The sequence below is a fragment of the Hypanus sabinus genome, chromosome 8 (genome assembly GCF_030144855.1).
Source record: "Hypanus sabinus isolate sHypSab1 chromosome 8, sHypSab1.hap1, whole genome shotgun sequence".
NCBI classification, from domain to species: Eukaryota; Metazoa; Chordata; class Chondrichthyes; order Myliobatiformes; family Dasyatidae; genus Hypanus; species Hypanus sabinus.
The window spans coordinates 43,230,712-43,437,598 of NC_082713.1; the positions used below are offsets into that span (position 1 = coordinate 43,230,712).

Below are 206,887 nucleotides of genomic sequence, written 5' to 3' on the forward strand. Positions count from 1 at the left end.
TTGGTTGTTTGCAGTTTGACATTGATTCTATTGTGTTCCTTTGCATTTACTTTGAATGCCCACAAGAAAATAAATCTCAGGGTTGTATATGGTGACATATCTGTACTTTAATAATAAATTTACTTTGAGTTTGTATTTTGAACTTTCAGTAGCAGAAAGAAAGATCAAGGTGGGAAAATAATGTGAATACCTTGCTGCTCAATGGAATTTGGGGCACCACTTATTGGGGCTCAAATTTTATTCATTTATTGCGAAGCAGCACAGAATAGGCGCACCCTGTCCTTCAGGCCATGCCTCCAGCAATTACCCCAATTTAACCCAAGCCTAATCACACAACAATTTACAATGACCAATTAACCTACCAATCAGTAGATCTTTGAGGAAGGCAACCAGAGCACCTGGAGGAAACCCATGCAGTCACAAGGAGAGCATACAAACTTCTTACAGGCAGTGGCAGAAACTGAATCTGGGTCACCTGCACTGTGAAGTGTGCTAACCACTATGCCACCTTGATGAGGTATTTTCTCTGAGCTTTCTTACCTGTGAAGAAACTGACTGATTATTCCAGGGGATAAGGAGATTTGTATTTACTGTTTGTGAAAGGGTTTAAAGAGGTTAGAAAAGAAATTATGTGATTAATGCTATCATGCGAGCCCCCTATTACAAATGGGTATTGAAGTGAGGTGGAGTCCTTAACTCTTAACTTCTGTTAACAATAACAAAAGGAAAAAAATTAAAATAAAGTGTTTGGAATGAAAAGGGAGTCTAAACAGATAGGTTGAAACTACAATCTTGAACATCAGTCTCTTTGTACAAATTCTTAAATTCTACATATTTAGTAGGTCAACATGTTTCAAATAAAATACTATCCTATTACAAATGTATTACTTGAGCACCATTGTACCTTTACCCACTTTCACATTAGTGACCTTTTTTTGGCTTAACTAAATTAAATTGCTATTTTCTTTGTCATAAGTTATTTTCTGTTGTGGGTCAGTAATCAACCAGAATATGCCCAAATTTATTTCAAAAAATATCATTCCTGTCCTAACCTTGTTAGTAATATGCATTTTTCCCACTTCTGTAGCTTTATTGAATATTCTTACGTATTCATAAAAAACTATGACAGTTTTCAGAATAGCATTTTTCAAAATGACAGTTTTCTACATGTAATAGCAATTCAGTCATGTCTTCCACTCATTGAAAGACAACAGAGAGCAAGATAATAAATTGTAGTAAAACAGGAAGAAAAATATCTCATCATAGGTTCTGGTTTCTATTGTCCAGTGCTTTTTAGTTGTTGCAGAAAACATCGAAGCTTTCTGTGTTCCTGCTCAACTAGACACCTGGCGCTGCATCTCACAATGGAACTTCGATGGTTCAATCAGTGACTTCGCAGGATGCAGGTGAGTATTAACTCAGTGGTCACTTTATTAGGTGCACCTGCTCATTAAAGCAAATGTCTTTTCAGCCAATCCTAAAAGCATGCCAACATGGTCAAGGGGTTCAGTTGTTATCCAGACCAAACACCAGTACAGGGAAGAAATGTGATCTAAGTGACCTTGACCATGAAATGATTGTTAGTGCCAAACAGGATGGTTTGAGTATCTCAGAAATTGCTGATCTCCTGGGATTTTCACCTACAACAGTCTGTAAATAAATCCAGTGAGCGGCAGCTCTGTGGTGAAAGTGACTTTTTAATGTCAGAGGTCAGACGAGAATGGTCAGACTGGTTCAAGCTGACAGGAAGGTGACAGTATCTCAAAAAACCACGTGTTAAAACAGTGGTGTGCAGAACTGCATCTGCAATTGCACAACACATTGAACCTGGAAGTGGATGGGCTACAGCAAGGGAAGGCTGCAAAATACACTTTATTAGGCACAAGCAGTACCTAATAAATGACTGCTGGGTGCTTGTGAGTGATAGACCAGAAATATAATAGGAAATCCTGTTCTTACTCTCCAACTGAACGTGCTCATGAAACCAGCCAAGAACGAATGCAGATACAATTGTGGTGAAAGGTTATGAATGAGGAAATTTCAAAGTGGACTGCATGACTTCAGCATTGCCTAACCTAAAGATTATTTGGTATTAACATGATGACATGATGAACAATAAAAAAAATATTTAAAGTATTCCATAGATTGAACGCTAATATTATTTTTGCACAGGAGACCCACATTAGGAGGGAGGATAATCAATGTTTTTTTAGGTTCTGGAAAGGTCAACAATTTCACTCAAATTGTACCGCTAAAATTAGGGGTGTGTCTATTTTTATAGACGCCTCAATTTCGTTTACACATTATGAAATTATTTCTGATCCACAGGGTAGATTTTTGTTGATAACTGGTTCACTTTTTAATCGGAAAGTTGTTTTAGTTAATATTTATGCTCCAAACTTTGATTGTCCTGAATTTTTTAAACGGTTATTTACTTCTCTTCCTAATTTGAATGAATATATGTTGATTATGGGTGGAGACTTTAATTGTTGTTTGAATCCTTCGATGGATAGATCTAAACCTATTCGAACTCTTCCGAATAGATCAGCTTTACTTATTAATTCTTTTATGGTTGATTCTGGAATTACTGAAATATGGCGGTTTTTGAACCCTAAAGGTAAAGAATTTTCATTTTTTTCACATGTATATCATAGTTATTCTAGAATTGATTACTTTCTTATTGATCATCGTTTATTAACAGATGTTATTGATTGTAAATACGATTCTATTGCTATTTCGGATCATGCGCCTCTGAAGTTATCTATCAAGATTTCGGATTCTTCTATCAATACTAGATCTTGGAGACTTAATGCTACTTTACTTCAAGATCCAGAATTTATTACCTTCATAAAACAACAAATTGACTTATTTTTTTCAACAAACTATAATGAAGAGATTGATAAAGGAATACTTTGGGACTCTTTCAAGGCTTTTATTCGTGGACAAATTATTTCATATTCCGCTGGTAAAAGAAAACAAAGATATTCAGATATAGCTTTATTGGTGGATAAAATTAAAGAAATTGATAAGATTTATTCCGTTACTCCTACCAAAGAACTTTATAAGAAGAGAGTTGAGCTTCAAATGGAACATAGTTTATTATTATCTTCTTCAATTGAGAATCAATTAATTAAGACTAGGGCTCAATTTTATATTCATAGTGATCGAACTGGTAAATTATTAGCTAATCAATTAAAAGCTATTTCGACTAAGCGACAAATTATTAAAATTCGTAAACAAGACGGTAATTTAACTACTGATTATAAAGAAATCAATAACACTTTTCAAGATTTTTATAAATCTTTATATCAATCAGAATTTGACGGTGACCGGTTTATGATGGATAATTTTTTTAATAATTTGAATATTCCTAAACTGATAGATGAAGATTGTAGCTTGCTTGATGCTCCTATTTCTATGGATGAAATAAGAGAGGCTATCTCATCAATGAATTCAGGGAAAGCTCCTGGTCCTGATGGTTTTATTGTAGAATTTTTTAAAACTTTTTCTTTATTGCTTTCTCCTTGGCTATGTGAAATCTTTAATGATGCGTTTGTTAAGAAGAGATTACCTCAATCGTTTTATGAAGCTACTATCTCTCTAATTCTTAAAAAAGATAAAGATCCTACCTTATGTGCATCTTATCGCCCTATATCATTATTAAATGTAGACTCTAAGATTCTTACAAAAATTTTAGCCATTAGATTAGAAAAGGTATTACCACAGATTATTTCAGAAGATCAAACTGGTTTTATTAGGAATCGATATTCCTTTTTTAATATTAGAAAATTGATTAACATAATTTATACTTCATCACCTACAACCCCAGAATGTGTTATCTCATTAGATGCTGAAAAAGCCTTTGATAGAGTTGAATGGACATATTTATTTAATGCATTGAGAAACTTTAATTTTAGTCCTAATTTTATATCATGGATTAAATTAATATATTATAAACCTGTTGCTTCTGTTCTTACAAATAATTATAGATCCTCTTTTTTTCAATTATCTCGTGGTACGAGACAAGGTTGTCCTTTAAGTCCTTTACTATTTAATATTGCATTAGAACCTTTAGCTATTGCTATTCGTGAGTCTCCTAATATTTTTGGTATTACCCGTAATGAGAAGTTATACAAATTATCGCTTTATGCTGATGATTTGTTGTTATATATTTCTAATCCTAGTAGGTCTATTCCTGCTATTTTATCCTTGTTGGCTCAATTTGGTAGTTTTTCTGGTTATAAGTTAAACTTAGATAAGAGTGAGTTATTCCCTTTAAACGCGCAAACTTTATTGAGTGATAGGATGCCATTTAAAGTTGTTACTGATAACTTTATCTATTTAGGTATAAAAATTACCAAGAAATATAAAGATTTATTTGGACTGAATTTTTTACCTATGCTTCATCAAATTCAGCAACTTACTACTAGATGGTCTCCCTTATTTTTATCATTAGTTGGTCGGATTAATGCTATTAAAATGATGATTTTACCGAAATTTTTATATTTATTCCAAGCTTTACCAATTTTTATTCCTAAATCTTTTTTTGATAATATTGATTCAAAGATTTCCTCATTTGTTTGGCAAAATAAAAATCCTAGGTTAAGCAAAAGGCAATTACAAAAGTCTAAAAAAGATGGTGGTCTAGCTTTACCTAACTTTAGATTTTATTATTGGGCGAATAATATTCGTAACCTAATGTACTGGAAACTAGATTTGGATTCACCTGTGTGCCCACAGTGGGTAAATTTGGAATGTAGTGAGGTTAAGGGATATTCTATATTTTCCGTTCTTGGTTCTTTTCTTCCTATTGATTTAGCCAAATTCAATAAACAGATATCTAACCCTGTTGTTAAACATACACTACGAATTTGGTTTCAATTTCGCAAATTCTTTAATCTGAAAAACTTTGCTTTGGACAGCCCTATTTTATGTAATTTTTTTTTTAAACCTTCATTGACAGATCAAGCTTTTAGTATATGGAAAAGGAAAGGTATAAAATGTTTTCGTGATCTTTTTTTTGAAGGTACTTTGATGTCCTTTGATCAACTATCCAACAAATTTGAATTACCTAAATCTAATTTTTTTAGATACTTACAAATTAGAAATTTCTTACATAAAATTCTTCCATCTTTTCCTAATTCAACTCCATCGGATTTTTCAGATCTGATTTTTACTTTTAATCCTTGTCAGAAGGGATTAGTAGCTTTTATTTATAACATGATTATGAAGATACAGCCAGAAATATCGGATAGAATTAGACAAGAATGGGAAAAAGAACTTCGATGTAATATATCAACAGATAAATGGGAAAAAATTTTACAAATGGTTAATTCCTCCTCTATTTGTGCTAAACATGCTTTAATACAATTTAAAATTGTACATAGAGCTTATATGTCTAAAGATAAACTTGCCCGATTTTATTCGCATATCAATCCTCAATGTGACAGATGTCACTTAGAAGTGGCTTCATTGACTCACATGTTTTGGACATGTCCCACTTTACATAACTATTGGAAGGACATTTTTGATGTCATTTCCTCAGTATGGAATATCGATTTACAACCCCATTTTATTACTGCAATTTTCGGTATACCAAATGAAGATGGCAATCAACTTTCCCCTTCAATCAGACGAATGATTGCCTTTGTAACATTAATTGCCAGAAGGTCTATATTACAAAACTGGAAAGAAGTAAATCCTCCTACTACATTTCAGTGGTTCTCCCAAACTATTTCTTATTTGAGTTTGGAAAAAATCAGAAGCACTATCTTTGATTCTTCAATTAAATTTGAAGAAACCTGGGGACCATTTATTCGACACTTTCATATGAATTAATTTGGCTTATTTCAGATCCTTTTCTCTACTTATACTTGTTCAGGTATGGAGTTCTGGAGTTCTTTTCTTGACACCTTTATATATTTATAAAGTGTTATTATTGCCCATGTTAGTGTTAGTTTAGTATTTTTTTTCATTATATATTTTTTCTCATATATAATTTCAATTTTTTTTTTTTTCTCTTTTTTCGACGATTATTTTTGTTTTTCATATATATTTACATAGACTTGATTGATTTATGCACCTTTTGTTGATGGATGTTTTAATAGGATATTATTATCCTATTACTAATGTAATCTCAAGTTTATTGAATCTGTAATCTATTCATTATTTTGTGTTGTTTTTTTTTTATATATGAAATTTAATAAAAAGATTGAAAAAGAAGAAAGAAGAACAATAATAAACTGCAGCAAGATACTAACAGCACCAGTACTTGACAGTGCATGATATTTGGAAATGACAAACTTTGGCTCATTCAATAAGAAAGGCCCTCTTGATCCTATTTTATTCTGAAAATAAACTAGGAAAAGTAATAGAAACATAGAAAAACTATAGCACAATACAGGCCCTTCGGCCCACAAAGCTGTGCCAAACATGTCCTTACCTTAGAACTACCTCGGAATTCTGTGGTGATCACTAAACATCTAAAAAGAAAAAGGGTGAGCACAAAGAGAAGTTGAATTAACTGACTTGAGAATTGAATCACAAACCTTGTTAGACAGAGGAAGATTTAAATCATGCTCCCAGGCAATTTTAATTTTGTCAAAGGGGGCTCACCTCAACATTGCTAACATATCTTGAATAGTAGATATTAAACCTTTACCCAATGGGTTCATACAAAGAAACAAATCCACATTTTTATCGGGTACCTCAGGAAAGTTTGGTATTAAAGGGTTGATAAAATGTCTAATTTGGAGATATCTAAAGAAATGAGTGTTGGGTAGGCCAAACTTTACAGTGAATTGTTCAAAAGTTGCAAAGCGCTAATCTATGAAAAGATCTTCAAAGCACTTACTGCCCTTTCTGTGCCAGTCTAGAAATGTTAAATCCTACATAGAAGGCTGAAAAAGATTATATAGGACTAGAGAGAGAGAAACCGTGAAGCCCGTTATGTTTTCTGAACTGAGCCCATATTCTCAGAGTGTGTCTGACAACCGGATTAACAATTGATTTAGGCAAATGGCAAGGAAGTGTGGAGATGGAGAGACTCGCCACTGCCTTTTACAGTTTGAGGTTGTACACAGGGCTCATATGTCTAAAACTAAATTATCGCGGTTCTATCCTGATATTAGTCCCTGTTGCAACAAGTGTAATTCATATGTATTGGGCTTGTCCTAGCCTGGAGAAATTCTGGAGAGATTTTTTTTTAATTTATCTCATATATTTAATTTCTACTTGGAACCTAACCCTCTGATTGCTCTTTTCAGCACTTCAGGAGAAGCTGACATGCATCTATGTCTGACTATGTTCGTACGTCACACACAAAATGCTGGTGGAACACAGCAAGCCAGGCAGCATCTATAAGGAGAAGCACTGTCGACGTTTTGGGCTGAGACCCTTCGTCAGGACTAACTGAAAGTAAAGTTACTAAGAGATTTGAAAGTAGGAGGGGGAGGAGGAAATACAAAATGATAGAAGACCGGAGGGGGTGGGATGAAGCTAAGAGCTGGAAAGGTGATTGGCAAAAGTGATACAGAGCTGGAGAAGGGAAAGGATCATGGGATGGGAGGCCATGGGAGAAAGAAAGGGGGGGGGGAGCACCAGAGGGAGATGGAGAACAGGCAGAGATTGGCAGAGAGAGAGAGAAAAATAAACAAGCAACTAAATATGTCAGGGATGGGGTAAGAAGGGGAGGAGGGGCATTAACGGAAGTTAGATAAGTCAATTTTCATGCCATCAGGTTGGAGGCTACCCAGCTGGTATATAAGGTGTTGTTCCTCCAACCTGAGTGTGGATTCATCTTGACAGTAGAGGAGGCCATGGATAGACATATCAGAATGCGACGTGGAATTAAAATGGGAGATCCTGCTTTCTCCACTAGATCTCCCAGTGGCCACTCATTTTAATTCCACGACCCATTCCTTTTCCTTCTCCCGCAGCCTCCCGTCCCATGATCCTTTCCCTTCTCCAGCTCTGTATCATTTTATCACTGTAAACTTATAAAAAAATTAATGAAAAATAAAGAAAAAGGGCACAAACAGGCTAGCATGAAAGCAAAAGATGGGTAATGATCTACCGTCAAATACAAGTATAAGGGGGAGGCAAAGTTTTTCTATGTTGCCTTACTTAAGGATTACCAGATTATAAATGAAGTTTACCTTATTGTACAATACTGAAAAGACCACAGACTTCTGAATGGACATCATTGATAGATACTGGCACCATGCCCTTTTGTAATATTAATATCCTAGATGGAAGGAACTACAATTGCAGTGAGGTGAAAGAGTGTCTGTCCCAGTGATTTCTTGCATCACCATTGGCCCTCGACCAAACATACAGCAACTGCAAATGTTAGAACAATACTCCAACCTAGTTGCTTTGGTATTATAATTGCCAAAATGAAGTTTTACAGGGAACTTCCCTATGACAAATAGTCATCAACAATTTACTGGCACCTACCCAGATGCAAGAAATATTACTTTTGAGGGGACATTAGCCTTGCACACTATTTCTTACAGAGAGCCTGGTCTTTATTACCAGCAGCATGTTGGGTTCAGATTATCAAGATTCCTTAATTCCAAATAAAATAAAGTAGAATAACTGGATTAACTGGTGTTATTGGTAAAAGACACTACTTCAAGAACCAGGTTTAGGAAGTAAGATCTGTAACATACACTTTACTGATTCACATTTATGCTACAAATGAATTCATGGAAGGACCATCCTTCCTGCAAAGACTCACTGCTGCGGCCAAGAAGGCTGAATGACAATGAGTTGTTAACTTCTTGTTTAAAAGAATGCTTATCCATCTCAAAGTAATGTCATTGTAAAGCAGGAGATAGTAAGGAAAAATAATGGATAAGAAAAATAATTGCACTTTGTAGCTATATTTGATGCCACTATTGGCATTTGCCTGCAGATTAGAAAAAAAAACAATGGTAACATTTAATCACCTCAGTTTGACCTGCTCCTTAAGCTTACTCAGAAATATGTGTTTCATCAAAGCATTTATTTAGGTATAAACATGACAACAATGTTAGTTGGTGGGGCGTGTAAAGAAAGGGTAAGGTATCAAATCATGTTGGTCAGTTAGTTAAGGGGAAAGGGGAAGAAGGAACAAGAGCATCAAAGGATCAATGGACTGACAGTGGCCCCAGAGAGTCCAATCAAACTAATGTCAGAGTCTAATGTATTCATGGAGTCATCAGACCTGGGATGAGATTACTGTCACATATATTAAAAAATCAAAACATTGTCCGAACATTAAGTAAAAATTATGAGGCCGTCAGATTGGTTGGGGTCAACCATCGTGCCCCAAATGTCTACGTGATACGCAAGCCAGGGCAGTATGATATGGAGAGCAAACTGTTGCCCATGTAGAAGGCACCCATGCTTCATGCAGCTGATGAGTCCAAAGGAATGGAAGAAACAGTTTGGCCCCAGTGACATTGAGGCCTTCCCTTAGGAGTGGGTATAGCCACAATCAGTTTTCCTTCTCCTAAATGAGCTGCCAATCACAGCTGATGAGCCCCATCTGCCCAAAGTGACTGGTTTAAAGATGCCTCTGCCCCTTCTCGTCTCAATAGAAACAGTTCTGTCGGGCTTAGTAGCTAAAACAAACAAGAAGGTTAAGAGTTGGATTTAGATGGCAGAGGCTATTTGAGATGCACACCATTTGGAGCGTTTAATAAGGAATGAGAGCTTATCCCTACTACCTTCCCCAACTATTATCAACCTTAAGGAACCGAATTAAAAATTATTCAGTTAGTATCATTAGTCCAATCTTTCGCTCACTTATTAATTACCCATTTTAAATTGCTAGACTCCGAACTTGCTGATTCAACTAATGTCTTTACAGCAGTCTCTTGGCATCTCATGCCAATATAATGTGAAGTTTATCTAAAAAGTAATGGATATTTTATACTACTAGTCATAAGCCTTTTCAAAAAAGAGAAAATCCTCAGTCTCAAAATTCTGGATGTCCCAATGACTAGGAAAAACAATTAAATAAACAAAAGTCCAATGGCCTCCTGCTATTCCATACAATTCTATATGCAATGCCCTGGTTAAGATTTATACTGCTATGCTGAAGGTACGTATTTCATTTCAGCAGTTTTCTGCAAAAACAGTGTGTCCTGCTGTTAGCAAACATGAGGAAATCTGCAGATGCTGGAAATTCAAGCAACACACATAAAATGCTGGTCCTCATGAAAGGTCTCGGCCCGAAACATCAACTATACTTCTTCCTATAGATGCTGCCTGGCCTGCTGCGTTCCATCAGCATTTTGTGTGTGTTGTCTTGCTGTTAGAATGTTTTGGTTTCAGATGCTGTGCTGTGCTGTACTGGTCTGCATTGGAATGCTATGTCAGCCAATCAGGATGATGGAATCGGGAAAAAGTTCTGGAGTGAATGGGACAGAGAATGTTTTGGTGACAGACAGTGAGGTTCACGGGTCTTTTTGTCGGGAGCTGAAAGAGAGGATAGGAGGGAAGATGGCTAAGAATGCCATGGGAAGGAGTGGCCCATTGCATGATGTGCTTCGTACAGATGAATGTTTTTGAGGAAAAAGCGTAATTTCTCCCGAGAGAGTGCCTGTTCTAGCAAATTTCTGGATGCGGTGTATGCAGACCATGGGTCCAGCGAGTAAAACAACTCCAGGATGAGCTCCAACTCAATGTGCACATTTGGACTGGTTTAACTATGATGGGCCCTTTTATTATTTTTTTCTTTTCCCTACTAATTGTTCAAAAAAGCTAAAATTCAAAAATATAATTTCTCTACAATTTAATGTGGTGTATGATCTGTTACTTCGTGCCAAATGACAATTGTGTATGGGCAGTATTTACACAGCATTCGCTGAGATCGAGGTTTCTTTATTCAGCACTTTACAACTCTCTTGTTTGTTTGAACCCCAAATCTTGCTGACCATAGATGTATATTGTTTATGAAAGATGGTCTTCTCACCACTGTGGCTGTTAGCAGAGTCAGCTAACGAGCCAAGTTTGCATATGAGCCACTGAGGGGGTTACATATGACTCTTAATTAGATCAGAAAGGTTGACAGAAATCAAATGAGGCTTAGCAGTCAGTGAAAAATAATCATCTCCCCATCTCCATCAGAAGTATTAAATGCTATCTACCAATCATAGCTATAAAAACACTGGCAACAGTATATAAATTGGAACATACAACAATACTTTATTTGCTTGCTGCATCTAGCGAAGAGAAAAGCAGGAGCGCTGATGTAAAAAAAACACCGTGTCCAAATTCCACACCTCCCTTTTCCTTACAATCAACATCCTGTAAAAGCCTAGACAAATTTATTGCAGAAGAAACAGCAAGATCAATTATAATTTTCCTAGGGCAGACAAAGGTTGGACAATAATATGTGATCTTGCCAGCTAATTCAATAGAGAACAAATAAATTGTTCAGTTGAAAATATTCATTGCACAAACATGTAGCTCTATTCTATAAACAAATATTGAAAGAGAGCATCTGTAGCAATTCAATTTTAGATCTGTTTGCAAATCAAGCCTTGAGGGAAAGGCTGAATGTTTCTTAACTTTATTAAAGTGTCAATATTACTTTGCCACAGGAGAACATTTGACTCACCAAAGCAGGCCAGCCCTTTGTAAAGCATTCCAAATCAGATCTGTTGCCCCACATTATTCATGTAGCTCCACATATTTTCCTTAAATGCTTAGTTTTCCTATGAGTTTACTGATTCCTTCTTTCATTAGCCTTACACAGAGTTAAGTTCCAAATCATTACTATCTGGTGCATAAAAAAATTCTCATAGATCCACTGGATCTCCACATCCTCTAACAGTTCTACCAACAGCCAGAGAACATCTTATCTGTCTACTTTATCTAAACTTACCACCATCCTTCTAAGTTTATAAAGCCAACATAATATGTTCTGTGATTAATATTTGTCACAGATCGACATTTTGGAGTCATCAACATATTTTACTATGAAGTTCAATAATGAAGTCATAAATATATAAATGAAAGCACTAACCTTTGGAGAAGAATATTGAGCACCCTCTAATTCAGAAGCAACTACTTACCAAAACACCCTGATTAATAATTTTAAACCCAAGCTAACATTGACCCTCAATGAAGCTTATTATGCATTAATAAGTTAAACACTTTTTAAAATTCTACATAGACAACATACGCTTCATTCAAACTTTTCTGCTACTGCACTCAAAATTTAGGTTGGTCAAAAATAATGTTACCCTTTACAAAAGCACATTGGCAGATCTCCCCAAATGCCAATTGGTCCTTTCTCTGATTATTATGTCTAACATTTTTACTGACTTGGCAAAAGCTTGTTTGCCAAGTTTACATATCCCACTTTGATACAAGAATGAAGGATGGGAAAGTAATTTCAAAGTAAGCATTTGATAAGGGATTTGAAAATAAAACTGCAGGATATAAAATTCCTGACTATTGCATTAATACTACTGGAGATTTTCCAGGTTCTGTGCCAGTCCTCAAGACTTTAGAGGGCCAATTACACTTCAGAGGGTTACACGTTACTATCAGATGTGTGAGCTTAGAAATACAGTTGCAAGAAAAAGCTTGTGTACCCTTTGTAATTGCTTAGTTTTCTGCATTAATTACATAAAATGTGGTCTGATCTTCATCTAAGTCATAATAATAGACAAACACTATCTGCCTAAACTAATAACATACAAATAATTGTATATTTCATGTCTTTATTGAACACATTTTTAATCATTCACAGTCCAACTAGAAAAATAATGTGAACCCTATTTAATAACTGGCAGAACCTCTTTTAGCAGCAAGTACCTCCACCAAATGTTTCCTGTAGCTGCTGATCAGACTTGCACAATGGCAAGGAGGAACTTTTGACCATTCCTCCATACAACACTGTTTCAGTTCATCAATATTTCTGGGATTCCTTGCATGAACAGCCCTCTTCAGATCATACCACAGCATCTCAATTGGGTTATGGTCTGGCCATTCCAAAACATGAATTTTCTTCTTTTCAAACCAATCTATTGATGATTTACTCATGATTTGGATCATTGTCTTATATCATCCAACTTCTATAAAGATTCAGGTGATGGACCACTACCCTGATGTTCTCCTGTAAAATGTCTTAATACAATTTTGAATTCATTTTTCCCTCAACGATTGCAAGCTGTCCCAGTCCTGAGACAGGATACAGTCCCAAACCATGATGCTCCTTCCACCATGCTTCATAGTTGGGATGAGTTTTGGTGTTTGTGTGCAGTGCCCTTTTCCCTCCAAATATAATGGTGTCAAAATATAGTTCAGTCAAAAAGTTCAACTTTCATCTCATCTGTGCAGAGAACATTGTCCCAGAAGCATTGTGGAACATCCAGGTGATCTTTTGCAAACTTGAGCAAAGACCAAAGGACATGCAGAAATCTCTAGAACTTGCTAAAGTCTCTGTTCGGTGTTTCTCTTATAGCGGACGCATGAACAGAGACTTTAGCAAGTTCTAGAGATTTCTGCATGTCCTCTGCTTTTACCTTGGGTTGTTTTTCACCTCCTTCAACATTGCATGTTGTGCTCTTGGTGTGATCTTTGCAGGATGCCCATTCCTAGAGAGAGTAGCAACAGTATGGAATTTCCTCCATTGGTAGACAATTTCTCTTACTGTGGATGGATGAACACTTAGGTCTTTAGAAATGCTTTTGTAGTCTTTTTCAGCTTCATGCATCACTACAATTCTACTAAAATCCTCTGAAAGTAGTTTTGATTTGGGCATGGTGCACATAAACAGATCTTTCTTGATAAGAGCAGGCTCTGTCAGTAATCTGACTTTGTGTCCTTTTTTTTTTAGGGCAAGACACCTCTTTCATCCACACTTCCAATCTCATTTCATTGATTAGAACACCTGACTCCAAATAGCTTTTGTAGATAGCATAGAAGTTCACATACTTTTTTGAACCTATACTGTGATTGTTTAAATGGTGTATTCAGCATTGATGAGAAGTACAATTGTTTATGTGTTATTAGTTAAGGCAGATTATGTTTGTCTATTATTGTGACTTAGATGAAGATCAGACCAATTTATAAGTTTCTTGCAACTTATAAAGCTCCAAGTTATAAACCAAGTATCACCAGATTTTGCAATAATCAGGCCACAAATTGTATCCTAGTATCATCTTAAATAGTCTGGTTTTGGATTTGCCCCAGATTCTTGACATACGGACATAAGAATTAAAGAATGCTTAGAAACATTGATCTCAGCAATTGGGAACAGGACCTTCAGCTTCACAATTTTCAAGCAAAAAAACGTAAGATAATTAACTAAAGCTTTCACGATATTATTTTATCTGCTAAAGACATTATTGTGGACACAGAATCCAAATTATTAAGCTGCTAGACTAACAGTTACAGTTCTTTATTATTGGACCACAGAAAAGTTTGAATCCCACCATGGCAGCCAGGGGAATGCAATTTCAAGGAATAAATCTGACCAAGTTTTACACCTGCAATAGTATCCATAAAATTATCAGTTTGCTGCACAAAAAATTACAAGAGATTTCATTCAGTGAAGGGAATTAGCCATTATTTCATGGTCTTGATTATACCCAATTCCAGATCGAGTAATGTGGTTGTCTCTTAACTGTCTTCTGTAATTGCCTAGCAAGACATGTCATTAGGAATGGCTCAATATTAATATTTGTATGAAAATGCTTAAAAGGCCTTTCAGAATTTAAACAGGATGATGGATACATGGACATTTTGTTTAATATTGGATGTACTGTGCAGGAAATCCTTTTTAAAAACCTCTTATTTTGCTCCCTGCACAAAACTTAATTACAGATATTTGGATATTACCAAAAGAAACTATTCAAAATTACTTTTTATTTGAAAGAAATGCAGGTGCGAAAGCTTGGCAACTGGGTTCAATATGGACATATGCCATGTGACCATTATCACTATTAATTGATAAAATAATTTTACGCAAAAGCTGTGTACATCAGCTTCATTTTGGTTATTAATTCCATGCTGTGACCTTCTGCAATGACAGCAGAGTGTATTTCTCAATACAAGTTGAAGTATTGCCAGCCACTACATTAAACTCTCCCATCACACAATAAGAGTTCAATAATAAAAAAAATGCAGCCCATTAACCAGCGCTGCTAGATGCACGTTCTTTAGGTCCAATAAAAAATAAGCCATCATCACAAAGTTCCTGACAAAAGAGTTGCCCAAAATTTCTGTTTGTGTCGTTTAGTAGGACAAGATATTGGGTAATTCTCTTCCCTATAAGACCCCAAACTTCCATTTTTGGCATTTTCTTATCTCAAAAAGCGAAATGCTGGAAATGTGAAATAAAATTGAAATGTGCTCAGAGATCTCATGTGATCTCACTTCATCGCAAATGTTCAACTCTTGATAAATGGGAACTAATTAGAAAGGTATAGTTATCTTCCACAAATGCCATAAATACTGACCCATACTGGAGTTTTCCTACTCAACTCCATGAAACACAAGTAAATATTTTAATAGGTTAACTATTTTTTCCCGGAACAGCATTTTGTTCAATGATTTACTAACCTGCACCATTTCTGCTTGTAAAAGATGTGCATTATTAAGATGAAAGCAGGTAATATACCAACAATGTTAATTGGCTTTTGAAGACATGATATACACTCCAAAGCACCATCATAAGACAGAGAGTGTATTTTTAAACTGTGTTTGTATTCCCTGAACCTAATAATGAACTCATGAAGTTAACAGTAGGAGATATCATTAATGAATTCCCCATTTCTGAGTATTTAGCTTCGACTGTGATGGAATCAGAATTATTTCTGCCTCACTGGGAGTTTTGTTTACTGGTGAATACACAGTTTAACTATACCACCAAAATTAAATAACTCCATCAATGGTTTATGGCTTGAAAAGAAAGCAGAAATGTTGATCATGCCAAGCAAAATGATGTTTCCAGGGTGTATGAATATGTCTGTATCTCTTGCAGTTTACAAAGACCATGACACAATAAAAGTCTTAAAAAGAACTCAGGTTCTATTCTGATTCATTTGGTTATCTCCATCATGTTGACTAATGTCTGTGCTTTTTATATATATAAAAAGAGCACATGTACAATTTGTTTTATACATATACCATCTTGAATTTTTTCTTTACATCAGAATTTTCTGAGAAAACACAAAATTACCAAAAATTTACATAATTTTTAATACGTGGATACAGTTTTACAAACCAAGATAGAAAGTACTTTTCTGTACAATGTGTCTATTCTTTCCTACCCGACTCTCTTGAATGCGCTTGTGTGGCAGGGGATGTTATTGTACATCAATTATCATCCCGAAATTTTTTTGCAAACAGGTATGCGGGAAAAGTTCCTTCTTTGCCTGTCCTTATGGATATACTAAATTTCAGTAGTTCATTCCCATGATACTTCAATTTCAGATTATTGTCAACACACCAAGTGTTGCATCGGCACCAATGTGCTCAGCACTTTGTGCCTTTTTTACTTGCAGCTTTCTAAAACATAATTTCTTGTACAAATTACATTTGAAATCAACTGAAACTCATGCAAAGATGAGGAACATTTGCATTGAGTGAGCAACAATAATAATCTTCAGCTATTCTTACATATAAAGGTAATTATTGGGTTGAGAAAATGCAATGTTTCTGCTGAATTAAATTAGAATCACTTTGGGATAATGAGTAAGAATTTGCACAGTTGTTTCGGTAATATTGGAAATTTCTCAGTTTGACCGCAAACAAGTGTGGATAGCTCTATACATAAAAATACTCCACTTATTTAATTACATCTTTTTTCCCTCTAAAACAATCAAATTGCGCTAGTGAATGGCATGGGCCAACAACTGTAGCTATAATACCATTTCCCAAAATATAGGAATGATTGCAGTAATTCATAAACTAATAGGTGGCTTTACTAAAAAGGCATCCCTTTCATTGGACACTGAATTCACACAAACTGCTTGGTGTGGCAGATACAGTGAAACTTTCATGTTTGATGTTTCTGTAATAACTCTTGCAAAATCAACAGACTGAGAGATGCTGGATTTCCACCCCCCTCCCAAAAAAAACCAAAGAAAAATAGTGTAGAAAAAGTCAAATCATTACAAAGTCCTTTATAAGTCATCAATATCTCCCCAGCACAGGGATAACACTAAACCTTTGTAATTCCGATTGACCACTTTTCAAATCCAAAATGTATTAGAAATAAAGGGTGAAGTACTTCTGAAAACCTTGCTGTAATCTTCAAGTTGCAAAAGCAAATTAAAAATACTTTGCACCTTGGAAAACTAAACCCTTTGTTGAAATGCCAAGGCAACATAGTCTGGTTTCTGGTTCCATCATTATACAGTGACCCATTCTGGAAAGTGCACTTATTTGAATTGATCAGATTTGGTTACAAAACCTTATGCAGTTCAGTGTGCAAGTTTATGTATAAAGAACATCTACAAGGTGAGCTACCAAAGTGCTGCTGGCCCTGTGAAATCATACTTCAATGACTTTAGGCATAAAGAGAAAAAATTTTACTGTGTTCCTTAGATTCTTTAGCTTTAAAAGCATCAATATGAAAAATTAATGAAAATAAGTGTTCATATAGTGCTATGTGTATATACAAATAATATATATTAGTACAGAGCTGGTTCAGCTGCTGGCAGAATCACATTTCCATTAACAACATGCCTCAAAATGATCTCGCATCACTGGCACCTAGCATAGCTGCAAGTGTACTAACTGTGCTTTATAACTGCCCTAAATATTTTTAGGAGCAAAGTTTAAAATATCCATCAGTTGAAATACTGTGGTTGAGCACATAATAGCCAAGAGCTGGTGTCCTCAGTGCCAAAGATAGGAGTGGAATGAGGAGAGGAAGACTGGAAAAATTACACCAGCATCTCTCTTTACCCTTTAATGGGTGGATTATTATTTCCCTAACCAATAACATACAGGCACCAGGAGCAACCTGAAGGTAAAGGGAAAGAGTCAATTAAGCGTCTGGTTTCATTGGACAATTAAAAACACGTTAAATTCTGCAGCTTCAGTCACAGCAGCAATTTGCCTTTGGAGACAAGGTTCTTCTTCAGAAAGTCAACTAATAAGCTGATCTCTGAATCTTTTAGATGACTCCAACGTTAAAAGTATGGGTTTGCATTCTTCTGTGGCTGTGAATCTGTTAAATGAAAATAACATGACTGAGTAAATCTCAAACATCATCAATACATTCACAGACACTGATGTCAGACTGATCAATGGAAGGAAATAAACCTTGTCCAAAGATGCTTTTGTACAACTTTTCAGTTCATCTAGTCAGTCAATTTAATTTAATTTTCGGAGCTAGAGTGCACCATCCAACCCAGAAAACCTTAAAACAATGTACAGTCAACAGACCACCAAAATACTGAGGATGCTGGAAATGTGAAATGCAAATACAAAATACTGATAGTACTTTTGGGGGACCTAGAATGCATACAAAAACGAGTTACTGCATTGGCTCTGGGGTTGAGAGCACCATGGAGATGGATTAGGGAATGTGATGTTTTTTGAGAGCAGCAAGAAATATTTCTTTTTCTTTACCAAGACCTTATTATCTCTCAATAACGAAGGTTCCCTAAATTAAGGCAGGATACAAGGAGCTGCACATGCTGGAATCTGAAGCAAACAATCTACCGGAGAAACTCAGTGGATCAAAGCAGCATTTGTGGGGGAAAAAAAATTGCTGACTTTTTAGTTCAAAGCCCTGCAGTAGGATTGAAGGAACAACTCACTGAAGGCAAAAGAGGGTATAAAGAGCTGCTCCTCTAATTTATAGTTGGACTTCACCCTGGTAGTAGAACTGGACAGATTAGTGTGTAACCCACCAGCAAAATGGGTTTCCACCTCCCTTCTATCCCCTTTCTTACCCAGCCCCCACATCTCCATCACCCATCTTCAGTCCCCTTCCCCACCTGGTTCTAACCATCCACTAGACAAAGGTTCCCCCACTCACCACCTGATTCTGATTGCATCTGTTATTCACCTCTCCTTTAAAATGGTTCCCATTGTTTTATTTTATTATAAACACCTCCTTTTCCTTTCAGATTCTAGCTTATCACCTTCCAGCAACCATCTCCAACCTTCACTCTCACCTATCCCTCATTCCCCAGTTTGGTCCAACTGGCTCTCAATTCTCCCCACTCTTTTCCTTCTTTGTCTAACTACCTACCTGCCACTCTCCACTTTGTAGGCTAAAAAGAAAATCCACCCCTCCCCTCCACTACTTGCTGCAACCAGTCACTTTTGGCTCTTTTCTCAGCATTCTCTCTTTTCATTTTACAATGACTCTTTCAAGACTGATGCAGGGTTCCAACCTGAAACATCGACAATTGTGGAAGGGTGCTACTCAACCCACTGAGCTCCTCCAGCAAATTTTTTGTTTCTCTGAACTCACAATTAAGCTTGCAGTAGGATCTTACCAACTTCTCACTTAGATTTATGAGAATGCATTACAAGTTAGCAGAGATTAATCATTATGCATTTGGTGTTAATTTCAGGTTGTGGAGACCATTCACATTGCATTTCCTGCATGCTTCTTGGATATGATTGGAACAAAACCTAGCCACTCATGATATCAGTAAAACTCTCTGGACCATAGATTAACTAAAAGAACACATGGCATTTTATTCTTTACTATTACAAGCACTGGTATCAAGCATATATAAATATATATATATATATATATATCAATCTTACTTGATAGTTGCTGTTGTAATTGTCTAACCAGAGCTGCTGTCTGCTGTTGTTGCTGTGTTTGTTGCATTCCTTGTCGCTGGAACTGACAATTAAATATAATTAAAACCTGCACCGGAGGAAACCCACACAGTCATATGGAAAACATTCAAATTCCTTAAAAACAGTGGTGGTACTGAACATGTATTGCTCGCATTGTAACAGTGTTACACCTAGCACGATGCCATGATGCAACCCTTTTGTTAGTAAAAAGAAATTAAATAAAATGAAACCCTTTGAAATAAGTGACATGAGGATCAGAATATATAGAATCCTTGCAGGTAGAGTTGAGTAACTGAACAGGTAAAAAGGACTCCGATAGGAATAGAGGCCTCCGAACCCGGGGTGGTACTAATTACAATGGGAGATAGAAAAGGCAAGTAAAAAGAGCAACGTTATGATGATCATGGGGATTTCAAAATCCATGTAGATTAGTAAAATCAGATTGGTGTTGGGTCCCAATATGAGGAATTTGTAGAATGCCTATAAGATGTCTTTTTTAGAACAGCTTAAGAAAAAATGAGGCAAGTCAGCCAATAACCAGAAGATAAGTTTTTTCAGATATATAAAGACTAAAAGAGAGGCATGAGCGAACAATGGACCACTGGAAAATTATGTTGGTGAGGTAGTAATAAGAGAACAAAGAAATGGCAGACAAACTGACACCAGCTGTATGCCAGAAATTTGAGTGATTTGGAATCCGAAAAGTCTCAAGGAAAATCATTTATTCACCTAGACCAGGTGGGCCATACCACTGAGTTCTGAAAAAAACGTAACTGAAAATATAGTGGAGGCATTAGCGATGATCTCTCAAGAATCACTAGATTCTGGAATAGTTTCAAAGACTGGAAAATTGCAAATTTCACCTCATTCTTTAAGAAGATTGGTAAGCAAAAGAAAGGAAATTATAGAGCAGTTAGCATGACTTCAGTAGTGGGCAAGAAGTTGAGAGTAACATTATTAAGAATGAGGCTTCCAGGTACTTGGAAGTACATGATAAAGTAGGCCAAAATCTTTAAGAAGCCTTGCCTGACTTATATGTTGTAATTATTTAAGGAAATAACAGGCAGGATAGACAAAGAGGAGTCAGTGAATGTTGTTTATTTGGACTGATAAAGAGTCCAGCCTGAAATGTCAACTGTCTAACTCTCTTCATTGATGCTGTCTGACCTGATGCTGAATTCCTCCAGCATTTTGTTTCCAGCATCTGCAGAATCTTGTGTTTATGGCTAAGAAAGGATGTGCTGTTATTTCAAAGGATCGATCCAGAGGTTTCTGAAAATGATCCTAAGAATGAAACGGTTAATGCATGAGCAGCATTTGATAACACTGGGCCTGTGCTCACTGGTATTTGGAAGTATGGGGAGGTGGGGAGGTGTTATCAATGAAATCTATTGAATATAAACACTTGGAATGGATGTGGAGAGAATGTTACTGATAGTAGGATATTCTAGGACCAAATGACATAGCCTTGGAGTACATCTCTTTAGAACTTCAAAAACTTTGGCAAACTCCTATAGATATATGGTGGAAAGTGTGCTGACGACTACATTATGACCTGGTATGGAAACACCAATGCCTTTGAGCAGAAAATCCTACAAAACCCTACAGGAAAGTTGCCACAGAAAAGCAACATCCATCATCAAAGATCTTCATAACCCTTTTCTCACTGCCTGCATCAGGTGGAAGGTACAAGTGCCTCAGGACTCACACCACCAGGTTCAAGAAGAGTTATTACCCTTCCACCAGCAGGCTCTTGAACAAAAGGGGATAACTACACTCATTCTACTTCTCGTGTTCCCAGAATGGTCTCACTTTAAGGATTCTTTATCTTGTTATTTCATGCCTGTTATTTATTGCTATTTATTTATATTTGCATTTGCACAGTTTGTTGTCCATTGATCCTGTTTACAGTTACACTTTTATAGATTTGCTAAGTATGTCTGCAGAAAAGGAATCTCAGGATTTTAAGTGGTGACAAGTATGTACTCTGATAATAAACTTTACTTTGAACTTTGAACAGGGATGACGAGGACTTTCTTTGGCTAGAGGGTTTTGATTCTGTGGAATTCATTGCCACCGATGACTGAGGAAGTCAAGTCATTGAGTATATTTAAAGCAATGGTTGATAAGTTCTTGATTAGTAAAGGTGTCAAAAGGTTACAGGGAAAAAGCAGGAGTGGGAATATAAATCGGCCATTAACAAATGGCAGATGGGTCTGATGGGCCACGTCTTATGCTCATTCACTATGCCTTCTTTTTAGAGAAAGGAAATTTAGCCTTTGATGATTATTTCAAACACGAGTCTTTGTCTCATGATCAATTCAGCTTCTATCTTAGAAATACATGCAATTCAGTAAAATAATAATTTTTATACGAATTTCAAAGGTCAGTTGGCACCTTGATACTAGGAATTTATAATATGCTGACACCTAGATATTTTGTAGCAATGGTGGAAGTATAAACAAAATAATTTGGAATTCTGATAGATAATTTATTGAATATCAAAACAATGCAGATGCTGGAAATCTGAAATAAGAAACAGAAAATGCAGAAATATTCAGCAGGTGAGTTAGCATCTACAGAAAGTGAAGCAAAGTCATAGACCTATTTTTAACTATTATGCTGTTTTAGTTGAACAACAACAGCAGTCTCTCAGATAGGTACTGCTGATACAGTTGGCTATTCGTGCAAACAAAAGATTTAAATATCTATAATGCTAAATATTTAGCTTTTAACCTCCACTGTAATGACAGAGGCTCAGAAAGGATATTTCAACTAAAGATGGTTAGGGTTTAAAACTAGAATTTCCATCCCAAACCCTAATTGGCAAACCTAAACCCCCTAACCATCATTATTTAGAAAAAAAATTAGGGATAGGATTTATGAGCATTTGGGAAAACCATGGCCAAATTAGGGAACATCATTTTGTGCTTGGCAAGTCATGACTTCTTAACTTAATTGAGTTCTTTTGACATGATGATTGTTGATGAAGGTAGAACTGTGGATTTTATCTACATGGATTTGAGTAAGGTGCCTGACAAGGTATCTCACGGGAGGCTTCTCCAGAAGATTAAGATGCATGGGATCCATAATGAATTGGCCATTTGGATTCAGAACTGGCTTGCCGTCGGAAGACAGAGAGTAGTGGCAGAAGGAGGTTATTCTAGCTGGAGGTTTGCAAATAGTGGTGTTCCACAGGGATCTGTACTGATGTTGGTCATGTATATAAATGACCTGGAGAAAAATCTAAGTGGGTGGGTTAGTTAGTTTACAGATGATACGAAGAAATGGTGTTGTGGAAAGCGTAGATGACCGGCAATGAATACGATGGGATATAGATCAGTTGCAGATATGGGTGGAGAAACGGCAGATGGAATTTAACCAGGCTAAATGAGAAATACTGCAGCTTGGTAGGTCAGGTTTAGAGAGGCAATATAATGTTAAGGGCATGACCCATTACAATCTTCATGAGCAGAGGGATCTTGGGGTCCAAGTTCACAGCTTCCAGAAAGTGACTACACAGGTTGATAGGGTGGTTAAGAAGGCATATGGCATGCTTGCCTGTATTAGTCAAGGTACTGAATTCAAATCTCAGGGCTTTATGTTGCAGATTTATAAAACTCTAGTTAGGCTGCATCTAGAGTTTGCATACATTATGGGTCACTCCATTATGGGAAGGATGTTGAGCCTTTGGAGAGGCCGCAGAAGAGATTAACCAGGATGCTGCTTCATAAGGGGACATGTCCTCTTATGAAGGTTGGACAAACATAGGTTGTTTTCTCTGGAGCAGTGGAGCTAAGAGGAGATCTGACAGATGTTTATATAGTTATGAGAGGCATAGATAGAGCAGACAGACGATATCTTTTACCCGGGGTTGAAATATCTAATACCAGAAGGCATGCATTTAAGTTGTGAGAGGGACAGTTCAAAGGAGATGTGAAAGGCATGCATTCTTTCCAAAACAATAAGTGCCTGGAATGCACTGCCTGGGGTGGCCAGATACATTAGAGACATTTAAAAGATGTTTAGATAGGCACTTGAATATGAGGAAATTGAAGGATAGGGTCATTGTGCAGGCATAAGGGATTAGTTTAGTTGGCTATTTGTTTACTAATTTATTTGGTTTAGCACAACAGTGAGCTGAAAAACCTGTTCTTGTGCTGTACTGTTCCATGTAATTCCATCTCATCTTACTGAAAAAAGTGCCATAGGGGAAAAAAAGAATTTGGTACGTCAAAATTTGGGGATCACTGTCCTGTTAGTTCTTCTGCAATTTCTTTATGGGAATCTGGTCAACCAGTGTGGTGATAATTGTCTACTTTGTCGCCTTTTTAGGTGTAGTTGTATGCTAAAATGTTCTTTCTCTGTAAGTCAACAGCCTCAATTAAAGAGCAACAATTTCATTTTTACCAAATGCAATCTCTTGAAGGAACATGTTCTCCTTGAAACTGGCCTTGAAAAATATATTCTTTGACAACTGTTCCATGACTGCCCAATACACAAGATGAGTTGGATACGAATCAATTCTTCTCATCTCAACCTTCTTGTATATCAACCATATGCTCTTCCACTTCAGGATTCTGCTATTTACTACATCAATTCAATACACTCAATCAATCTTCCCAACAGCCTCACATGCCTGACATCTGTTGGCACTGCTTTCTAAAGTTCATTATGGTATTTCTTGGCCAAGCCAAACATTAAATGAGGTAAAACAAACTGGTTTAACAGTTATTTTGCAGATTGCTGTAGTGTCTTCAGAGGTTTCAATTATTTGGTGAAGTGTCATTCATTTCTGCTTTAATCTCTCAGAAGGCTGCTTGCATGAAGATGGGGATGATGTGCATTGTCTGTTCACAATGCTCCAGGAACAGCAACTCTAAACTATCAATTCCAAAATGTTTTGCATCTATATCCACAGTTCACAGGTTGATTCTGTGTTTTCATTGATATGTTTTGATACGCTGTACTGAAGTTTCCCTTTTAATTTTTTATATTGTTACTATTAAGATGTCTGAAATTAGAGCACCAATTTATACATTTACCCAAGATTAATCCTATACAAGTAAATAAATCCAAAACCATTTCTACATGCTGGTAACAGGAAATTGGTAACCACAAAGTATCTACTGAAATGGACAATTTCACTCTGAAGAAATGGTTTGAAAGGTTTGAAATGCACCTGGCTTGCTATTTAACAGTACAAACAACAAACTGATGTTTTCCAATATTGTTTAAATAGTTTGAGACAGTCACATAATCATCCATTACAAGGCAACCCACTTGATTGGTACCTCTTCCATAAGCATCTAACCCCTCCATCATTGATGAACAGTTGCAGCAGTGTGTACTATCTACAAGATGCCCTGCAACAAAACACCAAAGTTCCTAAGGCAGCACCTTCCAGACCCATGACCATTGCCATCCAGAAGGACGAGAGAACAGCAGATACCTGGGAACTCCAACACTTGGAAATCCCCCTCCAAGTCACTCACCATCCTGACTTGGAAACATATTGCCGTTCCTTCATTGTCACTGGGTCAAAATCATGGAATTCTCTCCCTAACAGTACTGTGGGTGTACTTGCACCTCAAGGACTGCTGCAGTTCAAAAAGGCAGCTCATCACCACCTTCTCAAGCGCAACTAGTGATGGGCAATATATGTTGGCTTAGCTGGTGACACCCACATCCCGTAAATGAATGAATAAATTTCTTTAAAAACTTCAAAGTTCCTGGCAAGTTTGGAATCCCTGGAGACAATTCTTAGCCAACTGATAAAAGTTTTCTTTGGCTATTATGCCATTTTCCCTGATCTGCACAATTAACTACATTGCATCACATGAGACAACATTCATACACGTAATCTGTCCAGTTTAGATTGGTATCCTTTTAGTAGGAAGTCAATACTAAGTGTGATCAGCAGCTAGTTCGTGTACGGTATTTCAGGGCTTACATTAAGTTCTGTTCCAACATGTTAAAATCAGGTAAGACAAGATGATCAACTTACCATAGTCTGCTGAGGTGGGATGGCCTGCATTCCCAGAGACTGTGGTTGAGTTTGAGCCTGCTGTTGCTGTTGGACCTGTTGTTGCACCTGTGGTTGTTGCTGTTGTTGCTGCTGCTGCTGCTGCTGCTGTTGTTGTTGTTGTTGTTGCTGCTGCTGTTGCTGCTGCTGCTGTTGTTGTTGTTGTTGCTGCTGTTGCTGAAAAAAAATATAAAACAAATTCAAGAATTAGTTTTAAAGGAAGAATATATGCCTAAAATGGCACAAGATTTATACATTTTACTCCTGCACTTAATGGCAATTCCAATTGTGGGGTGGGATTGGTCACAGAACTAGGTCTTTCAGCCCAACTCATCTAAGCTATTTGCCTGCCTATATTCTTCTCTCCATTTACCTGACTAAATATCTTCTGAATATAATTAACCTTGCCTCTGCTGCTTCCTCTGGCATAAAGGTATAATCTACCTAATTCTATTGACTTGTTGATAGATAGGCAGACAAACAGATGAAACGCCGAACAGGAAAAGGGAGACTATACATAAAGGGATACAATATATCCTACAGTAAAGCACAGGTAATTCGGTAGTGGACTGCTGGAAATTCCAAAAACATAGCATCTGGCTCACTGGGGCTTTTTTTTTCCCCCCTATTCCACCTTTAACTATACCAGGGTCTTGCTTCCCATGTTTTCATTAAACTCAGAGTCCTTTTCCTGGTGCTCCCTTTAAACACATAGCTCAAAAAAGTCTCTAAATTCACTCTTTTATTTCCCCCATTCCCTTTAAATACATCTGTTCACAGCAAAATTTATTATACCACTACGTAATACCTTTAAAAAAGCGATATTCAATATTGCAAAAGAATCTGCTCATTCAACATTGGAAGTCCCAAGGGTGCCAGGTTATCTCAGTTTTTCTTTACCTCGTACAATTTCAATGCATATTCAGGAACATACAAGGGGAATGACCACTAAAATTTGGTCTTTATAAATTCAGGCATGCAGTGAAAAAAAAAGCCAGGGAGTTTATACTGCATTTATACTAAATCCAGGAAACAATATTTTGGTCATTGTGAGTAAATCTGTCCAATTTTGCACCATCAAGAATGCCAGGGCAGGTTTAGGGATATACTGCTGTGATTCCATGGATAATGGTTCTGTTACATGGGCAGATAGGAAAACTAGAAGGTCTTCTTTCACACCAGAGAACTCCAAGAGGTTTGAAAAAGGGCCACATATTTATGATGATTAGCAGTTGTACATTCATATTCCTTAAACGCATGAACCCTATGAAAGTCACTAGTTAGCTTAATTAATTGTCCCTCATGTCCAATTAATCAAATTCACTATCAGCCCCATTCTATTCTCATCTAACCTCTGAATAACATTACCTCATGCTAAAAAGACATTTCAAAAATGAATTGGTTGTTTTCCAAATTGAATGATATGATTACCATCCTATTCCTAGTTCAAAAAATAGTTGTCTCCTGGTAGTTCAGCAAATCTGATTTTTGTAATGTTCCTTACCAAAGATTTATAAAAAGTAGCATAGGTAGGCCCCTTTGTTTCAAACTTGCTGTCAATTAACAAGACTACTGCAGATGCAATGCCCTTTCTACTTTCCCATTCTAACCCCATAACTGTCAATTATTTGACTGTTAAACAATTTAGCAAACCTCAACTTGAATATACTAAAATCATGTGAATTAATAGCACTCAAAGAATTACAAAAATTTACAACTATTTGCTGTAATTAACTATTCAAGTGAAGGAAACAGCCTCTTAACATCTACCCTGTTAATCCCTCTCAGAGGCTATAATGTCCAATGAGGTCCTATCACTTTCTTCTCAACCCAAGCAAATGCAGACAAATCTTAAAAATCTTCTGGAAAACTCATCAAAGGAATCAATCCAGTGGATCTACGCTTCCCCATCTTTAAGGCAAACAGATCTACCCTTCAATATAGAGTAAAAGTACAACTACTACTTCAGTGAGGTCTTGCAAAATCCCCTGCAATCTCAGCAGAACATGTTTTACTATTTCTTATAATTAAAAGGAAAATCAAGTTTTTCTTTTTTTTTGTATCTGAATGTCCTTTATTTCAGAGGACAGCACATGGTGATCTTATTCTACACCAATATTTCCTAGTTTTTCATCATTTATGTAGATGATGAAAATCATTTAGATGATGAGAATGATGAAATGATGTAGGGGTTATTTTTTTCCCAATTCTTCCTACCAAAACACAAAACCTCACTGTTCTCCTTCTTGGTTACCCAAAATACATAGCCTGTCAATTAAACTTTCTTGCATACACCTCTTCTCCAGAGTTCACTTTTCCTTCTACTATTATAACTTGGATGCACTTCCAAACTGCCTTTTTATCCAAGTTGATAATATAGACGGTGAATAGTCATGGGCCAGGTACTGACATGGTGATGGTCCATGAGTAATAATCTGCTGATTACCTATTCATTTCTACTTTCTGACTTTACACATTTAAGCCAAGATGGAATGCTACAAACATGCATTCTCCTTCTGGTATTTTTTGGTCTCCTCTCTGTAACTCCCAGATGGGTATTTTGTAGTTATTGGTTCCAAACTGTTAACGCAGCCTCTTTTATCTTAGCTTACCCTCAGGATCTGTTGCTGTCGAATATACTGTTCCTGGTTTGGCCTCAGTGTTGAATGAACATTCTGTTGGGTCATGTGACTAATTCCTGTCATCAAGGGTGTCTGTTGCATGGGTTGATGTGTTAACCTGAAAGAAAGATATGTTTAATGATAAACACAGAAGATTCCGAAGATGCTGGAAATCCAGAGCAACACACGCAAAATGCTCGAGGAACTTGGTAGGTCAGGCAGCATCTATGAAAATGAATAAACTTTGGATGTTTCATGCCAAAATCCTTCATCAGGACTGGAAAGGAACGGGGAAGATGTCAGAATATAAAGGTGGAGGGGAGGGGAAGGGAAGGAGGACAAGCTAGAAGGTGGGTGGGAAAGATAAATGGCTGGAGAAGAACAAGCTGATAGATGAGGAGAGAGGACGATGGGAGAAAGGGAAGAAAGAGGGGACCAGGGCGAACTGACAGCTGGTCAGGAGGAGAGGCGGAGGCCAGAGTGGGGAAAAGAAGAGGGGAGGAGGAAGGGAAAGGAGAAAAAAGAAAAAAAATATCAGAAGGAGAAATTGATGTTCATTCCATCGGGTTGGAGGCTACCTAGACAGAATATGAGGGGTTGCTGCTCCACTTCGAGAGTTGCTTCATTGTGGCAGAAAGTCATGGACCAACACGTTGGAATAGGAATGAGGATCTCGAACAGAGTGATCCCTGCAGACAGCAGATGGTGAGGAGGAAGTAAAGATGCCTTGGTAGTAAGATCCCATTGAAGACGTGGAAGTCGCAGAGAATGATGTGCTGGATGCGGAGGCAATAAACATTAAGAATGAAACGAAGAGTCCTTGAAAGTGAGTCCACAGCTTTAGGAAACTGTTCAGTGATAGGCCAAGTGAAGTTGAGCGAAGTTATCCCCATTGGTTCAAGAGCCTGATGATTGATGGGTAATAACTATTCCTGAACCCGGTGGTGTGAGTCCTTGTTGTTTAGTGGCACTGAGGACAAGGGGAACTCTATCTCTTTTAAGGTGGAGCGAGATGGGGTGAGCCTGGATGTCCAGGAAATGGAGGAGATGTGGGTGAGACCAGCATCAATGATGGAGGAAGGGGAACACCATTCTTTGAGGGAGATCACCTTTGATATCCTGGAAAGGAAAGCTTCACCCTGGGAACAGATGTGGCAGAAATTAAGGAACTGAGAAAAGGAAATAGCAATTTTTATAGGAGACTGGGCAGGAAGAGGTGGGAAGTTAGCTGCAGGAATCAGTAGGTTTGTAAAAGAGATCAGTTGACAGTTTATCGGGGGGGGGGGGTTAGAGGGGGAGTCAGAAATGGACCAAGTGAATTTAAAGGCTGGGTGGAAGTTGGAGATAAAGTTGATAAAATTGATGAGCTCAGCATGGGTGCATGAAGCAGCACCAATGCAATCAATGTATTCCAGGAAGAGCTGCAGAGCATTACTAGGGAAGGCATGGAACAAAAACTGTTTCAGGTCATCAACAAAAAGGCAGGTACAGGTGGTGCACATGCAGGTGCCCATGGCTAACCTTGAGCTTGGAGAAAGTGTTCAGAGCCAAAGGAGAAATTGTTGAGGGTCAGTTCTGCCAGACAGAAAGGTGGTGGAGGGGAGCTGATTGGGTGCTTCAATGAGAAAGAAGCAGAGAGCTTTAAGGCCTTCTTGATGGGGAAAAGATGTGAAGATCCATGGTGAAAATGAGATAGTCAGGGCTTGGGAATTGAAAGTTGTTGATGAGATTGAGAGCATGTGTAGTGTCATTGATAGAAACAGAAAACCTACTGCACAATACAGGCCCTTCAGCCCACAATGCTGTGCTGAACATGTACTCACTTTAGAAATTACCTCGGGTTACTCACAGCCCTAATTTTTCTGAGCTTCATATACCTGGCATCCCATTCCACGCACTCACCACTCTCTGCGTAAAAAAATTAACCCCGACATCTCCTCTGTACCTGCTTCCAAGCACCTTAAACCTGTGTCCTCTTGTGGCAACCATTTCAGCCCTGGGAAAAAGCCTCTGACTATCCACACAATCAATGCCTCTCATCATCTTGTACACCTCTGTAAGGTCACCTCTCGTCCTCAGTTGCTCCAAGGAGAAAAGGCTGTGTTCACTCAATCAATCTATTCTCATAAGGCATGTTCCCCAATCCAGGCAACATCCTTGTAAACCTCCTCTGCATCTTTTCTATGGTTTCCAAATCATTGATGTAGGTAGGAAGGGACCGAACCAAGGGGGATAAAATGATGTCAAGGTATGTGGACACAATTTCGGTGGGGCAGGAGTAGGCAGGACAATGGACTGTTGTGAAGGTTTGTGAATCTTGGATAGGAGGAAGAACCCAGGGCAAGGGAACAATGAGTGAATGGGAGACCTCCAGCTTTGTTGAGCTTAGTGATGGTACAGAAGACAGTGCCATGATAATCCAAAGTGGGGCCCTTTTCAAGAGGAAGGTAAGAGGAGGTATCCAAGAGTTACCATCTGGCCTCTGCAAGGTCAGTCTATCACACTACAAGAGTAACCCCTTTGTCAATCGGTTTGGTGGTAAGGTTGTCACTTTGGAGATATGAGAAGTAGAGAGGAATGCTAAAGTCAAGCTTGTTGGTGTCTCATTGGTGATTTGAGATGTAAACATCCAAAACAGGCAGAGAACCAAAACGGGTGAAGGGGTCATCGGTGTGGGGTGGTGAATTCTTGCCAAAGAAGTGGGTTTGGAGATGGAGCTGGCAGAAGTACAGCTCAATGTCAATGTGGGCGTGGAACTCACTGAGGTGTGAGTGGAGGGGGCAAAGGTAAAGCCGTTATTGAAGACAGAACATTCCACCTCAGAGGGGAATGCTGGAGGGACTGATGAAGACACAACAGGGATTAGGGCTGGGATCAGAGAACAGTTGGTAGCATCAGAAGAGGGGGAAGGGTTGAAGAGTTAGGGAATGTGGGGGGGGGGGGGGGGGGGGAAGATGGAGTCTCGGAGGAACCAAGAGGTGACAGGGGAGCCTTAGAGACCAGGGGTTGGAGAGTAGTGATGGGGGAAATGGATACCGGGGGCCCAGAGGTTGTGAAGAATGCCTTGCCCTGGAGGCAGTAGTGGTTGAGGTCAGAGCTGGAGGCTGAACTAGAGGCAGTGTCTTTCGGGGTCTCAAGGCATCCAGGGTCGTTGGAACCGGAAGTGGTGACGGTCGAATCCACAGTCTAAAGCCACCCATGTTGTTGGAGCCAGAGTTGGTAATGTTTCAAGGTTCAGGTACATTTATTATCAAAGTGTGTATGCAGTACACAACTCTGACGGTAATGATAACTTGAATTTATGTAGCATCTTTAACCCAAAATATAACTAGTTTCTTTGTAGAAAGCGAATAGGAAAAATTGACAGAGCACAAAAAATAAAGGCTATTAGGACCAATGATTTGGTCAGAGGTGAATTCTAAGCTTAAAAGGAATTGACATGGATGAAGCACAGAGACAAGGTAGAAAAAGGAGAGTGGAAGAGTTTTAGAAGTACATCTTACATTGGGATAGGTAAAGGCATGACTGCCAATGGTTGACAAAGGAAATGGATGTTGCACAAGTGTTTGGAGGCATATAAAATACTCTAAATAATGTAGGAGTTGCAGCACATACAGATATTGTTAGAACCACTCATCAAAAGCCCTTTTCTCCTTTCCACAGATGCTGCCTGAACTGAATATTTCCAGTATCTTCTGGTTTTATTTCATTATTTGATAAAATTAAGTTTTAACTATAAAATCTTATTTGATTTCTATAACTGTTTTTAGCTTCAAGTCTGAGAGGCTTAAATGACGCCAGCTTGTTGTCCTTTCTGTGGTACAACCTGTATGATGTGATTCTTCAGGAGCTTCATTATCTGTTACAAATTTAATTGGACAAAGTTACAAGTTAAAGCCACCAACTGCATTATAAAAAAAACTGTCAGAGTAAAAGTTCTGTTACAGAAGTGCAAACTCCTGTACGTTTCCCTGGGACTAATTATCTACTCCTTTTGAATAACTAAACAATGAACAGATGATTTAAGAATGACCATGCTAATCAAAATATCATTAGACTGATCACTGAGAAGAAGCACATACTTTGATGGACTGTCTTCAGCAGAATTTAAAACAAAGACTGCCTGTTGGTCATTTGTGATAGCTAATTTAAATTGGCATGTACTTTTCTAGCATCAGATTAACCTCTCTCTTAAACTTGACAATGAAACACTACTATTTCCTTGAAAAAAAATCACCAGATCATCTTTGGAATTAAACAAAGAGACTGTTGCTTTAATAAGAAGTGAATCACATAACAAATAAAGAATGGCAACAAATTGAAACTACAAATTTTGTTTAGTATTTATGATTAGCTTAGCAATTTTTTGCACCTGAAACATGTTTGCAGGTAATGTTTGCATATTTAGCTCAGCAGGCAGGTGAAGTAAAGCAAGTAACTAACCAGCATAAATAAGTTCAAAGTAAATTTATTATCAAAGTACATGTATGTCACTATATAAAACCCTGAAATTCATTTTCTTGCAGGCATACTCAATAAACCCATTACAGTATCAACGAAATACTGCACGAACTTAGGTGTTCAATCAGCATGTAAGACACAAGCTGTGCAAATACAAAATGAAAGATATAATAATAATAATCCACAAATAAGCAATATCTATCAAGAACACAAGATGAAGAGTCCTTGAAGGTGAGTCCATAGGTTGTGGGAAGTTCAGTGAGAGAGCAAGTAAAGTTATCCCCTCTGGTTCAAGAGCCTTATGATTGAGGAATATTAACTATTCCAGAGCTTGGTGGTTTGAGTTTTAAAGCTCTTGCTCCTTCTTCCTGATGTCAGCAGTCAGGAGCCAGAAGACAGCATGTCCTGGTAGTCTCTAATGATGGATGCTTCTTTCCTGCAGCAACACTTTATGTAGATGTGCTCAATGGTGGAGAGGGCATTATCCGTAATGGACTGTTTCATAAGATTTTCCATTCAAGGGCATTGGTTTCCATACCACGCTGTGATGCAACTTGTCAATATATTCAAAATTTTAGATGCCATGCCGAATCTTTTGCAAACTCCTAAGGAAGTAAGTGCACCGCTGTGCTTTATTCATAATTGTTGTTTCCTGCTGGGCCCAGGACAAGTATCTGAAATAATAACACTGAAGAATTTAAAGTTGCTGATTCCTGTTCACCTCTGAGGAGGACTGGATCATGGAAATTTGATTTCCTTCTCCTGAAGTCAATAATCAGCTCCTTTGTCTTGCTGACATTAGGTAAGAGATTGATGAGATGGTACCACTCAGCCAGATTTTCAATCCCCCTCCTATATGTTGATTCATCACGACCTTTGATTTGGTCCACAGCAGTGGCATCATCAGCAAACTTTAACATGGCATTGCAGCTGTGCTTAGTCACACAGTCATAAGTGTAAAGCAAGTAGAACAGAGAGCTAAGCACACAGCTTTGTGATGCAACTATGCTGATGGGATGTTGCTGCTAATATGAACCAACCGAGGTCTGCAAATGAGGAAATCGAAGATCCAATTGCACAAGTTGGTACTAAAGCTAAGGTCTTGAAGCTTATTGATTAGTTTTGAGGCGAAGCTGGAACTGAATGCTGAGCTGTAGTCAATAAAGTATACCCTGAAATATGCATCTTTGCTGTCTATATGTTCCAGGGTTGAGTGAGGAGCCAGTGAGAAACCATCTGCTGTGAACTTGTTGCTCAATTAGGCAACATTGGAGCAGATGGAAGTCTCTTCTCGAGCAGGAATTGATAGGTTTCATCACCAACCTCTCAGAACACTTTGTCATTGAACAATAATTATTAAGGCAGAATTCCACATTCTTCTTAAGACACATCCTTCCTAAGCAGATGATTTTCCCAGACTGCTTAAGTGAGAGGCTAAGGATCTCAGGGAACATGCCAGCCAGTTGATCATTCAGGTTGTTAGTACTTGGCCAGGTACCCCATGAGGACCGGATGTTTTTTGTGGATTCATCTTTCTGAAGGTTGCCCACATGTCAGTTTCAGAGACTGAACACACAGGACCTTCAGGGGCTGTGGGAGTTTGTGATGGTTCCTCCATGTTTTGACAGTCAAAACGAGCACAGAAGGCATTGAGCTCATCTGGAAGCAAAGCCCTGTTATCACACATGTTGCTTGGCTTTACTTTTAGTTTAGTCCGGAATTGCCACTTCACCCATGATATGCCTTTCTGGAGATCAAACCTAGACCTCTTGCAACTTTCTTGGTCAGCAGACTCAAATGCCTTTGATCCGACCCTCAGCAGATTGCGGATCTCATGGTTCATCCAGGGCTTCTGGTTGGGGAAGACACTGAATAACTTTGAGAGGACACACTCATCTACAACTGTTTTTGTAAAGTCCATGATAACCATGGTGTATTCATTCAGTTCCATAGACGAGTCCTTGAACACAGCCCAATCTACCAAAGCGAAGCAATCCCATTACCGCCTCTCTGCCTCCCACAACCACCTCTTTGTTGTCCTAGCCTCTGGAGTTTTGCTTTTTAGCCTCTGCCTGTATGCAGGTAGGAGAAGGACAACCAAGTGTTTCGATTTACTGAAATGCAGTCTAGGCACAGAATACTAGGCATTCCTTATTTTATTTTAACATTGATCCAGTATGTTAGGACCTCTGGTGCCACAGGTAATTGGGCAGGGTTTTCTTCAAACAAGCCTGCTTGAAGTCCCAAACTATGATGTGTTGGGATGGACTGTTTCTTGTTTGGAGATGCCATCATGCAGTATCTCATACACTTGATTATAGTCGGTTGCTGATGGTATGTAAACTGCAGTCAGAATTACGGAGGAGAACTCCCTAGGTAATTAAAATGGACAGTATCTGGCTGTTGGGTGTTCAAGGTCATGGGAATACCTGTTCGACAAAACCGCCATATCAGAGCACCCCCAAGGGTTCATCATACAATGTTTTTAATATTAAACAGATTCAGTTTCAATACATTTGAATTCCCTATTTGTCACATAACTCACTCCTTTTTTTTTTAGAAAAAAAGTCTCACAGAATTTCAAAAATGTATTCAACACATCCAAATTTTGCAGTTACTTTATGTCGGCAAATAAAACAATTCATTGTGTCCAAAAGAAAAACTCACGAGGAAGAATCAGATAACTAACTGGTTAACCCTTTTATCTGGTATTGATTGAGGAAAGAGCATCAGGCAGAAAATCTGGAAAACAAGTCGTAGCACCTGGAAAATATGCAGAACATTTTTCCTGATATAGCTTTTACTTCATTACTAACAAACAGGTTTAATCCTGGTTCAGTGAGGAGAACACAAGGACATCTCTTGGAGAAGCATTAGCATTCCAAAAAATGAGCTTTGCTCTGGTAACACTACATCCTTGTTAAACACCAAAAAACAACATGCCACAGGTAGACCTAACAGCAAATCAGGTCAAACCTCTGCCATCCTGACACAACCAGTAAGGAATGCTTGAAAACAATAAAAATTGAAAAAGTACACTGCTAGAGCATCCATAAATCTCAACAATAGTACCTCAGGAACAAATGCAAAAAATAATTCTGAGGCACTTGCAATCACGTCCAACTGGAATGCAGAGTGAATGATCCAACTTGGAATCTGACTGAAGACCCTGGTAACCAGTATGATTAAGTTTGTGTAATATCATCAAATATTTAAGAGTACTGAACCAAGCAATGGGACAAAAATAAAATCCTAAACTGACCCTTCTGGGCCCAGCATTTTTCAAATTTAAGAAGTCAGTTCATGATTTGGTCCCAGGCTCCTGGTCTTGAAGCAGAATTCATTTGCTAACCTCCATTTTTATGCCTTTATCCTTTACTATTTTTATTTGTTGTTAAGTTCCCTGTCTTATGATTGAATATATTAGCTATGCAATCTCATGGTACTGAATATTTGAGTCCTATGACCTACAAAGGGAAAGAATAATACTGAACTTGGAGCCAAATCAACCAACAGATTTTCTAATATGTACCTCTGTGTGTTCTGCATGGAGTGTGCATAAGCAGGAGCCTGCTGGTGAACATAGCCACTTGGTCGCTGCTGCATCTGCCGAACCTGATCCACAAGTGCAGGATTACTGGTCGTGTGACTGCTCTGATATGGTTGACTTGAGTAGGCAGGAGGGATCATACTGCTGGCTTGTGAAGGATGTGGCGGCATGCCCAAGTGAGAGCCATAGTTAGTGTAGCCTTGAGTAATATTCTGGAAGAGAACAGGATTACATGAAGAGATATATCTTACCAAATCCATTATTCTATTATTCTTTTCAGATATAGTTTGACCATCTTTCACCTTTTTCAACATGGTCTAAATTCCTTATCACTGAAAGTTACTCCATCAATGCCTACCCTATGACAAGGATATTTAAAACTTGCAGTTCAAGATATCAAGCTACATCATTTCTAATAATTATCTCTAAAGTATAATGATTATTATCACAAGATAAATGTGGACAAAGAAAAACTGTCAGCTAAATCTAGTTTATTTCATTCAGAATGGCAGTGAAGTTTATTTGAATTTATTACTTAAATAATTCTGGGGATTTTATTTTTAACCACTCTATTGGAAGTACATTGCATGTACTGATTATTTTCTGCAAGAAAAAATTGTTGGAAATAGTTTTTAATTCACTTTCTTTTACCAGTTAACATCAAAGCAAATTTATAATTCAGCTTGAAGTTATGCAGTTCCTTTCTTATCTATGTATCTGTCCAAATGCTTTTTAAATGCTCTGACTGTGCCTTCTTCTGCCACTTAATATTTAAACCTGTTCCTCAAATAGTCTTTACCTTGTACCATAAACCTATGCTGTCCAATTTTAAACTCTCCACCCTTGGAAAAGGACTGACTATCTAACCTATCTATACTCCTCATTATTTTTTCAATCTGTCACCAGGCAGCCTCCTGCACTCAAGTGATTCTTGTAACTGAAGCCTTCAATTCTAGGCAATATCCTGGTGAATCTCTTCTGCATGCCTTTCATCAAACTAAACGTCTGCATAGTTGGTGGTCAAAAATGTACATGATATTCCATGTGTGACTCACCAATGTCTGCAACATGATGTCCCAAGCTGTTATACTCAATATCCCTCCCAATAAAGGCAGGCAAGCTACACAACCTCTTCACTACTCTAGATAGCAATGTTGCCATTTTCAGATAACGAAGAATTTGCACCCCAAGTTCACTCTGTACATCAACTCTTCTAAGGTCCTTCCCCACTGTTTCCTGCACATGTCCAGCCTAGTGTATTACTTCACACTGGTTTGTGTTTAATTCCATTTTCCATACTTTTGCCCAAACTTACAGCTCAACTACTTTTGTCTCTATCCTCATTTTCCACCATTCCATCAAACTTGCTTTTCATACCAGTCATTCTCACCAAAGACATTCGAATATATGACCAACAACAAGACACCAGCACTGTGATCTATTATTCTTAACACTTAATTTTTTCTTCTTATTAATATATTGCTTAGCTTTGTTAATCAGTTATTTGCTAATTTAATTCTCTATTGTACATAATGACATATTGACTTAATGTATCTTTTTTGTTGATCTTCAATAATAATTAATAAAAAAGATTTTAAAATGGAAGGCTTGAGTTCTAAGAAGAGGTTGGATAGGGTAGGACTTTTGTTTCTCATGGAGTAAACAAGGCTGAGGGGCAACCTCACAGAGATTTATAAAATGCAAACGGCAGATGGTCACACAGTCTTTACCCCAAGTACGGTAGCCTAAAAGTAGGTGGCATAGATTTAAGGTGAGATAGGAAAGATTTAAAAGGGACCTTAGGAGCCAATGCTTCACCTAAAGGGAGGTGCCAGAGGAAGCTGCGGAGACTGCCACAATTATAATGTTTAAAATACTACATTTAAGTAAGTACATGGACACAAAGAGTTTGCAGAAATAACAGCCACAAACAGGCAGAGGAGATAAACTCATACTGACATCTTGGTTGGCAATGAGGATGCAGACTGAAAGCTCAATTCCATGCTGTTTAACTCAGGGGTCACCAACCTTTTTTGCACTGCGGACCGGTTAATATTGACTATATTCTTGCAGGCCGGCTGAGGGGGGCGGGGGGTGGGGGGTGGTGGTTGTTAATCACGATCGGAATATAGGTGATAAGTCAACTATATTGGCTATTACAATCAATTTTCTTTCGAAAAGGGTTTATCTAACGAATTTAATATTAAACATACAGCACATCACTATATTCATGCAAGGAAAATATAAGTCAATTATAAGTCACTTATAAGTCAATAGCATCGTAACATTTTAAGTAACGTTTGGATATTAAACACACAGCGCATATTTTCCTTGTATCAACATACAAATCATTGCAACACACCAGTGAGAGGACAAGGCAAGGGCCGGAGGTCCCCATACTAGGGCCGCAGCGGTTGCAGTCCAGAGAGAGTGACCGACTGAGCTAGGAGTGCGACAGGGCGCACGTCTGTCCCCCGTGTAGGTAGGTAGGATTTATCGGCTGACAGAAGTTTGGCTCGAGGGATGACTTTCAGTAGATCGCAGCGAGGTAGCTGCTCTGCTACTTACGAAACCCTGAGCCTGAATTAGGTTGTCTGCGAATATTTTAGCACCGGGTTCCCCACGAACTTTCAGTGTGCTAAACAGGTTCAGAGGCGGCGCCCATCTGTCCATGCTCCAGGCCAGTATTAACAGCACTTCCAACCAGCTGCGCGAGGCCGTCGGTTACCCGAGGCCAACCAGTGACTCCTGGTGCTAGGGTATCTCTGTGTTTAGGTGACTGATGACCTTGCATAGGTAATGACCACGTGTGCGTTGAAGTTCAACAGTGCGTGTGACATGGAATGAGGAAAGGTGCAGCTGACTCATATCATTTCATATTACCAAATTATATCCTACCCTCACAGCCCGGTAGTTGGGGACCACTGGCTTAACTCTATGGCTATATGACTGATCGCTGCAGTATGCTAATGGTTTTCTTTGCTTTATCATTCATATTGAATGCTTCTCCATAATGAGTGACACAGAGAGACAGTCACAAATGCTCCACTCTTCTACCTGCAACTCTTGTCCTTCTCGTAGTACAGATCTGAGAGTGAAAGATGCTGTTCAGTTGTCCTGACATTTATTGGAAGCATGCTGCTAACATTACACACTCCAGCTATGGAATGTCACTGGTAGATGGGGGAATGTTTCAGGTAATGATGGCATGCCAAATCTGCATTTGGCATACAAGCAGTGATCGCAATTGATGGACAAAAGCAATGGCATGTTACTGACTGTAGACATATGCTACAAGATCACAGAGCTTTTCTATTAAATTTTTTTTACATATTGTATATTTAGAATGACACCTAAGATTACATAAATGAGCCATTGGAAAATAATTGGTTGCAATGAGGCAAAAGATAAAAATATCATATACCTGAGCTTGTGACATCGATCCATATGGCTGTGCTGGATTTGCTTGACGAACTTGCTGCCCATACATTCCACTGGAATTCTTTGGGAGAAAACAAAAGGAACATTTAGAACCTCTTAGGTGATAACTTTCATTCACAGGCTAGCACATTTAAACCTGATATGAATGAAATTTTACAAGATGAAAGCTGAAAACCGTTGCAAAATCCTGATATCACAGCATGATATAGATCTGACAGTCACAAGCAACAAATTTGATCAATTTGTCTCTTTCAGTTATTTCTTGGCTCCACTTAACTGCAACCTGAACAACAGATTTTTCCCTTATAACAGTTAATTTGTACAAACAAAAGATATTCCAAAATAATATTTTTAGCACTTGAATAGAAATATGTGCTACAAGCAGATTGTGGAATGGAGAAAAAAAACCCTTTGAAAAATATTCTGGGAATCCATCTGGTGTGGGCACGTTTTTATTTTGTGAACTGAGATTTCTAAGGACACAACTTCAACAGAACTTTCAAAGTTTCAACATTTAATTGATTGCACAATTAGTGAAATAATATTCCATCAGGCAACTGTTTTATAGCCTATTATTCCTAACTACCATTACTTTGAGATTAAAATTTTTGACTAACGTGAATGTGACCCTTCCATTTTATAGAACTTCGTAAGGCAAGGCACCTCCAAAATAAAATAACTGAGTCTTTTCAGTGATAAGAGAGCAATCAAACCCTGACAGCAAAGGGCTCTCTTGTTTGGTGAATGCTTAGCTTTTAGTCATTGCATAATCAAAGAACCAATCCTGCTTTTACTTCCTGACCGACAATAATAACCTGACAATAAAATGATAGTAATGTGCCTCCTACCCATAGGGTGAAGTTTAAGTTTAATTATCATTTAACCATACAATTGAATAAAACAGCGTTCCTCCGGACCCATACGCACCAATCTGGCATTTAGATGATGTCGGATAGTCTGTCCTTGTGGAATGGGGGGCTGCTGCTTATACGGTGGCATTTTATACAGTGACGGATCCATCATTGCACCAATAGGAGTCATCATAGTGCTGTATGGAGGCCGGGTCTGCATTATTTTGGCAAACTGAGGTCGTACATTTCTGTAGGGCATTGTATCTAACCTTGGTCCACCTAAATGCAAAACAAACAGTGATTACAAAAGGCAACATTATCCTATAGAGTTTTAATTGAATGTATTTAAATATATGGAAGTTTTTAAAAAATATCTTAAATACGCTTTTTAAATAAAAATCGGTCATAACTCATCCCATATACACACAATATTCATGGTCAACTCAGAAGTATTGGAACATTTTATTTTATATGTATAAATTTTAGAACTAGATATCCAAAACCCATAACAAGGAATAGGCATTTCTTAACACAAGGTCATACAAAATGCAGGTGGAAATTCATATTGGTTAACAGATATTCCTGCAATCAATTTTTCAAGTGCTTTCGATTAGGTTTCTTAAAAGTTTCTGGGTCAGTGGGTAATTTGATCCCCAGAAATGCAAGAATGAAAACTTTTCCATTTCTCCAACAACAAACAAAATACTGGAAGAACTCAGGAGATGCATTAGCATCAATGGAGAGAAATTAATAGTTGATATTTTGGGCTGAGACCTTTCACTGGCCTGAAACCCTGTCTCTCCATAAATGCAGCTTGCTCCAAGTTGTTTCAGAATTTTTTGTGTGTTTCTGCAGATTTCCAGCATCTGCAGGCTTTCATGTTTTCCATTCCATCACTCATTCACTAAATTAGTAAAAAAAAAACCACTAAAAATATACATTTTTTGCATGAAAACGAGATCTAAACAGTTCCTGTTTAACCATGGTTTAGGCAATTTCTTTATATTATTGCTATACATAATGCTCAGAGTAGAATTTCTTGCACACTTTACTCTGCTGCCCTTTTATTGTCTTCTGAAATATTGCAGGTAGCTACATAATGGTTTTTCTTTGTTCTCTATTATAACGATTTTGGGTTTACCAGCAATGGAGAAAACAACCGCTGAAGCTTCCAGGGGGCTCTCAAACAGGAAGAGACTAAATTAGTTGAATATTCTTTTCATCTTCACCAACACCCAATTTAAATAAACTTTGGTAGGGCAGAAAGAAAACTTGAAATTAAAATATGTGAATGAATGGATACGAACAGAGCTTTTACATCATGGGAAGTTAATTATCTAAATCTGCCCTTTCACTTACCTGCTGGCAAAGGCTGATTTTGTGCATATATGCCAACACCAGGTGGTCCATATGGAAGTCTGTTATAGAGATTATTAGCCTGGTTTGGCATTATGTCACTGGGAACTCCACCACCATAAGGAGGCATTCTGTGAGCACTAGATGATAAATCCAGCTGCTTGAAGGCAAACAAAAAAAAACAAATCAAACATGCAATCCTAGGGGCTCTGACAGGATTCTAAAGCAATATATCAGGAACTGATTGTTCACACTAAGTTAATACATCAGCTCACCAAATGTTATCATTAATAATTCCATTCTGTACCAGTGAATTACAAATCCCCTTTTAAATAGTAAATACCTTGAATACATATTCAAACTCTCCAAAATAAAGACTACATCAGAAAAGATTATCACTATTGATACCCACAATAGAAACATCATAAAATGTCCATGATAAATAGAAGATGCTTCAATTTAAGTTAAATTACTAATATACAAGGCAATCTCTGTAGTATGTTACTTTTGCAAGTTTTCCCCCCTTTGCCCTCGTAAAGATGTGAGAATACGGGGCTCCCAGAATAAATGTTTTCCTAGCTGCACAAATAGAATGAAACAGCGCAGACTAACCCTGACAATTTTTGTGAACTTCACAAAATAGACATTAAAAAAGAATATTATATTTGCTACATTTACTGAACTACATATTCTCATTGTGCGAAATTATTAAAATGAAGTGTGGGTCATGTTCCAAACAACCTACTTCATGCAGAGATAATAGAATGTCATATTCCTGCAATTGGGAGCATTTTCTGCAACATTAATCTCCATTATATGGAACTGCACAGCAAAGAACATTAGAAACTATGTAAAACCTTATTAGTGTTATGGTGAAGGATGTGTGTATATTAGAACATCACAATAAAGGATGTGGGTTTGATATGAGTAAGGGTATAGGAAACAGAATTTATTAGGCATTGTGAAGATCAAGAAATAAATCAGGAATTAGAAGTTTGCTCACCTCAGCTTTATTAGGAGGAGGTCGTTTTTTTCGAGCTGGTTTCTTTTTCTTCTCTTCAGTAGTATTAGGTTTCTCCAACTTTGGTGGTTCTGCCGTAGTTTTTTCTGGTTCAGGAACAACTGGTACTGGTGGCTCTTCTTCCTCTGGAGGGAGTGGCAGTGGTTCTAGATAGTAACTGCGTGGCTTTGGTTTAAGGTGTGTGTGGTACAATAGTAACCTGTGCTGCTCTTCAAACTTAGTCACCTTGCGATCAACCCGAACAGTCCCAAACCAGCCCCAAGAAAGGGGAGCAGAATGTTTCATCCCCTCAAAAACATCCCAGGGGGAAATCTTCTGCTTGGTGGAGACCTGGAGCCCCTAGAATGTGATAAAACAAGTGACTAAAAATGTATGAAAACTGAAATAAATGACTTAAAAGAGGACCTTCACCGTTGCCTAAACTATTATATTTGTCATCATATTTTCTATTCCAGATTAATTAATGGTAGGCCTCTACCATAATAGCCCCTTGTATTGAGGTTCAGATATTATATGGAGGGTGGAGCTACAGATGGGTGTCAAGTGCAAATGCAGGCATTCAACATGAACAGCAATTCAAGGGAATAGGTGGTTCAAAGTGTAAGCATTTTGGTCCTTTGGGTGAATTGCTATGTATACCTGGTTAGTTTCATTTTCCCAATGCAAACTATCATAGGTAACACTAGGTTACTTTGGCAAAAAGCATTGCTTACACAATGACAAAAGAAGGCCCCATTCCATATATTGAGTTAAAAAATGATCCAGTAATACTTTCTTTTGCTTCAGTTTCTATTGTTACACTCAACATTGAAAAAGTCTATACAGATATCTTATTTCAAATATAGCACTACAAAGGGATTTCACAGCTCACAGTAACTGAAAGAAAGTTAAAATGCTATTAAGGATAAGTTTGAAGATCATATAACTTTCAATTTTTTGTAAACAAAGAAAAATGTTATATGTTATTCCCTGATTTATGCTGTCCGTCTTCCAACTTTACAGATGCTCTGCGGTACAGATGTCTCTCCTTAACCCAAGTTCCTCAATGGAATAAAACCTCTTTAGTTAGACCTATCATTTGTGTCACTGGAAATCTATAGTAGGAAAGTATGCTTTGACTGAAATTAAAGATGTGAACAGCAATAGTTTGATTACCTTTAGAAAACTGATTGTTTTCAAGTTATCCAAGACAAATTTGGGTGTTCTCAGAAAACAGAGAAAGAGCATGCAGCAGTGGCAAGTAATTGGGAAATCCAATGGAATATTAACCTTTTGCAAATAAAACAGAGTGTAAAAGTAGACCTGTACAGTGGATTCCAGTTAACTTGGCCATCGGTTAATCAGGGGAACTTGTAACGAACAAAAACAAACCAAGGAAATATCCAAATTTCCTTCATTTATTTGTGATAATATGCTGCTTAACTGGGACAGGAGACTGTTACTAAACAGCTTCTAACTAGTGTCAGCCACATGCATTTAATGTGGTCATTAGACAATAGACTGCACTGAGAGCATAAAGTTTTTAAATAGAGTCATTTCTGTGTACTTATGTTAAAAAAGCAATGATTTTTGTCATTGATAGTTTGTGAGTAATAAGCAGTAAAACAACTCAGAAATGTTTTGCTCATTGCAGTTTTAAGCATTCTGGCTTGGAGATGCCAGAAAAAGCCTGGAGTGAAAATAAAATTATGTCAACTACCAGAAGTTTGAAGATATTTTGAAGATGTACCCCAGGCTACTGTGGGAGGCAAAGGAGGAAATTGCTGAGCCACTGGCGATGATCTTTGCATCATCAATGGGAAAGAGAAAGATTCTGGAGGATTGTTCCATTATTCAAGAAAGGGAGTAGAGACAGCCCAGGAAATTACAGAACAGTGAGTCTTACTTCAGTGGTTAAGTTGATGGAGAAGATCCTCAGAGGCAGGATTTATGAACATTTGGAGAGGTATAATATGATTAAGAATAGTCAACATGGCTTTGTCAAAGGCAGGTCATGCTTTGTGAGCCTAATTGATATTTTTGAGGATGTGACTAAACACATTGATGATGGTAGAGCAATAGATGTAGTGTATATGGATTTCAGCAAGGCATTTGATAAGGTACCCCATGCAAGGCTTACTGAGAAAGTAAGGAGGGATGAGATCCAAGGGGAAAATCACTTTGTGGATCCAGAACTAGCTTGCCCACAGAAGGAAAAGAGCAGTTGTAGATGGGTCATATTCTGCATGGAGGTCAGTCACCAGTGGTGTGCCTCAGGGATCTGTTCTGGGACCCCAACTCTTCGTGATTTTTATAAATGACCGAATGAAGAAGTGGAGGGATGGGTTAGTAAATTTGCTGATGACACAAAGGTTGGAGGTGTTGTGGATAGTGTGGAGTGCTGTCAGAGGTTACAGCGGTACCTTGATAGTATGGGAAAATGGGCTGAGAAGTGGCAGATAGAGTTCAATCCAGATAAGTGTGAGGTGGTTCAACTTGGTAGGTCAAATATAATGACAGAATATAGTATTAATGGTAAGACTCTTGGCAGTGTGAAGGATCAGAGGGATCTTGGGGTCTGAGTCCATAGGACGCTCAAAGCAGCTGCACAGGTTGACTCTGTGGTTAAGAAAGCTTACGGTGCATCGGCCTTCATCAATTGTGGGACAGAGTTTAGGAGCCAAGAGGTAATGTTGCAGCTATATAGGACCCTGGCCAGACCCCACTTGGAGTACTGTGCTCAGTTCTGTTCGCCTTACTATAGGAAGGACGTGGAAACCATAGAAAAGGGTGCAAAGGAGATTTACAAGGATGTTACCTGGATTGGGGAGCATGTCTTATGAGAATAGGTTGAGTGAACTCGGCCTTTTTTTCTTTGGCGCGACAGAGAATGAGAGGTGACTTGATAGAAGTTTATAAGATGATGAGAGACATTGGCTGTGTGGATAGTCAGAGACTTTTTCCCTAGGGCAGAAATGGCTGGCATGAGAGGGCACAGTTTTGAGATGCTTGGAAGTAGGTAAAGAGGAGATATCAGGGGTAATTTTTTTTAATACGCAGAGAGCGGTGAGTGCATGGAATAGGCTGCCGGCGACAGTGGTGGAAGCGGATACAATAGGGTCTTTTCAGAGACTCCTGGGAAGCTATATGGAGCTTAGAAAAATATAGGGTTATACGTAACCCTAGGTAATTACTCAGGTAAGGACATGTTTAGCACAGTTTTGTGGGCCGAAGTACCTGTATCGTGCTGTAGGTTTTCTATGTTTCCATATTGGCAATCATCTTGAATGTTACAATGAAAATGTTGATTTGGGAGATGCAATCATCAAAAGCATTGTATGAAGACAGACCATTACCTGCACTAGGTTTCTGCACTGATTTTGTTCATTTACTGTCAAAAGAAACAACAGCAGCAAACATTGGATTAATTTCTCCAATGATAACTATTAGGAACTAATACCACAGTTTTATAGTACTGTAGCAGTTTTGATAGTACTGTAATTTGTTTTGTTTCATTTAAATACATAATTTGTTACTCAGTTAAACAGTAGTTTGTCTTTTTTATACCTTTTTAATTATTTCCATGAAACCTGCCAAATGAGACAGCCACTTGATTGACCCAAAATGTACTTGTCCTGATGTGTCCCAATTGTATTGCATAATTATACAGGACATTGGTGTACAGCATACTCTCCTTACTTAGAGACAGTGACACTTGGGCTGAAAAGAAATTCAGGACCAGTTTACCAACGATCATTCCTAAAGTGAAGGGGATGACATAAAAGGAAAGGCAAAGCAGGTTTGGTCTGCATTCATTGAAATTGAAAAGAATGAGTGGTGATCTAATTGAAACAGAAGATACTGAAGGGGCCTTACAGGGTAGGTACTGATAGGATATTTAGAATTAAAGTCCAATTTCATAGTTCATTAAGGTTGATGAGCAGAAATATTTTCTCTGCGTGTTTTCAATACTCTATCCAAAAGAACCAATGTGATTCTGATGTTAGGAGTGTAAGTGGCCCATTTTTCACTCCTTACATCAGAATCACATTACTTGCAAGAGAATAGTAAAAAGTATAGTAACCAGAGATGGGCAGTGTTTCTTTACTTTAGGTTCAACAGATTTTCTATCACAGTTTTCATACTTTATTGAAAGAATATCAGCAGTATCATTTACTTGCCTCCTTTTTGAATATTGACTCAAACCCAGCAATCTTGTTTCCTTTGGTATCGATCAGAGAGCCTTGCGGTTCACATGTAATGACATCCCTTGTCTGCTTTGGAAGTGGTAATAACTGTCGCACTTTCTCCAAGCTCTCTGATTGTCGGTCCCCAAGCTCTTTCTATGACAATTATAAGAAAAGTAACAGCAAGTTACATGACAAATAAGTCACATTTGTTATTCCCAATAATCTCAATAAAAACACAAAACTGAAGAGGAAAATTAGGATCAAATTCACTCAGTAGCCTCCCGACCATGAAAGAAATGCACAAAATAAACATTTTCCATAATCTTATATCATGCCATCATTTAGTTAATGGACTGAAAAATCAAAATTTACAAGCCTATGATTTCCTTATCAAACTCATCATTGGAAACATCCAATCAAAAAAAAACAAACAATTAATCCTCAAAATTGAAATTAAACTGATGGCTACAAAATTCTAAATCATTAATATTGCATTATCAATCTTTTTTCTTTCTTTATTGTTTAAAGTTCTGTGTGTCATAGGAGCAGATATGGCTTTTTAAACTCCTGAAGCACTCTTTGGAAAAAAAAGTGATGCAAGCTTTTACTCACATTATTTAAAGGGAATAAGATATTTTAAAAAAGGCACCAGGCAAGAAACCATAGAAAACTGTCAACAATGACATTTGTATTTATATCAACTACTGGATATATGTAAGTTACACACACCTGTTAAATGCCTAAGTAAGTGAATAGCATGTGGGTGGAAGGTGAGGATTGAATTATACTCTTTCGCAATTTAAACTGAAAGCAAAATTAGAAATTTAAAAGGTCACAAAGAAAAATAATATAGCACCAGTCCCTGAGTGTCAAGCTTGTTCTTCCATCAAGCAAGCACTGGGGAGCAGCCCCCCACCACCCCCAAACCCAGTATGGATTCCAGTGCATACACAGAGGCCTGTCCGACACTGCCTCAGCATCCCCTCTCCAGAGCGACTGCATCAGGTGAACCCTCACCCTAGGCCTAGTCCTCGTCACAACCAAGGTAATGCAGCTACCCCGCCATCGATCTTGTCAATGAACCAGTGAAACATATTTGTAGTGTCTACATCGCTAATGTCCAACAGGGTCTTGCAATCACAATAAAAACATCCAAGACAATCACTTGCACCTTTTTATGGACCGTGCACCATCCAATAGTACACAATAAGTCCTGGTGACAATATGGATTAAGTTCAGCTCCATCGTCATCAAACAACTTGCTGATGGGATAGTCCTACAGTACTTGATGTTTTTATTATCCAGCAGTGACTTGCAATTGTAAAAAAGACATACAAGATGAACAAATACACCTCTGAATGCACCCAGAGTGGTCGCAGCGTCTGAGCATGCAACTATCTTATTAATCCCCAAATAAGAAAACAGCTGCAATGAAAGATTTCAGAAAGCTGGCCTTTGTAGCACTGAAAGGAGATGGTAAAATACTGCAGATTACACTGAGAGAAAACAGTAAAAAGAGAGAATTATAAATTTAAGTTACAGTAATCTGGAACAGATTTAAAATAGCAAAACTGAATTTCAGAATGCTATATTGCACAACTGAAATAAACAAAAACATACAGAACAAAAGCTTTGCCATTATTTATCCTGTTCGATGAAAATGGCTGGAAATTAACTTCCTTTGTCAATAATGATCAGGAGATTTTGTGACAATAATCTCAAAAACAAAGATTATTACCCTGAGTTTCTTTACGAGGTTCATGTAAGCTCTCTTGTTCTCTTCCATACTGCCCTGTGAGATACTTGACATGTCTGCTGCCAAGGTCCCATTAACTAGCACACTGAGCATATCCAGGACTGTAGTGAACAGCTCACTAGGGGGGAAAAAATATACTCTCAGAAATTCTTCAAAGCAAAATACAGATACACATAAATAGACTTCACAAAAAATATTTAGGATGGAATGCATCCCAACCAATTTTTCACCTCAGATCAAAAATGGCAACAATAATTATAGCCTCTCCATCCAACAAATTGTAACTACTCAAATGAGCTGATACGGGATGCACACTAGCCCATTTGAGTGACTCACAAATTAATTTCACACACCTGTCAATGAAACCCAAAACTAAATTTGAAGTTGTATTGACAGCTATTTCCTTATTGCTGCCACTATCCCCCCCACCCCACAACCCGATGTCCCTCTTCCATACTCTGAGCTTAAATTTATCAACAGTAAAGTATGAATTCAGAGTGTAACAAATTACTGAAGCAAATGCTTTGGCTACTCTGATGTCAAAAATGTTACTGAATTACTGGTTGGATGAAAGCAGGAATGGATCTTGTATGCCAAAGCTGGAATCTGAGTCTGTCATGAGAACAATGCCTACACTAACCCAGAAACATTACATATGTCTTGCCACTGCTGTCTGATTTTCTTTTTTTTTACCTCTTTTCCCTGTTGCAGTTCAAGAATCCATAGCTTACAAATGAAAAATAAATCCCAATACTCTGCTGCAGTACAAGTCTTTGATACTGCAAACACAAGTTCAAGGTAAAACTGCTCCACTGCTGGAAATAAATTTTTAAAAACATGGTATATCTCTGCCTCCAGAGTAGTCAGCACAATTTGTTTTAGCTATTTAAAAAAAAAGAGTTCAATGTTATAATAGACCAAAATGCACAAGCAGAAATCACCTTGAGCTATGGTTATAATTAAAACTGCAATTACTTAAATAAATAAATATTTAATTAAGTTTAATTTGTCAAAGTACAAAGCTGTAATAGATTTGATATTAAAATGGTAGAATCCATTAACAGTGAATATTTAATTGATACCATTCATAATGATAGTTAAAAATACCTGCACTGGTAAAATAAATAAACAGTTTAATTTTGAGACTATTTCTTAATCATGCCTGTTATATCTTTAATCACTGCACAACTCATTTGTACATGGTCCGTACTGTATCAGAATGTGTTGTGTGTGCATGGAAGATGTTAATAGTTCATGCAAAATAATTAATTAAAATTCATACTTGTTTGACTGCATGTCCACTGTTCCACTGCTGATTATATCCAAGAGAAGGACAGCCCACTCAGTAGTGCCCTGTGTGCTACGCTGGACAGTATCAAACATCCCACCTACCTGAAGAGAAAAATCAAAAACAAAAAAGTTGCACCCTATTACCAACATTCTGGAAAATTGAACTATAAATAGTTAGACAATTAGAAATAAAAACACTCAGGAAACAAAGCAGCATGTGTGAAAAGATGACAACACTGTTACCTCAGTACCAGAATCTAAAATACTGAGAGTGCTGCAGACGAAAGGCGAAAAGTATTGTTGAGGATCCCCCTCCACCCATCCGACAATCTCTGACCCACAACTCTCAGAATAGAGGTACAGAAGCATCAGGACTAGGAATGCCAGACTGGGTAATAGCTTCTTCCCCCAGGCTGTGAGACTAATGAATACCCCACTGTCCTTGCCAGTGTGACAGTGACCTTTTACCTGTGCTGTGCAGAACATGCATTCTGAATTATAGTTCAACTTATTTATGGTAATATTTCGATTTATGTGCTGTGTGTCATATATATTTTGTCCAGAGGAACGTCATTTCGTTTGGTTGTATGATACAAGTCAGATGACATTACACTTGAACTTAAATGAAGGGCCAGATCAATGAACCCCTCGTGAGAAAGAAAATAGGTTTAAAGTTGAAGAGAGAGGAAATTGTAATGAATGACAACTTCATTCTCCCCTTGTGTAACTTCTGTATCAATGGTCCAAACACATGGCTGTTCAGTTACTTAAACAGTATAGTACAATACCTCTGAATTATAATGTTGTTTATATTTAAGTTATATGATTATAATGATTTTGATTCAACTGTTCTATTAGTAACTGGATTTGGCTACTATAATCACAAATAATAGATCATGCAATATGACTGATTTCTAAATTACTCAAGGGGTGAAGAGCTAAGATGAAAAAGCGTTTATCAATGCAGATGACATATTAGGGTTTTTGAAGGGAAATGTTACAATGCCAGTGATGTGTGGGTTTAAAGACTCTCTTATATTGATACACCATGTTAGGTGAAACCAGAACATTCTCCACTTGGAAGCAATTATTTTTTGTTCATAATCTATCACACCAATTTAAAAACAGAACATTTTTTATAGATTAAGCAATATATTAGCCACCCTAATATCAATAAACAAATATAAATTGTGAACAGGGACACTGTGCCAGTGATGTATTGCTCATTGGCCTTCTCTTTGGCAATTGACAGAGAAATTTAATTGACTGATATGATACAACTTGATGTCTGCCTTTTCAATAAATTACACAATACTACACAAAATATGAAAATTCAGTTGAAAGGAAGTAACAATTCCAAATGTGTATTCAGGAGAAAAGTGAACAAACTTTCACTAAACATGAAAAAGCACCAATTCCTTTCTGCATTAACAGTCCTTACAAGATTTAAACGAAGCTTTAGGGCTTCATGCATCATTTGTTTCGCTTTGCAGTCATCCTGGTACTGATCTTCACGCCAGTTTGTAACAATCTGAAAAGAATTAATAAGACAAAATTATTACATTTATTTGGTGATTATCAGTAAACCAGAGTTATCTTTTCCTAACGCTGATAATAGAGAACAGGCGCGTATTGTTCATCAATTACGACAAATGTGAACACCAGTGAAAACTAATATTGATTTTACTGGTTTACCCTCAGCAGACATTTATTTCAAGCTCAATAGCTGCCACAATAGCATCGCAGTTGGCACAACATTATTACACCTCAAGGTGTTCCAAAGTTCAGAGTTCAATTCCGGTGCCATTCTGTAATGAGTCTCTGTGGAATGTGTGGGTTTATTCAAGGTCCACTGGTTTTGTCCCACAGTCCAAAACATACCCGGTAGGTTAACTGATTATTGTAAATCGGCTTGTGATTACGTTAGGGTTAGTCAGGTTATCGAGGCTTGCTGAGGCAGCATGGCACAAAGGGCCAAAAGGGCCTACTCTGTGCTGTAAACACTAAATAAAAATGGAAATTAAATTAAATTTTAAAATAGCTACTTGTTTAAGATACCTGATGTCTTTGGAACTTGTGCACCAATTCCAAAAATGCTAATAATCACCACAGCTAGAAGGAAACTGCAACAGTTCTCAGACAAGATTCTCAAATTGTTATAACTTCCATAGAAAATAGGAAAAAATTTTAAGTTCATATCTCTTACTATGTGTTTGAAACATAACATAAGCAGAGACATATTCTACAGCAAAACAAAAGCACAAATTGCTGGAGGAATTCAGTTGGTCAAACAGCATCTATGGGGGAACATGATGGGGGTTGGGGGAGAGAAATAGTCAACATTTTAGGAGGAAATGCTGAAATAAGACAGAGAAGGACAGTTTAAAGAGGAGAATAGGGTGACAGGTGACACAGGGAACAGTAGATAATTGGTAGACTGAGGAGGAGTAACTGGAATAAAAGGACAGTCCATATAACTTTGTGTGAGGCAGTTAATGACCAACTGAGTTTTTGAGGCATCCAGCAAGGTGATCCTCTTCCAACTGCTTCCATTTGTCCCTCATGTCTCCTCTAATGATTACTATTAGCAACATCCTTACTCATCAGATACCAGCCCCAGTAGCCTTTATGGTCCTGCTTATCACCATCTTCAGCTATCTCAGACTTCAACCTCCCCTCACCTGACTCCATCTTGCTCCCCATGTTTGCTTCCAGCTATTACCACCCCTGCTTTCCTGTGTCTATCATTCTCAAGTTCTAAACTTTACACTTCTAGTTATCCAAGATTTACACTAAAAGAGTGAATAGCTGAGTATAATATCTTGGACCTAAATCAACTCTTTTTCATTGATTCATTGAGGAAATAATTACATTGAACTGATCAGTCTGGCACAGAACAACACAGACTGATCTATAGACTCATCTATAGTCCAACTGCACCTAATTTTATAGTTCTATTCAATCTGAATATATATGGCTACCAAAAACAGAACTGCATTAAGAAAAGCTTTACTGTTTTCTACTGTTTTTCTACATAGAAGCTGAATTCCTATTTAGGACTCAATAGATATCAAGTTGGTAGTATTCTTACTTTGAGATCATAGTCAGATCATGTTGATAGATGATGTTGAAGAAAGGCTGCGATTCAGAAGTTACATTACCTTACCAAACACTGATGCGAAACCAGCAAATAATATAGCCAATGGTTATTTACCTGTTGGACTTGGCTATAAAGGGACGTGAGAAGTCCCTCTCTTTGTTCATCCTGCCCCTTAAGGCACGTCAAAACCAAAGAAAGAAATGGCTGTTGACTTAGCAGAGACATGCTGGAGACAAAAGCAAAAATTAGACGAAATATGTTATTGCCCACAATTGTTTCTAACTGCAGTTATCAGGTTAAGTTAATCATACTAAACAGAATAATCAAGTCTTTATGACTTTTTTTAATTATAGGCTATCTGAAGAAACCCAGTGGAATTTTTCAGTAAAATATTTTCTAAATAACTCCACAGATGAAGAATTAGGGGCAAAAAGAAAGCCTCCAAGATTGAAGAAAATGAGAAAGAGCATTAGGCAAGAATAAGTAGATGTTGCTACAACTAGGACGCAAAAGTTCACAGATTGTTAGATCTGAGGATAGCTGCACAGATATGAAATCTTACAGTTAGAAGACATTAAAACTCAACACAATGAAGAACGGGTGTTTTGGATATACATCTGGAATTTTGAAGAAACAAAAGAATTTTGAACTATTGTTAACTCTGCCAAAGAAACAAAGAAAATTTGGATAAAGATTCATATTTATTCATCATATGTACACCGAAACATATTGTGAAACATGTCAGAGAACCATAGAGGCATAAAGTACTGCATCACAGGAACAGGCCATTCAGCTCATCCAGTCCATGCTGACCTCTTAATCTGCTTAGTCCTCTTGACCTGCACCCAAACCATAGCCCTCCATACTCGTGTACTTATCCAAGTATCTCTTAATCAAACACACATTCACCACTTCTGCTGGCAACCTGTTCCACACTCTAACCACCCTCTGAGTGAAGAAGTTCCCCCTCATGCTCCTCTTAACGGTTTCACATTTCACCTTTAACCCATGACCTCTAGTTCCAGCCTCATGCAAGTTCAATAGAAAAAGCCTGTTTGCACAAATCCTATTTATGCCCCTCATAACTTTGTATACCTCTATCAAATTTCCCCTCATGTTCCTATGGTCCAGGGAATAAAGTCCTAACCTTTTCAACCTTTCCCTGTAACTCAGGTCAAGTCTTGGCAACACCTTTGTAAATTTTCTCTCTACTCTTTCAATCCTATTGTTATCTTACCTGTAGTATGTGATCAAATACTGAACACAATACTCCATATTAGGCCTCACCAATGTCTTATATGACTTCAATAGAATATCCCAAACTCTGTACTTAATACATTGATTTATGAAGGCAAATATGACAAAAGCTTTGTTTATGGCGTTAACTAGCTGTGACACCACTTTCAAGAAACAAAGGATCTGGAATCTCAAATCCGTCTGTTCTACCACATTCCTCAGTGCCCTACTGTTCACTGTGCAAGTCCTACCCTGGTTTGTCCTCCCAAAGTGCAACATCTTACGCTTGTCTGTATTAAATTCCATCTGCCTTTTTTCAGCTGGTCCGAATGCTGCTGCAACTTTTGATCACCACCTTCTCTGTCCACTGTACCCCCAATCTTGGTGCCATTGATAAATTTGCCATTATCTTGATCATTATGACAAGCAATAACAGATGACAAGTAATAACAGACCCAACAGTGTCCTGCAACAGCCTGCAACATTTGCCACACATTCCAGTACTAGCATAGCATGCCCATAATGTTTAGCAGAACACAAAAAAAAATAGGAAATAATAGGCATTAATTTCTTTCAAGCTGTTTTGGTCTACAAGGAAGATGCAGACATGGAGTAGCACAAGTATGCATTCTGATGTTCTCTGTATAAAATATCAAATACCTTGTTTCCAATCTTGAAGGAATCCCATCATACTGTGGACCCCATAATAACAATCAAAAATACACATTGGTGAAGAAATAGTTCAAATAGATGAGATGTATAGTAATTTAAGTTAGTTGGTTCAAATCTCAAAACACCCAACCTAATAGCAATATAAGAATATCGTTCCCAAAAAGACACTTTCAGATTAAGGTGGCAATATCAAAACATGAAGAGCAACTGGAAACAGTCAACACATAATGGAATACAAGCAATATCCATAAGCCAGAATTGAGGAACAAAGCCTTCATCCTTTTTTGGTTGCAATCCAGATAAAAATATACAAGCCAGTTATGTGGGCTAGTGTTACGTTCTTTGATGGAGCCTCCTGTATTACTAGCTATAATAAGATAAACTGCTGGGTAATCAAATCTCAGAAGTACTGACTTAAGACCAGAATAAATCTCACTTGGTAAGTCAATGATGGAAAATTTACATGCTAGAACAGCACCAAACCAAAACAATGCATTGTTGTTGCTGCACACTAAAAAGTCTTAAATCCACACTTGCCTCTTTTGCTTCTGCCGATCCCGCTCTTTTCTTGAGGATGACCCAAGGTGTTGTCCTTTTTCCAATTCCTCGCCAGCAGCTTTCAACACATGGCCTTGGACTGATGTTGGCAATTTTGCAATTAACGGTGCTACGAGCCAGACCCCTGTCCGCTCTGATGAGCTGTTAGTGAAAACAAATGGAACAGAAGGAATATACAATGCACAACTATAGCCTGATTATCCAATATCTTTAGTAATCTCAATATTAAACATTTTTTGAGCCAAGTTCTGCTGGCCATAACATTGCATGTATTCTCTTGAAGTGTGTGGAATTGGCTGAGCACAGTAACTGACATGGTAAAGTGAAAACTAAATCTTCCTCTTCAGTACAGTGTTTTAAGTCTAAAATTCCCATTAATTAACTCAAATTTCTTCCATTAAAATATCCTTTGATTACTTTTGGATGGTGTATCATGTAAAAAATACTATGTGTCTTCAAACTATGCTAGGGCAATAACAAAAGGTAAAAGCATGACCAGAGCATCAGATTTAGTAATTACCCACTGGAAAGTGCCTGATTCAAGGTCAGGAAAGTATGCAATGTTTGCCATGATTCTCTACGCAGCAGTGAACCCAGGAAGAACAGTTACCCAGGTTTCAGCACTACAATTTCAATCAAGATCTTCCATCAGAATTATTAGTAGTTAAAAAACAAATGTATTAGAAAGAAAAAAATATGGATCTTTTTAAAGATAGAGACAAATAAAGACGAAATAATAAAAGAGATACTGCTGCTGGCTGGGAGAGTACAGTGAAGGATTGTTAAGAATGGCTGATCTGCCCGGAGGAGATGTAAAACAAAGCTAAAAATAAATAAAGGGGCAAGGTTAAGAAACAGCAACTCTATAATGTAGATACAGTACACTGCAATTGATTTAGAATAGGATGCTAGAAACACCTAGCAGGTAAAACAACATCCATGGAGTGGGAAAATGCTTAGTATGCAATAAGTTGATGGCCTTAACTCCAAATTGGCTTGTTCTGCTACAGTGTAGAAAAGCTGGTTACCTGAAACTGTAGAATTTAATGTTACATCCTGAAGGCTGCAAATTCCCCAGTCAGATATGAAGTTTGATGAAGTCCATCCTTCCCATTGATATTCTACTTTACTACGTTCAGAATTGATGGTATATTTTGTGCTTTAATTTAAATTTCTAGTGTTCATATGTTTAAGTCTACTTCTAACTCACCTCAGCAGTGGTTTCATTTTGCTGGCATTTCCATTTGTGTTGCTAGTGCCAGAGACAGGTATCACTGAATTCACAGTTCCATTACTGCTCAAATTAGATGAGTTCATTTCAGCTGATTTCTGGAACACTTCAATAGTGGCCTTAGCAATGTTTTCAAGTAAGGAGTTCATTTCCTGAAACACAAGTTCAGTCAACAGTAGAGCATGTTTTTCCATTTACTATTTAGCTTATTTTCAGATATAAAAGTATCAAGATACATAAGGGACATAACTTTTTTACTGTTTTGAATAAAGCAACAGTGTATCAAGGACTCTCAGCCAATGCAGTGATAAACTGTCCTATTTCTAAATTATTATTTCAATGAAATATTCCTTCCACTGCACTCAATATCTCTTCAAATTGGCCTCCTCACACAACCCAACCAAAATTTAAATGTGTTCTCCCTTCATATTTACTTGTTACTTAATATTAATGTAAGTTCAAAATTTCTAATACATTTTGATTTTTGTTTCATAATGATCACTAGGCACCATGGACACTAAGGGGGTGGCAGCCATGTCCATGTACTCACACCACAGCCAAACCACAAACAGATACAACAATTTTGAGATCAAGTCTAGAAAGATGAAAATTAGTTGGAAAATAAGTTTCCAAGATTAAAAGCACCCATTACGTTTAATTACATGCACACACAAATCTCCCTCTTTCCCCCACTCTCTCGTTATCCTTTTTTCATAAGACATGTACAAATCCAGAATTGTTCAAATTGTAATATCTTTACTTACACTGGTGACACTCTGTTTAATCATAAGCTGCAACTCCAGTGAAGACTGTCTCATTGTCCACTGGTCAAGATTCTAAAATAAATAAAGAAATAAACAATCTTTCAAGTTTAAGAAACAAAAGACCTTGAAGCTAACGACTGAGAATGTTCTACAGATAGGTTTAAGTAAAACATTATGAAGAAAACATACTAGACTTGGTACATCCTTCCGCCTAATTCAGCTGCATTTAATTTTCTATTGCCCTCAGCTGTGGAGTTACTATTTTTTTAAATTATAAACTCCATTCTACTACAATCGCCAACTGATTTGTAATAGCTCTTACTTTAAAATTAGAAGACACCAAAACAACTTCTATTGTTTATTCTATTTCTGTTATTTACCGAATATAATTCCATGTAAAGCCTGTCTAATATCTCACCTGCAAGATCCGTTTGATTCTCTGACGTTGTGGGTTGTCTCCTTCCTCGTTGTCCAGTTGCCGGTGTGGATAGCATATCAGCTGCAAGAGTCGTTGAGCTTGCTTATTTGTTAGAACTGGATCTTGCAAAGCACTGCTATCCTCGCACAAACTCTTCAGACAGCGCTCTCCGACCCACTCCTGTGGAGAAATATAATGTTTCATACAAATACAGAAAATACAATAAATGGTATTACTTGCAGAATTAGATTGTGTCCCTTGAAGTTAACAAGTCCTTTTTATACAGATAAGATACATATACAGTATACATTTATACTACACTTGACAGCTATCAATTAAAGCATGACATTAAATCATTAAACCGCAAACTAAGATACAAGCTCAGATGACCGAAACTTGTTCAAAAAAAATTCTTTGAATATTTAAAGAACAGGGTGCCTGAAAAACAGCTTGATTGAATTGCAAACCTTAGGGTGACTGCAGTTGTTGATCAACTAAGCTACTGAAAATATAATTATTATAGTCAAGAAACTTTAGTCTACAATTGCAAGAAAAAGTTTGTGAACCCTCTGCAATTATCTGGTTTTCTGCATTAATTACTTATAACATACGGTTTGATCTTCATCTAAGTCACAATAATAGACAAACACAATCTGCCTAAACTAATAACACACAAACAATTGTACTTTCATCAATACTGAGTACACAATTTAAACAATCACAGTCTAGGTTCAAAAAAGTATGTGAACCTCTGGGGAATGCCTTCTATAAAAGCAATCTTGAGTCAGGTGCTCCAATTAATGAGATGAGATTGGAGGTGTGGGTTGTGGATATGGCCTGCCATATAGATAAAAAGACACACAAAGTCAGGATACTGACAGAACCTCCTCTTCTCAAGAAAGATCCCTTTATGTGCACCATGCCTCTCAATCAAAACAACTTTTACAGGACCTTAGAAGAAGAATTGTAGAGATGGATGAAGCTGGAAAAGGCTACAAACACATTTCTAAAGACCTGAGTGTTCATCCGTTCACAGTAAGAGAAATTGACTGCAAATGGAAGAAATTCAGTACTGTTGCTACTTCCCCTAGGTGTGGGCATCCTGCGAAGATCACACCAAGAGCACACGTGCAAATGCTGAAGGAGGTGAGAAAGAACCCAAGGTAAGAGCAAAAGACCGGCAGAAATCTCGAGAACTTGTTAAAGTCTCTGTTCATGTGTCCACTGTAGAAAAAACACTGAACAAAAATGGTGTTCATGGAAGGACACCACAGAGGAAACCACCGCTCTCCAAAAAAAAACATTGCTGCCTGTCTCAAGTTTGCAAAAGACCACCTGAATGTTCCACAATGCTTCTGGGACAACGTAATGAAGACAGATTGTTTAAAATTTGAACTTTCTGGCAGAAATGCACACTGCTATGTTTGGAGGAAAAAGTGCACTGCACAGCAACACCAAGACCTCATCCCAACAGTGAAGCATGTTGAAAGGATCATCATGATTTGGGGCTCCTTTACTGCCTCAGGGTCTGGACAGCTTGCAATCACTGAAGGACAATGAATTCAAAATTGTATCAAGACTTATTACAGGAGAATGTCAGGGTAGAGGTCCATCACTTGAGGTTTAATGGAAGTTGGATTTTGCAACAATCTGAAACATGAGTAAATCAACAACAGAATGGTTTAAAAAGAAGAAAACTCGTGTTTTGGAATGGCCAGATCAGAATCCAGACTTTAACCTGATTGAGATGCTGCGGCATGACTTGAAGAGAGCTGTTCATGCAAGGTACCCCAGAAATATTGATGAACTGAAACAGTTTTTATCTAGGAATGGTCTAAAATTCCTTCTCATCATTTTGCAAGTCTGATCAGCAGTTACAGAAAAATATTGATGGGGATTATTGCTGCTAAAGGAGGTTCTACCAGTTATTAAATACAAGGATTCATATACTTTTTTCAGCCTGGACTATGAATGATTAAACAATATGTTCAATAATGACATGAAAAGTACAATTGTTTGTGTATTATTAGTTTAGGCAGATTGCATTTGTCTATTATTGTGACTTAGATGAAGATCAGACCACACTTTAGAAGTAATTATTGCAGAACACCAGGTAATTGCAACTGTACAATTTGACAAATTCATTCTGATTTCAAAGGTGCCTTTTAAATGTGCAGTTAGTGACTTTTACAACTGATAGGGAAATATGTACTTTGATACATCACTTTTAACAAACAAGAGCTTCATCCAAAAAAAAATAAGTAGTCAGTTAAGGGGTATTAGGCCAGGTGATCAAACACTTGACTGAAAAGGTAAATTTAAAAGAAAATTCTAAATCATAATCACATCACTGACTTAAGTTGTGAAACGTGTTGTTTTGCAGCTGTAGAACAGCTCAAGACTTCCTACCACTGGGAATTACCCTTTTAATCAGGGGCTTAGCAGTGACATCTTAAGATTTCATCTTTAAATATGACCTTTTCTTTACATAGTTCTGCCTTAATATACTCCTTAAAAGATCCACCTTTAACAAAGTTTCTGGTCACTCACACTCTTTTATTCAGTATCTAATTTTGACTGAAGAAACCTGGTGAAGCATCTAATGGAAATCTGCTAAATCTACTCGACTGGAAATAATTAAACTTAAACAGTTTAGTCTCAGCAAATGCATCTGGATGATTCAGCCAAGGATTAAAAATTTCTTCAAACATCAGTACAGTTAGGCTCAACATGTAGAAAATGTTTCCAAATCCTTGCATAAACACAAAGCAGTTTAATTCCTGTGAACCCACTGAACTATTGTTCTAGATTTAATATTCCCTTACCTGCTGACAAATATTCTTTAACACATATTTAGCATAAGCATCTAAACTGGCGGTTTCAATAGAAACAGCCCGACCACCAGATTTTTTCACTCCTATCTCATCTTCAGGGAGCTCCTCCATCCCACCAGAATGTGAGAATCCAGACCCTTTCAATTCAGCATCACCTGCAATGAAAAAAACAAGATCAATTAATTCGGAAGTCTCCAAAATTATCAGCTCCTTTGTAGGATATAGTTATCCAATGTATTCTCTTTTCTCAGCTAAGGGTTACATTCCCAAGCCACCAAATACTTCATTCACTTTTATCACCAGCACCAGCCTTTCATTTCCTTAAAGAATACTAGTGGCATTTTCCAACATCCTGTTCTACTAAGAAGTGTTTTGTATATAAAGACAACTTGTACAGTAAAATCAATGCTTCCATTGAAATATATGGACAGAAAATTTTCTTAATCATTTTCTAAAAAGCTGTTGGCTTCATTCCAAGGTTCAAGTAAAATCCGAGTACATTTCACTTAGATGCTTTCTCCATTTTTTTCTGTAATGTAAAACAAAGCAGCGATTTAATATTAGCCATGTTAATCAAACCACTTAATACAGCTTTTAACTTTTTAACTTATAGAGAAAAAGGATACCATGAGATGTCTTCAGTAAGCGCAAGTCTGGTCATCATATTTCAGTCTTGAACTAAATGAATTCAAACCACAAGAGAAGCCCTTCTGGCTTAAAAAAGAAGTAATCTGCAGAAAATATAATAACACACTTACCCAACATAAAGATGGCCTTGAGGACAGCAAAAACTGCTCCAACAACAATGCTGTTCTGTGATGCTGCCAGGAGATGCCTATCACATGATGAACGAATCCCTACAGTTGGTTTATCTGGAATGAGAAAACAATATCATTCAGAGTCAGAAGGATTTAAACTATTTTTGACATTGATAATCTGATTTGCTATCCTCCATCCTCATCAATCTTTTAAAAGGATAGCCAAATAACTCAGTAATGAATTTTCCAACATACCACCTATGGGGGGGGGGGGGGGGGGGTGTTGCAAAGAGAGGGAAGGGGTTAGGAATAAGGAAATGAAAGAAAGGCTGGTGCTGGTGGACTTCAGGAAGGGGAAAGTGGGAGAACACAGAGCAGTCCTAATTGCGGGGATAGCAGGGGTCTCCGAGTTGAGCAGCTTCAAGCTCCTGGGCATCAACATGGGAGGGTTAAAGACCCTGTCAGTTCCATGAAGAGCACAAGCCTCACTACCATCGATTATACCTTTAAAAGGTGGTGCCTCACTCAGAAAGGCAGTATCTATCATTAAGGCCCCATACCTGCCAAGTCATGCGTTCTTCACATTACTACCATCAGGTCCAGGAGCACAAACACACACACACACGCACATACACACACGTGCATTTTGGAACATCATTTTCTCCTTGACTACCAGATTTCCAGATGGTCCACAAACTCATGAAGACTACTACACAATTCCACTTTTGGTTACAGTTACCTCTGTATTTTTCTGGAAATTTCTTGGTTTCAGTGGCAGATGTCACAATACTTAAATCTAGCTACTTAATTGGTTAATTGCTATCAGTGAAATTTCTGTTATCTGTAGTACATTATGAGAAAACCACACTACTTTTAATCTTTCTCTTTAATTTGTCTCTCACCGTGCTTCGGCTTATTTCCTCTCCTCCTTCGCTTTTTTAACAGTAAATAAAACAATTGTAAACAAGCTTTATGCCTCATTTCTTTGGATCGCAAAAACATCAAGATCCGACATGAGCATTTCTACTGATTAAAAATCATTACTTACTGCTGTCCTGGTGACAAGGGTTCAGTTGTGGTGTCCTAAACAAATGAAGGAGGATTCGGCATGTTAGACGAGCACCTGGTTCTGAATCTTGCTCACTGCATGCTGAAACAGAAATGATATATTGAAACGTGATTTCTACTTTTAGAAAACATGACAACAACTTGTTAATGGAGCATACTCTACTTGGGAGGTCACTGATCAGTGTTCCATAGCAACCTGTTCTGGGAAAGATTTCTGGTGTTCAGATTACAAAAGGGTCAAGGTAAAGTAATAACACAGAACTGCTGAAAAGCAAATCATGCATAGCTAACTTAATTGAATTTTTGATAATTCAGGAGGATTAAAGAGAAAACTACAGTTGAAAGTTTTACATGGAGTCAAAGGGCTTAGGGTCAGATCCATGAAAAAATACTGCTTTTAGAGCTGCAGGAAGGCACGCTGTAGTATTCTGAGTCAATAATTTAAATACTTTTCTTGATATATATTGTGTTAATAATTGAGCATACAAGACATCATTTCAAAATCTACACAGGATAAAAAAATGTAGTAATGAGGATAGTGATAGATTAGGGTAACAAGCAAAATAATGGAGTAGCTTTCCTTAAATTTAAAGTACAAAGAAAGAAATGCAGCTTGGTAGGAAGAACATGGAAAGACAACATAATATAGACATAATTCTGAGAAAGTCCCAAGTTTGAATGAGTTCAAATCTTTGAAAGCAGTGCGGTAGACATAAAAAAACAGGAATGGATGCACAAAAGTAAGCTTTGTTAAACCTCAATAAAATATTGGTTGAGTTGCCTCTATTATACCCAATTCTTATCATCACTCTATTAGGAGGATGCAAAACTGCTAGAAAGCTGTAAATAAGGGAACTTCTATTTTATGAATAGATATAAAAGTCTGAGATTGTTTTCCTTCAAACAGAAAAGCTCTAGTTGTGACTCAATAAAGATTTTCAAATTTCAGAAGGGTCAAGACAAAGTAATTACAGAGAAGTGGTTCTTTCTGACATCAGACCAAACAACACTGATTAAGATATAGTAACTGGCAAAAGTAGCAAGGATGATATAATTTAAAGTTTTCTTGATCCAGAAAGAATAATGGAATCAGATTCAATTGCTGCTGGCAAGAGGAAAACAAAGGATAGAGGAAAAGGAGCTGAGGCAGGGGACTAACCATATTACACTTTCAATTTGTTATTAAAGGCTCGGAAGTTAAATATTCTCAGTCTGTTCTGTAAAGACTCCATGCACATGAGCAAAAGAAAGCATAGTGCCGCTGTACATTCTTAATTCTATATTTCCAATAAAAACATAAATATACAGTACTGTGCAAAAGTTTTAGGCACTCTTGCTATATATACCTGCTTAAGACTTTTGTACAGTACTATCATCATTCTTGCACTTCTAAAAGCAGTGACTCTAAAATATTTACCTGCATTAAGGAGTGAAGGGATTGCCACACAACGAATCAAATCCTCCAGCAGCAAGCATTGTCTAGCTATTAAAATAGCAATAAAAGTTGCCAAAGAATCATGGAATGATAAATCGCTCACCTGAGAAAAAGAGAATATTTTAGTAGTAGACTATTAAAAGTGAAGCAATTTATTACTGAGTGTTTTGTGTCAGCATGACTGAATGACAGCATACATCTCCAGAATCACAAGGCCCTGGAATTTCTTATATGCCTTTTCAAGATTTCAGCAATAGCTGACAAACATTTTCCTGTGCAAATATTTTCCACTCTGGACAAAACAGGAAAGCATGAATATAGTCTTCTTATTTCTGTTTTCATTATCCTTCATCAGAATCAGAATCAGGTTTATTATCACCAGCATGTGACAAGGAATTTGTTAACTTAGCAGCAGCAATTTAATGCAATACATAACCTAGCACAGAAAAATAATAAGTAAAATAAAATTACCACATTACCATAAAGCAGTCATATCTTTTCGGTAAACACGAGCAAATCTGCAGATGCTGGAAACTCAAGCAACACACACAAAATGCTGGTGGAATGCAGCAGGCCAGGAAGTATCTATAGGAAGAAGCAATGTCGATGTTTCGGGAAGAGACCCTCTGCGTTCCACCAGCATTTTCTGTGTATATCTTTTCAGTAGTTTGCTGCTCTTGAAAATATCAGGAAAACAATGACAAAAAATCCTACTGCCGGCAAACATTCCGTCAAGGGCCATACAGTGGTTGATGATGTAGTAGAAAGTTGGTGCCGTGCCTGAGAAGCTGTAACATTTTGGGAACTCTGTGAAATGTATTCCATGGTCAACAACCTTAAACGGGATTCCTGAAGCCCTCTTCATTATTGCTGATGAATTCAACCAGGCAACTTCAAACATTACCTTACCAAAATACTATCAGCATATCTCTTGTCCCACCAGTGGCTCAAACAGATTTGAGCAATGGTACAAAACCATCAATAACACATTCCAGTTATACCCCTCCCACACTTTGGTAAATCTGACACCAGGCTGTGCTCTTTCCCCCCTGCATACAAAAAGAAGCTTAATATTGTTGAGTACTGGTCTGAGGAAATAGATTATCTTTGACACAATTGCTTTGAGTCAGCAGATTGTCCACGTTTTAAGTCTCAGCAACAAGCCTAGATGTCACCACTATCACAGACTCAGCAAATATCACTCAGCAAGTAAGTCAAGGACTGTATACCAAACAGGAAACCATGGATGAGCCAGGTCGACTCCCTACTGTAGTCTATGACTCTGGCAATTAGATAAAATGACACTGATTTTTTACAAGGAATTGAAATGTAAAGCTAACAAAGATGCCAAAAGCCGTCAGTTGTGGCAGGGCTCAGAACAGCATCGCCAACAACAGCACATCTCTTCCCATTGAGCTTGATTTGCATGATTTGCACAGAAAATGATGGGAAAGTCATAGCCCTCCCCACCAGTCTTCAAAGCACCTGAACCAACAGTCACTGTTGCAGACACAAGATCAGAATTCAACAGAGTGAACCTGCAGAAAGCATCTGACCCCAGCTAATGTCCTGGTGTCCACAGATCACATGCTGATTAACTAGTGGGGGTAGATGCAGACATTTTTCATCACTGCTTGCTTCAATCCACGGTTCCCACTTGCTTTAAGATCACTATCATTCTGGTAACTAATAAAAAGGTGATGGCACTGGTGAATCACAGTGATGCTTTGCAGTCAGCTTACAAAACTACCAAATACACTTCTTCTGAACGACTTTTATGAAATCTGGAGCCTGTATTTTCCCTTTAAGTAAAACACTTTTGAACCGTCTTAACCAATTCCTGATTTTACAATCTTCTGAAGGACTCAGTGGACGTAACTCTCAGGAATGCAGTTATGACACCTTTAAGCACATGAAGATAGATCACCAAGACCGGAGAGAGGGAGAAGAGAAGACCCCAAGCCAGACTAAAACGTCCGGACGTCAGGATATGAAACTTCCTTTAAGTTGGTGCCATGCCTGCCAAGCTGGAACATTTTTTGGAACTCAACGAACTATACTCCACAGTCAACAACCTTAAAACAGGATTCCCCGAAACCCTCTTCATGTAAATGTACAGTTGATAAAGAACAAGACTGAGGACCTAAGAGTAAGATTGCTGTAGTGGAGTGATGGCAGTATTCTCTGCTTCACGGTGACATGGCTGTGACAAGCTTGACTCTGGACAAGCTGGATTCATCATTAAGAGCATAGGGCTTCACAATACACTGGATGGACTGAACTGCTGATTCAAAGAAGGCAAAAACTTGTGGTGGGGGGGGGAGAAAGCAGTCTGTGTTTTATGATAAACTCTTCTTGGTGCTCAGATGAGATGGTTTTGTCATACTCTTATGCCCCCAGCTTGGAACATCCAATGATTAAGTGCCAACTGTACTACTTACCTAGAGAGTTCTCCTCCATGATCCTGAGCAGTTTACATACTGCCAAAGGGCGATATCAAGCAGGCACTTGACGAATTGTGTTCTGCACTGGATCCAGTGTAAAAATTATTTTGTTCTCCTTCCACTTGTATACAGGAAATGACATGAAATAATCTTGAACCTCTCACCTTACACCTGTGCCCTCTTCTTTTAGACTCCCCTAACCATGGAAAAAGACTGTGAATGTCTACCCTATCCTTGCCCCTCAATTTTATAAACCTCCATAAGGTCACCTCTTAGTCTCTTGCATTCCGGTTAAACTAATCTCAGTCTTTACAAGTATAACTAAAGTTCTCCACTCCAGGCAACATCCCAGTAAATCTCTGCTGCCCTCCTGGATGACAAAAGTGAAGCACCAACACATGTACAAGGCCCAGAATCAATTCTATTTCCTGATGAGACTGAGGTCCTTTGGAGCATGTAGGCCTCTCCTTCACATGTTCTACCAGTCTGTCGTTGCCAGTACAATCTTCTAAGCGATGGTGTGCTGGAGCAATGGCATCAACAGGGGTGATGCCAACAGGCTCAATAAACAAATCAGAAAGGCTGGCTCTGTTATAGGAGTCAAACTGGACACACTGAGGCTGTGGTAGAACAAAGGACACTACGGAAAATCCTGGCAATTCTGGACAATGTTTCTCACCCTCTGCATGCCACCTTGCCTGAACTGAGATCACTTTTAGTAACAGACCAAGATAACTGCACTGCTTCAAAGAGCACTATATATGAGGTCATCCCTACCCTCAGCCATTAGGCTCTATAATGAGTCAACCTATAGCCGGGGAAGTGATGACCATCTCCTTGTTAACTGTTTGAGGTAACTTGGTTTTTGTGCACTTGCAATGCTACTGTGATGCTGTAATTTCCTTTGGGATCAATAAAGTATCTATCTTCAGGTATTACCATATCCTTTTTATGGTGTGGTCATTAGAACTACAGAATATTTCAAATGTGCCCTAACCAGTTGCAGTATGATGTCTCAACGCTTATCATCAATACCACTGTCTGAAGGCCAGCATGCCAATTGCCTTCTTCACTTTTCCTATCCACCTACGTAACTTCTCAGGTTCCAGCTGTTTGCTGTACGTCGGCCTCACTTCACATTTGTCTGGACTAAGTTCCATCTGCCAACATTCTGCCTAACTTTACAGTCTCTGCCTTTCCCTTTCAATCATTGCATACTAAAGGCTTAACTTGTCCCTGGTGTTGCAGAAGGTGTTTCACTGCTGCACTACCGATCCTTTGTAGAAGAGTACTTCCAAGTAAACACCTCTGACCACAAAAATATCAGGCAGTGGTTAGTGTGGACTGCAGAAACCACAGGACAGGCACACTATGGATTCTGTGATTTTGCTGATGGAGCATACAGTCCAAACCACATGGCAGAATGTATCATTGCCAGATCTGACATACAAGCATGAAGATCTCACTTGGCTGACAGTGAGAGGTGCCCTTCCAGTTAGAGCTTTCCTCTACAGAGCACATATTGCCCCCAATGTGGCATAGCAGTTAGTGCAATCCTTTACAGTTATAATAATAGGGTTCAATTCCCACTGAGGTCTGTGAGGAGTTTGTACGTTCTCCCCAGGTGCTCTGGTTTCCTCCCACATTCCGAAGACATACAGTTAGGGTTTGTGAGTTGTGGGCCTGCTAAGTGGCACTGGAACTGTGGCCACGCTTACATGCTGCCCAGCACAATCCTCATTGATTTGATTTGACCCAAAACATTTCACTGAATGTTTCAATATATGTGTGATAAACAAAGCTAATCTTTCTTTCTTTATGCATATTGCCCTCAGGATAGCTGCAGTAGAGAGGAAACGATCACCCATCTCCTTGTAGAATATGGATTTGCTAAGAGTGTGTGGAGACTGATACAAAAGTGTCCGTGACTCAGTTCATCCCCAGCAGCTGTGAAACGAGGAGCTCTGATCTCGGGCTGTCTCTGGCGATACACACTGAGACAGACATCAGATACTGCTGGAAGGTCATCAACTCAGTGAAGGATGTTCTTTGGTCTACCTGAAACTCATTGGTCTTCTAGTACAGGGAGATGTCTGTAAGGAAATACTGCTAACAGGCACAGCCGAAGCTGCAGGTGTATATACTGAGGGAAGAATTGAAACCCACTGCAAATAATGCTAAGGTTCTGTGGGGAAAAACCACAGTGTAACTCCTTTTATTACTGTACATGGAAGGGAAAAGTTGGCTCTGAAAGCCCTTCAAACAGATATTACTGCAGGGAACCATGAAAGTGATAATAGTGTTTTGGTTGCAACTTTTTTTTAAAAAAGACTTTACACTATTGAATGCAATGACCATGAATGTGCAAAATCAATATACACAAGCCTAATACTGATTCCTGACAATATAAAGCTATATTGAAGTGACACAATGATATTGTAGCGGTATGCTACAAGCAGCGCTAAAATTACGACACGGAGTCGGTAACTGCAGTCGAAGTAAAAACTTTATTCGAAAACTTCAGCCTCACTTTTAAGCCTCTGTCAACCGGCCCCCCATGGCGAAGAGGCTCCAAAGCTCTGTGCTCGCAAACCCCCGTAGGCTATCTAATTGTGAGTCGGTTCGGATACGCTAGGAAATGAGGCGCTACATAACCCCCCCCCAGAACCGGCGATACACCCCCCAATGTCCACAGCCTGGGCCAGAACCTGCTTGGGAGGTCGGCCTCTGCGCCGAGGCGCCGGAAACTCGGCCGGTTGCGCCAGGTCCACATGGGCCGGCTTGAGGCGGTCCACCGTGAAAACCTCCTCCTTCCCCCCAACGTCCAGCACGAACGTGGACCCGTTGTTCCGGAGCACCGTAAACGGCCCCTCGTATGGCCGCTGCAGCGGTGGCCGATGCCCGCCCCTTCGTACAAACACAAACTTACAGTTCCGTAGGTCTTTGGGTACGCAGGTCGGGTGCCGCCCATGCTGTGAAGTGGGTATGGGGGCCAGGTTACCGAGCTTCTCGCGAAGTCTGCCCAGGACTGCAGCGGGTTCTTCCTCTTGCCCCCTCGGGGCTGGTAGGAACTCCCCGGGGACGGCCAGGGGCGCGCCGTATACCAACTCGGCCGACGAGGCGTGCAGGTCGTCCTTGGGCGCTGTGCGGATGCCGAGAAGGACCCAGGGAAGCTCGTCCGCCCAGTTGGCTCCTCGCAGGCGGGCCATGAGGGCCGACTTCAGGTGACGGTGGAAACGCTCCACTAGCCCGTTCGACTGTGGGTGGTAGGCAGTGGTGTGGTGCAGCTGAGTCCCCAAAAGGCTGGCCATAGCTGACCACAGGCTGGAGGTGAACTGGGCGCCTCTGTCGGAGGTAATGTGGGCTGGTACACCAAAGCGGGATATCCAGGTGGCGAGCAGGGCTCGGGCGCAAGATTCGGAGGTGGTGTCGGTGAGCGGGACCGCCTCTGGCCATCTTGTGAACCGGTCCACGATAGTCAGGAGGTAACGCGCTCCGCGCGACACTGGCAGGGGGCCCACGATATCCACATGAATGTGGTCGAAACGCCGGTGGGCGGGATGGAACTGCTGCGGTGGGGCTTTGGTGTGCCGCTGAACCTTGGCCGTCTGGCAGTGCATGCACGTTCTGGCCCATTCACTGACCTGTTTGCGGAGACCGTGCCAAACGAACCTGCTGGAAACCAGCCGGACAGTTGTCCGGATGGAGGGATGCGCCAAGTTATGAATGGAGTCGAAAACACGTCGCCGCCAGGCTGCGGGGACGACTGGACGGGGCTGGTCGGTGGCGACGTCACAGAGTAGGGTCCTCTCACCTGGGCCCACGGGGAGGTCCTGGAGCTGCAAACCAGAGACTGCAGTCCTGTAACTCGGAATCTCCTCATCTACCTGCTGTGCCTCTGCCAGTGCCTCAAAGTCTACCCCTTGGGAAAGGGCATGAACGGTAGGGCGAGAGAGCGCATCCGCCACGACATTGTCCTTACCCGAGACGTGCCGGACATCCGTTGTGTATTCAGAGATGTAGGACAGGTGGCGTTGCTGGCGGGATGACCAGGGGTCGGATGCTTTCGTAAACGCAAAGGTAAGCGGTTTGTGGTCCGTGAACGCGGTGAAGGGCCGACCTTCTAGGAAGTACCTGAAATGCCGGATTGCCAGGTAGAGCGCCAACAGTTCCCGGTCAAAAGCACTGTACTTGAGCTCGGGTGGCCGCAGGTGTTTGCTGAAAAACGCCAGGGGTTGCCAGCGACCTGCGATGAGCTGCTCCAGCACCCCACCGACTGCCGTGTTTGATGCGTCCACTGTGAGGGCGGTAGGGGTGTCCATTCTGGGATGTACTAGCATTGCGGCGTCAGCCAAAGCTTCCTTCGTTTGAACGAAAGCGGCGGCGGATTCCTCGTCCCAGGTAATGTCCTTGCTCGGACCCGACATCAGGGCGAACAGGGGGCGCATGATCCGGGCAGCTGAAGGGAGGAAGCGGCGGTAGAAATTGACCATACCTACGAATTCCTGAAGGCCTTTGATCGTGGTGGGTCGGGGGAAGTGGCGGACCGCATCTACCTTAGCGGGCAGAGGGGCTGCCCCGTCTTTAGTAATCCTGTGGCCCAGGAAGTCAATGGAATCAAGTCCGAACTGGCATTTGGCAGGGTTGATTGTAAGACCGTACTCACTCAGTCGGGTGCAGAGTTGACGGAGGTGGGACAGATGCTCCTGACGACTGCCGCTGGCTATGAGGATGTCATCCAAATAGATGAACGCGAAGTCCAGGTCCCGTCCCACCGCGTCCATTAACCGCTGGAACGTCTGTGCGGCATTCTTCAGGCCGAACGGCATGCGGAGGAACTCGAAGAGGCCAAACGGGGTGATGAGAGCCGTTTTGGGGACGTCGTCAGGATGCATCGGGATTTGATGGTACCCTCGGACAAGGTCGACCTTGGAGAAGATCCGGGCGCCGTGCAGGTTTGCCGCAAAGTCCTGAATGTGCGGCACAGGGTAGCGGTCCGGTGTGGTAGCCTCGTTCAGCCTGCGGTAGTCGCCGCACGGTCTCCAGCCCCCCGTCGCTTTGGGCACCATGTGCAGGGGGGAAGCCCAGGGGCTGTCGGACCGCCGGATGATCCCCAATTCCTCCATTCTCTGGAACTCCTCCTTCGCCAGTCGGAGCTTGTCCGGGGGAAGCCGCCGAGCACGGGCATGGAGGGGTGGTCCCTGTGTCGGGATGTGGTGCTGTACGCCGTGCCTGGGCATGGCTGCTGTGAACTGCGGTGCCAGAACCGATGGGAACTCCGCCAGGACCCTGGTGAAGTCGTTGTCGGACAGCGTGATGGAGCCGAGGTGAGGGGCTGGCAACTGGGCCGCGCCCAGGGAGAACGTCTGAAAGGTCTCGGCGTGTACCAGTCTCTTCCTGGGCAGGTCAACCAGCAGGCTGTGAGCTCGCAAAAAATCCGCACCCAGAAGCGGTTGGGCTACGGCGGCCAGTGTGAAGTCCCACGTGAACTGGCTGGGGCCGAACAGTAGCTGCACCTGACGGGTGCCATAGGTCCTTACTGTGCTGCCATTCGCGGCCCTCAGGGGGGGACCCGGTGCCCTGCTGCGGGTGTCGTAACTCGTCGGAGGTAAAACGCTGATCTCAGCCCCAGTATCGACCAAAAACCGGCGTCCCGACCTTCTATCCCACACATACAGGAGGCTATCCCGATGGCCAGCCGCCGTAGCCATCAGCGGCGGCTGGCCCTGGCGTTTCCCGGGAACTTGCAGGGCGGGCGGCAACGGCGGGCTTCTGCGCCCCACCGCTGGTGGTAGAAGCACCAGTGGTCATTGGGCCGGGGGTTAGTGGGCTCTGCGGCCGGGCCTGGACTGGTTTGCTGCTGGGAGCGTGACTGGGAGATCTGTGCGATGGACGCCCCGCTCACCTTTTTGGCGTTCCACAGCAAGTCCGCCCGGGCTGCCACCTTCCGGGGGTCACTGAAATCCGCGTCGGACAGCAGCAGGCGTATGTCCTCGGGCAGCTGCTCCAGGAATGCCTGCTCAAACATGAGGCCTGTGTGTCCCTCGGCCAGAGACAACATCTCATTCATTAAAGCCGATGGAGGTCTGTCGCCCAAGCCATCCAGGTGCAGTAAACGGGCAGCCCGCTCGCGCCGTGAGAGTCCGAAAGTCCTGAGGAGCAGGGCTTTGAATTCCGTGTACTTGCCGTCTGCCGGGGGCGACTGTACGAACTCCGCGACCTGGGCAGCTGTGTCCTGGTCGAGGGAGCCCACCACGTAGTAGTAGCGGGTGTCTTCTGAGGTGATCCGGCGAACGTGGAATTGGGCTTCGGCTTGCTGGAACCATAGGTCCGGGCGCTGTGTCCAGAAACCCGGCAGTTTCAACGAAACCGCATGAACAGAGGCGGCGTAGGTCATTTCTGGTCCAAAAATCGTTTGGACCGTCGGGGTCACCAATTGTAGCGGTATGCTACAAGCAGCGCTAAAATTACGACACGGAGTCGGTAACTGCAGTCGAAGGAAAAACTTTATTCGAAAACTTCAGCCTCACTTTTAAGCCTCTGTCAACCGGCCCCCCATGGCGAAGAGGCTCCAAAGCTCTGTGCTCGCAAACCCCCGTAGGCTATCTAATTGTGAGTCGGTTCGGATACGCTAGGAAATGAGGCGCTACAATATCTCATTTAGACCTAGATCGAAGACCAAAGATGGAAGTCTCCCATTGTTCCTTTCTGAATGGGTATTAGTTACAGCTACTCCAAATGAAGAGTCAAATATTGACCCTTGATCTTAGACAATTTAAACAATTGATGGACTCAACATTTCGGAGCAGTAGACTAAACGTCAATACATGTTTAGTGTACCGCTCCCAAGTACACACCCAAGTCAAATTACCAACACACCTTTAACAGGAGCATAATACACTGAACTTAAGGGACAAGGAAAAGTTTAGTAAGTAGCCACTGAAGTTTAGTAAGTAGCCACAATCCAGCCTCCTCAACATATTCTCAATCTCTTCCCTTCTACAGGATTCCAAACAATTGTTTAAAAAATTACCCTGATAAGCATTTTCTTTAAAGTCATCATCCTTGGAGTGACAGTTCAGTCATCCATAAATTAATGTCATCATTTCAAATGTGGTGCTACTTTCAGCCAGGCCAGTACTTCAAACAAACCCCATCCCCTCAATGCAATCTGTGCCGGCCAACACCATTCACTTGCCCTTTTGCTTTAAATCATCAGCCAGATGATTTCACCAAGATTTCTTTGTGGCAGCAAGTACAAATAAATGTTAACCTGTGAACAAGCAGAGAAGTTAACAGACAAATTTGCTAAGTGAGCAAAGCTTCAAGAACTATATGATGTAAAGAATACTTACATCAACATTGCACAGAAGATCATTGAAGCCGCAAGTTCCATTATTGGATGAACAGCATAGTGCCTTCAGAACGCCAAGCCACTCTGCACTGAGAGCCTTGCAATAGGCAGTTAGTTCTGCACACAGGATGGCAATATCATTCACACTAAATTTAAAAAAATAACGAAAGATTGTATAACAATCTGCAAAGAAAATGATCTATCTTTAAAAAAACCAAACAAACCAAAAAACCAAAAAAACTCCATGGTTAATTAAAAATCCCTATTATTAGTAAAAGTATTTAAAATGTTAAAGAAGAATGAGGTACAGTGATGATTTGAACTGCGCAATTCTCCTGTCTCTGCTTCAGGCTTTAATTCAGTTCAAACCCTTGACAAAAACATTTTCAACTGCATGAATATCTATGTGCAATGACAACAGCCTCACAATTAAGATTGCATATTAATCATTGCTCTATTCCTGATCAAATTATTTACTTTGTTAAACACAAAATAATTCCATAAAATTAAAAATTTAAGCGCAGCTCATAAATGAACATAATATTCAGAAGCATCTAAAATCCAGTCTAACTTCAATGAATCAAAATAAATCTGACCACTCCAATTTACATTATTCATCAACAAATTATCTGTCTATCACACAGTGTATTATTGTGAAAAATTGGATATAATAGACAGCAATAACAGGTCGAAGTCAAAACACTACCTTGTTGTATGTATCAACCCCACTTAGTTTACTAGCTTTATAAAAAAAGACGATCGAGTTAAGTTTTAATATGTCTTGTCAATTGATTTTCAATACCAATTTTAAAAACAGCTGAAGCTACTTGCTAAATATTCTTCAAGTATATTACCGATGTACTTGAAGTATATACTTGAAGTCAAGCTCTTACCGATCAGGGTCATGATGCCCGACACAGACATGCATGAGTGCGTTGCAAACAAAGCTGTAGCGATTTGCCGGATTGTCATTCAGGATTTTACCAAGCATAGAATAGCTGAAGTTATGTGCAGAAGGGTTTTCAATTGCATCAATCATGAACTCAGGTTCCCAGAGCATGTTTGAATCAGAAGGATCAATGTTACTGTAGATGGTATTCTTGACTTTGGAACAGGCATCACTAAAAAGTTAATTGGCAAAGTTTTAAGTGTAATTAAAACCTGTTGCATGAACATGAAAATTTTCAAATGACAGACTGTAATCAACAATTTATGCAAATAGCTGTAACCCAAGGTCTACATTTCACTGAACTTAATTCTTACTCTGCTTCTGGGACAGATCATATTTCCAGCACAACATTTCTGAATTATGTACACAAAAAAGAATGAATATTCTGAAATACTGACAGAATTTAATGCATTAACTCAATTTTTTTTTCTGTGGGGCAGTCTATTTTACCGTTATATGTGAACAATGGATGCAATAGGACTTACAGTCCAAATGGTTACCCTGCTCTTGGAAATATATGGTTAAACCAGTAAAAGCAATTAAACTTATAAGAGAATGAGGAGAGACCTTAAAGAAATGATTGAGATTATGAATGGCATAGATCAAGTGAAGGATAACAGTCTTCCCAAGGCTAGGGAGTTTAAAACTAAGGGGTCGTAGATTTAGGGTGAGAGAGGAATGATTTAACATGGACTGAGGTGCAACATTTTTATGCTGAGGGCAATTAACATATGGAATGAGCTGCCAGTGGAACTGGTTGAGGCAGGTAAAATACTGTCATTTAAGAAGCACCTGGATAGGTACATTGTGGTGGAGGAGCTTGAAGGAAAATGGGCTGAATGTATAAAATTGGGATGAAATGGGTTGACGTAGACAGGTTGGGATGAAGGACTACCTGTACTATATTGCTCTGAGGCCTTTTCCAGCAGGGAATAACAATTCTGGAAATACCTAGCAGCTAAATAAATTTGAATGTTCAAACATATTTACAAATTCAGGAAAAATATCTTCCATTCACATCATTAGAACCCTTGTCCCAACCCTTACGTCAAGTTAATAACAATCAGTCTTAGGCAGTGCATCTATAATTCTTACCCAAAGAGCTCGCCAAACTTGCTCTTTAAGTGACTGCAGGAGGTGTAGAGATCATAGAGGTAGGCAAGGATACAGCGCTCCGCAGAAGAACAGTCCGCTGGGTTAACGCCATGTTTCACCACACCACACAAACTGAAAGGAAAACACATCCACCTAACATTTTCTTGAAAATGTTTTATTTGAAGAGTAACACTTAATAGTAATAAAGTCTATTTTCCTTTCATTAAGCAGAAGAGCTTAAAAAATTGGTGACAACTTTTGTACTGTAATGATTTGGAACTCAAGTTGTGAACTCTGCTATTAGAATATAAACAAAAAAAATTCTGCAGATGCTGGAAATCCACAGTAATACACACAAATTACTGGAGGAACTCAGCCGGTCAAGCAGCAACTATGGGGAGGAATAAATACACAGCACTTCAAGCCAAGACCCTTCATCATATTGTATCTATTAGAATATCATGATTTTTATATTTCATTCTCTGAAAAAAAAATCAAGGCTGCTAAAAATTGGTTCTTACAAGTGTAAATTGATGAATAATTGTTACAAAACTCCTTAAACCGACAGCAGTCAATGTCACAAAAGATATTTCCAGTTCTTTCAAGTCTTCCAATCATGCACTATTTTCATAAAATTATGACAGTAACAAATATATAGGGACACTTAATATTATTTGAAGGCATAACAGTTACCATATTAATCTTCTTAACTCATTGCTTAGAGGCCATGCTTATTCCAATATCAGAGGAATGTAATACTGTGCCAGCATCGCACTTAGTGTCAAATTGTTATATGGAGTATTTTAAGATTCAAAGAGAATTGCATATAATTTTTTTCTTAACCAATAATGGTGCAACATAATTCTCTCTCTACCTTTGCCACTTTCCAAAGGGAAACACTTCTCTTTAGAAGGCCTAGCAATTTGAAACAGGGGAAATGATCACTTCTTGTCAAAATGTTCCTTCTCATATTTACAAAACTTAAATATCTGCCAGAGAAAAAGTCAATAAATCTTACCCCTCAAATACTTGTGCAGTTTGGTCAGGATTGAGGATAAGGCAGGAATGGTAGCGCCGTAAGACTGCCACAATGCACAGGCACAAACCTGTTGTGTAGCTGCCAACTAAACTAGAAGACTTCAGGAGTAACTCTGCTTCCACTACACTTAATTCATTCAGCAACTGCAAATAAAAGCCAGGGTCAGAAGGAGAAAACACCATTACCTCATAAAATAACCTTAGGGATATGCCACAATTAAAAACAGCATTATCAATAGAACATAAGACAGACAGACATACTTAATTGATCCCGAGGGTAATCGGGTTTCATTACAGTTGCACCAACCAATAATAGAGTAGAAATATAGCAAAATAAAACCAGAAATAATTCAATGATAGTAAGTAAATTATGCCAAGTGGAAATAAGTCCAGAACCAGCCTATTGGCTCAGAGTGTCTGACATTCCGAAGGAGGAGTTGTAAAGTTTGATGGCCACAGGCAGGAATGACTTCCTATGACGCTCAGTGTTGCATCTCGGTGGAATGAGTCTCTGGCTGAATGTACTCCTGTGCCTAAAGGGTGGAGCTTAGGAGACGATGGCGCCTAACGGCGACTCCTTTGCTTGCACCTTTGGCAACAGCTCTATTTCTATCTCTAATATCTCAATTTTTCCCTTTCAGGGTTCTTTAGAAGACATTGACCTGGAATTACACGCTGACTTCAATTCTTTGCAGGAATGGAACCCGCTCTTGAGTTCTCGTGTCTGGCTGTTATTTGATGTCCCAAGGAGACACGGTTCACGGTTCCAGGATTTCATGGCTCTAGAGGCAGGCGGGCTCGAGGTCGGTGCCTCCAAAAAACCTGGTGTGTTGTGGGAGTATGTGGAAGATCGACAGCAGCTAGCTGGCTGCTGACTGTGTGTCCAGAGACCCGAGTACTTTGGGCACAGAGCTCGGAAAAAGCAACGCAGCAGACTTTTAACATCATAAATCAGTGAATTGTTTGTTATGTCTCCCCTCTCACTGTGAAACGGGGACACCTTCGTTTCCCTTATTAGGTAGTTTGTCAAATTAGTAGTCTCTGGGGTACTGCGTGCCTGTGTCTTTACCGATGCTTTGCAGCACACTTGAGTGCTCGGTGGAGAGGGGGTGCCAATGCTTTTTATGCTGGTGGGGGAGGGGGGGGATCGTTGTTTTGTGGCTGCTTATGCGTGGGAGGGGGAGCTGACTTTGGGGTTCTAACATTTAAATGTCATTCATTCTTTGGGCACTCCTGTTTTTTGTGGATGGTTGCGAAGAAAAAGAATTTCAGGGTGTATATTGTATACATTTCTCTGACATTAAATACTACCTTTGAAACTTTGCAACATAAACATCCTAGGTGCAAATCACATGACCTCATGTGCAATATAACACTTACTCTATTACAGATCTACAAAGACACTCAAAAATATTTCCAGTGGCTCCATTTCAGGGAAACGTTATTTGAAAGCTGCCACAGCACTTCAATTTTCAGGTTCATTTCTCACCGTGGAACTAAAACACACAGACCTAGGATTCCTACCATCAATTCTCAGGCTGCAAAGCTGATACCTTTCTATTGACCTCCCTAGCACTGAGTTGCTAAAGGGGCTGGGAAATATCAAACATGTTGCCTAATCAATATAGTTATTCTGATAATGACATGACCAGGTCAAAATTAGGCTCCACTGTAATGCTATTCAGTGATCAACAGCCTCAAAAATCAGCAGAGCCCATACAGCAGACTCAGGTCACAAGTGCAGTTCCTGTGTAAGAAAAAGGAAGCGAGGAAAGCAGGTTGGTTTGCAGGTGCAAATGAAACACAAAGCCCTTAGACCCACCACCCCGCCCTCCCAACACAACTCTTGTCCGTCTTATTATCAAGTGTACAGTCTCTCAAAAATAAAAGTGAAAACCTTAGAGCAAGGTTGCAGTACCAGAGGGACATCAGAGACTGCTGTGTATTTTGTTTCATGGAAAGATGGCTAATCCCTGCCATTATGGACACAACACTGCAGCCCAAGGGCTTTACCATCCATCGTAAAGACAGGACAGCTGAGTCATTTAAAGGTAGAGGAGATGAGTATGCTTCATGGTTAACTTGCTGTGGTGCACAGAAGCAGCGGCTCTGTCTCAATCCTGCACACCTGACCTGGGACATCCAGCAGTCAAGTGTTATCCATTTTATCTGCCGAGGGAGTTTCCTGCCTTCATCCTAGCAGTGGTGTACGTTCCACCTCAGGCCAATGTCAGGCAGGCACTGTCTCTGAACAACCACCACCAACATATTTTCTATGGAACCAGAAGAGCCAATTTTCCCACCATCAAGATCACTTACCATACCATCCCACATATTGGAAAGTCCAATCATCTGGATGTACTTTGACTCCCGGCATATAGGTAGAGACTAAAGGCCGTAGCACCAGCAGTGAAGACCGAGAAGATATGGTCACAGAAGGTGGAGGGGCAATTTCAGATAACTTTGAGTCAGTGGACTGGGCAATATTTAGAGATTCATCTTTGAATTCCAAAGAATATGCCACAATTGTCACCAACTTCATCAAAACTTGTGTGAGTGATTGTGTGCCTTCAAGAACATAAAGACACACTCAAATCAAAAGCCATGGATGAACCAGGAGAGTTGTAGTCTGCTGAGGGCCAGATCTGTGGTATTCAAGACCAGTGATGCAGAACTATACAGGAAGTCCATGTACTTCTTACAGAAGGCTATTTTATGGGCAAATAGGCAATTCTGATTGAAATTAGAGATGGAATCGGATACACATCTGCTCTGCCAAGTTTTTGAATGGACAATAAACCCATATACAAGACCTCTTTTTTTCTCTTTTGCTCTCTATTTGCAGTTCTTGTTTAATTTTTAAAAATATAATTCATTGTAATTTATAGGTTTTATAATACATTGCAAAATACTGCTACCATAAAACAACAAACATCAAGACATATTAAACCTGATTCTGAGCTTCTTGGCACTAACCAGCTGCACTCAACTGAGCAAATGCATCAGGTAGGAGTGAATAATTGATGTCCAAAGGATTGCAACCCAGCTGCATTGGTATTTTCTGAAGAAGTGCAGCAAAAAATTAAGTTAATCCAGTTTCAGAAATAACTAAATAATTCAAAGAATGCAAGCAAACTAGTACCTGAATAGCAAAATCTATTAATCCACTGATATTAAGGGAATACTCCATCAGATCGAAAATAAATTGAATGTGCTGAACAAGAGGCAGATGATAGGACATTCCCAAGGCAAAACTAGTGATTTGTTCTAGCACATTCCGCGACACCTACCGGAACAGAACAAACAAGAAAAGTTATTAAACAAAATTATTAACATGATCTTATTGAACGATGGAATTGCAGTGGCGGGTCCCATGGGGCTCTCCTATTTGAATGTCTTTTAATCTTATTTAAGAGACATTTCCCTTTCACTGATGATAATCAGGATAAACAGCCAAAATGCAAATAGCAACCTGAACATTTCACAGAGAATTTCACAGACTATAAAGCTTTCTTATTTAGAATCTAGGCTTCTAATAAAGAGTAAGATTCAATGAAACAGGAAAAACAAAGATTGCCTGATGATACCAGCCTAGATTATACAGCACCCACCCTTAAAAGCTATCTTACATAACCTATAGCTTCAATTACAGAAGACGAAGCAATCTTCTAATTCTTGTAATGTGGTTCAATAATCTAGAAGTATCTTAGCCCTCACCTGAGAGGTAACTTGATGTTGATCAAAATGTGAAAGATGCTGGAATTTGGCAAATATGTCTTCTGCTGTAGGAAATGCCTCTGGTTTATTTTTTTTCCGCTTCTGTCCTTCCTCTCCACCTATATATGCAAGAAAGTTCACTGTTGCTTTACATAGCTCTGCTCTAAGGCATACATGAAACAAAGAAAAGCCCATATATTCCCCACAAGTCAGCTCCACAAAACAAAGAAATCATAGTCTATAGATCTACAATATTACTTTTAAAACCCTATCTCTCAAATCCTTTAGTACACAAGAATTTTTCAACCTCAACAATGAATATGCAAAACACAAGCACAGAGTCATCAGGAAACAGAAAATAGAATATCTTTTAATAAAGAAATTCTTAATTCTATTTAAATGACTGTACCAGAGTCCCATATTCTGCAACCAACACCAATTTGGTCTCAGGAGACTCAATGAAATTATCTTTTATCCTTTACCACCACATTGAGAAACGATAAATTTTATTTCACTCTCTCATGGGACACCACACCCACCACCATCCCAATAATCAATCCAGTGAATCTACACTGCCTGACTTCAAGCCAGAAATACTCTTCTAAAGCCAAAATAGCATTCACTATTCCTTAACCACCTGTATAATTGCAAAAAGATTGTGTCTTCCTTTACAATTAGGCCAACATATCTATTTGATTACCTTAATGCTTGCTGTAGCAGCAATTCCCAAATCTGCAATCCAAGATCGCTATAGCATACTAGTTGCTCACTATTTGAAAAACCTGCACATTTTATCCAATTTTATGTCAATAACCTCACATTTTTCAAAATGTAAAGGGATCGCAAACTGTTGCAAGAAACATAATGTTGTTATAGTAGGTAATTTTAACTTTCCACATACTGACTGGGATTCTCATACTCTAAAGGGACTGGATGGGATAGAGTTTGTCAAATTTTTTCAAAAAGGTTTCTTAATCAGTACATAAAAGTCCCAATGAGAGAATGTGCAATACTTGACCAGCTAATAAGGAATGAAACAGGCAGGTGACATAAGTTTATGTAGGAGAACACTTTGCATCTCTTGACCACAATACCATTCATTAGTTTCAAAGCAAATATGCAAAAATATAGGTCTGGGTTGAGATTCTAAATTAGAGAAAGGACAATTTTTTGATGGCATAAGAAAGGGTCTGGCAAGTGTGGACTGGGACAGGCTGTTTTTTTTCCTGGCAGAGAGGTACTTGGTAAATGGGAGGCCTTCAAAGGTGAAATTTTGAGATACAAATGCTTGTCAGAATAAAAGATAAGGTAACAGCCTTGGTATTCAAGAGATATTGAAGTGCTGGTTAAAGGGGGGAAAAGGTGCATTGCAGGTGTAGGTAGGTAAAAAGAAATGAGGTGCTTCTGGAGTATAAGAAATGCAAGAGAACACTTAAAAAGGAAATCGGAAAGACTAAAAGAAAGCATGAGGTTGCTCTAGCAGACAAGCTGAAGCAGAATCCTAAGGGATTCTACAGATATGTTAAGAGCAAAAAGGATTGCAAGGGACAAAATTGGTACTCTGGAAGATCACAATGATAATCCATGCGTGGAGCCAAAAGAGATGGGGGACATCATAAATATGTTTTGTGCATCTGTATTTATTCAGGAGACAGACACAGACACTGAGTCTATAAAAGTAAGGCCAAACAGCATCAACTTTATGGACCCTATACAGGTTACAGAGGAGGTGTTTGCAGTCTTGAGGCAAATAAGGGTGGATAAATCCTCAGGGTCTGACAAGGTGTTCCCTCAGACCTGCAGGAGGCAAGTGCAGAAATTGTCGGAGCCCTAGCAGAGATATTTAAATCATCCTCAGCAACAAGTGAGGTGCTGAAGGAACACAGGATAGCTACATTTTATTCCATTGTTTAAGAAAGGCTAGAAAAATAAACCAGGCATTTATAGGCCAGCAAGCCTGACAACAGTAGTGAGAAAGTTATTGGAAGGTATTCCCAAGGAGCAAATACATGAGTATTTGGCTAGACATGGACTGATTAAGGATAGTCAGAATTGTTCGGTGCATGGTAGGAAGTGTCCAACCAATCTTGTAGAGTTTTTCAAGCAAATTACCAGGAAACTTGATGAAGTCAAGGTGGTGGATATTCCCTGCATGGACTTTATTGGTCAAGAAGGTTCAGTCACTCAGCATTCGAGATAATGTAGTAAGTTGTCTTTGGGAGAAGCCAGAGAGTGGTAGCAAATGATTGCCTCTCTGACTGGAGGCCTGTGACTGGTGGAGTGCTGCAGGGATCAGCATTGGGTCCATTATCTATATCAACAATCTGGATGATAACGTAGTTAACTGGATTATCCGACATGCAAATAACACCATGATTGGAGGTTTAATGGGTAGCAAGGAAAACTCTCATGGTTTGCTTAGGGATCTGAACCAGCTGGAAAAATGGGCTGAAAAATGTCACATGGAATTTAATCCAAAAAAGTGCAAGGTGTTGCACTTCAGTACCACCGACAAGGGTAGATCTTACAGTGAATGATAGATCTTACAGTGAATGGTAGAGCACTGAGGAGTGCAGTAGAACAAAGGTATCAGGACATACAGGTCCATCATTCATTGAAAGTGGTATCACTGGTAGATAGGACCATAAAGAAAGCTTTTGGCACACTGGCCTTAATAAATCAAAGTACTGAGTACAGAAGATGGGATGTAATGTTGAAGTTATATAAGACTTCGGTGAGGCCTAATTTGGAGTATTGAGTGCAGCTCTGGTCACCTACCTACAGGAAAGATATAAATAAGGTTGAAAGAGTTCACAGAAAATTTACAAGGATGTTGCTGGGTCCAGAGGACTTGAGTTACATAGAAAGATTGAATTTATTCCTTGGAACATTGAAGATTTGAGAGGAGATTTGATACAGGGTTACAAAGTTATGAAGGGCAGAGATAGGGTAAATGCAAGCAGACTTTTTCCACTGAGGTTAAGTTGGACTACAACTCGAGGTCATGGGTTAAGGGTGGAAGGTGAAAAGTTTGAGGGGAAACTTCTTCACTCAGAGTCGTTAGAGTGTGGAATGAACTGCCAGCCCAATTAATGTACATGAGTTCAATTTCAGCAAGTAAGAGGAGTTTGGATAGGTACATGGATGGTAGGGATATAGAGGGCAATGGTCCCAGTGCAGGTCGATAGGAGTAGGCAGTCTAAATAACTCGGGACAGACTAAATGGGCTTAAGGGTTTGGTTCTGCACTGTACTTTTCCCTGACTGTCTCCAACTAGGTTGCCCACTTTACATTTCACATTTCATTCAGCTATCGATCCTGTAGACGTGCTAATGCCATTTCCAATCCCAAAGAGTTATGTTTTATTTAGCTGCCTCTTCTACAGCAAACAAAGAAAGCTTTATTTCTAGACTAAGCAGACCAAATTGAATGAAATCATTGGGAAACGGCAAGAAAGACCAGGCAGCTTTCACAATTAGAAAACGTATCATTGGCTATAAAAGGTACATTTAAGCCATTGTATTATAGATTATGATATGCTGTTTTTCTATTTAAGAAATTAAATAATACTCTTCTAATGCATATTTATTGTACTAAAATTGTTACTAGACGAAGTATTCACTTTAATCATTGTTTAGAAAAAGAAACCTCAAAAATTAAAGTTAGTTCTAATGTGAAATTCTTTCAATTCTGAAGACTGCAGATATGATTCCAGAGATAAACATAGATCTGGGTACATGGAGCAGAGTCCACAGCCAGATCAGTCATTATCCTACTGACTAGCAGAGCAGACTCAACTGGCCAGATGGCTTACTCCTGCTCCTACTTTGTATGATTTTTATGTTTAAAAAGGCACTTCAAAGATTGATTGATTAATACAAAAATTGTTGGATTAAAATTCCAAAGAAAAATGATGAGAATTAAATACTCTAAATGTGGCCTAACCAAAATTTTAGACAGTTGTAATATTATCCACTTTCTATTTTTCTGCAGCAAATAGCTTAGCAATCCATGAATTAGCCCTCTTTTCATGCCTAGGATTTTATGCCAACAATTCAGTGCTGTACTGCAGATAGTTAAGTGTCAAAGATCCAGCTTTCATATCTGACATTAAACAATGTAATGCGAAAAATATCTACATGACAGATTGCTTGGTTTGCATCATGCACATTCCTGAAGCTAGTAAAATATCAATTACCTTTCCATATGGGTATTATCAAGCACAGACCACCACCCTATCATTCTTCACCTCACAATGTATTAACATTAAAAGGTATAACATTATGAACCAGAATACCCGAGGTTTCAAGTCAAACTTAAGTTTTTGAGTTACCTATCTTTAATTATTTACAAGTAGGGGAAGCATTTAGTCCCTGGATCCTAGCTAAAAAACCAGGAGAGAATATGGGCTATGGTTATCCACTGATTCCACCAGTGAAGTACATACAATGCTACACATAGTTGATGCATCTAAACCCCTAAGTTCATTCTCTCTCAAACGATAAAGGCCACTTTGGAAAAGTCACATTCAGTACCTATGAAATTAGATTATGGTAAGAAATAGATTTCTACAGTTAATGAGTGCAGCTATTTACAGACTACATATATCTATATCCAAGAAAAAGCTGCCAATCCTCACCATCCTGGAAACACTGCCAAAGATACTTGTGATAAGTATGAACATGGATCTAATGAAATCATACAATAAAACTGCAACAGTCAACACCTCACACACACTGCCTACCAGTTTCAGCAGTGCTTTTCTTGTTCAAAACTTTCAAGATGTCTTTGGTTATTTTTTTAATTACATGCCGAGCTTCATCTCGCTGCTTGCCAACACCATAAAGAACCACCAGGCGCTGATTACATTCGTGACTTGCCGATTCCTCCTGTTTCCATAAGTGCAGTCCGGGTTGAAGAACAAACAGAAAAAAAAACCACAGAAAAGCAATTAAAACATGTCAACACAATCCTAAATTTGTTGAAAAAATAACAGCCGTTAAGAAATAATTCAATGTATATACTAAAAACAAAAAAATCCCCAGTGAATCTTTTGGGTAGAGATCATACACACATTAAGCCCTATTGAAGGTGACTAAATTTGTTATGCAAAGGACCTTCAGAGACAACTAAGCAATTAAATTGTAGTACCATTAGATATACATTCTTTTACCCAAGACAATAATATACTATACTTTTCCTAGTTCAGTCCTTAAATTATAATAAGCAAGAACATCCATACTTTCTAGTTATTTCTGATCATTTGCAGTTTAATATAGCTGGAAATTCTGTATCAGGCATTAAAAGTAGCTGACCAATAAGTCAGATTAGATACATTATCACTTTATCAACATTTAGAAATATTATTGTATTAGGTAAGCAAACTTGTTTTAGAAAAGGACTAAAATGTTATGTGTGTAATGAGATAAATCTGATGATACCAGCTAAATAGGTTTAAAAAAAACACTTATATTGCACCTTGAACATTGGACCACCCTACAAAAATTAACTAGATTAAATTATGAGACATCCATCACTATTATGTGCCCTGTTGTATGACGTGGGTGATCATGGTCTTTCACCTGTCTTTAATCTGAGAAGCTCTAATAAGCTCTTCAAAACTTTTGCCTGTCCATCCCTTGATGTATCTCAGAAATGTCATGTGTTGTTGACTGCGCATGATATTTTTATTCCATCAATTTTTTCCTGTCACTATAAGATGTTCGAATTCCTCTTTACGCAATGCAGTCCCCAAAAATTCCAGCTGCAATTTCCTGATTGATGATATCAACTCTCTTCTTATTCCAGCTTTTCCTAACACTCCCTCACTTGTCACTCTATCCTTCCATGGTATTTTCATCTTACTCTCAAAAGCACATTTTTGCAGCTTCGAGTCCTCCCTCATTTTGCTATGATATTGTCCAACATTCACTTCTGTATGTTAGTATAGAATGAGCATAGCACCGCAACACTCTGAGTTTCATACACATAAGCAGTTATCTTATTCTTTATAATCTTGCTCAAATGCTCGAACATGCACGAGACATTAGGGCATACAAAAAAAAAATTTGTTTAAAAAAGAGATCGACTTTAAGTAATGTTAGATATAAAGTTAAAAACAGGAGTCCCTTTGGGAGGAAATGCCATAGATCATGTACTCAGTTACTGAGGTAACAACTATCTAGGGTGGAGTAATTAAAACAAGAAACCCTAGATGGGCCACTGGAAGAATGCAGATATTTATCAGTGCTATTGCACTACAAAAAACAGAGAATGTCATGATGGTACATAGTGTGAAAATGAAGGTTGAGATTATAAAATTAGGATGCTGGTGTAGCTCAACAAGAGAGGACTGGCAAAGTCAACTCAGTCCATCATATGATTTAGTAAAAGACTGGAAAGTGGAAATTTTTGATCAATTCCAGTTAAATGGTATTCATTATGACATTTCAATAACTTGAACCTACAAGAGGAGACAAACAAGAACTATTCACATTTCTTTCTTCTTTCAAGTAATCCGTTGTCAGATCCATAGGAAAGGACAACAGTGGCAAAGGATCAAGCTTTGTTTTAACAATTAAAATGTCAAAAAGCTGCTAGTTTTACATCGTGAAGAATGGCTAGATGGCTCAACAACAGAAAGTAATTGCCACTAGCTCTAAAACAATCTCAAGACAAAGTACTTTCAAACATTTACTCTCATTATTCAGCCATTTTCCAACTAGTTCTTCTAGCAAAAACTACCAACCAAATACAATAAATTCTGACCTATTCTGAAAAACAAAAAATGTAGATGTTGTAAATTGAATTTGAAACAAAATGTACTTCAACTCAAGCAATAACTGAGAAGAAAAATGCTAAAGTCTCATAAACCTGAAAGATTAATGCTGTTTCCCTTTCCAACTGACCCAATGACCTTTTTGAGATTTCCTGCTTAGCTTTGCAAAGGCCAGCTCTTCTATCCAAAAAATGGGCATATCTGTGCCCTGATTGATCCAGCCTGAACTAAAGGCTAGAAAGTCAAATTAGACATTGCTCTTTTAAGAAGTGCATAATAATATTTTCCAAGTATAATCCAGCCCAACTTCAATGAAAATATGCACATTTTTAAATTATAAACCTCATAAAAATGGATGAAAATAACCGTAATACAAAATTGCAGCAAAATGTCCAGTTTTCAACCTTCTCCCTGGAACTATTAGTTTTCAGCAGGATACAAGCATTCGAAATATCTCTTAGACGATGCCTGTACTAACAGTTATACACAAGTGCCTTCTCAATGACTCAATAAAATCTATGAATTACCACTAACATTAGAGATTCTGGCATATCCTGGACAATGCAGTTTTACACCTTGTAATTTTCTGTTACAAAAATTATTTTAAAAAAACAAAAATTTTCAGCAAAATAATCATTAGCACTTTACCTGAGGGATAGGAAAGTGTGTTGCATATTGTATGTGCCTGGGTTGTTCATATGGTGAAGGAAATGCATCATTCAATTTTTCTTTCTGTATTAGTTTCATTTCTTTTTCTGAGGCAGGTTTCTCTGGAGATGGGCTGGCTTTGGATTCACAGTGCATTGGGGGAGAAAACACCTACAAATTGATGAAATGAAAAATAAATCAATTAATTGAAAATGTAAACAGATGTAGTACATAAAATTTTATCAAACTGAATTCCAGCTTCAAGAATTGCTCTTCTACCATGCCACTCCCCACATCATGTTGCTCTCACCCAAACTCTTCCTGAAAGTCATCCACAATTCTTAATTCCTACGTATCAAGGATGTTGTCAAGGAGAGATTATATTATTTGTTTAAACTCCTACATGAAGAATACCTATTTGAATGAAGTAGTTGAGAATAATGGTACTAAAGGACATAAGTAAATATTTGTATATAAAAAAGGCAAAGAAGGAAGAAACCAAAATAGATAGAAAGAGTAAAATTTCTAATTGGGAAGCTTTGAGCTAGGTTTCAACTTCATTATCCAACAACCAAATCAATACAAATAATTATTAGACTGCCATAAATGAGATCAGAAATCAACTTTCAAAGTTACCATGTTGATAACGTATAGATAATTCTACTACATGTTTTAGGTTCCAAAGAAACCTCACATTATAGAAAGTGCAATTAACAGGCTTCCAAGCACAGATTTAAACAGATTTTTCCCCCCATTAGCAATATAACCAATGCAGTCTGCATAATACAACTAGTTTTCCTTATTCCATCAATCATATTATAACCAATTTATGCTATGGAAAGAGGCATTATAGCAGAACAACCTACACTAATAAGCTTTTACTAAACTGCAAGCAAACATAATTTTATGATCACTGATTATTGATCCATGTGTGTAGAGTTTCCAAAAAAACTATCCTTTATCCTCTTAATATAGAGCTGCAGCCATATGTTACGTTATCACCCTGCAATCCCATTACTACATCTGCTTAGCAGTGAATCATATTTCATATTGTGTGGAAGAATTTCGCAACTGCTTTAGCTTTCTTACGTTCAAGCTTGATTAGCCTTTATAGAAGAATGAATACAGACTTTAAGTACACAGGTGGTACAACACCTTGTTCTTAATAATTTTAAATTGATATTAAATAACTTATTTCTGTTGATGTGCATTTGCATAAAATCCATAAACCCTTAATAGAGAAAGTGAATTCTAGGTGATCTTCCAAAGAAGGACAACATTTAAATGACATGTGTTTTTCAAAACAATGAACACTTTAGTATACTAGCAAAAATCTAAAGACATTCATTTCTGCAAACAAGAATGAGAGGGAGCAAGATACACATAAAGACAACGAATAACATAAAATTGCACATGCAAAACAATAAAAGTAACTTACAGCAAAATCAGCACTAAAGTCACTCTTTTCCACATCTTCAAAAATGGCACTGGAGTTGTGATCTATGTCCATACTTTCTGGTAAGCCTGTATCCTGTAAAGAAACACAATGGTATTCCATATGAGATTTACCCAAGATTTCTAAATCTGCTTGTACTTGTTGATCATTGATCATTACACAGGTCGACCTTCTCTAATCCGACTGCCTGTCGTCCGGTTCCTTTAATAATCCGGCATTGATTTCAAATTTTCCACACAACTGCAATTTCAAATTTCCCGGGCCACCGTACCAATCTGCTATGCATTGTTTTGGTTGCACTAGATTTGTTCACATGTTGGCCTGTTTCCATGCTGTGATTGTTATATGGTTATATGGTAAATCTCCTCTGCACTCTCTTTATAGTATCCACATTCTTCCTGTAGTGAAATGACCAGAACCAGTACTGTGAAATGAACACAGTACTCCAAGCGGGGTCTAACTAAGGTCTGATATAGCTTTAACATTACCTCACGGCTCTTGAACTCAATCCCATGGTTGATGAAGGCCATTACACCATACGCCTTCTTAACAACACTGTCAACCTACGCAGCAGCTTTGAGTGTCCTATGGACACGGACCCCAAGATGTCGCTGATCCTCCACGCTTCCAAGTCTTACCATTAATATTATAATCTATCTACAAATTTGACCTACCGAAATGAACCATCTCACTCTTATCTGGGTTGAACTCCATCTGCTACTTCTCAGCCCAGTTCTGTATCCTATCGATGTCCCACTGTAACCCCTGATAACCCTCCAGACTATTCACAACACCCCCAACTTCTGTGTCATCAGCAAACTTACTAGCCCACCCTACTACTTCCTCATTCAGGTCATTTATAAAAATCACAAGGAGGAGGGGTCCCAGAACAGATCTTTGCAGAACATTGCTGGTCACCATCCTCTTTGCAGAATACAAACCATCTATAACCACCTTTTGCCTTCTTGTGGGCAAGCCAATTCTGCATCCACAAAGCAAGGTTTCCTTGGAGCCCATGCCTCATTACTTTCTGAATGAGCCTTGCATGGGGAAACTTATCAAAACTTACTAAGATCAAATATACAGATCAAATCTTCAACATAATGTACATGCATACTGCAATGCAGGAGTTCTTAACATGGTGCAAGCCATTTGCAGTTACTCCTGACTTCTTACTGTGTCCCTGGACTTATCAGTGAAAATAAGGGTACTCTGTAATGTACTGATCTGAAAGTCCAAATACATCTCTCATCAGGCCACAATTTTACATCAGCCAAGACTGGTTAATCTAGAGCAGCCCCATTCAATTGAATTAGGCTGACCTCTTTTAGTGCATGTCAATGTCAATAGAAATTCTAGGCAGTTTCTAGAGTAGGATACATGTGGGCCAAAGGGCCTGTAGTGTGCTGTAGATTTCTACGTTCAATTGTGTATGAAATTTCAATTATTTTAATCATGTTTTCATCTGTGTTTCTAAATGTCTGATCATATGAGGACTCGGTGCCATGTCCAAAAGGCTGCAATGGAGTACCAATAGAAGGCTTCAGAAACAATGGAAATGACATACATTGACTATATACTCATTTTGGACTTGCATTGTTGGAAGCTTTGCTATACGACACAGACAGGTTGGCAAGGTATCATGTTATTCCAAATGTTTAGTACAAGACTCAACTTCTCTCGTGCTTCAGAGACAGAATCAAACTATTTGGAACACATAGGAACATCATCTGGGCACTGTAACTTGATGACTGAGTCACAGCTAGAAGAACTGCTGCTTCACAACATCAGTGCTACCCGTGTGGAGTCTGCACATTCCTGTGATTGCACATTTCTGTTGGATGCTCAAGTTTCGTCACACATGCAAAGACATGCAGGTTGATAGAACAGTTATTCCTGCTCTTAAAGTAAGTAGTAGAACCTGCGGAATATTTGATGGTAAAAAAATAGATTTAATAAACAATTAGTGTCAATAGTAGCTGATGGTTGGCATGAACTCAGAGGATCAAAGGGTCTGTTGCTTTGTGGTGACTCTAAACTGATGCTAATTTGATTTCATTTCCAGTGGGAAGCACAATTATAATGTTCAAAAAACAAAAAGACATGAGCACTCATCACCTGGCTGATGCCACAGGGATAAGGAGACTCCAACAGATCTCCAAATTCAGAGCTTAAAAGGTGTTTTTAAAAATTGGTAAACCAGCAACAGAAAATGAAAACTGAGGGAAATAAAGAGTTCTTTACTTTCTTGTCAGGAACAGTTGAATTAAGAGAAATTTCCAAATTTCAATTTGCAATTGAAATTAAGATATTAATCTTTGAGCTGCCTCTCTGGATACAAACTATTGTTAGTAACAGTAATGTTTGAACAGATATAAACTTCAGGCATGAGAGGTACGTACTTAGTGAGTCTACATTCTCTGGGTTTGGGTGGTTTACAGAGACAAACCTAAAATTAATACATTCAACATATTGAATTCATTTCAGCTAGATGTTCCACCATTTTACTTTTTGAAGTTGAATTTCAAATTCAAAATCATCTATTAGCTATTAAAACAAAGATGTTTTAATAAATGACTTTCACATGAACCTCAAGGATCCTTACCATACAAGACATACAATACTCCTTTTGTATCAAATTACAAACTTAAAAAAAATCCACAAAGAAGTGTCCTGTTTGATTAAAAGCTCACAAAACAAGTGCAGCAGTGTCCCAGTGTGGTACATTGCTCTAAATTTTAGTACAACAAACCCAGAACACTCAGGAATAAACACTGGTAGTTATGCTTCCAGTATGATAGTGGTGTGCTCAGTTGCAGCAGCCTCTCTGGGTCCAAACTGTTACGTATCCCGTAACTGGATAACTTACCAGCAAAGACAGAGAGGTCCGTTGAAGTCTGATGTCACTATTTTCAAATGTTTTTATTTATAACGGGATACAAAAGTAAGGTTGATACATACATTCAGATAGTGCACATCGTCAACACTCAATCTAAAGCGCAGGTATAGCAATAATCATCATTAAGAAATGAGCTCTACTGTTGTCTAGGGATTAATAGATTGTCCGTTGGAAATATAAAAGTCACTCAGAAGTCTGCAGGCCTCAGCCTTTTGAAAATCGCTGGGTTTCACGTGGGGCGACCGAGAGAGAGAGAGATTGGGGAGAAGAGAAAGAACTTGCCGAGTCTTGATGAGGCTTCCGTGAAATCGGGGGGGGGGGAGCGTTGGTTCCCTCTCCCCGATGTTAGTTAAAAGCGGTTTTCTGTGATTCCAGCCACAAATTCCAATCCCGGAATCTAACGCACGTGGCTTCCTTCAGAATGGCTTCCCGCTACTGCGGGAACACTCTCTCGTGTCTTCTTGGTGCATCTGAGGTGGCTGTCCCCCTGAGACTCTCCTCTATACTTCCTCACGGGGTCGCAGGTGTCAATCAGGTTGGGATGATGCAATCTTTCTCTCAACCAGCCCACCTTGCCCAAGGGCTTTTCATGTGGTCTCCATGAGACAATAGTTGCTGTTGTCTTATTCTGCATCCCGGGTGGGACGTGCAATTTGGCACATTTCTCTCTCTCTCTCTCTCTCTCTCTCTCTCTCCTACTGGGTCTACTGACCACCTCCCCCTCGACGGGTGCTCTTGCGATTCTCACAAAGGAGGGGGCTGGGATCATAACAAAACAAAGATGTAATTGTTTGTCCTTGCATTTTTTGTGCGACTGCAAGTTACCAGTGTATATTGAGTATATCAAGTACAAATGTTTGTACTACAGGTCTGTCCCACTAGCGATGGCAGTGGAGTTAGACTTGTGTGCTGTGATGCTGCACACGACACCCACCCAAGGAAGACAGCGTCAGGGGCAATGCACTATCCAACTTAAGGTGCAAATGATTGTCTTGGATGTTTTGCTTGTGATCACAAGACCCTATTGGACATTGATAGTGCAGAATACTGCAAGTTCGGTTAACTGGTTCATTTGTGAGACCAAGGGTGGGGGAGCTGCATGGCCTCTGTTGTTGCATGGGCCCAGCCCTCTTGCTGCAGGGTCACCTGTTGTAGCTGCCCAGGGAAGGAGATGCCAGTGCCAGTGTAGTTGAGAGCTGAAGTCTATGCTGATTTGAAGGCTAGCCCTTTTCCTTGGTGCTGCCCTCCAGTGTTTGCTCAGTGGAAGACAAGTTTGGACTGTGTTCACCTGCACTGCACTAACACACGATGAGGACTGCTGCACTATCAATCTACAGGCCATGACCCTCAGGTTCTTTGACTATTAAAAGTGAGATGAAACTTAAGCCTCTAAATGCAAATTCAAAATTCACTTCTTCCTGTCGCATCCATCATTGGCATTAATGGCCAATCTCATCTGGCATAGTGAAGGCAAGTTAGATAACACCACAAAAATGTACATTCCTTACCATGATGGATATAAGTATATCATTTCAGAATGAAGCTGCAAACATAAGCAAAAAAAAATTTACAGTTCAACTGACTATGATTGCAACCGAAAGGAAAGCTCAAAGTGGAAGGCAGAGAAAATGACAAACAATTAATTCCCTTTTACCTCAAGTTTCACACTGTTATTTCCTTCCTGTTCTTTCCGATCTTGCTCTTCCACAGCATCATCTGCAGGTGAGCGCGGTCTGGGTACATGTTGCTCTGATGACAGATCTCCTCGGGATATCAGTGTGCACATATAGACGTTGTGCGAAAAGACATCATGGCGAATCAGCTCACAGAACAATAACACCAAGTTGGCAAATTCAGCCTTCTCACTTTCACTACTGGGATCAGCTGAAATGTAATGAAGATAAAGTCAAAGGCAACAAATGAACTACTGACAAGGTACCCTTTGACGTATATGCACCTCTCTGCCTTATGCCTGTAACCCACCCCAGCACCAGCAACTCAGTAATGAGGAGACCATGGTTAGAAATTAATGAGACAGACATTGAGGGCAAAACAGCAATTCAAAGTAAGCACTTTATTTCAGTGTCAGAAAAAAAATTGTATTTTCCCCATAATTTGAAGGTATACAAAAATCAATACTCAGACTCCAGCGCTGAACTGAGGAGGTGCTGCTCTGTGATTCTTTACTATGTTAAATAAGGACTTTATTTGCACTCTCAGGTAAACACAGAAAATCCCATGACAGTATTACGAAGTAATAAACTGTTTCTGGTGCTTCGTCAATATGAATTACTCACTCAGGCCCAGTTCTGCTCCTAAAGTTATGTCTTATATCTCATTGCTGAGTCTCAGAGAAAATGCAAATTATTTCCCATGTATTTCACATCACAAATATCACTAAAGATATTGTGTAAATGTTTTTATTAAGTTAAAAGTGCAGAACTCTTTAAGATAGCTGCAAGTAACTTTAAGTTCATTGCCAATTATTTCAACTCAGGTTTAAATTGTGGAATTAGTAGAAACTAAACAAGTGTTTTTAGTTACAATGTTCCAGAACTCCATGAAAAGGAAAGCTATGCCTGAAAACATCTGGGGGGGGGGGGGGCAAGAAGGAAAAAGAACTGGTGCATGCAACAGAGCTGAATATTAATAGCAGACCACTGGTCAAGAATGGAAAAGAAATGAAGATTTAAACAATGGAGTGTAGGGTGTGCTGAGGCCGGGAAGGGGGGGATAGGGTAGGCCTTGGTGAACAAGTGCAAAATGTTTTCACTGAGAATGGGGCTAGAAATAAAGAGATCAGGATTTGTCATATGTTGTTCAGAGCAAGGAGCAGTTGCTGAATAATGTCCAGAATGGAACAGCCAATAAAATAAAGGAGGAAATGAAACATGGAATTCATTGCAAAAAACAGTGGATGATCAGAATTTCTTTGTCAGTGATGAAAGAAGAATGCTTTTTTCTTTTTCTGCAAAATAAGGGGGAGGAGATGAAGCAAATTAGAAAGCTATTCAAAATTAGAGTCATTAGCGTATTTATTGTAACACACACTAGGTTATTTCAAATGAGAGAATTAAAAAGATTTGGAAGGAAGCTACCTATGATGGAGTTCACATGCACTTTTACAGAGATTGGAAGCCAAATACCTCCTCCACTATTGTAATTTCAATCCATCTGAAAACATTCCGCCAATAGTAGTGAAGGACTAATTTCAAAATGTCAGTCACAAAATAGATATTGTACTTTGACATTGAAGCGGTTGCCCATTCCGCAATTTCTATTCAATTTGGGCTGGACCTGTGCTGGCTAATTTTAATGAATGAAATCCAAATACAGTCTGATGCTGATGACAACTTCCATTTCAGAGATGGCACCTTCACATCCAAGACATATTCCCCAAAGATGAAAGCTTTAAAGGCGTCAGTTAACCAGGGAGCAAGCCAAGTGGATGTCTGCAGACACCAGGGTTATGACAATGTAAATATAGAAAAGCTAGGATGCCTGAGACTTTTGCACAGTATTGCAGTAATGTTATGTATTGCATTATACTGCTGCTGTAAAAAAAACAATTTTCTTAACATGTGAGTGATGATAAACCTGATTCTGATATGGGTCTCTATTGTGGACTGAAAGTGGGAAGGGGGCAAAGAGAGGCGGATCATGGTTAGGGAAAAGGGGAAGGAAGAGGTTAGGGAGGGGGAAGCACCAGCGAGACTTCTGTAATGATGAATAGAACAATTGTTTGGAATCAAATGACCTTGTTTGGTGTCTCAGGGCTGTGTGTGTCTGCAACCACACCACCACCCACCCTGGGCACTCTGTCTCTACAACCTGTCCCACACCACACCTGCTGTGCTTCACTCTTGACATTGTCAATATCCTTTGTTCCTGCCAAATTTACAAACTTGTTCTCCGCTTCACATTGACGAATACAAAAGTTTTAGGCACACTAGCACGCTCATATGATTGCACAGATCGGTCTAAGCAGATCTGAATTTATCATTCACCTTCAATTTTCATGTTTCCCTGATCTTAGTCACTCATATGATTTGCAAAACTTCTTTAAAAAACATAATGGAGTAAAACCATGAGCAAAGAAACTCGGTTATAGCAACACAACTTTTGAAAGATAAATACAGTAAATTATACAGGTAAATAGTTATGATAAAGTTAGACATCATGTCTTCCTTAGAAAACAGACTGGTGCATAGCAATGTCTTCAGTTGTTTCTAAAAAAATAAAAACTAGCCACTATTCATCATTTACTGACTGAATAAAAACCTTGCCTCAGACATGGCCACCTCACTACAGCAGACAAAATAAACTCAACAGATTGCTCAGTAAACTACTTACTGATCAACACTTGTACACAATTTCACATCAAGCCAGCAGTAAAAATATGTTTAAAATCTTACACCCCATCATCCTCACTGATCACAACATTTTATAACAAAAGTTGATTTGTTTGAAATTCAAAGTTAACATTTGTGCCTTCAATTTAAGTTGATGTCTCAGTGAGGGTTTCTTACAACATTCCAAGACTTTTCATTGAGCTACAAGTTCACAGACAAATTTTACAGTTGGTCTCCTTCCTGTTCTCCAACAAGACTGAATAAAAATGCTAACTTCCTACAGAAACTCCACTCTGCTCAGGTGAGTGGAAGTTTTACAATCTAAATTGGTCACAAATGAGACTAGCAGTAGTCTTGTAGATACTTCTAGCATCACAGATGTAACAATGTAAAAGTTTGTCAGGAATTCACAAGTTATGGAGTTGTGTGGACATAACAGGTATTAATTCAAATGAGAACCAATCTTCAAGAAAAACCTGTTCTAATGTAAATTGCAAACAATAACCAGTTTGAAATTAAAATGATACATTTGTAAACAAACAAGCTATTCAAGAGATGTGGTTTGCCAACGCATATGACTGTGAGACATTTTGGTCTATGGCATCAGACAGCAAGTAAGGGGCTTGCTCCCAACATTTTTTCATGCCACAGACCAATTCCATTAAGCAAAGATCCCACCCAGGTTGGGAACCCCTGAACTCAGTCAACTTGCATCATTATGACTGTCACCTAGCACATCAAACATGGTCATAGGCATATTTGCTCTGGTGATCAAAACTGGAACGTTTGGGTACCGAAGAGTCAGCTCTCACAACACTAACTTTGACTGGATTTTCTGTCCTCAAAGCTTTTAGACCATGCATGTGAATTATTTGTTGCATCAAAGACATTTAAACATTCAAGTGTCTTGTTAGTTACATTCAACAGTGTCTTGTTAGTTACAAAGTGCTGGCATTGTAAATATGTAATACATTGAATCATTTATTAAACACAAATTATTGAAGAAAACAATGTCATTTTAGGTATTACGATTTTTTTGAATCATCTTCCATTAGCTTTGTTCAGAGTGTCTCCAAGAGAACACCTGCTTGTTGTGATGAATAACGACCTTATGTATCGAGCAGCTTCAAATTTACAATGACTTAGTTGCAGTCATAAAAACATCAGCCCTTCACGTCTACAGTGAAATTTAACTGCAAGTTAAAGTATTTGAGTGAAAGCAGAGCTGGAAAGCATATGTTGCTTCAATCTTGCAACTGGCTTAATATCAAACTTTAAGTATAAGGATAACTGAAAACTAAGTTTTACTGTTGACCAGGTATCTGCATTCTCATTCTCTTTCCTCTCAGCATGTTCTCAGTTCTGCACTGCATTACAAATGTATAATAAGTAAATATCAACAAGCTTCTAAATCAAAATACAGCACAAGATATTACTGCAATGAAAATAATCAGCAATTTTGTGGTACTTTTATGAAATACTGAAGGTTTGAAACTTGTCCTGTAAACACTTACTCAGCATAGGTGCTTGTGTGTCCAAGAACTGAAGCAACACATCTTGGAAAACAGGAATGCTGGCACTAGTGAGAGAGCCAGATGAGACAGACCCCTTCTCATCGACCACTTCTGATTCTCCACATCTCTAGGAATATGAAAAAATGAAATTATAGATATTGCCAGATTTACAATAGCATATACTACAGAAAAGTGAATAAAAAGAGACAGCATATTTTCTGAGCACAAACTGACAACCAAGGCAATTTTGCTGCTTCAAAAGATGGAAAAAAACTTTTCCCCAGTCTATTGTCATTGTGTAAACTTTCAAATTTTTAGCAAGTGAACAGACTTGACCAAAGTGATGCTGCCTAATTCTCCAAATGAATTAGAAATATTTTTCTCTCCTGATCTAGCTGTTTAATACTTATCACACCTTCCCACTATGCCAAAACAAAAAAATGTTGGTGAATTGGTGGCATCCGTCGGTCTCGAGAGACCATGGATCTGCGCCTGGAGTTTCCAGGGCGCAGGCCTGGGCAGGGTTGTATGGGAGACCGGCAGTTGCCCAAGCTGCAGGCCTTCCCCTCTCCACGCCACCGATGTTGTCCAAGGGAAGGGCACTAGGACCCATGCAGCTTGGCACCGGTGATGTCGCTGAGCAATGTGTTGTTAAGTGCCTTGCTCAAGGACACAAACATACTGCCTCAGCTAAGGCTCGAACCAGTGACCTTCAGGTTACTAGTCTGATGCCTTGCCCACTAGGCCACGCGCCAACACTTTAAAAAAATATGGAACTGTATTAAAATTTACCTGTTTTCATAGAGAAAAAAAGACAGAAATAATGAGTGACTATGTAATATAAAGCAGGAAATGCTTGAAATATTCAGCAGATTATTTAACTGTGGAAGCAGAAACAGAATTAATTAACCATGTGCACTATTTTGTTTTTGTATTATTGATCTATTAGATACCTTAATTTTGGAATTGACTACTCACAAGGAATCTTGCTAGAACAACTAATCAGGTAAATGGAACCTCAATTTGCTTTTAAGTCATCACTAAAACACTCCATGCACTGAAATCGTAACTGGGCTTAATGAACTACCCATGAACTATATCATTCAGAAGAATGATAACAGTTTAACTAAATTGACCTTCTACGATATTCATAAACCTACAACCTCCTAGGGTTATATAAAAATAGTTTGATAAAACCATCCCAATACAAACTGGGCATTTTTGTACATCAAACAATTGAGTGAAATTCACCAAGAGGTAAAATAACCTCACTAAAAGACAAAAGACTGCTATAAAAAATAAAAGTATCACTGCACTGAAAAATGCACAGCTCAGATTGCATGAGTTGTAAGAAATTTCAAGATATTTTAAATTCTTCAGTGATGGATAGGGTGAAGCTCTATTTAACATACAGGATATTGTAGTTTACCTTGAGTGCTGATCGTACCAGGACTCTCAAATCACAAGCATGAAGACAACAGAGAGCATGTCATGATGAAAATTCTTGTTGTGGCACAACTCAAATGGGAAAATACAGTTATTCTTCACTAAAATGTTGTACTACAAATTCTCAAATTTTCAAATAAGTTATTTTTCTCCATCTTGACATTCAGTCTGTTCACATTTAAGATGTTTATCATCAAATTTCCTTCTGAATCAGTTACCTTGAGTAACTCTTTATCCTCAGTGATTTCACTCTACATGTAAATTCCCTAGCTCACACTACTAACATCACCCACTTTGAAAACTTAAAAGCGCTATTCAAATCACTAACTCTAAAACTACCACTCTCCAGATCCATCATTCATGGCTTCCCTGACATCGCAAATCTGTTCAACTGATCCCTTCATTATTAAGATAACATATTTATTTATTACCTAATCATGTGCCATTTCCCATTCATTCATTCATGCATTGCTTTGTCATCATGCATCTTCACATAGTTCTCTAACACTGGTAAGATTCCTCAAAACCTCAGTAGTTTTTCTATACTTTCCTCACCATATCACATTCACTAGCCTCTAGATTTTCTCTATTTAACATTTTCTCTTGCTATTCCCAACTACTTCTTTCCATTAATGCTCTGCTCTATTTTCATGGGCCAGTTCTTCTACTAGTCAAACAGATCACTATCACATGGGCTTCCAAAAATGTATCCCTATGATGGGTTTTTATTAACACACAAGATTAATTCAATGAAACATACACGTTAAAGATTGTATTGTGCATATCCCACACACCCTATTTCACAACTGTATCTTAATATATCTTATTTTCTAAGAATTAAACACAGAACAGGAAAAAATTCTACTGATTTACAACTATACAAAAGGCTAGTGTACAAGGAAAGCCAAGTCTAAATCATATGATAAAAATCCTGTTTCCTACATGATTCAAATAAAGGGACATACAAAGCAGTACACAAAACGCTGCAGGAACTCTGGTCAGGCAGCACCTACAGAAGAGTAGATGGCCTGCCGAGTTCCTCCAGCATTTTAAGTGTGATGCTTGGATTTCCAACGACTGTAGAATTCCTGTTGCTTGAAACAGTCAAGTTTTAGGCCGAGACCTTTTTCAGGACTGAGAAGCAAGGGAGAAGATACCAGAATAAAAAGTTGGGGGGTGGGAATGGAAAGAGGCTAGCAGGAAAGTGAAAGGTGAAGCCAGGTGGGTGGAAAAGGTCAAGGGCTGTAGAAGGAAGAATCTGATTGGAGAGCAGAGTGAACCATAGGAGAAAGGGAAGGAGGAGGGGACCTGGGGGAAGTAATAGAAAAGTGAGAAGAGGTAAAACGTCAGAATGGGGAACAGTGGAAGTGGAGGGGGTATTTATTTACCGGAAGGAGAAATAGATATTCAGGCCATCAGGTTGGAGGATACCCATACGGAATACAAGGTAACACGAGAGGAGGCCATAGATCAACATATCGGAGCAGGAGAGGGAACATACTGTCATGAATTTCAAATAAGAGAATCAGAAATGGGCAATTGAGATGCATCTCACCTCAGCTTCAATTTCAGCTTGCCTCTTCTCCAATAGTTTTGCCACAACCATGGCACGATGTCTACCTGAACGCTTGCAGCTCACTGCCCATTCACAAAGCAAAGTCATCACCGCATCATCATCTGGCAACATCTGGACAGAAAAAATAACATTCCAATGAACATATTGCAGATTTCTTCAAAACAAAAAAGATAGAGGACATTATGGTTCACCATCAACACAGAAAGGCACCCTTGAAGTAGTAACATCAGGCACAAGAATTAACAGTAACTGAAGGCAAAGTTTGGCGACTGGAGGCAAAATATATTGGAAATAGTTCAGAGATTCACAAGGCCAAAGATTTGGCTTGTAGCCAACTAGAGTTTAGGAGACTGATATGGGATTCAAACAATCAAAGTCCTGAGGGATTATGATAAGGAAGATGTGGAGATGTTGTTTCTGCTAGTGACACGTACTAAATCTGAAGATTTTGGTAACCAGAGAAAAGTCATTATGGAGTACAAGAATGGGGGATGTTTAGAATCTCAAGACATTTGGCCATTGTCACATACAAGGATGATTAATGGTACGTTAAGTTCCTCTGTTAAGAAAGTATGAAGAGAATTAATCTCTCAGACTGATTTACCACTGGTTTCTGAATCAGGGATTTTTTTTTTTTGAGTAGCCATCAGAGGCAAAGAAGTCTATGATAGAATTGCAACTACTGGCTGGATTCAGATCAACATCTTAAGACAATGTCACACTCTCTCAGCAGTACCAAGTGACAGTAATCAATTAGAAAGTTAGCTCACATTACTAAGACACAAGCACTCTGAGACCTAAAAAATGGAAGCAACGAGACACTGATTATTGTGATACAAGAAACTACAGTTCCACTCCAAAACTTCTCCAACAACATCTATGGCCCCAACAGCAGACAGAAAATCTGGCTGCTATTGTGGCATTTAGAAAAAAATTAATGGCCTGGTATCATAAAGAAAAACATCAGGTAGCCCAGGTGGATTGTGAGTTTGGTAGTGAGAATTAATACTACTAAGTTCTGAGTCCTTCTGTGCCTGATTGGTTCAGTACCATAACAAGGATGCTAAACAACTGATAAAAAATGAAAAAGGGAGGTGATACTGTGGGAACTAGTATTTGCAATGGGACAAAGATCGCTGAAGTGGTTTGGATGTGGACTGTATTATCGATGTACAATAGATTTTGGTTAATTGGGCACTGGCTAATCAGGGAAGTGCTTATTTAAGATAACTAAACTAATTGAGAAAATAGCCAAGATTCCCTTCGTATTTTTGAGACATGATGCTGCTTAATTGTGATGGGAGACAGTTGCTGAACAGTTTCTAACCAGCGTCAGTTGTGTATACTTGCATGGTCGTTAGACACTATACTGTGGTTAGAGTGAACAGGTTTTAAAATAGTGCCAGTTACATGTGTTTGTGTTCAAAACGCAGCAATTTTTGACATTTATTTGGTGAGAAATAAGCAGTAAGATAATTCAGAACTGTATTGCTCAGTCCATTTTCAAGCATTGAAGCTTGGAGATGCCAGAAACCACCAGGAGTGAAAATGTAACAATTTCCCTACTTCAACAAGTTGAAAACTATAAAGAATTTTAAGGTATGCATAATCACCTTGAATGTTACAATGAAAATAAAAATTTGGAGAACGCTCTAAATGAATTTTTCTGTCGATAACTATTAGGAATAGCATACATTAATGGTACTGTAGCAGTATTAGTAATATTGTAATTTAAATACATAACTTGTTATTCAGTTCACTCCTGGTGGTCTTTTTTTTATATACCTTTTTAACAATTTCCATGCAATTTCAGCTAATTGGGGTAGTTGCTTAATTGGGCCAAAATGTACTGGCCCCAATATGTCCCAATTGACTGGAATCTACTGTATTATCTCAGTGGAGGAGAAAGAATAGCAGAGCAATGGGTCTTGGAAAAGGAACTCTTTACTGAACTCTTAATTGTGAAGAACTTCAAGAGCCAACACAAACAAAAAGGTACCCCAAAATAGAGGAATCAGATAAACAGAGATGACTACAACTACAACAGGCGCAAATTCTTACATTCTTACATACCATGCTAAGGAACTGGATAAACACTGGATTATTCAGGAGGTTGAAGGGTTGGTTGACAGTCCATACATGGCGGCAGTTACATCCAAAATGCAGGACACAGGTAACTGGGCAACCATCAGCAGCTCCCCCCAATAACAGGTATACTGCTTTGGATACTGTTTGAGGGGAGGGGGACATGGAGAGAGAGAGATCTAGCAAAGGAAAGCCACAATGGTCAGGTTCAGCACAGCCAAGAAGGGCCAAAAGGCCTGTTTCTGTGCTGTAATGTTCTATGGTTCTATGGTCTCCGGCACAGAGTTTGACACTGTGCTCAGAAGGGAAGGGGAGAGAAGAAGCAAGCTGTCGTGATAGTAGGGGATTCAAGAATTCAACAGACAGGAGGTTCTGTGGAGGAGGACAAGATTCCCAAATGGGATTTGCCTCCTGGGTGCCAGTGTCAGAGTCAGCTCGGAAGGAGTCCAAAGTACCCTTAAATAGGAGGGTGAACAGCCAGAGGTTGTGCAATAAGTCAGTACCAATGACATGGGTAGGAAGGGTAATGATGTCCTGCAAACTGAGTTCAGGGGCTAAGTTAAAGGATAGGACCTGCAGGGTTGTGATCTCAGGATTGCTACCCATGCCATGTGCAAGTGTAGCCAGGAGAAAGAAGATCATACAGTTTAACATGCAGCTAAGGAGATGGTGTGAGAGGAAGGCGCTTCAGATTTTTGGATCACTGGTTTCCCTTCCAGGGAAGGTAGGACTTGTACAGGCAGGACAGTTTGCACCTGAGCTGGAGGAGGACCAATGTCCTTGCACGAAGGTATTCCAGAGTTGTACAGGGGGACTTAAACTAGAGTTGCAGGGTGATAGATATCAGAGTGCCAGAGCAGATGGTGGAGTGGTTGTGGGGAAAGGTGCTGTTAATCCCACAAAGTCAAGAGTCGGAAGGTTGAGCAAGATGGGACGAATGTTCTGAATTGTATGTATTTCAATACAATGTATTTCAAAGGCAAACATGATTAAGACATGGATCAGCACGTGGAATTAAGACATTGTGGTCATTAGTGGGATGGTTCCATGAAGGACTGGACTGGCAGCTCAAGGTTACGGTGTTCCATTGTTTTAGACACGATAAAGCATGACAGATGGCATTACGAGTCAGGGAAAGTGTCACAGTAGTGCTCATAGAACTGACTGGACAGCTCATTAACTGAGGCTATATGGGTGGAACTGAGGAATAAGAAAGAGATCTCCCCATTCATGGGATTATATTATCAACCACCCAATAGGATTGAGAGGAGTAAATTTGTAGAGAGATTGCAGACTGTTCCAAGAAACATGAGGTTGAGATAGTAGGTGATTTTAACTTTCCACATATCAACTGTAACTCCCATACTGTAAAAGGGCTGAATGGAATAAACTTTGTCAAGTATGTTCAGGAAAGTTTCCTTAATCAATACACAGAGGTCCCAACTAAAGGAAATGTGATACTGGATCTCTTATTAAGGAATAAGACTGAGCAGGTGAAGTTTTGTGTAAAGGAACACCGCATCTAGTAATTATAGATGCTGCCTAGTAATTATAATGCCAAAAGTTCTGATCCTCGGGTTGAGATTTTAAATTAAGAGAAACCCAATTTTGGGGGTATCAGAAAGAATTTGGCAGGTGAGGACTGGGACATGTTTGTTTCAGGAAAAGATGTATTTGGTAAGTGTAAGGACTTGAAAAGTGAAAGTTTTAGAGTAAAATAATTCTGCCAGATTAAAAGGCAAGGATAACAGGTTGAGGGAACTTTGGTTTTCAAGATGGAAGTACATAGCAGGTATAGGCTGGAAGGAATAAATGGCATACTGTGCTCGAGAAGCAAAAGAAATTTAAGAGAACACTTAAGAAGGAAATCATGAGGGCTAAAAGAAGGCTTGAAGTTGCTCTAGCAGACAAGGTGAAGGAGAATCCCAAGAGCTTCTAATATTAAGAGCAAAAGAATTGCAAGGGACAAAATTGATCCTCTTGAAGAGTGGTCATCTATGTATGGAGCCAAAAGAAATGGAGGGGTTCTTATATGGATTTTTTGAATCTGTATTTATACGGGAAACAGGCAGTGTCTATAGAACTGAGACAAAACAACAGTGAGGTCCTGGACTGTATACAGATTACAGAGGAGGAGGTGTTTACTGTCTTGAGGCAAATTAGGGTGGATAAATCCACAGGGCCTGACAAGGTGTTCTCTCAGACCCTATGGGGACTAGTACAGAAACTGGCAAGGCCTTAGCAGAGTTAATTATACCATTCTTAGCCACAGATGAGGTGATGGAAGATTGGAGGATAGCTAATGTTGTTCCGTTAATCTCGCAAGTGAGCCTGACATCACTGGTGGGTAAGCTATTCTCAGGGATTGGATATACAAATATTTAGATAAATGGGAACTGATTAGGGATGGTCAACATGGCTTTGTGCATGGTAGGTCATGTCTAATCAATCATATAGAGTTTTTCAAGGAAGCTACCAGGAAAGTTGATGAAGGCAAGGCAGTAGATGTTGTCTATATGGACTTTAGCAAGGCATTTCACAAGGTCCCACATGGGAAATTGGTCAAGAAGTTTCAGTTGCTCAACAATGAAAATGAGGTAAATGATAGGGTAAGTGCTAGCAGGTTGAGGTTGGGTGAGACTAGAAGTAAAGGTCATGAGTTAAGGGTGAAAGGTGAACTGTTTAAGGGGAATTTCTTCACTCAGAGGGTGATGAGAGTGTGGAACGAGCTGCCAGTGGAAGTGGTGGATTTGGGTTTGATTTGATAGGTACATGAATGGGAGGGAAATGAAGGGCTGACGTCCAGGTGCTGGTTAACGGAACAAAGCTGATTAATAGTTCAGCACAGACCAGCTGGGATGAAGAGTCTGCTTCTGTGCTGTAGTGTTCTATGTGGCATAAAATGTTTTACCACACTAAAACAAGCGACAGGAAACTTAATAGGAACAAATATAGCCAACACGTAATATATTCAAGCCAACTTCCAGCCCATGATGCAAACCATGTTTGACGAGCACAGCGATGATTTTTTTAAAGATTAGTCATAAGTTCAATATTATATGAACAATACACAAATGTAACAGTATATCTTGTCAAACTTTATCAAAGAAAATTGTCTTCAAAACCATTACAAAGAATTATAAACTTTGTTATGAACTTGATTGATGCACAATTATCACAGGGCATTGATCTGTTTAAACTTCCCACCAAAAACTACTTGGCAATTATTAATTTCATAATAATGTAATATTCTCCTCAGCATACTCGGTTAAAATTTGGTCCAGAGTAGGACTTTATTTGAAGGCTACAACTGGCAAAAGACTTTAAGCAAATTTCATGAATGTTTCAAAGCAAGAATTACTGAAAATATACATTTGAACCCAACCATAGCTTGTACTGATTGTGAGTTAATGGATTTATTTAATACTTCATGCTACCCTATTGGAGAAAGATAAGATTAATGAAACTAAAAAACACTTCTGCAGTTGCATTGTTTATTTTAAATAGATTTGAAAATATCAGACTGATTCTATACAAATTTTAAGTAATCAGCAATCTGTGCTAATAACATAACTTCTATTTTAATGCATTTGACTAAACTACATATTAATATTTCACTTCGATTTTTATAAGTTCCTATTGACAATTTGTTTTTGGGTAAAAATGAAACGAAGAGAAATCAGCCAAGTTTTTTTCCCCCCACTGACACTTGCTTTTATTTAATTTAGACAAGATCACTGTAGAACCTTTAGTTTATTTCCAAATATAATAACAAAAATAACTTCATGCAATGAAAAAAACTGAATGAGGATGATTATTGGTAAATATGAAATTAGACCATAGAAAGGAAATGTTGCCTTCAGAAGGAAATTAGATAAAATTCATGCAGTTCCCTTAAGTCAGTGTTGCAAAATATGCAACAAACACCCACCTCCTGTCCATCTTTATTCTGTCCTGATCCAAATATCCTGTTGTACAGGGAATCCAATGAGTTATTGAAATCTGATTTTTCAAAGCTGTGGCTGTCAAGTACTTCCAATGTATGTAATACACGACCAATTGTAAAACCTGCAAAAATAAAGAACAGTGTCATGGAAGATGTAAATCCTAATTGTTTGTAAAGAAACCACACAACACAAGTAATTTATGGAGATGCAACATAATTGAAAGACACAGGACATTCTGCAGATGCCAGAAATCTTGAGTAACACACACAAAATGCCGGATGAACTCAGCAATTAGGCAGCACCTATACAGGGAAATGAACAGTCGATATCTCAGTCTTCATGAAGGGTCTCAAACTGAAACATTGACTGTCCATTTTCCTGTTTTTTTTTTAAAACAGCTATCAAAGTTAATACACAACACAGGAGATGGATACAGAGTGACACAAAATAAAGAACACATCCATTTTTGGTTAGCTGCTCAAAAGTCTTCCTGCTGAATGTATTTAAAGCTTTTTATTTAGGACTGTACAGTATTTTAAATGTTGCTGCAATTTACATTCCAACAGCACACTTTCCACTACATCGCCCACTCTGACAAGATTCAACCCACAATACCCACAATTTACAAATGAATAAGTGTGCAGGAGAGAGAAAAAGGAGAAATGGCAATTATGCAATCATGTGCGTAATGTCAGTTATTGAAACACGAAACACCAGCTATTGCCCCTGTTCAGGATCAAGGGAGAGAGATGAGAAAAGCAAAGAAGAAAGTACTTCAAAAGTTGTGAATGAGGAGGTTTTGATAGGAGGGGAGAAAATCTGACATTCTCTTCAACCTCTCACCCAAGACAATCCTGAAGGGAGAAAGATTTAGCTTTGTACAAGGAGACAGCATCTTAGATGTAATGTCCAGTAGTATTTGAATAATTACCTTAAGTATTTGATTCAGTACTTAGGGATACAATAAAGAATCTAAATTTACTTTGTGGAAAAGATCAAATATCAAGGAGCATTAACTATCAAATCAGATGCTTAAAAATATATTAAAACACTAAAATCATGCTTTCAACCAAAAGGTTGAAAGGTCATTGTCTTGAAACATTACTTACATTTCTATTTCCATAGATGCTGGCTGACCTGCTCAGAATTTCCAGCAAGAACCACTGACTGGACAGTACAAACAAGTTACTAGAAACAGAGAGGAGCGAAGGAGATTGTAGAAAGATGGATAGATCAAAGTGTCCAATCATATTTTACTCCCAATTCTTGTGTTATAATTCCATTTAATCAATATTCAACAGCAAAATGCAATTATTGTTTGACTGCCAGTTCACTTAAGACTTGCAAAGAAACAACGATTTTTTGAAGTAACGATTACCTGCAGTAGTTTCTTGGCACTTATCAAAAGACCACCTGACCTCTACTGCTTGACCTCTCTCTTTAATTTGCTCCTCAATTTCCCGCACTTTAGCTCGAACCTGGTTATAGTTTGGGCAAACAGTAAAAGCAAATTTCAATATTAGCTCTTCTCTGTGTAGCACTTCCAATGAAAAACATGTCCCAAAGTGCTTCTTTATAATCTTATATTTTTGCTTTTATATCAAAGAGCAGAATCTCACGTACTTGTTGAGTAAATACTGAGTTTCCTCCTGGCATGGGTAGACTGGATGGTGCTATGGGTAAAAGATCAAGTGGTGATCCAGTCTTATTTCTGCAATCAGTCAATGAGTAATGCCATACCAATGCACTTGGACAACACAGGACGATGCTCTGCAAAACAAATAGCTACAGTCACACAGATAACAAAAGAAGATAACAAACCTTCTGCAGGAAACAACATTTTTAATCAAGAAATAAGGTTTACATTTTAGATTTTTATGGAACTAAATCCTTTTCAATATGGTCAGTGTTTATGTGCAAGACAGATCTCCAGCATATATGGCCAATGAACACTTTTCATTAGGTAATGATCAGAAACAACTACCCACACTAAGACTCCCATTGTAGATCGAATGTCATTATGATTTGGTTTCTATCATGTCGTTTACCTATATCTGTGATTTCCCCTCTAGCTCAAAGTAAATTTATTATTAAAATACATAAATGTTACCATATACAATGATGACATTCACTTTCTCGCAAGGATACTCTATAAATCCAATAACCAACATAGAATCAATGAAAGACTGCATCAACAGCCTGTTTGAAAAAGATACCAAACTGTGCAAATTAAAAAATAACAATAATAAATAAATAAGCATTAAATATTGAGAACATGAGATGAAGAGTCCTTGAGGGTCCATAAGTTGCAAGAATAGTTCGGTCATGGGGCAAGAGAAGTTGAGTGAAGTTATCACCTCTGGTTCAAGAGCCTGATGATTGAGGGGTAGTAACTATTCCTGAACATGATGGTGTGAGTCCCAAGGCTCCAGTATCTTCTAAAGGTAGTAGCGAAAAGACAGCATGACCTGAGTGGCGGGGGTTCATGAGATGTTGCTTTCATTCAACAACAACACTATGTAAACATGCTCAATGGTGAGGAGGGCTTTACCTGTGATGTACTGAGCCATGTCCACTAGTTTTTGTGAATTTTCCATTCAAGGACATTGGTGTTTCCACACCAGACTGTAATGCAGCCATTCAATACAGATCCACTACAGATCTATAAAAATTCCTCAAAATTTTAGATGATATGCCAAACTTTTGCAAACTTCTAAGGAAGTAGAGGCACTGCTGTGCTTTTTTCATAATAGCACTTATGTGCTGAGTCCATTCATCAAGGAAAGAACCTTTTTTCATTTGTTATCCAAAGTTATACATCAGCAGGCAATTTGATAGAAGTGAAGCCTTATTCTTCCCCTTACCTATTGTCCCATACACTTTTTTAGCAAGGAAAGATTAGAAGGGCCAGTCTAGTTAACTTACTCCAGTCTAGTTAACTTACTCTCCCTAACACTGGACAAAATGCAATATCTGCACTTCTACCAATGCTACTTGTATGCACAGCCTCTACAGTCAAGACCTAAATCAAATCTGTTTTATACGTTTGTATGATTTAATGTTGCATGAATGTTGCACTTCAGGACAGATTTTATGACTTTTAATGATAAATTCTATTTTGCTATCCAGAGATTAAATATCTTAAACCTTTAACTTCTTGGGGAAAAGATTCTTAACACTGGAAGTTAACAGATAGTTGGCATATCTGAAGGCTGAATGAATTGCTGACCTACCTGAAGCATGCAGCTTAATCCAAACACTACTGGCCGATGCTGTGGACAAATATAAAAATCCATAAATGGAGACTGGGGTTGGGTGGCTCCATTGGGTGGTGGTGTTGGAGTTGGAGGTAAGGTATTTGCAGTGGGTGCTGCAATCACATGGGATTGATGCCCTCCTGTGACGACATTACTACCACTATCGCCTAGCAGCATAGAGAGACGTCGGGTGCAAAAGTAGGCCAGGCGTCTTGACAGGTACGCAGACTGCACAAACTCTCCAGAGTACTGCAGAAAAGAAAAGTACATAAATCACAAATTTACATATCCTGAAGAACAACTTTCTATATAGTTACTCAATTAATGTTGATGCTTAAACACTATAGAAGCTAACAGTATGTAGCATTTCTACACTAATAATCCAACATTGTTAACAATATCTATAGAGTTCAAAAAAAAACTCAACTTCAAATACTTCAGATGTAAAAAATAATGTTAGGTATATACAACAGGTCAGACGGCATCTGTAGCAGCAGAAACTAATTGGAAGTGCGATTGGTTAATTGGAAGTGCGAACAAGATTTTAATTTTCAGAGAGGGTGAAGGATGAAGAGAACAAAGTGAATGCTTGGAATATGGTGGAAACCATGATTATCCAAGTGACATAAATTCCTTTGGCCACTATCAAGTTCTTGTCATTCAACTGTACACATTTTTAAGGCCAGTCGAGACAACATTCCCCCAGACTAAGGTGCACAACACAGTATGTGTAATGCACACACATAACACAAAGTAATATCACCACAAAAAAATGAGGTGCATTTAAGACAAAAGTTAAAAAGTAAACAGTATAATTTACTGGCACTTCATATGTAATGAGAGCTGGGAGGTAGCAGGAGGTTCTATAGTCTTATAGCATGGAAGAAGAAATTGTTTCCCATTATAACAGTTCTTGTCCAAATGCTATGGTACCTCCTGACTGAAGGTAGAGTTAGGGGGTAAGAGAGGGGACTGAATGCCACACAATCTGCCTATAGGATGGTGAACAAGTTCAGAGAACTAACAATGCAGCAAGTGTGAAATGCAGAGCACCGTTACTGAAATAAATGTAATACTGGAAGTAACAGGAAAGAATAGTTTTATGTATGTGTTGAATTAGATAAGAGTTGCAAGACCTGCATATTCTTAGGCAAAATATTAAACAGTGTTCCTTACTGGGGAGAGGAAGGTTGGTCATTGTAGGAAACCAAATCCAGTGAAGTCAAAATGGGAGTAGGATAGAGAATTAAGAAAATAGGCAACGAAAAGATTATGGTCACTCTCGTAAGGTATTAAGCAGTCACCCAATCTTAATTTTGTTTCCTTAATACAAAGCAGGTGTTAAGACCTCAGTAATTATATTGCAAAGATTAAACAGCTAAACAAAAATAAAATTGCAAACATTTTCTCCTCTGATAATTGAGCAATTGGAGATGACAAATTAGAAGAATCACCATTACACAATAATTGTACTGAACATTTTGTGTTAAATATCAACTTGCTGCCTCCGATTAAAGAGCAACCCTTTAATCTCTACTCAAAACTGTAATGTTAAATGAATTGAGAATTTCTGAATAAAAATTGCCTAGTGCAACAGATATATCTTCCCTACCTGTAACATTAATGGCAAAAGCAGTTTAAGTAGTTCATCCTCCCCCGGTCGAATCTTCTCAAAGCATTCAAGAACCCAGGTCAGGAATTCATGCCTGTCCAGCATTCCATCCTACAAACAGAGCAAAGGAAACAAGAAAACACAGATAAATCTGAAGAGTAAACATTATAGATGCTGGAAATCTGAAATAAAACAAACAAAAAATCATGGAAACATGCAAGTCAGATCACATCTGTGGAGAGAGAAGCAAAGTTAACAATCTATTTTGCTAGGTATCTGTTGTGTTTATTCCTATTTGCAAAATAGATTCTTTTAAAAACTGTCAGCATTGGAAGAGTGAGATGTGAGGTGCACTGATTGCCTGCAATTGTTAAACTCAGTGTTAAGTGTCATCACGCTCAATCAGAAGATGAAGTGTTCTGCAAATTTGCATTTGGTTTTATTGGGAAAATATAGGAGGATGACAAAAGATAAATCAAAGTAGTACAGTGGATTCCGGTTAATTGGGACACATCAAGACCAGTACATTTTGGCCCAATTTAGCAGCCACCCTAATCAGCCGAACATTCTCAGAAATAGTTAAAAGGGTAAAAAAAAACATAAACTACTGTTTAACTCAGTAACAATTTATGCATTTAAATGTAATAAGAAACAAATTAGAATACTACTAATACCTCTATAGTACTATAAAATCGTGTATTTACTTAGTTCTTACTAGTTATTGACAGAGGTATTCACCTGCTGTGTTCTTTTGCTTGAGTGTAAATGAGTAAATCAACGGAGACACTTAGTTCAGACACTGGACTGCCTTCATACGTTTTAATCACTGCATCCTCCAAATCATCATTTTCATTGTAACATGCAAGATGATTGTTCATACTTTCTTAATTCCTAACTTATTGAAATAGTGAAATCATTTCTCTTTCATTCCTGGCTGTTTTTGGCACCACAATGCTTGAAACCACGATGAGTGAAACAGTTCTGAATTGTCTTACAGCTTATTTCATGCCAACAATTATTGACAAAAAAATCACTACTTTTTAAACCTCAAACACATGCAATTGACACTATTTGAAAACTGATCGTTCTAAGCAATGAGTAGTGTCTGAAGGCCACACACATGCACATAACTGACGCCAATTAGGAACTTCAGCGACACTCTTCTGTGCTAATTAAGTGGAATAGTGTCCCAATTACACAAAGGGAATTCTGGTTATTTTCTCAATTTAGTTTTGTTCTTTACGAGTTCTCCCATATAAATGGCTGCCCAGATTAACCAATGGCACAATTAACCAGAAACCACTGTACTTGAAAGGAGTTTCCCTTATTTTGATGAAAGAATACTGACCTGAAGAGCTAATCATTTCTCTCTACACTCGCTATATTTCTACCAGTTTTATTTATTTAATTCAAGTAACAGTTTTCAGATTTTTCAACCAATTATGGTTTGCCTCTGTTAATCAAATCAGTGTTTTAAATGCAAGATTAAGCCATTCTCCAAAATACAAAGATAACCAAGGTTTGTATAAGAAAATTACTTTTAGATCATTGAGAATAAATGCATTTGTGGTTTACCTCTCGTTGCCCTAAATAAATAACTTGTGAGGCCATTCAAAGACAAAGTTAGAGCGAACTTAAGTTACAATTAGACATGGTGATATGCATTTCCCTTGAAGAACACTAGCCAAGTTTTTTTTTAAAATGGTAATTTTCATTATTATTTGCTCTGGTGCCAACACCAAAATTGCAGAATTGATTCAATTACTGAACTTTTTATGGTAGAATCAGAGTCAGAAAACTAACCATTTATTAGCTGCATCATATATAGAAACCAATGTTTTTTTTCCAATTTTTCTGCATTACATCCTGCCATTTATAATGACTTAATAGTTTCTTGAAGGATATGCAGAGTACTCTTAACAACTTCTTTTCATGCAATTAAAGCATTTCCCATTACCTGAAACATGTAAAGAGCCAGCTTTTCATTATATTCCCACTGTTTCATGGCCTGCTCCACCTCAGGCACCGTGGGTGGCATTGGTGTCCCACTGTTCTGTGTGGAAATTTGTCGATAGGACTCGGCAATCTTTTGCAGTTGTTCCAAAAGGTACTTTGTGATGATCTGAGTCCATTCTGCAAAAGGAAATTGATCTACTTGTAGATCACACCAGCAAATTTCTCACCTTACTATTCTGGCTGAAACAAATTTTTAAATAAATAATAAAATAGACCCAACAGGATTCATTGCATCTACAATTACTGAAAGAAAGCCAAGTTATGAGCCATTGACAAGAAAGGAGCTAACTCAGGCTACTTTTGTCTCCCAATTGTTGATTTCAAAACATAGGCATGTGATACTGCAAACACGAGGAAATCTGCAGATGCTGGAAATTCAAGCAACACACACAAAATGCTGGTGGAACACAACAGGCCAGGCAGCATCTATAGGGAGAAGCACTGTTGATGTTTCGGGCCGAGACCCTTCGTCGATGCTGCCTGGCCTGCTGTGTTCCACCAGCATTTTGTGCATGTGATACTGTATTTCTGAAAAGCATTGCAAAAGATATGCAGAAATAATAAACACATTCTAGAACTCCAGCTTTGATCTAACAATGTTGTTAAATTCATTGCATTCAATCGCACAAATAACTGCAATGCCTAAAGCTGCATTGCAGTCACTTTAGGGGGAAAGAACTAAACCAGTGAAGTGCATGAACTTTTCCCGCACAATAAATTTCAACAAAATGTAGCATTTAATCTCTAGCACGGCATGCTGCTGATGCAAAATCAAATTGTTTATGTAATACACTTACCAATGCAACTCCAGATCATATACAAATGTCGAATAAACTCTTCCATAATAATTCAAGTTTTATTGTTAACCTTACCTATACATGGATCTATGACGTGGCGTTTCTTCATCTTGGTTTCTGTTATTGCCGCATAATAGGCACACGTCATTTTTATCAGCCAAGCTGCTCTCATTACTGGCACAGAGTACTTGGCCAGATAGCCAAACACTTCTTCTTTCTTACTAAATATAGGCACCTGAAATAGCATAGAGGTCAAATTAGATTTTTTTTAAATCCCAATATTTTTCTGCATAAACTCTGTGACAAATTGAAATACAATCCTACAAAACATTAAACAGGTAAACGAGATTAGACATGCAGCTGTGGTTTGCTGGAACAAAAGCTCAATAGCACTATTTTTGTGGAATGACATAAAGGCTAATTTATACTTCTGCATAGGCTCTACGCCATAGCCTACACAAGTGGCCTACACCTTGTGAGCATTTATACTTGTGCGTTGGTGTGTCTGCATTGCTCTGCAATTCACCACCAAAAGGCTAGCTGGTGGTGGAGTTTCTACGCCACCGTGTTGTGGTTCTTCGTGTTGAGTTTCTTTGTGTACTTCAAACAATGGCAACTACTGAGCGCATCATGTTGGAGCTGGAGTAAATAAATGTTGAACAAGAGTTACTTTTATTGAAATTTTTGCAACGCAGAAAAGAGAGAAGGCGTCAGAGGAGATGGTGTGTGTGACCACTGAATGGGTTGAGGACGAAGGAGGGTGAATTTTCTGTGCTTGTCCGGCCACTGAGAGACATGGGCAAGGAAATGCATTTCAATTATTTTTGGATGTCGGCAGGTACATTTGAAGATTTGGTTTGTCGTCTCCAACCATTTATTTTGCCTCAGTGCACGCACAGTATGCCTATAGACATTACTCAGAGACTGGCAATCACCGTTAGAGTTGTAGCTTCAGAAGGAAGTCAACAGGCTGTAGCAGCAAGCTACAAACTGACATCAAGCACAGTATCCTCCATAATTTTGGAGGTCTATATAGCTTTATGGAAAGCACTGCAGTCAAAGTTCCTTCCCTGCCCTTCAGTCACCCAATGGGAAGCTACTACAGCTGATTTTTGGTGACTATGGAACTTTCCGAACTGTGTCGGCAGCATAGACGGAAAACACGTGAACATCAAGGTACCGCCGCACGCCGGGAGCAACTACTACGAGGGCGCACACTCCATTGTCCTGATGGCTATCTGCAATGCCAGATATCGGTTTACCATGGTGGATGTAGGGGGATACAGACAGGAAAGTGACGGGGGCATCTTCAAGGAGAGCAGATTTGGTTCTGTGCTGCTTGAACATAAACTGAACCTGCCCCCACCAGCCAATCTTCCTGGAACAGGAGTCAAATCCCACACATAATCATTGGTGATACTGCATTCCCCTTACACAACAATCTCATGTGTCCCTTTCCAGCTATGTCACAGACAATGAATTCAATGAAAATTAATTTCATGTAATAGTGCCTGCTTTGTGTGATTATATATATACTGGGAAGAACAGACCCCCAGTCCTCGGGGTTACATTGTACATGGATTGGCAGAGCTATGAAAACGAGTAAACGGCATATGGCTGCATTCGGCAGAATAATGGCTATTGCGTTTGCATTATGAGCAAGCCAGATACAATTACAGCATTATACGTATTACAGTCAGCCCTCCTTATCTGCAAGTTTCACATGCGCGAATTCAACCAATCATGAATCAAGAAAACTCGGAAATGTTCTTCAAGCACTTGTTGTTCGATCCTTCAGTAGAACAAAGCTTCCATGTCACCCAAAGGATAACAACATCCCTACAACCACTGCAAGATTTGTTTGATGATGCAAAGAAAAAGAGATAGCTTCCTATAATTCTGAAGTCTTGACGTTCAACACTCGTAGATCCTCAGCCCTCTACCTCCACAGTTCCTGACTTCAGTACTATTAACCCTCCTCCATAGCGACCTTATTCCCTAAACAAGTGTAACAACTACTGTACAGGTATTACAATTTCTACTCATTGTTTGATCATTGTTCGCCTCGCGTCTCGTTCGTTCGCTGCTTGCGTTGTGAGTGAGAGGAAAATGTACAGTTTTTTTCTTGTCAATATTCCCTAAACATTACAGTATAACAACTATTTACATAGCATTTACATTGTATTAGGTATTGTAAGTAATCTAGAGATGATTTAAAGTATACAGGAGGATGTGCATAGGTTATATGCAAATACTACGCCGTTTTATATAAGGAACTTAAGCATCCATGTCTTTTGGATGTCTGCAGAGGGTCCCAGAACCAATCCCTCATGGATGAGGAGGGCGAACTGTACATTTTTGTTTCACGGAAGCATTATCTTTGCGCAAATCAATATGCCGTGTTTACAACAAGACAGTATTGCTAGCTTCCAAGCTAGCCTAAACGTTTACTACAACATAGAGGTTTAGGACACAAAGAACATATTTACCTTGTTGTCATCATAATTTGACTCTGTTTCCCAGTGCTTAGTATGTGATGCCAGCTAAGAAAGCAAATAAAACGCGGGCACTTTTTTCCACCTGGGTCCCCGCTCCTCTCGGCGAGTCTTTTCCGGATGCACACGTACTTATCCCTAATTTTCCATTTCTTTTTGCATTCCGTGATGTCCAAACCGATGTTTGTGGAAATTTCTTTCTACGAATTTGATGCCATTTGGCAGTCTTTATAGTATGGCGATGAAGAGTTGTACAAATGTACATATGTTCGGACTTCCTCAATTAACCTCTCATGGAAAATGGTCCATTTTCCAACTCACGTTCTTCTTCTCTCTCAACTCGAAAATGGCAAGAGAAGCAACCCAAAATGCGTAAGAAGAAGTGCGATGCTACCAAGAGGACCAATCACAGTTGTTGTGGTCTGCGCTGCCACGACATGTAGTTACATTTTTCCGGAGGTGCGTGTCAGGCTACAGCGTAGGGTACACGACTACGCTGTACCTACGTCGTAGATTTGACACAGAAGTATAAATCAGCCTTAACAGTAGCATCAAAAAGGCAATGTTCAGAGGAAGAAAACAGTATTGGATTGGGAGAAAAATTAGCTTCACTTATCTCATTACTTAAGATCAGTGACCCCACAGAAATTCATGCGCTGCACTCATATGCTAGTCATCAGCAAGGTGATATCGTGAGGCCAGACATAAGGTACATTTAAGTGTGATCATGCATTCATCTCAGGATCATCCAAACAATTACTGGACTGTGCTAAGACACAAGCGGTGTGAAGGGGTTTGCAGAACCACTTGCCAAAATACATTACAAATAAAACAATATGTTACTGGTTGTAAACAACAGATTGCCAAATAGAGGGAAGAAGATAGAGGAGCAAAATTGAAGAGAAATTAAGGAATGATACAAGATGCCGAACATTATCTATACCATAGAGTCTAAACTATGGAAACCCAGCAAAATAGACTATACCCAGTCTAGATAACTTTCAGACTTTTGTAGCAATTCCCAGTGGGGAGAAGTGCTGGCAATGTAGCTGTAGAGAAGGAGATAATACCAATAGGATTTGAATACAGATAAAATGGATGTAATTAATATATGACAATTGATCCATTTCAGGTGAATACTTAAACAAAACTGGAGGTGGGCAAATCTCAAATTTAAAAATGACAACACTAAAACATGAGGCTTGTTAGGTTATTTGGCCATTGTATAGTGTATAGATGAATTGTACAATCTGGGCACAGTTGATGGGAATATGTGGAGCAAACTAGAAGTGTGTAAATAGGTGACTCTCATGCAGCTAATGGGCAAAGGACCTGTTTCCTTGCCATGACAGCAACCACTTATCAGTTACCCTAACTTAAATGAAATAATTTTTTTGAAGTAGCATAGAAGGACAAAGTAATTGGTTCTTGGAAAAATATGAATTAATAAGTCACTACAGGTTTGTTAATAGTAAGCTGTATTCTTCTGACTTGGTTGAACAACAGTAAGAAAATATTAACAGTATTAAAGGAGGCCAGTGTTTTAGTTGTAGTGTACATCTATTTTCCAAAGGCATTTAACAAAGCATAATACTTGTTAGCAAAATTAAAAACCTACAGGATTAAAGGAATGGTCACAGCACAGTTACAAAATTGGCTAAAGGACAGTTGATGAAGAATTACTTGTAAGAGTTGGACCCTTCAAATCAATAAAAGGATCACTTATTCAAACCTTGGACTTAAATAAAGATGGCCTAATTTCTCTGGATAATACAAAATTCTGAAATGTCAATGAAGATTTCATCAAACTGTATCAGGAGGCTACAGATGAGATATTTATGAAATTTAATACAAAAAGTGAGGAGTGATATATTTTGATGGAAAAAGAGAGGATAAGCAAAATGAACTAAATGGGATTTCTTAAGGCCATGTGAAAATAATGAAACCTGGGTAAATTATTCCATTCCTTAAAGGTAGAAAAGATGGAAAAAAAACTGCCCAAAAATGGAATTCTTGGTTTTATTAAGATAGCTAAGAGAGTACAAAAGCTATAAGTTATTCTACCTGTTGCTGGTACAACGATCTTCAATTCTTTCTTTAATTCTCAAAGACGCATTTTATGGTTCAAAACTCAGCAGGATTATTGGGCTTAAACTCTATCAATTGAAGAACCTAAGCTTTACATAAATCAAATATTAATGCATCCTGTATAAGTTGGTATCAAAGAAAGCTTACCTTTTTTGCAAGCTGAGTTAGCGGTTTGGTTCCAGCCAGATCAGTAAACCAATTATGTATTGAAGGCTGAGAACGAGCAGTGACAAGCCAGAAATTGTCTTTTTGATTAACCTGAGGCTTCCTTCTGCCAGTATCTGGGAATGTGTTACATCTCAACTTCTCAGCAATTATACTGCTGAAGTAGGAGCTGATCTGCAACACAGTTGAATAAAGATTTGAAAAGGCCTTGCATCACAAGCATACATTACCACCATTGTTACAAATACTCATATCAGAGCAATTATGCAGGAAACCTTGAATGACAATATTAAAAAAATTCTTAAAATACTTCTATGAATTAGAATTAGTTTATATTACTGCCTCTCTAAACCACGATATAAACTGAAAGCTCCCTTATAATTAAGTATGCTCAAAACAACTCGCACTCATGGTCAGAAAATGATGGCCCAACATAACATGTACAAAAAAAAAACTGTTGGACCTTAAAAACAGCACAAAAGGCTCAAAATGTTAGTAAATCTACCAAATTTTAAGTGAGATGAAAATCACTCTTTTCTGCTTGATCCCATTGTTGAATGACAAAAATCCATGTCTATACAAAAAGAGCAGAAGACATCCTGGCAAATCTTTTTTCAACAAAAGCATATAAATCATATTGACTAGTTGTAGGGTTTATTCCTATGAAATAGATTTAACAAATATTGTTTACGACCACAAATAGTAATATTAAAATTCTTTCATTTTGTATAGCAGCAGGCCAGGCCATGAGCAGTTGGGCACACCGCGATATATTAAGACAACTTTATGTACAGCTTTGAATCACTTCTTTTCCTCAATGGAAGATCTCTTGCCATGACAGAGCTTAGAAGAGGTTTCAAAAATCTGCAATGAGGTGATGCATACAAAGTAGCCCGTCCAAGTCAACTCAATGCTGGGAAAGCTGGCCTGGGCAAGTTAGTGAATTGCTTATCCTGCCAATGAATGAGAGTATTTTGTGGAGACAGTGATACCCCTCCGGTGTTCTGAAGTGCTTGTTGTCAGCAGTCTAAATCTTAGAAATAAATATAATTTTTGAGGAGGACAGGGATCACTGCTGCCCAGCTAGTATTGACACTTTGTCAAGACTGAATCCTTAAAATTCAAACACACTTTTCCCTCAGACTGCTAGCTGAAGTAAATTTTATCAGTGTCTACCTTTGCAGAAATTTAGGTAAAGGATTATGGGATGCCTCTACATTAATCTTTATTGTCAGAAAGTAATGTCATACAACAACAGCTAATTGGTTGAGGACATTTGTTTTGTGGATTTTAGGTACAAAAGAAACTTGCTAAATCCACTCTTGGGTATTAGCAGAAAATGGCTTGGAACTTGGTTTCAAATTGCATGTATATGTATGCATCGTCCACATACTGCAACTCAACTATAAAGGACAATGTAAAGCAATGTAGGTTGAATAGTTTTCCATTCTTTTTATTGCTCAGCTATAATTTGTTGGAAATCTGAAGGCAAGTGCAGCATTACTGCAAGAATGACTGAGGGAAGAATCTAATTGATTATGCAATCGGGTTTCAAGCCAGACTGTGGTCCTAATAGATAAGATAAGGGGTTGGATATCTTCATAAAGCAAATATAAGATGGAGACAAATACTTCAGGCAAACTAATTTGAGGATGCTTCACAGTCCCACTCAATTAACTGAGCAAACTAATTTTATTAAGGTCAAAAGTGGTCATGTTAATACTTCTCCCTGCAATTTTCTTCATTGGCACATGGGAAAGATGCATCCACTGGGACTTAGACAGTGGCCCTTCCACTTGAATGAATTGTGGAGGACCATGCCACGATTCTCCTTGCAGGGAGACACTTCTGTTGTCATTCCTGGCAAGGCAATCGTGATCGAGAGCTAGGGTGGAGTAAGGAAGCAGCAGCAGCAAGCTTTTGTGGAGATAAAAGTGCTGAGGAGCTCTGGATGAGTATTAATATCCAAGAAGCAGAACTTCCTCTATACTATCAATTATCCTACCATACAAGATGTAGCTGCCCTAATCAAATGTAAGCTTCCAAAAAAGCACCCTTCATCTAAATAAAATTGAGCACATTCATTTTGACCTGTTAGTTACCTCAGCACAAAATAACGAGTTTCAATGCACTTTATATCAAGCAAATCACTACAAACTCCAATATACACTCAAAAGCCATTTTATTTGGTACACGTGTACACCCGCTCGTTAGTGCAAATATCTGAAGGACCAATTGGCAGCAACTCAATACAAAAAAGCATGCAGACATGCTTTTATTCAGACCAAGCATCAAAAGATGAAACAAATGTGATCTGATTGACTTTAGCCATGGAATGATTTTTGGTAACAGATATAGTAGTTTGAGATCTCAGAAACTGCTGACTTTATGGAATTTCCATGCACTACTGTGAACAAATTATACAACACATGACAATGACAATAAATACATTGTTCAAATACAGTGTATTTGATTCAAATACAGTCTCAGGAGTTAACAGAGAATGGTACGGGAAACAAAAACAAACATCCAGTGATGAACATTTGTGTGGACAAAAATGCTTTGTTAATGAGATGTTAGAAGAGAATAGCCAGACTTGTACAAACTGACAGGAAGGTGAAAGTAACTCAAATAACCATGCATTGCAATAGTGGTGTGCAGAACAGGACATCTGAAAACACAGCATGTCGAGCCTTGAAGTAGGCGGGCAATAGTAACAGATGAACATATACTCAGTCTCCACTTTACTGGGTACAGGAGGTATCTAATAAAGTGGCTTTATATACATTAGCAGCTACTGTTTTGAACGTTATAAAATGCCATAAAAGTAATCCTCAAATAATTTGTCTTATCCCAATCTTTGTTGGAAGTGTTTGGTCTGAACAGCGGCATTTTGCTAATCTTTAGTTAGCACCACAGGGTATCTATAGATTATTTGAAAAAGCAGCTTAGTATCTCATCAGAAGATTCACATTTCCAAATGTACAATATTCTCAGTCCTCAAGTACTTTGCAGGTCATGCAGCCACTGTGAACAAAGAAACAGAATTTTGTCTGTGAAGAAAAAAAACAAGATAGTTTTCAATTGCAAAAAAGCTGAAGTAAAGATAGATATGACAAAGGAAATAGCCCTGAAAGTGCAAAGTCAATGTTGCATGGGGTAAGTAATAGAGGTCAACTGGTCATTGGGTTGATAGGGGCAATTAGGTAGAGAGAAAGCGAATAACTGTTAAAGAGGGAGAACACAAATTTGATATCCTACAAGTGCAAGTCTGTGGAACAAGTAGAGGGGAAGACAGTTCAGGAAGACATTTCAAAGTCTTGTCATCAGAAAAATATGGGGACAAAGGAACTGTTAGAATACAGTCAGCGTTTTAACAGGATGTACAACTGAGACAGCTGGGCCATGTGAAGTTCAGAGCAACATGGAAATTGAAAGCAAAATGTCAATGAAATTATCGAGTATGAAGCAATACTAATAATGCACTGCGAAAAAGTGAAGGATTAAAACAATGACTATTCAATGTAACAATGAGTTCAACTAAGTAGACTAGTGGGCTAGTAAAAGGAAGCTAAGTAAACTTGTGTTTACCCCGAGAAAGACTACCATGACCATGAAGCCTTGCATGGGCAGGTGCATGCGCATGCCTGTACCTGCTGATTTTTTTCTACAAATCGGTTTTGGCTAAATCTTCCTGATTCTGTTAAGTGAAACTACACTGTACATAAATCATTTCTACTTTATACAGGCTGTGGTATTATTATTCCTGCTTTTATTATATGTTAGTGTTATTTTAGGTTTTATGTGCTATTTGGTATGATTTGGTAGGTTATTTTTTGGGTCTGGGAATGCTCAAAAATTTTTCCCATATAAATTAATGGTAGTTGCTTCTTCACTTTATGCCATTTTGGCTTACGAAAGGTTTCATAGGAACGCTCTACTTTCGTACAGTGGGGTAAAACTGTATATCAGAATTGGTCTTTAGTGAACAAAAATACAAATTCAGAAGGTGGTGGGCTAGATAAAAAGTACGGAGTGGTAAATTATATGTTGCATCTGCAATTGACCGTTAATAGATCTATACAGGATGAAAGTAAGAATCCAAGAAGTATTTTGGAGGCATTACCCTCTTCATATCCAGTACTGTCATTTCCTCTTTGAACTTACAGCACTCAAAGAACAAGGAGGTTGACATAACTGGTGTGGTTGAATGAGCCCATTTCTAAGTAAGGCAGCAATCCACTTGCCTTTCCTCCAATTTAGTTTACTGTATTCTGTATTTACAACATTAACTCCTCAACATTACTGAAACCAAAAGCATTTTGAGTGATTACTTTGCAAAGTACTTCCATTCAAGCACACAGAGATGACTCATAACTCCCAGCTGCCAATTTCATTCTCTATCCCTCTCTTAGTCTGGACGATTTGCCTAACAAAACCTTCTATTTGCAATGGCATACTGTATAACTACAGGCAAATGACTTTGATTATATCAGAATTGCTTATTCTATTCTAAGTCATCTAGTGATATTGGTTTAATTTTTCTTTCTCCACTTGTATAGCCGGGCCCATTTGAAATATGCTACAACCCTGCACTTTGCAAATATCTAGGATCCTTTGCTTGTATTCTCACTCCCTAACTGTCAACATTTCATAGCTTTTGCTTTTTTCCCCCTCTCTTTAGGTGCCCCTATTGATCTATTACCTGAATGACCCTATAACTTGCCCACAGAGCATAGATATTCCATTTGTCCTTTGCAACTCTCCCCTCCCTTTTATAATGTAAAAATAGCGCTCACCAACCTTTTTAAGCCCAAAATCCCCTACCTCGGCCCTAGTAAAAGGCAAGATTGACCCCAGATCAATTAGTTACACGCATGTGCACCGGGGCAGAAGAGACCAGAAGTAAAACCCCACAACCCAGAAGTAGAAATAATGTACTTCTACAGGGGTACCCACCCTTTTTTTGCACCGCGGACCGGTTTAATGTTAACAATATTCTTGCAGACCAGCTGACAGGAATACAGCGATACTCAAAACAGGTTCCTTATTGCACAATTTAGTTTTCGTGGCTCTCGGCACTTAGCTACTGTCTCGTGCTGCTCACGTTTTTTCCGCTGGAAAAACTCAGTGGGTTTGTCTTTAAGTACAGGGCGCTTGGACTCAGGTACCGAAGCAGTTTTGAGGGCTTCATTGCCTCATTAGACAGCCTCCGGGGCCGAACTCCAGCTTCCCGCCTACCTGCCGCCAGACGCCTTGGCCAGGTGCGGCTGGTCATGGGTGGGGTGAGAGAACAAGGTTAGGGTTGGAGGTTCCTGTAACGGGGCTGTGGCAGTCACAGTCCAGAGAGAGTGACCGACTGAGGAAGGAGTGTGACAGAGCGTCCGCCCGCCCCCTTGTAGGATCTATCAGCCAACAAAAGTTTGTTTCAGTAGATCGCAGCGAGGTAGCTGCTCTGATACTTATGAAACCCTGAGCCCGAATTAGGTCATCTGCAAATATTTTAGCACCGGGTTCCCCCTGAACATTCGGTGTGCTGAACAGGTTTAGAAGCAGCGCTCCAGGCCAGTAGCGACGGCACTTCCCGCCAGTCGCCCGAGGCCAACCAGTGATCCCTGGTGCGAGGGTATCGCTGCATTTAGGCAACTGATGACCTCGCGTGGGTTCAAGTTCAACAGTGGGCTGACAGGGAATGAGGAAAGGTGCAGATGACTCATATTGTTTCCTCACAGCCTGGTGGCTGGGGACCATTGAATTACACTGTGTAGTGCGGGGAGCTACACGCATGCACACTGAGAATAAAGAACTGAACTAAAACCCCGCAACCCGGGAACAATCTCTCAACAGTACTTGTGTATTTATTTTTCACTTTTCTTTCGGGATCTACTGGGAAGGACTAAAGATCGACTAGTCGATCGCGATCAATGGGTTGGCGACCACTAATGTAAAAGTAACTTGTTTACCCTCTTCCAGAAACACACAGTCTGCTGAAAGAATTCAGCAGGTCAAACTGTACTGGAGGGAAGAAACTGCCGATGCTATGGTTCTCCATTATTTTCTCCCTTACCAGTTCTGATAAGGTGGCTTCAACCTGAAAAAAAACTATACACTGCCTAACCAACTAAGCGTATATAGGATTTTCTATTGTCAGATTTCCAGCATCTGTGGTTTTTAAGTTGCTAATTTTCACACAGATACTGTAATAGCTTCATTTCCTCTGGAAACCACACATACATTAGTTAATATTTGGTTACCTGAAGATGTTATGTTCTGCTTTTGTTTGCAGTATTAAAATTGTAGAATATATTCCCTTAATCCAATACCTCCAATATTAAATGAATCTTTTTCTTACAGCCACAAAGAATTCACCTTTACTGTGAAATTTCATTCACGTCACATGAATTGTCTGTTGGTGGGAGAGGGGCAGGAGACAGAAAAGTGCCTTCACCACTGCCAAACTTAATCTTGGTATGCTTATCATGCATCACAATCGATAGGTATTTATTGTACAATCCTCTTGATCACAATAAGATGGAAACAAATCTAAATTGATACACATTCTCTCAAAAAGTGAAATGCTACTATTAAGATTTTAGACTGGAATGTTTGCTCCTTGTTTACATTTAAAGGACAACCTTTGCAAGCAATAATGAAAACTACACCAATTACTAGCTCCTCTTTTGCAACTACAACAATTACCAGCTTCTCTTTGCAGCATTTTCATACATTTCTGATCCCAACCTCACCAAAAGGGTCCCAATTGCTCCCTCTCTCTTTACCCCTTATATCTTTGGTCAGATTATTATTCACACCTCTGGCTGATTCCTTACAGAGGTACAGTTTTAATGCAGGCTGCTCAAAAAATTTAATGGTGTGCAAGAAGGACAATGTTACGATGGTCATGGGGGATCTTTTGGATTGCATTTTATGTAATGAACCAGATTTGATTAAGGAGCTTAAAGGAACCCTTAGGAGGCAATGATCATAATATGATAGAATTCACCCTGCACTTCAAGAGAGAAGCTAAAATAGGATGCATTGCTACTACAGTGGAGCAAAGGGAACTGCAGGGACAATGAGAGAACTTCTGGGAGCAATCCAGATGACAAGGATTGGTTCATCTCAAAAAAGAAACAGCAATCTAAAGGAAGGATGAGGCAACTGTGGCTGACAACGGAAGTCAGAGAGCATAAAAGCAATAGAGAGGACATAAAATATAGCAAAAATTAGTGGGAAGTTAGAGGAATGGAAAACTTTGAAAAATCAACAAAGGCAACCAAAATAACAATGAGGAAAAAGATTAAAATATTAGGGTAAGCTAACCAATAACACAAAAGAGGATACCAGAAGATTTTTTAGATATATAAAGAATAAAAGAGAGAAATGAGTGGACCACTAGAAAATGATGCTGGAAAGGTAGTAATAGGAGGACAAAGAATTGGCAGACAAACTGAGTAAGTACTTTACATCAGTCTTCACTGTAAAAGATACCAGCAGCATGCCAGAAATTCCAAGAGTGTCAGTGGACACAAGTGTGTGTCAACTTTATCACTGAGGTGGTGTTTGGAAAGCTGAGAGGTAGACAAGTTACCTGCGCCAGATGGACTACATTCCAGGGTTCTGAAAGAGGTAGTTGAAGAAATTGTAGAGGCATTTGTAGTGATATTTCAAGAATCACTAGATGCTAGAACGGTTCAGAGGTCTGGAAAATCATAAATATCAGTACACTCTTTAAGAAGGGAGTGAGGCAAACAACAATAAGTAATAAGTAGGTAGGATAGGCAAGAGAGTCAATAGATGGTGTTTTCTTGGATTTTCCAAAGGCTTTTGACAAGGTGCCGCACATGAGGCTGCTAAACAAGATAAAATCCCACAGTATTACAGGAAAGATTTTCACATTATACAGTGCTGCTAGAAAGTTTGTGAACCCAGTAGAATTTTCTCTATTTCTGCTTAAATATGACCTCAAATGTGATCAGATCTTCACAGGTCCTAAAACTAGATAACGAGAATACAATTAAATAACACAAAAACATTATATTTGTTCATTTGTTTATTAAGAAAAATGATCCAAAATTACATGTACTTGTTGGGAAAAGTATGCAAGCCTCTGGGATAATGTCTTCTACAGGAGTCAGGTGTTCCAATCAATGAGATAAGATTGGAGGTGTGGGGTTTTTCAGGTACCTTGCCCTATAAAAAGACACACAAAGTCAGGTTACCGACAGACCCTGCTCCTCTCAAGAAAGATCTGTTTATGTGCACCATGTCTCATAACAATTTCACAGCACCTTAGAAGAAGAATGAAGCTGGAAAAGGCTGCAAAAGTATTTATCAGTCCGCAGTAAGAGGAAATCTACAAATCTACAAATCTACAAATGGAGGAAACTATGTCCTGTTGCTACTCTCACTAGCAGTAGACATCCTGCAAAGACTACATCAAGAGCACAATGTGCAATACTGAGGAAGGTGAAAAAGAATCCAAGGGTAACAGCAAAAGGCCTGCAGAAAACTCTGAAACTTGCTAAAGTCTCTGTTCATGTGTCCACTATAAGAAAAACACTGAACAAGAATGGTGTTCATGGAAGGACACCACAGCTTCTAAAAAAAAAGCAATGCTGCAGGTCTCAAGTTTGCAAAAGACCATCTGGATGTTCTACAACACTTCTGGGACAATATTTTGTGAACAGGTAGGTCAAAGGTTGATCTTTTTGGCAGAAATGCGCATTGCTCTGTTTGGAGGAAAAAGGGCACTGCACACCAACACCAAAACCTCATACCAAATGTGAAGCATGGCGAAAGAAGCATTATGGCTTGGGGCTGCTTTGCTGCCTCAGGGCCTGGACAGCTTGCAATCATTGAGGGAGCAATGAATTCAAAGTTGTATCAAGACATTTTACAGGAGAATATCAGGGTAGCAGTCCGTCACCCTGAAGAATAATAGAAGTTGGATAATGAAGTAAGACAATGATCCGAAACACAAGAGTAAATCAACAACAGAATGGTTTAAAAGGAAGAAAATTCCTAACTTGGAATGGCCGAGTCAAAGTCCTGATCTTAATCCTATAGAAATGCTTCAGAAGGACCTGAAGCATGCAGTTCATGCAAGGAAGCCCACCAACATCGCAGAATTGAAGCAGCTTTGTAAGGAGGAATGGTCTAAAATTTCTCCAACCCAATGTGTAGAATTGATCAACAGTTACCAAAAACACTTGAAGTTATTGCTATACAAAGGGGTCACACCAGTTACTGAAAGTAAAGATTCACATACTTTTTTCCAACAAATATGTAATATTGGATTATTTTTCTCAATAAATAAACGAACAAGTATAACATGTTTGTGTTAATTATTTAATTGGGTTTTCTTTATCTAATTTTAGGACCTACCTGAAAATCTGATCACATTTTAGGTCATGTTATGCAGAAATAAAGAAAATTCTACAAGATTCACAAACTTTCTAGCACCACTGTATGTTAATGATCTGGATGACAGAATTGATGGCGTTGAGGTCAATTTTGCAGATTATACAAAAATAGGTGGAGGGGCAGGTAGCATTAAGGAAGCATGGAGTTTACAGAAGGACCTTAATAAATTAATAATCTGAATAAAAAAGGGCAATGATCAGATCACAGTTGGAGTATTGAAAGCAATTCTGGGCCTCTTACCTAAGAGAGAATGTGTCGGCATCAGAGAGGGTCCAAAGAGTGCTCAAGAATAATCACAGAAATGAAAGGATTAATGTATGAGGAGTGTTTTGACAGCTCTGGACCTCTGGACCTCTACCTGCTGGAATTTAGAAGAATAAGCGAGGAAGGGAGGATTCTTATTGAAACCGATAAAATATTAAAAGACTTTACATAGAGTGTATGTGTAGAAGATGTTTCAAATAGTGGGTTGTGTCAAGGGCACAACCTCAGGACATCTCTTTAGAATAGAGATGAGGAAGAATTTCTTTAGCCAGAGGGTGGTAAATCTGTGGAATTCATTACTACAGATGGCTGTGGAGGTCAAGTGATTGGGTATACTTAAAACAGAGATTGAAAGTTACTTAAATAGTAAGGGCATCAAAGGTTACAGGGAAAAGGCAAGGGGTTTAGAGTTGAGAAGAAAAAATAAATAAGCCATGATTGAAAAGCAGAACAGACTCAATGGGCCAAATGGCCTGATTCTGTTCATGTCTTATGGTCTTAAATCTTTAGTGAACCTGATAAAATGCTTGATAGGCTCTGGGAGCTCCTCCTACTAAGAAATTCGATCCATACTGGCCTCATCAGTATGGACTACTTCAAATATCCTTCATACATGCACCCAAAAGCAACTTAAAAGTTTTTTTCAACTTTTCCTTTTTCTTTAAATATATAAAGTACCAATAGTGGCACTGAACAAGAATAACACAAGAGATGCTAGAAATCTAAAGTAACACACACAGTTTGGGAACTCAACAGGTCAGGCAGCATCAATGGAAAGGAATAAAACTTCAACATTTCTGGCCAAAACCCTTCATCAGCACCAGAAAAGAAGGGGGAAGAAGCCAGAATAAGATGGGCAAAGGGGAAGGAGTACGAGCTAGACGGTGATAGGTAAAGCCAGGTGAATTAGGGAAGGGGATGAAATATGGCCTCTTCTACAATGGTGAGACCCAACAAAGATTGGAGGACCATTTCATTGAACTCATTTGCTCCATCTACAACAAGCAGAATATCCGAGTGGCCAACCACTTACATTCCAATCCCCACTCCAATTCCAACAGTTTCATTCGTCGCCTCCTCCGTTGTGATGAAGCCACTCTCAAGTTGGAGGAACAACACCTGATATTCCTCCTGATCGCCTCCAGCCAGATGATATAAACACAAATTTTCCCAACTTCTGGTAATTTCCCCAACCCATTTTGCCCCACTCTTACCTCTCTTCTTCTCCTCATCTGCCTATTACCTCCACCACCCCCACCTTCTCCATCCCTTTCCACCATGGTCCACTCTCCACTCCTAACAGGCACCTCCTCCTTCAGCCCTTTACCTTTTCCACTTATCACTGAATAAGTATAGCCAAATTTGAACAAGTTGACAAATGACTTGTTAACAGGTGACTTGACAGCTCCATGTCAAATTTGATTTCCCTGGGAAATGGAAACAAATTATACTGAGTGGCCACTTAATTACATATCTCCTGTACCTAATAAAGTGACCACTGAGTGTATGTCTGTGGTCTTCTGCTGCTGCAACCCATCCACTTCAAGGATCACCCTAACACACGATAACTTATGAAGGTAACTACAAAATCTACAGATGAATCACACATAAATTACAAGCTAAAGTGCATTAATACTAAATATTGTAAGGTACAGAACAGATGAACTGATGACACTTCAAATACGATGCAGCTGGGAATTCAGAAGCCTAGTGGTCTGGGGGAAAGAAACTGCTTCTCATCCTGACCATTGTCCTTATCCAATGGAGTCTTCTGCCTGATAGTAGAAAGTCAAAGAGAATGCTGGATAGATAGGTGGGATCCTTAATAATACTAAGGGCCCTGCGTATGCAGCACTCCTGATAAATATCCCCAATAGATGGTAGGGAGACCTCTATGATCCTCTGAGCTGTTCTCATAATCCTCTGTAGGGACTTCTGGTCCGATGCCCAACTGCCCCCATACCAGATGGGGAAACAACTTGTCAGGAAGCTCTCAACAGCACTCCTGTAAAATGCAGTTAAGACGGGGAGTAGGAGCCTTGCTTGCCTAAATCTTCTTAGGAAGTGCAGGCACTGCTGTGCCTTCTTGTTCAGGGAGGTGATATTGAAGGACAAGGTGAGGTCATTTGCAACATGAACTCCAAGGACCTTGGTGCACTTAACTCTCTCTACAGAGGAGTCATATATTCAGGGAGGGGGATTGTTTGTCTGCATCTTCCTGAAGTCCAAAAATGACTTCCTTTGTCTTCTCCACATTCAGGCTTAGGTTGTTCTTCTCACACCAAGCCACCAGCTGCTTCACTTCCTCTCTATACTCCATCTTGTCATTGTTCTTGATAAGGCCAAGGTGGATTGGTGTGAGAAGAACAACCTAAGCCTGAACGAGGAGAAGACAATGGACTGTGAGAACAGCTGACAAGATCATAGGAGGTCTCCCTACCATTCATCTGGGACATTTATCAGGAGAGCTGCATACACAGAGTCCTTAGTATTATTAAGGATCTGAGCAAACCATCCAACATCCTCTTTGACTGCTGTCTCATCTGCCAACTTGATGACACGGTTGGAGCTGGATCCTACAACAGTCATGCATCAGCAGTGTAAGCAGCAGCGGGCTGAGCAAACAGCCTTGGGGAACACCAGTCCTCAGCATAATCATGTTGCTGCCCGTACAGACTGACTAAGACTTTACTGTTAAGAAGTTCAGTATCCAATTGCAGATGTTGAGAACCAGCTAGGACAGTATCCCCACCAGATTGAGGTAAGATGGCGTTGAATGACGAATTGAAATCTATAAACAGCACTCTAGCATATGAGACACAATTTGCCAGGTGGGACAAGACAGACCGGAGGGCTGAGACTATTTCAGCATCAGTGAACCAATTTAAGCAATAAATGATCTGGAAAAGTTCCACTATAACTGGGAGAGAGGCTTTAATGTGCTCCATGACCAGCCACTCAAAGCATTTCATAATGTTAATGCCACCAGATGGACAAGTCAATTAGGCAGGTTATTGTCTTCTTCTTTGACACTAGAATGATGGTGCCACCTTGAAAACCGAGGGAACAATGAATTGTTCCAGAGAAATGCTGAATACGTCCATCAGTATCTCTGTCGGCCAGGTATATTTCAACCATACACTTGGTCATTATACCAAGTGATTTATTAAGCATAGGGTGTAAAATTAAATTAGATGCCAAACCACTGCAAATGTATTTTGGAAAACAAAACACAGTTTGTAAGTGGGAATGTGTTCTTCAAATTGGCTAAAGTTCTTGGTTTACTTGATACATCACTTTGACCTTGATTATATGTTCCACAAGATATAGATTCTATGTTTCCTTTTAAGAAAGACCTCACACCATTTCTGGCACAATACACAATAGCTCTGTTTAGCCAGGTACTGGCAGTTAGAGAAGAAAGCTTAAAAGACTCACATAATCACTTTGAGCAAAAAGAGTGCAAATTGACGAGTAGCTACATGGGATAGTGGTTCTTGTGGAGGAAAGCCAGTAATTATGGACATCCTATAGATCAATGCTATTATTGTGATCAATGTGTCCAAACATAGTTTAGAAAGGGCTGTTAGACCAGGACCTGAAATTCAGATTTGGAATCACCTGTAGAGCTACAGATCAGAAATGCAAATGACATATTACACCTTATGTAAGACAAACATTACAGTCAAAATATGACTGTTCAAGATAAAGTATCCAAGTTTTCCAGATCAACAGTAATTTAAAGATGCTTTACCATGGTGACTTAAAATGACAAAGTTTTCAATCTACAAGCATTTTAATGTAAATCTATTGAACTCGTTTCAAAAATAAATAAGAGAAAAATAGAGTCAATGACTGTGTGTAACCAAAAATATTGAGATCTGGTTAGCTTTTGTAAAGCTGGAACATGAACCTGCAATTAAGGGCTTTCTCACACTACTCCAGACAACCGAGACCCAATTAGAGTCAGATAATGTCATTTCATCCTGGGATCTTACTCAGCTAGAGGCCTTCAGTGGTTAAGCGTACAAAAAATATATATTAAGCAGAGTTTAGATTATTTGTAGCACAGGATTCCAGCTTCATTTCATGTAACGTTTATCAGCAAGTGGCCAGTCTGAAGTTGGTGGGATGGTGATCACCATATGCCTCCACCAAGCTCCTCAACCTGAAACACTTAAATTCCAGCAGTAGGCCAGATATCCTGACCCACTGTCAACCTGTCACTTACAACGTATAGCCTTTTGTTATTCAACCTTGACATTGAAGATTGGGTACTTTCCAAGGAGACTTTGAGAACCTCACCTTGCCAGGATTGAAGTTGACATTCTTTGCGGTACCATGTTCATCCCCAGACACTGCAGGCTGATTGTTAAAACCTTGTTTAACATTTAGCGCTGTCAGCTCATCCTGAAACAAAAGAAGGGCCATTAAGTCAAGAGTTTTGCTACTGACACATAAGCACAAAACAATCTTCATTGTTATCCGAACACTTCTGAGAAACCATAAAACTCATCTAAAGCAATACATTTTACTGAATAAAATAGTAATTAAGTTATATCTAATTTTATGATTCCATATTGTACTCTTTATAAAACGATGCAACTTGAAAGGTGTTAATACACAAATACAAAAGTCCCTACAAATGCATTTGCAATTAGTTTGAGTCACAAGGTTCTTCATACTAAGTGAACTAGTTTTTCAATAATCTTTGCATTCTTCAAACCCATCAAAAAGATATCAGATACCATCTTCATAACTTATTTGACCATGTACAAAATGTAAAAGATTAGAAATAACCTTTAAATGTCTGCTTAACTTTTGTACTTTTCATTTAATCTACCAACTTCAAGTGTTTTATGTCGTAACTCCAGCGGAATTACCAATAATCAAAATTTCCATTGTAATCTGAGATCTTCCTAATCTCAGAAAATATATCAACCTCCATGTTACAAAATCAGATTGAGAAATTTAAAATATTTCACACTACAACTCTTGTATTCTATGCTTTATTTATATTAAATTATGTAACCCAAAGCTGTCATGTGATTGCACCAAAGATCACTGCAGCAATCCCTCTATAGCCAAACTTTAGATTTCTTTTATCAATTGAAACTGGAGACTAAATATTATTCTTTTGGTAGCATCTCCTCTTTTATATCAAAATGACCACTAAATGTCTTTTATTTTGCAATCTGAGACCATAAGATGTCAGAATCAGAATACATGGAAATTTACAGCACATTACAGGTCCTTTGGCCCACAATGTTGCGCCAAACATGTAACCTACTCTAGAGACCATCTAGAATTTCCCTAGCACATAGGTACATCAAAAAAGTCAAAGTCCTGTCCCGAGCCTTTGTGGCTCATCAGGCCGGTGCTTATGCCAGTTTCTGTGGCGTAAAGGGGGTTTCTTCTTTTTTCTTTGTTACAGGAAGCTAGATGTGCTTGGTTGACCACTTGGAGGGACCTGAGCTGCGAGTCGAGGAGTTCGGAGGGTCCTGAGCTGCAAGTCGAGGAGTTCGGAGGGGATCGAATGGTGGCCAGAAGACTTCAGAAATTGAGCTCCAACGGTTGTGCACGAAGTGGTTTGGACTTTGATAAGTTTGGCGCCTTTTCTTTCTTTTTTCTCTTCATATATACTGTATCGTTATTAATCACTTAGTTATAGTAACCTTTATAAATTGTACTCATTTAATTGCATATGGTGTACTGTCTGTTTTTGGGCGAGGCGGGGACATCACACAGCATCCACACCAGCTGGTTACCCAGTTTGGCGGGGCCGAAGGCTGCTCCCCCTAGACGAGAATAAGCTGAGCAAGCCTGAAGCGACCCAGGGGGTTACACCAGTTTCTGTGGTATGAAGCGACTGAGAGTACAAGACAACCCCCCCCCCCCCCACCCCGCCACCTCCAGATAGGACGCCAGTCTATTGTGAGGTTGACCCCCAGCACTTTTTTGCCGGTACCCATTTTTCAGCTGGGAGCATTGTGGGGTTAAGTATCTTGCTCAAGGACACACATGCTGCCTCGGCTGGGTTCAAACTCACAACCTTCAGGTCGCTAGTCAAACACCCTAACCCCTTGGCCACACGCCACACACATAGGTACATAGAGCTTAGGAAAAAAAGAGGCTTATCCAAGAGGCTCTTAAAAGACCCTATTGTACCTGCTTCCACCACCACTGCCGGCAGTACATTCCATGAACCCACCACACTGTGTGAAAAACTTACCTCTGACATCCCCTCGGTACTTATTTCCAAGCACCTTAAAACCATGCCCCCCTCTTGATAGCCATTTCAGCCTTGGCAAAAAGCCACTGGCTATTCACTCAATCAATGCCACTCATCAACTTATACACCTCTATCAGGTCAGTGGAGAAATGTGGAAGAGATTATGTGGAAGAGGTTGTGCTTTTCAGCTTATTGTAAAAGCAAGACTTATTTGGGAGATAAATGGACAACTGTGTACCTTCTACAGTAAAGCACATTTTCTAACTGTGCATTAAAATATATTCAGATTTAATTAATTATAATAAATGGAACGCATACACTTTCTGTTCAATAATTCACAGGGAATACAGTTGCAGGATAAGAGCCTTGGCCTACATAACTTAAAACAAAGTTACATTCCTAACACCAAATTCATCCCAAAACAAATAAACTCTCCCACTTCAACCAAACCACTAACTCTCTCCATCCAAATCTTACTTGTAAACTAAAATCTAATCTGAGGGTAACATTTCAAAGTAAAATAAACGATCCTTAAAAGATCTATCAAATATACATCATCTCACAATCAAAAAAGCAGAACTTGAAATTAAACTGAACATATGGTTTGCAACAACTAAATAACATTAATATTCTTTTTTGAAACATTTACAGCTTTTTTCACTATATTATTAAATAGTTCTTTGATGGTATGCCCATGGAACCAAGTTCTTATCCTGAAGATTGTTTGGAATGTGAGATTCAATTGGTTCAGAAATCACACCAGTGAAATCCTATTTCAATAAATTACATTTTAATCCCTGCATACAAGGCATTAAATAATATTTTGAAATACAAATCACTTGACTACTGTGTACTGACAAATCTGCCTCGTATTAAATCTACAAAACAAATTAGTAACTTAAAGCAAGTTGGTTTGAGTAAGTAGTAATTTTGAACAGTTATCCAGTAAGCTAAACTCATGCTGCCTTTCATTGACAGAATAAAAACACATGGCGTTTGGCCTACAATATCTGTTTGCTTAATGATGTGGCATCATCCATTACATACAACCGCTTCATCTCTAATTCTATAGATTTCTCAAACTTTACTTGTCCAACATCCTTTTAAAATGATTTGTGAAATCAATTTCCATCCCCCTTTTAGACAGTGTACAGATCCTAACTCCGTCTGATTTAAATATACGATCACAAGTACTTGTCACAGGACCAGCTCATCATGAAAACTTCTACCAGGTTACTCTTACAACCGCGTGTCAAAGAGAATATTCATAACCCTTCCAATCTCACAAATGAAACCTTGAATTCTCAAAATCTTGAAAATCTCACTTTCTTGAAATGTGACTTTGATAATCACCTAACTATGGCTTTGGCAGTGATTTATAATTTTTAAAAATCTAGCATAATTTCTTCTCTTTCAGTATTTACACTCTTATTTGAAAACCAAAATAATCTGCAATTCTGGCAACTTTAACAACATCTTACTACTCACAATAGGGACATATATCTCTACACTTTTCAAACTCATACCATTTATACGATCCTTCTTTTCCATTTTAATCTTCCCAATGTTTATCAATAGACTTCTTCACCTTGCTATGCCACCTTTTTGTTACCCCAATGACTGCACGTATCCTCATCACCATACACTATATTGCAAGTTATGCGTCTCTATAAAGTTGGTTTATAACAACTGAAGAGCAATGAACACAAAACTAACCCTTGGGGGAACACCACCAGCCAGCATTTATCTCTATCCAGTTTGAAAAATATCCATGCATCAGCGTTGTTTCCCGCCGTTGGGTGAATTCTGTACCAATACTGCTTAATTTTTCTGCTTAATTTTAATTTGTCACTTTAACAAGTCTCCTGCGTGGCAGTTTGTCAAATGTATTTCAAGAATCCATGTATATATCTACTGCTACATCTTCTTATTCCATAAATAAGTCATTTGCAATAATGAGAACAATTTTCTTCATTAAAAAAATGGGATCTTCTTGAATAACCTATGACTTTCCAAATGAAAAACTATTTTAGCCCTGATGGTTATTTACATTAATGTCTTCATCACTATAAAGTCAACTGATCCATAGCTTTCTAGATTATCCTCTTTCTTCAATAGTGGTAGAATTTAATAACCCTTTGGCATAGATTCTGTATTCACAAGGAATAAGATCAAAATAATACGTGTGGAGGATTCATTCCAAACACAAAGTACCAGAAATATTTCAAACATTATATTGAGTCAACAGATGAAGCAGCTGACAAATTTTCAATCAACTTAATTTTACTTTTTTCCATTAATTTTCTGACTGGCATTCACAAAAGCACAAGCAACCTACGAAAATAATTTGGCATTCTCATGAGTATCATCACAAACTCTTGTTATCTGGGACTCTGGAATCCCTAATTAGTTGCCATATGTCCCACCAGAGATATGCTGTTACTTAACCCTTAATAAGAGTTCAGAAAGGGCAGAATACAAACTTATCCTTTGAGGCAAAGACAGATTAGTTCTACATTTTGAAAATGTTGTTGTTTACAGTCGGCCCTCCTTATCCGCGAGGGATTGGGTTGTGGGACCCCTCTTGGATACCAAAAAATGCGGATGCTCAAGTCCCTTATTCGACCTGTCTTAATGCAGTGGACCTTCAAAACCAGTGGAACCCCAGTCCTTATTTAACCTGTCTCAGTATAGTGGACATTAGGACCCGGCAGCAGAACTCTGAATACGCAGTGTTTCTGTTCACAAAAATAATCACGATCACGATTGAAAATAAAATGGAAATAATAAAGTGATCGGAAAAAGGTGAAACGCCATCAGTCATTGTAAAAGCGTTAGGCTACGTCGGTCAACGATCGGAACAATTTTAAAGGATAAAGTGAGAAAGGCCCTGCCCCGATGAAAGCTACAATTATTACTAAGTAACGCAGTAGTTTAATTATTGGGTTTTGGGATTTTGTATTTTTGATCCTCCATATCAACCCAGCACGGACGGAGAGTGCACTCGAAAACAGTCTGTCACTGATTCTCAAGCTCAGTGCTGAAACATATGTTCTTAAGTTTTATATGCATAGAAAGGTAAAATATATACTATATACTAAGACAAACGTTTGACTAACTGACGCTAAATAATACCAGATGTACCTGTTCCGACTTACTTAGTAAGAGAACTTCCGATTTTTTTCAATCCCACGCACATCCTCCCATACACTTTAAATCATCTCTATATTACTTACAATACTTAATACAATGTAAATGCTATACAAAATAGTCTTTATACTGCATTGTTTAGGGAATAATGACAAGAAAAAAAAGTTTGTACATGCTCGAGCATTAAGTGCTGGAAGAGCACTTTCTGGGTTTTCTCGATTTGCGGTTGGTTGAATTCGTGGATGCGGAACTCGCGGATAAGGAGGGCCAACTGTACTTTGAAAAAAACATTAGGAGAACTCGGGTCAAGAAGCATTCATGGAGGCCAACAGTGTATATTGACAATGAAGTCTCCTTTATATTGGAGAAACCAAACATATATAAGGCGACTGTTTTGCAAACAGTGCTCTGTAAAGACTCTGGAAATTCTGGTTGTAATTCTTCTTAGTTCTCTTTCCCACTTCCACATGGACCTGTTTTCCCCTTACCTTTCCTCAGTGCTGGTCAGACTAAACTCAAAATATTATCTTATTCAATTTAGGTAGCTTACAACCCAATGTAATATTTTCCATTTCAGATAACCCATGCATCCACTTGCACACTCATTCATCAACCTAGACTTTTTTTTTGTCCATCCCGTTGCTCACCTGATTTCATCTGCCCATTCCACACACCCAAAAGCAATCACCTCACAAACAAGAAAAAATCTGCAGACGCTGGAAATCTGAACCACACACACAAAATGCTGGAGGAATTCAGCAGGCCAGGCAGTATCTATGGAAAAAAGTACAGTTGGTGTTTTGGACCGAAACCCTTTGGCAGGACTGACAAATCATCTCATCTGGTTTCTCTCATCACCAACCAGCCTGCCCCACCTCATCCTGATAATAATATCTGCTGGCAATCTTACCCTTTCCCTCTCAGTCCTTGTGCAAGGTCTGGCTCACTGAAAACACTGACAAGCACTTTTTGCTTCCACAGTTGCTGCTTTACCTGCTGACTGTATCCAGTATTCTTTGTTTCTAAATCTGCAATCTCTTCTGCCCTCAACTTACTTTGAAACTTGACATTTTCAGTTCTTTTTTAATTTTTTTTTATTCCATTGCATTTTTTTTGTCTTTGCCTCAAAACTTTGCTACTTAAATCCTGAACAATACTTTTGTCAGTGTCAGTTTCAATATACCAAATGTCCAATCCCCTGGCCTCTCAGTTCACCCTGGATGGATTGCCAATAAATTCCTAGAATTCCACAACCTATATTCCATCCTAAAGAAGGTCTATTCACATATTAGCCTTGCCTTTGCAGCCATCATCCAGATTCATTTTCTCCTTTTAAACATTCAAAAGCACTCATCTTCAAATCCCCCTATGGCGTTGAGCTATTTGATACTACAGCCTTTTTCTTATGGCTATCAGTGAAAGACAAATTAAACAATAGCACCCTCAACCACGTCAGCAAGTTGGTGACTCATGATCAACACAAAATTCAAGCACATAGCTGTTTTGACATCTCACAGTGATACCAAGAGACTGCTATATTGCTCAAAATTCAAGTTCAACTTCAAGTTTATTGTCACCCGACAGTACAGATATACAAACAAACCAAACAACATACCTCCGAACCACAGTGCACCTTTTTTTATATAACCAGCAGTGTTTTCTGATCATAGAAAAGATGAACAGGATGAGAAATTGTAGCCTGTGACAGTGTGCAACTCCATCTTGGAAATTCATCCTTTCAATTAGGATATCAAATCAGGTCTCAAGCCTACCTGATCAGATATACATGACAGATGCCATAACACTAATGAAAAGGCAAGGAACTCTCCCACTGCGTTGCCTACTGATTAACTTCTGTCATGTACTCTGTTGGAAAAGGAACTGCCAGTCCCCCTGACTCACTCAGTGCGTGAGTGAGTTGGACTGGCATCGGAACTCCTCTGTCCCACCTTCTTCCCTCCGAATTGTCCACTCCAACCAGCACGGCTCTAACTCCAGGTGAGCCGATTTTGCAGTGCACCAGCAGGGCATATCTGTCCAGTTCACTTTGCCCTCACTCGCCTCTTCATTGCTTGCAGTGATAGTTTACCACAACTTAGTTTAAAAAAGTTATAATGTTTTTAATCGAATTCCTTTGCTTTCAAACCACCAGTAAGCTGTCACAAGTCTTCAGTGGCACCATCTTAAATCAGATTGGTATATTATTACCAAGATACAGTGAAATACCTGACTCGCTTGCCATTCACACAGATCAAATCATTTCATGACGCATTGAGGTAAAACAATGCAAAACATAAAGCTACAGAGAAAGTACAGATATACGTGTCCTCATCGCAAACTTAAAATGGCCCTTATGATCTCTGGTACTGCTGCACTTTTAAGTTTTCAGGTGTAACTCCCCCCCACCCCACCCCCACCTCCACCGAGCTAGAATAAATATAAATCAATCATATTCAGTCATTCCTTACAGGAAAACCTGTCACTTCAGAGTTTACTATGATAGAGCTATACTATTGTACACAGTTTTCAGTGCAAATAAATCATTCCTTGGGTATGGAGACCAAAATTACATGAATTAGTGCATAAATATAGGCTTGTTTTTCTCACAAACCCACTTTTCCAATGATAAACTCCAAAGTTCCTTACACTCATCTATCATTTCATTCGGAGATATTTTCCAAACTCTACTCTTTAACCAAGCTTCAGGCCACCTCTTAACTCAACCTACATTTGTAGGAATAAAAGTATGTCACCTAACTAGTTTAAAAAGCTGGTTCACCTTGTTCACTGATGGAATTTGAGGGAAGAATGTTGGTTGGTACAGTGGAAAAGCTTCTTGTTATTCCAAAACAGTACTGACTTCAGATGTAATGGTATATCTGATCAGATAAGGTATTAAACCAGGGGTGGGCAAACTTTTTGACTTGTGGGCCACAAAGGGTTCTAAAATTTGACAGGGGGGCTGGACCAGGAGCAGATGGACGGAGTGTTTTGGTAATACACCTCATAAGAGAAAATAAAATATCATGGGATATATAGAAAACATGTGCTTTAATTTCAATTGAAAATGAACAAATGCAGTACAACAAAATATCTGTCTTTGAAGTCCCATGGTATTTAGCTATTTATTGAAATGGCTTTTAAAACACTGAAAATTAAATGAATAAAATACAGTTTTTTTTAATAGTAACAGTTATTATTTTAAAGCACTGAAAATTCTGTTATCCTTCAAGATATTATCATCATCACTCTCCTCCTGACTGTCTTTATTTCAAAAACGGTAGGAGATGCATGTCTACTTGTCCTGCTCCTTCTTATTCAATTGTCCCGTGCCAAAACTCAACAACGACCAGCACAAGGACAGAACAGTGACAGCGCGCCAGTATGCGGAGCGCGTTATTTGATCTGGAGCGCATTTTTTATTTTGAGAATGTACGTGCACCTGCGCACTACTCATGTCCATCAGTTAACAGAAATGACATGTAACATGTAAGGCTTATTGAAAAAAATATTTTCAAATGCATTTTTTACATAACACAACGAAGAAACTTATTTTTAATTTCAGTGGGAACAGTGTTGTTGGTCTCCCTTTTTAGCCAGTGCATCAAAGTCTGGATTTAGTTTTGTTGTGGCGATTCTCAGGATGGATCTGAGGTGTTGGTCAGTTAACTTGGATATGTGGCTGGCTTTGTTGATGTTCATGACGCTGAACGCCTGTTCACACAAATAGGTCGAGCCGAACAAAGAGTAAAGCGCAAATGTGGAGTAATACGCTGCACCTCAACAAAGGTCAATGTATATAGAGTGCGTCATCTATTGGGAAAACGCCAGAATTGCGGGGGAAAAAACGTTAACAAGGTTTATTAATATAATTTCATCAAGTTCTGCGGGCCAGATTAAAAAGCTTAACGGGCCGTAGTTTGCCCATGCCTGTATTAAACCAAACTCCCAGCCTAGCTGAGAGACTGTGCCCTGAGAAAGGAGCACTGAAATGTTAAAATAAATAATTCACACAAGTCCAAGATTTATCTTCAGCAGCCAACTATAATCTGTTAGTTACCTGAATAGTAATTATAGTACAGTACTGGACAATTAGTTGAATTAGTCGTGTATATGGGTACAGAATTAACAAGAACATTAAAGTTTGAACAGAGCTAAATCTGCAAGACAGGCACGATACTTGGTAACATAAATCCATTCTGTTGCAAATACTCCAAACAACCTGATTATCTGAGACATATTTGAAATATTGAATGATTTCACATGTAACTTCCATATTTAACTAACCAAAGTTTTTCAACAAGATTTGGAAATCTTATTGAGTAGAAAACAAGATCTCATCAGCTGTTTCTTGCTCCTCTACAAGATGTGTTGTTTTGCAGTCTTCATCATAAACTTCCAAATCAGTGATCAATTAACAAACTCAAGTAAAAAATTGAAAATATTACCTGCTACTTCAGCAAGTATTAAACCATATTTAGAAACTGATGATCTCTCAGGGCCTAAAGCTTTTACTATAATGTAACAAAATTAAAATGTTTATCTAAATGTTGAAGTTCAAAAGATTTTTTAAATAGAATTATTTCTGGATATTTCAGCTCTATCCTAAGATTAATCAGTTAGAAACCATCTATCCAGCAATGCAATATAATTCAAAGCAACTGAAAGTAAATTCATACTGATCTTCTAGGGGAAAGCACAAAGTATCAAAATTAATATGTATTTATATGAGTCACAAAGCAAAAAGAACATATATTATGTACAAAAGATATTTCCAGTTCAGGATTCACTTTAGGTTTAATGCCTGGAGGTGATACGAAGAGTTCCTGCAAATGTACTGCTGCATATGCAAGGAAAATATACCAGACAGTACAAAATATCCTCTGCATGTACACAGCATAAAGTAACGAGTTGTATTTTGCCTTGATTTTAAACAAGATTTAGATAGTGCGATTTAAACCTCCAGATCATTATTAGAAGTCAACACTCAAGAGCTTTACTAAGACTGCTCTTTTTCAGTGATGGGATGCTGTAGATAACTTTTTAAACAGAAAAAAAAATCAACAAACGCTACCTGTACCAGCAATCTGAAAGAAAACAGAAAATGCTGGAAACACACAGCATGTCAGCAAGCATCTGTGGAAATGGGAGCAGAGTTAACACTTCAGCTCCAAAATCCTTTGCCAGAAGCAAGAAAAATAGTGGATGAGAAATGTCTAAACAAAGGAAGTATCTCTAACAATGTGTGTCCAAATAGCTTAGGTGACAGAAGCAGAGTGTGCTTCTTTTCCTGTGTTACTTGTTGCTAATAGAAGAGTGGTCAAACATGCTCAGCATTCCAGACTATATTAAAGTAGAGAGAAAATACAAGCCAAAGGCATAGAAAGATGACTAACAGATATAGCCAGTTCTGATACAGACAAAAAAAAACAAGTTACCTGAACTTCGAGCATTTGATATTCAGTCCAGAAGGCTGTAATGTGCCTGGACAGAAGAGGAAGCTTTCTTCCCCAAGCCCGCTCTGCACCTTGTTATAATTGCGCAGAAGACCAGAAATGTATGTGTCTGTATTCTGCACAAACTAAGGCTCTGCCAATTGGCTGCTTAAGAAAAGCATTAAAGCTCCCATTTTACCATTCTAAAACTCCAGAACATATCATTCTGTACACTAGGTGAACACAGCTTTTGGAAGCTGTAGAACATTATATTTTGCACCATAGCTGATAATATTCAGTCTGTGTTTGCCCTGACAATTTAGAGGAAAGATTTACTTGAACTTTTAAAACACAAGTCACAAGGAAATAAAATCAACAAATGATACTTACCATTACCCATAAAATACTAACAAGAGAAAACTTGCAGATGCTGGAAATCCAAGCAACATGCACAAAATGCTGGAGGAGCTCAGCTGGCCAGGCAGCATCTATAGAAAAAAGTACAGTCGACATTTTGGGCCAAACCCTTCAGCAGGACTGGAGAAACAAAACTGTGTAGATTTTAAAGGTGGAGGGAGGGGAGAGAGAAACACAAAGTGATAGGTGAAACCAAAGGGGAAGAGATGAAGTAAAGAGCTGGGAAGTTGATTGGTGAAAGAGACAGAAGGCCCTGGAAGAAAGAAAAGGGAGGAGGAGCACCAGAGGGAGGTGATGGGTGGACAAGGAGATAAGGTGAGAGAGAAAAGGGGATGGGAAATGGTGAAGTGGGGGGGGGGGGGGGGAGAAGACATTACTGTGTTTGATGCTGCTCTCAACTGTATCTTTTCTATTTTAAGCATGTCTGGTCTAACCCAATTCTCCCTGCACCTTAGGGTTCCTCTTGTCCTCACCTACCGTAACACCAGCTTCCATGTACAGCACATAATTCTCTGAATCTTCAGCAAACTCCACCAATCTTCACCACTAAGCACACCTTTCTCACCCACTCCCCACCTTCTGCTTTCCTCAGGGATCACTCCCTTTGTGTCTCCATTGTCCATCCATCCCTCCCCGCTAACCTCCCTCTTGGCACTTATTCTTGCTACATCTGCCCCTACACCTCCTCCTTCACTACCATTCAAGGCCTAAACAGTCCTTCCAGCTGAGGCAACACTTCACCTGTGAGTCTGTTGGGGTCACATACCGTGTCTGGTGCTCCTGGTGTAGCCTCCAGTATATCGGTGAGGGCCAACATAGACCAGAAGATTGCTTCACCAAGCACCTTCTCTCTCCTCTCCTCCCACCCTTTCAATCTACTCAGTTTCATTCCCCTTGTCCTGTCAAAGGGTTTCAGCCCAAAATGTCGACTATATTTTTTTATATAACTGCTGCCTGGCCTGCTGAGTTCCTCCAGCATTTTTTGTGTAGCAGCATCCGCAAGGGACTTCGAGGAGAGTAGTCAAAGGTTTGACTCTGGCTGGCCCTTTGCACGCTTTTCATCCATGCCAGGTTCTGCTTCAATCTACAACTGGGCCTCGTAAAAATCAGAAAAAGATAGAAATGGCATGGTTGCCACCCGACGCACCACAAGGCGTGGCAAGGAACAACAACAACAAAGCTGAGGCCCTTTGTAACTTTCTCCCCTATTTTCATTCTCTTGAAATGTTGATATTGACATCAGGGTATAGTTCAGACTACTGATAAATCATCAATATATTTGTCAGCAGGCTAGTCAATCTATTGCCTCATATATATCAATACACAACATTCACTCCTAAATATTCAGAAGAATAGTAATCAGAGATCGAACTTGAAATCAATCAAGTCTGTGCATACTAGCATCTAATAAGCAAAGCTAGATATGTCAATCACTTGGGAAGCAGAACAACTCTACATAAAAAGTTTCAATTCTTTGATCTTCGTCTTAGCATCAAAATATAGCTGGCTCTCAAGTAAGGATTAAGTCTGGCTCTCAAGTGAAGAACAGTTAGCTAATAATATTTTTAAGCCAGAGCAGTCTGGAAAAGAAGAGAAACAAGCATCTTTATTTTAGGCCTTAGGAAACAAAGGAACAAAAATATCAGTTCTTGACCGCAAATCAGAAATTTAAGAAATATTATTATGATTGCAGAGACATTCACTGATTCAGGATATTATCAAAAAATAAAGACTAGCTTTATTTATCACATTTATATTGAAACATAGTGGGGTTTTTTTGCATCAACAACTAACAGTCTGAAGATTCTGCTGGGGTCAGCTGCAAGTATCATCATACCTCCATCCAACATAGCATGCCCACAATTTATTATTCCTAAGCTGTATGCCTTTGGAATGTGGGTGGAAACCAGGATACCTGGAGGAAACACCAGCAGTCACAGGGAGAACTGTGACCGCTGGTGTTTCCTCCAGGTATCCTGGTTTCCACCCACATTCCAAAGGCATACAGGTTAGGATTAGTAAATTAGACAATAGGTGCAGGAGTAGGCTATTCAGCCCTTCTAGCCTGCACCACCATTCACTGCGAACATGGCTGATCATACACAACCAGTACCCCATTCCTGCCCTCTCCCCATATCCCTTGAGCCCACTATCTATAAGAGCTCTATCTAATTCTCTCATGTTTTCGTGGGTTTGCTTATAGAATAAAGATGCTTGGAGTGAATGTTGTGCGTCCTAAGCTCCTTAGGACAGCAGATGGAATTGAACCCCTGTCAATGGCAACATAAAGTGATTGCGCTAACTGCTATGCTACTGTACCAGCCCTCACTGCATTCCCCTGATCATAACTAGTCAAATCCCCTCAATCAAGAGGCAATACACACAATATAAATTACTTACAAAATTTGACTAAAAGGAAAAAGAAACGAATTGTATTATGAATATATTTCTGCTCAAAGAGATCAATTTCTTGAACTCACGTCCTTAGCTGTTTCACAAAAAAAAACTTCATAGATCAGTTATTGTGCTTTCAGGTTAATGATTATTCCTACAAAACTTAAATTTATATTTCGTTGTTATATTGTCCAAAAGAATACATATTTGTGAGAATTCATTTTGCATCACCATAGCATCATCCTAATGTAAACAGCAATGAATGCAAGAAGTCATTAACAGCAGATACTGAACTCTCAACAAGATTAAATAAAACAAACCAAATTTTATAATTGTAATGGAGTATGTATGTATATCTGGAATTAAACACAGAATGCCAACTGTGGTTCCCTGTTCCTTTGCAAGGTATGCCATTTTTCAACGTTCATCATAATCTTACAATCAGGGATCAAATAACATCAGGTACTTGTGAACTATTCTTCATGTTGTGTCTGAAAGTGTTACATGTTACTTCAGTAAGTATAAAGCCATATTTTCAATGTAACAATTATTCCAGGCCTAAATGAAATACAGTGTAGGGAAGTGTTCCATTATGCATATTGATAGGGAGAATAAAGGTATGGCCTATTTTATAGGTGGGGAAAGAATTAAAAAATTTGAGGTGCAAAGGAACTTGGGACTCCCTTGTTCGGGATTCCCGTAAGGCTAACTTGCAGATCGAGTCAGTAGAAAAAGGCAGCAAATGCAATGTTAGAATTCACTTCAAGACCTCTAAGAATAAAAGATCTTAAAGATCAGCATTATTTGACACATGTACATCAAAATATACAGTGAAATGCATCAGTTGTGTCAAATTAAAATATCAAGGATTGTGCTGGCCAGTCTGCAAGAGTTGCCATGCTACCAGCACCCCTAACTCAATGGCCCTAATTATTCATCTTTGGAATGTAGGAGGAAACTGTAATACCTGGAGGAAACCCACACAGTCACTGGGATAACATTCAAACTCCTTACAAACTGCAGTAGGTATCAATATTCAATCTTACAGATGATGGTATAAACTGCTAGGCTTCAGTGTCTAGACTTGATGCTAGATCACAAAAGTAAAGATGTGCTGTTAAGGCTCTGCATCCATGGAAAGATGTGCTGTTCCTGGAGGGGATCCAGACGAAGTTCACAAGAATTAAAGTGTAATGTATAAGGAGCATTGTGTCTGGGCCTGTACTAAAAGGAGTTCAGAAGAATAAGGGGAAATCTCATTGAAACCTACTGGATATTGAAAGGACTGGGATAGGGCAGACATGGAGAAAATGTTTCCGTAAGTAGAAGGGTCTAGCTTTAGAAGAATCAGCCACAATCAAATGACAGAGAAGACTCAATGCATTCTATAGTTATAGCCCCACTTCTTTGCCTCATGGTCTAAAACTGAGATGAGGAGGAATTTCTTCAGCAAGAAGGAGGTGATTCATTGCCACAGAGGACTTTTGACGCCAAGACATTAGGTGTACTTAAGACAGAGATTAATAGATTCTTGATTTGTAAGAGGATTAATGTTGGGAAGACGGAAGAATGAAGTTGAAAACAAAGCAGCCATGTTTGAATGGTAGAGAAGACTTAATGGGCTGACTGGAATAATTCTGTTCCTATGTCTTATGGTCTAAAGCTATTAATATACTGTACAGTATATCAAAACTGAAATGCTTAGCTCAATGTTCAAGTTTAAAAGATTACATTTTTTTTTACTAAAAATACTTCATATTTCAGCTTCAACCTTAGCCTCATCTATGCATTCTAATTAAACTTAATTTCATCTCAGATCATTAAACCTTTCACTGCTGGCTTACTAAATAATTTTTTCAACGTGTTTAGACATTCAGCCTACTTGGTGACTTCACATTTGCTGGATTACAAATCCTCCAGAATTAACACCCTATATTAAGGTAGAGGAAACTCATATAAAAAAAAAGTAACTTCCTTCCAGATCAGCAGTAAGCATTGTTACCTTATGGCTGATCACAAAGTCCAAGCCAGTACATTAGTTCTCATGAAAGATCATTGAACTGAAACATTAATTTCATTAGTCACAATATGATTTAAACATTATCTTATTGGTTTGGTCTCAACACCTCAGTTTAATTTTTATCTAATCAATATATAATGCAGAAATTAATTAACATTTCAGCCCTATCATGGTAGCACAATTATATTTTGGATTCAACTTCTCTATAACAATAGTTAAGAGTTTGGAAGTTACACAAAATTTACTGCTATTGTAAATACATATAGGTGGCATTGCTACTGACATCTTAAAACACTGCAAAGAAACAGAGCTTCAGATTGCACAGTTGATTTAAAAAAATTGTCAAGTGTCAAAGGCAGAGCAACATGGACTTCTTGGAGAATTTGATAAGCAATAGACTAGACAAGGATACAAGGAGGAAATGTTAGTTGTTAGGTTCTGAAGAAACATGTTACAATAATGAAACACTGAGATGATAAAATTACATATGGAGGCATATGGTCAAAAGACTTCATAAAGTTAAAACTTGCTCAAGGTAGCAGATCAACTTGAAAACAAGGGCTTCAAAGTCAATTTGTCTTGAAATGGGAAGAGAAATCATTCCCATGGAACTTGGAAAGAATCTGGGTAACGAGAATGCTGGGTTTTGTAAAGTTGTGGAACAAATCAAATGTTTATAAATTTTAATCTGCGGATGATAAAGAGGTTCGTGTAAAGAGTACACATAATACAAGCATAAAAGTTTAAAAGTTTTCAAAAGTATCAACTTTACAATGAATATCAAACACGGTAGCTACCATACCTTCCACATTTGGAGTTTGTGGTGATCTCTGTGGTCTTATCGACAATGTTTATCCATATTTAACACTTTGCTGGTGCACCAACCCAACAGTTAAATGGACTACACACCGTAACCTCCTCCCCTCATACCGGGTTCATCACTATGTCCTAAAACGGCAGTACGACCAGCCAGAGGGTCGGAGACCTACAGTATGAGAGCAGCTATCTACAGGTTGTCGTTGATGTCTGAGGAACTGTTCTGGGCCCAAGTTTGGCCAGAAACAGAGACTGTTTATTGTTTACATGGACGCTGCTCTAGGCCCGGCTCCCTTACGCCGGCTTACTTACCCCGCCGGCCCGGCTGCTTGAATGAGTGACTGGCCGTCCTCCCCTGGAATCTCTACGATTTTTCCTACCTCTTTCTGTTTGGGGTCCTGCGGGTAAACGTCTGGCGGCCCGAGCCGAGGCCTTTTCAACGGCCTGTGCTCATAACTCAATATCCCGAACGCCGCCATCTTTGGGAAACCCGGCTTCACCCAGCGAGCGACGCCGAGCATTGACGGAAATTGCCGAATCCGAGCGGTGACGGAGTTTAACGAACCCAACCACCAAAGACATTCGAGATTCCGAGCAAACACGAGGAAATCTGCAGGTTCCGTTAATTCAAACAACACCACACACAAAATGCTGGTGGAACACAACAGGCTAGGCAGCATCCATAGGAGAAGCGATGTCGACGTTTCAGGCCGAGACCCTTCGTCAGAAATAACCGAAAGGAGAGATACTAAGAGATTTGAAAGTAGGAGGGGGAGGGGGAAATGCGAAATGATAGGAGAAGACTGGAGGGGGTGGGATGAAGCTAAGAGCTGGGAAGGTGATTGGCAAAAGTGATACAGAACTGGAGAAGGGAAAGGATCATGGGACGGGAGGCCTCAGGAGAAAGAAAGAAGGTGGGGGGAAAGCACCAGAGGGAGATAGAGAACAGGCAAACAACTAAATATGTCAGGGATGGGATAAGAAGGGGAGGAGGGGCAATAACGGAAGTTAGAGAAGTCAATGGTCATGCCATCAGGTTGGAGGTCTGATCTGTGAGACATACAGTATGACACGCCCATTTGGTTGAACCACCTGTGTTATTTCTCTCTAACTCGGTTTTAGGTACCAGAGAGTTAGAGTTATCGTAATAGAGAAATACAGCACAGAAACAGGCCCATCTAGTGGACCCATCTAGTTCATGCCGAAACCATTTACACTGACTACTCTCATCAATCAAGACTACCAAGACAAACTACTTGGGAAAAATAGCATCTTCACTGACTCTTGAAAATGTCTGGTTGATGACAACTCAAAATGTATAAGTTGTATTCAAATCCATGTGTCAAGAATATACAGAAGTCCATCGTAAGTTGCAGAAGGAGCACACAACTGAAACTACCAATCTGTCCCCCTTTCTTGTACCACCGGTTCTGTGCCATAATCAGACCAACTATACTGTATCGATGTCTTCATTCTGAGGCACTTTCAAACGAGAGAGACAATAAATGTTCAAGTCATACAGTGACAGAAAGACCCAAGATATTGACCTTTGATGTCAGTGCATTTGATAGGAACGTAGAATTGTAACATCTTACAGAGATGGTGTGAAAAAACAGAAATACGTCAAGTTTTGCATTGAACTGCTGCTGCTAAATTAACAAATTTCTCGACACATACCACTGATAATAAATCTGATTCTGAGGACAACGTTGTGGGGGCGGGGGGGAGGTCGTCAAATCTATTAACATTCAACCTGATGCATGGAATACCGTCAGTGCGGAGATTTTTCAATGGTCAAATTTCTGAGAAAGAGGCGCTGCAATTGAAATTCTCGTTGCTTCTATTATCAGGGTTTAAATGGTCTTCCTTGAAAAACTTGAGATACTGCTTTTGATTTTTATCAAACAGCGACCATTGTTTCCGCTGTGAATTCTTCAGATCCTCTCACGAGCTCAGGTGTCGTCTTTGATGGACAGCCGAGTGGGCCAATGAAAACACAACGAACGTCACCTGCAGCCGCGGGACGGAGGCGGGATTTTTCGAGTCAGGTGCTTGGGATTGGAGAGAGCGGGAGGCGCAGGTGGCGGAGCGGACAAGTGTCGTGGCGCAAATCCCTCGGCAAAAGATACCGGCTGTCCCAGTTGCGGTGCCGCGAACCAGACGTTGGAATCCGCTTTCGGAGCCGCTTGGCCGTGACTGAGTCCCAGTTCCGCCGCTCCGATGTCTGCCGAGCGCGACGTTGTGCAGGTCCCCGATGACTTGGCGTTCGCCTCGTTCCGGGAGCAGTGTGAATCGGTGCAAGGATGGCAACAGAAGTACAACAAACCCGGCGTTCAAGTGTGGGTACAGGCCGCGTCTGAAGGAAAAGGCGTACACCGAATCAAGGTAAAAAAAATAGAAAGAAGGCCTTATATTTGTATAACACCACGGTATGACCCCCCACACAAAAAAACTTAGCGAGTGAATTACTTTTGAAGCGTATTCGTAGTAACGAACAGAAACGTGACAGCCAATTTCCGTGCAGAAGATTACGTGACAGTTTAACCTGCTTCTTTGCTGTCTGTTGAGAGAGATATTGACTTTACATTGTACTGTTTAACACGGTAATAGGTGGCATTTCGCAAGAGTGTTCTCGAATATATTAATGCTGAGCTACTGTTGAGATACCAGACTGGGTGATAGAATAATTAGTTAGAGAAGTAGGTTTTAGTATGAAGAGGAATAGAAAATTGTGAAGGTTTTCAGGGGGGATCCCAGAGATCGGAGTTTTGGAAAATGAAAGTTTGTTGGTTACTGCTGGTGCGATTAAATCTGCGGAATGATGGGCAGATATCTTGGAAAATTCATGGTATAAAGTTACACAACACAGAGGCCCTTCAGCTCACAAGCCCTGCACAACCATAAATCACCATTCAGCAATAGGTTTCTCCCTATGGTGCCCATAGAATCTGAAGAAAATTATCACTTATCTGCATATTGACGGCAGTTTACAGTGGCCAACCAGCATGTTGGAGCACGATGGGGGTGGGGGAGACGCGTGCCGTCAGAGACTCCATGGAAGGAACTGGATTTCTGTGACGTGGTAGCTCTTCTAGCTTTATCACTGCACCATCCTGCATTGATGAATATGATTTCAAAGATCAAGAAGAGCAATATTATGGAAGAAGACAAAAAAATTTAATTGAGATTTTGCTGGATTTAATACAGTATTGAATCTAATAGTGAGGGAAAGCATGCTGATGAATAGAAGATGGTAACCAACAGAGGTGTGGGTATGAGAATAGAAGTTGGTGATTCCTTCTTGAAAGCTAGATAGATAATCACAATTGGAGCAGTTTCTTCCAAAAGATAGAAGTCATGGGTGTGATGGGATTCTCAACTTGTCTAAATGAGTAGGGCTCCAGCAACCATCAAGTACAACTCCATCTAGGGTAAATCACGATACCCAATACAGCACCCTAGATATTCATTTCTTGCAACATAACCAAGGTTTATGGACAATACAGTACAATACATCTGCGACCACACTTATTCACAATCAGAATGACATCACTCTTGAGACCTGTTTTTTGAAAGGAACTGTTCTAAATGTGATTTTTTTGTCTAGTCAGAGAAGTCATCAGCTTTTATTCTCATACCCACACCTCTTGTTACAATATTCCACCCATCAGCATGCTTTCCCTCACCATTAGAGCCAACAATATTGTGTTAAACAACATCTTAATTTTGTTTTCTTCATTTCATTTCATTTGTTTTCTTCTATAGTCTTGTCATGGTAGGCATGTCAAGTGCTCCAGTTTTCTCCCATCTCCCAAAATTTGGGCTGATTGTTGGGTTAATTGACTATTGTAATTACTTCTAAAATGGATGGGGGCTATCTCGGCAACCATTGGTCACAAAAAAGTGGGAAAGAAAATTAAGTATGAAAGAAATTCAATTTTTTGTTGACAGGGAACACATGAAAACCCCACTGATGAGAATACAATCAGAATTTCTTAAAGGGAGGTCTTGTTTACTTAACTATATTAACATCATTTAGAGTGAGAGCAGACATAGACAAAATAATGTGTATGCACCTTGACTTTTTGGTGATTATGATAGCATACTGGTGACTTCCTTGAAGGGATCTGATCTTTGGAAGACTTGATAGAGCAGAAACGTGAAACACAGCTGAGACTAGGAAGAATTAAAGAAAATCATGAGGACATTTGAGTCATGTGTTAAGTGAAAGGATCTCAAATTGGAGTCTTGTGTCACTGTAATGCTACCTTCTCAGATAAGGAGAAATAGATGAAATTTGCAGAACATTATTGCCACATTTTGTAACATGTTACCTGTGGGGAGATTGCTGTGTTCAAATACAAGCAACTTTTCCTGTATATCAGTATAGCACTTGGTGAATGATACTGAATATGTAGTAGCATGGAGATGTAAATGAGAAAGGACCATGTGCTTGAAAAGAAACACTTACATTTATTATGACAACATGTGAAATGTCAGTGTTTCAAACTGCTTTGTAAAGTGTGACTTAATTAGGAGTGCAGGGAGTGTTATGTAAACTATTAATTCAGCCATTCCACTCCAATTCTCTTTGCAAGTTGCAGTTGAATGTGCTTCTACTATCATTTTGGGCATTACATTCCAGATCATATTTTTGCTATACCAAAGTAAAATTCTCACCTTGCATCATCACCATTTCTTAAACCTGTGCATATGAATCTCCTGTCATTGGGAACAGCACCTCATTCTTCTGGCAAAAGTTTTACCTCTCAGGTTTACTCGTAATTTTAAGTAACCTCATTGTTAAGGTGTCTTCTTTTTTAACAATGTTATTAATGTTTATTGCCACTGTCAGAAGTTTGTTTTTGTGAACTCCTTGGTGTCTTCATTGCTGCACCCCCATCAAAGTTCACCATCTTATTTGTATTACTCATCCTTGTCCTTTTTTTTTAAAGGACATCCATTTGCACGTTATATTTCAGTTTTGTCCCTAATTCTCCTCACTGTTTATTTTTTCCAAATTTTGTGTTGTATGTTAATTTTGAAATGAGGCCTCTAGTATCCTTTTCACTTTCAATTTGCTATAACAGGAGCTTTAATTAAACAGTTAACGTGTTTTATTCAACCCCAGATGACAGTGCATAATGTTGACCTCCATTCTCAATGGCAGTGATGGCCATCCAAAATGTGATCTGCAGAATTGCACCCAAAATTCCAGCTGAGATCTGGCCAGAGATCTTTTTATGAATTTAACACTGCAAAATCCTAGCTTTCACATCCTTAACAGCATTGTGAGAACAAATAAGGATTTGGGAGAGGAGAACTAGAGGTAAAGCTCATTATTTTAAACAGTTGAGAGAATATGCCAATGATTATAAATTGGATTAGGGAGGTAATTTTAGTTTGGGGCCAATGCAACAATGTTTTGTGCTTAATTTGTCAGCCAGGGATGTGGAATGAATCTAAAGATAGATTCTGTGTGCAAGTGCTGCATCAACATTAGATTGTTCTTCAAAGTTTAGCTTTAATCAACACTTCTCCATTTTATGACTTCTGTTCATAGGTAATACATTGCTGAAACTGGTTTGGTGAATGAATTGTATTTTCTGATTAAAAATCTGCTTCTAGTGTTTAAAATCTGCATTGTGCACACAAAAGCCTTTGAAAAATATCTTACTGATCAACCAAAAAACTGAAAAGGTACATATAGAAAGGCATTTGCAGATATAATGGGGTCTTTTAAGGGCGTCTGAGATAGGTACATGAAGCTTATTAAAATAGAGGGCTATGCGGTAGGGAAATGCTAAGTAGTTTCTAGAGTAGGTTACATGGTTGGCACAACACTGGACTGAAGGGCCTGTAATGTGCGTAAATTTCTATGTTCTAAATTCAGGATAGTAGATATGATGAGACAGCAAAGCCACGTGGTTCAAATTGTCAGTAGCAAAATGTTTAATGTCTCAAAAAAATCAAGTCTTTCATTATCATTCATTTTCAAAGTATTTTAGTTTGTGTTTTGAATAATTCTTAAGGCCTGTAAATACATTCAGAGTTTTGATTAGGAAAACTCTTTGAATGGCAGTACTGGAAATGACTGTAAAACTCCCATCTCTTTGCAGTTTGTGTAATTTGCTCTGGCATTATTGTATAGTTGTTATGCCATTACTTTAAGTCATTGGCCTTTTTATTCACATTTTGATGTTACACAGTATGCGAGGTGTGATTGATATGTTTGTGGCCTAAGATAGAAGGAGTCAATTTTAGAAAACCTAGCACATTTATTTTTCAACATAGTCTCCTCCTACATTTACACACTTAGCCCAGCGGTCGTGGAGCATACGGATCTTGGACCTCCAGGAAGTGTCCACAGATGGGTGAGTGATAAGTTTGTGGCCTAAGGTAGAAGGAGATGAGTTATACAGCTCTCATTACATGCACATGCAGTTCAACTCTGAGTGATTATGCAGAAAGTTTGAAGTTAATAACTCATATGGGGTGATTGATAAGTTTGTGGCCTAAGGTAGAAGGAGATGAGTTTCTGGAGGTCCAAGATCCGTATGCTCCGTGACCACTGGACTAAGTGTGTAAATGTAGGAGGGGACTATGTTGAAAAATAAATGTGCTAGGTTTTCTAAAATTGATTCCTTCTACCTTCTACATATCATTCACCCCTCGTATGTCTTACATGGATTATTGTCATAAATGAATTCTTATTCTGCAGTGAAACTGATTATCTAGAATGATAGCAAATACTGTATGTTTGGTGATACAAAGAACTTGGGAATAAGAATTTGCTATTTAGCTATTGAGCCTGATGTACATGTTTCAGTAAGGGTATTTAAATTTCTTATCTTAATTCCATATTTCTATCTTTGATCCATTACCTTAAATACCTTTAACAAACATCACAGAATTAACATTCAAATATTGAGTTTAAAATTACTATCTCACTGTATAAAAAGTTTCTGAACTTCACTGCTAAAAGTCTAGTTTCTAATATTTGAATCAGAATGTCCTATGTTGTGAATTTGTTGTTTTGCTGCAGCAGTGCAGTACAATAAAAAAAGTTACAATAAGAAATATTAAAATAACTAGTGCAAAAAATGAAGTAGTGTTTATGCTTCATGGTCCATTCTGAAGTCTGATGGTGGAGGGCAAGAAGCTGTTCCTAATGGTTCTAATGTATCCTACTGGTGCAAGAGTATCCCTTTAGAAGAAAGGCTTCTACCTTCATATTAATTCTTCTAAATATATTTGGAAAGTTCAATCCAATCTCATTAATAACTTTAATTCCAAAAATGTTTTCTAGTTTCTGTAATTACTTGGGATTTCAGGAAGTAGCATTCTGGTAAATCTATGCTATACTCCTTTATGGGTACTATATCATACCTATGTTGTAGCTTATTTTGAATAATATTGCTAAGGTTAGGCTACTGAATGCTTTGGTCATTACTGAGTTGCCTGGTGACTTTGATGCATTACAAAATGAAAATACAGAACAGAATTAAGACATCTGAAATGGGCAGTTTTAGAAGACTGCTAGTGCACTTAACACTGATCCAATAAACATTAAGTGCAAATCATTTGAGTATCTGAACTCTACAAATAATTGGTAAACATTGCTACTTCCTTTACAAGACAATGATTGAGAAGGACAGATGCACTTGCCACCAAATGATAGATTTGACAAAAAAAAGCACGAAATGCTGGCAGAACTCAGCAGGCCAGACAGCATCTATGGGAGGAGGTAGTAACGACGTTTCAGGCCGAAACCCTTCATCAGGAGTGAAGTAACATGGGATGGTCGGGGGGGATAAGAAGTGGGGGGGAGGGATAAAGCGGGAAGTGATAGGCTGGAGGGAAATGGGCTAGGGGGGAAGGTGGAGAATTATGGGAAATGAAAGAGAAAGAAAGGTAGGGCTGGGGGGAGAGATTATAGTGAGGGGGAAAAAAGAGAGAGAAAGAGAACCAGACTAAAATAATAGATAGGGATGGGAGTAAGGGTGGAGGGCAGGGGTATCAACAGAGGTCTGTGAGTTGGATGTTCATGCCAGCAGGAAGGAGGTTACCTAGGCGGGAGATAAGGTATTGCTCCATCGACCTGCGTGTGGCCTCATCTTGACAGTAGAGGAGGCCATGGACAGACATGTCGGAGTGGAAGTGGTCTGTGGAATTGAAGTGTGTGGCCACAGGGAGATCCCGCCACTGCTGGAGGACTGAGCGCCGGTGTTCGGCGAAACGGTCTCCCAGTCTATGGCGGGTCTCCCCAATGTATAAATGGCCACATCGGGAGATCCAACATCCAACTCACTGACCAAATACCTTATCTCCTTATCTAGTTAAATTCAAACATTTGCCCAGCATGTATCTAAGTGCTCAGCAGTTTCCTTGCAAGTTCATCCTGAAATGCATCACCAAATACTTTCCATAAATCCATATAAATTATATCTATAGACATGCTTAGTACTTTATTGATTATTTTTAAGTTAACTCACCAGGTTTGCATGGCATACAAAACTATTTAAAAAATCTATCTTCACAGGAAAAATAAAAGTATTGAGTCGTTCTCATTGTAAATTCAAATAGTTTCACAACAAATGCCAGGCTACCCCCAACTCACTGGGTATGAATAAATCATGAATTTCATTTCTTTCTCATTTTTACTACTTTTAAGGATAGAGCATTGCAAAATAGAGATCTTAGTAGTTCCTGAGAGCAGCAAAAAGTATGCTACTTATAATTTTATCTACAGTACCTTCACAAGCTATGTAAATAAAAGCTCTAAATTGCATATATACCGATATTGAACAGATTAGCAAAGCTTTAGCAAATGAAATTTGATATATTCCATCTGACCTGTGCCACATGTGAGCTAAACACCCACTCTGTTACCAGAACCATCCCCCCCCCCCCCCAAGTCTGTTGGGGAAAAAAAGTGGTTTTAAAAAAAAGGGATAAAAATGGAAACCGAGGTAACAGCTAGTCACATTCTTGTTCTTCAAACTGGGTGGTGATAATGTAGCTACACTAACATGAGAGTAAGTGCAGCTGTCATGTTTAAGGTGTATGGTAGGTTATAATGGTGAATTGTTCACCATAAATTCAGCTGCAGTCTGAAGCTTGAAGCCAATGGGGGAGGAGTAGTTAATCGGCAGCTGCTGCTGCTTTTTATCTGTTTGCATTTTTGTCCACGTCATCAGCAATTCACCATGTGTCACAGTTTCAAGGCAGGTAGTAATTTTTGAGTTTAGTCATCAATTTTATATAAAATCTTCTCATCATTAGAACATTTGGAATCATTAATTATCTATTCTGAATCATCTAAAGATATCAGTTGGGATTAGATCTGCTGGAGACATGTTGATTAGTAAATATTATATTTTAGAAATCTACAGCTAACTTGAAATATTTGGGAAATTTTGCTAAACTATTTTCTTCTGAAGTGCTTTCTGTTTTTGCCACCCCACACAAGCTCTTCACTACTTGAGACAATTTTTTTTTTAACTATTTGGTTTATTTATGTCTCCTAATACTGATACCTTGCTGATTTGCAGTCCTCTATCACTTCTGTAATTGGGCAATCTTCACATATGAGCCTGTACATTGCATGTCAATAATTTACCTACTGGATGTAAATATATCTGCCTTGGACATCCATGTCCACGTTCCACTGAAAGAATGAACTTCAGTTGCTTTGCTTCCTTCTCTGACATAATGTGCTGAGGTCATTTGTAATGAATAGGAAAGTGAAATATGACAAATTAATTGTTCATATATAGCTATGCTTATATAAAAAAAAGTTTGAGAACTTGATCTTAACTGTTTTCCGTGCCACATGCTCCCTACTGGACAACAAAGGCTCACTCTACTCCAGCTTGACAACCAGCCATTTCTGTGATTATATTTAAAGTATAACTTAATTCAAGTTATTTAAATATACACTCTTAGAGTGCTTAAGTAACATCAGTTTGTTAAAGAATGAAAATTTATCTACGATAATGATTTAACGAATATCGCTAACTTCCTATGGACAAGAATTGAGCCTGGTGCTTTTATATTTTTATGGTTCATACAAGACCATTATTCATCTATTAAATCACATAAATGGTATTGTTTCTTTGCCATTTCAACTTCTTTCAGGAAATGCATTTGAGTAATTATTAAAAACTGTTATTTCTGGTGGATAATCCCTTGAACAAGGACAAGCACAGGTGTCTAAAATGTTACAGGTGGAAGTTTGCCCTTATGGAATTTACAAATCACTGTCCAACAATTCAGGATACATAATAGAATTTACTCTTATGGAATGTATGTGGGTGGAAAGTAAATGAACACAGTGCAAAAGTGACAAAATTTTCCTGTTATTTTTTGTTTAGTTGCTCTTACTGTGTAGCAATAAGATTTGGTTATGATGCCATATCATTTGGGTTGGTAGTCAGAGCAATGTCCATCCTTTGCTGAGCTCTGTCCTATCCAAGGGCACATGAGTGGAAAGTTAATAGGAAAGCAGTCACGCTCTTCATCTGAAACATTATTTTCTCTAATGTGTTGCAACAGCCATGTCTATCTTTTATAACACCTCCTTAAAATAATCCTTTAGCCTTTACTTCACTTCTGCTAATGTCAATAAGATGAAGAAACTGATAGCAGACTTCAGGAGAGGGAAACCAGAGGTCCATGAGCCGGTAATCATCGATTCAGAGGTAGAGAGAGTCAATAACTTTACATTCCTGAGTGTTACTATCTCAGAGGACACATTATATAAATGTAACTGTGAAAAAAGCACAACAGCGCTTCTACTTTCTCAGGAGGCTGTGGAGATTTGGCATGTCATCAAAAATCTTGGCAATCTTCTATAAGTGTGTCGTGGAAAGTGTTGACTGGCTGTCTTACAGCCTGGTATTGGGAACACCAATGCCCTTGAACAGAAAATCCTACAATAGTGGATTTGTCTTGGTACATCACGGGTAAAACCCTCCCAACCGTTGAGCACATCTACATGGAACATTGCCATAGAAAAACAGCATCCATCATCAAAGATCCTCACCACCCAGGCCATGCTCTTTTCTTCCTGCTACCATCAAGTAGAAGTTACAGGTGCCTCAGTACTCGCACCACCAGGTTCAAGAACAGTTGCGATCCCTCAACTGTCCATCTCGTGAACAAAAGGAGATGACTACTCATTTATGGGCTCTTTTATCTTGTTACTTCATGTTCGTTATTTATTGCTATTTATTATCTACATTTCCAAAGTTTATTTACAGTTCCTGATGTTTACAGTGTACAGTTACTGTTCTAAATTTGCAAAGTATGCCTGTGGAAAAAGAATCTCAGCGTTGCATGTTCTGACATGTATTTACTCTGGTACAGTTGACCTTCACTAATCCGATTGCCTGTAATCTGGTTCCTTTGATAATCCAGCACTGATTTCAAATTTTCCGTGCAACTGTAATTTTAAATTTCCCGGGTCACTGTAGCAACCTGCTGCGCATTGTTTTGGTTGTGCTAGATTTGTTCCTGTGTTGGCACGCTCTTGTAAGCACAGACAGGCGATTCCTGCTTGCTTTCCTGCATTTATTAATATCATTTGCGTGAGGTGCAGCTGCCCAGCACCTGCCCGTCTCACCCGCCAGGGGAGCTGGCACACACTGGGTTGGTCCACCTTGCTTGCCTGCTGGCAGTCGAGCGTTGCCCTCCAGCGTCGCCCGGCCAGCACTCCATTCTCTTCTGCTTACAACCTCAGATCAGACATGGCGACCCGCTAAATTTAAACATATTACTACGCGGAGGAAAAGAAACTAATGAGGGATTCCCTCAGTAACTGCGAGTGAAGAGGGAAGAGCCCAGCACCGACTCCCCAGCCGCCTGGCGGTCACGTGTAATGTGGCATATAGAAGACCTCCTTTCTCCGACTTCTACTTCTGCTCACCCAGATGTGCTGCCACCATCATCAACAGTTTTTGAAGAAACTGTTGTGCCAGTTTCAGCACCAGTTCCTGATGCTTCACTCATTTTTCAAGATGAAGATGATGATCCTGACAACCCCACACTTGCAGACATGTAACTTTGCCTGAAGGTATATTAAACATTTCACTTTAGAAGCGGAAGTGCTCAACTGTTCTGTATAAGTTAATTCCTGTACATTTACCTGTGCCCTTTGTTTTATCTGTGCCTGTACAGTATATTACTTTATTAAAATTTCACTTGCTACTCAGTTAATATTTCTGTTTCATTATTATCTAACTTGTACTGATTTACATGATATTTTAAAGGTATGATGATGCAGTTAGCTATTGCTTAATGTGATCCTTCTGTAAATCGGCTTTTTCACTCATCCGGCACTCCTCAGGTCCCAGTGGTGCCGGATTAGTGAAGGTCGACCTGTAATGAACTTTACTTTGAACTAAGGTACTTTGCTTTAACCCCTTATCTTCCAGTCTCATTCAACAACACAATTCTCCCATGAATCCTTTCCCTTTCCCTGGTGTCTCCACTTTCTAATCCACGTGCCTTGCATGTCAATGACTAGCAAAAGCTGATGAACTGTAGTAGTTTAGTACTCTGAAACGTCTGATCACCTACCCTGACTGGATAGGGCTTACCAAATGAGAGACTGCCAACCCAATCAACTTGGTGATGTCATATCCAAATCTTATTCACTCACAGTACTAAGTGACTGAAGTACTAATTGACAAAGGTCGTTGCTTCTTTCACATGAGCTTCGTCTATTCCCCTACTCAAATGTTGGTCTCTGCTGTTAAATAATTGTCAGTATTTCATTGGTCATAATGTCATTGCTGATAAAATGGCTTAATGTCAGAGAAAAACATTCCTCCTACATCATGGGAATCACTAGGAAAAGGGGGCTGATGTTACAGAAAATAATGATGAGGAAGGTAACCCTCTATAATGTGAGGGTCACTAACAACTGGAATTAGAGTGCTGACACCTGGAGAAATCACAAGCAATAATTCTGGCTGATGTTCTGTGTGCGAGGCTCCTATTACAACATGTTGAATATTGCTGTGTTATCTTGTATCAATCTCAATCCTAAACATGCACATACTTTAGTTTTTTTTTGACTACCTTGAGGATTTAACACATTCTTCTTTTCCCTTTCAGTGTAGAATGGAACTTAAAGATGTATCTGCAGAGACGGTGTATGATGTACTACATGATAATGAGTACCGTTATAAGTGGGATAAGCAGGTCATTAAGACTTTTGACATTGCACGACTCACAGTGAATGCAGATATTGGGTATTATTCATGTGAGTGAATTTAAGATTTCTACATTTCAGATTTCAGTGAGTACAACAGTGACATGAAATTGCACAGGAGGAGGACATATTCATTTGTCTACGCAAACTAACTATAGCTAATTATTAGTGATCTGCAAATGAATTGTAAAATTCATGCAGATGATTTTACAGGCTGCAGTGAAAACCAGGCATTTAAATGTCCTGACATCTTAGTTTGTAGTTTATGTAATAGATCCTGTCTTTTCCTAAAATCCAGTAGGTCAAACTTAATTGGTACAATTAACAGAAGAGATCTGAGGGTTAATTCCAGCTGGGATACTAGTTTATTTTGGTGTCCGTGCATTCAAGGGAAATACTGGCGGTTTTCCACATGTTAGATGAACACAGGATTGTTGGGGAGCATCCTAATATTCACTGAATTTGCCAGTAAGGAACAGCAACCTGAGCAAGGTACTGAGCTGCTCCTGTGAAATTATAATCCATGTATATGGCAACTCGTGTTTTGAAAAGTAAAATTCAATTTCTTCACACAATAAATTGCTTTCTATTAGTTATATAGTAAAGCCCTTCAAATAGTAATGGCATGTCTAAGTGATTACTCTGTTTCTTCTGGTGTTTAGTTGGGGAGAAAAATATTGAGCAGTGCCACAAATTGTTGACATTTGAGCAAGGGGACAAAAGTCTATTTGCTATTGAAATCATGGCTCAGTTCTAAACATTTCATTGACCTAAATTATAAGGTTCATGATATCATGAAAACTGCTAACAACTAGCCATGCACTTAAATGAAGCTTTGGAAGTAGGAGTGTAGTTTGCCTACTATACTATTAACTATGTATGTTGTGTAATTTTAAATTAATACTTTAAAAATGCACCAGTGTTTTGTGTCTATTTTTTTTCCTCAGGGAAATGCCCAAGCCCCCTGAAAGATAGAGATGTGATTACTTTAAGGTCATGGCTTGTCACAGACAAAGATTATATGATCATCAATTACTCTGTGAAACATCCTGTAAGTATGAACTCCTGTACCTTATCTCCAATACATAACAGAACAAAACTCTTCAGAGTTAGAGAGATGTTAATGTGATTTACTTAAACAATACTATTTCCAATGCTCAAGCACTGATTAGATTAACTCAAGTTCCTCAAAAGCTTCTAAAGTAGTTTGTATGCCCTGGTTTAGATTTGCTCTGGCAAAAACAATCCTGCAGCATGAATTTTATCTGTTTGGATCTGATACTTGGTGCTTGTATTCTGTGGTTATGCTACATAGTCTGTGTGTATATAATACACCCAGAGTATATGTATTCAGACTAGTTAACAATGCTTCTATTCATGGGTTGTGAGGTCTAATTTAAATGTAAATTCATGGGCTTTGGATATTGTACATGACTGAAAATCCTACCTGTAATCCTGGTTACTAATATAATAGAAACACAAATGATACAATTGCTTTTTAAAGTTCTGATATCGAAATACTTTTTTTTAAAAAAAGCACATCGTATCATCAAAGTCTTTCAGAAAGCACACTTGGATTGTGTATAGCAATTCACTGTTGACTTGAAAGTTGCTCTCAAGCACTGGAACTTAGATTTTGAGTTTCTTATCTATTATCATACATTAAGCCCTTTTAATTGTACAGTGCTTCTGATATGCGCTGAACAAAATTGAACTATTTATAATATCTTGTTTTTAAGTTAACAGTGGAAACCATTAGTTAAGGTGACATTTAGCCAATTGAATTTGACACAAGTGCATTCCTTCCTTTACAGTAGCAGGGGAACAAGATTCTTTATTCCACTAGACATAGTGAACTTCTACCAGCAATCAATTGTAGAGATGTTTTAAAAGCCAATAATTAAGTACCATTCATGAAATTGGGAAATTAATAGAGTAATTGAAGGTATGATCAAAGATGTTTTGAGAAGAATTGTTTGATAGAATTAAAAATTTCATCATCTAACCAACTGCTATGAAAATAAAGAGAGTGATTTCATATCTAAAACATTTCTGTTGATGAAGATGTAATGATTAGAGTCATGGCTTGGAACTTCCGCTTGTTTCCAGGCTATTTCCTTTAAATGAATTTTCCTGCTTTCAGTGAAACCTGGGGAAGAGATAGCATAATTTTAAATTGAAATTGAAATATAATGCAATACATCAGCTGCATTAGTTTTAAGAACACTATAGAAGCCATTCTCCAGTCATGAAAAAGACCCACAGTAAAATTAATCACTATTTGAGTGTTCCAGTGATAGGACTTGCTTTTAAGCTTTCTGAAAAATAACAAAACGTAAAGTTAGTTCTTTTGGCTGCAAACAACACCAATGGTTGGGTTTCATTTTTCTTTTTTGGATTCACAAATAATTAGTTGCTTTTTCCCACTCTAATGTGAAAAGAGATTAATTTAAGTCTTTTTAGACAATTTGAGTTACTTGCAGATAGCTTTACTTGTTTTTGACTTTATTGGTACACTTTGATATCACTCATTAAAACAAAGCAATTTTAAAAAATAACAAAAATCTAAAATGGTGCTCAATTGCTCTGCTTCGATACAAGTTTTTGGATCTGCTCTGCAAATTAGATTAAATCTACAATCAGTTGAGATAAGCTGTTCTAAAAGGGCACAATTAGCATCAGAATGACTACATTATCATTGAAATCTCTACTGTTGGCCTTATTGAATTTTCAAGGTGTGTACAATGATGAGTGTAATCAGGGAACTGATCTGACGCCCAGTAATCATGAAATATGTTAAGCACATATGTATTTCTTATGCACTGTGTGCACCTCGAATCAGTGAAATTTAAATGTACAATATTTAGACAATGATATTTGGCAAGCATTATTCACGAGTGCCAGTAAGTAACCAGCCCCAGTGTGAGACTAATAATTTGCATCAATGCAATTGCTTTTGTTGAATCTCTCAGCAACAATAAGCTGCAAGTTAACTAGACCAGTAATGTAAATACTGCAGCTGTAAGAGCTCAACAGAGTAGGTTTTGCTCTGGCAGAAGACCCATTTCCCAATTCCCCTGAAGCCTTGCCGTCAGATACAAGACACAAGAAGAATATTTTGTAATCTCTAGTTCCAACTATACTCAAAACCTGACATGATCCATAAAACATCAGCCCTGTTGATTTGGCACCCCATCAGTCACCTGAAACATCCACTCCTTCAATCATCCGTACATTATAGCAGGATGATTGATAAAAATATATTGCAGTTACTGCCAGCACTATTTCAAAAACCAAAAGATATGGAGCAAATTAGGCCATATGGCCCATTGAGTTTGCTCCACCACTTCATCATGGCTGATCCATTTCCTGACCCTGGAATCATTTTCGAGATCCTCTGAACTTTCTCCAATGTCAGCAAATCCTTTCTTAGATAAGGGGCCCAAAAACTCACAGTCCTCCAAGTGAGGCCACACCAGTGCCTTATAGAGCCTCAACATTACATCCTTGTTTTTATATTCTAATCATCTCAAAATGAATGCTAACATTGCATTTGCCTTCCTCATCACTCGCTCAACCTGCAAATTAACCTTTAGTAAATCCTACATGAGGGCTCCCAAATCCCATTGCACCTCAGATATTTGAATTTCCTCCCCATTTAGAAAATAGTCTACACTTCATTTCTTCTACCAAAGTGTATGATCATATAATTCAAGAACTGTTCCATTTGCCACTTTTTTGCCCATTCTCCTAATCTGTCTAAGTCCTTCCGTAGCTTCTGTACTTCCTCAAAATTATCTATCCCTCCACCTATCTTCATGTCGTCTGGAAACTTGGCCACAGGGCCATCAATTCTGTCATCTAAATGTAACGTAAAAGAAGAAGCGGTCCTAATACAGACCCCTATGGAACGCTACTTGTTACCAGCAGTCAATATGAAAAAGTTCCCTTTATTCACACACTTTGCCTCCTCCCAGTCAGCCAATGTTCTATCCATGCTAGTATCCTTCCTTTAATACCGTGGGCTCTTAACTTGTTAAGGAGCCTCATGTATGGCATCTTGTCAAAGCCCTTCTGAAAATCCAAGTACACAACATACACCGATTCTCCTTTGTCTATCTTGCTTGTTATTTCTTCAAAAGAATTCCAGTATATTTGTCGAGCAAGATTTTCCAAAAAAGAAACCATGCTGACTACGGTCTATTTAATCATGTCCCTCCAAGTACTCTAAAACCACATCCTTGACATCTTCCCAACCACTGAGGTCAGACTAAATGACCTATAATCTCCTTCCTCCTGCCTCTCCCTTCCTGAAGAGTAAAGTGATATTTGCAAGTTTGCTATCCTCTGGAACCATTCCAGAACTTTGTTTTTTGAAAGATCATTACTAATGCCTCCATAATCTCTTCGGCCACCTCATTCAGAAAACTGGGATGTAGATCATCTGTTCCAGGATTTATCTACCATGAGTCCTTCCCCCCTCCCCCCCGCACCTGACACTCTTGAACTTGTGGCATATTGTTAGTGTCTTCTACAGTGAAGACTGATGCAAAATACTTATTCAGTTCATCTGCCATTTCTTTGTCCCGCATTACTACCTCTCCAGCATTATTTTCCAACAATCTGTTATCTGCTCTCTCCTCTCTTTTTCTCTTTATATATCTAAAGAAATCTTCATTATCCCCTTTAATATTAGCGGCTAACTTACCTTTGTATTCCATCTTTATCTTAATGATTTTTTGTTGCCTTCTGTTGCTTTTTTTAAAACTTCCCAATCCTCTAACTTCCCACTAATTTTTGTTCTATTATATACACTCTCTTTGGATTTGATTCCCCTTGTCGATCATGGTTGTGTCATCCTGCCTTTAGAATACCACTGCTTTGGTATGTATCTGTCCTGCACCTTCCAAATAGCTCCCAGAAACTAATTCCTTTTACTCCACTGTAATACTGATACATCGGACTTTAGCTTCTCCCTCTCAAATTGCAAGGTGGATTCTATCATATTATGAGCACTGTTCCCTATGTGCTCCTTACCTTAAGCTTTCTAATCAATTTCAATTCATTGCACAACACTAAACCCAGAATTGCCTTCCTCCTAGTAGGCTCAACCACGACAGTTCTAAAAAGCCATCTTATAGGCATACTACAAATTACACCCCCCCCCCCCCCAGGGATCCAGCACCAATCTGATTTGTTGTATCTACCTGTATATTGAAATCACCCATGACTATCAGAACATTGCCCTTATTACATGCCTTTACTATCTTCCATTCTAATTTGTACCCACATCATTGCTGTCATTCAGAGGCCTGTATATAACTCCCATTAGAGTCTTTTTACCCTTGAAGTTTTCCTTAGTTCCACTCACACTGTTTCTACACTTTCTGATCCTATGTCACCTCTCTCTAAAGATCCGATGTCATTTTTAAACCAACAGAGCCACCCAACCCCTCTGCCTACCTGCCTGTCCTTTGAACACAATGTGTATCCTTGGATGTTGAGCACCCAGCTATAATCTTTCAGCCACAGTTCAGTGATGCCCACGTCATACATGCAAATCTCTAACTATACTACAGTTTCATCCACCTTATTCTGTATACAGCATACATTCAAATATGACATCTTCAGTCATATATTGATTACCCTTTTCAATTTTATACCCCTTTTACATTGCAACTCATCCTGTTGACTTCAATTTTCCCCTATCAACAGCCCGTCTTTGCTAGGAGTCTCACTATACACTGCCCCCATTTGAAAACTAGCTGCTCCATCTTCAGCCATATCACTCTGCCAAATTACTTTAAACCCTCCCCAACAGCTCTGGCAAACCTGCCCACGAGGTTATTGGTCTCCCTCAGGTTTGGGTGTACCCTGGTGCTTTTGTACAGGTCATACCTTGTCCAGAAGAGATCCCAATGATCCAGAAGTCTAAACCCCTGCCCCCTGCACTAGTTCCTCAGCCACACATTTATCTGCCAAATACTCCTTACCTTCACTGTGGCACAGTCAGCAATTCAGAGATTACTACCCTGGTGGTCTTGCTTTTCAGCTTTATAACTAGTTCTCTAAAATCTCTCTTCAGGACCTCCTCCCCTTTCCTACCAATGTCATTGGTGCCAATATGCACCAAGACTTCTGGCTGCTCTCCCTCCCCCTTTAGAATGCCATGAACTGGATCCTCCCAAAAACGCCTCCACCAGGATGATTCCACCAAGAAGCACAAGGCCAACAAGTTTGAGAGCTGGAAGTTCCTCCCCTGGCTTGAAAACATATCAGCAATCTTTCTTTGTTGCTGGTCACAAATACTGGAATGATTTACTTACAAAATGCTGGAGGAACTCAGCAGGTCAGGCAGGATCTGTGGATGAAAGAATGAACAATTGATATTTCGATCTGAGACCCTTCACCAGGAGTGGAAAGGAAGCAAGCAGAGACCAGAATTAAAAGGCCGGGGGAGGAGCAGAAGCTGTCAGATCAGATGAATCCAGGCGAAGGGTAAAATATGTAGGTGGGGAAAAGGGATGATGTGAGAAGCTGGGAGGTGATGTGGAAGAGGCAATGAAAGGGATGAAAAAGGAGTCTAATAGAAGGGGACAGTAGAACATTGAATGATGGGAAGGAGGTGGAGAACCAGAGGAAGATGATGGGCAAACCATTAGGCCAAGGGAGGGAGGAGTAAGAGGACCTCAAGAATGAAGGGGAAAAGGGGGAGAAGGAAAGGAAAATGGGAGTGGTCAGAAATTAGAGAAATTGATTTTGATGGAATATGAGGTGTTGTTTCTCCAACTTGCATCTGGCCTCATCATGGCAGTAGAGGAAGCTGTGTACAGAGATGTTAGTGTTGGGAATGAGCAGTAGAATTGAAATGGGTAACAAAGAGGAGATCCTGGCTGTTGCAGTGGATAGAGTGAAGATGCTCAATGAAACAGTTCCCCAAACTGGATAAGGTCTGCAATGTAGAGGAGGCTGCACTTGGAGCATCAGATGCAATAATTGATAGCAACAGAGTCAAAGATGAACCATCACTTAGCAAGGTTTCAGGGATAAGTGACTGGAGGGAGATCAGTAGGGAGGTATGAGCTAACAGGAGTTGCAAAGTGATCTCTGAAAGCAGGGACGGGGCATTTTTGTGGTGGATAGTGGAATGTGGTGGCAGAATTACTTTGGTGAGGGTAGAAGTTGCAGAGGATTATGTGTTGGATCCAGATGTTCATGGAGTGGTAGGTATGGACAGCTCTCAGATGCTTCCTCTTACCTCAGAATCAGAACCACACTGAGAAGCACCTGGCTATTGTCCCCTGCTTCATCACCAACCCCTGGAGATCTTCCATCTACTGCCTCCATCTTCATATTTCCCCCTACACCATACTGCTCATTTCTACCTACCCAAGATCAACTGTTCCTATAGGCCTATTGTTACAGCTTGCTCTTGCCCTACTGAACTCATATTTGCATGTCTCAGCTCCATTTTGTCACCAATGGATCAGACACTTCCCAACTACATCTGTGACATGTAACGTGCTCTCCCTAACTTCAAACATTTTCAGTTCCCTGACCCTGACAACATTTTCACCATGGATCTACAATCCCTCATTGAGAAGGCCTCAACTGTCTGCACCTCTTTCTTGGTAAGAGACCCAACCAGTTCCCCTCCATTGCTACCCTCCTCCATCTGGTAGAACTGCTACTAACCCATTGCAACTTCATGGGTTCCAAACCACGTTTGCAAGCCTGCAGAGATAATGTTCCTTGATCTCTTTCTCTGTTACATTGACTGCATCCTGCTTGTCAATTTTATCAGCTTTACATCCAATCTTCCACCTTGCCCTCAAATTAACTTGGTCCACCTGACATCGATCTTTCCTTTCTTGTTCTCTTTGTCTCCATCTCTGAAGACAGATTATCAACCAACATCTTTTGCAAACCCACTGACCCCCAGTTACCTTCGGTACACCTCTGCCCATCCTGTCACCTCCAAGGATGCCATTCCTTTCAGACAGACAGACATACTTTATTGATCCCGAATAGAAATATAGCAATATAAAACTATAAATAATTAAATAATAATATGTTAATTATGCCAAGTGGAAATAAGTCCAGGACCAGCCTATTGGCTCAGGGTGTCTGACACTCCGAGGGAGGATTTGTAAAGTTTGACAGCCACAGGCAGGTATGACTTCCTACGACGTTCAGTGTTGCATCTCGGTGGAATGAGTCTCTGTCTGAATGTACTGCTGTGTCTAACCAGTACTTTATGGAGTGGATGGGAGACATTGTCCAAGATGGCATGCAACTTGGACAGCATCCTCTTTTCAGACACCACCGTCAGAGAGTCTCAGTTCCTCCACCTCCTGTCTCAAGATGAGGTTTTCCGTTCCAAGACATCTGATGTCTTTTTCAGAGAAGTGTTTCTGCCCCACCACTACTAATGCTATCCTCATCTGTATGTTCCTCACCCTGTTCTGCAACCCTCTCCCCAATGTAACAGGAATGCGGTTCCCCTTGTCCTTGCCTACCAACAATCCAATACATCATTCTCCACAACCTTTGCCATCCCCATTGGGATCCCACCACAAGGTACATCTTACCCTCCCTCACATTTCTGCCCTCTGCAGAAATCACTCTGTCTGAAACTCCCTTACAGGCTTATCTGTACCAATCTCCCTACTAGCACTTATCCCTGCAGCTGTGCTGGGTTACACCTGCTCTTAAACCTCCTCTCTCTTTCAGGCCTAAAATAGTCCTTCCAAATGAGGCTGTGCTTCACCCGAGAGTCTGTCGGTGTCATATATTACACTACCTCACTACTTTTTAATTTGCTTTTTTGCATGACTTATTTTAACTATTTAATAGACATATGCTTTAACTGTTTTTCTTTATTTATTTATCATGTATTTCACTGCACTGCTGCTGTAAAGTTAATAAATTTCATGACTTATGCTGGTGGTATTACATCTAATTCTGATTTATTGCATTCTGTGCTCCCAGGGCAGCCTCTATATAGGTAAGATCCAATAAAAATTGGGGTGGGGGGGCGGGGGTCTTTTCGGCGAGTGCCTTCACTCTGTACACTGCAAGAACCAGGATTTCCCCATGGCCACCTATATCAATTCTACTTTCCATTCTCACACTGACATGTCTGTCCACAGACCTCTATACTGTCATAATAAGACCAGGCACAGGTTGGAAGAGTAATATCTAGTATTCTGTCATGAGTCTCCAACCTGAAGGCATCAACATCAATTTTTCTAACAGCTGGTTACCACTCATTTTTCCATTTGTTTTCCTTCATACCTGTGGCCCTGTCACCCTCTTTCTTCCCCTTCCCCACTCTGAGCCTGCCCATTACCTCCCACTGATTCCCCACATTTTTATTCCATGGTCTACTGTCCTCTCCTATCACATTCTTTCTTCAACCTTTTGTCTTTGTCAACTGTCATATAGCTTTCAATGACATTGCCTTTATTCCCTCCTCCCACACCCACCCACCGACCTTCGCTCTCTTACCTGGATTTGCCTAATACCTTCCAAGTTGAGCTGCTTTCTCTACTTTTTTTTATTTCTGGCTTCTGTGCTCTTCCTTTCCAATCATGATGAAGGGCCTCTGCCCAAAACATAAGACTATTTTTACCCCTCCATCGATGCTGCCGGACCTGCTGATTTCCTCCGGGGTGTGTGTGTGTGTGTGTGTTGCATACAACGCTGATCTGTAGAGTATACATCCCAAATATGGAAAAAAATAACAATTAAAGATTTTTCACATTCCCAACGGAGGTAAATATTAAGATCTAGCAAAATTTTTACTACCTATAGTTAATCAATTATCTGCTGCTCACACTGACCAGAGATCAACTACTGATTAATATTGTTTCATTTTTGTTACAGGATTATCCTCCTCATAAAGATCTAGTCAGAGCTGTCTCCATTCTAACAGGTTATCTGGTCCAGTCTACGGGTTCCAGAAGTTGTAATCTTACCTATATGGCTGAAGCAGATCCCAGAGGTAATAGAGCATTGTAAAGATGTCAGGCTATACACCTTGTTTCTTTCACTGCCTGGAGTTGTGTTTTTTTACATACATCCCCACTTTGGTGTTAGCTTATGTGAGTTTCATCAGGCCATTCAGCTCAAGATTTTGTAGAGAACAACCAAGAAGCTAATAACACTTGTTGGTCTTATGGAATGATTTGGATGACGCAACAGGTCTGATGAAAGCATTAACTACGATTTCTCCATAGATTTTGCTGACCTCATGGATATTTAGGTCTTAGACTTGTTACAGGAAGGTCATCAAACAAAATATGATTTTAATCCACACAATGTTAGGGCAGATGGCTGAGTATGGTGCATCTGTGTTCTCTTACAGAAGTTGATTGCTTTGATGGAACTGGATGAAAACTGCTTGTTTCAGGTGCTGGTATCCGATGCATGCAGAGTCATTGCAGCTGCTGAGTATGATCTGACCTTTGATGTTGGGGATATTAGCTTGTTAGAGGTTTCAACCAGACTGCCAATGGAGTTGGAGGATTTTTCAGAGACAGTATTGGTTCTTCTGTAGTTGAAAGTGCCTGTAGTATGTTGTCTATACATCCAATCTGTAATGAAATTTATTTGGAGCCAACTAGTCTTCAGACATTCTTCCTTGTGGCTGAAGGATCTGTGGGTACAGATGAGGCAATGAATTTGATTCTCAATGTCTGCTGTTGCTGAAAATTAGCTTCTGACATAAAGAAAGTTATCTTTGTTATCAGTGGTTTGGTGTGGTGCAGTGGGGTCAAGTTGATTTTGGATCTTTGCCTTCTAAAGCAAAAATTGAAAACACTGAAGGAAAAACTCGTCGGTTATTGAATGTCTGCTGGACATTTAGTAGAAAGCCCACCCTTGTGTTTTGTTTAAAGAATCAACCATGGTTTGGCTCTCTCTCTACCTCTTCCATTTGTGCAAGCATTTTGGTTCTAGAATGGATACAAGAAAGGTTGAACAGTTTCTTGGTTGTCCTGTATATTATCTCTACTGCAAAAGTGAGTATCAGAGGCAAGAGGAGGTATTGCAGCAAGAAAAGTTGAAAAGAAAATAAGTGCTTCGACAAAGCCTTGTTTAACCTGTGTCCAGTGAGAAGGTGGCCTTGGATGTGTGATGATCAAGCTTTTATGTCATTGTAGAGTAGATTGAGAAGTCACATTTGAGAAGGATCTCCAATATGAGTATTTTAGAAGGGATTGGGATCATCTTATAATACAACAATAATAGCTGGTTAAGATGGTTGCAATATATTTTTTAAAATTGTTACTTTGTCTCCACCTTCATCTTTAATAAAATTTGTGTTGTTGCTATGTTTGAGGACTGTTCAGATATGCCTGTCCTTTCCAGAATTTCTGGAGTAGAGACATTCCAATTAAACACAGATCCACAATGCATGTCATTCTGCTGTGCTGAAAGCTAAACTCTACTATTACTTTGCAAATAGTCTCAACTTTACTCCACACAATGCCATTACCTGTGGCATCTACTCAATCAATACAGTACAACTAAGTTTGTGAATTTGCTGTATGAATTTCTAAAGGCTTGGTAGGTCATAAACAGCACCAATTTCTGGCAGTGAAAATATAATGTTTTATATCATTGTATCCCTATTTAGCCAGAAAAAAATGTTTTTTTTTAACTTTTAAATTCTGGGAATGTTTACTGGTAATCCAAGTCCGTATTCAGTCTTTCATACCATTTTATTATGAAAACTGTTAGCCTTTCTCATAATCCTTAAGTTTGTTTAAACCTGGTTATATTAAAAATATTATTGATCACATTTTGAGATTTGTTAAAGGATTTAAAACTTGCAGTGGAGTTTAAAAGAAATCGACTACTTTAGGTTAGTTGGACTAACTCATGAACTAATAACCAAATTTTAATTATTTTTATCAGGGTCTCTACCAAAGTGGGTCATCAACAAAGCTTCACAGTATCTGGCTCCCAAAGTAAGTTTTAATTACTTGGCATTACCTTATGCAATGAATCATTTTTTAAAGTAAGTGTTCGATTTATACGATCAAAGATTATATGAAAGACCCTTTTATATAAAAGGATGTGATGGAGCTTATGGAAAGCATCAAGTTGAATAAGTCAACACAAAGTACACTGTTGATGCTGTAGTCCTGACGAAGGATCTCGACCCAAAGCATTGACTGCTTCTTTCAACGGATGCTGCCCCACCTGCTGAGTTCATCCAGCTTTTTTGTACATGTTTAAATTGAGGAAGTCGCCTGGACCAAATGAGGTGTACCCCAGGCTACTGTGGGAGGCAAGGAAGGAGATTGCTGAGCCTCTGGCGATGATCTTTGCATCATCAATAAGGACGGGAAGGGTTCCAGAGGATTGGAGGGTTGCGGATATTGTTCCTTTATTCAAGAAAGGGAGTAGAGATAGCCCAGGAAATGATAGACCAGTGAGTCTTAACTCAGTGGTTGCTAAGTTGATGGAGAAGATCCTGAGAGGCAGGATTTATGAACATTTGGAGAGGCATAATATGATTAGGAATAGTCAGCATGGCTTTGTCAAGGACAGGTCATGCCTTACGAGCCTGATTGAATTTTTTGAGGATGTGACTAAACATATTGATGAAGGAAGAGCAGTAGATGTAGTGTACGTGAATTTCAGCAAGGCATTTCATAAGGTACCTTATGCAAGGCTTACTGAGAAAGTAAGAAGGCATGGGATCCAAGGAGACATCGCTTTACGGATCCAGAACTGGCTTGCACACAGAAGGCAAAGAGTGGCTATAGACAGGTCATATTCTGCATGGAGGTTAGTGAGCAGTGCCTCAGGGATCTGTTCTGGGACCCTTACTCTTTGTGATTTTTATAAATGACCTGGATGAGGAAGCAGAGGGATGGGTTAGTAAGTTTGCTGATGACACAAAGGTTGGAGGTGTTGTGGATAGTGTGGAGGGCAGTCAGTGGTTACAGCGGGACATTGATAGGATGCAAAACTGGGCTGAGAAGTGGCAGATGGAGTTCAACCCAGATAAGCGTGAAGTGGTTCTGTTTGGTAGGTCTAATATGATGACAGAATATAGCATTAATGGTAAGACTCTTGGCAGTGTGGAGGATCAGAGGGATCTTGGGGTCCGTGTCCATAGGACACTCAAAGCAGCTGCGCAGGTTGACCCTATGGTTAAGAAGGCGTATGGTGTATTAGCCTTCATCAATCGTGGAATTGAATTTAGAAGCCGAGAGGTAATGTTGCAGCTAAATAGAACCCTGGTCAGACCCCACTTGGAGTACTGTGCTCAGTTCTGTTCACCTCACTACAGGAAGGATGTAGAAGCCATAGTAAGGGTGCAGAGGAGATGTACAAGGATGTTGCCTGGATTGGGGAGCATGCCTTATGAGAATAGGTTGAGTGAAGTCGGCCTTTTCTCCTTGGAGCAACGGAGGATGAGAGGTGACCTGATAGAGGTGTATAAGATGATGAGAGGCATTGATCTTGTGGATAGTCAGAGGCTTTTTCCCAGGGCTGAAATGGTTGCCACAAGAGGACACAGGTTTAAGGTGCTGGGGAGTAGGTACAGAGGAGATGTCAGGGGTAAGTTTTTTACTCAGAGAGTGGTGAGTGCGTGGAATGGGCTGCCGGCAATGGTGGTGGAGGCGGATACGATAGGGTCTTTTACAGACTTTTGGATAGGTACATGGAGCTTAGAAAATTATAGGGCTTTTATTAAACCTAGTAATTTCTAAGGTAGGGACATGTTCGGCACAACTTTGTAGGCTGAAGGGCCTGTATTGTGCTGTAGGTTTTCTATGTTTCTAAAATATGCAAGGGATACAAGTCTTTAATTATTGTTCTGAGTATCGTGAGAAAACCACTGTTGGCAGTTGACATCAACAACTTAAAATGCATTGAAAAATTTGCTGATGACACTGCATTGATTGGCCTTGTCTCAAACAATAATGAGGTGACCTACAGGGAAGAAGTCATATCTCTGACACAGTGGTGTCAAGAAAACAATCTCTCCCTCAGCGTCACTAAAACAAAGGAGCTGGTTGTGGACTACAGGAGGAATGGAGACAGGCTCACCCCTATTGACATCAATGGATCCGGGGTTGAGAGGGTAAACAGCTTAAAGTTCCTCAGCATCCACATCACCAAGGACCTCACGTGGTCTGTATACACCAGCTGTGTGGTGAGAAAGGCACAACAGCACCTCTTTCACCTCAGATGGTTGAGGAAGTTTGGCATGGGTCCCCAAATCCTAAGAACTTTCTACAGGGGCACAATTGAGAGCATCCTGACTGGCTGCATCACTGCCTGGTATGGGAACTGTACTTCCCTCAATCGCAGGACTCCGCATAGAGTGGTGCGGACCTGTGGTTGTGAACTTCCCATGATTCAGGACATTTACAAAGTTGGATGTATTTTTAAAATAACAAGCCATCCCAACCACAATGTATTCCAGCTGCTACCATCCAGGAAGCAGTATGACCGCAACATAAACAGGCTCAACAGGACCAACAGGCTCCGGGACAGCTTCTTCCACCAGGCCATCAGACTGATGAACTCACAGTGACTTAGTGTACTCTATATTATATTGACTATTTATTATAAATTACTATGATTGCACATTTAAATGTGGAGGTAATGTAAAGATTTTTACTCATATGTGAAGGATGTAAGAAATAAAGTCAACTCAATTCAATATTCAAAACTAGCATCTAATCAATGCTATTTAGCAATCCCTAGCATTTTGTACTGAGGTCATGTGATATTTGTACCATTTTTGTGGTTTCTGAAGTGCATTTGGATGCCATAATATTGAGGAATTCTGATATTAATGTGTCTATTTTAAGTGTTAACCTACCTTGGGTAGTTTTTCAATGTTAAAAAAGCTAAATAAACTTTAAAGCTACATCTCTATTTGCACACATTTTTAGGTTCTTAAACGACTGCACAAAGTGTGTCTCAAGTACCCAGAATGGAAAGGGAAGAACAGACCAGACTTCAAACCATGGCTCTACCCAGAACAGAATAGCCTTCCAACCATGAGTCTTGATGTACTCTCTATCCAGCATGCAGATTCACTGGAAAATATAGACGAAAGTGCCTTATCTGAAGGGAATGGTAGTGATGAAGAAGGCTTAAGAGGCTGAAACCACATTGCATTATTCCTTCAATATACTGTAAGCCCTTGGAGTTTGCAGGAAGAGGGAATCTGCATAATTGGCCCTTAGAATTTGGGTGGCAAATTCTTACCAATGGGTTAATTTTGTGATTTGGGAGGTAGATATTATTGAATCAAGATTACTTATACAAAGCATCTGACATTCATACAATAAATTAGATCTTTGCACTTGCTGTAGTTAAATTTGTGATTGAGCAATTGAAAATAATCAATCACAGTAGATTTCCGGTATATCTGAATAGGCCTCACAGTTAGAAATAACTGGATTAGTGATGAAGATGACTTGAAAATTTATCCTTTAATGAAAGTGAAGAATCGTTGAACTGCAGGCATGGTGGGTCTCTGGTTGGGTGGCATGGGAAGAGGTGGGGCAGATGTAACAATACTTATGAAGAGCATGTGACTTTTCTTTTTCTGCTTTGAATTTTTTTTGAAAAGACTTATTTTAATATACAGCATCCTCCTTCCAAACTGGTTCTGATCATGAGATGATAAATTTGTGATGCAGAAATGAGTACATGGCTTTAAGCTTAGTTCTTATTGCACAATAACAATGCTGCACAATTATGTCCAGCAAAGCCTCTTTTCTGCTGAATCATTGATGGTAAAGATGCACTATAGTTTGAACTGCTTTCCAATGAAAGGGGTGAGAAAGTAATCCTAGAACTTGAGTTTTCAAAATTATCTCGGTTTCATAAATGTGACAATACAATTGTAGAAGGTTTAGAAACTTGTGTCCTGATGTTGAAGGTGTTGGTTGGGTGTTGCAAGTTTGCATCTTCTTAGTGAAGTGAGTTTTCTAGGTTATTGGGCTGAATAGCAGCACATTGATTCACTTCTTCACATTGATTCACTTCCTACCTTCCAGAATTTAAACTTCACCACTTGATTCCTATTTTAAATACTGGCTGCACTATTTTTTAAAAATGCTACAAACAGGCAGTTTTGTAAATGAAGGGAGATTGAAATTGGCAGTGGGAATTGGGGCTGAAATTGTAAGTTCCCATTTAAATACAAGGCACAGAAATAGAACTGAACTTAAGTGTAAGATTAAAGGACACGAGCTGACAAGGTGATATTTCTGGTGAATAGGAACTTCGATATCTTTTCAAGTTATTGTCTTTGACAGAGTTACGCTTGTTTAAATGGGGTTTGGTAGATTTTGTACATTACGCATGGTGAGATTTTGTGTGGCGAGCAGATGTTTTTTAAAAAGAGGAATTTTGAGTTTATAAAGGGGTAGATGGATCAAAATACTTAACAGTTTCATTAGTAAATACAGTATTGCTCAGACTTGGGGGGTGGGGGGAGTGAAAAATTATGCTGACAATGTTGATTTTCATTTTTTTAACAAATTGAAAAACTGCCGTGAATTAGTATCCTCCATGCACTATCAGAGAGCAGGGCTCTATGTCAACACTACCTCTGACACGACATAGAATTGAATATGGGACTGATATGTTAATGTGGCCTGCAGCATTTTTGTCTGACCTTCAGAATTAAAATTTAAAAGCATCTTTAAATTCAGAAGACTATTAAGCCAATGTGCTTGTATTTGATTAACTACTAATTTGACTTAACAGCTGCGAGCTTAAAAATTATACTTATAAAGCATAATCAAGAAAATAAGGCAGAATCTTCATTTTCTTCCTATAATCTCAAAGAAATTTTTGGCATTTAATCATGAAGAATGTAAATATCCAGGTGCCCCTTGAGTACTGGTGTTGGGTATATTGGTGAAGGAAAAAATGGAAGTGCTATTTTGAGATCAAAATCATAGAATTACAGTTGGAATATTTTTAATATTTTGTTACGTGAGCTTGTATTTTTGTAACAATTCTGGATTCTCAATCCGAGTAAAGGTATGCAAAGTCTGGGAGACATTTCACTTGTGCTTGTATAAGCTTTCCACTAACAACAGATAACAATTTAAATAACCTTTTTAATGTTTTCTACTACTTATTGGGAATTTGTCTTTTCTATTTAATTGGAATGATTATAGAGAGGCCCCCTTCACAGAAACGAGTTCCCTGCTCAATTCAGTAACACTTGCATGTCGGGATACTGAAGATAAGCCACCACACTTGGGGCATTGCACATGAAGTATCAACATTCTACTGCTTTTTAACACTTGTTTCATTTGAGGTCTCTACATGTTAGAAGAAAGGCTTTAAAATATTCTATTTTTTGTGTAAAGATGCTTGCTGATGTTTTTTGTAATGAAGTTCATTAAATTTAAACACCTTGCTAAGGTTGGCATTTTAAAATAGTGTTGTCGATCAGGTGAATCATGATTTTGTTCTACTGTTGTCAGTTATGTGGCTGATTTGTATATGAAGCATTAAACCAACATAATTTAAAGGTTTACCAAAGCCCTTGTGATATTTACCTGAAATTGATAACACCAAGTAATTAGTGTTAATTCACCCAGTCTAGAAGTAAATCAGCTAGAATGTTATTTTAATGGTGCTAGGAGGTTTTTAATCATTATATACAATCTGAAAATGACACATTGTTGAAATCTTAGTAATACTAATTTATCATTATTAAATTATTTCACTTTGTTTTAACATAGCTTATAATTTTCTTTTGGGTTTTCAAGTCAATGTTAAATGTATTGCTAGGGAAAGAAGATGGAAGGCTGGCCTTGTTTTGTTGCATTGAGTCTTTCATGTACTGTTAGAAAGCTTTAAAATTCTCTTCTGTACTTTAGATTCACTAATGCACTTTTTCTCCTACTTGTGTCACGAAAACAAAATGCTGCATGACTTCAGCAGTGTTCCATTGCAACAGATTTGGAGTTTTCTCCTCAAGCATTTTACAGAAATATTTAAATAGCCCATTCAGTGCAACCAAGGCCATCTCATTAACTTCTAATGGACTATTTTGTAAAACTTGAGTTTTTCTTTGAGGAGGTAGAATCTGCAACCTTCCAATTAGCAGGATCCAAACGGTGATTCTGTATTTCTTTTGAAACATATTTAAATCTGTAATATTCTCTGTTCTAGCTGCTACAATAAGAGAATCTGTCATATACATGCATTTTATTTCTGCTTTAATACCTTGCTTAAAATATGCTGTGCCAAAAAAGAATGTTGAGAACTTGTATGTCTACTGTTCCATTTTTTGTGTTTTTGTGCTGCCATCTAAGTCAACCATTTTGTATTTAGGATGTAAGATGGACAGTTAGAAATGATAACGCCACCTACATGTAACAGTGAAACTGGACTCTCCACCTCCTCTTCTTCCTCAAGAAAGGACTATTGGAAGAGAAAATCTCAAATATTTTCCACTTAAGACAATTTTAGGTAAATTTAGGGAACAATTTTCATACACTATAATCCTTTTCCATCAGCAATGGGATGGTGTGGAATTGTTCAGTTTATATATTGACAAAATTCCCTTGCACCAGTATTCATCTTCCTATGTATTAATGATTTTTAAGGTATACAATTTCTTACCAACCCACCGTCCAAGAGAAATCTCATAAAATGAAGAAACTAAGCAAAGCAGAATTGTGCATTTTGCTGTTAGTTTCACAGCATTAACGAAGAATATTTATGGTAAACATGTTTTGTATGAATGTAGTAGATGCTCATGTTTATTTGGACATTGAACTGTAAGGGTAAAGTTTATTTTAGTTCAACCATGATTATCATTTATTTTGCTAAACTATATTTTGTGTGAAGGTTATCTTTTAACATCAGAAACCTGAATGAGCAAAAGGACCCTCAGAATTTGATTTCTTAAGTCATTAAGTTCAAGTGGTGTAAGCTTGCCAAAGTGATTTTTGCACATTATACTTTGTCATACAAGCTGATTTACCTGGGTTACATTAATAAATGTTTGTTAAAAATATTTCAGACAATGATTAGCTACTGTTTTTTGGCTTTGGTACTTCTTCATTGATTAAGACAATTCTAGAGAAATGCTTTAAACTTGCAAGACTATTTTGAGGAATTGCAGTCTATATTTCTAATGAAACCTTAACAGAATTGATAACTGTTACATACATCAATATAATCACCTAATAATGCTGTTAAGTGTTTTTATTTTAATATCCAATTTTTAAAACGGGGTGGAGTGTGGATAATGTTAACTTCCAGCTAATATAAAGCAGAAACAGGTAGATTATTTTGCTTAGCTTTGTTATCCCATGAGTGCAAGAGTGAAAGTCAATCAAGCTCCCTTCTCTTGATAATTCTACATTGACTCCCAGATAACTACATGTTCTGCTCCGATTACATGCCCTGCTTTTCACTGTAATGTAAACTGCAGAAGATAATATAAAACATTTTTCTTAGGTGTTTATATTAAAGCTTTTTCTGCTTGCTGTTATTTATGGAAATATTATTGTGCCTAAAGTCTGAAACTTGATCAAGAAGTTGAAAGATATCTGACATGTACATAATTATTTTGCTCAAATTCATCTAAGAGTGTTAAATTTAGAATAAGATTTGAAAAGGTGAGAACAAAAGATTTTTATTTTCACTTTTATAGATAGTGATAGAGAAAAACAATGACGCTATAAATTTTCAAAATTGAGCTTGCTTTCAAAGAATTAAGGATGAATATTGGCTAGTCATTTTTATTACCACTACAGTGATGCTTTGTTCCATTAAGGCTTTAATCTTGCTCTAAGTCAATGATCTTGTGCAAATTATATGACTTGGGTCAAAATTCCATGAGTTCAACTGAAAGAATATTACATGCATAAGAAATTTTTATCTCCCAGTTGTAAAACTTGACCTTCGAATAAATGTAGTACAGTGCTGGAAGCTTTATTCTGCATCTAATTAACTTAACACTCAAGTCCTAAAAGCTCTGAATACAATATTATTCGCCATAGCCCCTATTAATAGTTAATTCCTGGTAATATTACACATTCCCTTATCTATGGAACTAAAATATTGTTTTCAGTGTCTGCAATGGCTTTGGGTTCTGGGATTGGTTTTTCAATGTCAGGGACTGAAATGATCAATGAAGAGGAAGCTGAATGTTAGGTTTTTTTCCAGTTTAACAGTATGATACCTCACATGGTTCTCCAAGGGTCACTAATAAGATAACATTGATAGTTAATCATTTCTGTGCAGAAAATCCTCTTCCCCTTGCTACCTTAATCACAATAAAAGGCAATTGTGAAAATGCTTATGTTTCTTTTTGAGATAAGACTCAGGAGGGAATTGAATAAATTGGCCCATTCATTGATAGATTTTGGATATTAGTAGCAGTTTTGTTTTGATACCAAAACCTCTGAACACAGCATTATGAAATTTATACTTGAAGTGACTGAATCAGATTGTTTACATAGACTTCATCTCAAACAATTAATTTCTTCAGATAATTTGAATTTTAAATTCTGCTTCAATAACAGATCCCTTTCTGTAGTCTGTAAATTTTCCAAGTGAAATACAGTTATCGAACAAGTAACTGTTTCTTACCTCATTTGTTTTGAAGCTCTGGGATTTAGTGTTTGCCCAGAATTATATTGGAGCACTTAATAAGGAAAAGTTTAAAAAAAGCATCTTTGCATCTTACTTCCACTTTATTAGTAATCTATGCATTAAGAAATTTGATTACCAGTTTGTAAAGTGATTTGTTTACATGGTTTCTTGGTAAAATAGGTATCAGTAATTCTTGCAGGTAGGGTCTATTGTTTCTGAGGTTATAATTCTGATTGCTTAATGGGGAAAAGCTACTCAATTCTCTTGTGTATACCAATGGTTACAGAAAATGTTTATTCATAAAGCAAGATATTTTCACATAGCCACTCTACTGGTTTGTTGATGTAATGACAAAATACAGGCTTTCACCCATGCTAGAACTACCAAAGTAAGTTTGTTGCAGAAATATGCATGTTTCTTTCAAAATCTCTTTGCATACCATTTGACACCAGATGAAAAAGTGGGGAATTTTGATACAAACACAATCTCATTGCTACAGTAAAACCTATGTCATTGTAAAGCAAATGTTGCTACTGCTGGAGCTTAAAAAGTAGTTAGCGGGAGGTGACGATGTATTGATTTGAACCTTCAGCTTTCCAGATATATTTTTATATAGAAAAAAGCTAAATACAATATCCATTATTAAAACTATCAAGTGTAAGTTGTACAAACATTTTACTCTTATGGCTACCTGCTCATGGATTGGATTTCTTTTTACAGAACCAGGTACCTTTTCACTTCAGACTAACAAGAGAATAATTTCCATAAAATTTGCATTTCAATAAATACCACACATTTTAAAATCCCATTCTGACTCAACTGCAATCAGTTAAGATGTGAAAAGGTATTAATTTTCCAGCTAATTTAAGGTGTAGTGATCCCATCACATGGTCATCTGTAGTACCTCCTCTTAATGCACTGTTCTCTCCTTTTGCCTTCGAAAGTCTGAAAAAAAAGACAGAACAATTATTCAGTATGGATTAAGAAAACAGCATTCAATTCCCAAAGAGTATTCCACAAAGTAATTGTGACCTCAGTCAAGGCACTGTCAATAATCAGAAACAAATCAATGAACGTCCAACAGAAATAGAAAAATTAATTTCTCTCCTCATTCATGCAACACCTGGTTTATATCACAGTAGTTTCAGGGTTTGAAATTCCCCAGAGTGAAGAGGAGTAAATGAGTTCAATGGGAGGATGTGCAAGATCAGCCACCTTGAATTTTATACATTATCAATCTTCACAACCCCAGTTTCTACATTACTAATATTATAAAGGTTAAAGAAATGTTACCCTTTGTTATGAGTAACTACAGGTGGGGGGGGGGGGGGGAAATGATGCTTCATTTGTACAGAATATTCATTGTAGTAGTCAGCACATTAAGGATTAAAAGGCAGCAACAACCAATTACTATTTCCTCTAACCCTCTAGCCAATCAAAGTAAAGATTAAATGATTTCTAAAGAGCAAATACAAATGAGAAAGAGAAACTTCTTTAGTGAAGAGAACCAAGCCATTTGACAGTAGGCTCAAAATCCTTCCACAAGTAGAAATACGGAACCTTCCGACAAATTATTTTAATATTGGAGCGGTTGAATTTGAGAAGTCTTGTTTTTACCTAGCAGTTTACTTATGATGGAATGTGATTCAAAGATATTTGAGATTAAGATCAGTGGAATAAAGCACATTAGGTTTCATCCTGATTTTCGGTGCTATGACTGTATGCTTCCATTTCCTCCCACATTGCTGCAAATTTAACAATTACTGTAAATTATTTTAGCTCAGGTAGGTGGTAAGAGGTTAAGTTGATAGGGGTGAGAAAAATATGCATTGCAGGGAAAAAGGAATTGGCCTCTCAACTGTCTTAGATTCAGTGGGTCAAACAATCTGCACTGTCATGAGAAAATTAGGTAAATAATTACCAGCATCTGCAGAATTCCTCATTTGCATAACTAATTACCACTTATTTTGAATACACAACCCATTAATAAACCAACTAGGCTTCTACTTACTGTATGGAAAGTAGCGAACCCTCATTACAATCTCTTTTGCAGATTTCAAGATCTCAACAGCCTGTGCAACAGAAAAATAGAACTTAGCAATAAAAAAAATGCTTTATGGAAAACGGACATTATTATTGACAAATGAAGGTTGCAATTCTTTATGGTATTTAGCCTGATGATTTCCAGCATTTTCCCCTTTTACTATTATTATAAATTATCTTTCTTCCTTTGATCAATACCTTCTAATTGATTAAATCCTGATACCCTGAATTTGGACTTATAATCTTTAAAAGTAATACTTCATGTATTGTTCACCTATCAGGGTTACAACTGTTGTACACAGATACCCAAATTCTCTTTAGTGACTGTGGTATATTCTCTGAACTATGATACTTGCCTTACTGTGTTCTATGTCCTGAAAGTCAATGTCATTCACAGCAAGAACTTGATCGCCCTCTTGTAACCCTGCATGATCTGCGTCAGAATCAGGAATCACCTGCAGCAAAAGGTAATGTCCAAATGTGTGAATAGAATTTAACTGTTTTGACAGACATAAAGTACTTAATTATTAGACATTCTGAAACTTGTGTGCTGGCAAAAAATCTGGGAGCATGTCAACAAATGGTCTTGGTTTCAGTCAGAAGGGCTGCACACCGAATGGGGAATGAGATTGGTTTTTTTTTTAAAAAAGAAGAGTGTCAGTGAAAATCAAGTTCCAGGAAATAATATATTTTCCACAATGGATGCTCTCAATTAGCAAATGAGATGGAGGACAGGCTGGATTCAAAATGAAAAGCCCACCAAGTCTTGGGGGCTTATCACTGGGTTAGACTGTTGCTTCACTGGTCTGTTGGATACCTCAAGAAATTTAAATAGTCCCCATATCGATGCAAGGACTATTTTGCAAAGTCAACTGGGTTAGGAGTCTTTGCCATTTCTGAATTCATAGGATGAAGTCAAGTGATTCATTCAATTTTATTCCTTGTTTAACTGAATATATTTGCCCTGGTTCAATTGATCAAGTTGAGTCAGGGGCATCAAACACATAGGATAAGACTACAGTTTAAGTACAAGCCAGCCCAGTTAAGGATGAAAGATTTGCTTCCCCTAAAGGACATTAGTATACCAAAATCAGTTTTGTGTGTTTTTTTTACAACCTGGAAGTTTTCATGGTACTTTAACTAAAACCAGTTAGTGCTCGTCTGCACCTTAACAAAAATTACCTCCCCCCCCCCCCCCAAATTTCCTATGAGGGAGTCACTATAGAATGAGACATCCAGGTGAATGATGGGTTGTGTGCTTTGGCATCACATTCACTAGGAATGAGATCCTACAAAGCAGCCTAAAATTAATTTAGAACTGAAAGTAGCTCACTGAGACGCAAGTCTTAAGCCAAAACACCAACCTTTGATATGAAGATGCCAAGTTGTGAGGCCTTGCCTCCTCGGATGTTGAATCCAAGCTAGAGGAAATAGGAACACAAGCAAGTTAAAGATCAGAATTTACACAATCTCCAGGAAAGCATTCATTAACTCTCGATTGGAAAGCCATCCTGAATTGGAAAATTTCAAACCATAGTCGAATTTGTACAGGTTTATAACTGAAGATCAGCTGCTCACAAAACAAGAAGTAGCATCTCGTTTGTAAATTTATTTACTCAAAGCCAATTCACCTAACCAGCTACATCAAAATAAATTTGCACATGGAAAAATAGCTGAAACCAATTTAGTGACAAATTAAGGGGAGATTAAAGCCATGAATCAAATGACTACTACCCCCAAACTCATTTCACAAAGCCTGGGGGAAGGGGAAGCTATAAATTCAACAGTGAATCCAGAGTTTACTTGGTTATACCCTTGCTAAAGCTGGAATAGCTTTGGAAATAGGATATTTTCATGGACATTTCTTGCGACTTAAGTTTTAGAACTGGTTGAGAATATAACTAGTAAATTTTTAGTGCAACACTATACAAGATCGTTAAATTTAGTATTAAAGATAAAACATTTAACAATATTTACACAGCTGAGAATGACCTTGAATAGGAAGGTTTATTACCTGAGCCCCAGAGGGTTTCTTCAGCTGGATGGTTCGAGGCAAAAATTGGGTCAGTTCATTGTTGTAGTCAGAGTGATGTAACCTCTAATGAAAAGTTATTTTAAAAAATGTTATTTTCCATACTTTTCATTTGCTGAAAAATTAAAATCCCCTGCTGTTTCAGTCTCATTGAAATAAGAGAGAATACTATTTCTGAAACATCAGTTCCACAGCTATCAAATTTCACTGTGGTTGCTTATCTTGTAGCTAACTATGTAGCTTTGCAAATTTAAAATTTAGGCTATAATGCTTGTTTAAATTATACACTTAATAACAAGGACTGCTCACATATCAGATTGCTATTCACTCATTACTATCTTCATGAATTATCCTTTTATGAAAGCAAGTATGTCAGAATTCAATGCAACTTTTACAAATGGAAGAAAAGGCTACTCTGGAAAACATTCATTAAAGTAAAATAACAGAGACAATTTTTCCCCAATGAGTCTTGAACATCCTAGGATCCTTAATTTATTTCCATGACAAAATTTCATGTGATGACCTGGTCAGCCAACAAAACCAATCAAGTATCATAGTCTTGATTCTGGGGATGTTTGCTTGGAAGAGAATGGTTCTATTGGTTCACCTAATCTTTTAGTGGTTTTGGAGGATTTTGGAGACACAGCATTAGTATTAACAATAAAGAGCCTTGATATCTGCTGTATGTCATCAGTATCTGAGACATATGAGGAAGACAAGTATCACTAATGCCTGGTAAAAGGAGTTCTATGTCACATCAAGGTCTTGCTTATCAAACATTTTCCTCAGTCAATTATAGGCCGTCTTGCTATATTAAAGATTATGGTGAATTTCATCATTGGCATTTGCCTTTATGGGAGATGGCTTGAGATTTGAGCAGAGATCCACATCTTACAGCGTCTCATCTTGAGCCATTACTGCTGGAAGGGAGTATCATAAAGCAGGAACAGGATGCTGCAAATGAGCCAACAGTGATTGGAATGCAGCCTCATGCATGTAGAAGTACAAGTCAATGACTGAGATGAGCTGACCTTGCTTTGGAGTGAAGACCATGTAGATTGAATAGTATCAGTTAAGCCTGTAGACCATCTTCATTCCACTGAGGATTCTGTTGGAGGTGAAGCGGAAGGTGGCTGCAAGAACTGTCAGGGCAACGACACACCTACTTAAGTCCACAGTCTACACTGAAACTGCCTGTTATGGATCCTTTTACTTAGGGTTATGGCTTGCTTGTCATGATGCAAACAATATGGCAGATGCAAATTTCTCCAACTAGCAAAATTTGATGGTGGGGTGAAGATAGAAACCTACCAAAGGAGGTGCAAAGCTAGCCTGTAGGTCACCCTTTGGCAAGTGTAGCATCTGCTTAGGTCCCTGATCAGGGTCACAGGAAGCCTTGGGACGAGATGATGGATGGTTGTATGAGCAGCTAGCACACATCACAAGTCCTAGTTCTGCAACGACTAATGCCAGGCAGACAATCTCTGGTAAGTATTGATAATGGCTGGGATCACCTGTCTTGTAAAGACACTGCCCAGAAGAAGGCAATGGCAAAACACTTATGTAGAAACAATTGCCAAGAACAGTCATAGTCATGGGACCATGATCATCTGTAACATTAACATGACGTGGCACACAATGAATTCTACAGTCCCCTTCAGATGACAGATTCCAATTCTTTAGTGAGGTTAAAAATAAAACTATGTACAGCAATTGGTGCAACTGCTTGCATTTCTTTTGAAATCATTATATCAAATGGGGCCAAGTGTGTAGCTGAAGCAAGGCCTGTGTAACAAAATCAAAAGGAAGGCAAGGAGCACTAACTATCATTGCAAAATGCTGGAGGAACAAAGAATTGATGAAGGGTCTTGGCTTGAAATATCGACTGTTTAGTCTTTCCCACAGATGCTGCCTAGCCTGCTGAGTCCTCCAGCATCTGCAGGTTTTCTCTTGTTGGCAGTACCCATCACGATACTTTTCAACCTCGCCAAAATGTTTGAAGCAATCAAATGTAGGTCCAGGTGTTTATGCAGGAACCAGAGACTGATCATGGTCAACACTGGGTATTGGAGCAGGACTCCAGGAGAGGATCCTTGGGAAGCTTGCAATAATTGAGGGCAGGGTCAGTTGCAAAACATGGAAGAGCTAGGTGAGGTTGGTAAGAGTACCTCAGAGGCCATTCATTCACATATAAATACTAATTGGTGTTCGCATGCTCAAAATGGTAGTATTAATATGCAATTCAGAGGCTGGTCTTCCAACATTACACTCCCCCTTGCCACTAATGTCCTTACTGTATCATGTTTGAGTCATCGCAGTTATAAACTTAACAACACAGATGCAAGTTGGAAGACCTGGAATGTCAGGAGCCTTATTAAGAATTCCAAAAGAGTCACTCCTGAATGAGACACAATGGGAAAGAAGTAGCAATCTCCATGAAGAAGATTCAGTTCCGGAGGGGGAAAGTGGAAGAGAACTAGATTTTATCATAAACTGAGTTTCACCATCAAGAATGAGATGGTTTGGTGTCTCAACAGCTTCACATTTTTCCATTCAATCCTAATTACCAAATGCTTACCAAATACCATGAGGTCATCAGCAGTGTTACAGAGAAATCAATCTACATAAACATTACCTCGTGCAGTGGAATCCAGGGGGGAGGATTCTCATACGGTGGCAAAAACACAACTGGATACTGATATTCATCATAAGCACCTTTTGGGTCCACGTACACACGATTCGACATTGGTCTACAAGTTCAGGAACAAGCTTGTACAACCTGTAATTACAAGGTCCTAAACTGAAGGTCATATTCAGAAAGAATCAAGAGACCACTTATTGCAGCATCAAACCGCCTCATTAATTGTGTTTCTGGCTCCACTTTCCTTTAAAATGATACACACGTACATGTGAACAATACCAGACCTCTTGTATATCTAGCTTGTTAATTTAACGTATACTTGTGGTTTAGTTTAATTAGTTTGCTGAAAATCTGCATTCTATTCAGTGCAGACGCTATGGTACTGTTCCATGTTTTGATATTATCCAGATGAATGACCTGAGAACTGCATTAAAATGCCCGCTTTCAAAAAGGCAGTTGGTGAATGGTACAGTATTACCATTTGATACCATTTGAAAAAAAATGACAATGTGTCTCTACTATTGTGAAATGTGAGAATTTTGCTCTGTAGTTGGGTATGATACAGAAAATAACATTAAAGGAAGATATCCAGTAAAATAATTCTAAATTAAGCAAAATCATGAGTCTACTTTAAAGTTACAAGCCAGATGTACAAGTGATCTATAGTTGTTCATGATTCTTGTGACCATCTTATAGGACAAAGGAGCCAGAAATATTAAAACTAATGAGACAGAATTACATTTCTTCTGTCTATATGATCCACAATCCCTCCATACTAAGCATATTAATGTATTTTAACAGCCTCTTACTTGCCACTTTTGTATCTGTTTCCACCAATACAGTTTACAGCCCATTCTAGACACTTACCATTCTGTTAAAGAAAAACTTGCCCTGCACATCTCCTTTGAATTTACAGCAAGTCCTCTATTATTTGATAATTCTAACTTGGGGTGGGGGGGAATCTGCTTCTCTACCCTATGCATAACTCTCAAATTTATAACCCTGTGATTTTCCCTCAGCTTCTGAAATTCCAAAGACAACCCAAGTTTGTCCAACCTCTCTTTTACAGCTGGTATCTTCTAGTTCAGACATTAACCTGATAAATCTCTTTTACATTCTTCCTGTAATGGGGATATTACGCAATATTACGAGCAGTAGTGTTATTGCAATATTACGAGCAGCCTAACCAAATTCTATTATTGCTGCAACATGACTTACTTAGAATTCTACTCACGAGCTGCCACTTTGACAGGCAGCTAGTTATTCATTTGCCACTTTATTCATCTGCAGTGTTGCCCACATGACTAACAAGAATTCAGTGCAATATCTAATGTAAGTGTGTGTAATGAATGCATTCTATTATTTGCAGTTTTAATGACTTTGAAACCGAACCAGAATTTATGAATACGTAGTGGAAACATCAAAATATGCTGTAAATAATTCACTACCCATCCACTTTTTGCCCTCTTCAGCAACTTCAACAGTATAAGCAAAAAAATTCAGGTCCAAATAGATCACTAAAAGAAATCCATGAATCGACGCACAGCAAGAGTGTTTGCATTTAGGTTTAAGTGGTTATTTGCCTCCAGCTCCATGTATCAATTTTCCTTTCCTTTTTCTTGAATCATAGCAGGCTCTCCGTGGTCCCCAGGATAAAGTCACATAGCACTTGAGAATCATCAACAATTTCTGAGAAGTACAAAAATTAACTAACAAAGTCAAAAGGGAAAATTAACAACTGGAGTAATACTGATAATTAGAGTGAATTACTCATTAGAAGAATCAGATTCAGGTTTACTGTCACTGACATTGGTTGTGAAATGTGTTGTTTTGCAGAGGCTGTACAGTGCAGACATAACAAATTGCAATGAATAGTGCAAAAGAGCAATAGTGAAGTAGTGTTCATGAATCATGATGGCAAAGACAAAGATGCTGTTTCTAAAATGTTACCTGTGGGTCTTCAGGCTCCTGTATCTCCTACCTGACTGTAGTAATGAAAACAGGGCATGTCCCAGATGATAAGGATCTATAATGTACACCGTATTCTTGAAACACTGCCTTTTGAAGATGACTGCAATGGTGGGGAGGATTGTGTCCAAGATAGCTCTGGTTGAGCATACAACCCTCTGAAGCTCATTATGATCCTGTGCATTGACGTCTCAATATCAGACAGAGATATAATCATCCAGAATGCTGTAGAAATTTGCTAGTCTTTATGACATACCAAATACTAGGGATCAGGAAAGTGAAAAGGGCCTATGTGAGCAAAATACATAGACACTTATGTGACACAGGTGACACCAGACTGATGTGGCAGGGAATTAAAGCTCTGACAGACTACAAGATCAGGCAGAAAACTGATGACAGCAACGCCTCTCTTCCAGACAGGCTTAACAATTTCTTTGCATGCTTCAAAGCATCAAACACTACAGCAAGGGGGACAGCCAGTCCCTTCTTACTTTCTGACCAGCCAGCTCCAATTATTGATTCACAGCAAACACAGAGGACCCTTGCCAGAGTCAACCCACGAAAAGTGGGAGGTCCCGACAACATCCCTGGACGTGTGCTCAAGGAATGTGCTGATGTATTAGCAGATGTCCTGACAGACATTTTCAACATCTCCCTTAGTCAAGCCATTGTCCCCATCCCTGTAGCAAAGAAATCAGTTGTAGCCTGTCTGAATGATTACCGTCCCGTTGCCCTGACCCCCATAGTGATGAAATGTTTTGAACGGCTTATCAAGCCGTTATCACAGCCAGCCTCCCCTCATCGCTGGATCCTCTACAGTTTGCTTATCGTCCCAACCGCTCTACGGAGGACGCAATATCCACCACACTGCACACAGTTCTCTCTCACTTGGACAATAAAGACACTTACGCCAGGATCCTGTACATTGATTTCAGTTCAGCGTTCAATACCATCATCCCACAGAGACTAGTGGAGAAACTGTCGCTGCTTGGCCTTAACACTGCCATGTGTCACTGGATTCTGGATTTCTCGACAGAGAGACCACAGTCAGTCTGTGTTGGCAGGAACATCTGAGCACTGGATCCCCACAAGGCTGTGTGCTTAGCCTATTGCTGTTTATACTGCTAACTCATGACTGTGCAGCCAGATTCAAGGAGAACCTGATCACGAAATTTGCTGATGATACCACAGTGGTGGGGCTCATCAGCAATAATGATGAAACAATATACAGGGAGGAGGTCAAACATCTAGAGAGCTGGTGAAGTGACAACAACTTGATGCTTAATGTCACCAAAACCAAGGAGATGATCATTGATTTCAGACGGTCTCAGCCTGAGCACACACCCCTCAGCATCAGCGGCTCCACAGTGGAGAGAGTGGAAAACATCAAGTTCCTTGGGGTGCAGATCTCAGACAATCTCACCTGGTCCAGGAACACCACTGGGATTGTGAAACAGGCCCAGTAGAGATTGGATTTTCTGAGGAAGCTTAAACAAGCATCACTCCCCACTAACATCTTAACTACATTCTACAGAGGCGTGGTTGAGAGTGTGCTGACCTTTTGCATCACAAGCTGGTACTCCAGCTGTAGTGCTGCCGACAAAAAAGCCTTGCAGAGGGTGGTTAGGGGAGCAGAGAAGGTTATTGGGGTCTCCCTACCTTCTGTCCAAGACCTCTTTCAGAGTCGATGACTCCAGAAGACATGGTACATCATTAAAGACCCCTCACACCCTCTCCATGAACTGTTTGTTCTTCTGCCATCAAGCAAACGTTACAGGAGCATCAAAACTAAAACCACAAGGCTACTAAACAGCTTCCTCCCACAGGCAATCAGACTACTAAACAGCTGTTCTACCTGACTCTGCTTTGGACACTTATAACTCGATTTTAACTGACATGTAGCTGTTGTGTCTTACTATTTATTGTTATGTTTATTATTTAATGTTGCATTTGTTATGTTATGATTGCACTGCTCCTGGGAAACACTGTCTAATTCTGCCCTGCAGAGCTGATGTACGGTTAGGAAGACAATAAAGTTTTTGAATCTTGAATCTCCTCAATCTCCTAATGAAGTTTAGCTTTCATGTTGATTGTATCAATGTGGTCGGTTGGGATAGATCCTGAGATGTTAGCATCCTGGAACTTGAAACTGCTCATCACTGAATCCTCAGTGATGATTGGTGTGTATTCTCCTAACTTCCACTTCCTGAAGTCCACATTCAGATCCTTGATCTTGCTGACATTGAGTGCAAATCTGTTGTTGTTTCCTGTATTCACTGTCACCATCTGAGATTCTGCCACCAATAGTAATCTCATTGGTTAGTTAATAGATGGTGCATAGATAGTGTTCTAGATAACATTTATAGATGAAGTAGCCCCACAATCATGAGTGTAGGAAGTAGAGCAAAGAGCAAAACATGCATCATTGAGATATACACGTGCTGAATGTCAACAAGACAACGTTATCACTAATCTGTACGGACTGATCTACCAAGGAGGAAATAAAGAATCCAATCGTAGAGGGAGTTATAGAGGCCCAGGTTTTGAAGCTTGAAGCTCATAGCATAATGGTATTGATACCTTTGTTAATTCAGTTCTCCTTTTATTCTCAGTTAAATGCCAGGATGAGAAAGGCTCTTTACAAGAACTAGGCCGTTCAGCTCTCAGTGCCTCCTCCACCAACTCAATAACTATATTCTTTCAATGTCACAATTTATCATCTTTATTTATCTGTTTTCAGTGCTCTTCCATAGTCCTTTCGGATTAAAAAAAAATGCACTGAAGGTTCATGACCTTATGCAAAAAAGATTCTTAGCCCAGTCCTATATGTTCAAGCTTATTTTTCAGACCAGAACCTCTGGTTTTAAGCAACTCAATGCAGGAAGGCACTACCTCAGTACAGCACAATAAGTATTCACTCAGTGGCCACTCAATTAGGTACAGGAGTAGAACCCAGTATGGTCTTCAGCTGCTATAGCACATCCACTTCAAGGTTCGATGTCTTGTGCATTCAGAGATGCTCTTCTTCTGCACACCATGTTGTAGCACATGACTGAGTTGCTGTTCCCTTCCTGTCAACTCAAACCAGTCAGGCCATGCAGGGGAGGCAGCATTAAGAAGAGGGACGCCTCACGTCTTAATAAGCTGGTAAAGAAGGCGGGCTCTGTCGTGGGCACAGAACTGGAGAGTATGACATTGGTGGCAGAGCAGAGGGCGCTGAGTAGGCTACGGTCAATCATGGAAAACCCTGAACATCCTCTGCACAGCACCATCCAGAGACAGAGAAGCAGCTTCAGCGGCAGGTTGCTGTCAATGCAATGCTCCTCAAACAGGATGAAGAGATCATTACTCCCCAACGCCATTCGGCTCTACAATTCAACCACCAGGGGCAAGACATGTTAAAGTGCCGGGGTTAGGACTGAGCTTAAGTTACCACTCAATGCACTTTAGTAACTATTTAAGAACTTTTTAAAAGCTATTTATTAAAGCTTTTTGGGAGGGTGATTTTAGATACATATATTTATATTGAGTTAAATACTTACGTAATTAGTTTTGCTACAATAATTGTATGGGACACTGGAAAAATGTTGAATTTCCCCTTGGGGATGAATAAAGTATCTATCTATCATTCTCCTCTGACCTCTATCATTCACAAGGCATTTTCACCCACAGAAATGCTGCTCACTGAATGTTTCCTGTTTTTTCACACCATTCTCTGTAAACTCGAGATACCATTGTGAATGAAAATCCCAGGAAATCAGCAGTTTAGGGTTCTCAAACCCACCCCATCTAGCACCAACAATCATTCTACAGTTAGTCACTTAAATTACATTTCTTTCCCATTCTGATGTTTGGTCTGAAAACCAACTGAACCTCTTGATCATATCTGCATGCTTTTCTACATTGCGTTGCTGCATGTGATTGCCTAATGGGATATTAGCATTAACGTACAGGTAAACCCAATTAAGTGTCCACTGAGTGTATTTTTTTAAATGATTCAATGAAATCACAAGGAATTATTTTAACATTCAGCCAAGGACAGCCTCAGTCTGTTTAAATCATCATGCAAAGGGACGCCATTTGGTGAGATTCACTGTCTGGGGGGCCAGAGCACTTCAAGGCACTAGTAGCTATCTCTAAGAAGAGGGACAATGATTATGTTGTGTGGGTGCAGGGCCGACGCACACAAGGGGATTAGCTGTTGCTGAATGACCATAGGTGGCACTGAGAGTTCTTTAGCTGGGGGGGTGGGAAATCTGTGGAATTTATTGCCGCTGTGGAGCCAAGTCATTTGGTATATTTAAAGAGGAGGTTGATAGGTTCTTGATTAGTATGGGTGACAAAGGTTGCAGGGAAAAGGCAGGAGAATGGGGTTGAGAGGGATAAGAAATCAGCCATGATGGAATGGTGAAGTACTTTGATGGACTGAATGGCAAATTCAACTCCTATATCTTATGATCCCTCCTGAAGCCTTCCCACTCTTCTATCCACACAAAAAAATGTGGTAAATCTTTGTTACACACTAATGCAAGTACATCTTAAGTAGGCAGAGCAAACTTGTACACAATTGCAGAATGTTATAGAATATACACCATAATCTCTTCCCACATTCTAAAAACCATAAACTATAGGAGCAGAATTAGGCCATTTGCCTAATCTAGTCTGCTCAGCCAGTTTATAATGGCCGATCCATTTTCCCTCTCAGCTTAGTCTTCTGCCTTCTTCCCGTATCCCTTCATGTCCAGACTAATCTAGAATCTATCAACCTCTGCCTTAAATCTATCCAATGACTTGGCCTCCACAGCTGCCTGTGACAAAGAATTCCACAGATTCACCATCCTCTGGCTAAAGAAATTCCTCCATTCTCCATCCTAAAAGGAGGTCCCTCTGTTATGAGGCTGTGTCCTTTGGACTCAGGCTCATCCACTATAGGAAACATCCTTTCCACATCTATTCTATTGAGTCCTTTCAACATATGGTAGGTTTCAATGAGGTCACCCCTCATTCTACGGAATTCCGGTGAGTACAGGCCCAGTGCCGTTAGGGATAATAAGTTTGGACGAGCTATGTTGGAGACTAATGTGTGTCAATATTTGCAGAATACTCATCATAATCTTTGCTGGTATGGTTTGATGTAAATTACATTTCACAATATATTTTGATGTACATATGACAAATAAAGCTAATCATTTATTGTTTTGAAAAACGAGCCCTTCAGGCCACCATATCCATGAAGAACTGTTTTGCCCATCAACATTAATTTAATTTACCCACATTATCTTCAATGGAAGAGAGCTTTAGCCAGGAAGACTGTACTGCAGTAATGACAAATTTTTGGGAATAATGAGAGAGTTATTTCAGAATTTTATCCCATGAAAGAAGCAGCACACCAAGGTGACAACGATGCACCCACTGCTAACAAGTGAAGTCAACAACACCATAGAAAAAGAGAAGCATACAATATGGCAAATATCAGTGAGAAGCTAACAGAAGACAACTTTTAAAAAGCAGTAAGAGAGAAGTTGAAATACAAGGTAAACTGGGTAACAACATTGTTGCACACTTGGACACAAAAGGGACTTCCAGGCATGCAAAAGTTTAAAATAACGTCTTTATTTACCTTTCTGGAAATACCGAAACACAAGTGCATCAGCTTACCATACATGCTGTGGGGCCCTTCTCAAATACTCAATCACATGCGCACTGCCATCCCCCAGGACCCCTCAGCTGCCCCCAAGTGCCTGTATAAGCTTTGCTCCTCTTAATCATCAATTAACCTACTAAAATATTACTGTTGCTAGTGCAACTAAACATTAATCAAATTGTGAATAAACAAAATAACAAACCAAAGCAATAAAAATATGACCATCATATAAGAAAATTAGTGGGGTATCCAGTGTCCATTAACATGCTCCACATTACTATAGGTCCCACAACATAAAAGATTCCAGAAGTAAATGAGAGGCAAGAGTAGGTATTGGACTGCTTCAGAGGAACAAGAAATGATGGAGGAGCAAAATAAGTTTTGCACCAGTATTCACTGTAGAAGACACCAATGACTTGCTGTAAATTTAAGAGGCAGGGGGTAGTGTTGAATATACAATGGTGCTGCAAAGTCTGTAAACTCAGGGGGGGTGGGGGGGGTGCCAACTGGACTCGAACTTGGGAGCCTTCACTTCCGAAGTCCCACACTGATGCCACTGCACCACCAGCCGGCTTATTGATCTGAATCAGAGAACTGTCGTTATTGTGGCATGTTTGCAGATACCACCAAGGCAGGTGAAGGAACAGTCAGTGTTGCAGAGACTGCAGAAGGAATTGAACAGGTTGGGAGAGGAAGTAAAGGCTAATTACAGTTTATGCAAGTGTAAGGTCATGCACTTTGGTAGGAAGAATAAATGTGCAAACTATTTTTAAATGGGGAGAGAATTCACAAACTGGGGGCCTAGTGCAGGATTCCCTCAGGGTTCACTTGAAGGTTCAGTCAGTGTTAAAGACTGTAAATGCAATATTGCATTTATTTCAAGAGGACAATAAATATACACAAAAGAGGGTTATGTATTCAATGTCAGTAAGACAAAAGAGCTGATTATTGACTTCAGGAAGGGTAAGATGAGGGAACACCAACCAACCCTCACAGAGGGATCAGAAGTGGAGAGACCAAGCAATTTCAAGTTCCTGGGTGTCATGATCTCAGAGGACCTAACCTGGACCCAACATATCGATGCAGCTATATATAAAGAAGGCATGACAGAAGCTACATTTCATTAGGAATTTGAGGAGATTTGGTCTGTCAACTAAAACATTCAAACTTCTATAGGCTGCATCACTATATGGTATGGGGAGGGTTGCTACTGCACAGGACCAAAAGAAGCTACAAAGAGTTGCACAATTAGTCGGCTACATCCTGGGTACCAGCCTCCATAGTATCCAAGACACCTTCAAGGAGCAGTGCCTCAGAAAGGTGACGTCCATTATTAAGGACCCTCATCACCTAAGGTATGCTCTCTTTTCACTGTTACTGTCCAGAAGGAGATAGAGAAGCCAGATCACACACTCATCAATTCAGGAACAGCTTCTTCCCCTCTGCCATCCGATTCCCAAATGGACATGGAACCCAAAAACACTCACTTTTTAAATATTATTTCAGTTAACACTATTTTAGTTTAATTATTTAATACATACATATTTACTATAATTGATTTAATACTTGTTTCTTTCTATATTATTATGTATTGCATTGAACTGCTGCTGCGAAGTTAACAAATTTCACGTTACATGCCGGTGATAATAAACCTGATTCTGATAAAAGGATATACTTCTGAGGCTTTATAAAGAATTGGTCAGAATTTATTTGGAATATTGTAAGAAATTTTAATCTTGTATCCAACAAGCTTGTTCTGGGTCTGAGAATGATCTCAGGAATGAAAGGCTTAAATTAGAGAATTTGATGTCCCTATAGAGTTTAGAAGTGGGAAGGGCTTCTCATTGAGACCTATTTGAAACTGAAAGGCCTGGAATGATTGGACATGGAGAGAATGTTTCCATTAGTACAAGATTCCAAGATCTGACGGCAGAGTCTCAGAATAAAAGGACATCCTTTTAAAACTGAGACAAGAATGGATTTCCACAGCCAGAAGGTTCTGAATCTGTGGAATTTGTTGCTACAGAGGACTCTGTAGGCCAAGTGTATTTACGGCAAAGACTGACAGGTTCTGATTAAGGATTATAAGAATGTGTAAGAATGAGGTTTAAAAAATACCCATGGAAGAATGGCAGAGTAGAATCGATGGGCTGATTGTTGTGGATTAAAAGGGGAGGTATGCATTTCTTTTCTGATCACTGTTACTTTTAATTTAAGAATATTCATTCACACAACATATTTGGGGTAATTTTTGATCCATCACCTCTCTTGCCCTGCTTAAACAACCTCCTAATTTACAATACACCTTTTCATTCACAGTCCTGAGACAGGGTCTCCACCATCAAGATTCCATTAAGGTTCACTTGAACGTTCAATCAGTGTTAAAGAAGCTAAATCCATTAATGCTTTCACTTCAAGAGCCCTAGAAGCATAAGATGTGCTTCTGAGACTTTATAAAGCACTGGTCATTTGGAATGTTGCAATCAATTTTAGGCCTGGCACCTACATAAGGACTTCCTGAGAGACTAAACACACCTTTGGTCCCCACAGATACTTCGCGACCCATTGAATTCAGCTACGAGTTTTTACCGCATGTATTTCTACTGTGCACATGGAACTTCCGACAATAATAACTCCGTGCACTCAGAAGTTGAAGAACACAACAAACCCCGCGGAAAAAGTAGAAGGAACTATTCTGAAGAAGGAATGACCTGCTCCTGGGCCTCACCGAACAATGTCGCACTCCGGGGAGCCGAATGCGGCAACACCAGACTCGTGCACGATCTTTATAAACACCACGGAATGGTTAAATCTCCGACCACTTCTCCACCTTTACTCCGATTTAAACCCGAACTCCGAGGAACCAACTCCAGCCAAAGGCAACCCCTTCGCCCAGCGCCTGACGTCAACAGGGGCCGCGGCAACCAATAGGAACAGTCGTTCCTCACGAGCTGACGTCAGGAGAGAAGTTGGGGCACCAGCCCTGCGGTGATTGCGAAGGAGTTTCCTCCTTACCTCTGTATTTCAGATTTCCAGCAACTGCGGACTTCTGTATCGCTGGGTTCCAGCCTTCTTAAAAAATAACAAAAGCAGAAAATGCTGGAAATGCTCAGAAGGCTGGGCAACAACTCTGGAAAGAGAAGAATTAAACTTTCTGGTGCAATATGCCTCGATCAGGATTACTATCGGGAAAACAAGTTAGTTTTCAGTTTGTTGTGGAGTGATGGATAAATCAAAGGGAATATCTCTGATTGGGAAAAGCCAGGTCTGTAGGAAAAGTCGTAGAAATCATCTGATGGGTTATTGATGATAGTTAAAGAGATGTGCACGACTGTTATAAAGAACCAGAATTACGTGTATTATGATTGGTATATCTAGTAAAAATTTGTGGCAGAAGTACAGTGCAAAATATAAAAATTACTGCAAGTTACAAAAATAACGTAAAATGCAATTAGCAAACTGGTGTTCTTTGGTCAGCATCAGGAGCAGGTTTAAAAACACTGGCATATAAGGTATAGGAGAAGAGTTAGGCCATTTGGCCCATTGAATCTGCTCTGCCATTTCATCATGGTTGATCCATTTTTTCTTCTCAGCCCCAAACACCTGCTTTCCCTCTGTGTCCCTTCATGCCCTGGCCAAACAAGAATCTATCAACTTCTGCCTTAAATATACATAAAGACTTAGCCTCCATAGCAGCCTGTGGCAAAGAATTCCACAGATTCACCACTCTCTGGCTAAAGAAATTTGTCCTCATCTCTGTTCTAAAAAGAGCTGGTTGGTTGTGTAGTGGCATCCGTGCTGGACTTTGGAGTGAAGGCTCTTGAGTTCAAATCCAGCTGGCTTTCTTGCATGCTTTCCATCTGTGCTGGGTTGAGTGTCAAGCTAGCAACTTGGCCTTGTGAAAGTAAGAAAGCCTGCTAAAAAAAATGCTGTCAAGACTGTGTCCTGATGACTCCACTCAGAGTTAAGGGCTTTCTTCTTCTTCTTCTGTTCTAAAAGGACACCCCTCATATTTTGAGTCTGTGTCCTCTGGTCCAAGACACTACCACCATAGGAAACATCCTCTCCACATCCACTCTTATCAAGGTCTTTTAATTAGGTTACCCCTCATTCTTCTAAATTCCAGTGAATACAGGCCCAGAGCCATCAAACACTCTTCATATGACATCGTTTAATCCTGGAATCATTTTTGTGATCCTCTTTTGAACCCTCTCCAGTTTCAGCACATCCTTTCTTAGATAAGGGGCCCAAATCTGCTCCAAGTGAGGCCTCAGCAGTTCCTTATAAAGTATCCACATCACATTCTTGCTTTTATATTCTAGCCCTCTTAAAATGAATGCTTACATCACATTTGTCTTCCTCACCACAGACTCAACCTGCAAATTAATCTTTAGGGAATCCTGCACAAGGACTCCCAAATCCTTTTGTGCCTCAGCCTTTTTTTTCTCTCCATTTACAAAATAATCAACCCTTTCATTCCTTCTACAAAAGTGCATGACCATACACTTCCTGACACTGTATTCCATCTGCCACGTCTTTGCCCATTGGCCTGATCTAAGTCCTTCTGAACCTCCCTATTTCATAAAACTACCCACCCCTCCACCTATCTTCATATCATCTGCCAATTTTGCAACAAAGCCATAAATTCCATCATCCACATCATTGACTCATAGCATAAAAAGAATTGGTCCCAAAACACACCCCTGTGGAACACCAGTAGTCACCAGCAACCTACCTGAAAAGGCTCCCTTTATTGCCACTCTTTGCCTCCTGACAATCAGCCACGGCTTTATCCATGCTGGAATCTTTCCTGTAATATCATGGGCTCATAGTTTGTTTTGCAGACTCATGTGTGACCCTTTGTCAAATGCACTCTGAAAATCCAGATACGCATCAACAGGTTCCCCTTTGTCTATCTTTCCTGTTAGTTCTTCAAAGAATTCCAACAGATTTGTTAGGTAATATTTTTCCCTGAGGGAAAAATACTGACTACAGCCTATTTTATCATGTGCCTCCAAATACCCTGAAACCACATCCTTAATAATTGACTTCAACACCTTCCCAGTCACTGAGGTTGCCTATAATTTCATTTCTGCTTCTCTCCCTTCTTGAAGAATAGAGTGACATTTACAACTTTCCAGTCTTCTGGAACTGTTCCAGAATCTAATGATCCTTGAAAAAACTTTACAAATGCCACCACAATCTCTTCAGCCACCTCTTTCAGAACCCTAGGGTGTACACCATCTGGTCCAGGTGACGTATCTACCTTCAGACCTTTCAATTTTCCCAAGAACCTTCTCTCTGGTCGTGGTAACTTCACACATTTCATGATTCTTGTTACATAGGATGTCCACCATACTGCTAGTGTCTTCCACATTGAAGGCTGAGGCAACATACTTATTCAATTCACCTGCCATTTCCTTGTCCCCTTTACTACCTCTCCAGCACTGTTTTCCAGCAATCCAATATCAACTCTCACCTCTCATTTACACTTAATGTATCTGAAGAAACATTTGGTATCCTCTTTAATATTATTGACTAGTTTACTTTCATATTCCAACTTTACCTTCTTAATGACTGTTTTAGTTGCCTTCTGTTGGTTTGGCAGCTTGAAACCTGTACTCAGTTGAAATTAGAAGAATGCGGGGTGATCTCATTGAAACCTACCGAATATTGAAAGGACTAGATGGGGTGGATGTGGAGAGGATGTTTCCTATGTTGGGAGTATCCAGAACAAGAGGGCACAGCCTCAAAATTGAGGGGCAACCTTTTAGAACCAAGGTAAGGAGGATTTTAATTTTTAGCCAGAGGGTAGTGAATCTGTGGGATGCTCTGCCACAGACTGAGGTGGAGGCCAAGTCTGTGGGTATATTGAAAGCAGAAGTTGAGTTCCCTGAGCCATCGGGGCATCAAAAGATGTGGCGAGAAGACAGGTGTATAGGGTTGAGTGGGATAATGGAATGATGGAACAGACTCGATAGGCTGAATAGCCTTAATTCTACTCCTATATCTTATGATCTCATGGTATTTAAAAGCTTCCCAATCCTCTAACTTCCCACTAATATTTGCTTTATTATATGCTTTTACTTTGTCTTTTATGTTGACTTGACTTCTCTTATTAGTCATGGTTGAGTTATCTTGCCTTTAGAATACTTCTTTCTCTTTGGGATGTATATATCCTGTGCTTTCTGAATTATTTCCAGAAATTTCAGCCATTGGTGCTTTGCCATCATCCCAGCCAGTGTTCTTTCCCAGTCATTTTTGGACAACTTCTCTCTTGTGCCTCTGTAATTTCCTTTATTCCACTGTAATGATTATACATCTGACTTTAGTTTCTGCTTCTCAAATTTCAGGGTGAATTCAGCCACATTATGATCACATTATGGGTTCTTTTACCTCAGAATCAGCAGCAGTTCAATGCAATACATAATCTAGCAGAGAGAGAAAAAAATAAATAAAATAAAACATAATACATAATACATAAACAAGTAAAAATGTATATTGAATAGAGTTTTTAAAAAGTGCAGAATAGAAATACTGTATATTAAAAAAAGTGAGATAGTGTCCAAAGCTTCAACGTCCATCCAGGAATCGGATGGCAGAGGGGAAGAAGCCATTCCTGAATCACTGAGTGTATGCCCCCAGGCCCCTGCATCTCCCACTCGATGGCAACAGTGAGGAAAGGGCATGCTTAAGTTCTCTTATTAATTCCAGTTCATTGCACAAGACACAATCCAGAATAGCTAATACTCTAGTGGGCTCAAACAAAAGCTGCTCGAAAAAGCCATCTCGTAGGCATTCCAGAAACACCCCTCCCCTTTTTAAATCCCACGCCAACTGATTTCCCCAATCTACCTGAATATTGAAATTCCCTATGACTTGCAACATTGTCCTTTTGGCATGCATTTTCTATCCCCCATATCCTTACTATTGTTTACAGGTCTGTATATGCCTCACATCAGGGTCTGTTTACCTTTTAAATCCCTTAGCTCTATTCTCAACAATTAAACATCTTCCAACCCTTTGTCACCTCTTTCAAATAATTTGATTTCATTTTTTAACAACAGAGCCATGCCACCCCCTGTGCGTTTCTGCCTGTCCTTTGAATACAAAGTGTATCATTGGACATTAAGCTCCCAGCTATAATCTTCTTTCAGCCATGATTCAGTGCGTACAATATCATACTTGTCAATCTGTAACTGTGCTACATGTTCATTGACCTCATTCCTTATATGTTGTGAAATTTCTTTTTTCAGCAGCAGTACAATGCAATATATAATAATTCAGAAAAAGCTGTGAATTACAGTAAGTATGTATATATTAAATAGTTAAATAAGTAGTACAAAAATAAAACTAAAAAATGTAGTGAGGTTGTGTTCACGGGTTCAATGTCCATTCAGATATCAGGTTGCAGAGGGGAAGAAGCTGTTCTTAATTGATGAGTGTGTGCTTCAGGCTCCTGTACCTCATTTCAGATGGTAGCAATGAGAACTGGGTATGTCCTTGGTGATGGGGGGGCTTAAAGATGGATGCTGTCTTTTTGAGGCATCGCTCCTTGAAGATGTCCTGGATCTACGAAGGCTAGGGCCCATGATGCAGCTGACTATGTTTACAACTCTCTGCAGCTTATTTTGATCCTGTGCAGTAGCCCCTCCCCAGTTCCAGATGGTGATAGAGCCTGTTAGACTGCTCTTCATGGTACTTCTGTAGAAATGTCTCAGTGCCTTTGGTAACATACCAAATGATCTCAAATGCCTAATGTAACATAGCCACTGTCGTACCTTCTTTTATCTACATCAATATGTTGGGCCTAGGATAGGCCCACAGAGATACTGACACCCAGTTACCTGCCTCAGTGACTATCACCCAGTGGCACTTACATCCACAGTGAAGTGTTTTGAGAGGCTGGTGCTGAAACATATCAGATCCTACTTATGTGGTGACTTGAATCCATTCCAGTTTGCCATCTGGAGCAACAGATCCACAGAAGATGCCATCTCATTGGCTCTTCACACAACACTGAAACATCTGGACAACAAAGATGCATGCATCAGGATTCTCTTTATCAATTACTGCTCAGCATTTAATACCCTCATCCCCCTCAAAATTAATCAGTAAACTCCATGCCCTGGGCCTTAATATCACCTTGTGCAACTGGATCCTGGATTTCCTCACTCACAGACCCCTGTCAGTTCAGAAAAGCAAAAACATCTCCAACACAATCTCCATCAGCACAGAAACAATGGGGGGGGGGGGGTTTGTATGTAGACCCTGCTCTACTCCCTTTACACCTATGACTGCGTGGATATGCACAGCTCCAACACCATATTCAAGTTTGCTGATGCCATCACTGTAATGGGCCATAACAAAGGTGGTGATGAATCAGCATACAGGAGATTGAAAATTTGGCTGAGTGGTGTCATAACGACAACATCTCACTCT

The 206,887-nt window shown here is 39.0% G+C and overlaps 3 protein-coding genes and 1 long non-coding RNA gene across 6 annotated transcripts; 1 reads left to right on the plus strand and 3 right to left on the minus strand.

The window, feature by feature from the left end:
* Positions 1–16,011: 16,011 nt before the first annotated feature.
* med12 (mediator complex subunit 12) lies at positions 16,012–150,817 on the minus strand. Of its 2 annotated transcripts, none has more exons than XM_059977036.1 (44): positions 150,660–150,817; positions 134,121–134,225; positions 120,108–120,299; positions 115,453–115,612; positions 114,522–114,697; positions 112,565–112,675; positions 110,929–111,201; positions 109,319–109,465; positions 109,074–109,173; positions 107,680–107,816; positions 101,643–101,774; positions 98,642–98,768; positions 94,430–94,659; positions 89,859–89,951; positions 88,421–88,591; positions 85,739–85,883; positions 80,995–81,113; positions 80,420–80,563; positions 77,258–77,421; positions 76,240–76,371; positions 75,089–75,316; positions 74,197–74,341; positions 64,380–64,500; positions 62,943–63,044; positions 61,895–62,008; positions 61,128–61,291; positions 58,303–58,482; positions 57,885–57,956; positions 57,100–57,272; positions 55,869–56,030; positions 53,538–53,649; positions 51,765–51,854; positions 50,316–50,425; positions 49,016–49,151; positions 47,269–47,430; positions 43,091–43,447; positions 42,091–42,244; positions 40,808–41,010; positions 39,864–39,941; positions 36,422–36,651; positions 28,420–28,546; positions 25,790–25,984; positions 19,744–19,825; positions 16,012–18,184 (listed from the first exon to the last, which is right to left on the minus strand). In XM_059977036.1, the coding sequence occupies exons 1-44, from the start codon at positions 150,798–150,800 to the stop codon at positions 18,147–18,149; spliced, it is 6,534 nt and encodes a 2,177-aa protein (XP_059833019.1). In that variant the 5' UTR covers positions 150,801–150,817; the 3' UTR covers positions 16,012–18,146. The 2 variants fall into 2 exon arrangements, with proteins under 2 accessions (XP_059833019.1, XP_059833018.1); XM_059977035.1 differs by having other exon boundaries at positions 42,091–42,247.
* A 1,388-nt stretch (positions 150,818–152,205) lies between these two features.
* Positions 152,206–182,531, plus strand: LOC132398088 (START domain-containing protein 10-like). Its single transcript, XM_059977037.1, has 6 exons — positions 152,206–152,664; positions 163,402–163,549; positions 164,446–164,549; positions 173,387–173,504; positions 175,421–175,473; positions 178,426–182,531. The coding sequence occupies exons 1-6, from the start codon at positions 152,500–152,502 to the stop codon at positions 178,639–178,641; spliced, it is 804 nt and encodes a 267-aa protein (XP_059833020.1). The 5' UTR covers positions 152,206–152,499; the 3' UTR covers positions 178,642–182,531.
* LOC132398090 (uncharacterized) lies at positions 164,556–175,261 on the minus strand. Its single transcript, XR_009513544.1, has 4 exons — positions 173,479–175,261; positions 173,009–173,208; positions 169,825–169,859; positions 164,556–165,647 (listed from the first exon to the last, which is right to left on the minus strand). It is a non-coding gene; the product is annotated as an uncharacterized LOC132398090 (long non-coding RNA).
* Positions 182,532–184,199: 1,668 nt separating the features above from the next.
* On the minus strand, positions 184,200–201,361 carry pdzd11 (PDZ domain containing 11). Of its 2 annotated transcripts, none has more exons than XM_059977039.1 (7): positions 201,157–201,361; positions 190,828–190,971; positions 188,175–188,258; positions 187,525–187,581; positions 186,517–186,615; positions 186,129–186,189; positions 184,200–185,062 (listed from the first exon to the last, which is right to left on the minus strand). In XM_059977039.1, the coding sequence occupies exons 2-7, from the start codon at positions 190,936–190,938 to the stop codon at positions 185,028–185,030; spliced, it is 447 nt and encodes a 148-aa protein (XP_059833022.1). In that variant the 5' UTR covers positions 190,939–190,971; positions 201,157–201,361; the 3' UTR covers positions 184,200–185,027. The 2 variants fall into 2 exon arrangements, with proteins under 2 accessions (XP_059833022.1, XP_059833021.1); XM_059977038.1 differs by having other exon boundaries at positions 201,174–201,358.
* Between the last annotated feature and the right edge of the window lie 5,526 nt (positions 201,362–206,887).

Bases quoted from the DNA above. Each gene is read 5' to 3' on its own strand.
- med12 (XM_059977035.1), bottom strand. From the start codon at position 150,800: ATGCTCGGCGTCGCTCGCTGGGTGAAGCCGGGTTTCCCAAAGATGGCG. The intron at 88,592-89,858 runs GTAAGTTACTTT...ATCAATTTGTAG, and splicing joins ACTTTAGTGCTGATTTTGCT to GTGTTTTCTCCCCCAATGCA. The intron at 61,292-61,894 runs GTAAGTGTGTTA...TTTTCATTGCAG, and splicing joins CAAGGCCATCTTTATGTTGG to GTGATGCTGAATTGAAAGGG.
- LOC132398088 (XM_059977037.1), top strand. From the start codon at position 152,500: ATGTCTGCCGAGCGCGACGTTGTGCAGGTCCCCGATGACTTGGCGTTC. The intron at 152,665-163,401 runs GTAAAAAAAATA...TTTCCCTTTCAG, and splicing joins AAGGCGTACACCGAATCAAG to TGTAGAATGGAACTTAAAGA. The intron at 175,474-178,425 runs GTAAGTTTTAAT...ACACATTTTTAG, and splicing joins CACAGTATCTGGCTCCCAAA to GTTCTTAAACGACTGCACAA.
- pdzd11 (XM_059977039.1), bottom strand. From the start codon at position 190,938: ATGTCGAATCGTGTGTACGTGGACCCAAAAGGTGCTTATGATGAATAT. The intron at 188,259-190,827 runs GTAATGTTTATG...ACTTTTCATTAG, and splicing joins CCTGGATTCCACTGCACGAG to AGGTTACATCACTCTGACTA. The intron at 185,063-186,128 runs GTAAGTAGAAGC...CTTTTTTTTCAG, and splicing joins GGTTCGCTACTTTCCATACA to ACTTTCGAAGGCAAAAGGAG.